This window comes from Sturnira hondurensis, unplaced genomic scaffold (assembly GCF_014824575.4).
Source record: "Sturnira hondurensis isolate 20B ecotype Veracruz unplaced genomic scaffold, ASM1482457v3 Scaffold0002840, whole genome shotgun sequence".
Classification (NCBI taxonomy): domain Eukaryota; kingdom Metazoa; phylum Chordata; class Mammalia; order Chiroptera; family Phyllostomidae; genus Sturnira; species Sturnira hondurensis.
Genome location: NW_028075471.1, coordinates 30,556,670 through 30,845,027, shown reverse-complemented (window position 1 = coordinate 30,845,027; position 288,358 = coordinate 30,556,670). Strand labels below are relative to the sequence as shown.

At 45.5% G+C, this 288,358-nt stretch overlaps 4 protein-coding genes and 1 non-coding gene across 9 annotated transcripts; 3 read left to right on the top strand and 2 right to left on the bottom strand.

Annotated features, from left to right (window-relative positions):
- The first annotated feature begins 71,393 nt into the window (after window positions 1-71,393).
- On the top strand, window positions 71,394-148,798 carry WIPF3 (WAS/WASL interacting protein family member 3). Of its 2 annotated transcripts, none has more exons than XM_037041223.1 (9): window positions 71,394-71,941; window positions 95,457-95,606; window positions 124,608-124,740; window positions 126,785-126,916; window positions 131,835-132,587; window positions 138,056-138,205; window positions 139,209-139,310; window positions 144,272-144,348; window positions 144,436-146,570. In XM_037041223.1, exons 2-9 carry the CDS (start codon window positions 95,514-95,516, stop codon window positions 144,544-144,546), a joined length of 1,551 nt encoding a protein of 516 aa, XP_036897118.1. In that variant the 5' UTR covers window positions 71,394-71,941; window positions 95,457-95,513; the 3' UTR covers window positions 144,547-146,570. The 2 variants fall into 2 exon arrangements, with proteins under 2 accessions (XP_036897118.1, XP_036897119.1); XM_037041224.1 differs by lacking the exon at window positions 144,436-146,570 and adding an exon at window positions 146,580-148,798 and having other exon boundaries at window positions 71,400-71,941.
- Window positions 146,951-205,219, bottom strand: SCRN1 (secernin 1). 3 transcript variants are annotated; one of them, XM_037041227.1, is made up of 9 exons: window positions 204,548-204,877; window positions 182,753-182,912; window positions 172,637-172,818; window positions 167,214-167,416; window positions 164,370-164,564; window positions 161,968-162,133; window positions 155,896-156,076; window positions 153,451-153,610; window positions 146,951-147,040 (listed from the first exon to the last, which is right to left on the bottom strand). In XM_037041227.1, exons 2-8 carry the CDS (start codon window positions 182,909-182,911, stop codon window positions 153,452-153,454), a joined length of 1,245 nt encoding a protein of 414 aa, XP_036897122.1. In that variant the 5' UTR covers window position 182,912; window positions 204,548-204,877; the 3' UTR covers window positions 146,951-147,040; window position 153,451. The 3 variants fall into 3 exon arrangements, with proteins under 3 accessions (XP_036897122.1, XP_036897121.1, XP_036897120.1); XM_037041226.1 differs by lacking the exons at window positions 146,951-147,040; window positions 204,548-204,877 and adding an exon at window positions 205,113-205,219 and having other exon boundaries at window positions 149,781-153,610; XM_037041225.1 differs by lacking the exon at window positions 146,951-147,040 and having other exon boundaries at window positions 149,781-153,610; window positions 204,548-204,868.
- LOC118983728 (U6 spliceosomal RNA) lies at window positions 195,848-195,950 on the top strand. The gene has a single exon (XR_005065784.1). It is a non-coding gene; the product is annotated as a U6 spliceosomal RNA (small nuclear RNA).
- Window positions 205,220-211,433: 6,214 nt separating the features above from the next.
- Window positions 211,434-224,667, bottom strand: FKBP14 (FKBP prolyl isomerase 14). 2 transcript variants are annotated; one of them, XM_037041222.1, is made up of 7 exons: window positions 224,432-224,667; window positions 223,716-223,786; window positions 223,483-223,557; window positions 222,689-222,909; window positions 220,082-220,233; window positions 216,926-217,053; window positions 211,434-213,783 (listed from the first exon to the last, which is right to left on the bottom strand). In XM_037041222.1, exons 4-7 carry the CDS (start codon window positions 222,883-222,885, stop codon window positions 213,625-213,627), a joined length of 636 nt encoding a protein of 211 aa, XP_036897117.1. In that variant the 5' UTR covers window positions 222,886-222,909; window positions 223,483-223,557; window positions 223,716-223,786; window positions 224,432-224,667; the 3' UTR covers window positions 211,434-213,624. The 2 variants fall into 2 exon arrangements, with proteins under 2 accessions (XP_036897117.1, XP_036897116.1); XM_037041221.1 differs by lacking the exon at window positions 223,716-223,786 and having other exon boundaries at window positions 224,640-224,658.
- A 69-nt stretch (window positions 224,668-224,736) lies between these two features.
- PLEKHA8 (pleckstrin homology domain containing A8) lies at window positions 224,737-270,542 on the top strand. Its single transcript, XM_037041220.1, has 14 exons — window positions 224,737-225,181; window positions 238,344-238,460; window positions 239,455-239,610; window positions 241,068-241,192; window positions 243,176-243,334; window positions 244,346-244,386; window positions 245,802-245,959; window positions 247,768-247,924; window positions 248,318-248,403; window positions 252,057-252,115; window positions 252,519-252,649; window positions 253,665-253,735; window positions 259,987-260,048; window positions 265,312-270,542. Exons 1-14 carry the CDS (start codon window positions 225,142-225,144, stop codon window positions 265,507-265,509), a joined length of 1,560 nt encoding a protein of 519 aa, XP_036897115.1. The 5' UTR covers window positions 224,737-225,141; the 3' UTR covers window positions 265,510-270,542.
- Window positions 270,543-288,358: the final 17,816 nt, after the last annotated feature.

Sequence of the window (288,358 nt, the reverse complement as noted above, 5' to 3'; positions counted from 1 at the left end):
AGATAGAGAGCTCAAAAAAGACCCCTTCTTACCTCCAACCCTCTAGACCTTATAGGAAAGAGCACAGCTGTGACCCACTGACTGGTAGAGAATTTGCTGGAAATTCACCTACTAGAACTGGAAACCGTGTGCCACCAAGCACTGAAACACTAGTCACTAAACTCTTGGTGATTCATGGATAAAAGTATAAGAAATATCACTGTGTTTCTACAGGATTGGGGGCAGTCGATGTTTCTGCCCGCTGGGCTACGTGAGTTTCAAGAGGGCGACTGCTCGAGCGTACCCAGCAGCCGCGAGTCCAGGAACAGACGGAACTGCCCCGAAGGCGAAGGGACTGAGTCAGGACAGACTGGCTGGCCTGACTGGAAGCTCAGGTTCTAAACTCACTTTTCTAAGCAGTAGTTGTGTGGTCTCAGGAAAATGACTCATCTGCTCTGGACTTCTATTTTCTCATGTGTAAAATGAGAAGATCCAACGTTCCAAATGAACAAATTGCATCATAGCAAAGTCTGTGTGGGAGAAGCAGGGTCTGCCTACCTTAACGTTCAAAAATAGGCTGTTTCTCCAACACGCGTGACAAACTCCAGAGTAGGATGGCGATCAGCACGGTACCCCTCACCACTGACACGGTGTTTTCCTGACCTGTGATCACAGCCCCCAATATCAGCATCTCTAGCTAACTTGAAATTCTCTCCTTCGGTTACAGCACCAGTAGGGATATACCTCCTACTCTTCCTTTAGGCTTTAACTGGGTTAACATCAGTTGCTCCAGTAAGACTCCCAAGAGAGAGTTAGGTGCCCCTTGTGTGTGTGTATGCCGTGTAGTGTACCACGCAGGCTTCTGCCACAGCCTGCCCCACACACAACATCTCCACCACTGGGCGACACACTCTTCAAGGGGAGGGATCCTGATGCCCTGGCACTCATCAAATACACACGGGTCTACTGAGGTCTAAGTCAATGTCTTCCCGAAGTGGAGTAGTTCAGTACTTAAGACAGTGGGCTGTGAAGCCAAATGGGTTAGATTTAAGTCTTGGCTTTTTCATTTACTATCTGTGAGCCTATGTTGAGTTATATAGCCTAGCTGTTCTTTAATTTATTTATTTGTTTCTTTTTTTGTTTTGTTTGTGAGAATTTTTGGTCTGTTTTTATTTTTTCCCCAGGTTTATAGACATATAATTGACATATAACTTCATATTAGTTTAAGGTGACAACATAATGATTTGATATATGCTTATATTGCAAAATAATTACCACAGTAAGTTTAGTTCATGTCCAGCACCTCACATTCACTGTGTATAATGTGCACTTTTCTTGCCCAAATTGTTGAGGGAAAAATAAGGTTGTGCATTATGCAAGGGTAGTACCTGAAATACCTTGTACCTGTTCTCGTGTTTTGTAATTATTTGTTACAAAAATTTATTGTACCATTATATTTTCAAAAACAAATGCTAAAATTCCTTTATAACACAAAAAACAAATACATATATAAATAATAAATCTAAATACTTATTTATGTATCTAATATAAATAGTTTAAATCCAATTATTTATTGGATTAAAAAAATGACAAATTTTTTGCCTGAAATTTTGGGCTAAAAATGTGGGTCTGCATTATACATGGCAAAATAGAATAGTTAGAAATATTTTTTTCTTATGATGAGAACTTTTAAGATTTACTCTCAGCTTTTGGTCAAGATGGTGACACAGACACACTTAGCTCACCTCTTCGCGCAACCACATCAAACTACAACTAAACTATAGAACAACCATCACTCAGGAATATCAGAAATCAAGTTGAATGGAAGTCTGACAATTTTGGAGTTGAGGAAAGCACATCCATTCAGACTGATTGAAGGGGTGTGGACAAGGAACGGGCTGGTCCCCCACCCACATGAATAAAAATTCAGGAGGGGTATCTTGGGAGCAGGGAGTCCCAGACTGACACCAGGCTCCCCAGCCCAGAGTTCCAGTGGCAGGAAGATAAGTCCTCGCAACAGCTGGCTGTGAAAACCATCGGGAACTGAGTTGGTGGAGGAGGCTGCCAGAGCCCTAAGCAATTCCTTCTGGGGAACCCTCACATGGACTCACCTACTCACACTTGCTCCCTCTGAGCTCCAGCACTGGGGTGGCAGCTTGAAGGGCACCAGTGGTATACAGAGCGAGACTGAAGTGTCTGGCATCGGGGCAAGCAAAGGTCACTGTCCCTTTGCTGAGCCCTCCCCAATAGAGCCGATAGGCTGGTGCCATATCTGAGACTCCATCAGCTTAGCTAACACTGTGTGACCCACCTTGGAGATATACAGAGGCTTTGCCCCACCCAAATTATGGGCCCACCCAAGTTGCTTCTCCATAAGAATGGCTGGTCTTGGCTCCTAAATCCTATCAAACAAGCAACAGCTGGCTTCAGTGAGCCCTAGCAGCAGCCAAATTAGAGTCACGTGGGAATCTCCAAGCCTAGTACAAGTGGCAGCCTTCTCAGATTGCTTTGCAGCTCAGGCAGGGTGCCCTGAGCAAAACACAGATGGGGGCTGACCTTGACCTGCACCATCAGGGAAACCCCAGGGCCAACCCACCCAGTGGACAGCTACAGACTACGTCAGAGCACCACCACCCTGTACCTATACAGCTGGATCCTCCACGGGGGGCAGAGGATAGTGGTCAGTGGTCACAGCCAGTCATTGCATTTGACCAGCCTAGGTAAATCTCTCCCATTGATCTGCCAACAGCAACCAAGGCTCAACTACAAGAGGAGGGTGTACTCAGCCCACACAAAGGGTGCACCTCGAGTACCCAGCTTGGGTGATAGGGGAGGCCATGCCACTGGACCCCACAGGACACCTAATACATGAGAGCACACTGCCAACACAGAGTCAAAGCAGCTCTACCTAACACATAGACACAAACAAAGGGAGGCTGCCAAAAAGAGGAGACAAAGAAACATGGCCCAAATGAAAGAACAGATCTAAACTCCAGAAAATGAGCTAAATGAAATGGAGATAAGCAATCTATCAGATGCAGAATTCAAAACACTATTTATAAGGATGCTCAAGGAACTTACTGAGGACCTCAGCAGCATAAAAGAGACCTAGTCAGAAACAAAGTGCTAATTGAAATAAAAAACAGTTTACAGGGAAACAATGATAGAATGCATGAAGCCAAGAATCGTCAAATCAATAAATGAAACATAAGGAAGCAAAAACCAATCATGCAGAAAAACAAGAAAAAAGAATTTAAAAAAAGAGGATACTGTAATCGGTTTCTGGGACAACTTTAAGAGGTCCAACTTTCAAATAGGCAATACAGGATTGTTACCTATAGTTGCCATGCTGTAAATTACATCCCCTGGACTTATTTAAACTTATAACTGGAAGTTTGTATTTCTTGACTCTCTCATCTTCTCTAACCCCCACCCTCCCAACCCCCACCAATTACCCTACCCCTGCCTCTGGCAACCTCCAATCTGTTCTGTTTCTTTGAGGTTTTTCTTTATTTCACATAAAAGTGAGATAATACATAATTCATCTTCCTTTGACATTTCACTATGTTTTAACTTCTTCATTTAAAAAAATAATTGCGTCAGGCTGGTGTAGCTCAGTGGATTGAGCACAGGCCTGCAAAGCAGAGGATCTCGGTTCGATTCCCAGTCAGGGCACATGCCTGGGTTGCAGGGGAGTTCCCAGCAGGGGCCAGTTCCCAGCAGGAGATGCATGAGAAGCAACCATACATTGATATTTTCCTCCCTTTCTCCTTCTCTTCCCTTCTAAAGATAAATAAATAAAATCTTTAAAAAATAATAATTGCATCCACATTCATTGGTTTCTTATGAAGTTTGTATGGCAAATATACATAACTGACCTTCATATATGGTAAGTCCTTAACAAATATTAGCCATTGTTATTATCAGGCCAACTCACTCTGACAGCTGATCATAATCTGAGTGATTGTCTTCATCATTGTTTTCAGGTTAGAAGGAGATGAGTCATAGATATAATGCACCTGTTTATCTAAAAGGAAAATTTGTTCTCAGTACTCAACTACCATCTTCTTGTAATCTTCAAAGTTATAATTTTCTTTTTGCTAATTTTTTTCCTTTTTGTGTTACTAATACAAATTCCTCACCAATTCTTTGAAGAACACTAAATAAATGTTCTCATTACCTCACTGTCTAGAGAAGGCACTTCTGATCTAGTAACTTGTTTATGTACATATTTTATGTGTGAGTTTGTACATGTGTTTTATGTTTTTTTTAAGATTTTGTTTATTTATCTTTAGAGGAGAAGGGAAGGGGAGAGGGAGAGAAATACCAATGTATGGTTGTCTCTCATGTGTCCCCCACTGGGAACTGGCCTGCAACCTAGGCATGTGCCCTGACTGGGAATCGAACCACGATCCTTTGGTTCCCAGGCCCTCACTCAATCCACTGAGCTGCACCAGCCAGGCCTGTACGTGTGTTCTAAAACCATAGGATAAAGCTTTATTTTTATTTTTTTCCATTTGCACCCACTTACCATCACTGATCCCCATTCTCAGATGAGAATGACTGGGTGAAGGATGGTGGGAAGAAGGAGTTAGCATCGGCCTGAAATTACTGAGGTATGGTGGTCACTTTGTCCCTTTTGAGACCAAACCCTAAGAAGCCTTTCTGATACACTTAACCCTGTTGACAGGTCTCCCTACCTGTCAATTTCTCCTCAGCAGCTGTGACTCAACCTGCTCCTAGCATTTTCCCCTCCTCTCTCACTTCCGTGTTCCCAACTGCTCATGCCTGCTCCTCCTTCTTTCTCACTCACTCCCACACTTCATCAAAATAATCAGTCTGTTCTGTACTTTAAATACTGCTTTTCAAATCTGTTCACCGTCTTCCACCTCCCCTGCCACAAACAGAATCCAAGCCACCGATATCTCTCGCCTGGTCCCACCCTGCTCACAGGTCATCTCTGTATCCACTCCTGACCCCACCGCAGTCTGTTTCCAAGCCCAACACTGAACTGAACCTTTAAAAAGTTAGATCTCACCCTGACAAGTGTGGCTCAGTGGGTTAGGCTTAAAGATCATGAGGTCAACTCATGTCAGGGCACAGGCCTGGGCTGTGGGCCTGGTCCCCCAGTGAGGGGCTTGAGAAAGGTAGCTGATTGGTTTTCTCTCCCTCTCTTTCTCCCTCCCTTCTCCTCTCTCTAAGAATAAATTTTTTAAAAATCTTTTTAAAAAAAAGTTAGATCTCAAAACTTTTTAAAATGGAAAGCTGAGCCAAGCATTTCCTCCCTCTGTTCTGTACGTTCCAATGAAACAGTAGCCTCAATGTAAAATCAGAGACCATCAAATGTCCCTTAAGGGCCCAGCCAAGCACCACCTGTGCTCGTTCCCCCAGCTGCCTCTCCCTGCCACCCACCGTCCTTCCCACCAAAGCATGCTGTTTCAGGTCACTGAGCACCATTCTCTCTTCTACCTCCACGTCTTGCAACATGTCCTCCCCACCTGGAAACCCTTCGGGGGACCAGAGTTTCCAAGGCTGAGAACAGGATGAACCTCTCTGGATATGCCCTCTGGGGATGTCCAGTGCCTTTGAGGACACACCTGCTTGAGCAACTGTGGGGACGGGACTATGTGGACTTACCTTCTGTCCCTGGCTGTTTTCCTTGTGAGTAAGTGGAGGTGACCATAGCATCTCAGGGTGTTCTTCTGTGAACTAAGTGCAGATAAAAGCATAATTCTTAGAAATAAACTGCATAGCCCGGAGGAAGCCCTCACTAAGAACAGCTGTTCTTACTGAGAGTGGGCTGAGCTTGGCTGGAAGGAATAAACTTTGTGGTTTTCCGTACAAACTAAGTGCAAGCTCCAGGGAAAGCTCAAGAAATCTGCATCTGAGAAAACTGTGGTTTTGTCCTTGTTTCAAAAACTCAAGGACAGGTGGACATGGGGAAGGGTCTAGGAGATGGAGGAAAAGAGAGAACCGCAGGTCCAAGCCCTGAGATGACGAAGGAGAACAGGATTCTGTGCCATCACCTTTACGTTCAAGGACATTCCCAGAAGCTCATCATCTAGTGTTGCAAGGACCTCCAAGGCAGAGGTGAATTGGGAAGTGAAGAGGCAGTTAGCTTGGTGGGGAAATACAGTGTAAAGTTCAGGGATACCTAGGCATGGCTTAGGGTATCTATGGTAACGCCACTTGGTCAACAATAAAAGTTCTAAAACCCTGCAAATGGCCATTCTTCCTGCCTTTCTGATTTCAGAGTCTGGTGAAAGACAAGGAAACACCTTCATCCCCATAAGCCCATGTCTTTCTCAAGCTGTCCACTGCTGTAGTAATGCAGGTGGGGACTCTGCACAGGACACCTTTGGCAGGAGTAACGATGGTGGGGATTTAAGGCTCCGGTACCTCACTGACAATGCCCTGCAGTGTTTCTGTGCCTCTGACATTGGTGGACCACCCTTGCCGGAAGTCTGACTTCATCTGAGTTTACAGAAGGGTGTGTTTTGGATAAAGGAAGCTGCTCATATCTCCACACTTGGACGTAGTATTCTAAGTTTCTTTAACATTGAGGCCAACTCAGGAATTAGATGGGGAGATTGAACAGGGGGCACATAGGCAACCACAGAGCAGAAGGTGTAGCCAGATGAGGGTCCCAACAGGCATAAGGGTTCTGAGAGGAAGTGTCCCAACTTTCCCCTGGGTGGTTGTAGTGAGAACACAAGGACTATGGCCATTCCTGATCCAGCCAGAGCCAAGACTAAAGGCATGAGGATGACTCAGTGGGAAAGAGGCAGTTCTTTCCAGTCTAACGAGGCTCAGAGCTTTTCAGGAATGAAGGGCAGAATACTCACTGCACCCTTTAATTGTGAGGACAACCACAATTAAATAAGGCAACCAATGATCTCAGTTGCATTGTTTTTGCAGTGTTTTAATTCGTGTGCTCTATAACTTAACATAGTCTACACTACACATAGTGGTGTAAACACCAACTATGTATTGAATAGTTGTTGAGTGTATGAGCCTTGGGACAATACAGGAAGAAGGCACAGATGCTTTTAGTCCTTTATACTGTTTATAATTTTAAGCCCTGGGCGTGTGCTTCAATATGCTCCTTAGCGACGAACCTCAAAAGGCGATGCTACATCCTTTGAAGGAAATGCTGAAGGCTGTCGTAAAAACCAAGGTCAGGGAGTGAGCAGAGAAACCCTCACAGGAAAGGAAGATGATCGCTATTTGAAAAGAATGGTGGACACGGGCCTTGAAGGGGCACTTGAGTGATAGGACCCCCATGTGAACTTTGCCAGTACCAACCTCTCTGTCTTTGTTAACAGTCGCATTCTTCAGGCTCTTATTGCACAGTTTTTGGTTTGTGTCCGATACTTTTCTCTTTAAGACAATGCTATATAGAATAATTTGAATGTTATATAGAGCATTTTACACCTGTGTGAGTTGTTTTTTCTGTGTGTTAAATACAATCCTAGAATTAGGCATGCTGGATCAACAAATGTGTATCTCACAACTTTCTGATAGACAAATTTTGTAGATATTGGCAAATGGCCACTCTAAGGGCTGTACCAATTTATGCTTCACCAGCAATGTGTGAACGTGGCTGTTTTACTGTGTTGTGCACCTGAAACTAATATAATATTGTATGTCGACTATAATTTTAAAAATACACATTTTATTAAGTGACTGTTTCTCCATAGCTTCACCAGTCAAACTTTGGGACTCTTGCTATGTGATAGGTTACAAGTGGCATATATTCAAAGTAGTTTTAGTTTGCATTTCTCTTATTATGAGTAAGCTTGAGCTTCTTTTGAAACACTTCATTTCCATATCTTTAATCTAAACTCTCTGTTCATATCCTGTGTCCATTTTTCTATGATTTGTTTAATTGTTCTTTAATCATGACACATGTGCTAGTCTTGTTTCTCTAATTAAATTGCTTTTAACTACATTTGACATGATATTATTGAGCAATTGTATTTTTTAAATGTATTTTATTGATCATGCTACTACAGCCATCCCACTTTCTCCCTTTATTCCCCTCTGCCCTGCTCCCCTCCTCCCACCTGCAGTCCCTGCCCCCCTTAGTTCATGTCCATGGGTCATACATATAAGTTCTTTGGCTTCCACATTTCCTGTACTATTCTTAACCTCCCTCTATTTATTTTGTACCTACCATTTATGTTTCTTATTCCCTGTGCCTTTCCCTCCATTCTCTCCCCTTCACATCCCTGCTAATAACCCTCCATGTGATCTCCATTTCTATGGTTCTGCTCCTGATCTAGCTGTCTGCTTAGTTTGCTTTTGTTTTAGGTGTGGTTGTCAATAACTGTGAGTTTGCTGTCCTTTCACCTTTCATATTTTTTTTTATCTTCTTCTTCTTAGATAAGTCCCTTTAACATTTCATATAATAAAGGCTTGGTCATGATGAGCTCCTTGAACTTGACCTTATCTGGGAAACACTTTATCTGCCCTTCCATTCTAAATGAAAGCTTTGCTGGATAGAGCAATCTTGGATGTAGGTCTTTGGATTTCATGACTGGGAATACTTCTTTCCAGCCCCTTCTTGCCTGCAAGGTTTCTTTTGAGAAATCTGATAGTCTAATGGGAACTCCTTTATAGGTAACTGTCTCCTTTTCTCTCGCTGCTTTTAAGATTCTCTTCTTATCTTCAAACTTAGGAAATGTATTAATGGCACAACTCCTTAAGTAATTATGATGTGCCTTGGTGTGTGCTTCCTTGGGTCCAACTTCTTTGGGACCCTCTGAGCTTCCTGGACTTCCTGGAAGTCTATTTTCTTTGCCAGATTGGGGAAGTTCTTCATTTTTTTTCAAATATATTTTCAATGTCTTACTCTTCCTCTTCTCTTTCTGGCACCCCTGTGATTTGGATATTGGAACATTTAAAGTTGCCCAAGAGATTCCTAAGTCTCTCCTCATCTTTTTGAATCATTTCTTCATTCTGTTATGGTTGAGTGTTTCTTTCTTCCTTCTGGTCCAACCTGTTGATTTGAGTCCTGGTTTCCTTCCCTTCACTGTTGGTTCCCTGTGCATTTTCCTTTATTTCACTTTTCATAGCCTTCACTTTTTCCTCTATTTTGCAATCATACTCAACCAATTCTATGAGCATCCTGATTACCAGTGTTTTGAACTCTGCATCTGATAGGTTGGCTATCTCTTCATTGCCTAGTTGTATTTTTTCTGGAGCTTTGATCTATTTTTTCATTTGGGCCATTTTTTGTCTCTGGAAGCCTGTTACATAGTAAGGGGTGGAGCCTTAGGTATTAGCCAGGGCGGGGCCACCCACGTCTCTACGTTGTGGCACTGAATGTGGGGGAGGGTCTGAGAGGGAACAGTGACGCCTGTTCAGCTCTCTTAGGGCTTTCAGTCACCTCCCTCACTTCCCACAAGCAAAGGTCCTTCTGGTGCTGATTCCCCAGGTAGGTGGTTTTGTGTATGTTCTAGAACCCCGTGGGTATCTCCAGCCAACTCTCCTGTGAGGCTGGGAGTTTCTCCCACCACCTCAACCCCCACAGGTTTTTTCAGTCAGAGGTCTTGGGGCTTTTTTCCCCACATTGGCACCCTGGGTTGTGCAGTCTGTCTGGCTCCCTAGTTGTTCCCCCCAGTTTATCCGCTCGTGCATGTGGGACTGCCCACTCCATTAGCTGCTGCCTCACCAATACATCCTCTCTGCCCGGTTGCCAGCCCCCGCCCCTCCCACTGGTCTGAATGAATGTTTCTTCCTTAATTCCTTGGTTGAGAACTTCCATACAGTTCGATTTCCTGGCAGTTTTGGTTGTTTTCTGTTTTTAAATTTGTTGTTGTCCTTCTTTTGGTTGTGTGAGGAGGCACAGTGCACCTCCCTCTTGGCCGGAAGTAGGGCTATCGTATTTTTTAACATACTTGTGTTACATTGGTTTGTTTATTTTTAGGATTTATTGTGAATCTCCAAAGAGACCATTTCTTAATAACACACCCCATGGAATGCATTTGCTTCTTGTTCTATTCTAGTGTGAGGCTAGTCATAATTCACCAACAGTAACTAGTTGGCTTACTGAATGAGTGAGAACAGAACTAGATATTATCTGGAAGTTGTGATCTTACCTGCCATGGGTTGAACTTTGGCCTACCAAAAGATTGTCCTAACGCTCAGAATTTATTGACCCTATTTGGAAAAGGGATCTTTGCAGATTCATACGTTAAGGATCTTAAGGTGAGGTCCTGCTGGATGACCCAGGTGGGCCCTATAACCAATAGAGTCCTCGTAAGAGGCACACAAAGGAGAGACACGCAGCAAAGAAGAGAGAGCCGAGTGGAGAGGGAGGCAGAGCTGGAGTTAGGCAGCCACCACCCAAGGACACCCGGAGCCAGCTGCAGCTGGGAGAGGCAAGGGGGGATCCTCTCCTATGGCCTCCAGGGGACGTGCAGACCTGCCGACAACTCACGTTCAGACTTTAGGCCTCCAGAACTGTGTCAGAATAAATCTGTGTAGTTTCACGTCACCATATTTATGGTAATTTGTTGTGGCAGCCATGAGACATGAATGGTCCTTCGCTCCTTTGGCCTTCTGTCTGCCACATTCAGTAAAGAACTGTTATTTGCCCGAGGGAGGATTAGAGGAGGGAAGGAATGAAGGAGCTCCAGGAGCAGAGGAAAGGAGGGAAAGTACAGGGTTGGGGCTGCTGAGGTGGAGACTGAGAGTGAGGGGGGAGAAGGAAGAAAGAAAAAATACGAAACCAAAGAAGAGGAAAATGAGGTAAGGGTGGGAGGGCATCTGCTCAGACATTTGGCCTTTTCCTTCATCCTCATCTTTCTCCACACAGTGTCCCTGCCTCCTCCCCGCAGTCTCTCCCAGCTCCTTCAGGCATTCTGCCACACCAAGCAGTTTTGGGGTCTCGTCCCACGTTTCTGGTTTCCAGTTTGCAGGCACAAGTGACAGGATTCGTAGCCCGAGCAGAGGCATGTGCTCACCCAGAAGGCTCCCCCTCTACTACCCATCAGTCACCCCAAAGAGACACCCGGGATCCTGACCATCCAGCAGTCAGAGTGCCCTGGGCCCAGGCAGGGCACTCCAAACCCCCAGTGTCTCAAGCACCCACTTGGAATGCTTCTGCGGTCACATCAGCCCACTTTATTTGCCTCCCACAAGACAAGGGAATGAAACAAAGGAAGCAACCCAGAGCGGCCAAGTGTGCCCTCTGAAAAAATTCCAAAGGAGGGAAGAAGGTTGTGACTACTTTGCTGTTTATCTCAGCTGGTTTCGCTGAAGGGCTCTAGGCACCTCTGTGCTGCCTCTAGAGGTTGCCGGCAGTAGTGTCCCCCTAAAGGACCTCATTGTTCACAAATTCCCCACCCATTTTTTGAAAGTTTCTGTTGTTCATTGCTAGTAACTAGAAATGTGACTTTTTAAAAATATCGACCTTTTGGAGTAACTGAATATTAGACCCACCACTCTTCACTAACCCCACAGGAAAGTAGCATTTTCATCTTGTCTAGGTTTCTTTGTGATTACCATGAGAAATCGTCTTTTCCATTCTTCTATATGGTAACTGGAAGGGGCAGTCTCTGTTCTCCTTTATTTTTAACAACTTTCCTTTTGAAATCTGGTTAAAAATGGCAGATTAACAATTTTACCTCCTATCTCTTCCAAAGCCCTACTAGCAGGACTGTAAGGCAGTGTAAGAGGGAATAAATCCATACTAGTAGGGCAGGAAATGCGTGTTTGCCCATCAGAAATCGTCACAGACTTCTGAGAGACCAAAAGACAGTAAGGTTGTATTCGTGAATAATGGCAGCAAAGCAAATGTAAGTGCTCTCTCAGAATTCATGCTCTCAGGGTTTCTCTTCCCTGTAATATCATCAGGAGATGCTCTCGAATCAGACATTATACACAGAGGAAATAAATTAATTTCCTTATTTCCTTAAACCAGGTGGATCTGGGATTTTTCTTACTGTAGCCAAAAAAGCCATACTAACTGATACACTGTCTGAGGACTCCTGCACCATTTTTTTTCTTCTGCTTGAAATGCTCTTTCTCTAATCTTGGCATAGCTGGTTCTTGCTTGCCTTTCAGATCTCAGCTTAAATATCACCCTTCATTGACTGTTTAATCTGAAATAGCCATTGTCCTTATCATCCTGCACTAGCGCTTTGATTAGCACTTATCCCCACGTCTGATATTTTTGTTTAGTTTAATGCCTGCCCCTCCCCACTGACATGTACACGTGGTAAGCACAGGGCTTTGTCATGCTCACTGCTGTATCCCAAGTGTCTAGTGTTTGATCTGGCCCATAGTAAGTACCCAGTAAATATGTGATGAATGAAAGAAGATGTAGCAAGAAAACAAGCAAAACCACTCCTCTCTGGAATAGTTTAAAGAAGTTGATTTGTAAGGACAGAATTTTAAAATATCTTAGCGTCCATAGAAGCATTTGAGATCATGTGGTCTACGGGTTGTCAACCTTTATTTCTCTGAAGGATATAGCTCCAGTCCAGGCTGTGAGTCTCAACTGGGGGGGTCGCACCCCCTCACAGGGGGAACTCTCAGAATGGGAGAGGGTTGGAAAAAAGCCTAGCTAAGAGTTCATGGTTTGGGAAACTCTTCCAGGTGATAAGCCTTTTCTAAGGACACATGTTCATTCTCTCCTTTTCCTAACCTCTTCCCACACCCTCTCCCAAAGTTCCTTTGTGAAATACCCCCTGCACCTCCTCCTGTGTTTTGGAGACTGTGATCCTGAAATATTAATGATGTGTCCTGTGTCAAGCGGTGAGTGTCACAGCTGAGTTAGAAACAGCATCACTGCCCTATGGGATCGAATAAGAAACATTGAGAGCACATGGACTCTCAGCCTCCGTGTCTCTGGAGAAGAGCTGGCACAAAGGTTGGAGGAGTGGAGTGTAGTGGTGAAGGGCAGGGAGCCAGACTATCTTGGCCTCAAATCCTGCTTTGGGACCTTAGGCAAGTAATTAGCCTCCTTAAATTTCATTTCTTCATAGGCAAATTCTGGATTTACTTGACTATCCGTAGCCCCCTACAACTCAGCTCATCACAACTAAATGTTACTTTTCCTCACTCCAAAACCAGCTCCTAATTTTATTAAATGGTCCCAATTTTATTAAATGCCAACCTCTCTCCCAGAAACCTAAGACACACACTTAACAATACCTTTCTCCCTTGACTCCCACATTGGAGGTGAACTAATCTACATTCCAAATGTCTCTTGAATCAAATCACATTTTATTCATTCCCTTGCCATGGCCTTACCGTCAGGCTAGCATCTCTCTCTCTCTCTTTTTTTTTTTTTTGAAATAACTATAAGTTTACTAACTTGCTTTGTGTTCCAATGGTCTTGCCTATCCCCATCATTTATCTCCCCAGCAGTGGTGGGATCTTCCTGATACACATATCTGATCAGGACGTACCAGCAACCCTCTCTGCTCCCAGGTTTCCGCTCCTCCATGTGGCTTTTATGAGCAGCCCAATCTTTCCTCCTCACCCTGTGTTTCTTTACATCCACCTGTCCCCTCTGCTCCTGCCATACTGAAGACTTTTCAGTCCCTTAATTGAGCTATTTTTTCATGCTCATTCTTCTTTGGGAAATACTCTTGGCCTTCTTTTTGTGGACAATTCATCATTTTGATATCTGTTTTAGTATCAGTTCATTCAGGGAGTCTTGTGTGACACACACACCTTCTCCTTATACCTCAATAATATCTGGGCTGGACCTCTCCCCGTACATGCTTCTCGACCACCTGTATTTGTCCCATCACAGGGCTGAGTTGTTGGTCTGTCTACACCTTGTCACTCACTAACCCTAACCTCTGCAAGGTCAGGGACTGTCCTTTATATGTTTACTATTGCATTTCAGGTGCTGAGCATGTGTGAGGCACATAATGGCTGTTTAACAAATGTTAGCGATTGTTATTGTGATTGTCATTATTGTTATTATTATCATCATCAAATCAACTCATGGCTCACTTAAGATGCTAAGCATAATATCTGGGAGATAGTAATACATAGTAGTTTTCAATATTTAATATTCTTCTCTATTTTCTTCATCAAAATGTAATATTTCTGAACACAGATATAATAGAACTCAAAGCAAAACACAATTACGTTTCTTTGGCCTTATGATAAGATAACAAGTAATAAAGATATAAACTACTTCACATCCACATGTAGACATGGACGTGCTAATGATGTTTTCTCCCCCAAGTCAGGGATGTGCTTGCGGAGAAGCAGAGACATGACTGGCGGTTCTCTGTTGACTCAGTATAGTAAAGGTCAAAGATTGCTTTATGTATTTAAAAAATTCTTTCTGTCAACAAATCATTTAAACAACAACCACACCTTAATTATCTCAAAAGCAGATACATTCTTAGTTGATGAACAGCTTCCAATAGGCATCCTTATCTTTCTTAATATGTTTCCTTTGAACACGGTATTGAATGGCAAAGGTCTTAACTATAGTGTAAGAATGTGTTCCCTCTTCTATAACGTTGAGAGAGGCAGTTAATTATGATTGAGTGTTAAGATAACAAATAATCACATGAAGGGTTTAGATTTGAAATATTGACTGTCTGGAACAGAAAAAAAATCAGCTAAATTGGTTAGCAAAATCTTATTTTCTTTAGACTAATTCTAGAAATATACTGAATACAAATACTTGTTATGTGGGAATAAAAACTTGAAAGAACTGGTAATTTCCCTTCTGTTCAAATAGATTCTAGGAGGAATTGTAGGTTTGGGGTTCACAGTGAATGGCACAGTAGTATCTTTTCCTAATTAGCCAAATTAAATAATAAAATACATCATGAAAGCACTATTTCTATAAAAACTATTCAGTTTATTTTACGGAAAAAATGACATACACTGAATATTAAGAAAACTTTTGTTTTTTATGAATTCAATTCTGCGAAGTAAGGTTACGTGGATACACGGTCCTGTTCTCCCATGTTTGGCATTCTAAGTAAATGAAATCTTAGTTTCTGCCTGTCAAGACTCCCAGGAAACATTATTTATCTAAGTCTTATATTTGTAGGTATATCCCAGTGCAATAAACTGTAAATTAACAAAAGTTCGAATGTACAAATAGGTGACTTAGGGGCAGAAGTTATTTTTATTACCAAAATACTCTATAAAACCATTTGCTAAAAATATTCTTTTTCTTTTTTTTAATACATTTATTGATTAGGCCATTACAGTTCTCCCATTTCCCCCCTTCATTCCCCTCCACCCTGAACACCCCTCCCCCACCATCCCCCCTCTTTAGTTTATGTATATGTCACAAGATCTTTAGATTCTATATTCCTCATACTATTCTTGTCCTCCCCCTGTCTATTTTCTCCCCCACCATCTATGCTACTTATTCTCTGTACCTTCTCCCCACCTCTCCTCCTCCAATTCCCCTGTTGCTAACCCTCCGCGTGCTCTCCATTTCTATGGTTCCACTCCTGATCTAGCTGTCCACTTAGTTTGCTTTTGTTTTAGGTGTGGTTGTTAATAACTGTGAGTTTGCTGCCCTTTCACTGTTCATATTTTTTATCTTTTTTTAGATAAGTCCCTTGAACATTTCATATAATAAGGGCTTGGTGATGATGAACTCCTTGAATTTGACCTCATCTGAGAAGCACTTTATCTGCCCTTCCATTCTAAATGAAAGCTATGCTGGATAGAGCAATTTTGGATGTAGGTCTTTGGATTTCGGGACTTGGAATACTTCTTTCCAGCCCCTTCTTGCCTGTAAAGTCTCTTTTGAGAAATCAGCTGACAGTCTGGTGGGCACTCCTTTGTAGGTGACTGTCCCCTTATCTCTTGCTGCTTCTAGAATTTTCTCCTTCATTTTTAATCTTGGCTAATGTAATTATGATGTGCCTTGGTGTGTTCCTTCTTGGGTCTAGCTTCTTTAGGACTCTCTGAGCTTCCTGGATTTCCTGGAAGTCTATTTCCTTTGCCAGACTGGGGAAGTTCTCCTTTATTATTTGTTCAAATAAGTTTTCCATCTGTTGCTCTTCCTCTTCTTCTTCTGGTACGCCTATAATTCAAATGTTGAAATGTTTAAAGATGTCCTGGAGGTTCCTAAGCCTCTCCTCATTTTTTTGAATTTTTGTTTCCTCATTCTTTTCTGTTAGGTCATTTTTTTCTTCTTTCTGGTCCACTCCCTTGATTTGAGTCCCAGTTTCCTTTCTGTCACTATTGGTTTCCTGTGCATTTCCCTTCATTTCACTTAGTTTAGCCTTCATTTTTTCATCTAATTTGTAACCAAAACCAAACTGCAACCAGTTCTGTGAGCATCCTGATCACCATTCTTTTGAACTGTGCATCTGATAGGTTAGCTATCTCTTGGTTGCTTAAAAGTATTGGCTCTGGGGTATTAATTTGTTCTTCCATTTGAGCCATAATTTTTTTGGTCTTGTCACACCTGTTATGTATGAGGGGCAGAGCCTTAGGGGTTCACCAGGGTTGAATGGTGCTGGGTTGTGACGCTGTATGTGGGGGCGGGGTTAGAGAGGGGCAGTGGCATTTGTTCTTCTCTCTCTCAGATTTCAGTCCCCTCTGCTGCTTCCCGCAAGCAAATTGGGCCCCTCTGGTGCTGGTTCCCGGGTGTTTGGGCCTGTGCACCCTCCAGGACCCTATGGGTCTCTCCAACAAACTCTCCGTGAGCCTGGGAGCCTCTCCTGGTACCTCGACCCCAAAAGTTTTTCCAATCAGCGCTTTTAGGCTTTAACTCCCATTGCTGGGGCCTGCAGTCTGCCACACTGCTCACTCCTTTGCCCGGTTTATCTGAGTGTGAATGCGTGACCTCGGTCAGCCAGCTGCCTTGCTCCCTCACTGGGTCCACCTGTTGCTACCCTGCACCTGGGATCTGCCAACCGCTGCCTGTGCACCTGGGTCAGTTTAGCCACTTTTTCCTACGCAACCCAGCTCTGCCAGACACCAAGTCCACCCTGTTTACCAGTCTGGCAGAACGGTTCGTTGCTGTCGGACTTCTGTACAGTTCAGTTTTTTGTGTTTTAGTTGCATTTTTGTTATTAAAACTTTGTTGTCTTTAAATTTGGTTGTGCGAGGAACACACAGTGTTTCCATCTATGCCTCCATCTTGGCCAGAAGTGCAAAAATATTCTTGAATTCAGAGCTACCTTAGTGTTTGTAAGTGAAGAAAAGATGAAAGAGAAAAGTTCCCAAAATGAGAAAAAGGAGGACACAAAAATTGAAGATAAATTTATAAGTAAGCAAAAATGATTGACTGTAGAAATGGTAAGTTGCAATGGAATATTTCATGGCTGTAAACAAGAAGGAACTCTTACCTTTAGCAACAGCACTGATGGACCTGGAGAGTGTTATGCTAAGTGAAATAAGCCAGTTGAGAAAAAGACATACCATATGATCTTGCTTATATGTGGAATCTAATGAACAAAATAAACTGATGAACAAAATAGGACCAGAGGCATGGATACAAGAAACAGGCTGACAGATCTCAGAGGGGAGTGGAGTAGGGGATTGGAAAAGACCAAAGAATATATGTGGATATATCTAAAGAACACATATGAATACATGCAGAGCCCCTGAACACAGACAACAAAGTGGTGAAGGGGGGGGTGGTTAAAGTCAGGGTGGGCAGAGCAGCGGCTGGGCAGGAGGGTCAAAGTGGAAGAAAATGGGGGTCATCTGTAATAGTGTCAGCAATTTAAAAAATTAAAGTAAAAAATTAAAAAAGAAATGGTAAGCTAAAGAAAAATCTGATTAGCTTTGCCAAACATTGACTCATACAGGAAATAGTATAAACCCTAATAAAAGAAAACATACAATTTTCTGCATCGCAGATGACATGTTTAAAAGATTCTACCCCTCAAAAAAAATAACAAAACATTTTAGTCAGGATAAAACATAAACAGATGTAAACAGATGACATTAACGAAATTGGTTCTTAGAAATGTCACAATGTTAATTAAGCTAATAGTTTGCTTCTACCCTGTTTATTAGGGGTATTAAGAGGCTTATGCAAATAACAAAAACAATAAAATAAACATTTACCCACCAGAGCAAAATAAATCACAGCCATGTGGTAGGTTACTTATCAAACATGTTCTCATTTTATTTTATAATCGAATATTGAAAGAAAAAGGAAAGCTACAACCCCCTGGCTGTGGGGAGCAGGGGGGTGCTGCTCCAGGGATGGGCCAGGAGTGGGGAGGAGGGGCAGCAGGTCGTATGGTCCCTGCCATACAGTAACTAAACATAGGGTGTTATTCTCTAGAATAACTAAAATATATGATGACCATTAACATTTCTGTCATTTAAAATGTTGAGCACATTTCTAGAGAATAAAATTTGATAAGATATCAAATTATTAACTTCCTTTGAGCACCGAGTTTTTATCAAACTTTGGGCAGCTGTGTATCTGGTTTAGCTAAAGGCTGGGGACTGCAGCTTCTTTTCTACGTGCCTGCAACATAATAGAGGCTCAATAATGGTCATCAGATGCATGAAATGACAAATAAACACCTGTCATCTCCGAAGGTTGGAGGAAAACCAACGTACAGGGGTGTGCAAAAGTGGGTTTACACTTGTTTGTAATCAATAATACAAAAATTAATAAATACATAATAATACAAGAATAAACTCTATTTTTTGTGTTCACAACCGTAAACCTACTTTGCCCAGCCCTGTATTCTTTAGCTAGCACAGACTGCAAAGGATCTGATAGGATGTGTTATATTCTCGTGTATTTTGGGGGGTCTAAAATAGAAATCTTTCTCATTTCAAGATGATCTGAAAAACCTCAAGATTATCTTGAGTATTCCAGCTGAAGCATAGAGCTTAGGAATTTTTTACCTAAAAGCGACTCTAAAGAATATTTATCCAATTTCAACCTTTGCAAATAAGGAAATTGGGGCCTGGTGGTGATCGGTGACACAGGCAATTAACATTATCTATGGAAATAATACCCCAGTTCCCATCTTAGGGCTTTTCCCACCAAACAGGCTGCTTTTGATCATTTTATTATGGAAATTACCAAGTAAGAAATGACAACTTTGTCTTATATGTTTTCATCATTTTTAGCTGATTTCTTTCTCAAATTTAAGATGTGCTGAAATACGTAGGATCTAGTCAAATGTGGAGAGTAGGGAGAGGCTGGGAAGCCCCAGAAGCTGACTGTTGCGGCTAGAGGTCAGTGAGGCTGCCAACCATCTTGCTCCATCTCATATGGTAGCGGGGAGGAGGAGTGGGGCTGCGGGAACTGGGTTTGGTTTCCACCGAAGGGGGTGTCCGTGTTTGGCAGATCTAACTCAGTTGGGGTTGGTATTAGCTAGGTGGACATGGCAAAGACATTTGAACAGAATATTATGTCCAGAAGCCCATTTATCAACTAGATAAGGAATTCTCAGACAGGTTGCTGGAGTAAAAATGTTGCTTGGAATGTAGTCATTCCAAGTAACTGTGTTTTGCAATTACCTTCACATACTGTTGCAGCCACACACACAGCCGCTCTTTCAAGTACTGGCGAAGCAGCGTGATCATGCTGGTGCGACTAAGTTACGGCTGGTCAAAAAATATTGCCAGTGGGATAAAAGATCAGTTATAGAACCTCTAAGCCCTCATTTAGAAAAATGTACTTTATAGAATGGTAAGTTTTCTCCAAGTATCATTTCTCACTGAATAATATAGAATTAAGTTTTCAGTAGCTCAATGAATTAGAATGAGACACTACCCAAATACACACACATATTATATATACCTATATACCATACATATAAACATACAGATGATTCCTGTTATTCACAGGCGGTATGTTCTAGAAGTCACCACAAACACGGACTTAGCAAATACTGAACCAGGGCTCCTAGGGAAAACACAGAGTTAGGTTCCCGTATGCCTCTTGCCACCACACTTCTGTGAACCGATCAACGCACAACTCTGTCTTATGTGTATTTCTGTTTAAGGAAACCTTTTAAACACATACTGTGGCTTCATTAACACTGACCCCCCTGGCTGTCAGCACCGACACTCGTGCCTGAAGGAGTTTCTCTGACACACGCATTTTTCTTTGTAGGATACGTCACGGCCTTCTTGTGCTCGGGAACACTGACAGCCATTCAGGCACCTGGGGTCCATTTTAAATAGCAAAGTCACCAACGAAAGCACAAAAATGGGAGCAGTGAGGCACTAAATAGACCACAGAGAGGACACATGTTTACAATAGAAAAGCTGAAACAAGAAGGCCATGTCACTGTGTTGGAACACAGCTGGGACAGTGCGTGTCGGGTGACTCGGATTTCCCACTGCTCTGTGCCTGTCCGTGAGCGACCACCAGAGTGCCGTGAGTGTGGATGTGAGGGTACACATGGATTTTTAACACAACTCACTGTGTGGGTTCCGTGAAGACTGAGGGTCAACTGAACACACATACTCTTTACATACATGTGTGCATATGGACATCTAGGTGACCTACTAAGATTGGGCCAGTGTCACTGGCCTTTTGATGATCTGCAGCCACAGTGTCATTTCTAAAATTTAATAAGAGCATGTTATTCCTATGTAGCAGGTTGAATATTTGGGTACCCCCACACTTGGGGGTATTTTCTGGTGTATTAGACAGCTATACAGTTTGTATTCTTATTACTTCTGCAGGGTCTTAGAACTACACTTTTTCTGAGCCTTTCAAAAACTCCCCCACCCTTGCTTCAAATGAGAAAATGCTAAGGTTTCTGTATCTGAACCTTGGACACCTTCCCTGCCTTTCTGAAGGTGGGAGGAGAGTGAGTGTACAGCTTGGTGTGGTCAGCAAGGACCTGGGTGTGCACTGTTGCTTGTTGGGAGTCCATGTAAATAGGGAGGAGTGTACAGGCTGTAGATCTGTTTATTACCTGGCTGTATTTATTTCCTGTGTTACCTTCATCTGCCAAATGAGAAAAACAACGTTCTTGTCACAGTGGTGTTGTGAGAAGCAGAAATGCTGTATGTTAACTACTGTGCATCTTGTTCTCATTGTCATTGGTAGGAGCCATAATAATCATGCTCGTACCAAACATGGACAATATAGCACACTCAGCCCCAAAGGGATGCAACAGCAATTTAGCAAAGTGAACATCTCCCCCAGTCACACTACCTTTGGGTGTCTTGGTTTGGAAGTGCAGCATGTCTGTCATGAGTCCTTGTGTCACCTTGTCCTGCGAAGCTTGAGCCTATGGCAGGACCACTCTCTCCAACACTCTGGGTGCCAGTGACCATGCCAGTCACTCTGGGCCCTCAAAGACATCAACTATCCCAAAAGTATTAACTGTCATCTCACCCTCTGCAGGGCTCTGGGGTCCAGGTAAATGACTCCACAAATGAGAGGTCATCTTAGGTCAAAGCTGAGGCCAAGGCATGCTCAATGCTCTTGAGACTTCTTCTAGGCCCCTTGCCTCTGTCCTTCACTTTTCACTGTACCTGCTGCAGCCCAATCACCACCCCCCAGCTAGTGATTGTCATCTGCTATTGCTAAAGCATCAAGAATAGAACATTCTGAGGCTGAGAAGTTAGAATAGGAAAAGATGGTCACCTGAAAAAAATTGCAGAAATCAGAACAGAAATATACATAATAGACATGTTAGTATATATTGCATATCTAATACATGTATAATGTATAAAGATCTATGCATTTGGTATAAGTATCAAAAACTAAAAGGCGAGTAAAATGACTCAAAGTCACATTTTCCTACTCAAAAATGAGAGAGATCCACAAAATTCCCCAGCAGCCTTGCACAGTAAGGAGTTTCCTATCACGGGAGGTGATCAGGAAAGACCAGGTGACGGCTTGTCAGGCCTGCAGCAGTGAGTGCTGGCTCATGGCCTCCTTGAATAGGTCACCAGTCATGGAGCACCTGTGGGGTGGCAGTCACTATGGAAGATTGGGACCTTGGCTTTTGTAGAGCTGATTGTCTAGGGCAGCAATTTTCAACTGTGCCACGCCAGACACACGGACATGCTGCAAGAAATTTTAAAACATACCATACCTGACTAGTCAGGGCCACTGACCTCTTTTTCCTTAGATTGTCAAGTAAAAAAATGACAATAGCCAACACAACAATAGCCATCTGGTGTAAATGAATCAAAATTATACCTATTTTTTGGTCAGATTGGCAAAAAATAATCTTTTTTTGATGTACCCCACAATGGTAGTGATTAATTACCATAATGTATGCCAAGGGGAAAAAGGTTGAAAATCACTGCTCTAGAGTCATCACTTAGATGACATTTTTCAGGAGACCTCTGGTATCTTCCAATTACATTCAGGAATTCTGGAATTCTCTATCTCGATATTCAGGGCTAACATTTAGCAGGTATCTCCAGTAAGACCCTACTGGCTCTTAAAATAGTGAAAAAATTATGTATTATACACACTTTTAATATCTGTTTTAGTTTTACTTACCATAAAACCAATGTTTCTATCATTAAATATCCTTTGAAATATAATTTGTAATGATTACATAATAGTTTATTATTTGAAATTTGTTAAACAACTTAGTTATTTCCAAGTTCTCAGTGTCATAAAGACACTTCACAGAAAAGTGAACAAATGACATGAACCAGGATCTCATAGAATTTGAAGTGCAAACGTCCTTCAAACATAAAAGGATATTTAAATTTATGAATATTAAAGAACTACAAGTTAAGCAATAACAATAAAATGTTCACCTATAATTAAAAAGCATTCAAAACACTAAAAAATGCCTCATGTTGGTGAGGATAAAGAAATAAACATTTTCAAAAACTGGATAGAAGTGTAAATTTTTTTTAATCTTTTTTTTTTAAGATTTTATTTTTTTTAAACGTTTTTTTTTTTAAAGATTTTATTTATTTATTTTTAGAGGGGAAGGGAAGGAGAGAGGGAGAGAAACATCAATGTACGGTTGCCTCCCATTCGTCCCTTGATGGGAACTGGCCTGCAACCCAGGCATGTGCCCTGACTGGGAATCGAACCGCGATACTCTGGTTCGCAGGCCCGCACTCAATCCACTGAGCTACACCAGCCAGGGCCTTTAAAGATTTTATTTACTTAGCTTCAGAGGAGAAGGAAAGGAGAGAGGGAGAGAAATATCAATGTATGGTTGCCTCTCATGCATTCTCCGCTGGGGACTGGCCTGCAACCCAGGCATGTGCCCTGACCAGGAATCGAACTGCGATCCAGTGGTTCGCAGGCCCGCGCTCAATCCACTGAGCTATACCAGCCAGGGCAGAAGTGTAAATTATTATAGCATCTTCTAAGGGCTTTATGGCAATTGCAGTATTGTTTGTAATATTGAAAATTGAAACAACCCAGATGACCATTAATAGATTAGGTAGACAAATTATAGTAAATGAATATAAAGGAATATTATGGAGTCTTTAGAAAGTATTAAATAAATTATATATATGAGGTCTGCCCGAAAGAAGTCCAGCCTTTGTTAGTATAATGAGAATGCTTTGTGTGACATCAATGTAACCTAGCAGCCGAGGAGTGTGGACTGGAATGAGCATGCGTGAACAATGATGACTTCACTGCACTAGTCAGTGGGGGTGGTAGATGCCATTGAGTGAGCATGTGTTCTGTGTGGTGGTCACATTCAAAATGACTAAGCAAGTAGAGCAACAAATCTGCAACAGATGTGGGGTTGAACAAGAGCATTTCCTCCAAGGAAACTACTAGCATGATTCAGAAAGCCACAGCTATGGGCAACTGGTGACTGGCAGCTTCATCAACACGTCTCATGCAGTTTTTGGTGAAACATCAAGTCACCCAGGTGACTCAGCCCCCCCCCCCTACAGCCCAGATTTGGTGCCCTGTGACATCTGGCTTTTCCCAAACTAAACTCATCTTTGAAAGGGAAGAGATTTCATACCATTAATGAGAGTCAGAAAAATACAACAGGTCAGCTGGTCGTGATTGAGAGAACTATGTAAGGTGCCAAGGTGCCTACTTTGAAGGGGACTGAGGTGTCACTGTCCTCTGTACAACGTTTCTTGTATCTTGTATCTGCTTCAACAAATATCTCTATTTTTCATATTACATGGCTGGATAGCTTCTGGACAGACCTCATATGCTGCATGGACAGCTGTCCAGAATATACTTACGTATGATAAAGTTAAAAATTAAAGGGATAATAAAAAATACTTTGCACTCTATGCACCTACCCTTGTTAGTGCAGGGGCCAGGTTAGTACCCAGGAAGTAGAAGCTCTCACTGAGTCAGCTGATTCAGGGCATTTCAGCCCTGCCCTTAGGGAGCTGCATTTCTTATATTCAACACTGATAATCGGTCTTCCCTGCTCCTTAAATTCCTTGAAATCGTTACATGATTCTAGCTAGAGTTCATTAACTGTCGGTCCTTTCTTCCAGGTTAAAGTAGTACTTGTGATGGTCTTCACGACGTCAGAGAGGTTCCAGAATCACTAATTGCCTATTAAGCTTTATCCCCCATTCTTCTGACTCTTTATTAAAGTACCTTGAAAGTTCATGGCACTTGCATTTTAACATGTAGCCCGATTCTCCTCTTTTGTTTCTTTGGGCCAGGTGCAGAAACATTAAACACCTGCAAGTGTATAAGCTTTTACTGTAAGTATTAAGCACCTTTACTAGTCAATAGTAGGTTAAACTTGTTTCCAGAATTCCAAATACATAACAGGAAGAGAAGTCACAGAAGTGTAAATAACTGTGCAATTGTGATAGACCCCTGGGGCTCTCGTTGGCTAAGAGCATGGAACACAAACACTCACTGGCTAAAAATGTATAATGAAATCTGCTCTACTGGCTTTCTGGGCTCAGAGTACAGAGAGAATATATAGCTGTATACTGTAATGGGTTAATGTACATTTTTGGATAATATTTAAGGGACAAATAGTGCTATTTCAAATCATCATCATTAGGGTAGATTAAATGAGCTATGTTTCTATAATCCCATTTTTGTAAAAAGAAAAAAGTATTGTGTTTGTAACAATATTCATATGTAAAAAAACTATTTGGAGAAAATTGCACAGATTGATTACCAATACTTATGTCTGGACTATAGGAATATGAGGCACTTGTTACGTTATATGTCAATGTGCTATTTGAATGTTTTATAGTGAGTGTGATTACTTTTGAAAGCATAACGAAGTAACAGTTTTTTTTTTAATTTCAGTAAGCAGTTTGCTATAAAACTTTGTCCTTATTTCTGATTATTTCCTCATGAGAACCTCCTAAGAGCACAATCTTGTGACCACACGAACGCACTCTTGTTAGGCTCCTGAAACCAATCCCCTCACTAGTTTACTGAGTGATGCCATTTGTTAGGACATTGGCCATTTTTCACTTCTATAGGCAGTTATTCATTCATTCATTTATCCATGCATCCAACAAACACTGGTCAATGATTTCTACATGCCTGTGCCTGCTATTCTGCCTAGAGCTAAGTTCACCTCAATAAGCAACGCAGGCTTGGCCTCTACCACCTTAGGTTGTATAGATGTCTAACAGTTATGTTTTTCCACCAAACAGTTTCATGGCGACGCCTGGGTGTTGTTCTACAATTCCACTCAATTAAATTCTGACATTTTTCCCTCTGGAAGTGGCATCAGATTCTACAAGTTAAGGGCTGAGTCTTTGAAGACGCCCCTTCCCCTTCAGAGGCGATCGCAAACCCAGATTATGACCTGTGCCCCTGGCCTACAGGCAAGAGCTGCCAACGACTACTTCACTGGGTTCCATTAATTTGCCAGAGTGGCTCATAGGACTCAGAAAACCAATTCCCTCACCAGTTTATTGGTTTATTATAAAGGGTGTAACTCAGGAACGGCCAGACAGAAAAGATGCACAGGGAAAGGTATGGGGCGAGGGCCCAGAGGCTTCGTGCTCTTTCTGGACATACTCCTCTCCCTGAATCTCCACCTGCTCACCAACCCAGAAGCTCTTCAAACCCCATCCCGCTGGGATTCTACGAAGGCTTTACTACATAAGTGTGACTGACTCATTGGCCATTGGTAATTGAGTTACTCTCCAGCCCCTCTCTTTCCCTTGAAGACTGCAGCAGGGGTAGGAATGGAGACTGATTCCAACACTGTGATCACGTGGTTGGTTCCCCTGGCAACAAGCCCTAATCCTTAGGCTATCCGACAGCTTTCCAAAATCATCTGACATGACAAAGGACACTTATTACTCTCCTCTCCTAAGAAATCCCAAGGGGTTTAGGAGCTCTGTGCCAGGAACCAGGACGAAGACCAAATATGTAGTTCTTATTATAACTTAGAATATCACAGGGCTTAATCAAATAGACACGCGACACAAAAAGTTGTGATAAAGGTGTGAAGGGAAGTAAAACGTGGTATGAGAGTCCATTGGTGGAGGAGAATGAGTCTCTTTCCAAAAAACTTCAGCTGATTAGATAAAACCCACCCACATTATGGAGGGCAATCTACTTCATTCATAGTCTACTGATCTAAATGTCAATCCCATCCCCCTCCCCCCAAAAAACCCTTCAGAAAACATCTGTGAAGTTTGATGAAATACCTGCATACCATGGCCTAGCTGTTATCATACCATGATAGCACATAAACTTAGTCATCCAAGTTTTTATAATTCAAAATACTCTTGCCATTATGGATTTGGGTTCCTTTTCAAAATAAACCCTTTTTACCTACATATGTGGAGAATTGGTCACATCAGAAGTTTGCTTTTCAATTATGTTGAATTATTATTTCTATTCTCGTCGATCTTTCGTTCTCACGTAGAAACACTAATAACTCCTGGATTCGATTTCTTCACACTAACCTTCATATTTTTTATCTCTACCTTGGACTTTCATATCATTCTTCCTTTTTCTCTTCATTCCTAGAGGGCATCTGAAGCTGGTTCTTTTCATTACTGGTTTGATTTGTCCCTCTTTTCAATTGGGCTCACTGCTGCCTTAAAGAGAATTTTAATTCTTTAAAATTTGTTTAAATGTAATTCTTTCTTATCCTAACCAATTGCGCCTTTTACCTGCTCAATGCCTATCATTGTCTTCTCATCTGGGGTCACTCACTGGCAGGCCAAAATGTCTAGACCTCTTTCAAAAAGACCCTGTCAATGGTTTTCTAGAAATTTCTCCTGTTTCTTTTCCTGTATTATTTTCAAAGCTGATCCAATTTAAAGATGCATCAGAAACTTGCCCTCTTTTCTTGTGCAGCAACACATTTTCATAGGCCTCATTGTTCATCCTCATTTACCTTTGAACTATGGGGAGATCTACACAGGTCAAGTCCTGACCAGTGGCTACATGCTTGCTGCTGTCATAGCTTCTGCCTAGTTTCTCGCACCTTGTATGCATTTTGCCGTGCGTGGCTCTGCAGGATCTCTGGCTACCTCCTTGCTTCTGTCCTGACTCTTGCTGTTCATCTCAGAAAGCAATTGCTGTGCAATGGAGAGACGGTGGCCCAAGTTTATTGTTGGGGAAGACTGATTTTCGGAGCTGGAGGACAAAGACCAGGGACCTGACTTGAAGTCATTTCCTGCTTCATTTTTGGCGGGCTGGCTTGCTGTTCCAGAGAGCATAGCTCCAAGGGCCTCTTGCAGTTAGTGTACACTTTGGCCATTTGGGGAATACCGAGACTAGCATGCCTAGTTTGGGGCTGTTTTCTCAGTTGCTATGGGTAATGGAACAAGATTGCATCAGGAACTTCCAGGTATCTCAAGCCACTGAGTCTTTTCCTTTGTTCTGAAAGACGGTTATCTGCTGTCCTCATATCTGTCCTGGATGCCTCCAGCAATGTGAAAGAGCACCTTGGAATTTATGGGTTTTGCAATCACAGATCAAATATTGGCAGTTTCAGCTCTTCTTCAATTATCCCCATCATAAGGAACACAGAGAAGGCTGTCACTTTCCTGGGGCACAGATTTGTCAGCTGCCCCCGGCTGGGGTGGGCCAGTGAGGGACCTGACTGCTGAGCAAACTGGCCGATTGTCCAGCACTCACATACCCGGGGCACTTTGTGTCTGCTACTGGCTAGTGCGCAGCCTGTAGCAGAAATGCTTTTTTGCCACAGAAATGCTTTTTTAAATCATATTTCTTACCAGGAAACTGCCAGTAAGTGAGAGAGTATAACTGTAGATCGTTGAAATGGACTGTGATACAAAGTATTCCAGGAGAATATGTGAAGGAAACGTGCATGAGAAAACCCAGAGCCTGCGTCCCCATCTTCGGGCAGGGAAGCCAATGGGAGGCCCAGATCAACACCAAGGGTCCGCTGGCCTGCGGCTGCAGAGGTCAGTTAAGTTCTTGATTAGGTACTTCAAGGGGCGGTGGTGAGAGCCGGAAAGATTTAGATCCAGTTCCATGACTGAGGAGCTAAGCCTGCAGGAAAGAAGCCTGTGAAATTAGTAGTCATCAGCACTTCCTCTCACAGAGACCACTTATTGAGCCTTCGCTAAGGGCCAGCTATGTGCTAAGCACATTATACACATGTTTTAACCCTCAAAATCAACCCATCAAGTTTGTATTATTATCTCCTGTGAAACATTTTTCTTTTTTAAGGATCAAGTAAGTTAAGTGTCTTTGCGAGGTCACTCAGCCTGCAAGGAGCCAAGTGGGGATTGAAGCAGTTCTAACCATGGTGCCTCTGGCCTTTGGCTGGTGCACAAACAAGGCTCCTTAAACTACACTTCGGTTTACTTATGGGAAGAATCTGTAACAGGGGCTTCAACTTCTCTCTAGGTCCAATGAGAGGTGAATCAAGTGCAGTGCTTCTTGAAAATCGTTTGTCCTGCAAGGCTGCTTGGCAACAAACGGAACTAAGGAGGCAGCCAAGGACCAGAGTTAGCGGGACTCCGACAGTGCCCTTGGGTCCGACAGGACTCAGAGGGACATCCTTCCCTTCACTTCTCCCTTAGAGAGTTGCACCCAACTGTTGGCTCTCAGACAGATGTGTAGAATTATCAAGCTGGGAGCACATTTGCAGGGCCTCAGAGCCATTTCATTTTATGGGTGAGAAAACTGAGGGACAGAACTATACAGGGGCCTATACGAGGCCATCAATGCTTGGTACAAGAGCTAAGACTAGAATTGCAGTCTGTTGCCAGGGCTTCTCTCAGGATAATGGGCTAACAGTTAGGAAAAGCAAGCTTTTGTTTTGGTCTACCTTTGACGTTTTCATAAAATCTGCATGTCCCATTAACAACTAATTGCTTAATTTCTCTTTGTCTCCGTGAGCAAGATTCTACCGGAACTACTTTCTGATCACACAGAAAGTCACCATAAAGTGACATAAGTTGAGTGCACTCTTGAAAATGAGGTGTGTGTCGAAGAAAAATAAATTTCTGCCAAAGCTCTGAAAAGGAGCACACGCCTATAGCACACAGGGTGAGTCAGAGAGCGCAGGAGAGAGCAGAAATGGAGAGCTGATAAACACCAAGGAAGCCAAACCAAGCGAACACCCGGAGTCTCCATTCTTCCTTGCTCAGGGACAAAGGCCAGGAGGCACCTGGTGCCTCGAGGCTGCATTTCATCCTCTGCAAGGAAGAGGTCAGGCACGGAAGAGCAAAGCTCCCAGTGCTGAGAATGCGGCGCCCCCACCACCCCCGCCGCCCCCTGCTTGGCCCTGCTGGTTTGGGGGGGAGGATGTCTGCTCTGTCATGTTCCTGACATCTGGTCGTCACATCACCACTGCAGGCAGGAATTCCTCAGATTATTGCTGACTTGTTGGGTCAAGCCACGTGATCAGTATCTCTCTGTATCTCCCAGGACAAAGGCCGTGCTCTTTAGCCAGGCCCCTGTCCAACTGGCTGACCTCCAGTTTTCCTCTCCACGAGTCCTCATCCTGTCACCTGCTCTTCTGTGTGCCCCAGATACGCATTGTGCCTTCCTACCTTTACTCTTGCTACCTGAAATTCTCATTGTTTCCTCTCCCTCTTCCCCACATTATCTGTCCTTCCCAAGCCTTCAGACCCTCCATGAAGGGTCTGAACATCCTTGCACCCCTAGTTAGTGACTTCTGGGGTTTCCACTGCCGACAGAGATGATAACACACATTGAGGGCACCCAGGCCGGCGCTGTGCCCAGTGCTTCCCCCCAGATTATCTCATTCGCTGATGCGCCAGTCCCCTGTGGTACACATCAGTGTCTTGGCAAGTGACTCCAACTCCAGCTGGATTAAGACATGAAAGAGTTATTGTCTCACTTCAATGAAAAGTCCAGACAAAGATATGGCTTCAGTGACGTCACCAAGAGCCAGTCTTTTTTTGAGTCTTGGCCCAGCTTCTACAGAGTGGCTCCTTTCTGAGGCTCAGACTGGGGATGTGGGGCTGCAGGTTCTCAACCCTCAACACCCCTAGTCCAACAGAAGGCAGCCGGGGTCTTTCCCAGAATTCCCAGTGAGGCCTCATGCTGTCTCCTGTCAAGAATAGGGGATTTGGCCATCTCTGAATTGACTGTTGGGACCAGGGGGATGAGACTTGTGATTGGCTTTACCCAGTTTCCCGTGTCCTGCCCTTGCCCCATCCCAGCACATGGGCCAAAGCTAGGGAAGAAATAGCTTGTAAAAGGAAACAAGAGTTACTGGAAACCAAAAACCACACATGTAGGGGCCATGAAACATTTCGAGACTGGAAGAATTTCTGCATGCTGAAACTAAGTTGCATCCCACTTGTCTAGACAGCATGGGGACTAAATTCACTAGTAAGTTTGAATGGCAATAACCATTTAGACGTCGGCCACCAGCAGGTATTTTCTGGAGTTTTCTTTAGCCAGACCAGAAGATGAAAAATGTGAACTCTGTTTCCAAGTCAACTCACAAAACACTGTTTGAAATTTGCTGAAATAAGATTAATTTTGCTGTTGGAACGAGTGAAAATATGGACTTAAAATGTGCTTCAGAGAACTATTCAACTAGTAACCCAAGTAGGTTTTCTTTATAGTTCCAGTCCACTCAGGCGAGGTGGTATCTGAGTACCTGCTGAATGAGTTAGCCTATCATGGTTATAAAGCACATTTGTATGCCTTGGGCTTTGCTGCCACAGCTAGTCCTGTTTTCCGTGTACTTGAGAAGCAAGGTGACATCAGGAAGGACTCTAAGGGTCAACTGGGAGACCTTCTTGCTCAAGCATGCCCTCCCACCAACATCCCAGCAGGTAATCATTTAACCTGGGCCTCACTCATCCTGGTGACAGGCAGCTCCCTGTCTGGAAGAATTAAAAACTCGCCATGCGGCATGCATAGCTTCTCCCTCGGAATTATCAGAGTGGTGAACAACAACGGTGGCCACCTCCCCTCAAACCCCAGACCTTCCTGTAACCCTGAACCATGTTCTCACTTATCTCGCCCTGCGGCTCAGGGAGGAGAAGCTATCTCGGACAGTACAAAGGGAGCTGGGTGCAGCGCCGGACTTTGCCCAGGCTCGGTGTATCTCCGGGATTTATCTGTAGACTGGACAGTCAGGTATAACCACCTGATCTGGGGACACAGACCTCAAAGCCTCTTGGTTTACCAAGGAAAGGAGGCATCTCTTTTGTGATACAAAAAGAAATGTGCTCTCCCTGCTTTTAGTCAGATATTCACTTAATTCCCCACTTCGTTTCCAGTCTTTCCTGCTGTCTTCCACCCACTACTTTCTCTGTCTCAGCTACCTTTCCATTTTGCTTTTCTTTCCTTCTCCTTGTCTCTCTCTGTCCTTCTTACTGCCCTTCTCTTTCCACGGACTAGAATCCACACCACTCATCCAGCAGGTTGAGGTAGAGGGTGTGCCTCCCTAGTAAAGGAATGTCAGATGTCAGTCCAAACAATTTATTCTCAATAGCTGGACTTAAACTGGGAGGAGCTAGATCCACAGATTAGATCACCAACATTCGGTAAACACGGAAGGGATGAGATGGTAGTGAATTCCTGGATGCTTTCAGATGGTAGAAGAAGGATACTCCAAATTAGTGCCATCTAGTGGTCTGGTGGAGTAAGGTCTTCCTGCAGATGCCTTCCAGTGTCAAGGGCAAAAGGGAAGGGAAAGTCAAAGTATTGCTCACTCACTGTGCAGCAGGCTTTGTGCTGAGTGAGACACTATTTGTCCTCATCTTTAATCCTCATAACAACCTTGTATTGTAGGTGTTACAGCCTCTCTGAGAGAGGCACCAGCAGGTTAAGTGCCCTGTGAGGCTGGGGCCCTAACCCTCACCTGTCTGATGCCAAAACCAATACCCTGTCCATATGCAGCTATAAAGCTGCATAATTCGGCTTGTAGAATTTGGACACCAGAATTCTGTAAGGGTAATATTGACTTTTTATGATTTGGAGTAGATATTTTAGTTTAGTTATACATATAACTCCCAAGTTATAAATATAAATATAAATATAAATATATATATATATTTGACTTTAGATCTTTAGATTGGGTAGATCTTTTGTTTAGAAAAGAAAGATTTGATAAATTTAAAATTGAACAGTAGTAAACATTTAAGATACATGGCTTTCTGTTTCTATAGTTGAAACCCATGGAATTTGTAAGGCCACTTGGGTCTATAATGAAGACTATACCTCCCCTCATTCTTTGGTTTTCAAGTGGGAAGAGTGTTAACATCTCAGGTCCCATAATTGGGACCTTTATCATCAACAATGAAGAGAACTGAAGAGAATACACTGTCTCCACTACTGTGGGGTTTTGTGTGGTTTTTTTTGAGACTATTATGTTCAATTAAATGTCAAAATTTCCTGCAAAATAATGAGCCAAAGGAGGAGATAATGGTTGGTTGTTTCTGATGAAATCTCATTGCAATTTATTCCATTGAAACTGCATAAGTTTTTCATGTAAATCCATAGAAACTAGACACCACTTCAGAAGACCTCTGGGTTTATCAAGGAAAGGAGGCATCTATTTTGGCTTGTGCGGCTGGAGTCCAAGGTCACAGCCATCACTGAACCACATGTGAGATTCCCTGCTCCAGGGGACAGGCCTGAGTGTGAGAAGTTGAGAAGGGGCACTGTGCACTTTCCACCGGCCATCAGGGTCTCTCCCAGGCCTTCAACCTGGGGGCCTGTCTGTCTATGACTGCACAGAGGAGCCACCTAGTGAGTGATGCCTGCTGCCCGGCCCTGGGAGGTGGCAGGCATGGTCCTCTCTCCCACACAGCACCCAGCACTATAGCAAGCCCTGCTCGACCCCTTGGTGCATCTTTATGGCTGATGTCCCCTCTCCCACTAGGATGGGCAGGGAGGCCTTCCTCCGTGGGCTTTTGTCGGAAGAGCAGAGCACGGGGGCAGCCCTGTGGCTTTATTTGGAAAGTTGCTTCACTGTTAGTCCTGTGAAATGATTCGTGCAGATGAACTGCTTTGGGGCTTTCAGTTTCCTGGGAGTAATAAGAAAAGTCCTGGAGAGGACTTTTGGCATGTAATGAAATGGGGGTTACTGAGTAACTCTCTGTTCCTATATCCCTTTGAAATTCAGTGCAATGTAGCAGTGGTCCTGGGATGCCTCACGTCATATTATCTGTGATATGTGAAAGGAAGCTCTCCCATTTCTCATTAGAGCATCAGAGAGGGAGAGAGAGAGAATCCAGTGTTAATAATCCACTGATACATGATGTCAAAAAAAAAAAGACCCTGCAGGAATAAGCATAAAGAAAATATCCCAAACCTCCTCCCACCCTCTAGGCAGAGACCACTGAGAGTTTCCATTGAGGGTTCACTGAGACCGGTGCGTCTCTCTGAACAGCTGGGGCATCAGCTGGTGAGGAAACCTGTGGGCAACTCTTGGGAAAATCCTCCACTGTAGAAGAGGCAGCGAAAGAGAGAGGGAAGGGGAAGATCCGAGAGAGGTGGGAGACACAGGGAACAGAAGGGGAAAAGTGGGAAAGGGGCAGAGTGGGAGAGGAAGGGGAGAGAAAGAAGAGAGAAAAAGAAAGACATAAAAGAGGAAGTAAATGAGGAGAGAAGGAGGGAGGTTGTTAAGAAGACAAGGGAGAAAGGAGAGAAGCAAAAGCTCAGGGCGTCCATCTGCCCAGGCCCAGTGAGGAAGAGCCAGTCTCCCCAGCAGCCCTGTCGGCAGCACCCCCGGCAGAGCCCAGCGCCCTACTTGCATAGTAATGAAGTCTCCGTGGTTGGGAGTCTCTGTGCAGACTGGGCTGGTCTCTGGTTTCACGGCCTGGCTGGCCAAGCCTGGCCACTGGGGGCTGCCTGGAGCAAGCATGTCACCTGGCACCTGCTGTGGTGACCTTCCCTTATTCTGTCTGAGTGCTGATACGCCCCCCAGGGCTGCTGGATGGATGGTCCGTGGGAAGGCAGTGAGAAACCCCCCCAGATAGGGACTTGGGTTTCCAGCTAAACTGTTAGTGTCGTGAGAACCTTGGTGGAAGTGTCGGGTGTCCAGCCCCGGGGAGGACAGTGAAGAGGGGAGACACAATGCGAAGCTGGCAGAATAAAACCTTCTGTGCTTTGCTGTCTCTGTTTCCTTCTGACCAATAAGAGCTCCTTTCCCCTTTCATCTGCTTTGGCCAAATTGGGGACAGATGCTGCTGTGTGGTGGTTCTCAGGACACCGAGACTCTTCTCTTCTTGTCTTTCTTTTCATGCCTCATCCCCACCAATCTGCAAGAAAGGTTGGCTCCAGCCTTTTAAATGTTTTTGAAAACCTGGAGTTGACTATGAATCAGAGAACACAAAAGACATGAAAAGCGAGAGAGATTAAATAGAAGCAGAGGTTTTTTGTTTTGGGGGTTTTTTTTGAGGGCAGAAGACACAGTTTATTTACATTTCAGGTATCAGCTAGCAGCACAGAAAATAAAGCGAGAAGAGAGAAGGCAAATTTTCCTCCCCGCCCCTCTATGTTTTCCTTGCACGCTTAATCCCAAGCAACTACCCAACCAGAATCCTAGCATTTATTTCTAAGCTGGAAGAGACCTCAGAGATCATCTCTTTGCACATTTCATTTTCAGGATATAAAAAATGAGGCCAGTGAATTAAATTCTTTCCCAGGCTGGGCAGCCTCGTCACGGGGCCTGCCACTCAGAGGTACAGTCCTGGAGTTGCCCGGAGCCAGCCAGCTGAATGGGTCGGCGTGGCCACGACAATGGGGGTGAATCCCTTCAGAGACCCCTTTCTGCCTTTTGATACAGACAAAAGGAAGAAGGGAGTGGCTAGGCCCATCTGCTGTGGGCTTTTATATTTCCCTGTAGAACAGCATGGGAATCTGCCCGCAGGGTTTTAGTTGAACCGTGTTGGTTTACCCACATGGTATGGCCTGGTGCTAGTGAAGGTACGAGGAGAAAAGGGGAGCCCCCCCCCCCCCGTGATTTGTAAACGCCTCTGTGGGAAAGTAGGCTCTGGCACCAGTTCCTCCACCAGCTCTGCTCTTGGAGAAGCTGCCTAACATTTCTGGCCTCAGTTTCCTCATCGTAAAGCAAGGCCATTGGAATTCCTATGGGGGGTGGTACCTCCTTAAAGTGGCATTAACCCAGGATGCGGTATTACACCTGTCACATAAACACTACACACTTAGTCTTGGTGCTGTCACTTTTATCCGTGTCGTAAGGCCCGTTTCTATTTCCTGTGATCAAGTCATGCTTGATGAATGAAGGAATGAGTGAATTTTAACATTCCTAAGGCCAAGTCATTCCCAGCTGCATGTTACTGTTTGCTTTTAGTGACCATGAATATGACTACTATTCTGCTTTTAGTGTTTTCTCACAGGAAAATTTGGCCTAGGACAGAAATCCTTATAAAATGGGAAGAGGGTAGAGATCAATTCAGCCTGCACCAGCTCCTGTGTCACTGGGAGTAAAAATGACAATGACATGCAAGGTCCCACAGGATCTTCAATGCCCCCGCTATCACCTACCACTCTCCCCCTTCACTCTCTCTATTGAAGTCACTCTGACTCCTTGGGGACATCAAGCAAGTTCCCACCACAGGGCCTTTGCACTGGCTGCTCCCTCTGCCAGGAATTCTATTTCCCCCTTTGCTCTTCTCCCTCACCTTCAGACGTCACCATCTCAGTCATGCCCCCCAGGCACATCGGGTTGAAATGATTTCACCTTATTCCTGCCCTCCAAACTTCATTTTCCCCTGCAAATCTCACCTCTCACTGATATCCTATTTATTTCCCTCATTCATGGTGTTGTTGGCTGTGTGTCTGACCCACCCTCACCTCTCTCGAGGTTGGAGAGTTTGTCCATTTTGTCACTGCCCTGTCCTGAGCACCCAGACCCATGCTGAGCAGACAGGAAGCACTCGATACGTATTTGTGCAATTCCTGAATCTTTGTCCTTGTGCGTTCCAGTCCTTAGCCCATCAGGTTGCTAAATAAATAAATAAATAAATCCCATTTATTAAGCATGTCTTAGGGGCTAGTTCTAAGTACTTTGCGTAGGTTTATTCATGCTTTAAGACCTGTGAATTCAGAGCCCTGTGAATTAAGGTTTATTATTTCCCTCTCCTTGCCTGGGTCCTCTGAATGCCAGCAGGCCCTAGGGGACTGCAGTCTCTGAGGTCCTTCTCTTCCACAACTAGACCCCCCCCCAAGGGACCCCATCTAGTCTGTGGCCTCAAATGTCTTCTGCACTTTATTAAACAGCTGTCTCCCTTCCCAGACCTCCCCCGTAAACTCCAGGCTCCTTTATTCTAACTGCCAACTCAATCCTTCTTTTGGGATGTGGAGTAAGGATCTCAGACTCGTATCTAAATGTGAACACTTGGGCTGTACCTCCCACTATAGATTCTTCTCCCTCTCTGAAAATGACAATTCCAGTCCTTTGGCTTTGGGGGCCAAAATATGGCAGTCATCCTTAACACCTCTCTTTCCTCAGAAGTACATCTAGGGTTGTCCAATTGAGCAAATAAAAATTACAGGGTGCCCAGTTAAATTTGACTTTCAGACAAACAATGCATAGTGTTTTAGCATAAGTACATCCCAAGCAATACTTATCTTTACATTAAAACATCATCTCCTAGTGATCCGAAATTCAAATTTAATTGGGCATCATGTTTTATCTGATATCCAACCAGAAGGTTCTTCATATCTTCAAACTAGAACCCAGAACCACCCACTTTTCCTCGCTGCTGCCTCTGCCACCTCAGTCTGGCCCAGGATTTTTGTAACAGCCTCCTAACCAGTCCCTCTGCTGGCCCGCCTTTGCCCGCTGCACCCATCTCCCACAGCAACTGGAGTGATCCTTTTAAAAGGAAAGTCAACGCATGTCACTCATCTGCTCAAACCCACCAGTGGCCTCCCACCTGGCCAAGTTAAAGTTCAAAGTCCTTCCACAGCTAAATACCCACCATGCTCTCCCCACCTCTCTTCCTCCCCGATCTCATCTCTCATCTCTCCGGCTCACGCCGCTGCAGCTCCACAGGCCTCCTTAGCATCTCTGTGAAACAACCCCCCCAGCTCAGAGCCTTCGCAGCAACTCCACTGTTCTCTCTGCCTGAATCCCTTGCCCTAGACTTCTCTGTGATTTTTCACTCAACTCGAGTCTCTGCTCCCCAAGCACTCTCTTCAAAATAACACTCTCCCAGACATTCTCTTCCTTTTTATTTTATTTTTTAATATTTATTTTTAGCATATATCACCCCAGTTTATGAGTATCTTTGTTTTCTATCCCAGAATATAACTGTTGTAAAAGGGATTTTGTCTCTTTTATTTACTGTTGAACCCCTGTGTTGAATGAGTACTGGCACGTAGGAGGTGCTCAATGAACAGCTGTTGAGTGAACGAACCCTCCTTTACAGTGGGGAAACTGAGGCAAGGGGCTGCTAATTATCTTACCCAAAGTCAAAAAATGCTCTAACTCTCTCCCCTCATCAGAGCATTTTCAGTGCAAGGTTGTGTTTGTTCTTCTCAGACACTCCCTGAGTTAGGAATGGACAGTCTTTAACCCCATGTAATAGGTGAGGAAATGGAATTTTACCATCATGATCATCGTCCTCGAAGTAACCCCGGGCTGTCCCACAGGTCTAAATCCCATTTATGGATTCTTTTCACTTTCTTCAATCTCCAAACATGTTTTTAGTCTTGTATTTTTTATTACATTTTCAAACCACACATCCTTCACATGTCAAAGATGAAGATTGTGGGCCTCACAAATTTGTGCCACCAGGTGAGCCAGCATCACGCACATCCTTTGTATCTCAGGTAACTTGAAATCCCTTCTTCCCATCCTGAGATTCCTCAGGTCTCAGGCAGTGAGCTCCCTGGTGACGCTGGCATCTGTCCAGGGAAAGAAAAACTGCTCTCAGAACTGACATTCTAGGATTCTTTCTCAGTGAGTAAATTCATGATCTATTTGCTTTTCCTTATTCATTCTGTCAAACATTTATTGCATCTACCAAGTAGGGTGAGCAGCCCTCAGTTCACCCAGGCCTGAGGGACTTCCCAGGACAGACTTCCAGTGCTAAAACCCAAAAGAGTTTTGGGCAAACCAGGATGAGTTGGTCATCCTAATAAAATGGGGAGTTTGTTTGTTTGTGTTTTAATACTACTGTGATAGGCTAATAACAACTCTCCAAAGATGTCCACATCCTAAACCCCCAAACCCATGAATGTGTTACCTTATATGGCAAAAGGGACATTAAAGAAGTCGCTACATTTAAGGATCAGGAGAGAGGGAAATTACCCTTATCCTGGATCATCCAGGTGGACCCAGCATGGTCACAGAGGTTCTTGTAAGTGGGAAGGGTCAAAATCAGAGGGAACGAGGTGACAACACGGCAGAGAGATGGAAGACAATGTGATCACTGGACCAGAGTGATGGGTTTGGAAGGTGGAGGAAGGGGCCACAAGCCAAGGAGCCCGGGTCACCTCTAGAAGCTGAAGAAGGCAAGGAAACAGATTCTCCTCTGACCCCGCAGGAGGAACAGCCCCTCCAACACCTTCATTTTTAGATTGCTGATCTCCAGAATTACAGGGTAATAAATTCATGATGGTTTAATCCACTAAGCTTGTGGTAACTTGTTCTGGAAGCAATAGGAGACCAACAGAGCTGGTTACCCCATTAACAGGGCAAACACTGGGCTGAAAGGTCGGGCTGTAAGGATGACTCAAACGTAGTCATTGGCCTGAGGGAACCCTGGGGCCTCGTGGGGACGGTGGACTTAAACTGTAAGTGCCTCACATTGTGGGTGTTGTAAACGCCCGTATATTTGTTTAGGTCTCGGCAGACACTGAGGGGTGGTCCATCTTATCTCAGTGCGGGGTCGAATGAAGCTTATAAATTTACATGTTTTTAGGTTTATCTACTATAGGAATGTATAGCTTCATACTTCTCTAGGCTTGTCTCTTTGAGACCTTTAATTTAAAAGAAGCATGTGAAAACCTAAAACTGTCAATCTTCAAGAAGAAAACATAGGAGAAATTATTGATTTTGGATCACACGAAGATTAATTCAATACAATGAAAAGAATAAATTGAAAAATAATAAATCAAACTTTATCAGAATTAAAACCTCCTATTCCTGAAAAGGCAATGTTCAGAAGATGAAAGAGAAGTCACAAATTGAAAGAAAATATTTTCCAAACACAACTGATAAATGATTTGCATCTATAATACATGAATAATGTTCCTCACTCAATATAGGCAAAAAAACAAACCTTCTTTAGAAGTGCAAAAGATTCGAACAGACATGTCACCCCAAAACTTTCTAAACTGGGAATGGACCAGTGGCTGTCTGGGGCTGGAGAGGAGGGACCGGTTAAGGAAGGACATGAGGAAGCATTTGAAAGCGATGCGAGCGTTGTAGACCTTGATTGTGGCGATGGGTTTACAACGACATGTATTTGTCAGGTTACTCATAGAACTGTACTGTAAACCGGGTGAATTTTATGGTATGTAAATCAGACCACCAGAAGCCTGACCTTGAAGCATGAGGCAGTTGAGAGATGGGAAGAAGCTATGGTTAAAAAGTTGTATTTTGAAACATTTGCTCCTTTCTTGCTCCAAAGGTGGTGTCTTGCCCTGAAGAGGCCTAAAGACACTGGTCTGTTTGCTCACTGTGTGGTAGGACATGGGTGTGGTCAGGGCTACATTTTCACTTAGGCGTGCCCTTCCTCTATTAAAGAAATGTTAAGAATTATATTTATGGCCATGTTGATATAACCTTTTTCTTTGAAATTTCAAGTCTTTTTGCGGGCCCCTAGAAGTGTCATGAGCCCCAGGCCCTGGGTCGGATGGAAAAGTCAGCCCTGGGTGTAACCCAGGTCTGCATGCTGGAAAGGAAACTGCAGGCTAATCACTTCCTACAGGGGAATGGCCCCAAGTAGAAATTGGGCTCTCAGTTCCCAGGGCTCTCATTGATTTGCCAAAAGTTGCAAACAGGCTAGTTAACCTCTTAGGGTCTCAGTTCCCTCAGTGTGTGAAAAAGGAATAAAAGATACAGCACTGACTCATGAAAATAGTTATATAAGTTTATATGACTTTATGAGAAGGTGTGCCCATGTACACGCCCAGAGTACTCTGTGGAAGGATATTCATAATGGATGTAACTTTTTTTTCATCTCTGAGAGATGGTGCTTTAATTCATTTTACATTTTTCTTTGGGCTATCTGTGTGGCTTTTGTTCTTTATTTTAATTCTACATTTTATTTTTATTTTTTTGTTGTTGTAAATATTTTTTATAATATATTTTATTGATTATGTCATTACAGTTGTCCCATTCCCCTCCTTCATTCCCCTGCACCCTGCACAGCCCCTCCCATCCACATTCCTCCCATTAGTTCATGTTCATGTGTCATAAGTTCTTTAGCTTCTACATTTCCCACACTACTCTTGCCCTCCCCCCGCCATCTATGCTACTTATTCTCTGTACCTTCTCCCCACCTCTCCTCCTCCCACTCCCGTATTGCTAACCCTCCTTGTGATCTCCATTTCTGTGGCTCTACTCCTGTTCTAGCTGTCTGCTTACTTTGCTTTTGTTTTAGGTGTGGTCATTAATAACCATGACTTTGCTGTCCTTTCACCATTCATATTTTTATCTTTTTATAGATAAGTCCCTTTAACATTTCATATAATAAGGGCTTGGTCATAATGAACTCCTTGAACTTGACCTTATCTGGGAAGCACTTTATCTGCCCTTTCATTTTAAATGAAAGCTTTGCTGGATAGAGCAATCTTGGATGTAGGTTAACGATGACAGTCTGATGGGAACTCCTTTGTAGGTGACTGTCCCCTTATCTCTTGCTGCTTCTAGAATTCTCTCCTTCATTTTAATCTTGGCTAATGTAATTATGATGTGCCTTGGTGTGTTCCTTCTTGGGCCCACCTTCTTTAGGACTCTCTGAGCTTCCTGGATTTCCTGGAAGTCTATTTCCTTTGTCAGACTGGGGAAGTTCTCCTTTATTATTTGTTTGAATAAGTTTTCCACCTGTTGCTCTTCCTCTTCCCCTTCTGGTACCCCTATAATTTGGATGTTGGAATGTTTAAAGATGTCCTCGAGGTTCCTAGGCCTCTCCTCACTTTTTTTGAACTCTTGTTTCTTCATACTTTTCTGTTTGGTTGTTTCTTTCTTCCTTCTGGTCCACTCCCTTGATCTGAGTCCCAGTTTCCTTTCCGTCATTATTGGTTTCCCGTGCATTTCCCTTCATTTCACTTAGTTTAGCCTTCATTTTTTCATCTAATTTGTAACCAAAACCAAACTGCAACCAGTTCTGTGAGCATCCTGATCAACAGTCTTTTGAATTGTGCATCTGATAGGTTAGCTATCTCTTGGTTGCTTAAAAGTATTGGCTCTGGGGCATTAATTTGTTCTTCCATTTGAGCCATAATTTTTTGGTCTTGTCACGCCTGTTATGTATGAGGGGCAGAGCCTTAGGGGTTCACCAGGGTTGAATGGTGCTGGGTTGTGATGCTGTATGTGGGGGCGGGGTCAGAGAGGGAACAATGGTGCTTACTGCACTGGTATTTCAGTCCCTTCCACGGCTTCCCATCAGCAAATTAGGCCCTTCTGGTGCAGGTTCCCGGGTGGGTGGGCTTGTGTACGTTCTAGGGCCCTGTGAGTCTCTCCAACAAACTCTCCTGTGAGGCTGGGAGTCTCCCCCTGTGCCTCAACCCCCACACAAGTGTTTTCAATCAGTGCTTTTAGGCTTTATTTCCCGTCGCTGGGGCCCTTGGTTGTGTGGTCTGCCTCGCTGCCCTTTTTGGCCTAGTTTATCTGCACACAAATGTGTGACCACAGTCAGCCAGCAGCCTTGTGCGCCTCACTGGGTCTACACGTTTCCTCCCCTCACCCGGGGTCTGCCAGCCACCACTTTTTCCTGCCATGACCCCTCTCCACCAGCTGCTGACTCCACCCCTCTTATCGATCTGGATAAACGCTTGTCAGACTTTCATACAATTCAATTTTCTGTCTGTTCTGGTTGTGTTTTTGTTTTGAAATCTTTGTTGTCCTTAATTTTGGTCGTGTGAGGAGGCACAGTATTTCCACCTACGCCTCCATCTTGGCTGGAAATCCTACATTTTATTTTTATTATCAGAAAAATAAATCATGCTCATATTCAAATACAGTATCCACACCTCACAAAGCTTATTATATCCTGAATATTTCTCATGTTCCTAATTATAATTTCAAATGACTGTTAACTGTTTTGAAAATTAAATTAAAATAGATAAATTAAAATAATATGTCTATGGCTGCAGTATAGTTTATATAAGATTTTTCTAGTATCAAGAATTAAGATCATTTCAAACTTTTGATAAATTAATAAACAATATCCTAATGTATAAGTCTTTGCATGTCCAACTAGTTCATTAGGATATAAAGAAAAATTTACTGAAGTAAGGTAAAATTTGACCAAATTGCTCTATCCAATGATTGAACAGGGTCTTTATCAAGTTATATTTGTGCATATCTTTAAAAAAATTCTTTGCTATTTGAAAATTAGAAAGAAATAATCTTATTTTCATTTAGATTTGTTTAGTCCCTACAGACCTGTCCACTTACCAATTAGTGGACATTTTAATATACTATTTACTACTTTCTAAAAATATTAAATTTATGAATTGTGTTTTCATGTTCTTTGTTAATTTTAATTGAATATAGGGGAGACCTTGTTAACTTATGTAAAATCTTTCTATAATAAGGCCACTACTATATCAATTTTGTAAATGTTCATCTAATTTTATATTTTTATTTTGTTTGTCATGGTTGTAAAATACATATATAGAAGTAATATGTGTTTTGTATGATCAAATCCATTACAAATTTTTTGTGATCTTTTTCCCTTAGTTTTTATACCTGAAATGTCTTTTCCCACTCCAAACTCAGTTACTTCTCTTTGTTTTATAGCTTAATCATTAACACCTTATTTTTTAGTTCATCTAGAGTTTGTTGCAATATAAGATGCATAATATAAAAGGAAGACCTAAATTATTTTTTTCCCAAATGGTTAACCAACAACTGAGATACTAAATTATGAGGTCTACTAAAATCTGCTAATTGTTGGACCAGTTCTTTCCTCCAGAATAAAGCCATGTGTAGTTCACAGCTTGCTAGAAGCAGTGCCCCTAGCCTCACCTGGTTTGGAGCCTGCATTACTCTCCTGCTCTCGGCGGCAGTGATCCACTGACCCAGCCTGCCCACCTCCAAGTACACTGCATTTCTTTGCACTGCAGCCCTTAACAAGAAGCAGAGAGAAAGGTGTTGGTTCAGGTGAAATGACCGTGACTGCCACATAGAGTTGTCCCTGTGAGATAGAGTAGAGACCAACAGTCGCTCATCTGTGAAGTCCCCACATCTCTGGAGCCTTGAAATTTGTGGAAACTTCATGCACCATTTCAGAAAGTCTTCACAGGGGGAGGGCGTGATAAGTCAGCTTTCTCGCCATCCGTCAGGCTTCTTTGGACCCAGAAGTCTATTAGCTATTCTCATACTGAAATTATTGATTTTGTTTGAGTCAGCCCTTTAGAGAGAACTTCATACCTGCTGACCCACTTATCCTGTAATAAATGTATAACGTATATAAAATAGGTAAGGTGTCTGACAGTGATTTGCTTCATGAGTCATAAGCTTGGGTCGTTTTTTAACCTGGCATTTCTGATTGAAAGATAAGTACATTTTAATCTTTGCGGCATTGTAACCTAAGGCTGATTATAGCAAAGGGACAAAAGGAAGACTTCCCATATTGAAATAATATGCTTTATTTCCCATAACCCTCTCTTACCCTTCAAAAGCCTCTTCACCATAAACTTTTCCCAAACCTTATCTCTCGTGAAAAAAATTAGTGCTGCTGTAATGCAGGTCTAATTCTTCACGTGGCTTCACTAACTGTATTCCCTTCCAGAACATTTTGCCAACAATAACCCATTAGCAGCAGCCACAGCGCTGTCTCAGCAGGGTCCCCTGTACAATATGGCTATTTTTATTTTGAGAATAGAGCAATCTCTGCTTCGTGGATTAATCTTTTCATCGAATTTCTTCTGCATTGTTTGGCAAAATAACTCCACTCAGCTCTAACCCACCCTCTGTTAGTAATTAGGGATACACATGTGTTAATGAACTTCTGAGTATTCTACACTAATTCGCTCTTCAATCACAAATAAGCACCTGAATCAGCCTGCCCTTGGGGCTGTGGGATCCGGATTTAAAACGACACATGTAGCTGTGACACTAGCTTCACTTGACAATTCAATGAGTGACTCAGAGTCACCTTCTAAAGGGGCAGAAAATAAAACAGCTAACAGGCTCTCCTGACGGGTCAGATCAATGATGTGCTTCCTTCTCCCTGACACTAAATGGCAGGAAATACATGGGGAACTTACCTGGCTTAGAAAAGTTGCTTCAGCAACTCCCTCCGACAGTGTGTCTTATCCTCCAGGGCTCTTACTAATTCGATTTTTTAAAATCAAACTTTCAATTTGATTTCTTTTCTCTACTCCAGCTCCAAGTTTGTCTCTGTGACTCCATCCACTCCCATGTAGCACGTGGATCACGGCCCCTGTTGCCAAGTCTGGCCGGCCGTCCACCCATCCCGTCTGGCTCATCTAAACTCAACGCAAGCCGTGCTGAAGAGGCCGGAAATGCTGCTAATGGATATGCTTTCAAAGCCATGCAGCGTGTTAGAGTGAGACGAGAATTCGCTTTTTAAATGTTCTTGTATTTATTTTAAAAATAGATGTTATGTTTATTTTCCATTCCTAAGGGAGAAAATGCAAAGTGTTTCTCCAGCAAAAGGCAAACCGCAGTGTTGGTGTCAAGAGTGAGGCTGTAGAACTAGACTCAGGCAAATTTCATTTCCTTGATCCAGGGAGGGATTTTGCATTAGGCCCTGTTGTTCTGGTTGGCGATTCAGAAATGCTTGGTTGATTTTCAGGTTACATTTGGAATCATGGACATAGTCCTGAGAAAGGCTTGGAGTAGCCCTGCTCAAAGCATGGCCCCCACACTGGGGCTGCCCCCGAAGAGGTAAGTGCAGAAACCGAGACAATCCTCACCGTCATTGAGGACGCGAAGCTCTCATAAACTGCTGGGAGGAATGCACGGCGGTGTGGCCACTGCGGAAAACAGCACGGCAGCTTCTTAGAAAGTTAAGAAACATTGTACGCTTACCCCACAACCCAGCTATCCTTCACAGAGGTAGTTACTCAAGATAAATAACACATATGTCCCCGCGAAGCCTGGTGTGTAGCAGCATTATTTATAATAGCCCGAAACTGGAACCAAGCCAAATTTCTATCTGCCAGTAAGTGGATAAACAAATCATGGTCTAGCCACGTGATGGAATATCATACAGCAGGGAGAGAGAAGTGAAATAATATATATAATGACATGGATAAACATCGACAGTATTATTTTAGGTGAAGGTCAAACACAAAAGACTACAGACTGCGTGACTCCATCTCTGTGAAATTCCACTAAAGGTACAACTAGAGTGACAGAAAGCAGGTTAGTGGGTGGCTGGGGCTGGGGCTCGGGTGGAGGGAATCGTTAAAAAGGGGCAAGAGGGAACTTACAGGAGGCTGAGGCTGCTGAATCTAACTGTGGTGGAAGTTAAATAGCTATATGCAATCACCAAAATTTATTGAACACACGGTTAAAGTGAATGAATGTTATTGTATATACATTATACCTCAATAAAATGGAAGGAAGGAAGGGAGGGAGGGAGGAGGTGGAGAGGGAGAAGAGCCAAGAATAGGAAATCTTTATTTTGAAAGTAAATGAAATAGTTTGAAGGAAGAAATAAAATTTCAGTAGCTCCCCAATGCCCCAAAAGGGAAATTCTGAGCCACAACCAATAAGCCTGAAGTGGAAGTATGTTTATTTTATGTTAATCACAGTGAACATTTTAGGAGTCCTTTGTAACTTGGGCACAGAGGGACAGAATAACACCCATATGTCAGTCTTGCTACATCATGTCGGCCGCAGAGCCAGGGAGCATCTTTAGACCCAGGCTGTACCCGGATCTTTGCAGAGATGTGCTACCTACACCTGCAGATCGAGCCCTCAGAGCGCAGTCCACGTCTCCAAAAACAAAACGTCATTCTTGCTACAACATTTACTTTGTGTTTCTCTTTTTGCCAGCACCTCAGAGAACAGCATCAACAGCTTAATGTTCACATCCATGAATCAAGGCTGTTTCCATAGCAACATGTCTAATTCTCTGAAACTGCACTTTTATGTCAATTTACTATTAATGGAAGATGAAACAAAAGAAAGCAAACAGAGCAGAAAAACCTTAGTACCTGAGACTGACAAACAAAGCAGGGAAGGAGGGAAGTAAATGTGACATCTGCAAGGCTCTTAATACTTAGGGAGCTGTGTGCATTAACCACTCAGCAGTCAACCGTTTTGTGCTTAGGTTCATAGAGTGATTTCCTAGGACCTTAGAGTCTCTGAGCTAAAATAGCCTTTAAAAGTTATCTGGAACCTTTCATTTTCAAGTCCAGGAAACTGGTCTCAGAAGAGGGAAGGAATTGAATGGAAATCATTTGGCTGCTAAGGGGCGGAGCCAAGACCAAGGGATACACGATCGAAGCCTGCAGCTCTCTTTATGCCCAACCTGCTGTCTCTCACCTGCTGGCTCCAGCAGCTGAGACTGCGCTGAATACTTTCTCTGAGGAATCCATCGTAATGAATACCGAGAGTTCCACTACCGGGTCTACAACAATGAAACAAGACCATTGCCTATCACTGAGAAGTCAAATCAGATGCCAGGTAGCAGAGTTAAAACTCAGCTGCCCCAGTCAAGATTCAATTGCAGGAACCCCAGACTGCCCCAGGATTTTATGCAGAAAGGGATCTCATATACAGAATGAGATGTATAGGAAATTGGTGGGAGGACTGGAGGCCTGGGCTACGGACTAGGTCTCCAAGAACGATGCTCAGACCATGGCAGAACCAGCCACTAGAGAAGCCTTCACATCTGTCCCACCCAGAAAGGTAGAGAGAGAACCAGGAGGCTGTCCCTGGAACCACTGAGTATAAGAAAATGAAATTCTGCCCACAATGGTGTTCTAAGAAGAAAGTTTAACAGGAAGGAAGGAGAGGAGGGAGAAGGGAGGGAGGGAGGAAGAGAGGAAGGGAGGAAGAAAGCCAGTGTAGATAAGATTCCAGACTGAGTAGCTGGTACCCAGAAGCCACCGCCACTCCCATCATCCACACGTCAGGAGATTGGACACTGAACCACTCCGGGTGGAAGGAAACACTGCATTCCAAAAGCATTTGCAACATCAGAAGCAGCCCCAAAGCAACAGGAAGATGCCTCCACCACATTACCGCCTTCCAATTTCCAATGAAAACATCTCATTGGCGGGACTGGTTTTGCACCCAGAAACTTACCTGTAAGAAAGTATGTAAATTTAGTTTGTTTTAAAATCTGTCCAATTTCCATTGTACTGGAAGGTACATTAAAATGAGGACAAAATGAATGCTAAGTATCAGTTGACTGTATTCGGGTGAAGAAATCCACTAATCCAGTTGAATGATGGATGTTAGCATGAATCCATAACAACTGAAACACTGCATTGAGAAGTAGAAAACTACTTACCTGGCGACAGTGGGGTAAACGAGCACCCCAAAACGTTGCCTGTGGGAGTGAGTGGGAAGTGCAGCAGCCACATTCAGGAGCATTAACGTCAGAGAGAATCGATTAAACGTTTTAAATCACACAGCCACGATGCAACCGCTCCACCGAGCTTTTTCTAACCCAGAGGAACGAGTGCACCTGTGCACAGGAGAGAAACGCCACCTATAAATTCCTCACTCAAAGGTAACCACAGTTAACATTCGGTACGTTTATCTCCAGATAACTTCTATGTTTTTTAAAAACTAGTTTGTTAGGAATGCAATGCCTTCCCTTGATTTGTAACCTTCCTCTCTCTGGCCTGGTCATAACCTTCTACTATCATCAGGTTTTCATCTATTAATATTTTGTCCTCCACTCTAAAAATTTCTATAACATCTTCTAGTTATTTTATTATACATTATAACCATTACTTATTCTAAGAGCTATGAGCTATAATTCTCACAAAAACGTGATGAAGTGAGTTCTTTAATTGTTCCCATTTTACAGATGATAAAGAAACTAGGGCTTAGGGAAGAGACTTTCCTCAGAGACATGGTGACGCCCAATCCCTCTTTTTGGCTAGGAGGCTGGGATGAAGCTGGCCCAGGGAGTGTCTCCTCCCTGAAGATGCCAATATTCAAAAATCAAGAAATCCCTACGAATTCTGAGTGGAACGGTGAGCCCAAAGTGTAAATCAGAGAAGGCTGAGAGCTCAGAAGCCACAAAACAGAGCCAGGAACCGGCAAACTGTGGAGATGGGAGCAGGTGTGACTGCTAACACCTGGAGCAATGAGGCCCCTCATGTCTATGTTAGTTTGCTCAGATGGGGAGCCGGCAGTCAGGATCTGGGACCAATCCGTTCCAATGTACAGCTTAGTCAAGCAAAGGCGCTCTTTATTTTCTCAGGTCATTGCTGCCATGGAATTGTTACAGCCCACTAATTGGTCTGCCCTCTCCAGCCCTCTCCTTGCTACTCTCCCCAGAAATGGCCCGCAGGGCTGGTTGTCAATGTTAGTGCGTTTCCCTTTCCTGGGTGTTCTCGAATAAGCAAAGCCATTTCCTCCTGGCCACTACAATGAGCTACTCCCGATGGGGTAATCATGACCTCTGACCTGTGGATTTGGGCATCTAGAGAGTGATTACTTTATTTAGTTAAGAGTTTTAAAGAAATCCCCCTAACTGCATACTGCACCATTATCCTATGTCTCTGCTTCTTCTCAGTTATATTTGCCTTACAGTTACCACTGAAAGAATAAAATCAAACTCATGGATTTCTACCAAACAGAAAAAAACCCAAGAGGATACTGAAGAGGGTAAGGTGCTACTCATTTAAATATGTTTTTTGTTGTTGTTATAGACAGCAATGTGATAGCCTAAGAAGAGCCTTTTAACATGTTTCTCGGTATTGCCAGACAGAAAATCTGTTTTGTACAGGTGGCAGCAGAGGGCGCTCTTCTTACAGGTTAGTTTCTATCAGAACTGGAAGGAAACCGATTGTTAAAATGCCTTTGTCATGAACTAGGAGGGGGGAAATGCTGCTGGGAGGGAGGTGCAGGGTGGAAGGGAATAAAGGGGGGGAAATGAAACCACTGTGATAGCATAACCAATAAAGTACACTTAAAAATGCCTCTGTGCATGTTAACAAGTTTATAACAAGAATATATATATATTCAAGAGGAGCCATATATATATGTGTATATATAATATTCATTTATATAGTGATATAGAAATAAATATATTTATATATTTAAAATATAAATAAATGAATATATTTGGATAATTTGTATTTACAGTATAGATGTATATATAAATAACTTAAATATATGTATATATATTATATATATATTTAGAAGAAGACATGAATTTTTAACATATGCACATGTATAAAAGCAACAGACACCAACTCAGGCTATGTATATATAGTATATAGTATATAGTATATAGTATACAGTATACAGTATACAGTATATAGTATATATACACATATATATTATTTGATGGGAAGCCCAGGTCGAGAACCACTCTCCTTGGAGACATTCTCAATGGATATTGTTAAACTTTAAAAAGGAATCCCTAAGACTTTCATGTCAGAAATCCATTTGGAATAGTGTCTGCTCCTCCCTCTCCAAGGAACAAACTGTGTAGGTGAGGATGCCTCCTGGAGGGTTCCAGAATCTTCTGTGACTGGTCTGTGATGCACACATTATAGGACTGGTTCACTTTAGTGCAGAAGTAAATGCTCCCCTCAGGCCTTGAGGGAAAACTCTCCCTAGGCGCCTACCCTGCACTTGCTCAAACCTGAGAGCAAGCACCTCCTTGAAGTTGTGCCCAGTGCAGTGTGAGACTCTTCCCTACATAGACAGCACGGCTTAAAGTGTCAAGAGAAACACCACTTGTCATCTCTTCTCTTGAATAGATTTTTTCTAGTCTCCCCTTTCATCTATCAGAGTAGACATTGGAAGATCCAAGGTTAGCACAGGTGTCTCAGTCCCCACCTCCTGACTCTCTTGCAGCTATTAAAACTGAAAGTGGCAGGTTTCCAGGACTGGAAAATGCTCCCAGTTCAGATGTGGCTTCAGCACTAGCTTACTGGTCTACTTCCCTCCTTTTTATTTTTGCTTCTGGAGATTTCCCTAATTTTGCCTACTTGTTCATTTTCAATTATGTATTTTATCCAGAACTTCTAGGTGTTCTGTGAAGAAAAGGGTTTTTTTTAGGATGTCTGGTCTAGGATGTTATTGCAAAACAGAGTCCCAGACTGCATTCTCTGGCTCGCCCTTGGAGATTCACACTGCATATCCAACAGCACATTCTGAGGCCCTAAAACAATTAAAGCACTGCAGCCTTGTGTAAATCAGTGTTCCTTGACTTGTTTTTTCTTTGACCCTGAAACCCTTTGTTCAAATAACACCGATCCTTCAGAGCTAGTGATTCCTGGAACGCTCTGTAGGAAACAGTGGGCTGGCGATTTGAACAGTGATAGTAGTGAGAGCGCCTGCTCGGAGACAGAAGCCCTTCTCGACAAGCTTGGGGAACGGCCAAGGATAACCTTGCAAACTAATTGTCTTCACATTCCTGAGGCGTTCGGGGGAGTTTGTGTTTGGTGCTACATGAAATCCAAAAACACTGTGTACTTTCGCTCCTGTCTTGGCCCGCAAACAGAGCCAACGCTATCTCTCCTGGGACAGGAAGGAAGGGAAGTATTTTTCGTTCTAGCCCTTGTTTTCATGCCCCAAAGTTCCCATGGTGTTATTCTGGGTATTGACACTTTCGAAACCCAGTGTCACGCAGTGAATTTGGTGGAACAGTTGTGTAAAATCTGTTCTACGATTTCGGAGGAAGGGAACTCATTCTATTTATTTTTAGNTCCTCTCCTCTCCTCAACTTCTGGTCATTCAGTGTCCGCTACAGTCTCTGGAGTCCTGCTTTCTTATATGCTGAGTCCCAGTTTAGCATCTGCTGTGTTCTTCCGCAGATCAGCCAGGTCCTTCTCCGGCGCGTGGAGAGAAGCGAAATCCTTTGTCCTACTCCGCCGCCATCTTCTCAACAGGTCTCTATTTATTTTTAGAACACAAAATGTCTCCTTTTCTGACATCTCAGGAATAAGTAACATTGAAACAGAACTTCACATAAAGCAACTCCTGGATGAGGGACAAAAGTTAAGCTAGTTCCCCAAGAGGAGAAAAAAGTTTAAACGAGCTGCTTAACCAGACCCCAATTCTACACGATGTTCAGCCGAGTCCCAGTGAATTAAATGAACATGTCACACAATTCTTTCATGCTGCAGCGTGGGTAGTCCATGTACTTCAGGGACAAGATTTGTCTAAACTATGAAGTTGCATAATTAGGAAAATCAATTCTGTGAATATGTGCAGGAACTCAGATAGCAAGGCATTGTCATGGAAAATGTGATAATGCAATGTTAAAATCAAATTTATGTGGGAAACAAATAGGAAAAAGATTTCTTTAGGGAATATTTGTATTGTTTGGCTGGTTACAGTAAAAATGTAGCGGAAAACCAGGGTTAGAAATTGAATCTCTTCCAGCCCTAAGGTCTTCCTTTCCATTTTCTTCACTGCTGTTATAACGACAGATTCACTGAAGAGGCTACCGAAACAAATGTTCCAGTGCAAAGAATGGCTGTCTGATGGGCCCTATTGCCCTAGGGTTACTGAAAGATGCTGTTACGATAGACTCGAGAGGAAAGCCTGGATGAAATGATGAAAACTGTGTCCTTGTCCTTCCCAAAGAATTCCTGACATTGGTCCCAGAAGCTGAGGATGTCACTGCCGTCATTGAGGCTTGGGGCCTTGCAAAGGATCATATGTAACTCTCAGGAAACAGGCAGTATTGGGTCCAAAGAAAAGGCAGAGATGATCCTGTCCACCTCACAGAGAAAGAGAAACCAGACCTGTGGTCACACAGAGCCAAGCTGAATCAACTTGGTGTTGACATTGTCTGCCCAGGAGACAGGAGCTGGTTGTGTGAGGTCAAGGTGAGCAGTTGTACCGTGGTTAGATGGCGCCTCCTCCTGTATCAATGTCTGAGTTAGTATAACATCAATACAATCCTCTGTGTCCAGTTTGAGTTAGAGATGACACAGAGACAGATTCATACAATAAACCATTGGCCGAGACACCCACAAAAAGCTGCCCTCCATTCCTCGCCCATATCTGGAATGAGACGGAAGAAAAGCAATCCACCCTCTGGTCTCACCATCTTCCTGCATCAGACAGGTACCTCTGCTCTGAGTTGAACCAGACCATCTGGGCTTTGTCCTCGGCAAACGCTCCAGGGAGACAGGGAGGTGCCCTCCTGCTCCCAGGCTGCCTTCACAGATCTAGAAAGGAGAGGGGGCCTGCTACACAGCCAGTACGTCATGGTCACGGCTACGTCACTGAGGAGGAACGTGGTGGGACAGCACAAGGAACTCCGCACAAAAATGTGCCAAGCTGCCTGCGTTGTGGAGGTCACCTTGAGATGTTACAATGTCTCAGGGGCAGAAAGCATCCGAATGTACACCCATGAAGCTGGTTCCAAACCAGACAGCCCCAAATGAAAAGACAGGACGATGCATTTGAAAGATAAGTGGAAATATGAAGAAGAATTGCAAAACACACACTGTCAGAGAATAAAAATTCAGACAAGAGGCCACAAAGATTCGGACAATCACCAGAAAAACTCTCACCAAGAACGGAGAAAAAACTGAGGCTCTCTTCCCAAATTTCAGGAAAACGACGAGAGAGAAGATGATAGAGAAGGCAAAGATGCCACACAACTACAAGGGTTTCAAAACATGAAACCGTGAGCAGAGGTGATATACGAAACCAGGACCTAAATAAAAGGACCCAGCTTGGAGACGACAGAGATGAGCACAGTCGATGTGCAGAGAACAACGCCCGCCCCTGCCCCTCCCTCACCCTGCGCTCTGGCCATACTGTCCCACTCTCCGGACACTCCCTGCCTGCTCACGCCTCGGCACACAGTTTCTGGTGAGTTCCCCTCCAACGTCTAGCCTTTGCGTGGCTATTTCTTCTTTGTAGGAGATTTCTGGAACCTATCAGTCTGGTGAGATGCCGCCCCATGTCATTCTCTAGGACCCTATCTTTCTTTCTTTTTCAGAGAATTTTTGAGGTTATTTGAGCCAAACTGACAACAATTGCTGGGAAACAAAATCCCAGATTTTACAGATTGTGAAAATGCTCCGGAGAAGGGTGGGCTTGCAGCTTATTTTATACATTAGAATCATAGGAGAAGATGTAAGGGGGTTACATGACATCCATTGGTGTTAGATTAAGGGGGAGGCAGAAAGCAAAGTGGGGGCGACCTCTGGGATTGGATAAAAAGTAAAACAAAGAGACACACACTTCCCTTACATTGGTGGGCATGGGGTAGTTAACAGTTAACATTCACAGCACAGAGATGGTGCACAGGAGACAAAACAACAGTGAGGGGTCTGTGGTCTCGTGTTCTGGCAGGAGATTGCGCCTTGAGCCGTCTGGAGAAGAGGATTACTGACAGGTATGTTATCTTAGAGGCAAAAAGACAGTAGACAGGCTCGCTTCTGGTGACGGTGAACCTTTGCCAAGGAAGCAGCAGGCCTAGGACGTGACTACCTGCCACGTCACACTTTTAGTTAGGAACTGTTACATTCAGACCATCCTACGTGGTTACTTTAGGTCTCTGAGTTTGTAAGGCCACCGTGCAGGCCTCCCCTGAGCTCATCAGGGTTAGTCTGTGGCTGCTTTTTTTTAAGACCCTATCTTTCTATCATAACATTTCTTGCATCCTCCCATCTTAGTTCACGTCCGTGTTTTTTTATTACTGGCCTATCTCCCACCAGAACGTAAGTGCTAGGAAGTCCCAAGGCCTAGCTGAGTTCTCTCATATGCTGACCTCTACAAATATTTTGAGTGAAGGAATGAGTAAATAGATGTCCAACCATTCATCAGAGATACCTCTCCAATACGCTTTTTAGAAAAAGTCACTTGAAGACACACTTTAGCCCAACCAGCAAGAATGAAAATCGTGTAGTTCAGAGGGAAGACCTCCCCTTACTCATTCCGTACCCTAGCTGCAGGAATCTGGTTGAGTCGTGTATTTCCAAATGGATCCTGCGGTTTTGGATGAGAGCTTGACCTTGTGTTGCTCCCGTTAACTGGCCACCTTGCTCCTCTCTTCTGTTCCTGCTGCAGTGTTTCCTGGGCCGTCACCTCCACCCAGCGAATCAGACGGAACCTCCTGACCTGTCGGGTGAGTATCTGAAACAGTCGCTGCTGTCGTTCCTCCAGGACTTGCTAACAATGACTATGCTTTCACTCAAGTGGGACACATACTTAACAAACAGTCTTTTTTCCCCTTTATAGAAGCAGAATTGCATAGAAGAACAGAATGGACACTTCTATGGCTCAGCAATCTACATAATGATATTTTGGGTCTTTAAACTCACGTCAAATGATTCTGAGGAGTCTTTCAAATAGCAGAAGTCTAATAAACTACCCAGGGGGAAATATCATCTGTCACCAGCTCGCTCTTCATAGCTTCAGGATCTGCTGATGCTCCTGGATTAACGGGACTTTAAAGCACCTAAAACAAGACCTTGGCAATATGCTCTTGAGCGTGTAAACATATATAAAAAAGAACTTGAAGAAATATCTTAGTATCTATAGTGAGTATTGCTATAAATTGGGAATCTAGGAAATCTGAAGTTTTTCTACCTTTTAGTATTTTTCAATGAGAATATTTTGTGACCATTAAAAGTGAATGCATTTTTACAAAAATTAGAACAATGTACATATCCATCATCCTGAGTGATAAAGAAATGTATAGGCCCTGGCTGGCGTAGCTCAGTGGATTGAGTGCAGGCCTGCAAACCAAAGGATCGCAGTTCGATTCCCAGTCAGGGCACATGCCTGGGTTGCAGGCCAGTTCCCAGCAGGGGCGCATGAGAGGCAACCATACATTGAGGCTTCTCTCCCTCTCTTATTCCCTTTCCCTCTAAAGATAAATAAATAAAATCTTAAAAAAAAAAGAAATGTAGGCCCTGGCTGGTGTAGCTCAGTGGATTGAGCGCAGGACTGCGAACCAGAGGATCGCAGTTCAATTCCCAGTCAGGGCATATGTCTGGGTTGCAGGCCAGCTCCCAGCAGGGGCCAGTTCCCAGCAGGGGCCAGTTCCCAGTGGGGCATGCATGAGAGGCAACCATACATTGGTGTTTCTCTCCCTCTCTCCTTCCCCTCTAAAGATAAATAAGTAAATAAATAAAATATTTAAAAAAATAAACAGTGTTTAAAAAAAAAAGAAATGTATAAAGAGGAAATGGCAGGAAGAAAGAACCAGAATTGAACAGTTCATGTATGATTTCCTTTCTGCTTTCTGGCTTTTTATGTCTTCCAAATTTCCTATATTAGCAGACAATATACTAATTTTTTATGTAAACACATCACTTGGTTTTCTTAAATAAAATGTAAATACTTAACACAGGGGAGTTAATGTAAAAAAGAGACTCCATTGGTAATCACGACCAACCACTGCGGGGGGGGGGAGGGAGGGTCCACAGTGGACCCTGTGTTAGGAATGGTCTCATGGGGGAGAGAATTTTTGCCGGGCTTTGTGTTGGGCAGGTGTCACTGGGCAAAGAGGAAGGGGGAGGGTCCTTCATGCCAGGACAGTGGCCTGCTCACAGAGTGGAGATGGAACAATCTTGCTGGAACAGAGAGCTCATACAGGGCAGTGGGGGGTGACGAAGATGCGCTCTACTCAACTGGGGAGGGCCATGGGCGTCCACTGAAATACCTCAGGGTTTTTCTGCAGGCAAAACATCTACACCATAAATGGCCAAAGCAGCCCGGGAAGTGATTTACAATTACACTCAGGTAGTTGCTCCCACCAACTCCTGGTTCAGTTTCCAAGTCAACAAGACTTTCACGGGTGCCATCCCATCCCCCTTGTGACCTATATTCAACCTCCAGTCAGTCGCCTTCTCTTTAATGTTATTCTCCTCCACCCAAAGTTCTTGATTTCCTGTATTCACGCAGCTCCCCCCGTCCCACCTCCCACACCAAATTCCCTAATGTTCAAAACCTACCCACGTCCTTCCTCCCATGCACCCCCGTCCAAGCACATGCTCTGCCCTTGATGTCATAGGTGGCAGATAGAAGGTTATTCAGTGACAGTTATTCACAATACTGCAGAAATTACTTAATTTTAACATTTACTTTTCAGGCGTATTCACATCTTAAAAGAGGTGCTAACCATTGTACTTAGAACAACGGAAGGAGGGAGGTAACTAGTTCGAGTTACCTGCCTCATCCTCAAACTAACAAAGCCACCCATTTTATTTCCCAGAGCCAGCAGCTTTGGAAAAATTGTCAATCCTTTAATGTCCTTGTAAATTCAAGAGTTGCCAGCTGTAGGAAGCAGTACCTCAGTGAACCTCTGATGCCAGGGGGCACTGGTCATAACAATTATGATAATCTCTTCTAATTATGCAGCTGATCGAGGCAGATGTGTGGGGGTTTGACAAAGAAACGCCTACAGTCTAGGGGGCCAGACAGCGCCAAGGCTTCGCCTGACCTCTGGAACGGGGTCGTGTACTTTCCATCCCACAGCCCACCTGTTCAGGGAACTCTCAACCTGACCCCGTGCCCACGACCAGGAATCGGGAGGAAGCAGGGGAGCTATGCACAGCACAGCACTCCTTGAGCTGCAGGGGATGGGGTGGGGAGGTGATCTGTGGAACAGATGCCAGGGCTGGTTGTTATTAGTGCCCTCGGTAAACAGGAGAGCTGCTTGCACCGGGAGGAAAGCAGCTGTTTCGGAACCCAGGCAGGTTCCCAAGACGACAGCCTCTGCTCCCCTCCCAGCTTGATCGGACTCCTCCTGAAACCTGGAAACTGCTTCCCCTGCTTCTAGTTTCTTCACCCGCAGTGTCCTCGCTGCCACTGGGGATGTAACGACAGCAATAATAACATAGTTACAACCACAACCACAACCACTCCTGTAACTAACCACCCAGGAAGAGTTCTAAGTCTTCACGTACATAAAACTCAGTTTTCCTTACAACCTCTGTGTCACAGACGCCGATGCTGAAGCCCAAAGAGTTTAAGTCATCATCCAAGGCCACCCAGCCTTAAGTGTTCACTTGTCAGCGGAACCTCCCCAGTCACTTTGGTTTCTTGCTTCTTCTAGGAATGGCTGGAAAGGACATTCTGTGCCCGGAGTCTGGCACTAACCCCCACAAACAGCCCCTCTGCCACCTGCCTGAGTACCCCCTAGGTCAGTGCTTCCCAGTGAATCACCCAGGGGATCTTGTTAACAGGAAGACTCTGATCCTCTAGGTCTGGTGTGGGGCCTGAGACTCTGCATTTTTACCAGGCTCCCAGGTACTGCCGGTGCTGCCAGGCTATGGCCGAACTTTGAGGAACAGGCTCCTCCCAGCACCTGACTCGGCAGAGCAGCCACCAGCCCCGTTTCCCTCTCTGCTGGCGGTGCACACGTAGGGGGCAGCCTCCGGGACAGGGCCCCTCCTGGATCCACTGGATACACCTGTGGAAATCCTTTTGTCTGCAGAAAGTCTGCAACCCCAGTTGCTGCCTCCTGCCTTCTCCTTCTGCTGCTTAATCCTGGTTCCCGCCGGCCTCCTTCCCTCCTTCACCCCCACTTCCCTTCCCCTTCCCATTTCTCCGATTTCTGACCAGTAACAGCTTCAGCTGAGGATACTTCCCTACAGTGCTTCCTGCTGGCTTTTTCACTAAGCAAATGCAGCACATGTTTCCTGCTACCCAGAGAGCCTGTAACTATAATAATCATATCTACACAGAGTTCCCAACCAGTCTGTAGGCTGCTCTCCACTGTGGGCTGTGTGTACAACACAAATAGGAGAAACATGTGGGAAGAGAATGAGGAAACAGCTGAAAAGAACTCTCTGTGCTTCATATTTCATTTACAAGGGTCCTTGATTATTCTTTGATTATTACAAACATTATTCTCCTTCCCTGTAATCACAAGAGAAAAGAAAGCATATTGCTGAAGTTGAGGGGTGTCAACGGAGCGCTAAGGAGCCTCGTGGGGTTCACAAAGAAGAGGGCTGCCACGTTCATAAACCTTGAGGCGCTGGGCGCTGCTCCAAACGCCCCCACTGCCTGCGGCTGGGCTGCCCACATTAATGGCCCCCAAGGCCACCTCTCAGGGGTTCCTCCCGCGTCACCATGCACCACTGTGACTCTGAAACTTTTTGATTTTATGTGACCTTTTGAGCATAGGAATCTGATGAAAGGGAGGGCCTCTGAGTGCATAATCATACAAGCAAACACCATTTTCTTAAAATGTCAGGGGTTCAGGGCCTTCTCAAGGCACAGAAAGGGGACCCTAGATTGAAAACTACCCATTTGTTGTGGACTGCATGTTTGTGCCCCGCCCCCTGCCCTGAAGCTCATATGCTGAAGCCATTACCCCAATGTGGTAGTATTCAGAGTTGGAGATTTTGGGAGGTAATGGAGTTTAGAGAGGTCATGGGGTTGAGTTCCTAGGATAGGATTGATGTCCTGGTAAGGGGAGGAAGCGCCCAGAGCTCTCTCTCTTTGGCCCTGTACAGACTCAGTGAAAAGTCAGCTATCTGCACCCCAGAAGAAGGTCCTCCCCAGAGCCCAGCCCTGATGGCTCCCTGACCCTGGGACTTCCAGCCTCCAGACTGGGAGAAATGTAGGGTTCCATAAGCCCCCAGTCTACGGTATTCTGTTATACAGCCTGAGCTAAGACACTGCCTAAGGGAAACATATTAGCGCTCAAGAAAGTGTCTGGAAATGCGAGGTAGAATTAGTGTAACAAACATTCGCTGTGGAGTTAGAAGGCCTGGATTCCCAGGCCGGCTCCACCACTTCTAGGACTGTGAATTGGGCACCTTACTTAACCTCCCTGAAGTAACAATGCTTACCTGGTGGGCTTGCAGCCAGGATTAAATGACCACGAGCACATGTAGGTATCTTCCAGGAAGCAAAGTAGAATACAGCAGGGACTTCGAAAAGGGATGACTATCTCTCAGAGTGAGATCTATGTGTTTGGGACCACATGAGAGAAGCCGTTCCCTTGCCTGTTCCCCAAACTGCTGGCCCGTTGACAAGGGGAGCCATCTGCCTCCCTGGACAGGGCCTGGGTGGGGCGCAGCAACGCAGCCCCCCTTCCACGACACCCCAGGAAAATGCTCTGGTGGTCAGACCGCCCTCTGGAGCTTCAAGAAGCTGAAGGAGCCCAGCCAGCCCAAGAGGTTGGCTTACAAGCACTATTTGAAATCTTTGTGAAAATGCAACCTAAGGACAACCGTATTGCTATATTGAAGGGTTTTTTAAATACTTCAGATTGGAAGGTCAAAGCTTCAAAGAGCTTAATTGCTGGCTGTTTCCACTCCCCTCTGCTTCTGGCAGTCTGTGAACATGCTCTGACCTCAGAGTGTGGGTGGAAATGCAGGAAGGACGCATTAGTGTGAGCTTTGAAACTTGCCCACAGTGCTTCTGAAACCCTGCCAGGATGAGATAAATAGCACATACCTTCCCTTCGAATCGCAGCTTCAAAATGATGCTGTAAGTTTTTGAATTAAATAACTTCGGAATGTCTTAAATCATTTGACAGGTAGTCTTAGAAAGAAAGGTTGTGTCAATTAAATAAGAAAAAAATGTACTTGAGGTGACTCATAGACTTAAATAGGAAAGCAAAACCAATCAAGCTTCTAGAAGAAAATAGAGACTGTTTCATGACCTTGAGATAAGCAAAGGTTTCTTAAACAGAACGTACAGAAAACTAATTATAAAAGAAAAATATTGATAAAGGACATTTCTCTTAACATTAGGAACTTTCTGTCTATCAAAAGATACCATTAAGAGTTAAAAGGCAAACAATGAAATAGGAGAAGATATTTGCAATATGTGTGTCTAAGAATTCCTATGGTGATAAAATATTCCTAAAAACTAAGATTTAAAAAAAATTGAAATTTTAAGTGGTCAAAAACCTTGATCAGGCACTTCATAAAGGAAGATACCCAAGTGGGCAATGTGTACATAAAAGGTGTTCATCATTATCAGTACCAGAGAAGTGGAAGTACAAAATCACAGCAATAAACTATATCCCTCACCCACTAGAGTGGCTTAAATAAAAGACCGGCAGTACCAAGTGCTGGAGAGGACGTGGAGCAACAGGAAAGCCCTCTCCTGGTAGGAATGTAAATTGGTTCAGACTTCTTCATGGGTGACCCCTATGAAGAGGAGAGTGCTGAGACAGAAGAAGACACCTAGAGGTAGGGCTAAAAATTAAATGAACTATGGTTGGGGTGGTGAATATCAAATCTCTTACCCGGGAGCCCATTGGAGGCTGCCCTTAGTGGGAACCCAGCTGATCTTTACGCAGTTCTCTCCTGGTCATGATTCTTCCTTTCTTGCCACTGGGTTTAGATCTCCAGATCTGGCACCACTGACCTGGCTCCAGCATCACCAACACCACCCCTGGGTCCTACAATGTGCGCTTACTTCAGGGAGGCAAACAGAAATAGACGTGGAATTAACAGATTTACTGCTTATTGTACAAAACACAAGCCTAAGCAGCCCTTCCTCATGAGGATATGGTTTTACTTGCCAAAAGATACTCACACTTACACACACTGAAATGTAGTCTTTTACTGCAATTACTCTGTATGTAGCATGAATGCTTGTGATTCTCATGTTATTTAGTGAATTATTCCTGATCCTTCTCCCCGCCCCTTCCTTGGCTACTCTGTTGTGTTCCTGGTGCCTGATTACTCCGCCCCCACCCGCAACCCAGCCCTCCTGCTGTGACCTTTCTGTCTAACAATGATCTCAGTTCCATGAATTCCTCGTTCAGACGGTGGCATCACTTGCCAAGAACAATTCGGGATCTTGGATCAGAGCCTCCCATCACAGCCTGTGAAAATGTTCTCTGCTTGGAGTCAGAGATAGTTTTGGAGATTCAACAGTTATATCCGGGCTAATCTCAATTTTCTTTAGATGCAGTGTGTAGTGCAGTGAAATTCATGTGGGTTATTTTACCAGGTGGAGCCTAATATTTGCTTCCGTGTGTTGAATTCAAGTGGTCGGAGGAAGGATAGATTTGCATGCAAGACTATCACTAGGAAATTCATACTTGAGGCACTCAGGAATTTTTTTTCTGATTATAAACTGCTGATCGATAGTTGGAAGCTGCAGTACAAAGTGGAAGTATCTCTTGTTTTGTTCTAATCAGGACTATATGGATGAGTTATCCCCTTGTGGGGCCTCGTCAACTGATCAGCAGCCATGAGAACAGGCAAGGGAAAGGCCTCTCTCACGTGGATCCAAACGCATTAAATAAATCTCTCCCATTCCGAGTAAGAATCGACCCTTTTAGAAGTCCCTGCTGCATCCTAAGCCACAGTGGTACATTCCTCTAATACTTATTGCAATTCCTGGAAAGTACCTATAACCGCTTTATCTCACTTCTTGCCTTCTCAGCTCTCACTGCCCACTCCCAGCGCCCCACTGCTTCCCTGTTGCCGACACTGATTTCGCTCATGGGGATGTTCAGCAGTGGATCGCACCCAGTCTCATCCCCCTGGCCTGTGATTGGTCTAGAGACAGCCATGTGACCCAGTTCATCCAATGAGATGTAAGCAGGTATCTGCTAGGTGGAGCTTCTGGAAAAGCGGCTGCTTTCCCTATGAAAAGGAACCGGTCTGCTTGTCCCGGCCCTTCGCCTTTTGGCCTCTACTTTCCTCTTTCCTGCTTCTTCCTGCCTGGAACACAAATGCGCTACTACGAATGCGGTAGCATTTGGAACCAGCCAGGAGAAATGCAGAGACATCAGCCTTGAATTAACGTCAGCTAAATGCCCACCTCCCACTTCTTATGTGGGAAAAATCAACCTCCGCCAGGTTGAGCCCCTCCGGGTGGTCTTCTGTGCTCGCAGCCAAGGGCACTGCAGACAGACACCCTCCTTTATCGTGGTGAGGCATTAGTGCGGACTGAGCAGCCTCTGTACACCGGGGACTGGGCTGTTTAGATGTGTTGGCTCGTTAGCTCCTCAGGTAACCCTAATGAAGTCGCTCTTCGCCTGTGTGTCTGTAGACCAGGGCCCCGAGTTCAAAGAGATTGAGGGCCAGGCAGACCCAGGAGGACCCCGGGCCCGTGTGACTCCAGTGGGCGAGCCCTGGTCACCCCACCGCCTTGGCTGCCTGCAGTTGGGTGAAGCAGATGGAAATTTGCCCTGTTTCAGTTACAATATAAGCTTTTAGGTAGTTTGAAGTAAGGACATTTGGTTGGTTGGTTGTGTTTGTTTGTTTGTTTGTTTGTTTCTTTTTAATTCTCTTAAATCAGTGTTCTACAAAGTGCTGGTCTGGAAAAGTTTTGCTATTCTACCACTCTTTTGATTTATTTGTTCAAAAGTTGGGTAGACGAATGTATGCCGACACAAGTGGGCAGAGCCACAGACATTCCACCCCAGGGCAAACGATGGAATTGTCACAAATAGGTATTATTCTCGTCATCAACACAGAAATCCAGGTAAGGAACAGACTTTCGAAAGGTCTCGCGGTGCTGGGGCGTGAACACAGGGCTCTCGATTTCCAGGCCCAGGTTCCTTCCCCGGAGCTCGCCCATTCCCCGGAGCTCGCCCAGCGAGAGGGGCCTGGGGCAGAGCTTCCAAAACCCTTTCGCAAGCTGTTGTGCCAATTCAGGGGAGCGGGGCCTGCTTTGTAGGGTGAGGCTCCCCTAGGCCAAGCCACTCAGCTTCTCTGGGGTTTATTTCCTGGGCAATCCCAGTCCCCTCTTAAGGGGAAAGAAAAGGGACTTTTCATGGACTAATGATATTTTCACCTTCTGTCTAAGTTTATTAAATCTGAAAACCTCTCAATTTTAGTGCAACAATTGGTTTTTCCCCACCTCCCCTCTCAGGGCTTTTTAAACATTACTTGATCATACAGAAAATGTTCTCAAAGGCACTGATGAGAAGGGAGAGAGAGAGCTCTTCCATTTCTGGCCTGGAGAAAGAGAGTGGCCAACCAGAGTACATTAAGGCACCTACCTTTGCTTATTTAACCTTAATGATTTCTCTAAAAAGCTCCAAGAAACAGGTGTGGTGGAAAATCGAGAATTCCGTCATTACTCAAACTGAAAATGAACCATGATTCCATCTTCTGAGGGCAGCCAAGCAGTGATATTAGCAAAATAAAGATGGATGTCAGAGCAGGGTGTCTGGGCTGAGGTTCCCTGAGGAAACAGGACAGCAGGACACCCAGGAAGAAAGAGAGAGGTCAGAGTCTTCATCTTCTTGCATCTTCACGCAGAATGGTGCGAGCAAGTTCTCGCCATCCTTCCTGCCCCCAAGGGGACCACCAGGACATACCTTAAGCTCAGACAGCACAAGCAAGGGTCCAATGTGAGGTATGAAAGACATCAAATTGGCCAGTGCTTAAAACCCAGACTCTAAGGAACATTTTCTTTTTCAAATCCATGTGGAGACAACCCAGACTTTCACCCTCAGCCTCTGCCTTTCTCTGTTTTACTCCCAGATCATTTCAAAGGGAAAAAAAATCTGGCTCCTCCGGTGGAATGCAATGAGCAGAGAGGACTTCTGGACTAATTGATTTCAACTTTCTCAAGCAGCTAAGCTCGTATGTTTTTGAATCATTATTTGCAAATCCACACCTCCCCTCAACAACCATAAATGTGTTATTAATATGAAGCCTGGAAGCTTCCATCTTAATTACCAAGTATAATAAATGAGAAAGGATCCCACCAAGGCCCGTCCTGATAAGATTTCGGATTACTGGTCATAAAGAGAAGATTTAAGGTAAGCTCATAAACAAAAGATCAGGGCTAAGACTAGCAATAGACTTGGCAATGGCGCCATTGGGGGCTGGAAAACAGTGGATCGGCACCATCAAAATGTCAAGGGATGTCGTTTTCATCATCAAGTTCTATGCCTAGAAAAACTAACACACACGTGTGTGAAGTCTCAACTACTGAAGAATGTGCTAGGGAAGAAGACAAGAAAGAAGAGAATGTGGATTCCAGGAAACAGGATCCAGCAAGGCAGGAAGAACATGGAAACTTCCAGGATGGCAGCTGCGTAGGGGGCCGGAGGAGCAACCAGGCCAGTTTGGACTAGGAGCATGGAATGGACAGATTATCTCAAGTTTGTACCCAGAAACTACAAGGAGTGCAAGAAAACTTAGCAATAGATAAAAGAACACTAAACAAATATCAAAACAAGGCAATTACAAAAGCTGAGTCCTTATCTACCGTGGTAGAAGTTAGATGAATGTCTGAAACAGATTAACTGAACAATAGCACTTATACATATTGTTGAAAATATGGGCACAGATTAAAAAAAACTAAGAGCTGAGAGTTAACTGCTTCTGCAGAAGAAAGTGGAAGTTGGAGTAGAGAGATGCTATTTTTCACATAAGCCTTTTAGCACTATTTTAAACTTATGAACATTATCACTTGGGTTAAAAAGTGAGTTTTTAAAATACAAAACCAAATAACCATGTTTTTGTCCCTTGACTATATTATCCAAACTACTTTGGGGTCCTTCACTGAAATTATTGAGGAACGGAATAAACTAATAGATTAATCAGGATTCATTTTCTCTTTGTTAGGGATTCAACACTTCTATCAGCGGATCCTTTAGATGCTGGGAATTAAAGGTTCTGTGTTCAAAGTGTCTATCCCATTCTCAGCACCTGAGACGAATGCCATTTCATCTCAGCCAGGTCAAGAGCACACACACACAGCCTTGCTGTCCATGTTTCACTGATTTGATTTGAAGGCTTTAGAACAAAAGGCCCACTGGAATGCTTTATAAGTATTAGATTGTTCCATTCCTGGGTCCTTAAGAACCCAGTTCCGCTGCTAATGGGGGAAAAGGGCCAAAATGCATTGAGATAAATTGTGGAGGGAAAGAATCTGTCAAACTGCATCAGGGAAGAAGACAGATAACAGATCATCTCTCCAAAGAGAAGCACATTTGAAAACTCACTGTGCAAGTTTGTTACTGAGAAATCCAGCTACTCAAAGCATTTTCCCGGCTGATGAGGACAGAAGAGTGTGTAGGCACAGTGTTACCCCACATGTGCCAAAGTGCCCACACGTGCCCTCTCTTCTTTCTCTCTCTGCAAGAGGAGTTGGTAGCAGAACCCCAGGAAGCTGTTCCCCCTTGTAGATAACAACTAGAAGACAGGTGTATGACAGAGGTGAGCACAATCAGAGCCATTTCAAGCCTTTCTCCTTGATTCCACTCACTAAGTTGGCCGTGACCTCAAGCAGAAGACACTGCCGGGGGGTCTGATTCTGCAATAACTGGGCTCTATGCCTTTCCTCTCTTTGATTTGGCTCCTGGCAAAATGGCTTTTTATTTTACAGATGCAGACTTTTCATCTATTAGAGGCTGCTCACCCTCGCTCTCACCCCAAATAAACACTGGATTTTTAAACCCAGTTGCTTTCAAGAATGACGTCACTTGCAGGTTGAACTGGAATTGGGGAGTGAATTGCAGCAAAGCTTCAGACACCCGGGTTCCTCCGTTCCCAACTTCGGACTACGGACATGGAATTTTGCTTATGATATAATGTTAAGTGAAAAAAGCAGAGTGCGTGGATACATATATAATATATACAATGGGAGTGCATGTGTTTCAGAGAAATACATCAAAATATTATCTGTGCTTATCAGTCTTATAGAATATATATATGCGCTATTTGCAAACTTCCCTCTTTGTAATTTTGTGTTTCCCAAATTCTTTTGATGAGGAGGCAAGAACATATACCACTTTATCATTAAAAACAAAATAAGAGGAACCTTGAATAAAACTTTTTCTACTCTTTCAAGTGCAAGAAGGTGCATCACCTGCCTGCCACTTGTGGCCTTCCTTCGCCCACACCTGGAAGATCCTACTGAGTCTCCATCTCGGAGACAGCAGAGGGTAGTGGCTCTGAGCGCAGGCCAGAGGGTCGGCCTTGGTGTGACTGTCAATGCCTGGAGATACACTGAGAGTTACACCCTGAAGTTCCCATGTACTTTCTCTGGGCTGGATCACATGGCCTTTGGTATCCTAATCTGGCTTCCCAGCTGCGGTTTCACTGTTCAGCAAACTTTTCCAGCCTCGTTCCTTCCCCGTCTTCACTGCATGCCTCCTGGCTAGTTGCTTGAGGAGCCTAGAAGGAGAACTACTGTACGCTGATTAAGATGCACTTTGATTTATGATCATTCCTTCTCAAGTGGTTACAGGATGCAGCCTTTCAGTGTGACTAAGCCATAGAGCACCCATAGGCAATGTCCTGAGACAAACAGGCAGGTCTTTTTTCTGACAGGACACGATGTCTTCCTTCAGCCTTATGTTGTCTCTGATCAAGAAATATCAGCATCGGGAAACAATTAGAACTATTGCACCCGTCTCCTTGAATACAGGGAAACAAAGGTGGTGGCTGTAAGAAGAGAAAGACTCCGCTTTCCCTATTTGAGAATTGAGTAACCAAGGCCTGGCTGTACCAGCTGGTTGGCTGGCCACTCAGGCAGTGGAGCTGTCACTCTCCTTTGGTGCCATTAAGTGGCAATTTAACACCATGTCACATACCACCCCTTGTTATCGTTGTAATGTGTCCACCTCCAGGACTCCTCGAGAATGGTCAGTTCTTCGTTACCCTTGCCAACCAGGTGTCTCTGCTCAGGCATTGCGAATACAGCCAGCCCACATTGGCAGAAATGTTTGAAGTCTATCTATTTAACCTTGAACTACTTTTCTGTTTTCACATTTGAAATGTGTGTGGCTGTTTGTTCAGAAGTTTGCATCCCTTCAAATAAGAGAACAAAGCTACAAAGTTGCAATCTGACTCAGGAATTGCTCAGAAACTGTCTTTCTTATTCTATCACTGTTCCAAACTGCTCCATGATTTCAAGTTTAGCCAAAGTCCTTTCTCACCCAGAGAAAAAGAAAGCCTCCACTTCCCTCGCCTCATCACCTCCAAGCAGAAGTTTTCCTGGGGAGATGAGTAAGAGAAGGCTAAAGATTTTTTTGTTAATTAATCAATCAATCAAACACTTATTGAATGCTAATTACTGCATGATACCTACTGGGATAGGTGCTGGTAGTACTAGGACAATGACACCATTTCTACCCTTGAGGACCCAGCGGTCCCTTTTATCTAAGGGGGATACTTTCCAAGACCCCTGTGGATGCTGAAACTGCAGATGGAACCACACACTATATATACTGTTTTTCCTTTACGTACATACATCCTTAAGATAAAGTTTAATTTTTAAGTTAGACACAGTGAGAGATTAACCATAACTAAATAAAATAGAACAATTCTTAACAACATGCTGTAATAAGAGTCACGTAAATGTGGCCTCTTTCTCAAAATATCTTCCTGTACTGTCCTCCCCCTCCTGTGAGGACCTGAAGTGTCCCAACGCCTGTGTGATGAGATGAAGGCACGTACTGAGAACGGGCTGCAATAGGAAACTTACAGATTTTCCATTTCATATTTTTGGGCTGTGGTTGACCACTGGTAACTGAAACCGCAGAAAGCCAAATGATGGGTAAGGTGGGGGGACGGCGCTGCGGTATCGGGGAACGACCCCATAGCTGTGACAGTGCAAGGGGAGGGAGAGGGTGTCAAATATCCCGAAGAGGGCCCTGGGCTCCTGGGGGCTCCTGCTTTCCGAGCCGAAAGCAGCCCCAGAGGAAGCGAGCACTGGTCTTGAAGGAGGAAGAGGAGTTCTCCAGGTAACTGGGAGCAGTGGTATTCTAGGACAAGGGGATGGCTTGGGGTTCCTAGTCCTTTGGGATGGCTGGAGAGGAAGGTGAGGCATGGACCATGATGTGGGGGGCAGATCTTGGAGGGCTTTATAGGCGTCCTGAGTCAGTGAGGTTCTGTCTTGAGATCAAACGGGACCGGCTGAAGGATTGTAAGCAGGCGAGTTAGATGATTAAATTTTCACTTTTGGAAGACCGCTGCGGATGCAGAGTAGAGAACAGCTGGGAGGAGTGGGTAGAACCCTGGAGCCAGACACACCAGTTTGGAGATGATGGCAGTGGACCAGGCCTGAACTAAAGCAGCAACAGGGAACAACCAGGCGAAGAAGGCATCTGGGAGGCAGAATGCCTAGGGCTTCGGAGTGGACCAGATGTCGGTGGTGGAGGTCAAGGAAAAGGTTAGCATGACCCAGGTTTTTGGCTTGAGAGAACCCATGACTGTCAGTACCACTAACAGAAAGAAGTAATCCAGAAGAAAGATAAATTCCATTTTTAAAGGCTTGCAGTGTGGCATGATGGCTCTTCCTGAGGTGGAAGCTGCCCCAGCCACAACTAAGCTGAGGCAGTCGTGCGTCATCCAGCCAGTTGTGCCTTCAGCCACGGTGCTCAGCCCCAGGCGCTGTGCTGGGCGTGAGAGGAGAGCCGAGGGCACAGTCCCACTCCCTGCCTCCTTACCAGCCTTGAGACGGCGCAAGCTCGAGAGCTTCTGAGCTTCCATTTTGTCATCTCAGATATGGGGACCAAACCCTAGGTTATGAGGACAATCATTATGACAACAATGGAGAAAGCCCTTGGTAAACCGTCATCACTATAGTGATCATGGAAAATAGTCATTTCAACAAAGAAGCTGAAAGCAATTCGCCTTGTGGCTAATGGATATCGGTTACCACAGACACACAAAAAAGCCAGGTGGAAAATAACTAACCTTAGAAATGTGACAGACCTGGACAGAAACGAGGCGGGGACTTGGGACGTCTAGCACCCTCTTCTTCCTGCACCACCGTGCAGAAGGAGTGACCCTTTTGTGGATGAAGGGAAATACTCTGAAATAGCACAAGGAAGTTTGCAAAGTTGAGAACAGATATCTGTAACATTTCTCACTTTAAATAATAATTTTCCTTCGGTTGGTGTTTCCAGTAAGTGTAGCTTAACTTAAAATGGTAAAGTTTCCTAAATCTCTATGGCCCTTATCGGTAAAACTAAGTGCTTTCAATTTTGTGATTTTCATAGAATTCACCTCTTGGAATTCTACAATGACTCTGAGGCATAGCAGAAATTACTGCACCTGTTTTGTAAATAAAAGAAGTAAGGTTTTGCCCTGGCTGGTATGGCTCAGTGGTCTGAGTGCTGGCCTGCGAACCAAAAGGTCACCAGTTCAATTCCTAGTCAGGGCAACAGGCCTGGATTGCAGCCAGGTCGCCATTTGGGGGTGAGTGAGAAGCAACCTATCAATGTATCTCGTATACATAGATGTTTCTCTCCCTTGCTTCTCCTCTCTCTAAAAATAAATAAATAAAATCTTTTAAAAGAAGCATTCAGGTTTTAAGGGCCTAACAAGCTACTGAAATAGTAAACATCACACAGCTAGCTAGCAACAGCTCGAATCCACATCGTTTTGTTCTATTTTATGTTATGTGCTTAGAAGGATCAGAGGCTTTGACACTTTGTGAACTATCATTCAGCAAACCCCTTGTCGGTGTCTCACAGAGCAGGTCTAGGGAGGTATTTTGGAGAATTCCTCACTCCATTTCCAACTCCAGGGTCCCCAGAAACAAGACACCGATGGCAGAGTGACTTCATGGCAGTAGGAAACCCTGGGCACCCAGAGCTTCCAGCCCCGATGTTCCCACTTTCCCCACTCATCATTTCCCAAGCCTTTCCAACCCGTAGCATGGGGTTTTTTTTTTTCACAAATCATTTGCTTTGTCCCTTAAGATCACAGCCTTTCCATTCAACCAGCTCCTCCTTGGGCCACTCAGCAGAAGACCTGATGGGAAAGGAACTCTGTGGGCTCATGGAAAGGCCTCCTATAATTCCTCTTTTCATCCTTTTTGTATCAGAATGCTAATGGTTCCATGTTTGATAACGAGCATTAGGGATCCAGAGAAGGAGAGTGTCTGTGACTGTTTGTGGTAGCGGGGGGAGGGGGGGCATGCAGATTGTTTGTTTTTTAAATAGTGATCGCCTGTGCAAAATGATGGATGAATTTCAGGTTGGGCACCGTGTTTTAGATTTCTGTGGTTGTACAGGAAGAAAGGCAGGAGGGGCAAAGAAGAGACCGGTGGGAGGCCTGCACCTCATTGGTTTCCACCTGCTCCGCATATACCCTTCTTCACCTAAATCAAACAGAAACCCATGTTCTCGACAACACAGGAGTGGAAGACATCAGGAGTTCATTATCATTGCTATAAATACAAGGCTACACATTGTCAGGCTATAAACATGAGTAGTTAAGGAAACAGCTAAGGGCCGCTTGGGGAACACACTTTGAGGGCAGCTGCTACAGAACCTGAACCTGGAGACAGGTTGAAACCCTTGTGTAAGTTAAGATATTCCCCGCTCGCACCAGTGGCTCCCTCACCTGTGTCCCCAGGTGCTTCGCACAAGCCTCCACTCCAGCCCAGGCACTGCCTCTCCCACCCCTCACGCACTAAGGGCCCTGAAGAGTCCCTGGCTCGGTAGTACCAGCCGCTCAAACTTTGCGGGGCTGAGTGAACCCTCCACGAAAATCCTCCCGGCTCCTCCTCCGCTGCCAGGAGAGCACAGGACAGGGGAGAAAGCGAATCCTCGCCAAACCATCCCTGCGCCTAGAGGAACACATCCAGCCTGAGACCCAGACTTCCTGCATCCTCCAAGGGGCCTGAACACGAGGTGTGACCGGGATTTTCTGGCCACACCAAGGACTTCGGGCTGCTCAGACTTGTTTCAGTTTTCACGCGCAGTCAGTCTGCTTCCTCCCCCCTCGGGCCACGCCTGGAACAGCCCACCTCCCCAAGGCTACTCCTCCAATCGGGCAATTCACGCTCATCTTTCAGATCCCTCAGACGTCGGCCCCTCCAGCAGCCTTCCCCGACCCCCGCCGAGTCTGGATCCGGAGCCCCCTCTGTGACTGCCCTCCCTGGGTTCTGAGTTGGAGTTGCCCTTGAGTCGGTTTCCTTTTCTAGACCGTGAACTCTGCCGGGGCGAGAGGCGATCTTGTCCTCTCTTCAGTCCCCACCTCTAACGGCACCGCCTGGAGCACAGGAAGGGCTCCCGATACTTGGGAATAAATTGAAGGAGTGGAGTGTCCCCGGAGTGGGGTGCTGGCCGTGTGTATCCCGCACCGCAGCCCCTCCTAGGCCTCAGTGTCTCCGCAGCTCAGACCAGGGACCCCCCGGCCGAGGCGCGCCTGTGGCTGGGACCCGCCTCCTTGATCCCGAGCGACCCCGCCCGCCCGCCGCGCGTCGCTGGCAGGAGCTCGCGGGCGGCGGCTCCTGGGCGGGAGCCCGCGGAGCAGGTGGGGGCGACAGCCCCGCCTCCGCGTCCCGGCAGCACCAGAGCTGGCGGCCAGGGAACGAGCGGGGCGCACCGAGCACAGCGGGGAGCGCAGCCGGAGCGCAGCGCGGCCGCAGCAGCGTCGCCGGGAGCGCGGGCGCTGCGGGACGGAGCCCGGAGCCGGAGCCTGCAGGCGGCAGCGGCGGGGACGTCGGCCGCAGCTCGAGTTCCGTCCGGGCCCAGGCTCGGCCAGCGGCAGGTAGCGGCTCTGCGCGCGTGTCCGGTCGGTGACTGAGGGTTGGGGGAAGGGCTATCGCGGCGGCTGCTCGGCCGGTCCCGGGGCGGAGTGACCCTCGGCGGGGACAGGGATGCCCCGCGAGTGCCCGCGTCCCGTGGGCCTTCCCCCGGGGCCGTCGAAGAGGTGCCGCGCTGCACCGTCTCCCCGCCGCGCTCTACCTCGCGGGCCGGGCCGTGACGGGATCGCGGAAGGAAGCGGTCAGCGCGGGGTTGTCGGGTGACTTCCCCTGACCCGACTGTCCAGTGAGAGGCCCCTAGCGCCAAGGCCGCCCGGCCTGACCCTTTCCCAAGCCCTCCCTTCCCCCTGTCATCCCCAGAACAAAAGGCCCCCTCTCTCTGAGGCGGGGGCTGTCTGGGGCGGAGTAAAGAACTAGGAAATCGCAGAGCTGGAGGTGGCTTTGGGGGCACAGAAACAGCCCCCCGTGTGGAACAGTCTGGAGATGGAAAGTGACTTGCCCAAGGTCACACAGCTCGCGGTGACCAGGCTGGGGCCGGGGCGCAGGTCTCAGGACTGCCCTCCCAGGGCTCCAGAAATTTAGATGTGGCCAGGAATGGGCGGTAAGGTCCTTTGGAGGAGTCCGGAAGAGGTGGCGGAGACCCTCCTCTCTCCCACCCCCTCAGTGCACCCCGCAGGTGGCAGGGCAGCGGGGTTGGGGGAGAGGGCACTGCGGGTCTCGGTGCGCCGTGCGTGTGGGGAGCCCGGCCCGGCCCCCGTGGGCGGGCTGGCACGGCTCGCAGGAACACTGCCTTCTGAACGTGGTGAGCCAGCCTCGTGGAGGTGCCGGTGGAGGGAGCGGGGGCGACTCGGGACCGAGTGTGCTGCTCCCTGGAGAGAAGTTCTGCCGGACGGGGGAGTGCTGCCCCCACTCCCATCCCCACCGGCCTCGCCCTCCCTGCCACCCGGGGTGTTCTGTGACGGGGCTGCGTTTGGAAGGAAAGTTACTCCGCAGCGGGAAGTTGGGCTGTCACTTCGCGTATCTGAACCTCGGGTCTTGTCTGCAAAACGAGGGCCTTGTTCGACAGGACCTGCGTGATTTAGAACATTCGGGCCCTTCTCCCTTCCAGAATCTTCCCTCTCTTCAGAGGAAGGATTGGAAGTACATTCCTTGTGGTCAGTAATAACAGTTATCACTGGGACTCCAACCTCCCCTGAATACTTTTTCTTCAGCTTTAGACAAAGCTAATTATGGTGATGGATGTTAGAAGGAGGGGTGCCTTCGGGCCTGGTAGTGACCTTGACAGGGCACCAGGTGGGGGGAGGCTCCAGGGGTGCTGGGGAAACTCCCCACCTCCACCTAAGTAGTGGTCACACAAGTGTCCACGTGCCAACATTTATGAAGTTATTCCCCAGGAATGAGTGCACATGGTTTAGGTAAGTCTTCCCTCACCAAGAGAGTGAATAAAAATTGAAGGCCGGAGTCTACTCTCTGTGGCAGCCCCCAGATAGTACAGCTTTCCAGCCAATGCCTTTTAGAGACACATTTAAAAGCCGCAGAAACCAAACCGGGAAAAATGAAAAGGACAAGGGAGCAAAAGAACTTTGGGGAATTACAGGAAATAGAGTAGATGCTGCAGGGTGTGGGAGGAGGGTGGGGGGTGGCTTGACCGAATGCCTTAGCATGCATCCCCTCATACAATACAACACAACTGTGGCCATGCCTTTTTGCAGCTGAGAAAACAAAAGGTCACGGGGTTACATGCCTTGCTCAGAGGAGGAAGAGTTCAGAACCTGGGGGTGCACAGACCTCAAATCCTACATAGGCGACTGACTATAAACAGGCTGTTTGAGCCGAGGGAGTCAGGGCAGAGCCCTCCTGAGGCAGAGACCTGAAGGCTGGCTCCCTGCCACGCCCCCTTTGTGTTCCTTTCCAGGAGTCTCTTGTTTGCATATAATTGTCAGTGTGCTGCGGTGTCACGCAGCCTGGAGTCAGCCAGCAGCAGAAGGGATGGAGGCAGCGTGTGTCTAAGAACATACAGTTTTAGGAACGGGAGGAAGCCAGCTGGTCCAGCCTGGCAACGCTCTTTTTAGGGGATTTATCGTTCCGAAAGCGTATAGCACAGGTTGTGATTTTACAGTCACTTAAGCACACACGGAGAATAAATAAAGTAGCTTAAGAAAGGTCTGAGAAACCAAGATGTGATTAACTCTAGAAGAGAACATGTAGCATTTTCACCAGGAACAGTCAACTTCCCTACATTCTAGGATTTGTAACTATAAGTTCATTAATGCTTAAGTTAAAAAAAAAACCTACAAAAGTAACTTGGCAAACATTGTTATAAATACCCCTGAAATTTGGTGCAGAAGTATTTAGAACTTTAGGGCACAGTAATGTAATACCCAGAGGGAAATCTTGGGAGATAGGTCCTCACGTGTGGTCTTCTAGCGGTTTCCTACTTCTGCCCACAATTCAGAGTGTAGAGAAGTAGGATCGTTGATTTTACCAGCCAGTTTCTGACTGCAGAGTTGAATGTTTGTCTTACTCTTGGGGTGATCACGGTTTGGGTTGGAGAATCGGGATGAGGTGGGGAAGTTGCCGAGGTCTGAGTGCCGAGGTCTGAAGGCACTCAGCTGAGTGCCGTCACGCCTGAAGATGCATCATCACCAAGTTATCCCTGGTAGAGTCTTGCCTTGTCCCCATGGTGTTCCTGCCATCTGGCTGCTGGAGTATTTAGAAAAGAGCTGTAATGTTTGACTGACTGCAGAGAGCACGGCAAAACAAACTTGGAGAGGGAACTCTGCAGTGTGAGCTGGGGCTGATGAGGCAATGATTAATTCCTTTTTGTTCAGTGCAAAACCAAAGAGGCATAGGGTTCCCAGCTGTCGCAGAGCAGGCATAACACGTATGTTTTCTCTGCGGCTCCAGCCAGTAACACACCTGAAACTCCCCCTTTGCAATAGACCTGTTCCTTAGACCTGTTCAAGTGGGAACCTGACCCGTTCCGTTATGCAGCCGGGCGACCGTGCCGTGTGCTGCAGCAGTGGCGTGCCAAAGGGGCACAGTGAAGCGGAGCGAGTGTGGCCCAAGAGCCCGGCGAGCCTCCTGGGGGCCAGGCACTGCGGAGGATGATTTTCAAGTGTATCTCGAAGGAATATTCATCCTGTGTGGGCGATGTATTCCCGCAAGACACTGATTCTGAGAGAGTGCCATGGAGAAATGAGTGCCAGGCTGCCAGGGACTGACTGTAAGTCAGCTCCTGGAAGGAGGCAGGAAGAGGCGGGAGCCAGCCTCTGTCCTTAAGTTTCTGGAACCACGTGTGTGTCAGAACAAAGCGCCCGGCCGCCCTGCACTCAGCTAAAGGCTCACAGGTACTGAGCACTTAGAGTGCTGGTCTAGGCTACGAGCTTTATAATCTGTGTAAAATCACTGAAACAGCCTCATCAGGGAGTTGATTCTTCTTATTCACATTATCAGCTAGGACACAGAGGCCAAGAGCTAATGTGCTCTAAGAATGATCATGTCACATCCTGCTCTGGTCTGCCAGCAGCCCACTCTGAATCCCAAGGTGCCCCTTCACCTTTCTGACTCGCCCTTATTGTACCCGAGCTCCTGGGGGGCAGGGACTGGGTCCACTTCACCTCTGTTCCTAGCACCTGGGCCATGCCTGGCCATAATAGGCCCTGAGTGCAAGGGTGAGTGAGTGAATGAATATTTTTATGATTCAAGATCAAAAGCCAATTATTTCCGGATTACCTGTCCTTTGGATTTTTACTGCCTCGTTCTGTCTATTGATATGGATTCTCTGGCATCACTGTGCGGACAAAGTGTATAATCGATACCTCCTTTAAAGATGGGAAATGCTAAGCTCAGGCCTCTACTTCTTTTAGAAATGAAATATTTATTGTTTCTTCTTTTGTATGACTTATGTAATTCAGACTGCCTGGGTTTGAATCTTGCTTCTATCACTTCTTGTGTGGTTTTGGGCACATTCCCTAACTTCCCTGAGACTCATCTTTCTCATCTGTGAAATGGGCACCATCACAATGGTACTTATCTCCTATCAGGGCAAATAAGATAGGTTCAGTACTAAGAACGACAGTGCCTCGTTCATAGCAAAGTTCAACAAACTAGGGATTACTTATTATCATGATTATCTGATGCTTTAAAAAATTAGTTGCCTCAAGTGTTCCCTGTTTCATAAAGCATTTGAGGAGCTTACAAATATAGGTAGTAAGAAACACAAAATTCTTAGGTAATGAAACTGGTGCCAAGAGGACACACAGACTAGAAAACGAGATCAAACCAGAGCTGTTCTGGAGAACAAGAATACGTGTTAAGGCACAGGTGTTCTCCAGAGATGCATTTCCTAGCAGGTCTAACATAGTTTCTGGAGATGCGAGTAGAAATCTGTCAGCTTCCCAGTAGCCAAAACAAAGAGGAAAACACAAACAGTTGTTACTCAATCCACAGTGACCACGAGATAAAAACAGATCAGTTACCCAGGTTTTCCTGGTCCCGAAAACTGGGATAATTTTCTCCTGATGGGTCTTCAAAGCAGTCACTGTCGCCATAGATCTGAGTCTCCAGCCTGGTCCCTGCCCTGAGGACAATGGAAACTTTGTGGATGAAGGCACACAGCGAAGTGTTCGCTATAATGTTACTGACTGTAGTTCCAGAGACCCAATCCCAGAGGCCAGCCGGGACTGCAGTCAAAGCTCTTCTGTGAGGGGCCAGAAATCTGTGGTGCAAGGACGTGCTACTTCCTGTTTTATTATACACCCAAGAGAGTATTATACACCCAAGTATTTATTATACACCCAAGAAAGATTCTTTTTCCAAAGGTTATCATTCTTGTGAGAATCAGGTGAACAATTCCCTTTTAAGAACATTTGTTCTGGCTGAAGCCATTGAAATGAGCCAGATGGGTTCACCCGATGCAGACGAAATCTGAAGGGTGTCATCATGCACACACACTCATTAGTAGACATGTGTGTGCTGGTGAATTTTCTTATTATTGGTGGTCCCATCAGCTCCCTTTAGCTGCAGTTTTATCACACTGTTTGGAAAAATAAAACCTCGGTGCTCTCCAGTATCTCTTAAGCCCCTTATTGCTTCCGGTGTGTCTTGGCAGTAAGAATAAATAATATTTTATTTTAAACTACTTTTAGTAACCAAAATAATGATCTTTTGAGATATATATATATATATATATATGCACTAAAAATTTGGATATGTTGTGCATATACGTGTAAGACTTTCATCAGGATTCCAGCAGCCAAAACAAAGCAACGTACCCGTCAGAATCTGGCTCAAACAGTTACATGTTTCGCCGTGTTGTAGAACTGGACTCCCAGGAAAAGTGGTCCAGGGCCAGTACAGGAGGTCAAATGACGCTCTCAGGGCATCAGCCTGTTTTCACCACCTTGGCCTGTAGGGCCTCATCCTGAATCTGGTTGCCTTGTGGCCACAAAATGGCCACTGCATCTCCGGGCTTACCTCTGTAGTACGGGCAAAAGAAAAGGAAAGTGTAAAAGCCAAAGACTGAGGACCCTTCTGCTGGAGGGTATTGCTGCTTTATTTAGCAAGTGATGCTCTCCTTGGGGACTTCCGCCTCATCTCATTGGCCAGGATGGTGTAATGGGTTACTCTAAATGTGTAACAGTCTGAGAAACCAAATATTTTTAGCTGAGCAAATTGCAACTGCCACCCCTCCCCCGAATTAGGGCTTCTGCTCTGAGAAAGAAGAGGGAACCCTGGTTGAGTAGGCGACCCGCAGTATCAGCCACCTGACTGACTTCCATCATTAGCCGTCCAGGTACCTGACTTTATTAGACAATACAGAAGGTGACGCAGTACCTTAAAGTGCTATAATTTCCCAGTTCTCTGTACAGTTAGCATTAGAAAATGGAACACACCCGGCTGCCTATGTTAAGATTCCTACATTGCTATCACCAGCCCTGCTTTTCTGAATTTCAGATCTAAATTTCCATTTGCCCAAAGCACCTTGTGTGCTTCAGATTAGACTCACTTTTCCCTGCCTGTTCACCCCCACACTTTCTCCTGTCTTCTTTGTTTAACACCAGATTGTCTTGGCAAGGAGCCTTGGGGTTACCCCAGCCACTTCCTCCCCACTTATCCCAGACATCCAAAACAACACCCCCCTTGGCCCTGTCTCACTGCCTGTCCTAACTCAAATAGATGCCCATCCTCCATCACGTGGATTGGCCCACTTATAGGCTGCTGCTTCTTCCCGTAACTCATTCTCCACACAGGATGCCCACAGTGCTGTCTTTAAAACAAGAATGCCTACTGTCATTCCCTTCTTTAAAAGCCTACAAACTAAGGCTCGAACTCCTTGACAACCTGGCTCTGTGGGCACATGCTCCTTGTCACCAGTTGCCACACATAGACAGGCGGCACAGCTTTGCTCTGCCCTCTCCCCCACCCCCTTCAACCAGGGGAGGCCTGGCTCAGAGCTCTCCTTGCTTTTCACTTGTCCGTAACCCAGGGAAGCAATTAAGTACATATTTATGCACGTTTCCAAAGCATTTTATACTTCTATTGGTATTTTTGTCCTGGATGCTGTTTTGCCTGATGTTAATCATGCTGCACCAGATTTTAAAAAAAAATAAAGTAACAGCCTTCTGAGATTAATGCACATACCCTGAACATCACTCTTTGGAAGCATCCCATTCAGTGGTTTTTAAAATCTTCAGAGTCACACAACCATGCCAACCTCTAATCCCAGAATAGTTTCCTCACCGCCCCCCGAAAAAATCCGTTAGCAGTCACTTCCCATCCTTCCCCCAAACCCTCAGCCCTGACAACCACTAATCTGCTTTGTATTTCTATGGATTTACCTATTCTGGACATTTTGTGTAAAAGGAATCATGCAACATGTGGCCTTTTGTGATCGGCTTCTTTCACTTAGCATGACGGTTTTGGAGTTTATCCGTGTTGTAGTACATATCAGCACCTGCAGTGCTGTATGTATCAGCGCTTCCTTCATTTTGCTGCTGAAAAATGTTCCATATGACGGCCATACTGCAGTTTGTAGATTCGCTCCTACACTGAAGGGCATTTGGTTGGTTTCTAGATTTGGACCCTTAGCAACAACACTACCATAAACACTCACGTGTGAGTTTTTGTGTGGGCATTCGTTTTCATTTCTTGGAGTGGAATTGTTGGGCCTGATGATAACTGTTTAACATCTCGAGGAACTTCTGATCTTCCCAACGGGGCTGCCCCATCGGCATTCCACCCTCGGTGTACGAGGGGAGGGTCTACACCAGGTTTGCTCGTCTATCCTGGGTATGGTTTTCAGTCTTTTCCTTTCAGAGTTTTAAAAGTCCTTTTAGCATGTCTGTCACGAAGAAGACAGAGCTGATTTTTTAGAGCAGTTTGCATATTTCTGTCTTTTAGTAAGGGAATTTAATAATATGTTTACAGTTATTGTGACTGACATGTCAGAACTTACTTTTGTCCTTTTATATACTGTATGCTTCATTGTTACCTTTTTCTTTTTCCCTCTTTGCCTTTTCCTAGAAAAGTGCCTGGCACATAGTAACTTTCTATGAGTAAGACTATGGACTACCATTTGCAGATAGTAGCCATGTGTCTATAGGTTGATTTACTCATCAAATATATGTATATTGATCGCCGCGATTCCTATGTACGGTTTTGCTGTGTGACTAGCAGAGTGTTTAACACAGAGAAGAAGTTCAGCAGATATTCGCTCACTGACTATGCACAGTGCGCTGCATTTATCAGAGGTTGGGTGGAGCGGTGAACAGTGCCCGGAGGTTTGGGGTCAGTTCACTGAGTCTGGGTATGGTCCTATGATGTCCCAACTCTTGACCTTGGGCAGATTACTATATATCTTTGAGCCTTTGTTTCTTCATGTGTGAAATGGGGTAATAACATCTGTCACGTAGAGTCATTTCAGGGGATGAAAAATAATTATGGAAACAACAAACAAGGTTCCCAGCACAGGTGATTCCCTTCGTGCATTTGGATTATCAATGTGTTGGTGAACTGTTCGCCAAAGCCCCTGCCAGTCGCGTATACCAGTGTTAAAACATCAGTTGTGTTTACCCAGGGAATAAACTTACAGTAGAAAGTGGCATTGGCCCCTTTGCTATGTGTCTGACATAAATTATTGCTGCCCTAATAGAGCAGGGGATGTGTTTTCCTCATATGCTAGAACCAAGCAAAAGGACTAAAGGTATGCTTTGTACTGCCTTTTAACGACAGAAATAGATTTTAAATCTGTAGCATTGCTTAAAGCCATTGGTTTTTCTAACACCCTTTTAAATAAAACATTTTTCTTCAGTTGTGCTGCTCTCCAGCCAATACCACAGCTTCAGAAATAGGTAATCTAACTGCCCCCAAACAAGACAAGCAGGTGAACGTTTTTCCCGAATTAAAAATGAATTCTTCCCCATTTTAACAGCTTTTGCAGGACTCTTTTTTTTCCTTCACCCAAATGTGTATTGCCTAAGGTTTTTTGGGGGGGGGGGTTTTGCCTAAGCTTTTAGAAATTCACCTGCAGACTGACAGGGATCAGTGACAGCTGGAACCAGCTCACAGATGACTCATGCCTCATGGACAGTACTGCACTAAAACTGTCCCTCGCTGCATGCTAACAACCACGGGTTAGGAGAGCATCAAACTTCGGAGTTGCAGGTTGGTGTGAAGAGAGGGCTTTTATTCTGCCCTTGGCTGTTTTCCGAGCACCTGGGTCAGCCGCCTCGGACACTCATGGGTGGCTGTGAGGGTGATGGCCAGCTGTTTTGGAAGTTCGTGTGCAGGGCCAGCCCAAGGAGGCCCAGGGTCAGCCCTCAGCACTGATCCTTATGGACTCAGCCGCTGATCACTGGACAAATGCTCAAGACGAAGTTATGTTTTTCTTTATTCATTTGTATTTACTTTTTAGATGTGGAGAGGTCTCATAGTTCATACCATACAACATATTTTTAAAAACATTGCTTCACAATAGTCCCAAGAAGGCAGCCCAGAACTTTTACTTTTTAAATTAGTCTTTCGGACAGGTAACCATGCAGGCATACTTCAAACGCATAAAAAGGATCTGCCAGTCTTTCTCATACCCCAGTCTCAGGCCCTCTTTTTATCCATTCTTCCAGAGATGTTTCAAACAGATATACACACAAGCATGCACGTGTATATGTATCTTATATATGTATCTTACAGGTGTGCTTCTAGGCTCACACACATGACATAAGTAACGGCATACTCATTCAATATGTACATCTCTGCTGCCGGCTTTTTTTCACTTGACCTGACCTGGAGACCCCTCCACAGTGGCACGTGTAGGACGCCCATGTTCTTTCCAACAGCCACCTGCTGTGCCATGAAAAGGTGTGAACTGTAATTTAATGACCGGTTCCCAGCCAATGGCTATACAGGTTATATCCAGCCTTTGGCTATTAAAAAGAATGCGGCAATACACATTATTTCTCACCATTGTATCAGTGAGATAAGTTCCTAGAAGTAAAAGGTATATTTTTAATTTTTGATACACATTTGCTCATTGCCTTTTACACAAAAGAATATTGAGTTATATTTCTGCCAACAGCTAGGAGGGTCTGGTTCTCTGTGCTCTCTCCACCACACCTTCATCGAATCTCGATCTTGGCCGGTCTAAGTGAGAACGGGTGTCCCAGCGTGGTTCTGACTCGCGTTGTCTCGTTCCGAATGTGGCTGAAATGCCACTCATGCCGTCTCCTCGGTGAACTGTCGGCCCCTTGTTCGTTCTTCTGCTGTGTGACCGATCATTATTATGACTTTGTGGGAAGACCTTCCTTAAACAAGAAGTGAAGGGAAAGGGCCATTTTGCTGTAATTTTTATTGTGCTGTAATTTTCCTCCACGTTTGGGATAGAACTTCCTTTGTCAATGTCATTTTCCTCCAATTTGCGGTATGGCTTTTGGCTTTGTTTATTGTGGTTTTATGTCCGTGTGTATGTGCTTATTTTTGTAGAAACCTTTTTCTTTATAGCTTTTAGAAAGACTTTTCTGACTTTGACAACTAAAAAGAATTCTCCTATATTTTGTTCTAGTATGATTGTAATGACCTTTCTTAAAAAATTATAATTTTCATCCCTTTGGAATATATTTTAGTGTAAGACATGAGATCCCTACCTGGTTTTCTAACTTTTTCCCCAGATTGCTACCCAATTCTCTCAATAACTTTAATTAATAGCTTATCTTTTTCTCACTTATATGCAGTATCTTTCTTTTTATCGTAGCCAGATTTTCCAAAAATTAGGTCAATTTCTAAACTCTTTGTTCCATTCACCTCACTACTTCTCCATTTAATAGTACCAATTTTTTAAAATAAATGTGGCTTTATGATTTATTTAATATCCAGTGATTTTAGGTTTCCATGTGAACTGTGGTATTGTCTGGTTCTTTTAAAAAAAAGTTATTTTCATTGTGATCACATTAAATTTATAAATATAAAGAACATGAATATTTGTATGATATTTAGTTTTCCTAACTAAGAATAAAGTATAGTTTTCAATGTCTTCCCTGAATCTCAGTAATGTTTTAAAGTTTTTTCATGTCAGTCTTTTCACAATTTGTTAAATTTATGCTTAGGTAGGTTTTTAACAAGTTGCTATGGCAAATATAATTGGCACTTTATTATATTTTCTAACAGTAATTGTTTATACGAAGGAGTACTTCTGAATTTTGTCTATTGGATTTGAGGAGCCACCTTTTCAAATTCTCTCATTGTTTGTTTGTTTTTTTAATATTTATTTATTTATCTTTAGAGGGGAAGGGAAGGAGAGAGGAAGAGAAACATCAATGTATGGTTGCTTCTCGTGCATCCCTTGCTGGGAAATGGCCCCTGCCGGGAACTGGCCTGCAACCCAGGCGTGTGCCCTGACTGGGAATCGAACCGCGGTCGTCTGGTTCGCAGCAAATTCTCTCATTGTTTGAAATAACTTTTCTGTTGATTCTCTCAGAATCATGGGCATTGCCACATCATCTTGGGAAAAAAATGATCATTGAATCTTCTTTCCAAGTATTACATATTTTATTTCTTACTCCTACCTAATTAAAATGACTGCCACCTTTAGGATACTGATAAACAGTAGTGGTAATGGGGACATCTTTGTCTTGTACCTGATTTTCATTGGAGTTCATTCTTTCCTCATTTACCATGATGTATTTTGAGTTATAAATGTAACAGGAGAGGATCTTATGTTTTTTTTTCTTTTGTGCGTGTAATATGGTGAATTCAATCAGTACATTTTCTAGCACAGAAACAGCCTTGCATTTCATTGCTTCTTGGATGATATGCATTATTTTTCATGGGTTGCTGAATTCTGTTTACTTACACTAACTGTTTTTTCCCTCCAAATTCATAAATGAGATTGGTCAGTAGTGTGGTTTGTTCTGTTTTTCTCAAGCTTGGGTCTGACTGCTACACGGTACCTAACGGCTCCTTGGAGGATGGGCAGATTCAGCCTGGGACCTGTCTGGGCTTCATGCTTCTTAGGGGTTTGTCTCTGGCAACTTCACTTTTTCTTCTGCTTAGATTTCTCCATGTCTTAGCTGGTTTAATAATTCACATCTTCCTAGAAGGTTATCCATTTTGATCCAGGATTTCCAATTTCTTTGTCAAGATTTAAGCGAAATTTTTTTTCATGTCTTCCATTGCTATCATTTATTTTCCCCTTCTCATGCCTTATTTTGCCTATTTGTGCTTTCTCTTTTCTCTCGTCCTCATTTTTGATTAGGTTAGAGGATTACTTAGATTTTTTTCTGTTTTTTAAAGAATAAGTTTTGGGGGGGAAAAGAATAAGTTTTTGGATTTATTAGATTTATTGGCAGTGAAACGGCACCAGACTGTTACAGGCAACTGGACCTCAACCTTGGCACTTGAGTTCTGGCTGGGAATGAATTCAGAGCCAACACTCAAACCCTATAAGAAAGTTTACTTGAAAAGTCAAAAAGGTAGAAGTGAGCCGTAGAAGAAATGGGCTCAGGAAACAACTTACAGAGGAAATAAAAAACTAAAAGACCCCTTGGAATTTAGGAGAAAGAGAAAGGCAAGGAAAGTGTGGCTGGGTGAAGGCAGTGGGGAGGGGCACTGCTGTGCGCCCTAGAGAGAGCCACATTGGGTCCTTTGTCTTGAAGGCTTTTATCTGCTCCCCAGAGGGTTTCAGGGGAGATGCCAGTGAACAATCCCAGTGGAGAGTTCATCAATGTTCCAGATGTGTTCTTTCAGGGCTTTGGTCTCCACTGATTGGTTGGCACCAGGGCAGGGGGTCATCCGTCAGTGCAGCTGGTCCTGATGTTGGCCATGACGTCTCTTGTCTGGTTTTGCTGCCTTTCGGGGCCTGGAGCTGCAATACAACTGAGGCCTGGATGTATTTGATGCAGGTCAGAACCTCATTGTCCTGGGGGCTCAATGCTTACGGGTTATGCTGTGGCCTCCTTGTTCATTCCCTGTCTAAGGAGGCCTAACCTGCACGATTAGCGAAACGCCAGGGGAGAAAAGGTCATGAATCATGTGACCATCGATGTGAAAGGTCGGGAGTCTAAACTGCATGACCAGTGATATGCTAGGGAAGGGAAGGGCATCCTGGGGGCGAGGCCCTTGTCTTCCCAGTTTTGTACATTGTGAGGTACCTGGGGACTCTGCCCTGGCGGCCGCCCGTCCCTGGCCCCACGTCCTTGCTCTGCTGCTGTCCTGTCTGACCACAGTTTCATCAATGATCTTTTTTCTAATTCCCAACTACCCATTTACTTGATCATGAAATGCCAATTCCTTTCTTCTGCTTCTTTAGTTTAATGATATCATTTTCTACTGCTTGAGAGCTTCGAATTTCTTGTTTTAGAAACATAATTTCATAGAGCTATGACTTTGCTCTGAATCACACTTTAGCTGTTTCCATAAGTTCTGGTTTGTGATGTTTTCATTATCTTTATTTTCTAGGTATTCTTTAGTTCAGGTATTTATATCCTCTTTGTTCAGGGTTACAGAAATCTAGTTTTTATCCCAAAATGAATTCACATTTCTGAGTTTCCCTTTCCTTATTATCTTGAAGTGGTTTCCAAAATAGGGAGAACAGAGATATTGTCACCCCACCATCTGCAAAGCAGAAGTCCTTGGACTCACCTTTCCTCTGAAATGTGTTTTCTGATTTAAAAGACTAAAAAGACCCCTCTCTACTGCCCTTTAAGACGTGTTTCCTTTTTCATTTCCAAGAAGCCACCGTATCTTTAAGAAAATTGCATTGGAAAGAACTTAGCTTTTTGGATAGAATCATATTTTTTTTTTCATTTCTTTAATCCTTATCTCAAAGCTGTCTGCTTTTAGTCCCATGTTCATGCAAATTGAGAAAGAAGGAGAAGCCTGTACCCCTTTTTGTAAATGGAGAAGTAGATGGGCATTAAAGTGAGAATTGGAGACCAGTTCCCCCAACTGGCCAAGTACAAGCGTCCCTCTTTGATTCCGTCATTTCTAGCAGGGGAAGCTTTCCCAGTGAGCACTGTACACTTTGAGACCCCCAACCTCCAGAGTCTGTTCCCACACTAATAACGAGGTCTGCTGTTGGAAGGGAATTTCTCCTGCACTTCCCTTCCCTTCTTATTTTAGCTTGTAATATTTTTCTTTAATAATCATTAAGATGATTTCCTCTGCAAATTCACCCAGAACTTACCTCATGTTCTGCTGCTGAGGTGGGTCTCCATCTTTTGCTTGAGTGGTTGGCCTGACGATCCCTAATGTACAGGCGCCGGCAGAAGTGAGGCCTGCTTGAGTGCGGTTGGTAGGATAAGGGAATGTCTCACATGAGATGGGAAGCAATTTGAATATTTCACCTACTAGGTCACACAGTACGCTTGGCTGTGATATTGGTATGTCATAGAATTACATGCTTATGATTTGTAATAAAAATGGGGCACTGTTTATGCCGGACCCTGCATATGTTTTCTCTTTATTCCCATAGCACTACCAAGGCAATGGTGTTTAGCATTACCTTTGACCTTGGCTATACCAAGATACCTAAGACATAGTCTCTACCTTTGAATCATTCAGTAGGCTGTGGTTGAGTGACGGGAGACACACAGGCACGTGAACAGAAAATTGCCGGTGTGCCGAGTGCCCTAATAAAATTGTGAGCAAAGTACTACGGCATTAGGTGTCTGTGCCAAGAGAGGAGGAGCTCCGTGCAGAGAAGCTGGTGCCTGCGTGTGTCGTAGAGGACCAGAAGGAGTTTTCCACGTGGAGAGGACATCACATGCAGCCTGAATGGCATGGACAAAGACTTGGAGCCATTAAGGAAAAGTATGTAAGGAAATGTGATAGGTGTGGTGTGTGCAAAGGATAGGACACGTCAGGCGGAATGGAGGATAAGATTAGAACTTGACTCTCTACAGAGCCTTGAAAGGAGTAGATGTTACATTGGGGAGCGATGCCCTGTCGTCTGAGAGGTGAGACCTCTTGCCAGTTGACCAGATGTGGCTGCCAGTGAATTGCACTGGCTGTCATAGGAAGGAATCTGCCTGGTGGCAGAGATGAGGGTGGCTCCTTGCAGCAGGTTATTCTGACAGAGTAGGCAGTTAGATGTGAGCAGAGTAGGAATGATAAGCCAGGTACAGAAGGTCACCAGGGAGGAAAGCTGAGGGTACCTAGCAATGGGCAAAACTGAAAACACAAGACTTTGCCCCCCAGGGTGACCTTTCCTTTCCTCGCATATCACAGGTCATGGGGCTTACACCCCCTGACCTTTCATATCACTAGTCATGTGGTTCAGAGCCCCCCCCCCCCCCCCGCCGCACTGACCTTCCCTCCCCTGGCATGCCGCTAGTCATGTGGCAGACCCCCTCAGCAGAGGAGCAGGGGCTGGAGAACAGCCTCATGTCACTCCCTGGCATAACCACTCCCTTAAGCCCCAAACCCCCAAGACAAAGAGGTTCTGAACCACGTCAAACAATCTTAGGAACAAAGCCTCGGGTCTGCTGACCACGATCAGAGTTGGGGTCAAACCAGAGATGACATCTGGGCCTCAGTTGTGTTTCAGTGCCAGGCCCAGAACCTTCCCTTGCCTTTCTTCCTCCTAAGTGCCAAAGGCCCCCCTCCTTTTTTTTTTGTGCCTCTGTAACTTGTTTCCTGAGCCCATACAGCCCAGCTGGCTCACCTTTTCTCCCTCCATGACTTTCTAGATAAATGTTCTCTTATCATTGGAGTTCCATGGCTCTGAATTTTTTCTTTGCCAAACTCAAGCACCGAGGTTGCTGAACCGAGGTCTGGTAACATCCTGGTGCTGTTTCACCACTAACAGTGTGAGGTTCTAGCAGAACCTCACCCTTCTGTGAGGGACAGAAGGTGCCAGAATCTGCTTGGTCCTTGTCTGGCCCAAGCTATAGATGTAGGAATAAGGTGAAAATACGGAAACCCACATGAAGTCTCAGAAATGCGGGCTTATCTTATAGACTTGTACCCTCTGCCACCTCTGGTCGGTCCATTTTTTTCTCAGTGATGCTCAGAACAGCATTTCTATTCCTATTCAGGAATAGTTGCCATCCTAAATGAAAAGGCACCGCCTTAGCTTTAGAGAGTAAAACAGCCCTTCCCATAAAATCTAACATCATAAAATAGGGAGATGGTACTTTATTTTGTAAAATGACTCATTTTTATCACATTGATTGTGAGTTATTGTTGAATAATAAACTTCTTTTGTATATGCAAAGCATACCTTGACTTTCTAAAATTAGAGATGCCATTTTTCAGAAGCATAGCTGTTATGTAAAATGAAGCTTACTTATAAATGTGTGATTAATATCATGTATTTTTAATAAGCCTAGTTCTTATTTTAGCGAATTCAAAGGCAGCAAAAAAAGTTAAAAGACAGGAAATCAATATTTTTTCCTTTCACCCTTGGGATCCACACACAAAATTTTCATGGCGTTTAGCTGTAATATAAATACCTGAGTTGATGATAAATACTACCAATATCTCCCATTTTCCCTTCACCAAAGACCATGCAGATATTATAATGAATTCAATGAATAATCTGAGAACAGATCTGTGTTTCAGTAAGAATCTCATTTGGAAAAGCAATTTATGAGTTCATTGTAGGTGTGACTTACTAGGTTTCACACCAGATTGTGGTTCAAGTGTGTCTTCGTTTCAGAACTCACACAGACAATGCCGGAGGCATTTCAGGAGCTGATTAACTTTAATATCTGGGTAGAGCTGAGCTGACTCAGCTTCAGCAGCCACTGGTGGGGCTGGCGTTTCTCAGTTCTCAGAAATCCTTCATGTCACCCACATGAGAGGCGAATGGGCATTCAGGTCGGTTTCTCTTTCACTTTCGTGTGGCAGTTCCAATTCTAAGTACCGATGCCAATTTCATGACCGGTCTGCCAAAATTGATGAGTCCACAGAAACAACCTGTTTGGCAAAGAACGTCACTTACAACTGACTGTATGTGGCAGAGTTTCATCATAGGGTAGAAACAGGTCTTTTCAAACTTGTTTCAAACCACCTCCTAGAATAGGTCTTTTCAAACTTTAGGGGGCAAAAAATCACTTGTTGATAAGATACTCCTCATGATTCTGTTTCATGGGATATTTGGGGAACCCTGAGGACATGGCAAATGTGGTCACGTTCTTAGCATCTGATGGCAGTGGGTACATCATGGTGGGGTGCAGGGGGCGCCTCAGTGGAAGTCCTTGGAAGTCTTTTCACAGAACTGCCTCATGAACCCCGGACTCTGCTCACTCCCCACCATGCTGCCCCGCCTTCTGCTGACAGGGCTCAGCGTTCCCAGACTGCATAGGGGTGGCCATGCATGGCTCAGGCATGATGAATATGAAAGTCAGGGGTGCTTGTGACTTTAATAAATTCCAAATCCTCTTCCCTAAAAAAAAAAAAGAGAGAGAGAGAGAGATTCTGATTCAGGTGCAGGGTGGAGACGTGGCCTTTCTTACATGCTTCCTCATTCGAGAGCTACTCAAAGCCAGCCATCACACCAGCAGTGTTGGCCTCACTTGGACACTCCTTAGGAATGCAGAATCTCAGGCCCCACCCCAGACCAAGGGAATCAGAACCTACATTTTGAATGCCAGCTCCTCCATTGGTCCACTGGCTAGCTTTGGGCAACTTTCTGAACCTCTCCGAACCCCCCAGTTTCCTCATCTCAAAAATGGAGATAATAATAGTATCTGTCTAGTTGGAGTGTTGGAGGCTGAAATGGGTTATGAAAAGTTCCGACAGCAGGGCATGACACATACACACGAAGGGCTGTGTCTGGGCTGACTTATTTTACAAACAGCAATGATTTTTTATCCTGTGCTTCGCATTTCCCCTGCCCTGTCCCTTGCTTTTCTGCGAACGTGCCCCCACCACCTTAAAAGGCTAAATATTTTCAGGACTTTATACCATTGAGGACAGTGAGCTTAGCAACTTCCCCGTAGCCTGTAAAGGAAGGCCTTAACCAGGAGAGGTGGGCCTGGGGCGGGTGATCTCATATGACAGGCAGGAAGTCCCAGGAGAGGGCTGGGTCCAGAAGATTCCCATCTGCTCCTGCTCCGGAAATGAAGAGGAAGTGACCATTCCTCAATCATTTTCATCATCACCTGTAGAGAAGGATTTTTAAAAATTCTTTATTATTCTACTTCCAGCTCTGGCACCTCTGCCACATGCTTTTTGAGAACTTTTTTGTTTGTGCCTTCTATGCTCCAGGGCATGTGGGTTGACTTCCTGGCCGCAGGGTCCTTTGATCAATAAGTGATGCAGGTGTGGGTGACAGGACCCCGCTGAGACCTCAAAGTGAGAGATGGGCCACCTCCCGGGGAGCCTGCACCTCGAATAGCCCAGAGGGAAGAAATCTCTGCTCTTTTTCCCTGATTTCAGAGCCAAAGAAACAAGAGACTCAATGGGACAGTGTAAACACATGGAAAGTTATGAGCGCGTGGAGAACCTTCTTTTCAGGTTCCTATTGAAATGTATTTTTAGAACCAGCAAAAGATGCCTTTGCCCAATAGTGGCAGTAATCCTTTTTGCTTATATTTTTTAAATAGGCACATTTTCTGCTTGTGAACAGCTATAACCTGACAAACTACTCTTGTGGGGGGCAGGTATGAGAAGAACAACTAGTATGTAAAATTGCTTACTCTGAGTTATTTCTCTCTGCAGTAACTCCCAAAGCCCAGTAGCTGGATATACCTGTGTAACTTTTTATATTAACAAACTAGGCAAGCCCAGTCCACATCTGTCACTGATTGGGCATAGACAAAGCGATAAGGTGGGGAAGGAAGCGGAGCCGAGGGGAGGAGGGAGAGTCCATCACCTACCCCGAGAAGCCATGAGCTCCCCTCTCCCTCCCCCCTCCCCCACCAGCTCCTGGTAAAGAACTTGCTTCTTTCTCTGGTAAAGAACCCAGTCTCTGGGTTCTGTGTGACCTGCAGACATGTTCAGTTGGTCCACTGTCTTTTTTTTTTTTAGTTTATTTTCCATTTTATTTTGTATTGGTTTCAAGTATACAGCTTAGTGGTTAGACAGTCATATACTTTACATAGTGTTCCCCTTGACATTGCCAGCATCCAGCTGGTACCATACTGGTTGTTTTTTCTTCAGAATGCTTTTGAATTAGGCACCCACCTTTCCCAACTGGACTCCACATGAAATTTCACATGAAAATCTGTGGATCTGGGGTCTTTGGGGGGAAATGAGACAATCTGGCGAGTCCTGGGCTCACATTCCCTCTGGTTTTCAGTCTCAGCCAGAGCTGTGGGAAAGCCTCCTGTCACTATCCCCTGTCACCTCCGAGTCCATGGTTCCAAGTCACCTCCCCACTTGCAAAGGATGCTGGGAAAAGGAGATCCTGGTTTCTGGGTGGAGGAGGCAGGACTAGTGAGAAGTTCTTTAGGCCCAGGAAAAGTGTGCAGAAGATGCTGGGCAGCGTCAGCAAGATGTCCACACCTACCCAGGGAAGGGGACACTTGCAGAGGAGTTCTGTGTCACTGAAGCCCCTGGGTGCTTCCAGCCACATCCCCTCACTCCGGTATACACAATGCAGCAGGCCTTGTCCCACGGCTTCGTCTCTGCGGACATGCCGCTGCTTCCAGCCTGCTGGGGCCACCGTCTTACCTGCTGGGGAATGCAACAGCTTCTACCAAACACCTCCTTGTTGTTCCTCACCGCCTGGTGTCCGAGTGTATGCCAGCGTTCCCAAGCACTTACCTTACCCCACCTTGTATCAGAGGTATTGGTGGGCCTAGAGGTGGTGGTAGGGGGTGGCGATAAGTACAACTTCTCAACTAAGTGTCTGCTGCATGTCAGGACCTGATTTCCCTTCTCCATAGATGCTCTTGGTATTAAACCTGATAACAAGCTAAGCATTAAACATTGTAGCTGTTTTGCAAATAAAGAAAGTAAGACCCAATGAGGTTAAGTGCCTTGACCAAGGCCACGTAGCTGGGAAAAAGCAGAGGCAGAAGGAGAACCCAGGTCTGTCTGACACCGTTCCCTGTTTCTGGGATCTCACATAGAAGCTGTATTAATTCTGTTCCCTTTGCTACCTCTAACGGTGCAAGAATATCTAACCTGCATCTCCACGCTGATCTTCAGAATTATTTCATGCATTAGGAGACAATATGAAAGCCTTTGAGAGTGGCTTTTTTGTCCTTTTTTTTTCATATATTACAGAGCAAAATAACATTTTTCCATGTATCAGGAGAGCACAAAGCATCAGAGAGCTCCTGGGTACAGCCTGTGACTTCCTGGAGCTCTGCATTCTACTTAACTGTCAGATTTTAACAAATTCTTCTCTCAGCAATTGCTTAATTGTTATCCTTGTCAGGAAGAACCCTTCACAGATATCAAGTATGGCATATGAAAATATCCTTTAATCTTAGAGTTTGAAAAAGTCATTCCTGTGATTTCAGCAAGACAGAAGCCCAGTGGTACCTAATCGTGCTCAGGTTTCTGAGGATAAACTAGGCGGGGAGCAGGGATGCTAACGAAGCACAGGGGGAGCAAGTGGCAGAATTGTTCTTGTCCAGATGAGGTCCCTTCCACTGGAGGGTCCCAGAAATGTCTTTAAATCTTTGCAAAATTGAAGCAGGGGGTCAGTAAAACAAAGAGATGAGGTTTGGGATCAGAAAGGCCAGGGCTGGCAGTCTTCACGAAATTTCGTAGAATCTGCACAACCTCTGTGAGCAGAAGTTGGAGATCTGACACAGGTCAGTGTCTGCCGTGGAGCCGTCGACAGGGTTAACTGAAACTGTGGATTGTAAGCACCTGACACGGTGCCTAGCACATGGAGTGTTTCAAAAATTACAGTCAGTCCTCCTCATTCACAGACTCCACGGTTCCCTAGTCACCCACTCGCTGAGCTGTACTTGTAACCCCAAAGTCACTACTCAAGGGCACTTTTGTGGCCATTCAAAGACATGTACAAAATGAGGAGAAACTTGGGTGGCCCAGCACAGACATTCCCTGCTGAGGTCCCACAAAGTGACACTCTACCTCCTTGTTTCGGCTCCCAGGCTGTCTGTACCCTAGTGCCCTTTACTCCTTTGGTTTTAGCGCCATGCTTTTCAACACGTTGTGCTTATTGTTGGTGATTGTGCTGTCTCCAAGTGTCGCATTCAAGTTCGGGCTGGTGTTCTTGAGCTCAAGAAGTCTGTGATGTGCCTGATGGAGAAGATGTGCATAATTAGATAAGTCCCATTCCATCTCAAGGTATAGTACTGTTGGTGTGAGTTCAATGTTAATGTACCAACAATATATATGAATAAGGTCTTTAAGCAAAAACAGGTAAAACAAGAGTATATATTCATGGGGTGACAACAATCTCATCACTACATGTTCATGGGAACCTAACGCTGTATGTCTCCTAGGAGCAATGGTTCAGGGTCTCCTAACTCAGTGTTCATGACCACGTTATAAAACATAGCTACCTCAAGTGATGACATTGGCTGTATTCTCTTTAGTTCGTGCGTCAGGTAGGTTAAAAGGGCGTGGCTATAACAAATTAACTCCAAACTGTTTGTGGCTTAACACAGTAGAACTTTACTTTTTAAAGTCTAGTCAGATGTTTGGAAGATGGCCTTAAAAAAGTGAGTCAGGAGCCCAGACTCTGACATCCTCTGGCTCTGCCCACTCCTAGGAGCTTTGTGCCCAGCCAGTGGTTGGAGGAAGAGACAGAAGCCTGTCGTGGGTAGGTCTATATGGGCCAGACTACAAGTGGAACACATTGCTTTTGTCTTCTTTCCACTGGCCAGAGCTCAGTCACATGACCCCAACTAACTGCAAAGGAGGCTGGGGAATATTACCTCACTGTATGCTGAGGGGTTATGTGAATACCCCTGCCACAGTTCTCTATAAGTTTACTTCCTATGGTCATGTTTTAAAATCCTCACTCAAGGATGTGTTTATTAATTTTAGATAGAGAGGAAGGCTAAGAGAGAAAAACATCCATTGATTGCCGCCCATATGTGCCCCGACTGGGGCTCGAACCCACAACATAGGCATTTGTCCTGACCAAGGATTGAACCCTCGACCTTTTGGTGTACAGGACGGTGCTCCAAACAACTGAGCCACCCAACCAGGACTCTATGATCATTTTTCCTTTGATAAGTAGTGAAACCCTTAAGTAAGAAACATTGAAGTTTTTCAAGCTACTCTTTTAATCCAGTCCATCCCCAAGGAAAGTAAGTCTGCCTGCTCTCATCTGTCCTGGATAAAAGATGAAATCCTCATGTAAGGAGACCTCCATACATATTTTCTCTCATTCTATTAATACTTCAGCCAACCCTTTAATCCTTACTATAAATTGTTGACTGTAATTATTTTTGCTACTGAATTAAGGATCAACCAGCACCTGCTATGAAATAAAGTATTAAAATATAATTAATGTATTGTTTATATTTGTTTCAACTAAATTGTGGGCTCTCCTCCAACTTGCTTGAGCCCTCTGCCAATAAGACACCAGCCTTGTCTGACCTACGTTACGGAGTGCATTGGACTGTGTAGTGGAGCATCACTGATGTGACCGGGAAGGGGCATCTGTGGTACTGCCTTCCGCACCTCTGCCCAAACGCACTGTGGTTTCACTCTGTGGGCTCTCATGAGCATTGTTATTTCCTCAGTCTTGCTGTTCTTGTTTTACTGTCAGAAGGAGGAGCAATGATACAGTAATTATGAGGTTTTGGTAATTTTTGAGGGTTACTTTCTAAGAAAATTATGGTCTCTTACAATGATCGGCTCATTACCTCTATGGGAGTCCTGTGAAAGCTATCAAGGACTCTTTCCACCAAAAGGTGAACTTATACATCTATTTTATGCCATTTAAAATTTTTGTACAATTGTAGGAGATTCTTAACCCTGCTGAAAACAAGGAAGTACTGACCCTAGATGACTGCTGTGGAAATTAATGAAATTAGCCTGTCTCATAGCGGCCAACGAGAGCTAGCATGCATTAAATAAGCCAAACAGTAGACTCCATTTGGAATAAAGTACCACGTTACATAATTGCTTTTTGCCTCTAGGAGATGTAAATATTAACATGGAATAATATAAATGCTAGAGGATTTTAAAGTTGAAGAGGCAGGCACAGGCCTCGTTCTGACCTAACAGTCACTATCGAGACGGCAGAAACACAGATTCACTGCTGCCTAAGTCTGACGTCTGTTTCTGTTCCTACCTAGACTGTGTTTTCAGATTCTCATATGGTTTTCCTCCTTCTTGTAAACTGTGGGGTTTGCCTCCAGTGTGGGTTTTAAGCCTTTGCAGTGTGCCTTGGTATGGATTCTAAGGCACACATGCACACCCAGACACATGCACACATACACACCACGCAGACACATGCCACATTTACTTGGAACTCAGGTGTCCTACAATACCAACTGTTCGAAACAGAACTTTCTGTGCAGAATGATGCCCAGCAGTGAACCAGATAGGAAGCCTTTGCAGAGAAGTGTCACGCCCCCACCTTGATGATTGTGTCAGGACCATAGAGAGACAGCAAGAAAATAAGAGCTGAAGGTACGAAGCGGGAAGATGACCAATGACCTTTGTCAGCCTTGCTTGCTCAGGACTGGCATCGCAAGCAACGTGGAGTCTGTGACACACGGAGAAGGTTCACTTCCATTTGCTCTGGTTAGGAAAAGCAGAGTATGCACCGAATAGGTTTTAAATTGCATCAGAAATGATAAAACAAAAAATTTAATGCTGAGGAGGTAGAAATCAGTTATTTGGAAAAATCACAGAGTGAGGTGTGGCTATTTATATATCCTCTTAGTTTTGATACATAAACAGATGCATTTTATCAGTTTCATCACCCAATTCTCACCAGACTCCGGTTGCTCTTTCCGTCTCCAGCACTTGGCACCCTGTCTGCCTCACAGTGGACACTCAGTATTCATTCAATGAAGGAAGGAAGGAAGGAAGGAACAAATGAATGAAACTTTAATATCCATATGTCTGCGTGACATGTGTTACCTGTGTGTGAACAAAAGATCCACATTTAAAGCCATCTCTTCTCCTTTTCAGAGCCAACACCATTCTCTGGGGACCACTCACAAGCAAGAGACACCAACACAGTGACACATGCCGGTGCCACCGCCGCCACCACCTCCTCCTCTGCCTCCACCTCCTCCACCTCTGGGGGCTCCTCCCCCTCCCCCACCATCAGCACCCCCGGTAAGGCCTGTTTTCCTGTCTCCTTTACCGTCCAGCAGGAGCTACTCTGAATACACTTGAGCAGGAGGTTTTAAATGTTCCGAAGCAGCCACCACCTCGCTCCCCTATGGCTGGCGGCATCTCAGGCTGTTGGCTGCAGCAGCCCCAGGGTCTGGTTCCGAGAGAGGCCGGCCAGTTATCTCTCTCCCTCCTCCTCAGTGGCGTCCCCCACCCTCAACCTCAGTGTCGTCTGTCTACAGAAGGCTACATAATTCCTCTTCTAATTGCTGCTGCTCGAGACAGACTTCCCGAGTCTCCCTAATCAACACTTCCATCTCCCTGGGAACCTCGGGGGGGGAGGCCGAGCCGAAGTGCACAGCCAATGAGGCGTGCTGCAAAGTCAAGTTCCAATGTGTAATTGGATGGTGATAACGATAGCTTGGGCTTTGGTTGCCCAGTGCTGGGCCCCAGTCAGAGAAGTGTCATACGAGACGCCACAATGAAATAGAAATCTCTAAATGAAATGTCTCTATCTATAGCAGATTGAATTCAGTCCATTTCAGTTCGTGTTGCCGGATACCCTCGGATTAATGGTTGGGTTTGTGCTTAGAAGGAGAGGCAGAGAGAGGGTGGCTGTTTGCTTTCCGAACAGGAATTCTCAACCTGGGCCCCTGCTGATGTGGGGGGCCAGGTCATTTTTGTTGTGTGAGGCTATTCTGAGCATTGCAGGATGTTTTGAGTCAGACAGAGAGGTCTCCTGTTTTCAGTGGAAGATGAAAGATTTGGCTGTCACGGCGATATGCACGCAGAGGCAGGGCTGGTAGGGATGAGAGGAGCCAAGTCAGCCGAGCCCGGGAATGGAGCCTCACCTGCCTTCCTCCCCCACTGTGCACACCTCTCCTCAGGTGTGCGGGTGACATGACCCCTGGGAGGACCGGTTATGGAGGGAGGGCCTGAGGCCCCGGCACACGGCCGTGGGCCATGGTGATAGTGCATGTATTTGTGGGCTGTCACCCCTGTGATGTCACCTTTGCATGCACCGAGACGTGAAACTTACAGTCCCTTCAACACCACAATACACCCATACACTTAGCCAGAATAAGTAAACTGATCAAAACCTGTATTATTGGGGATTTGAAGAAGTAAGCCCTTTTTTAAAACATTGCTGGCGACACCCAAATACCTGGGACTCGGTGCTGAATGAGTCTTTCTGGAGTGTTCTCTGGCAGAAAACAATGGACCTGAGCATATCATACTTTCCCCCCTGGTAATCCAGTCATTTTAATTTTGAAACCGACTTAATAATTAACTCTAAAGGAACCAAAAAGAATTTTTCCAAGGATGTGCACAGCAGTGCCATTTACTGTATTTTGCCCGGTATAATGCGCACTTTATTGCCCAATTTTTTGAGGTAAAAATAAGGATGCACATGATGCATGGGCATAATGGTTGCACACCAAGGCTGTAATAATAGGTGGGATAATCCTTTGAATAATGTGCACAAAAAACGTGGGTGTACATTATACGGGGAACACTTTATATCCAGCAAAATACAGCATTCTGGTGAAAAAAATTAGATCTTAAGTGGTTTATGAGCACTAAATTACATGTGTTATGTCATGTTGTTAATTAAAAAATGCATTATGCCATAGTGGTAATTAAAAATTACATTTGTAATTGCGCTGATTATGAAGAATAGACACGGAATGATGGATTTAAAACACAGTGAAATTGGCTATATAATAATATAATAAACAGAAAAAGAATTTTTAGTTTTGATAAAATTTTTTGTTTCATTAGGGATTTTTTTGAAAGATGCTTAAATAAATATAAATAATTCTATATTTGTTTATTTTTTGCATTCCCTCCCCATTCCTTTTTTAAAAATATTTTATTCATTTATTTTTTAGAGAGAGGGGAAGGGATGGAGAAAGAGTAGGAGAGAAACATCAATGTGTGGTTGCCTCCCATGTGTCCCCCTACTGGGACCTGGCCTGCAACCCAGACATGTGCCCTGACTGGGAACCAAACCAGTGACCCTTTGCTTCACAGGCCCATGCTCAATCCACTGAGCTACACCAGCCAGGGCCTTTTTTTTTTTTTTCGCCATCTTTCTCATGGAGGAGCAGATCAATTTAGGATAAAAATAGCCATGTACCCCTGGCTGGTGTAGCTCAGTGGATTGAACGTGGGCCTGTGAACCAAAGGGTCACTGGTTCGGTTCCCAGTCAGGGCACATATCTGGGTTGCAGGCCAGTTCCCAGCAGGGGATGCTTGAGAGGCAACCATACATTGATATTTCTCTCCCTCTCTTTTTCCCTTCCCCTCTAAAGATAAATAAATAAAATCTTTAAAAAAATAGCCATGCAAATTTTAATACTTAAAAAAATATCTTTTTCTACAACCTTGGAAAAATATTTACAGTGCATATTTAAGGCAACGAATTAGCATCCTTACTGCATGAAGCACTCTTACAGATCAATAGGGAAAGGATGAATGGAAAATGAGGCACAGGGTGTGAAGGGGTGGAAGAGATACAAATGTCTCAACCTCACCACCATTGAATAAACGTGAGTTCAAATAATGAGAAATCATTTTCATCTATTAGTTCGGTGACAGTACTTTTTAAATGTTGGCTGGAGTATTAGGAACCAAGCGCCCTTAATGGGAGCAAAAATTGGTCTAATTCCCTAAAACAAAATTTGTTAACACAGATCAAATCCCTTTAAAAATTGGGTATGCTCTATGACCCAGTTTCACTTAAGTAATTTTTCTTAAGTAACTAACTAAAAATGTATGTAAATAGTTAGCCATAAGATATTAATAAGAACATTACTTTGTAATAGCAAACAAAAAAAGAAAGAGTAGGAAATCTAAATTTTTAATACCGGGCAATTCAATAAATAAATAATTATGTAATCCACAAATGGTATACTAGGCAAACATTAAAAATCATATCAAAATCATTTTGTAACTTCCAGTATAATGATTGCCTCAAGCAAGGGTCATCTATAAAAGCTAGAACCACTTAGTGAAAAGTTTTAGGGGAATGGTATGTTCACAGAATTCCAGGTGTTACCCACAATTACTTCTAATTACAAAGCGAAAATATTGCTTTAAGGTGGATCAAGCTGCCCTTGTCCATGTGGCTCTGTTGGCTGGAGTGTCATCCTGTGAACCGAAAGGTTATGGGTTCGATTCCCGGTGAGGGCACGTGCCTAGGTTGCGGGTCCAGTTCCTACTTGGGGTGTGTTTGGGAGGCCATGTTTCTCTCTTACATTGATGTCTCTTTCTCTCTCTCCCTCCATCTCTCTCTAAAAGCAAAGAAAAAAGGTCCTTGGGTGAGAAATAATAATAATAATGTGGATCAAATCTATCTCTAAGAGAAGGACCTTATATCATAAGCCTTTTGCTGGGAGGCAACAAATAATAGCTAGCATCACCCTGTAGTAATCTTCCCCAAATGAATGTACTCATATGCAAGCAATTGGACATGTCCCGAACGTGGGACCTTCTTCGTCTGAGATCGGCAAACTAGGATGGAGCCCGTAGTCCAGTTTCTATGCAGCCTGCAGACTAACAATGGTTTTTACATTGTCAAGTGGTTGAAAAAAAACAAAAGAAAAGTAATGCTTCATGACATATGAATATTATATGAAATTCAAATTTCAGTTCATAAATAAAGTTTTATTGGACTTCAGCCATGCTCATTCATTTACATATTATCTGTGGCTAATTTTATGGTAATGACAGAACACCAATTAAATACCTTATTATCCCTCCCAAATTCTATTTTTGCTACTAGTCGACCTGCATTTTTAAAATTATACTTTGGTGGTAGTAGTAGTATATTTTGAATGTTATCAATACAACTTTTATGAAAATTTGGGGTTTTGGTGTTATTTTATAGTACTTACATAAAATCCATGATTTTTCCTCTTGGCCCACAATGCCTAAAATATTTGGCTCTTTCCAGAAAAAGTTTGCCAGCACCTGTCCCACGAGACAGCAGGCTTAATTCAGCCTTCCTTCGGTCACCAGCTGCCAGTGATCTTGCTTTAGATCATGTCACTCCCCTGCCTCACTTTTCAAGGACTTCCCACTCCCCTCTTAGCCGCAGCCCACTCTGTCTGCCCGATGTGGCCCCTGCCTACCTCTCAGACCTCGCACTGGGCCACTCTCCTCATGTCTTCCACTTTGAGGCTAATTTAGTGTAACTGTTCTCTCTGTCTGGACACTCTTCCTGCTCAGCCCAGTTTAGACGACACCACTTCCTTGGAGCGTCACTTCCCCACCCCCCGCAGTGGAGCTTATAACATACATTTAAACCCCCTTCATAGCTCTTATCAGTTTTTAATTTTGCTTTTATTTAACTAGGGCCCATATTTTATGGTTTGTGGTCTTTTCTGGCCATAGTGCTGGGCTCACAGCAAACACTCCCCTCATTGAATGAATGAATGAATGAATGAGTAGATGCATGCATGCATGGATGAATAGCTATGTAAATAGGGCTCAGAAGTAGAGTTAAACCTCTTCATAACCAGTATTCAGGACTTTAAACATAGATGCTCATGGCCAGCAGGGCAGATTTTATGTAATCTTTGCAAAGACAGGGCATTTTGTATATGTCTGATCAGGCTTCGCCTTAGCTCTGGAAGATCTGGGGCTTAGACCAGGGCTAAGTGTTCTTCTCCTCCTACCTCTTACTCTCCCCTGCCTGCGCCTCCCACCCCAGTCTCCTTCTCTTCTCTTCTCTAAAGAACATCTTTTCTTTTTCCAAGAACGTGGGAGTCAACGAGAAGCGAGGCCAGGGCAGCCTGCTGATTTCTGCAGCAGGCTTAAAGCCAGGCAGTCCTCCCCAACTCGTTTCACTATTATTCTGGCCCCCTCGTGCCCCTGTCTTCTGAGCTCTACTCTGTTTCTCAAGCATTTGAAATCGATAGCAATACAAAAGTTGCCTGCATGGTGCATTGGCCCGCTTATAATTAAATTATTACTGTCACTTTGGTTACAAGATGTAACTCTCTTAAAAACCTAAAAAAGAATACAGTGGGCATGATTTTTGAAATGCAGCAGAATTTCACTGAACTTTTGTTTTAAAATCTGCTTTGACCTCTCGGTCGTGTCCAAGAGGAGAGAATAAGCTGACAGCCTGTGATTTCTTTTCTCGTCACTGTCACATGACACTGTCTACACCAGAGGAAAGAAATATGTGTGCCCTTGACCAGCTGACAAGTCCTTTGCAGTGAGGTTGCCGAGGCCAAGCCTTACAGCAGGGGTGTGGCCACCGCATGAATTTCTTTGAAAAGTAGATTCCTAAGGTTTTGCAGCGTTATTTTTTAATGTTGCTGTTCCAGCTCAAACCTCCTAAGGAGGGAACCATTCTTTCTTTTAAAACAGAAGGGAAACTGGCTTGATAACCATTTATTCACCATGAAAGGCAACACTTCCAAGTAAGAAGACACTGTGCTCGCCATATATTTATTTCTGCCTGCCTCTTACAGGGCGTCAAGGTTAAAAATGCTTAAGGAAAATTATAATGAAGAGCGTATTGTGACCCCTGGCTGTTCGGTTCCCTCCTTACTGTTTGCCAGAGCCTCTGCATTCAGGCAGCTCCGTGAGATAATGTTTCTCCTTGCAGTCTAAGGATTGCATGACTGACGGTGAGGAGGACTTTCCGACGTGTCAGGAAATATCAGCGGTGGCTTAAACTGGAAGGTCCCCCACTGTCTCCAGGAGGTGGGAGCTCGCGTGTCATGCAACTACATGTCACTCTGTGAAAGACACCATGTAAAATGGAGTGGTATCTGAAATCCCATGAGAGCCTTTTCCAGTGTTTTGCGTTTGCTGGGGTTTCGAAAAGAGAGAAGGGGAGTGAAGGGGTGCTAGGTGGAAGGGAGCTTAGTAGAATTGCATAGTACCCTACACTCTGGAGAAGGTAATTTGCATGTTTACTGGTACATTGGGAATAATGAGAGGCTTAAAAATCTTAAATACTGACATTCGTTTAGATTCTCCCAACACTGGGGCTTTGATTAGCATCACTAATAAGGGATTGGGGGCATTTACCCAGGGTAGACAGTGGCCAGTGGGACAAGAAGGCTTTTGCATTAGGCCAAGCCATTAGGGTATAGTATTACATTTGTTCTCTGCCTGACATTTGCAAAACTACACCTTTGTCTTCAAGTCCATTTAAAAACTTAATTCTCCCTCTCTCGTTTGCTGGGCTTGCACCTGCAAACAGTCACTCTGCTTCAGTGAAGAACCAGAGAGAGGTGTGGCAGGACCTGCCACTCACGCTTCCAAAGAGCCATTCAGGGCAGTATTTAAATGTGTTTCTTTTTTCACATCTGTGAGGTGGGAGGGGCCGCAGGAACAAAGAGGAAAAGGCTCGTGGTGGTGTGCTGGCGGCACATTGTGCACCCATCATGCCCAGGACTTGGCAAGAAAAGCCTGCCAGCTCTTGATAAAGAAAGGCCTTTATCAAATTTCATAGGAGCCCAGGAACATGAGCCACTCTCGCTCAGCGTCTGAGCCGGGGATGTGGCAGGAAGGTGCTGGGCGGTAGGAGGCCAAGGGACGATGCCTGAAGACCTCGGTGGGCTCGAGCTACGAGCACCAACCCACGCTTTCATTCACACAACCCTGCTGGCTCTCCAGTGTGACCGAGGATTGCTAGCAAGCTGCGCGTGCTGGTTCCCCTACCCCAGGGCGGGTGTCTTCATGTAGACACTGTCATCCTCTGGAGGGCCACCTTTTGGAGCTGGGACCTTTGGGGCCATGTACTCCTTCCCCCAAACTTCTCTTCCATTCTTGCCTCACAAGGGAAAGTGCATTCAGCCCAGACCCTGGATAAAGCTGTAAGCAAAGGGGGGAGGGACGCTGGGACCCTGGAAACGTGAACACATCTTGGCAGTGGGGACTTGACAGACAGTAAAAGCCACGTGTCCCAGACTGTTTAATAAAAGACAGGTAATGTGACATGAAAAACAAGCAGGCTACGAGTAAGAAGAGTGGTCCCAGCGAGGGAGGACGAAACGGTACTGTATGTGCCCGCCTGCTGGTGCTCTCCGGTAAAGGCCGAAGGCAACGGAACACCGCTAACATCCACTGGTTGCTTATCTACCGGCCGGAGGATGGGTAGTTTCTGTTTTCTTTTTTTTTTATATGATTCTCTGTCCTCTCAAATATCTACACAGAGCATTTACCACTTTTATCCTTAGAGGAAAGGGTTTTCAAAATGAAAAAGGAATGGGGGCTTACTGACTGGCTGAGTTGGATCGTTTGATAACATGCAATTATAGGCACCCGCCAAATGGCTATTACACACTGCCACTGTGCGAAACACAAGATGCGGATTATCTTGATTCCTCTTTAAAACAATGCCTTGATGCTGGCAGAAATAGGGCCACCTTACAGATGAGGGAACCGAGGCACAGAGAGGTTACTAAGGTGCCCAGTGTCACACAGCTGGAAGTGGGGGGCGCTGGAACCCTCCCTGGGCTCCATGAGAGCATCACTGTTCTATGCACTACTGCTTCCAATTGCATGTACAGGCGGAATAAAAGGCACCGATGCCTCTAGCATCGGACGCTCATGCAGTGCTTACGTTCGCTTTGCATTGTTCTAAGTGCTTAGCACGTAAATGAATTAATCCTCACAGTTACCCTTAGAAGCTGAAACTGTGATTCTCTTTTGGTGGATGAGTTGAGGCACAGGGTACAAAGTACTCACCCTTGACCCCACAGCTGGACTCTGGCAGAGCCATGGTTTGGATGCTCCCAGAATGGCACCAGAGCCCCTGTTATGATCCACGAAACCCCACTGTCCTTTCTCATAGACCTCGTCCCCACCCCTTGAACCTCTAAGCCAGAAGTCGATCGTTTCCCCTCCCACACCCAGGTTTCTTCCTGTATCTCCAGGGCCCCTTGCTAACATTGTTCATTTCTTTTTTTTTCCTTTAAGGTTCTATCATTTTCCCCCACTTGCCTGCTGGGGTTTTTTTTTCCCCTTCCTTTGAAATAGGTTTTATTTCCTCCTCTTTAATAGAAAAAAAGACATTTTGCAAGTTGGCCTCTGAATAAAACTGGTGGTTTAACATCACAGAGTCAGCATCAAAGCAGCAGATAACAATGCCGAGGAAGTCAGGGTCCTTTGGTCTCTAGTTTACAGCTGGGCTGTTGATGGGCTTGGAAGAAGTGGGATCTGGGCTGCTAGCAACACTAGGGTGCAGTGGGGGCAGTAAATGCCTCTGAGCTCAGGAACTGCAGGTGACTGCATCTTTAACCTTGACCCAGCCATCAGGCAAATTCACTGAGCTTTTGCTGCACAGAATTAGCCCGTCTGGTCTTGGCCTCTGATGAGGTGAGAACCTGAATCCAGTGACCACAGGATTAGTCATTGATCACTGCTCGGTCATGGAAATGCTGAGAATGCAGTTGGTTGTCCCCAGACCAGACCTTTTTTAAAAAATAACTTTTTAAAAAGATTTTATTTATTTATCTTAGAGGAGAAGGGAAGGAGAGAGAGAGAAATATCAATGTATGGTTGCCTCTCATGCGTCCCCTGCTGGGAACCGGAAACTGGCCTGCAACCCAGGCTTGTGCCCTGACTGCGAACCGCGGTCGTGTGGTTCGCAGGCCCGCGCTCAATCCACTGAGCTACACCAGCCAGGACCCCAGACCAGACTTTTGTACTTTGTGTTGCTTCATCACTACAGATTTCTCACATGTGGAACCCTTGATGTCTCATCTTTCAGGAGCCCTCCTGTCCTCCAAATGAATTACCCTGAGCTTGCTTCTTGGAGCCTCAGGTGCTGACTGTGCCTCAGTGCTTTGAGATCTCCCCTGAANAAAAATAACTTTTTAAAAAAGATTTTATTTACCTTAGAGGAGAAGGGAAGGAGAGAGAGAGAAATATCAATGTATGGTTGCCTCTCATGCGTCCCCTGCTGGGAACCGGGAACTGGCCTGCAACCCAGGCATGTGCCCTGACTGCGAACCGCGGTCGTGTGGTTCACAGGCCCGCGCTCAATCCACTGAGCTACACCAGCCAGGACCCCAGACCAGACTTTTGTACTTTGTGTTGCTTCATCACTACAGATTTCTCACATGTGGAACCCTTGATGTCTCATCTTTCAGGAGCCCTCCTGTCCTCCAAATGAATTACCCTGAGCTTGCTTCTTGGAGCCTCAGGTGCTGACTGTGCCTCAGTGCTTTGAGATCTCCCCTGAACAGATGGGTGGAGGGATGAGAGGAATGTAGGGCCAACTAGCAGTTCGTGAATGACGCTAGGTGGGGCATCTGTGCCCAGGCCCGCACGGGGTGCAAGATGCGCACTCGTTTCCTAGCTCTACTTCCCGCACTGATAAGTTTGGCGAAGATATTATAATTCACAAGGAAAACCCTCTGTGAGCTAACCAGCCACAACACCCCATCTGCCACCTGCCCAAAAGCTAGAACACATTCTACCCTGGGTCCTGTCAGAACACCACCAACACATTCAAGTGTCAGTAAGAAGATTTTACAAACCAAATGCAGTTCTATCTGAAGGAACAAATTTAGGGATAGCAAAAGTTAACACCCAGGTGTCATTTTAAAAGCCATAAAATGCCCTTTTGGCACAACTCTGCCCATGCCAATATGCAGTCATTGTTTTCAAAGAGAATAGAGCTTGTACCTTGGCTTTACATAATTTAAAAATCAGGAAAGCAACACGGTACACCCATTCTGTATGGGTGGTAACCCATTTCCATTTTCATGAGGTCTGTTCGCCCTCGAGGAGTTGGAAGGTGATTTCAAGCTGGTGAGAGCAGGATCCCACCCACGCAGCTCCCACCTCGTTTAAAACATGAAGGTGTGAAGGTGAGATTGTGCCCCACCGCACGCGTTCGGTGCCCACTGTGCCCCACTGGGTTTCAGCGGGGATCGCGGATGATGCGCGTGGTATGTTCAAAGCAAAAACGCGTGGGCGTTCCAGTCCTGCAGATTAGAAGCTGCACCCCTGCTGTGCCGTGGGATGTCGAGCTAATGACTTAGTCCCCGCGAGCCTCGGTTCCCTCATCTGTGAATGGGAATAGTAATCGCCACCTCCTAGCACACCCTGCTCTGGGAATGGAAGCTCCATGAAGGCAGGGATTTTTGTCGGTTTTGCTCCCGGTGCATCCTCTGCACCGAGCAGTACCTGGCATGTTCTAGACATTCTGCGAAAATGTGCTGAATGCACAAATCGCAGGGTTGTTGTGAGGGCCTAATGGTAACCAAAGCAGCTGTGTTTACCCAAGGCCACCTTAGTCAGTGGTTGCCCCTGTTACTTCAGGGACCAGGAACCAGCTGGGCAAGTAATCAGATCTAGGACTGGTAGACTGAGGGCACAGGCCCCCGTGGTCAGTGCAGGCTGGGAAGTCACCCAACAGAAGTCGAAGTCAAGGTAAGGAGGCTGATTTATTAAAAGTTAGGCCAGTCATTGGAAAATAGTCCAAAAACAGGTGGGCAGAGGTGACCACTGTAGGTTTTCAGCATTCCAGTCCCCTCTGCCAGGACCTGCCACTGGAACGGGACTCTGAGGAGCTGGACAGCTCTCTCCTCTGCCGTGCCTCGTACCGAGTTCAGTGGCCTGAGTCCACGGGGCGGTGGGAGGTACCGGGAATCAGCCACAGATTGGAGCGATGAGCCCTCAGCTGAGAGTTGGAGGTGGTGAGGGAGGGCAACATGCTGATTTTTTGGGACCCATCCAGTGAAAATGGCAGCCTGGCGCAAATACCTTCAACATTAGAGGGGGCTCTGCTGCCTCAGCTGCCCTTGGAGTTGTCATTTCACAAGCAGCTTCGGCAGCCGCAGACCCGGAGGCTGCCAAGGGGATGGCCAGGTGTCTCTGGAAGATTTATCAGTGATGCTCATGCAAGAATTCTAGATCTCCTGGCCTTGAGCCCCTGTGTGAGCAAAGGCAAATGTCCTGTGGGCCTGGCTCCATCTTTCTCTGCCTGGCTCTGCTGACTGGGAGCATTCATGCACTGAGGGGGGATTGGTTGACTTAAAAAATTATAGTCAATTCTATTTAATGGTACTGTTGTTACATTTTAAAGAGCTTTTTTCTTGGATGCCATCCAGTGGCAGATACCCGTTCTTCATAATCAGAGAAACGCTGGTCGGGGTGCAGAGCGAACAGGACCGGCTGTGAGCCGATCGTTGGTTGAGCTGGAGGGTGGCACGTAGGTGCTCACTGTACACGCAACTTCCGGGTGTGTTAATTTTCCATCACAAAAAATGCCATGGACATCAACAGCCTCGAAATATGCAGAAGAGAGGCAACTTGGCAGAACCAAGGAGAGAGTTATATAGCATGGTGTCTCTAATTCAGATGGATGTTTGAGACTCAGATAAAAGCTTTTAATCTTTAAAAATAAGACCCAGGTAGGGACAAAACATCTGCTTGAGAAGCTCTGTCTGGCCTCCTTCCCCCAGTAATCTGGCTCCTACCTTTCCTAGAGACTAATGGTCAAATTTCCAGTGTGACCCCCCTACAGAGGAGGTGTCATCGGTAACTACTGAGTTGATTTATGGAATGTTTGGGTTTTTTCTCCTAAGACTGAGACGTGATGCAAGTGACTTTGGCAGGGGATGTCAAAGAAGCGGTGAGACAGCCACCACACTGTCCCATGCTACCTCATTTCTAAGTCAACCTCAAGGCCTAGTGTGAACAGCAGGTAACAAACAGCAGCTTATGAAACTGTTGCATTTACTGTTCTGGTCCTGGTACAAGGGCATCTCGCCCTGTCTGGTGTTTGCCCCTCAGAAAAAGCACCAAGGACACTTGTGGGAATTATTAAGGCAAAGCTTTCCCAGCCAGCAACTCTCCTCAGTCCCAAGGTCACCCAGATACGGAGGAATGTTCACCTTCACCATTCCTCCTCCCTGACCAAATGCCTCTGGCGGTTGTTTGCTGAAGGGTCACCAGAGGGAGGGGATGGGAAAGGAACATTAAAAACAGCTCTGAGGCAAACCCTCGGGTGTGGAGATAGCTTGGAAAGTGTGTGACAGCTTAAAAAAATAATAAAATTAAAACCTTGTGGGTTCATAAGCAGGTGAACAGCGATTTCTAAGAGGTCAGACCACAGGCCCTCAAGGGCGTTTTATAACCTCACAGCTGTGACATAAAGGCTTCTGCCCTTTCGGCATTATGGGCAGTCACATTTTCTGAAACTATTACTGGTTTGACTGGGAGGGGGAAAAGGGCCACCACACCAGGGGTCAGATCTATGACAGGACACAGTGCAGCCGCCCCTCGGGGTTTGGCACCCAGGGCAGAATGGCCCAGCAGGGCCCGTTTCTTAGGCTCAAGGGCCCCTGGTGCAAAGACAACAGAGGGCTGGTAAAGGAGCTACTTTTGTGCCATGAATTCACAACTGTTGCTACAAAATATCCACCCAAGTGCATTGTTATATGCAACAGAAGAGGCTTTCTTTTAAAGAAGAAGAAGGAGGAGGAAGAAGAGGAAGAGAAGCAGAAGAGGGAGGAGGAGGAGGAGCCAGTTGCTCAGGGAGACTCCCCAGAAACGTGGCATGTCGTTTCTCACATCTTCCCAAGCATTTGGACCCTCCCGGAGGAGCGTCCCACCCTTCCTTCCCCTGGAGAATCACTGCAGAAAGCTGGGGGTAGGTGAGGAACGTGGAGGCTCGCCAGCAATAGCAATGGGGAGTCCAGCAGGCAGAGAGCACTGCGCCCACTGGGCACACACGCACCGCTGCCTGGGGCGGGGCTCACCTGGGCTGGGAAGGGATGGCTGCAGCCTCCCGCGTCAGATGGGCCTGGCTCAGTGGAAATCACAATACACGATGGAGTGGTGAAGACGTGACTTAAAATGATACTTTGACAACACACAGGCAGTGCCGTTAGTGGCAGCCCTGCCCACTCCCCTGCATCCTGGGTTCCTGGGGCTTGTTGTCAGGGTCACTCACCTTTGTGGGGCCTGATCAAGGCTGCCCACAGGAGGACGAGACGGTGGGTGGTGGGGAGACAGGGATCCCTAATGTCCCTCTTCCCTGGGCCTCTCCAGAGCCAGATGTCAGAGTCATCCTGAGAGTGTCTCCTTGGCACACCAGTTTCCCCACTTTCGCTTCAAGTAGCCTCCAGTAAGTTCTCAGCAGCATGTACGCGCACACATCCGCTCCTCTTTCTCTTCTTGGCACCATCACCTTAACCCAGCTTCACCTTCCTTTTTTTGACCAAATATGTCATTGGATCGTCCACTCCCGACCCTCACCTGGGAAAAGCCATGGCTTTTTCTCCTCCTGAGGGCCAATCAAGGCCACTGATGCATGTGAACATGAATAATGTAGTTCTGTGTTCAAGGGACATAAATTTTCCATTAGTAGCAAGGCCAGACCTGGCCTGTTTGGCTTGGATAAGAGCAGCAGTTGAGTGAGTGGCCCGGAAGGCTCAGTGCCCTTCGTGAAGTCCAATGGCATTCCTTCCTGCTGCACTTTGGCACATGGAGGTGAAGTCTGTGGAGGTGACCAGCCACACCCCGGGCAGGTTGGCCTGCCTCCAAGCAAGCGCCTGGGAGCTGAGCTTGCTTATCTGCCTCACCAGCGCCCTCTGTGTGACCTTGGACTTGTCTGCCCTTCACCTTTCAGACTGCACAGTGGGGGCAGTCCTACAGGGAGAGAGGTGGTGTCGATGGTTTTCTTTGGTTTTGTTTTCCCTTTATTTTATTTCGTTGCTAGATAACGACTAAAGAGAAGATATTCTAAAACTTTAAACATGTTCTTCAAGGGCCGCATTCTCGAGTGTGAAACGAGGGGAGGCCGGGTAGGAGGAGGAAAGGGGACACAACATAGAACACCAGCCTTCTTGGGTGCATATGAGGAACCAGTGGGGCTCCATGTGGCAACTCGAAACTCACAGAAGCACAGACACTCTTGGCTTAGGTGTTAAAGGAACAGACACATGGCAGCTATACAAGGACACATTTTTCTGGAACATGTTACTTTAAGGCCCAGATTCCAGGAGAACCAGAACCAGCTGAGAATCACCCAAGCACTCAGATCCCTAAATTCTCTGCTCGATGCCCAGAGCACTAACCCTCAGGGCCCCCGATACACTATAACTTATATATGTTGTCCCTTCCTGGTGATGGGTCCCTTTCCCTCTTTATTAGAAGAATCCATGCATTTCACCAAACCTCCGATTCTCTTTGCTGCTGAATAATAGTTGCCCCCGACACCCTGAATTCAGGTATCCTGATGGCTGAGTTTCAGGCTGGGCAGACAAGTGTAGGAAAAAGAAGGGGTGCATCCAGAGTCACTCGTTGGCATGGAAACTCTTGCTTGGCAGTTACCCTAGTGCCTTTGTATTATTCCTCCAAACAGTGATCCTCTCGCACATCACCGTAAACAGCTTGACGATTTAACAGACACCTTCCCATCAGGTTTCATTCGACAGTGCCTCACCCTCTGTGAGCTAGATGGGATTGCTGTCTTCATCTGGGGTTCCCCTAAAAGTGTTCTGAGACAGGGTTTGCATGCCAGTAGTTTATCTGGATTGTGATCTCGGAAACCCCGGGAAGGGAGTTGGGAAGTGAGAGAGAGGAAGGGGAGAAAGCAAGGGAAACTGGGGCTCCATCCTACAGGGGACCCTTAGAGACCGTGGGGACACGGGGGGCTGTGGATCTTAGCCACCAGCTCCAGCCACCCTCCGGTCTCGCTGTAGTCCTACTGAGGAGTCGTTCCCACCCAGGGCATTCCCTCTGGCGGAGACCAGTAAGCAGTTGGCCCACATGGGAATGGACGGAAGTCAGCCCCTGGGATTGGCGTGCAGCTCCTGCCATGGTCATGGTCCACTCTCAGGGTGAAACACTGAGGCCCAGAGGGGCTGAGTACTTGCTCTGAGTCACTCAGCAGGAAGGGTCTTTGGAGTCTTTGGCCTGCGTTCTGCCCCTTGCACCATGTCACCTCCAGGGCTGTGGTTATGTCAGGGGTGGCTGGGATACCCCTAGGTCCCCAGGGAAGCCAGGCCCAGGAGGCCTGAGAACAGGACTGGCAGAATGGCCCTCTCAGGCGGTGCTTCTCAGGTTTTGATTTCAGGTGGTGCTTCCCCGCGTTTTGCGTGACAGCTATGGCCCTTCATGTAGAGCCAACGCAGCACCTGAGCCACACTTCCTGCGTGCCTGTCCTGGAAGTCTGTGTCCTTGGGCAAATTGCTTGACCTTCCTGTGCCTTAGTTTCATTCCCCATTAAACTAGCCCCTGCTTCATTATGTTGATGTGAAGACAAAGTAAGTGAATACACGTGAAGTGCCTAGCGGGCTCTAGAACCATACAAGTGGGCGTCGGTGGTGCTTTTGTGCACACGCTGCCCTTTTTCCTTTTAAGAACAGGTCACCGGCTTTCGATCTCATGTGGACTCACTGTAAAGCCAAAGCTGGTGTTTCATGGCTGCGCTCATGGCTGGGGAGCATCTTACCAAGTTTAAACCCTTTGCAGTTTGGATGATTTGTTTCTTGCCTGTCCTCACTGCACAGTGAAGATGAAGTCCCTAAGGAGGAAGACCAGCCAGTCTGGCCCCCCATGGGACAGCCTGGGGAGCTGCTCAAGAAATTTGCATTTAGCAAGTGAGAGAACATCCTCCCCGGGCTTCACCGGTGGCACCGAGGCAGCTCCTGTTCCACAGTGAAGCCACCTGCCCTTGGTGACATCCGCATAAAAGGAATGTGAGAGGTGGCCCGAGGGACCACTCCTCCCTCATTTTCTCTGTATTTATAGAACACTGTTCTGAGGCCCTGGTGAGAATTGTCTGCTGGGGCTCAGTTCTTCCATCCTCAGTGAGACGAAATTGGAAACTAAAACGTGGAGTGCGACATTCAGGATTAGCGTCTACCAGTGATTATTGCTGTTGACACCATGGGGCAACAGGTGGACTCATGTTAACGTGTTTGACCTTGACAAGCTGTTAAAAGGGGTCAGGGTCACATGGGCTGTCCTGGTTTATACATGAGGGACTCAGAGGCGCTGACATGTGCAGAGGACCCAGGGGCAGCACGGACCTGAGCCAGGTCACTTGTTCGCAGCTACCAAGTTCCTTTAGGTACATGTTAGAGGTGCCCAGTCCTGGGAGGTGGGTTATGGCTCCACAGCCTTGACCCCAAGTCACAGACCCAACTTGTTACACGGGCTGAATTGTGCCCCGCTCTTCAATTCATACGCTGAAGTCCTAATCCCCAGGACCCCAGAATGTGACCGATAGGGTCTTTAAAGAGGGAAGTAAGGTTACATGAGGTCTCAGGGTGGGGCTAATCCAATAGGACTGGTGTCCGTATAAGAAGAGGAGCTCAGGACACAGACACACACAGAGGGATGACCATGTGGTGGCAGGGAGAAGGCGGGCAGCCACCTGCAAACCAGGGAGGGAGGCCTCAGGAGAAACCGACCATGTCAACACCTTGATCTTGAGCTTCTAGCTTCTAGGACTTTAGGAAAATAAACTTCTCTTGTTCAGCCCACTCAGGCTGTGGTACTTGAACAAACACAAAGTGTCTTTATTAGTAGGCCAGTGCAGAAGCCACTCACCAGCTTCCCCAGAGCAGTGATGCCCCACCTCCAGGAGGGGACTTGGGACCAATCGAGTGCCAGAGTCAACCATCCCCAGACAGGATCCGCATCTTGGATCTTCACTCCCCTGCTGTGTAGGCACCTCCTCCGTTCCCCCAAGTTTCTGTGCTTTTTTAAAATTGTTTTATTCTTACCTATTCTGTTTTGTCTCATCTTGTCTACTGTTTAGAAAAATGGATTTGCTGATTGGAAGGGGCCTCCTGCCTCTGAGACCTGGTTTACAGGCCTCTGAGGCCTTTGGGTCCAACAACACAAAGTGCTGAGTGTGCTTCAGAGATAATGCATTTTGGGATCAATGGACATAGAACTTCTATTTCTAGACCCTTCTATAGAGAGCTGCGTCTACTCCTTGCAACTCGAGATCATTTTAGCATCTATTATGGGATGGTCTTTCAGCCGCCACAGAGCAAGTTGCTCTGCTCACATACCACACAGCAGCTGCTGACCTCCTTCTAGGGAACTCATTGGAACGGATTCTGGCTGGGACGATGGCACTCAGTTGTGGCCGAGCAGGTGGGTGAACTCAGGGCGAGCTCCGGAGGACCTGTGCAGGCCTGCATTTCCCACGTACACAGTAGTTCAAAGTCTTTCATGGAACCACAGAAACCACAAGAAGTGAAAGTTCATTTTTTTCCAAATCATCTTACTCCTTCTCTTTTTCTCATCTCCTCTACATTTTCTCATTCGGTCTTCCCTTTATTACTTTATCACTGTTGCCAGAGTTGGCAAATGAAACTGTGACACCCTGTTAAACCTGGATTTTAGTTAAACAACCCAACAGCTAAATTACTTAACAATGAAACCAAGGCATTGTTTGAGTATAAGTAGGGTAGAAATATATCATAATTACACTAAAAATGTTTGTTATTTATCTAAAATTCAAATGTAACTGGTCATCCTGTATTTTATCTGGCAACCTGCTTACATCCCAATACATCTTCTGTGCGCTTCTCCTGCATGTTCGTGTGCGTGTAGATGTCAATTTAGAAATGGGTACAGCTGCCTCTCTCACAGCCTGTGCTTCTCTGTCTCTTCCCTGTAAACCCACCGCACACACCCCTGCATCCGTATGGACAGGGCGATTACACGCGCTTTGGCTTGCCCTCCGCTCATCCTTCCTCATCCCTGCCGCAATTATGGATCCTCCTTATCTCTCTTGGAAAGTATAGCTTCTCCCTCCCTAAATATTGGTCGTACTTAAAATGACTTTGTTTCCTTCTTATTTTTAAAATCTTGAGAAGTAAAACACTTGATCATTAGTCTTCTCTTTAGAAATCAGTAAAAGGAGGTCGTCGTTGGCCTAGATGTATTTGTTATTTTTATTTACATTTCTCTTGCCCTGTGGGTCACTGGCTCTTGCTATAAAATGGGCCGATACCCTTGGACAGAAGGTGGATGGCGTGGGACACACGTGTCATGCAAGAACCTCGTGGGCACCATAAGAAACTTGAGGGAAAAACGTTTGTTTTGTTTTGTTTTTTTTTACTTTCATCCCGTTTCATTAGCACATCTTTAAAAGCTACCTGTCAATAGGCATAAATTTTTCTAATGTCTGTCTGTCTGTCTGTCTGCAAATCATTAGGCTAGGCTGTAAGAGTCCCAAGTCAGTGAAGCCCATTGGCCGCCGCTCTCAGATTAGACACAGGGAAGGGCAGAGTACAAAGTAATAGGTATTCGCTGCAGCCAAGAATAGCGTGTGGTTTGTTGAGCCGGAGCTGAACAATAGCAGACCTTAGTCTATGAGGACCGGGTGGAAACGCCTGCCTTCCTACAGGAGACGTAGCCCAAGCCCCCCACCCCCGGGCTCTCATCCAGGCACGGACATTCCTCCTCGTTTTATGCCTGAGACGCCCCCTCACCTGCCCCTGTCCCGGCTCTGCAACCCAGTGCAATTAAACTTTGTTCCCTCATAAGCCAGCATTTCAGAAGCTAAACCAAGTCGTTTTTCTTTTAAAAACAACCATGGCACCATTTCCCCCAATTATTTGAGGGAAAAATACAAATAAATTTATTTACTTATTTTCATGTCACTGTGCTCCACCTCATTCCCCAAAATGCTGTCCCAGCCACTGTGTAGAATGCCTGTTCCACACACTCGGCCACAGGACTTTGCTTCTGCAGCTTGGCTGGTCGTGTATCTAGTGTGTGTCCCATTCATTCATTAACAAAACAATCTAAGAGCTCTGCACGGGCAACCACTAATTCAATGATACGACACACTTTCCAGACCGAGTTCCGGGGACCAGCCATCGGCCTCTGGTGCTATCCGGGCCTTCCCCAGTCCTCGACCCCACCCTGTGACTTCCGGGACCAGAATGCTTTAATGTGATGAACTCTTTAACAGGTTTCCATGTAAACACTAGAATGCATCTCCGTGTATGTAGGTGATTTGGCTTTTTTAAAGTAGACTTTATTTTTTTAAAGCAGTTCTAGGTTCCCACCAAAATTAAACAAAAAGTACAGTTTCCTTATACATCCTGCCTCCACACCCACACAGGTCCCCCACTATCAACTTCCATTTTCTCATGAAGCCTTAAATTCCCTATTTTGTTAAAGATTTGCCATCTCATAAAACCATGCCTTCGGGGGCATTGTTACTTAGAATGAACAGAACAAGTACCAAAGATTAGTGGCACTTTTAAAATGTGATTTTAAAGACATGTTTATGTATTAACTTTTTTAGAGTGTCTTACATTTACTATATAATGTAGTCACAGTTGCTGCCAGTTCACATGCTGCCGGTTCCTAAAATGGAATTAAGTGAAACTAGAGATCAGAGCGGTAGCTGGCATGTCAAAGGCGGTTGATGTGCTTTCGACTCTACTCATGTTCTTACTCCTTAAAGAGTCTTGTGACTTCCAGCAGCTCCATCATCGGAAGAGGCTTCAGCCTGGAAGGGGCACGTCTCTCACCACTGTGGCTGGCAGCCTGGTGGTCTTCCAATGGCCTTCCCCCAAGCAGGGCTGTAGCCTCTCCCTGCAAAGGGTGGACTTCCCTGAGATGCCCAGAAGGCTGAGACCCGTCGGTGCCAAGGAGGGACAAGAAGTGGGGTTGGATCTCCATTTGCAGAGACAGTGCTCGCGAGAGGTTGCATCAGCCTCCACCCCGTTGCTCACAGGCAGCCTCGAGCAGCGGGCCTAATTTTAGGTGTAAGACAAAAATACAGTTGAGAGAAATCACCTAAAAATAGCCCCCCTTTATTCTGTTACAGTCCACTTCCTCAGATGATAGGCCTGTTCCATTTAAGCGCAATTCTTCCCCTGTCATAACTGTCACAGAGCCATGTTGATGGTTATTAAGAACGAGGCAAGCCCACGTGTCACTTTGATTCATTGCAGCTGTCATGACCTTCCGTTTATTTCTGCTCTCCTCTAGACTTGCTGGCGTTCAGTTAAACAGATGCTACTGTATTTTTAAAGGAAGCTTTGAGGCGGCCCCATTTTATTAAAAATATACAGGCATGTCGTCAATAAGCGTCTGTTGTGTGAGTCACACTTCAAGTGCTCCCGCCGGCCCCTTCTGTGAGTGTCATGACAAAAATACTTGTTTTTATTTTTAATTCACACTGCCTTTCCACATTAAAAAGCAAGTTATATTTTCACGAACTTTTTGGAGTGCTTGTTCTATGCAAGATAAGACAGTGTTTATTATATATGAGTGGTGCGTGAACACAAAAAGTGGTGGAGGAACTAGAAAGGACGGGAGGAATCAGGGATACGTTTTGGAAGTAAAGCTGATAGTAGGTAGGTTTGAGAAACTATAGGATGCCGAGGGTGTGATCTAAACCGGTCTTGATTTTGAGCCTGGTTGACTAGAAGGATCTTGCTGAGATCCATGTCACAAGAGCAGTAACAAGTGTGTCTTTCTGTCTGTCTGTCTGTCATTGGCGGGTGATGTGGGGGAAATAATGAGTTTGTTTTGGTGGTGTTGAGTTTACCAGCAGGACACCTACATGGAGATGCTCAGCAGCCAGTGGGAAGCACAGCCTGGGGCTGCAGACTCTGCTCGTGCTGCAGTGGCCTCTCTGTGTTGCCTGCGTGCCAGCAAGGTCCAAAGATAGACTGAGCAGATTCCAGATCTTTCTGTTCTGCTGGCACATTCCTGAGTCTTACCCAGCAAGTAGTATGTGAAAGTGCCTGGCGTGCCCCTGCTCTGTCCCTGGGAATAGGAGATGCACGACACATATTTGCTGTGGAATGATGAGAGCAAGAGGCTCAGTTTGGCAGTGGTAGAAGAACTAGAAGAGCGTATACTTGTCCTGAAAATGATGGCATGGAAACAGTTTTCTGTATTGATTTATATCTGACCTAGGTGCAAGAGTAGTTGCAGAGTTAGCACATGTGCTGAGCAGCCCGAGCCTGGTGACCTGGGGACCCACCCCAGAGGGGCTTGGAAGCAGGTTCTGGAATGGGTGGGGATATGATCAGATTCAGCAGCGAGACCCTTTCAATGCTGCCCTTGGGCTAAGCTGTGGGTCATAGTTTCTGTGGATCCAACACAGTCTGGACCCAGAGGGTTCTATTGGGTTCTGCATACAAAGGACCCACAGAAGGGCTGTGAGGGAAGAAAGTCTATCTCCACTTGCATTGTTGTCTATGATCGGTACCATCTTCTGGAAGTATCTTGAACTCCCCAGAAATTTGGGGGTTTCTCCCCTCGGTTATTGCCTTGGTCTCCTTTCATCCCAGGGGGCAGTCTTCCTAGTCCTTACCTGTTTCAGAGTCTGCCAAGGGAGGCCCCGTGCTGGGAGCCCTGCATTCCACCCTGCAGCCCGCAGAGGGGGGTGAAAGGAGATAGGGGGCTGACACCTGGAAGGAAAGAGGTGGACCAGCCGGCTTGGCCCACGGAGGCTCTGTGTTACCTGATGACAGAGGTTCAGGTACAGGCTATTTACAGTTGGGGGTATCAGCCTCGCAGCGTAGGGTTACTCTGTGCAGTTTCCATTTTAAGTGCTCCCAGCCCTCCCCTTGCCAGGACGGCTGCCGGCTCACGTTTAACGCGCTCCTCAGGCTGTCTCAAAGTCTGTCACTCAGCCTTGGCCCTCCTTTCTGGCCCTGGCAAAGGCCTAGCACTTAGCTCCCTGAGCCCCAGTCTTGTTAGAAGCAACACACACACACACACACACACATACACACACTCTCTCTCTCTCTCTCTCTCTCTCTCTACCTTTCTCTTTTTCTCTCTTCTTTCTTTCTTTCTTTCTCTTTTTCTCTCTTCTTTCTTTCTTTCTTTCTTTCTTTCTTTCTTTCTTTCTTTCTTTCTTTCTTTCTTTCTTTCTTTCTTTCTTTCTTTCTTTCTTTCTTTCTTTCTTTCTTTCTTTCTTTCTTTCTTTTCTTTCGATACCCTTCTCTGCCTCCTCCTTCCATCTCTGGCTATTACACTCTGTGAGGCAATACCTACCATGGTCCCATGCCAGGGAGCAACTGGATCATCTCCTTCCTCCAGCTGCAGGCTTGCCGTGCATTTCCTGGGTGTTTCACCTTCACACTTTTCTTGGGTGGTGTTATTACTAAAAGGCTCTACAGCACGGTGGTTAAGAGATGCCTGGCTCGCTTCTCAGCTCTCCGTGTCCTCGTGGTAGATAGATAGTAAACTGGATGCAACACTCATAACTATTACCTACATCAAGGGGTTGTTCAAGTGCCCTTTAAATGAGTTAATGCATGTAAAATACTTGGAATGGTGCCTGGCATACTCAAAGGTCTTCTTGTTTCTTTTCATTATTGCCATTGTTGTCACTGTCACCCTTTGCAGCCTGCAGCCTCCTCACCCAGACTCCAAATCACCCGTGTGTGTGTGGTAAAGAGCAGGAACCAGGTCTCAGCATAACTCAGCGTAAGTTATTTCAAAAGGAACAGGGGGAGGAGTCATAGGGTTCAAGCCTGGAAGGAAAAGGAGGAAGTCTTTAACAGAAACAATCATGCTGAAGTCGAGCTGAACTGGATATAGTTTGCGAATTAATCTGCTGGGAGGGTTGGGACCAGGCAGGTTTATTTCTCTTCAGTAGTACTTTTTGTCCAAAAGAAATAGAAGGTGCGAAACCCCAAGCAGATTTGAGACACTGTTTAAACTATAGATTACTTATTAGCCATTCCTGGCCTGCTGCCAGGCCTGGACTCCCAGTAATCCACCATGTAGGTTTCAAAATCAGGTTTTCTCATGATTTCATTTTCATCTTCAAAGCCTAGGAATATTGACATCACCAGAAAAGAGAGAGTGGCACCAGACTGAACTCTCACTTCTAGGGACAGCGTGACCAAAGGTAAAGAGTGAGGGCGGCGAAGGGTCCAGGCGGCAGCAAACCAGGAGCGGCAGCTTCTCCTCCTGCACCTGCGTTTTCGTCTGAGCCCACCCATGTCAGAGACCCAGGGGCTCAGGTGCACATGCAGTTAATGTCCACAAAACACGGGTGGATGGCTCACACAGCTTCTAAAACATGAGATATGCTGATACTAAAAGGGGAATGGCTTTCAGTACCACTTATACATTGGAAACACCAGTATATATATATATATATATATATATATATATATATATATTCAGCAAGATCTGAGTAGTGCAGTAGTGAATTACAGGCACTTCGCAGCTGTGTGTGGATCAGACAAGGAAAAGATTGTTGAAGAAGTTAAACAGACAAAAAGACTTTATAAAGTAAACTCTTTGATGTAAAGCTTAAAAAAAAGTAAATGCCTTAGCAGGAACAGCATTGGGGGCGGGAAAGGCATTTCTAGAAGAGGCAGAAGCAGGAGCACAGGCTTGCGAGTAGAAGAGAAGCAGGCGAGAAGTCCACAGTAGCTCCAACTCCTCAAGAAACATAAAATACGGTGGACAGTTCCTCGGGGGACTGCCAGCATCCTGTTCTTAGGGTGTGGAAGTATGTGGGTGGGACTTTCGCATGACAACATATGAAGGCAGCACGGCTACATTCCTTGACTTGGTGGAGAGTGGGGAGTCACCCAAGTGTTTTGAGAAGGAGAGTCAAACAGTGGGTGTTTTCAATACGACCCTGGGGGTGGCCTCGAAGATACGGTAGGGTCCTGGTTGTGGAGACCAGCCAGGGGTGCAGGTCCAGAAAATAAATAATGAGGAATGTGTGTGTTTATACCTGTATGCATGCAATACACATATGCACACAAATATAGATATATGTATTCTATACATGGACATAACATGTGTTGTCATGCGAAAGTCCCACCCACGTACTTCCACTCCCTGAGAACAGGATGCTGGTAGTTCCCTGCCTTCCAACCCAATACCCGGCACAGAGTCAGCGCTCATATCTGAAATATTATCGGGTTACATTAGTAACAGAGGAGTTCGCTCTGGTGATGTCTGCCACCTTTTCAGCTCCTTCTCTCTGCACTGTCCGTGAACTACTTACAGACTCATTTTGCTCAGTAGCAGATTGAACAAGCACCCTGTGCACTTAAAGGCGTGTTTTTGTCCAGTGTCCAGTCTGCCACCCGTATACTGACCTCCTTTTCCATGAACAGCTCTGGAACAGCAGAATCCCCAGTCCCGGCCTCTGAAACCCACCCATGGGCTCTGCTCAAACACAACTCAGATCCCTCTTTCACGTTGGAATTGGAACTGCTGTTGTTGCTAGAAATGAGCACCAGCAGTACTGCTCACCACACGGTGGAACTGCTTTGACACGGGTGGGTGGAAAAATGCGGGCATTTATGGATGAACTCCAGTAGCGTGAGGAAATGCAGTCCACCCAGCAGATCGGTGAGGACTTTGAATGTTTTTTACCCCAAGTAAGATGGAAGACCACACTGCGGGTTCTGAGCTGAGCCCCATGACCTGGGCAGGGAGCGATGCTCTGCTAAGGGTGAGCATGCTGCTCTAGGAACAAGACAGGGCTCCTCAGCTGGCCTTCCAGGATCAGGAAGCTCCCTGGAAAGCAGCCAAGAGACCAGTGTACCGAGAGCAAACAGATGAGCCCAGGCTGAAGGTCTGGGGTGAGCTCCAGCATTGAACACGGCTGGAGCGGAAGTCTGGGCTGGTCCCTAAGGGCCTTGCTCAACACAAAGGGATCTGAACACAGTTCTGAGGGCAGTGGGGAGCCAGCTGAGTTTTATGGCGGGAATGGACATGTCTGGCAGCTGTGTGGAAAAAGGAAGCTCGGGTGCTGGGTAGCCTGTAGTCCCGACCAAAGACCCTGATTCTGCTTTACCTCCTGATAAGAGAGGTGGCAGTGGATGAGGCAGCTCTCTCCTCTAGAAAACAAGTCTGTTGCCCAATAAACCAGGCTCTCTAAGGTTAGAGGGTCCATTCTTTTTGCCCATGGATTGAAATGGCACATTTGCATTTCCAAAAATGAGACGTAGAACTACTAGGTTGCAAGATGCCTCATTCTGGAGCAACTTGACTTCTGTACATTTGCAGCACAGGGAACATGGTGACTAGATTTTTGTTAGTGTTTTGCATGGAAACCAGTATCGATCGGGCTGGTGCCATCATGGCCTCTGGTAGCAGCGCAGCGGATAAAAGAAAGGCTGTGCGTTTCAAGGTTTTGATCCAGGCTGAACTGACATCCTTCTTCCCAACCTGACCAAGTCACTTGTTGGGGCAACACATGGATATGCAAGAACGTGTATAATTTATCAGAAAAAAAGGGCAAACAGCTCACCGCCCTTGGCTCTGTTAGCAATGCCATTCATTGTTCGTGTTCTTCATTCATTGGTTCGCTTCCCTTCTTCAGCCCATGCAACCCCAGCAATGAGCTGATTTGCATTCCTCTCCTGCTGCTTCTCGTTTTTCGAGGACCAGGGCTCTTCCGTTTGGAGCTGACTCTAGTGAACTGAGGCAGCAAAAGCCTTGTGCGGGACCCAACAAATTGTCACACTCTAACAATGCTAACAACCAAGAACCTCAGGAGACTTTGAGGTGGTGTTTTAGTTTATTATTTGGCAGGAGGGGTAAGGGATAAGGGGGAAGAGGGGGGCTTGGTGGATATATTTGCCACCGGAAAAGTGTCTGGGAGTGGCTTTCTCTCCCTTCATTATGTTTTTAGTGAAGTGGCCAATAGTCGGGATTTGCATAGAATAAAAACCAGTGAATATTTGGAGATCTCCTCTTCCCTGTTTCTGTATGCCATAACCACAGTAACAAGACTTCTTAGGGTTGTAGGTTCTTAAGTAAATTTTCATTTAACTGTTACTAGATACTGCAGATGACAGGAACGAATGTCACTGCGTACTAGAGTTTTCGACATGCAAATGATGCGTCCTGAGATGCCTTTTTGTGTAACACCGGTTAAGCCTGCACCTGCATGATCACCTTAGCCATGAAGTTACTCTTTCTTTCTACCTCCCCCTGAGAGGACTGGAGGATACCTATTAATACCAGGAGAGGGGCGCCCTCTAGTGGAAAACTGTCAGGGTCCATCATGAACTGTCAGGGAAGAGCCAGAAAGTCACAGAAGGCTTGATAAATTTAGTCCGCAAGTTGAGCTGTGTCATGTAAACATGACACGCTTCGCCATGTCCTCCTGCTGATCTGGAAGGCGTCTATCAACAAATCTGTCGTGTGGAGTCATTGAGAACATACTGCCATGACCTGTGTGGCTCAGTTGGTTGGGCGTCGTCCCACAAAGCGAAAGCTTGCCAGTTCGATTCCCAGTCAGGGCACACACCTGCATTGTGGGTTTGGTCCCCAACTGGGTTGTGTACAAGAGACAACCAATTGGTGTCTCTCTCTCACACCATTGTTTCTCTCCCTCTCTTTCTCCTTCCCTTCCCCTCTCTCTCATAATAAATAAGTCTTTTTAAAAAAACCTATTGAGACCTGTGCTAAGTAGAGAATCCATTTAAAATCACTGTCCCAAAGACGTACAACTTCCTTCACAGCCCTCCCCTGAAAACTGGGATGAGCAAGGTCAGGGGGTCAGGGGATGAATTTTGATAAGAAATAAAAGGTCAAGTGTAAATCAGTTGAAATGACTCCCCCCACCAGCCCCCACCATGTCACGAGGGCAAGGTCTGCTCATCTTGTTACTTCTTTAATCAGAAGAACACCCCTTCTAGCCCAGCCTCCTCAAGGCCACCACCCTAGTTGGGTCACGACCGACCTTGTGACTGAGGGTTGTTTGCCTTGTAACGAGGAAGACAGGAACAAAGCTCGCTCTCCCCGGTGCCCGACCCCGACCCATGTCTGAGATTACCACGCCAGATCCTTAGAAAAATTATCCTGCCCTCTTGGCCTCGTGATATTTCTGTTGACCCTTTATTCCTGTCACTAAGTGTTCATAAATAAGATTTTTAAATATACTTCAGAAATCTCAAAGCTTCGTGGTTTCACTTACTGATGTTAATGTTCTATACGTAGGATTTTCTAAGCATGCCTTGCGGGGACCCCCCGCTGTGCGTGTGCCTTCGCAGACCCATTCCTAAAAAAGACACAGCCCTGGGGCCGGGGGCCCTTGCCCAGGGCTCTGGTGGTGACCATCATTCATGAGCCCCTCTCTTAAGAACCCCGCTTTGAAGCTTGTGCCCTTCAAAGATCCGTCATCCTGAAGAGTCAGCCGGGGAAATGCAGGCTCAGCGCGTTTTCACTAAGACCACAGCTGTCTTCATGTCTAGCCTGTGACATGACAGAGTCTCTGATGGTCTACTCAGCAAGCCTGGCGTGTCCTTTTCTGAACAATGACAACAAAAATGGCCTCAGTGAGGATTCGTAAATCCTGTCTGTATTTCAAGGACCTTCGAAGGTCCCCTAGCTCCCTTGCAGCTGGCTCAGTTGGACACATGCGGCTGTTTCTGAGTTCTCCAGGGTCTCCCTCACGGGGGGACTCACTTGGTCACATGCTGCATGACATCGTGGCTTTATTCCATGCGTGTCTGTCCATTCTCCCCATACAGGCACTTGCCCTTGAGGACAAGGCTGATGTGTTATATATATCCTGGGTCTAGTTCATTCATTCACCTGGTGAACAGTTTCTGAGACCATGTGGGGCCAGTCCCTGTTCTGCTCTCTGGGGACATATTGGTGAACAAAATGAACAGGGTCTATTTCCTGAGAGAGGGAAATGTGGGAGAGAAAACCTTAAACTCATAGGCACAAGTGGAAAATGCCCACCGTGAAAACAGAAATAAAACATATCCCCTGTGATAAGAGTTACCAAGGAAAAAGAATAGGGTATCCTGAGAGAGAACACTGGGTGGTCTTATTTAGGCTGGGGGTCAGAAAAGACCTCTGAGGCGGTGCTGTTTGTGGGGAAAGCTGAAGGCACATGGTATTTCATGCTTTGAGAAATGGTTGACCAGCTCTCAGGTCCTGTGATATAAACCTTCTAACCTTGGTGGGTCCTCCTGACTGTCTTCCAAGGCAGCCCACCCCTCCCCTTATTTGCCACCAACCTGCACGTGTTGTTTGGTGCCCCCTGGATCTGATAGTCTATGGAGACCCCTGCCATGTCAGCTCAAGCCACGGTGGAAGTGACAGCTGCACCTCAGGGCTCTTACAGAGTTAAATGAAGGTTATTCTCACAAATGTATTTATGATGCATTTTAGCAGTCCATAGGACACTTAGCCTAACCATGGCATATGACCTTGATTGCAAAGGACAAAGTATGTGGCCTTTAGAATCAAGCAGATCTGCGCTTGAACTCTGTGACCTTGAACAGACAATTTCATAGTCTCAGTTTTCTTGTCTGTACAATGAGGGCAAGCTCACCAGACACTCACAAGGTTCAGTGAGGGTCCGAGTAACAGGCTTGGGCCCAGAGAGTGGGCAGGCACTCACCCTTCCCTGTAATCCCCCCCAACCCCTGTCTCCTTACCTTTATGACCCCGCTGGGCCCCTGTTCCCCGCTGTGCTCCACGGTCACATGAAGACTAACGTCCCTCCCTCAAAACCTGCTCTTCGGGCCTGAATCTGCTTCAGTCAGGAGACATGATGGGCCACGCAGCAGCAGGGAGGATGGGGACCAGGTGACTGAGTGCAACTTCGTGCCACTCAGAGTGGCCCAGGGCAAGGCAGGACAGCAGGACCAACTCCTGTGTCAAGCTGAAGCCAGCAAAGGATTTGCTCCAGGAGTGGACACCAGGCAGGGTGGTCACTCCAAACCTGGGAGCGGGTCCAGAACACCCTGCCTGAAGCCCAGGCCTGCAGGTGGGGCTTAGCTAGGAGGAGGAAGAGAGTCAGTGATTTAGGCTTCCTAAGGGAAGCCCAAAGAGTCCATTCTAGGTCCCTAGGGAGAGAGGTATGCACAGGGCAGGAGGTAAGTCTCCACAGAGACTTGAAGGTAACTGCCCAGAGGTCAAGGCAAGATGGGCCTTAAGAATGGTGCAGGGCAGGATAAGCAGGTACAGTAAAGAAGTACAGGAGGTAGACCCTACAGTGGACAGGATGTTGGGCTAATCTGCAGATGTTATAGTGATTATAATCAGATCCCTCCCACTCCCTTACAGGTAAGTACAGATGCTTCCAGCTTGCGGAAAGCAGATCCCAAAGGTCGGAGTGCACTGTTGGCCGATATCCAGCAAGGAACTCGCCTACGGAAAGTCACACAGATCAATGACCGCAGTGCCCCGCAGATTGAGAGTAAGTGAACGTGTGGGCCAGGACTGTCTGAGCCATGGGAGGCCACAGGGGGCTCAGGCATGCACCCTGGCTTGCTCAGGGCGGGGACCACGCCTGTTACCCAGGACAGAAGTCGCACTATCTCAGACCTGCTCGGTGTATGGGCCACATGGGTGGAGACTCAAAGCTTCCCTTCCAGATTGCAGACAGCACATAGGGTTCTTGTATCCTCACTCTTCAAGTGCTAAAAAAAAAAATCTCATGGTGAGATGACTTTTTAAATTGTGATCAAATTCACCATTTTAACCATTGAAAGTGTTCAATTCATGTTCACAGTGTGGTGCAGCCATCACCTCCATCTCATTCCAAAATATTCCAGCACCCCAAAAGGACAGCCCAGACCCACTGGCAGTCACTCACCATTCCTCCCTCCACCCAGCCTCTGGCAACCATTAAATCTGCTTGCCGTGTCTGCAGATTTGCCTATTTGGGGCTAGTTCATATCAATGGAATCATTCAATATGTGGCCTTTGGAGCTGGCTCCTTTCACTGAGCCTCATGTTTGCAGGGTTCACGCACATGGCAGGAGCCAGCACCTCTCTCCTCTGCACTGCCGAATAACACCTCATCCTGGGGCTGTACTGCTTTGTGCTTTTCCATTGTGAGCTGACACTTAAATGTCACCATGTCAACAGAGCCCTCAAACTCAGAGAGAGAACACATAAAGCCTCAACATTAAACAATGCAAACTTTTTGTTTTTCCACAAGGAAAGAGAGTTATTTGGAATTCCCTCACAGGATCAAATGACTGCAGCTTTCTGTCTTCTAGAAGATGACAGGGTAAATGGAGAGTGTGCTTGGGTCAGATGATGTCTCATGCTGCTACCAGGCAAACCACAGCACCCCCAAGAGACTCAGTTTGCTCACCTGCAAAATGGGAGAGATAATAATACCTGCTCTTTCTTGTATGTGTCAAGATACATACAACCTTGTGGAAGATTGAAATAACATGTGCAGAACTATTTATTGTAAGGTATTATTATGTCTTCAGATATTTTTAATGGTGAGCATGATGTTAATTCTCAAAGATAGTCCTAAAAATATAAGAATCTAGTATCTGTAATTGCTATGTTAATATGCAAGGATAGACAAATTATTTTAAGAAATATTTCCCACAACCAAATTAGAAATTTGTGTCTCGTGAGACCCACTATCTAACTGATGAAGCCCAATGAACAGATAAGTCCATTTTATTTACTCTCTCACTAATCATTCCTATAAGTTGGTAATGGATAATGTCAATGTTTAGAATAATCTGGCCATATTCATCCACCAGTGGCCACTGTGCCTTTATTTCTCTGTGCTCATTAGCTTCAGGTTGTGAAGATTTTTTTGCCAGGAACTCTTGAATGTCTTCTCCTGTTGTGTAGTTGGTAAGCACACATGTCTGGAAGGCTGGAATTGGGGATCCCTCTCCTCTGGGACTCACAGGCTTTCTCCTCTGTAGACAAAAAGGTACAGGGAAGCGTGTGGGGCTCCTGGAGTGAGTGCTCAGGAAAGGAAATGCTGAAGCACCAATCACTGCAGACCTTCCCTCCCTGCTGACCATTCTGGGCTGGGCTCTGCAGACAAGAGGTTAACATTACTGTTTGCATTAATCTGCGGTCTCCTCTGGCTAGTCCGCCCAGTGGAAACGGGACCAGCTCCACACCTGCCATGTCTGGGTTTTCTCCTTTGAAAGGTGCTGCCAGTTCCTCCACTGACATCTACTAAATGGCAGTGTCTGGGTCCCTCGATTTAGGTCACTTTTCAGAGCAGTCAGCCACTGATGGTTGGTTGTTTGGGAGGCCCAGAGAGGGCAGCAGACCGGCCCAGGCATGAGTCTTCAGAGGGTCTGGGTGGAGGGTGTTTGGGAAAGAGGCCATCTGGAAGGGTAACATCACAGGTCCTGCAGGTTGGAGGACTGGCAGGCTGCCATAGGCATTATCAGACCACGGCCCAGGGTGAGAATGGGCTGCTCATCTCTACCCACAAATCTTCATCCACTCACCTCTTCTCTCTAAAGGTTCTAAAAGCACCAACAAAGAAGGAGGAGGTCCTGCAAACTCTCAAGGAGGGAGCACGCCCCCAGCCCTGGGAGGTCTTTTCGCTGGTGGCTTTCCTGTGTTGCGACCAGCAGGCCAGAGGGATGCAGCAGGTAAGGAGGAATCCAGATCCAGCTAGATTTACTTGTTTTTAGACAGAGGGGAAGGGAGAAAGGAAGGGAGAGAAACATCAATGTGTGTTTACCTCTCGCACGCCCCCTATGGGGGACCTAGCTTACAACTCAGGCATGTGCCCTGACTGGGAATCGAATTGGCAACCTTTTGGTTTGCAGGCCTGTGCTCAATCCACTGAGCCACACCAGCCAGGGAGCTGTCTTGTGATCCTTATCCCATTCACTTGAAGACCCAACTGGGCAATCCTTCACAGGCCAGTGGGCAGCATGTTTTCAGTGAACAGCTGTGTGGTAGGAGATCATGCATTTGGGAACCTGAGCACCAGAAGTTTCCAAAGCCCAGGACTGTGCTCAAGGGATCTTTTAAATCATCCTTCTGTTTACATCCTCCCATTGTAATAAATGAAGACTGACTTGCCACAGTGCCTAGTGTTTAGTGATGGTGTGATTGTGGCCCAGACTGCAGAGTGCAGACAGATGCTCGTGACATCACTGTGGCCTCCCTGGTGGTGAGTGAGTCAGAAGGATTCTTAGTCACTGTGTCCCTCTGTCCGTTAGGTATTGCTGAGTCACGCATACCCCAACACTCATCTATTCAGTTTATAATTCATGGGTTAGCAGTGTAGGGTGGTCTCAGCTGGGCACCCTCTAGTAGCTACAGGTTGGTCGAGGGCTTTGCAGATTCTATATTTCTTGTATCTTTGGTGCCTCATCTGGGGTGACTAGCCTGAGCCGTTTGGTCATTTGATTCGCGTAGCAGACTGTTCAGAGTTTGTTTTTATAGTGGTGGCAAGATTCCAACAGAGAGGCTAGAAGCATATAAAGACTCTTGAGGCTTAGATTTGGAATTGCCACAGTATTACTTCCTATTGCATCCTCTTTCCCAAAGCGAGTCACAAGGCCAGTCAGAGCCAAAGGTGGGGAAACAGACTTCATCTCTCCATGAGAGGAGCTGCAGGATCACATTTCAGAGGGTATAGAATCAGCAATGAGTGGATAATCAAGGCCATTATTGCAACCAGTCCACCACAGCCAGATGTTTGGAAAACGTTGCATTAAAGTTAGAAAAATGTATCTTTATTATGTGTTTTTCTTTTCTTTCTCTCTTTCTTTTCCTTTTTTTTTTCTTTTTTTGGGGGAGTGGAATAAACTAAAAAAATTTCATTAATCCAAGGAATATCAAGCCCCAAACATTCCTGGTATAGAATATCTTCTACCATGTGACTCTGCTACATTTTTTGCCGGGGCTGTTTGACGTTAAGGGATGCATTTGCCACCATCACCTACTGATAAAGTTCAGCAAAGACAAGGGCTCTGGGATGCCTTGAGATCCCACCAGAACCTCCTCAGAGGTCATTTCCTGTCCTTGTTTTTGCTGAGGGTTCGTCAGATGAGAAAGTGCCAGGGTTGTCTCGAGAGCTGGCATTCTTCTGAGCCTGCTTCTTTCTCAAACTTCCTGCCTAGGACCAAAGAAGCACTTGTGGGGATATAAACACCCCACTGGCTTCTCTTCACAGAAATAACAGAGATGGGACAAAGGAAGCCAGCAGTATTCCTGCTTGTCTCCAGCAGGACGCAGGTGTCAGAGGTCGAGGCCACTATGTGCCATCAGCGGTGATTGCTGTAGAGGAGGTCGGAATGGACAGTGAAGTGACCAATGATGCCTGTCCAGGAGGGAAGCCAAGGACAGAACAATAATAGATGGACGGCCTTGGTGCCATGTTGGAGTGAGACAGCCAAGGCTCCCTCCTCGTTCACAGAAAAGGACTTTGCCCTTTGCTGACTCTCCCATCTTCTTACCTACCGCTCTTGCTGCCTCGAGCCCTGCACTCCAGCCACACATTGCCCTCCTTGCTGTTCTTACACGAACCAGCGTATTGCTGCCACAGGGCCCTTGCACAAACTGCTCCCAAGGCCCGAAACACATTTTCTCAGGTGTCCGCCTGGTTCACTATCTCCCTTCCTTCAAGTCTCTGCTCAAGTGCCATCTGACCAACTAGTGAGGCTTTACTCACCATCCATATAGAATGAGTCACCCTCTCATTCCATATCCCTTCTATCTGAATTTTTTTTTATTTCTACCCACCCCATGGGGCATATTATATATTTACTCATGTATTTTCTGTCTTCCCCACTAAACGTATGCTCCATGAAGGCAGGAACTATGTTTTGATTGCTGCCTTAAAAATGCCTGGCACATAGTAGGTGCTCAGTAAATATTCATATACAGTGACATGCGTGAGTGAGTAGTACAGCTGTTTAGAGCCATGAAGCCCAGAGAGCAGAGTCTAGTGATCACAGTGCCTTTAGGAGCCCATGAAAACATTCAAATTAATGTTAAAATTGGGAAGGGGAACATGAAATTTTGGGGTCAAATATTATATTTGTCTTTATACCAGTGCCTTCACAAAATGTAGCTCTAAATATTTTTTAAGGAGGAAGAGGGTCTCCAAAAGTCATAATGTGGCCCTGACGTAGCACTCACAGCGAGTGATCATTGAAATAAGATACAATGAGTAAATGTCACCAGGTTGAATGGAGTGTGTAATGAGACTCCCATGCAACCCAAGGGCCTCTGGAAACATAAGCACATGGAAAGGGGAAGACGGACTTCATCTTTTGACAACCCCCAGTCTCTACAAACTGACTCCTTTCCTGTTAGCAAGACCTCCTGGGTGCACGCCAGCTGGCCTCTCCCCACTGACCCTCGTCCCCTTTTGCGTTTCTGGTCGGGTCTCCAGGGCTAGCGCCTGTGCTCCGCTGGACGGCCTCCTGCCTTCCCTGCCGTGGCACGCACTGTCGGCGCTCTCTGCTGGCCCGTGCCTGCCTGCTCGCCTCACCTGCCCTCACGCATCACCTGCTCTCTCTCTCCAGTTGGTCCCACCTTAAATGTGTGCTGCCAGCTCTCTGCGCCACCCCAGAGAGGGCCTGAACATAAGCCGAAGGAGGATCTGTGCCACCCTTGGTTCTCTGGTCACGTGATGATAAAAATGCATGTGTTGGCCCCTTTCTCGTTTGGTTGGCTGCTTAGTGAGCAGAGGCTCCTGTCCTATGAACTGACTCACTTTATGGGTTTTGAATGTTGGAGACATGGGTGTCTTCAGTCACTTAAACAGTTTGGGTCAGTTATTCAGAGCCTGAGTCTGACCTTCAAATCTGTCATCCTGTTCAAGTCCATCCAGCAAGTGGGCCCTGGTTTAGAGAGCAGCCTGGGCTCTGCACCTTCATCTCTGTGGGCCACAGAAACAGGTTTGAGAACTTGGAGGCAGGATTCCCTGAGCCTGGCCCCTGCCCTTGACCTCATGTAGAATGTTGGACTTGTGGTGGTAGAAGGCCAAGTTGGGGTTTCCCTCCTAGGCGTGGTCAGTCAAGCCGCTCTGGCAGTGCCCCCCCAGGGCGGCCGAGTCAACCAGGGTGGGTACATCCATGCAAAGGCGTCTCTTCCAGAACCACCGCAAAGAAAGTCGTCAACAGAGGAGTGAAAAGTCACTGCCCTGCCTCCAGAACAGACATTCCATAGCTGAGCCTGTAATGAGTGGTGTTGTCCAGGTGACTGTCACGTCATAGCCAGAGGAGGGTCTTCTGTTTGGAAAGTCAGACCCCATCCACTCAGTCCCGCCCACTCAGCTTCACCCGAGTCATCTGGCTTTGACTGGCCTGGCTTTTGGCATCCAGTCCTTTGGGGTAGGATTTAGCACCGGTTGGGAAAACACACAGGAGACTCGTCGACCGAAAAGCTCAGGCCGCCAGCAGAGGTCGGGGTAGTAACCTGGTGTGAAGGCTGTGGGTCCTGGTCTGCAGTACCCAGGGAGTTGGAGGGATGGGAAGCAAGCATGCTTTCAAGGGGTTTCCACGTGTTTTCTTGGGGATTATAGAATGGAAAGGGGTGGAGACAGGGGAAAACATAGTCCCCAGAATTCCCCTTTGAGACAGCACTGTGCCTGTTGGGAAGAAATATTTTTAATGCGTCCTAAATGGAGGCTTACATATGCATAGATCACAGAACTTCTGTACAGGACACGGGGAGAGGGGCCTTTTTCTCGTTAGGCAGGGACAAAAGGGAAAACCCTAATGGTGTGTCAAAAGGGTGTGCAGTGCGACTGGGCCACTCCCAGGGAGCACCCTCTTCACCAGTCTTCCATGAAGGCCACCAAACATGAGTGCTTTCTGGAGGCAATTTGTCATCGTTGAATTCACGAGCTGCTGGATTTCAAACTGGGGTCAATATGGTGGAGAATCTACAGGGTGAGGAAGCCAGGAGACCAGGAGACAGCGACCACCTTAGAGACAGGAACACATCTTTGGGAAAGGGAGCTGGGAACTTCCAGAGGCCAAAGGAGTGGGAGGTTCAAGGTCATTGGAACTGGATCCCCAAGGCAGGGTCTTCCCACTGGCTTCAGAGCATGAAGCTTCTGCTCTTGATGCAGAAACAAAGTCCTTGTTCACAAATGCTGGGAGTGAGGAACACCTCCCTACCAGGAGACTGTGGTTGGCACCTGAGGACCCAGACTAAGACATAAGGGCTGATGGACCTAGTGGGTAAGAGTGATGAGTGTGAGGTGACCTTGAGATGAGGAAGGGCAGGGGAGGTGGGAAGAGTCCGTTGCCCTGGTCTGGGAGCCTGGGAGACCTTGGCAGATGAGAGCCACGGTGGGATGCAGCAGGAAGGCTGGTGGCCTGACAGCACCATGATGCTGGCAAGGAGCTTGGGGCTGGTCCAGCCAGCCCTCTAGTGTGGCAGCTGTTGCACTTGAGGCCTCTCAGGGGATGTGCAGGGGAAAGCATCACCTGCAGTTCCACGACATCACACTTGAGAGCCTTGGTCATTACTGCCCACACACTTGGGATTTCTTTTTCCTCTGTTGCTACTCTAACTCAGAACGTATCTCATTTCCAGGTGGCAAGACAGGGCAGGCCCCTGGCTCCCGAGCACCTTCTCCTCGGCTTCCCACCAAAACTATCAGTGGACCGTTTAACCTCCCAGCATCTCCCAGGCTAGGCAATGCCTCTGAGGCGCATGGAGCTGCCAGAACCATCCCTCCTCGCCCCAGCGTGCCTGCCCCACCTCCTCCCACCCCACCCCCACCTCCCCCACCCTTACCCCCACCCCTGCCCTCTTCCTCTGCCATCAAAGCTCCCCTAATGTCCCCACCTGGCTCACAGACCAAAGGTAATATGGGAGTGACCCCCCCTCCACCCTCCACACCTCCCCCTCCGCCACCTCCCCCAACCCCACCCCCTCTTCCCCAGAATTCCATTCTCAGTGACAAGACAGTGAAGCCTCAGCTAGCCCCCTTGCATTTGCCACCCATCCCACCCCCGCTCCCTCTCCTCCCACCTTGCGGATACCCCGGACTCAATGCGGATGCTGCCAGCCCTACTCAAGATGCTCTGGAGCCTTCTGCCCCACCTCCCCCACCACCCCCACCCCCACTTCCCTTTTATGCCTCATGCACCCCGAGGTCCTTGGTGCCTGTGCCCCCTATGCCAGGCCCTAACAACAGCAGTGAAGCCCCACCCCCACTGCCCCCCAAGTCCCCCAGCTTCCAGGCTCAGCCACTGAAGCCCAGCACACAAGCCTTGCCCACTCCGCCCGCGCCTCCTGGATCGCAGCCGTTCCTGCAGAAGAAGAGGCCCGGCCGAGGCCCAGGTGAGCACAGCTGCTCTGGTCTGGGGTGGTTCCATCAGAGGACCACTTGCCATGGCCAGATGTTGAGGAGGTACTAGGGCCACAGCCAGAGGCCTGCTCCTGTGAGCCACTGGGGAATACCTTGCGAGGTCTTGACGCAGGATTTGGGGTTAGAGCAGACCTAGCTATTCATTGGCCCTGTGGAGGGCAATAAGGATTCGCTGTGGGACTTTACATTGGGAGTATTCATGTTAGAGACAGGAAACCGAGAGTAGGGGAGGCTGGAAGGCCTGTCCTAGGGCATGCAGACCACAGGTCAGGGGTTCTGGCCTAGATCGCCTTGCTAGTACTCACTGTGTGACCCTGGACACTCACCTAGCCTCTCTGTGCTTCTTTCTCCCCCTCTGTGAAATGGGAATGGCAGTAGTCCCCCCCTCCCCCCCCGCCGCCCCGGGCGGTTGTTGGAGCAAGGCCTGACAGCCTGGAAATCTTGAGGAAGGTCATCCTCATCCTTGCCCTGGGGCTGAAGGGGACAGTGGGTGCACTTGTTCCAGAACCAGCCCTCCTGCTTAATTTCCCTGCGTTATTCCAGGCCGGCTTCCAGCCAGAATGGTCACAGGCCCTCCGTAGATTGGATTAGCATTCTGGGCGACCCCCTTGTGGGGGAGGCAGATTCTCCTGCTGACACCAGAAAACTGAGGGTCAGTATTTTCAGCCCTGTGTTAAGAGTAAGCCCTCACCCCTGCAGCAGTGGGGTGCACATGCCCAGGACGGGTGTCTGCACAGTGGAGCGGCCTCACTCACTTTTGGGGGCCTCCTGAACGGGAACCCCCACATGTCCACACACACTCATCCATGCACGCAAACACACTAAAAAACACCATAAATGCCCAATTTATTTTTTAAAAATACACCCACACCCCTACACACCCATCTACACTTATGCACATATTCTTTGGTCTTTCAGAAAATCCTCTGATGCATAAAGTTTCTTTCTTTTTTTTAATATATTTTATTGATTATACCATTACAGTTGTTCTATTCCCCCCACTTCATTCCCCTCTACCCTGCACACCCCCCACCATTCTCCCCCACTTTAGTTTATGACCATGTGTCTTAAGTTCTTTAGATTCTATATTTCCCCTACTATTCTTGCCCTCCCCCTATCTATTTTCTACCTACTGTCTATGCTATTTATTTCCTGTACCTTCTCCCCCCTTCTCCTCCTCCCACTCCCCTGCTTCTAACCCTCCATGTGTTCTTCATTTCTATGGTTCTGCTCCTGATCTAGCTGTCCTCTTGGTTTGCTTTTGTTTTAGGTGTGGTTGTTAATAACTGAGTTTGCTGTCCTTTCACTGTTCATATTTTTTATCTTCTTTTTCTTAGATAAGTCCCTTTAACATTTCATATAATAAGGGCTTGGTGATGATGAACTCCTTGAATTTGACCTTATCTGACCTTTATCTGTCCTTCCATTCTAAATGAAAGCTTTGCTGGATAGAGCAATCTTGGATGTAAGTCTTTGGATTCCATGACTTGGAATACTTCTTTCCAGCCCCTTCTTGCCTGTAAGGTCTCTTGAGAAATCCACTGACAGACTGAAGGGAACTCCTTTGTAGGTGACTATCCCCTTATCTCTTGCTGCTTCTAGGATTCTCTCCTTCATTTTAATCTTGGCTAATGTAATTATGATGTGCCTTGGTGTGTTCCTTCTTGGGTCCAACTTCTTTGGGACTCTCTGAGCTTCCTGGATTTCCTGGAAGTCTATTTCCTTTGCCAGACTGGGGAAGTTCTCCTTTATTATTTGTTCAAATAAGTTTTCCACTCGTGGCTGTTTCTTTCCCCCTTCTGGTACCCCTATAATCCGGATGTTGGAATGTTTAAAGATGTCCTGGAGGTTCCTAAGCCTCTCCTCATTTTTTTGAATTCTCATTTCTTCATTCCTTTCTGGTGGGATGTTTTGTTCTTCCTTCTGGTCCATTCCATTGATTTGAGTCCCAGTTTCCTTTCCATCACTATTGGTTTCCTGTGCATCTCCCTTCATTTCAATTAGTTTAGCCTTCATATGTTCCTCTAATTTGTGACTAAAATCAACCAGTTCTGTGAGCATTCTGATCACCAGTGTTTTGAATTGTGCATCTGAGAGGTTCGCTATTTCCTGGTCACTTAGCGTTACCGGCTCTGGGGCTTTGAGTTCTTCTTGAGCCATCTTTTGGACTGTTCGTGCCTGTTACGTATGAGGAGCAGAGCCCTAGGTGTTCACCAGGGCGGGGCAACTCAGTCATTGGGTTGTGACGCAGTATGTGGGGGCGGGGTCCAAGAGTGGCAATGGCAGTCCCCTCTGCCGTTTCCTGCTGCTGGGGCCTGCGCGGTCCGTCTCACTGCTCACTCCTCTGCTGGTTCATCTGCACGCGAATGTGTGACCACAGTCAGCCTGCCGCCTTGCGCCCTCACTGGGTCCACCCGATGCAACCCTGGCTGCTTGGGCTCCTGGAGTTGGGGGATCCTTCCTGCCTGACCCTGCTCTGCTGCTGGCTCTGCCCCCCTTTACCAGTCCCTGTTGAACGGTTCATTGGTTGTCGGACTTCCGTATAGTTTGGTTTTCTGTCCTTTGGCTGTGTCTTTTTTCTCCAAACCTTTGTTATATTCAAACTTGGTTGTGAGAGAAGGCACAGTGTTTCCACCTACGCCTGCATCTTGGTGGAAGTCCCATAAAGTTTCTTAAATGTATTGCCTTGTGTTAAAAATAACACAAGCTCATTGAAAAGCAATAAAAAGACCTTTAAATTGCCCACAGTAATATCACAGACAAATAACTGTCATTTTTGGATGGTTTTTTTCTTTTTTTGTATTTATTGTTTTTAATGTTAAATAAAACCAGAATAGACAGTAGTATATACAAAATAGTATTAATTATGTAAATATATAGAGGCATTCTATATCTATATGTTTACTATAATTATATAATGTATCTATATACATTCTATATCTATATATTTACATAATTAATACTATTTTGTATACACTACTGTCTATTCTGGTTTTATTTAATGTTAAAAACAATGTCAAATCGTAAAAGTGTCTAAGTATATTAATATGATAATCAGTATATACCATATTTCTAATGTTAGATATTGAAGTTGATTCCATTTTTCCTTATCATGAGTAACACATGAGTTGCTGCAGGAGATACTTTCACAGCAATTACAGTCTCTGTTTCAGAGATTTTTAAGATAGGTTTCTGAGAGGCAATCCGTGGTACAAAGAGCAAGGATGTTTTTAAGGCTCTGAGTCACAAGAGATAAGGTTTTAATCATTCTCCTCTCAACCTACTGTTTACATGGGGCCAGCATTAGAGCCAGCAAGCCCCTTCTGACCGTGTCCTTCTTAAATGTTCCCTGTGTGGGGACATTAAAGACCCAGTGCTCTCCATTCAGAGACCTCCGAGTCCGAAGCCTGGTTCCTCCTCCGGTGTAACTCATGCCAGGTTTCCCAACCCTTCTTGCCCTTCGCCCTCTTTTTGTCTGACAAATGGAAATAATAATAGCACACCTCCCGTCGGATTGTTATGTGCATTAAATGAGGAAATGTGCCTGTAGCTGGGGCTCGGGTTATTTCCCTTCCGTCTCTCTTACCACGCGGAAGGCAGCTCTCCACCCAGAAGGGAGCCGGCAGCGGCTCGGCCCCTTTAGTCTGCTTGTGGGAGCTAGTAAATCCGAATGGATCCTGGTACAGGGAAGGGCAGACCAGCAAGGGTAGGAAGGATAAGGGTTTTTTTTTTTTTTAAGCTTGAAGGAAGCAGAGTGTGGGACACTGCCCACCCACAGGCATGGGCCCACATGCACATGTGTCCCGTGTCCTCCTGTGACCCCGCAGTCCCAGGCTTGCGCAGGTTCCAGCTGTGGCTCCATCATGAAATGCAAGGCCCATGCCCAGATCTGGGGAGGGAAGCTGGCAGCGTGAATCTGGGCACAGAGCCAGGTGCCAGGTGGCTCTACTTGTATCAGAAGGTGGGACCATCACAGTGCCTCTTTGGGCTGGACTCCAGGACTCTCTCCATGGTTCTAACCCTGGGAGAAAGCTTCCAGTTCTTGGGAGCAGCCCCAGCCCCTTGAACTCTGGGCTGGGTATCTGGGTCCTGGTCTCGTGGTCCCAGTGTGGGTTGGAGATGTGACCAAGAGGTGACAGACTGGGGGCACAGCTCAGAAGTGGGGGGTAAGGGGGCAGGGTACCAGGGGCTCAGCAGATGGTAGGAACTGGTAGGAACTGGGAACTGCCTTCTGCACTGGGTCTCCAGCTGCAGCTGGTCTGGGTGGGGCCTGTAGGGGGAGGAGCCCTGATGGTGGCAGGTGAGAGAGCACAGCTGCGCCAGCTGGCACCGTGGCCTGCTCCACAGCAGGAAACTCAAAGCCAAGAACAGATGCTTGTCCGGCCCCTTTCACTGTATCTTTGGACGTGAACCCTAGTTTTCCATGAACAGCATGAGGGTAATTTTTTCTCAGCCAGGGGTAGGAGAGAAAGAGGCTGTAATTATGAACATCCTGGCACAATAATAGCGGAGCAGTCACATTATTTCGTGAAGTGGAGTGAGCAGAACCCCTGCCTGTACCAACAGGCAGGACAGTGGCTATTGGCTGCCAGTGAGTCAGACAGAGTTCTGGCAAAGGAGTGCACACCACCCACAGTGGTCATCGGGGACGGTTCATTGAGGCCAGTAGGATTGGAGTGGGGCCCCGGGGGGCAGGTGGCTTCAGATGGGAGAGAGCAATGAGGGTCTGCGATGCAGGGGAGAGGGTGTGAGCAGAAACAGGGGCTGGAGCAAGCCCCCCAACAGCTTTTCCTCTAGCCTCCCCCGAGCCTCACCTACAGACGGCTCAGGCACCAGTGGGAGCAAGCTAAATCCACTGCCAGCACCCCGTGCAAGATCACCTCCTTCTGAGCTGCGCCCCCAGTCTGTCACCTCTTGGTCACGTGTCCAACCCACACTGGGACCACGAGACCAGGACCCAGATACCCAGCCCAGAGTTCAAGGGGCTGGGGCTGCTCCCAAGAACTGGAAGCTTTCTCCCAGGGTTAGAACCATGGAGAGAGTCCTGGAGTCCTTTCCTTTCTCTTCCCTTTCTGGGGACTCTGCAGTGGTTCCCGTGTTGGGGGCTGTGCCATCTGATGCTGAGGATTGTCATTGTTATTGAGGTTATCACCGCAGCTAACATTTATTGAGCCCTCACTACCTGCGACTTGACTCAAATTACCTCATTTAAGCCTCTCAACAACGCTGGGACGCGTGTGCCCTATTCTCATTCCCACTTGACAGAGGAGAAAACTGAGGCACAGAGAGGGTGTGTTGTTATCCCAGCAGGAGAACTGGATTCGGTCCCAAGCGGGTTGTCTCCGGAGGCTGCCCTTCTGCTCACCCCTCCCAGAAGGTTATAGCATCCACTGTCCCCATTCACTCCTGTATCTGAATGATCTGCCATCTTCTCTGTCAGGCACCAGTGGGGCAAAGCTAAATCCACCACCGGCTCCTCCTGCGAGATCACCCACCACGGAGCTTTCAAGCAGGAGCCAGCAGATCCCAGGCTGGACCCAGACACAGCAGCCCGGGGGCCAGCTGCGGAACGGGAACCTGCACATCATCGGTGAGTGGGGCCACCAGCTGCCATGCTGGCTGCCAGTGGGGAGGTGGCTCCCACCGCCCAGCAGGAGCACGCCAGCCCTGGGCACATGCTTTGCCAGAACAGGGGACTCATGGTAGCATAGAATAGACCGCAGCTCGTGTTAAATAAAGGGTTTCTCTGGAGGCTTTCTGCAGGGCTCCAGAACCTACTCCTAACCTTCTGACTGAGTTTAGAGTGGGAAGAAAACCAACATTTTAACGGTGTGTCTGTCTCCATGGAGAAATCCATGCCTAAGGCTGAACGAATAGTGTGATTTAGACACAGTGAACGGATGGACAGGAGGTCTGGCCGGCAGGGGGCCAGTTAGAGCAAAAATATGAAGATAGGGCAGAAATTGACATGGGGTCAGGTGTGACCAGAAATCTTTGCATCCCTTTGTGGGTTGAGCTACTGTCGGTCAGAAATCCTAGACTGCAAGGCAGGGATGCGATCCATGAAAGGGCCACACACCCCCTTCTCTTCCATCAAGAGCTCAGGACAGAACCTGTTTGCTCTGGGGGCCCAGGCCTGCAACTGGACACAGGCCATGCTCCATGTCAGCAGTCAGGCCCAGGACCCCTGTTCTGCCCACTCAGGCAGAACCCTCCCAACCCAGGCCCATCCTCCCAACCCAGGCCCGTCCTCCCAACCCAGGCCCTCCCAGGAGCTCAGGGAGGCTTCAGGCTGTGGGGCTTTGCTGTCCCTGGAGCCACCATGTTCTCCACCTCCGACTCTGGGCCCTGCATCGCCCTGTGGCTCTTTAGAAGCTTCCTGAAGATATTAGTGGATATAAGGTGGGTGGGTGATGGGGAGAGTGTATTAATTTCACTATTTCCCAAGTCCCCTTGTCCCAGCTAAAGAGTAAAAATTGAGAAGTGGAAGGCGGCCTTGGGGGACTAACCCTGCCATGGACACCCTGGCACCAGGCAGGCGAACCTCGGATCATCACAGTAACCAGAGCAACTTTGCCGTTTTCTGTGTGCAGATGACTTTGAGTCTAAATTCACGTTCCATTCCGTGGAAGATTTCCCTCCTCCGGATGAGTACAAACCAAGCCAGAAGGTTTACCCCAGCAAGATCCCCAGAAGTGAGTACCGCCTGGCGAGGACCCCTGCACTTCCCTGACCCTCCGAAAGCTGTGCCTGGTGTGCATCAGTCGGCCGCAGGCCGTCTGTCATCTCATGTCCTGAACAGCAGTGCCATTCATACTCCTGGAAGCGTTGGGACATTCATGTGCCCCAGGCCCCAAGGGTTCATTTAGAGGCTGTTACAGAATACCAGCCTTCAGTGTTTAGCATCAGATTTGGGGGAATATACCACTTACCACTCCCCTGTCTGGGATTTTGGACTAGGGATCTGAATGCCCCAAGGAAAATGGGGTCAGGAACTTTGCATTAGTAGCCCGGGAAGAACCCGAAAGCCCCAATGTGGAACTCTGGCAGACCGTGAAATGGAGAGTGTGCTCAAGCCAACAGTTCTCAGCCTCAGTACACATCCGAATGACCTAGAGAACCTAAAAACCCAAAAGGCCAGGCTGCATCTGGACCAACTAAATTAGAACACCGGGGTAGGACCAGGGCGTCAGACATTGTGAAAGCTGCCGGGTGACGCCAGTGTCCAGCCAAGGCTAAAAGTCTCAGCCCAGTGAGCACTGCTTCCCTCTGGTTTCATTGTGTGGCCAGGCTGCCACTCAGCCCAGGAGTAGCAGAGGGAGAGGCTGGCCGGCCTGCCCCTCAGGCCCAGAGGCCAGCGAGGCAAGTACTTCAGAAACACAGGCAGCAGAGAAAAGCAAGGCGGGGTGTGGATGGCACAGTGATGCTGTCTGTTAGTTAAAATGCGAACCAGTTCTCAGGTGCTGAGAACAACCAGGTGCTGAGCCAGTCTGACTGGGTAGCAGCTGGTGAGATGGGACAGAGTCAACAGCATGCAGTGAGGGCTGGATGTGTTCCTGCCCACAAGCTGAGTGAGGCCCCCATTTCGGACTTCAGCGGGCCAGCATGGAAAATTGCACAATCGCTGGTGTCTGGGATTAGCCCCAGACCAGAAACTCCATGAGTCTCTTTCACGGGGACCAGGGGGAGGTCCCTTCTCTGGGGTTCGGTTTCCTGCTGGTTTGCACCTGTCCACCTTCATGCCACAAACCCGCCTGCCCTCTGATGCACCCAGACCGCACCAAGTGAATGCTGTGACCTCCTGGCTCCTGGAGGCTTTTTGCTTGCTGACCCCTACATTAAACCAAAGGCCAGCAAACATTTTCTCTAAAAAGACAGTGACGGCACATGTGAGGCTCTGCAGGCCACATGGTCTCTGCCACTACTACCTGGTTCTGCTGTTTCCACATGGGAGCGGCCATGGACAGTAAGTGGATGAATGAGCATGGCCATCTTCCCGTAACTCTTGATTTATAAACATAGGTGCTGGCTGGATTTGGTCTGCTGGCCATACTTTGATGACCTCTGCCGTAAACCAACCCAGAAGAGGAGATTCTTAAAAATCTCTCTTTGTGGCAGCCTTTCCTAATAATGAGCCGCGGAGTCCTTCAACGTTCAGACTCAGGCAATTTTAATGGGAAGTATCTGTGTTTGAGCCCATGGTGCCCAGTCCTATCCCTGAAAATACAAAAAAAAAACAAAAAAAAAAAGCTGTGCCCCCCCACAGCTCGCCAGGAGGGCATGGCTGGCAGGCCATGCTGTGTTCCTCTCATCCTGAAGAAATGTTCAAATCAGTGCCCAGGCCGAAATACAACCTCCTGATGCTTAAGTAGGTGCAGTAGAAAAAGAAGAGGGAGGAGGAGGCGGAGGAGAGAAAACCTACCGAGTGAACTGACATCCTGCAGAGCAGAAATGGCATTGGTGACTGGCAGATGAGGAATACCTCCACAGCCCACTGGCACAATTGCGTCAGCTCGTCCCCGCCGTCCCGGGGAGCCATAGGGTATAGAGCCTTGTTCATTATATTAGTGCGAGTCTGCTTTGGGTCGTGCCTGCCCAACTGCGTTTCTCCTCGCAGTGTTCCTCCTGCTAGGCAGTAGCCTGGTTCCCCCAGATGGGAGTTCTCCGTGGTTTGGGAGACGATGCTGTTCTCCCGCATGAGTGTGTTTGCACGCTCTCGTGGGGCAGTTCTGCCTGCCCCCCGCCTGCTGCCTGCTTCTCTCTCCTTCTGACAAACACACACCACACAGATACCCTAAAGCCTCCTTCCGTTTTTTAACTAAAAATACCNGGCAGATGAGGAATACCTCCACAACCCACTGGCACAATTGCGTCAGCTCGTCCCCGCCGTCCCGGGGAGCCATAGGGTATAGAGCCTTGTTCATTATATTAGTGCGAGTCTGCTTTGGGTCATGCCTGCCCAACTGCGTTTCTCCTCGCAGTGTTCCTCCTGCTAGGCAGTAGTCTGGTTCCCCCAGATGGGAGTTCTCCGTGGTTTGGGAGACGATGCTGTTCTCCCGCATGAGTGTGTTTGCACGCTCTCGTGGGGCAGTTCTGCCTGCCCCCCCGCCTGCCGCCTGCTTCTCTCTCCTTCTGACAAACACACACCACACAGATACCCTAAAGCCTCCTTCCGTTTTTTAACTAAAAATACCTAACATGAAATTTGCCATCCAAACCTTTTTCAGTGTACACACAGTTCAGCAGTGTTAGGTACACTCACATCGTCGTGCAAACACTCTCCAAAGCCCCTTTCCTTGTGCAGAACTAAAACTCTCCATCCCTCCATGACTCTCCATCGCCCCTCGCCCAGCCCCTGGCAATCCCCCTTCTGTTTTCCGACTCTATGGGTCTTACTACTCTTGGTGCCTCATGGAAGTGGAATCTGTTAGAGGCTGGCTTTTTGAGACTGGTTTATGTCACTTAGCGTCGTGCCCTCAAGGGCCACCTGTATTCTAGCACGTGCCAGAGTTGTCTTCCCTTTTTAGGCTCCGTAATGTCCCACTGTATGGGCATGCCATGTTCGGTCGATCCACGCTTCCCTCAGGGGACGCCTGGAGGGCCTCTGCCTTTTGGCTCTTGTGAAAATGCTGCCATGAACATGGGCGTAGTTGTCTCTTTGAGACCCAGCTTTTAATTCTCTCGTGTGCACACCCAGAAGTAGAATTGCTGGGTCCCAGGGAACGCCTGCTTTCGATTTTTTGAGGAACCACTGTAGCGTTTTCCATTTTCCATTCCCATCAATGCTGCGTGAGGAGAGATGCAGAGTTTCTCCTTGTTTTATGGAGAGAGTGGTTCTCCTTTAGCTCTGCTATTGTTTCCAGGAGGGTTTTGTGAAAACAGGGCCCACTGCCGACCTACAGGGAAGCCTGCTGTATTGCCCAGTGATTCTCCAGTGGGGGTGCTCCTCCCCCAGGGGACGTTGGGCGCTGTCTGGAGACAGTTCTTCCAGGCCGTCTGGGGCACAGAGAATGGAGTACCGGCATCCCGTGGGTGGAGACCCAGGATGCTGTTGAACAGCCCACAGCACACAGGCCCGATCAGCCAGCCCCAAAGGAGCCAGGAGGGAGCCCTGCCTATAGTAGCCTGGAGGTTTTTAGACCTCACAATGGTCACTTCAAGGTCATACTGCCACCCGCAATTAGGTCAGGGCTTGTATGAGTGTCTTTTGACTTTGTAATTAGTTAATAAACTGGCTGAAAATCTAGCACTCCCTCTGTCATTTACTTGGGTACATCTTTATCCCACAACAAACGCACTCCTCGATTTAAAAAGCATTTTAATAAAAGTGCCGATGCCTGCCGGATCCATGGTTTCTAAGCTGTAGAGGCCCTTCTGTGGGGCAGTTCCTCTTAAAAACCGTGTCTTACCTGAACAGCTGCCTCGGATGCCTTCCAAGCTCACTGCAGACAACTTGAAAAGTGTGTTTATAGAGATTAAAGACAACCCATTAATCCAGGAGGAATCCATTCGGGATATTACGTATATGTTTGAGCATTTTAAAATAGTTGAGGTCATTCTATTTATATGATTTCTGGCCTGCTTTTCTCTCCTGCCTTTCAATGTCACCCCCAGTTATTTGTGTCTTTCTCAACGTTCACACAGCTCCTCACGACTCCATCACCTGACAACAAGCCTTGCATGTCCTACATGCTTTCACCAAACACAGGCGGTTACCAGGTTTTTGCTAGGAAAGCCCACCCGTGCTGACTGTTCCTGCGTTTCACGGCTCTTTCTAAGGAGCGCAACAGCCCAAGCCATTTGGAGGGCTCGGGGACACGGGTATTTAATTCCTAGTCCATGGCCCAAGCAGGACAGAAAAGTCTCCCACCGAAAGCAGCAGAGAAAGCAACACCCAGGCCACCTTTCGGAACACCTGACGCACAGGACAAGGTCTTGCAGGACCTTGGATTTAAGATATAGGGATTTGGATTTCAGACTTGGCTAGCCCAACCACACCGTACACCTGCACACACGCACACACATGCACAGTGGCTGCCCAAGGGGAAACATGTCCGGAGGAATAAACAGCACACCTGGAGCCGCGGGGCCTCTGGGGTAGAGAATCGGGAGGGGGAGGGAGGGCAGAGCCACTTCCGGTTGGTTTTCTTTTTCCTGTTATGTTGTCCTGCGTTCTTGGAATTCTCATTTATGAGAATGCATTTATATACAACTTGTATAATGTGTAGCATGTCACGTGTTTAAGAATGAGTTGGGCCCCAGGGGAACAGAGCCTCATTCTGCCAGGGCGCACTTATCTGTCGCTCTCTGCTTAAGAGTCTAGCTCAGGGCGCGGCTCATCTCCGGGGCTGGAGACGGTGGTTTGCTCCGAGCTAGGATGCTTTCACATGCATGGAGATGTCAGGTCTTAGTGCCTTGTTCCCCCGCCCACCGCATATAGAACATGACGCCTCTGTCGTCATGGCCTGGCCCAGAGAAGCCGCAGTGGAAACACGCAGCCGGGGCCAGCAGCCTGGAGGTTTCGGGTTGACCGGCTCAGGTTGCTGCGGTCCCGGTGCTGCCTCCGCAGCCAGTGCCGGGCCAGCCCGCTGTCGCTGAGACGTGCGCAGCCGCTCCCTGGGCCAGCAGATGGTAAGAGCGTCCCTGTGCCTTTCAGGCCGGACACCTGGTCCGTGGCTCCACGCCGAGGCCGCTGGGCAGAGCTCCGATGACATCAAAAGCAGAAACGCTCAGGTAACGCGGCCCTCCTGTCTCTCAGAGGTGTCAAGGGTGCGCTTTCCCCTAACAGCCTCACGGTTTCCCCAGACTCTATCTCCCCAGGGAAAGCCGCTTGTGGGTACTGTATTCCCTACTGGATGGCACTCAGGATGTCAACATCTAAAGAGTGAGAGGGGTTCCCTGGAACGACCACCACCTACAGAAGCAAGTTAGAGCCCCGTGGACTCTGGGACATTCACCCTGTTCCCCGCCCCCCACCACTCCTTCTTTCCTCATTATATTGGCTTGAGAAGCCTGAGAAGCTGGGTCATGCTTACCAAACAGATTCAGGGTTGGCACTCATCTCTAGAAGACAAGGTTTCATAACCTTGGGAGCTTATGCCCCGCCACCAATATTATAATTTTTGTTTACTTTTTTATAGAGCATTTTTATTTGAAGTTTCTGGCGAACACAAGAATGTGTGAAACATAAAAAGAGCTGACAAAATATTGGAAAAATTCAATTTGTCATGTCTTGAGAATGGTACAAAGTAGTTATATTAGGCATGGTGATAGGACCAGAAGAATCCGTGAGAACAAATGTAATATATTTTTAGAGAAGTTTTCTTTTAACTAAAGGGAAGGGATTCTGTTACTATGGTTTGGTATCATTTGATGTTCTAAATTTGGAAATCTGAAGTTTAATACTATCTAGACATCAGTGTTATCATTTATTTTGGCACGGTTTGGCACAGTTCAAGTTCTGGTGGCCAGAGGAAAGTGGGAGGAGGGCCAGGTGCCTATGTGATAAGACAAGAAAGGCCCTCACTCTCACGTGGGGCAACTTGGATGGAGCATCTCCTAACCTGGGCAGAGATCACGACTCTCCCCACACGTGGTCACGTCTCATATTTACAGACCCTTTGTTTCTTTGAAAACACCCAATAGATCCTCCCCTGTTAGGCGTTCTGTGTGACAGATGGTGACCTGCTGTGAAATTGGGCCCTTCTGCAGCTGTGTGGAACCTTGAGGAGAGTCATGTGAGAAGGGAGGGACGCGGTTCCTGGGATGGGCTCCTTGAAGGTGGACAGCACAGCCCCCTTTCCTGGCACAGCTACCCCAGGAGTTGCAGTGACCATCCTCAGAGGGCCATAGGCTCCAAACTGGGCATGTGGTTGCACTGAGAAGGAGCTCTGTATGAGTAGGGCAGAAGACGACAAACCGTGCACAGGCGTTTGCTCTGGGAGGTTAGCACTGAGTTTTATTTTCTTCCTAGTTCATTTCTGTAATTCCTGAGTTTTCCACCATGAACACCTTACTCCTGTGGTCAGAGACATGTAGTCATCATCCAAATAATAGTCCCTGCATTGCATAACTCTCTATATATTTTTCAGATAACTTGTGTATCTTATCACATTTCACCCTTTCATTTATCCTGTGATAGAAGCTGGAGGGATGCCTTTAGTGCTATGTGTTTGTTTGTTTGTTTTTTCAAATAAGAAAACAGAGCTCCAAGGGGTTAAGGAACTTGCTAAAGTCACGTGCCCAGACCTCTGAGTCCTCGTCCAGTGCTCCTCCCCCTGTAGGTCACTGCTTCTCCTGGCGTGTTAAAGTTGCCCGGACAGGAGTCACCCTCCCCTTCAAATGTGCAGGTGTGATCGGACACTGCGCAAAGTCTGGTCCCTGGCCTTGTGGCAGGCCGGCACCCAGATCACTGAGCCCATAGATATCTAGTTGAGGATGGATCGGGAAGTCTGCCTTGGTCATTCCAGAGCCAAGACCTTCTTCATGTCCCACTGAACATCATCTTGACTCATTCTCACTTCAGTGAGACACAAAGCGATTGCCCAGCAAAACCACTGGGTTCCACATGGAGCAAACCGTGCCCCAGGGGGCGTTCTTTTATGGATACAGGGCCCCAGGGGTGTGCACACAGGCAGGGGCCCTGGGCTGGAAACTGGAAGGCCTGGGCACTGGGTCTATTTCCCATCGCCTTGTCTTAGGGTCTCCAGCAAGTTCTTTGCTTTTCCTGAGCTCCCTGTCCAGTGAATCTGCTGGTGCTTGATCCTGTCAATGTTTATAAGATGGCATTGGGTCCCCATGTGCCATGAACTCATGTCTCATTTCATCCCTTTCCCACCTGTGACCCCCCTGGGTGAAATCAGCTCCTTGCAAATGATGGGAGAGCCTCAGTGCCCAGCTCCGGGGTGGGCCATCTGCGTGTGATGAGTCTTCTCACTCCAGCTGGTCATGTCGTGTTTCCACAGCTGTCTCTGAAGGCACTCCGGTGAGAAAACCGAGGAAGCCAGCGGCCTAGGGGCACCTGGGACTCCCCATCACGGGACAGGCCTTCCGGGAGAGCGTGTGTGACCTCACCACACTCGAGTTGTATTCAGTTAACATACAGGCTCCGAATGGAGCAGTTATTTATTGTAAATACGTGGATTGCACAGGCTTTAAGTCAGTATCGTAGTCAACTTTTATTTTTTAAAAAAATACACTCACTGTTTCTCCCTTTTTAAAAACCCATCTTGGCATCCGTCTGTCAGTGCAGACAGAGCCCTGTCCCCACCCCACAGTGTCCATCCCGTGACTGTATGTGCTCGCAGGCTGGCCCTTCCTGGACTCAGAACCGTTTTCAGGAGACTCCTTGGTTTGCAAGTAGCCCAAAGTCACAATAGCCCCTGCAGCTTCTCATTGGCATGATTTTATATTCTCAGCGCACAAACTGCAGAATCAAACCAAATAATGCCTTATAAATGACACAGCTCAGAGAGATTAGTGTGTCCCCACACCCAGACAATGCCACACAGCCTCCAGTGAGCGAGATGCAGCATCTTGTTCTTGTTTTGCAATACAGGGATTTTTTTTTTTTTTTTTTTTTTGCTGCCTAATGTAAATATAATGGAAAGTCAAGGCAGGAGCGGGCCTGGCCCTTTTGTAACTGAATGATCCTACAAGTAGCCAATGCTCTGTTTACAGTGGCCTTCATGCCCAAGTCCCCGAGACTTTTCCTCCTGTCCCTTCCAAGTTCCCAGCCCCATCCTGGCAGCCAGGGTGAGGGGCAGGGGGTGAGCTTTATGAGATTTTGGTATTTTCCCTGCAAGTGAGGAACCTACATAACTTATTATTAGAGTAAATTACTAATTCTATATCAGAGGTCTCTTTTTTCTTCCCCCCTGAGTGCAGAATTTCTATGGCAAGATAAAGTATAGACCAAAACATTATGAAATATCTGCCTCAAATAGCTGGTGCCCCACCCCCAGCCCCGGGAACCCTGGAACCATCCACCAGGCAAAACCCAGCTCCCTTCCGAGCTGAACAATGTAACTGGTCTGAGAGCCCCTGGTCCCTGAGATGGGCACCTCTGGAGGGGGTGGGGGGAGAGAGTGGTGTCCAAGTTCAGCCAGCCCTGAACACAGAGCCAGCCGGTCAGGACGGGCCCCGAATGCAGCTCACAGCCTGAGTCTGGGGCTGGTGGGGGGAAAGAAGGCATGTGTTCACTTGCCGCCGGACCCCACATGCTCTGCGTCCTGGGAGAGGAGGGCTGTGACAGCGGAAGGACAGAAAATAGAAGGAAACAGACTGCTCCCTGGTCTGTTATCCAAAAAGCTGCAGATGAAAGACAACCAGGGAGGGAGAGGCTGGAAGAGCAGTGCGGATGTTTCCTTTGGAGCCAGCCTCTCCTGCGCTCCCAGCTCAAGGTCATCACACCCAGCAGAAGCCGTCCAACAAAGGCGGACAGGTGGGAGGGCTCTGGCAAATGCTTGACCGTGACCGCGCACACCTGCCTGTGCTCTGCTGTGAAGAGTGAGAGGCCACCCAGCATTATTGTCATGCTTCGTCCTTGCAGAGAACAGCGCGTGAGCAAGGTCAAGTTCTCTCTGGGGACTAAATCAAGCCAACCTGTAACAGCTAAATCAGTGGAAAAGAAGTTTCTCCGGGGCACCAGCTCTGGGCATAGCCAATTTGTTTCATAGGTTCTGGAAGGTTTCCAAAAGGTCAGAATGTCTTTATTATGATGGCATCCACTCCGCTGCCTTCTCTGTTGGACAAAATAATTACCAAGGACTTAATGACCAGGGGTAAGAAGGCCCTAGACGGAGGCAGTTCCTGCGTAAGAGTGCTCTGCCTGCCCCAGGGAGGTGTTTGCACATCCGTGCTGTGCAACGCCGGGGTAGAAATTAAAACTAAAACGACTCAAGGACAGAGAGAAGGAAGGAGCAGAAACCACACATCGCAATTAGGGAGGAATCTCGGGAATCTGGTATCGCGTCGCTCCTGTCCCTGAGTTCAGGCCCTTTGAACTCTCAGGGCGAAGGGTGAGCCCTTGACCGTCACCTCACACAGAGACGTCCGAGTCCCAGGGCCCCATCACCGACAGGACGCGGTCTCGGCCCCTGGGGTTTCACAGGTGTTTTATATTTATTGACGTTCCCTCTGCAGATTCATTTCTCTGTACCTAATAAACTGTCATAAGTGGAAATGCCTCCGGTCGTTTCCTTGTTGAAACCTACCCGTGGTGACCAGTGCTGAGGTCAGGGTTCTCAGGGCTGGTTTCCTTACCTGTAACATGGAGCTATAACTGCGTACCTGAGCACACAGTGGTGAAGATTCAGTGACGTAACACCCAAGCAAGCCCTTACCCCTTGGGTCCCGGAAGTCCCAAGAATGGTCCCACCCCACACTCCATGGGACAAGCAGTTTGCCAATTCCTCCCCCCACCCCACCCCGGCAACCGCCATTCTGCTTTCTGTCTCTGTGAATTTGACTCCCCTTGGCACCTCGTATACGTGGAATAATACAATATTCGCTTACTTGAGACTCACTGATTTCACCTAGCACTGTGTCCTCAGGGTCCATCCATGTCATAGCAGGTGTCAGAATTTCCTTCCTCTTGAAGGCTGAATAATGTTCCACTTTATGCACACACCCCACTCTGTATATTCATTCATCCATCGGCGCATACGCTCTTTAATGACCTTAGGGGTGCTTCCACCTTTCGGCTTTCTTGAATAACACTGCTCTGAACATGGGTGTGCACACATCTCTGAGAACGTGCTCTGAATTCTTTGGGGTATGCACTTGGAAGTGGGGTTACTGGATTATAGGCTAATTCTATTTGTAACTTTCTTAAAGAACCTCCATACTGTTTCCCATCCCAGCTCCATTTGACATTCCCACCAGTAACATACAAGGGTTCCAATTTCTCCACATCCTCACCAACACTTAACATTCTTTGTTATTTGATAGTAGCATCCCGATAGATGGGATCTCATTGTGGTTTTGCATTTACTTGTAGAGTGAATTTATCCTCAGAATGGTACAAAAATAGAGGAAACTGCTGAACTGATTGGGTTTTCTGAAGATTCAAGTCAGAAAAATATATCCCCTTTCACACATTTTCTGCCCCGTGAATGATACTCACATTTACTCGTGAGACATAGGACAGAAGAGGCCAGCAGACGTTCATTTCAGTATTTTTTTTATTGTAAGCGTGATGTGTTTAGAGACAATTCCAAGGGCAAGCACTGGATGGGGAGGTTATCTGGTTTTAGATGCTTGTACAAAAGGCTGTGAAGTCTACATGGTCAGTTCCCACGGAAGGAAACAGACTTTCCTTTGTTACCCCTGCCAATTGCATTTCCCGGCTCCCAGGTCTGACTTTTCACAATATAATCACAGACATGTGCATACTCACCCCCGCGAGAAATCTGCATGGGGCATTTGGGGATGTTCGAAGTCAATCAGATGAAAGCACATTTGCCACAAACACAGCAGGGGAGCTGGGACTCAGGGCCCAAGGGAATGAAATGCCACAGCTACAGGGAAGCACGAGGGCGTTCTGGGACAGCGTGTGCCAGTGACCTGCCACTCCTCCCGTCCTACAAGAAGGGCCAGCTGGCAGGCTCCCCTCCCCCTTCCTCCATGTGCGGCCTTCTGAAAGCTGAGAGCTCAGCTGAAGACCTTCCCCATCAATGACTGCAGGCGGTGGCTTCAGGACAAGCACACCTGTCCTACCTGGCGTCCCTGCTGGGCCAGACACAGCTGTGTCACACCTGTGCCACTGTGGGATGACATCAGTTAGGGAGTAAAGAAGTTTGCCTGGTGGACAATTATTTTTTTACACCTAATAATTCACCCAACAGTGAAGGAACCTCACTGCTAATATCTAGTAGGCAGCTGAGCATGATAGAAAGACTTTCTAATAATAACACTGTGTCTTATGTTATTGGACACTAAAGAATCATAATTGCAAGTACATCCTTACTCAACCTACAGTTCCAAACCATCTCCAAGTGTGAAAGCACTACTTCTGCTTTGTTAATGTACTTTCCTGGAGCCTTTGCCTCCCCCTTGCCTTGAGAGTCTGAGGGCCATCCTTCTACTAGACGAGACTAACTAGCTTAGGCTGGGTTATGGGGTGTGGGAGTTGGGGAGACGGTCTACCCTTGACGGCCATGCCTTCTTTCTGCACAAAGCACGCATGGCACAACCACCTCCCCACAGGTCTTCATGGACACACAAATGATATTCTAGGAAACTATTTACACACTGACCTTTAAACGTTATTTTCATAGTTCATCTTGAATATTCATTTTCTCCTTATTGCCTTTAGAAAGCAATCCCTGGTCAAGAAATTGTCCACAGCATGATAAGCATTTTTCAGAAGCAGAGTCTGTCCAGAGCATCTATATACAAATGTTCCCCTGACAACAGCCTGCTCAAATCCAACAACATACTTCAAGCTGTTGGTATAAGTCGATAAAAGTCATTAGGAGTGAGCATGGCTGCATCAGCAGATTCTTTGCTCTCTTCTTGTCCTTTCCAACATACAAAGAATCTGTCCACTGCTATTCCTTGGTTTGCCTGTACATGTAGACTGTCTTTGTGCGGGATGGAAGCATCCCAGCCTTGTTTAACTTCGGCCAGGCTGCTGTGCCCTCTAGTGGTAACCCGGGGGCATCACAATTGTGATGTAAAGCTTTAGCCCAGACAACTCAGTTAGCCTTGGCCTTCCTGTGAAGTGCGGGGCTAAGGTCAATGCCCCCTCACAGAAGCAGCCATTGTGTTTCCCACTGCACAATAAGGTTGGTTCGGTTCCCTATGACCTTTGGCTCGTAATAATAAGAGCAGGCCTCTGTGTAATTTATTCTCACTAGATTCCTTCTGGTCAAACCTCTGATCACCTTGGGTATCACAGACATGTCAGGCCCGATAAAATGTTTCCATAACAGGGGGAGGTAATAGCTCATTGTGACATTTAGAGTAGCTTTCTGCATCATCTTGTTTTAGACAGCCACTCTGGAGGTGGGCTGAGGAGGGGATGAGGTGCCTACGACATGAGGTGCCCCGCCCTTCCCCTGGTAGACACTCAGAATGCCAGTTCCACACAGGAGGAGACCCTCAATTAATCTACAGCGAAAGCCCAAACTGGGATGAGAGTCTCAGCGACTACAGGCCCCCACGAGTGGCTGCTGTGACCCTCACCACTGGCAGTCAGTCATTTTCCAAACAGAACTGGCAGAACTGCCGGGCAGCAAGCTCCTGGTGCACGCACACCTACACTCTTAAAGGGGAGTTGGCAGGAAAAAAAGGCTTGTTCTGGTACAACCTGTGACCCTCAGCGTCCATATCTGCGTGAGGGACCCACATCCCTTCTAGGTCCCATGGGCTCTGATACAGTGCTTCTGAGTAGCAGTCACTGGGAGAAATTAAGCTGCTGCCTCTCACTAGCTGGTATGTTAACACGCCTCTCCCTTCATTGTCTCTGCCCCTTTAAATTCCAAGAGTGGCTGAGAGTCTCAGTAGCTGGAGGCTAAGCCCACCCCTCACCACCTGCCCAATTTAGCCACCCTCTGAGGGCAGCCACTGAAGCCGGAGGTGTTGGGGGATAAAGGGAAGGACCAGGGAAAGCCAGTTGTTTCCTACCCAGATTTCTGAGACGTAACAGGCTGGACGGGGAGGGCGGGGCCTGGACTGTTACCCTGGAGCGAAATGCTTCTCCATCCATCTGTCGCCTTTGTGCCCTCTGTGTGCCCAGCACCGAGCCCATCTGGCCTTCCTCACACGCTTCTCCATGCTCCGGTGGTGAGTCAAATTCCTCATGCAAACACAACATGGGACCCCAGTCGGTTTAATTAAAGTCTCTGCTGAGATAATGCTGTGGCTGCAAAGATTCCAGCTACTTTCACTAGACCCGAAACACTCCGAAGTTTCTCCTTTCCTTTTCCTCATTAAGTGACAGCTCCAAAGCTTTGGGAGGTGGAACTATGCCACGGGGCCATTTAATTAACCCTAAACTAGATGGCAGTAACAGGCCCGGAATCATTTCTACAGGAGGCCTCGCCCACGTGGCGGGCGTGCTCACAGCAGGGCGAGCCTCGCGCCTTTGGGTGACCCACTCAGGGCGGTCACAGGCATGGCTGCCCCTGACTGTCTACAGTGGGCCGGTTCCAGCTGGCCCGGAGGACCGGCTCTCCTGCACTGGGAAGCAGTCTGAGTGTCCACGACACACACAAGACCTGTTCTGGAGCTGGGATGGAGATGGGATGGACAGGACCCCTGGCCCCCACTGGCCCTGCCCCTCAGAAGACACATCTGGAGACGCCCTGCACTAGAGACCTGCACTCCAGGGGAGGGAGGGCAGGAAACTGTTCCCTCAAGTGCACACACAAGACCCGGGGCCAGACAAAGAAACGTCTCTTGTTAACATGAAAGAAATTGTTACTGAGAGAAAGAGTAAGACTTCAAAAGAGTTTGCTTTCCCACACACCCAGCTCCATGGGGCAGGCCTTTCAAGGCCTGATGAACTCTCATCCTCTCCCTCCTCTCCTGAGAAGCCTAATGGGTCCATTGTCATTGAAATACAATGATAGCAGCTTAAAACCCACGATTAGTCCTACAGTCGAACAGCAGGTGTGCGAGGTGCAGATCACACCTCAGAGGAAGGGGACCATGGGGCAGAGGGGACGTCATGAGATTCCAGGCAGCACACAAGTTCACAGTTGGATCTGGCTTCGGAAAAGGCAACCGCAGCAGAACTTTCTCATTTTACTCAGACAGGAGAGCGGCTTGTTTTGCTGGTAATTTAGTAAGGTGGGAAACTTTAAATAGGAAGGGGGAGGGAGCGCTTACTTCACTTAAAGAACTTGATCTCCGTGTCCACACAGTCATAGAAAAGGTCCCCCACCTCGGCTGGGTCCGGGGGCTCCGAGCCGGCCAGGATCTCTTCCATCGCCTCCAGGCCTTGCTTCTCCAGGTCCAGCATGGTTTTCCTCAGCTTGCGACCTTGCTCCTGAGGAGGGACAACAACAGCGGGGGCAGGGGAGTCATTGCAATGACATGGAAAGCCTCCTGGGGGGACACCCAACCCCATCCATGTTTCCATGTGACGGCCACAGGGGTCCTTCCAGAAGGCCATCGTGGTTATGGGACCACTCTGTGTGGCACACTTACAAACCTTCGGGATACAAACCTGAGTGACAGCCCAAGAAAGCCCGTTGTGACATACAAGGCTCTCACTTGGCCTCCTCTTGCCACACCCCTACTCTTCAGCCAGACCGAACTGACTGCATTCCTCCAACCCATAATACTCTTCCCCACCACTGTGCAGGCCAGCATGCTGGCCCCCAGAGCCTGCCAACCTGCTCCCAGCTTCGAGCCTTTTTGAGAGCCTTTTTTCTGGGCTCCCCGCAGGCTGGGGTCTCCTCATTTGCCACGGTGGCTCTCCTGTCTTGTGAAGCTTTGTCTACTTGGCTGTGTCCCCATTCGACCCTGAGCTCCGGGGGACTGAGAACCAGGCTCAGCTCTATCCTCTGATGCCTTGGACTTCGTAGGCACTCCCAGCACATGTATGTTGAATGAATAAATGAACAGATCAATGAAAGAATGATTCACAGTCACACCTCAGTACTTATGGGCTTCAAAACTCATCAAACCCTGTCATGTTTTGCTGAGAAAAAAAATGCGTCATCATGTGTCACTTGCTCGGTCCTCGTCAGTTTCAGCACTTGTCATGAGTTCCAGAACAGAGGAACTACAAGGACCGAGGTACCAGTGTACTTTAGTTCTAAGGCAAGGCGATCTCTTCTTCTGAGTGGGGTGACCGTGGAAAACTGTCATTTGCCCAATGAGTCCCAGGAGGGAGGTGTTGTCACCACCTACCCTTGACTCAAACCAAGTCATTTCTGAATTTCAAAACCCATCTGATCTCTCAGCAGTCTCGTCTCTTTGAAATTTTGCACAGACAGAATAGCTCAGCACACACAGCCTGTCCTGCCTCTCCTGAGATCCACAAACCCCTGCACCGGAAAGCGACATTTTCCCTCGGGGCTCACTGTCCCCTGCTTGGAAATGTGCACTGGTGGGATCCCACCTGCAGAGCCCCCGACTGAACTCAGCGGAGAGCAGCCGAGTACCCACGGCTCCAGGGGAGGGTCGGCGGGAGGCCAGAGATAAAACACCGGTGCGACTTTGAACCCACTGGGGTTGACATCGGTGCTGCCCCTCTTTTGCACAGCGCCCTGTGCTCGCAGCTGCACACGGGCGGGCACCAGTTTGCCTAAAAGCTTCAGGGGAAGCGGGACCTCGTCCAGGCTGTTGAGCAAATGCCTGGGGAGCAGATGAGCATCAAACAACCACAGCCCTTCCTCCTCCCTTTCCCACAGTGGAGGCTGGGCTCCTGTGAACGTCCGTCTCTGAGGGCTGCTGTGCGGCTGTCGTGTTTGAACTGATGTCTTGTGACTTCGTGGACCAAAGCTTCAGCCAGAGCAGAAGATGTGCCTTTTGCAGAATAACTTCTTTTTAACCAGAGACTTGAGAATCTTTCTTTTATTGTCATAAGATAGATCTACCATAAAATCCACAATGTGAACCATTTTTAATGTCCTATGTCCTGGCATTAAGTATATTAACATTGGCATTGGCATTAAGTATATTAAGAATATTAAGTACATTCACATTGTTACGCGGCCTTAACTGTTTCCAGAACTGTTTGGAAGAATCAGTTCTTTGTTTTTTGGATTTTTTTAATCCTCACCCAAGGACATTTTTTTTCATTGCTTTTAGAGAGAGGAAGGGAAGAGAGAAACATTAATTGGTTGCCTTCCATACATACCAGGCCCAGGGATCATATGCTCCTGGACCAGGGATCGAACCCCAACCTTTCAGTTATGGGACAATGCTCCAACCAACCAACTGAGCCACACAGGCCAGGGTTGAAGAATTCAGTTTTTTAAGACAACATCTTTAAAGTGTTGTCATTGTGTACAATTTTTGCACCCCCAAAGTATACAAAGAACTGCAAAAAGCAGAGAAGCAGTCGTCCCAACTAGAAGGGAGTATTTCAGTAAGTCCTGGGTAAGCAGAAATGAAAGAGGACTGTTCCTAGCCCACTGGGCTCTAGAACAACATCAAAAGTACAGGCTTTGTTTCATTCCATTTCTTTCAAGAGACTGGGCAGGAAAACTAACACCCACATTCTGGGAAGGGCCTGGGGGCCTGGACTTGGGGAGGAGATGTGCCAGAGAGGAGGGAATGGGTGAGCTCGGTCACCCTCCACGGGCCTGTCCCCAGACTCACCTGGTCACTCTCGATGACAGCACGTGCCCACTCGTGGGCCTTGTACAGTTCATGCCGACGGTCTGGTTTCTCCTGGAACCGAGGCTCCTTTTTGGCAGGGTCATCGTCCCCAAAGCAGGGAGACTGTACTTTGGGGACAAGTTTTACATCATCAACAAAGATGAAAGGCTTGAATATGGACCTGGAGAGAAAGGAGAGGTGCTTCAGCCAGACGGGGGATTGAGGACACCCGGAGGCTGTCCTTTCACTCCGCAGACGTGTCCTGAGCCGCCTCCCCACAGGCGGGTGGGTGGAGGGTGGTGGCGAGCGGTGAGAGGTGGACGGGTGCGTGCAAAAAGAGACACAACTGCATAGTTCGGTAAACATTTTAGTGAATCTAAGTGCCCCTTACAAGCTGCAATTTCTCCTGTCTACAGTGAGGAGACATCTGAACAGACCTGCTCTGTTCTGGGAAGACCAGTCACCAGGCTCCTTCAGTTAAAGGGTGCACTGGGTCCTGTGTTTATGCTGGGAGAAGGGTGCCCCTCTCTACCAGGGTTTGCTGGGCAGTGGCCTGCTGGAAAGGAACGCTCTGAGACCCCACCTTGCTCTCTACTTTTTTTTTAGATTCTACCTTATTTGAAAAATTTTGAAATATCTCTGACACACTTAGGGAGGGAACAGATTAACGGAGATGAGATGAAAGGTCCCCAGAGGCCCTGGCCTGGGGAGGTGGGCTCAGTTGGTTGAGTGTCGTCCTATACATCGAGAGGCTGCGGGTTCAATGGCCAGTGTGCGTCTGGGAGGTGGCCAGTTGATGTTTTCCTCTCTCTCTCCCTCTCTCCCTCCCTCTCCACACCCCCCACCCAAGACAGGAGCAGCACACAAAGCGCCCCCTGGGACTAATACTAAAAACTTGGAGCCGATCGAGAAAGAATCTAGAATAACCAGGTTCTCTCAACCATAGGTGTCCCTCCGGTTCATCTGTCGGTCATTCCAGCTTCACTGTGAGTCACTCCCATCATTCAGACAAACTCACATCTGAATGCAGAGCCACGGGTAAAGGACACTCCCACTTAGAAGCGGTGCTTCTGGAGCACTGGACAACCTTAGCGCTGGTTCCAGATGCTTGGGGAGGTTTTGAAAAGTCAAAAATGTAGGATAGGAGAGAGGAGAAAGATGGTGCTGGAGTAATTTGGATTGAATTGGAGGGGGGTGCTATTTGCATCCAGCGTATTCATGCAGGCTCTGCGTGCACAGCCATGGTGTCTGAAGCCCATAATATCATCTCCAATAACAAAAAGCTGCCACTTGTTCCTAACATCTGAATCAAACCCACGAGACAGTGTTAGCTGATCCAGTGTAGCCTCTCCAGCTTCGTGCACTGATGGGAGAGAACTACCCCCCCCACACACACACACACACCTGGCATCCCCCCAGCTCCTATGTCAAACGCCCTATTTTCCTAGGACTTTTCTCCTATTTTCTATTTCTTTTTTAATATGTTTTATTTTTATGCTATTATAGTTGTCCCATTTCCTCCTTTACTCCCCTCCACCCACCCCCCCACCTGCTTCCCCCGCCCTTTAGTTCATGCCCATGGGTCATACATAGTAGGACATAGTTTGGCTTCTACATTTCCTATACTATTTGCAACCTCCCCGTCTATTTTCTACCTACCATTTGCTACTTTTTCTCTGTACCCTTTCCTCTTCTCTCCTCCTCCCACTCCCCAACTGATAACCCTCCATGTGATCTCCATTTCTGTGNGAAAGATGGTGCTGGAGTAATTCGGATTGAATTGGAGGGGGGTGCTATTTGCATCTGGCGTATTCATGCAGGCTCTGTGTGCTCAGCCGTGGTGTCTGAAGCCCATAATATAATCTCCAATAACAAAAAGCTGCCACTTGTTCCTAACATCTGAATCAAACCCACGAGACAGTGTCAGCTGATCCAGTGTAGCCTCTCCAGCTTCGTGCACTGATGGGAGAGAACTACCCCCACACACACACACACACACCTGGCATCCCCCCAGCTCCTATGTCAAACGCCCTATTTTCCTAGGACTTTTCTCCTATTTTCTATTTCTTTTTTAATATGTTTTATTATTATGCTATTACAGTTGTCCCATTTCCTCTTTTACTCCCCTCCACCCCCCTCCCACCTGCTTCCCCCGCCCTTTAGTTCATGCCCATGGGTCGTACATAGTAGGACATAGTTTGGCTTCTACATTTCCTATACTATTTGGAACCTCCCAGTCTATTTTCTACCTACCATTTGCTACTTTTTCTCTGTACCCTTTCCTCTTCTCTCCTCCTCCCACTCCCCAACTGATAACCCTCCATGTGATCTCCATTTCTGTGATTCTGTTCTAGTTGTTTGCTTAGTTTGTTTTTTATTTTTTAGGTTCAGTTGATAGTTGTTTGTTGTCATTTTACCTTCTTTTTCTTAGATAAGTCCCTTTAACATTTCACATAATAAGGGCTCGGTGATGATGAACTCCTTGAATTTGACCTTATCTGAGAAGCACTTTATCTGCCCTTCCATTCTAAATGAAAACTTTGCTGGATAGAGCAATCTTGGATGTAGGTCTTTGGATTTCATGACTTGGAATACTTCTTTCCAGCCCCTTCTTGCCTGCAAGGTCTCTTTTGACAAATCAGCTGACAGTCTGATGGGAACTCCTTTGTAGGTGACTGTCCCCTTATCTCTTGCTGCTTCTAGGATTCTCTCCTTCATTTTAATCTTGGCTAATGTAATTACGATGTGCCTTGGTGTGTTCCTTTTTGGGTCCAACTTCTTTGGCACTCTGAGTTTCCTGGACTTCCTGGAAGTCTATTTCTTTTGTCAGATTGCGGAAGTTCTCCTTCGTTATATTTTTAACTAAGTTTTCCATTTCTTGCTCTTCCTTTTCTCCTCCTGGCACCCCTATGATTCAGGTGTTGGAATGTTTAAAGTTTTCCCAAAGATTCCTAAGCCTCTCTTCATATTTTTAAATTCTTGTTTCTTCATTCTGTTTTGGTTGAATGTTTCTTTCTTCCTTCTGCTCCAAACCATTGATTTTAGTCCCAGTTTCCTTACTGTTCTGTTGGTTCCCTGTACATTTTCCTTTATTTCATCTTTTATAGCCTTAGGGTTTTTAAAAATATTTTAAGACCACACTCAACCATTTCTGTGAGCATTCTGATTACCAGTGTCTTGAACTGTGCATCTGATAGATTGGCTACCTCATAGTTGCTTAGTTGTATTTTTTCTGAAGCTTTGATCCAGAACATCTGTTCTTTCATTTGGGCCATTTTTTTTTCTTGGCCCACCTGTTACGTATAAGGGGTGGAGGCTTAGGTGTTCACCAGGGTAGGGCAACCCAGTCACTGGGTTGTGATGCTGAATGTGGGGAAGGAGTCCAAGAGGAAACAATGGCACTCACTCTGCTCTCTGCCCGTTTTCAGTCACCTCCTCCACTTCCCACAATCAAATTGGACCCTTCTGGTGCTGATTCTGGGTAGGTGGGTTTGTTATGTTCTATGACCTTGTGGGTCTTTCCAATGAACTCCCCTTTGAGGCTGGGAGTTTCTCCTGCCTCTGCCTCAACCCCCACAGGTGTTTTTAGTCAGAGGTTTGAGGCTTTATTTCCCTGCCCTGGAACCCTGGGTTGCGCGGTCTGCCTCGCTCCCCGGTTGTTGCTCCTGATTTATCTGCACACGAAAGTGGGACCACCCAGTCCTCCAGCCACCGCCCTGCTGCAAGTTCTCTCAGCCCGGCTGCCCAGCTGCGCCCATCCTACAGGTCTGGATGAATGTTTCTTCTTTAATTCCTGGGTTGTTGGACTTCCATACAGTTTGATTTTTCTGTCAGTTCTGTTGTTTTTTGTTTTCAAATTTGTTGTCCTTTTCCGTTGTGCGAGTAGGCACAGTGTGTCTACCTATGCCTCCATCTTGGCTGGAAGTCTATTTTCTATTTCATAGGTTGATGTACATGGCCTAATGCTATTAGGGAAATGGGTTGGTAAATAATCTTTTAATATTTAAAACAGAAAATGTTTAAATTCTCTCCCCCTCTTGCATTCTATCCTGCATGTTAAGTATTTGTGTGTTTTCCCAGAGCCCTGGTTCATGGTGTCTGCCAATTTCTGTGATGTAAATACACCCCCTGGGGCCCATTCCAAGCTACCAATGGGACCTCACTGAGCACTAAGTCGGGAAGGATGTCCATAATCAGCTCTCACTGGCTGTAGTGCACTGTGGGACTCTGGATTTTACAGTCTCCAAATGCAAAGGGGCCTCCATTCCCTACTCTCTCTGACTCTTCACATCAGTGAAGCTCAAACAAGTACTGGCTTCTAACTGGGAAGTGGCCTCCAAAGGTCAGACCAGTGCACAAAGGCCAATCAGAGTCATAGAGGTGATGGAGACACCAGCGGACTCAACAAAGTATTGATAAGATGGGATTTGCTTTTTTGATAAACTAATTATAGGTCTTCTGCATCTCCCTCTAGCTCTTGAACCTCAACGTTTGCACCTCCTTCCAACTCTCAAACTTACCTAGTACCTGGTACTTGCTAGGAGGCAGGGGTGGGTGGAAATAAGAGAGGGAAGAAGAGAAAAAAGAATGTGAGAACAAGTTGTTTCAAGAGAAGGGTCTATAATTAATACCACGAGCAAAGGGTGGAGAAGTGCTGGGGCAGAGCGAGCAGCGGTCAGATCGCACCCTCTGGGCCCTAACGTGACTGGGAGGGGTGACCCAGGCAGTCTCTCTGTGAGATCACAATCCTTTGCAAGTGCCCTGCTCTGACACCGCTTCCTTAACACGCCTCTCTCATGTTTTCAGCATGAACAGAAGCTAATAAACTGTCCCTGATTTTACTACAGAAAGCCCCAAGAATAGGGAGTGATGCTTCCCACTGACAAAAGACAAGATGTGGAACATGTCCAGTGACGAAGAAACACTGAAATGTTGAAACAAACAAACACACAAAACCCTGTGACAGTTCCGCAGTCCCAGCAAGAAAGACAGCTCGTTTAACCCAGAAGGTAGAAAGGAATGCCTTCTGGAAAGGTCCCAATCTTCTTTAAGGCCTTCCTGGTTAGCTTGACCCATGGATAATCTTTTAAAGTTACTTGAAATCTTAGATTTTAAATACCCAAAGGCTATGTCCCAGCCCATTAGGCCATGCACTTCAGCCCAGGAAGCAGCGTTCCTTTATCTCAGGGTCCCGGCGTCACAAAGGCCTGCCTTCTGAGCACTGGGAGAGCAGGCATCTGACACCGGGAAAAGGGGGGCTGGTACATCCACTCTTCAGTTCAACCCACTTCTTCAAAGGCTCCTGCTCCCTAAAGAACAGGCCCCGAACCTTGGCAGAGCATTCCATATACCTCCAAGGCCCACATGTACCCCCACGCACCAGCAGCGAGTGCTCACCAAGAGGCCATTGAGACACCAGCATTGGGAGATGAGCTTTCATGCATTTGTATACGCTGTTCTCTCTACTCACAATGTCTTTCCTGCTTTTTGTCCCTAACAAACTCCTACTCTTCTGACAATGCCCCATGCTCAAGAGTTCCTTCTTCTGCCAAGTGTTCCTCTTGGTCATCTCCTTTGTGCCACCTCGTTCCTTGTACACATTTGGACTCCAGTACCCAAAAAGCACTACCTCTCTGCTGAAGTTCATGGGAAGGAAGCAACCCCTTAAAATATGTCTAAAAGCACTGACCAGTGCACTTGAACTTGCTCCCATGTGCTTTGTCCTCTAACTCAGAGGTAGTGGTTGTTTTGATAAACCTTGGGCATTCCTGTAATTGCTCTGCCTCGCATCCACTTTGGCTTTGCATCCCCCAAGCACATCACAATGCCTGGCCCATAAAAGATATTTGCTGAATTTAAAACCACTGGATTCCATGATTGTGATGAATGCTGTGTGACTAAAGCCAAGAACACCCCTTAATCCGAGCTCTCTGTGCCATGCTGGCCACATTGAGGCCGACTACTGTGACTTGGCTGTACAAAAGGCAGTGCGGGGACCTAGTGTGCGCTTGCTGGACGAGCCTTCAGGGGTAGCTCGTTCTTTCTGCTTACATGACTGTGTCTCAGACGAACCTGGAAGGGTCTGGGGTCCCAGTGAAATAGTGGATACACGGTGAGCTTCTGCTCTGGGACAGGACAGACACTGCGCTGGCCGTGGTGAGGAAAGACTCGGAGTCTACGCAGACGCCACTGGCTTTGTCCCGTAAGACGTCAATCATAGTCTGCGCAGTGATGCTTTCTATAAAGAGAGAAAGGTCACAGGAGATATAACTGTGGCAGGCTGCAAACCAAAATCCATTTGGTCCTTTACCTTTGTTTGTAATAGAACTCCTGAAATTATATCTGGGAACACAACTGCCTAACTACAGACTATATTTCCAAGTTTTCTTGGTGGCTAGGTATGGCCATGGCACAAATCCTGACCAATGGGAGGTAAGCGGAAATGATGCATATAACTTCCTTGTCACATCCATAAAGAGGGATGTTTGACCTTCACTCTCCTTTGCTCCCTTCCTTGCTGGCTGGCAGATGCCAGCAAGTGGATCCCAAATGGAAGCCGTGTATTAAGCAGGGTAACCTACCAGCCCCGGCCTATCCAAGTACATCTGGACTATACCATGGGAGAGAAATATACTTCCATTTTCTTTAAGCCACAGTATCCCAGGGTCTCTTTGATCCAGCACTTAGCAATACCTCAGCCAGCACAGTAACACAAGAGAAGGACACCCACGAGAAGGTACATGCAATCCATGCACAGCCCACCAAGTTCAAGTGTGCTCACAGGCCCTTTCTGATTAGAACCACTACTACATTTGGAAATGATCTCTCTGCAGAGGAAAACATGCACGGAGAGGTATTTAGAATAGTCAGAGTCCTTACAACTCTCAGCTCTGACTGTAGATAAATAAACAAATCCTTGACCCCAGTTCTACTTTTTCTCCCTCTGGTTCTAATTCATTAAAACACGATTCTCTCAGTCTGTGTTCTCAGAGGGAATCGACGCATCTCTCAGGGAGAAGGTAGCTTAACATTCACTAGCACAACTCACATCCTCTTTGTAAGTCTCTACTGACAACTCTAATGTCACTCCTAAAAACCATTCACAGTGAGTCCTTGATTTCTTCAACCACCCAGTGTTCAAATTTCATCATTGTGTCATTCGTCAGTTATTGATTTGAATCAGGATCCAACAAGTTGACAATGTCTCTTAAACCTCTATTAGACTCTGCCCGTCAGACTCCCACTGACATTTTACTTGTTGGACCACTCCTCCTGCACAGTGTCCCTCCTGCACAGTGTCCCTCCTGCACAGTGTCCCTCCTGCACAGTGTCCCTCCTGCACAGTGTCCCTCCTGCACAGTGTCCCTCCTGCACAGTGCCTTGGTCTGAACTTGGCAGCTGGCATCCCCATGGACCCATTCACTATGTTTACCCACTCCGTGTATTTACTGTAAACTAGGAGCTAGATGTGCAGGCGTCATCAGATTTAGGGTTGATGTTTCGGCAGGACAACTTCCTACTTGGTATTACATCCTTTCATCAAGCAACTTTTTTAGATTAAAACTTGGAGAGGATTTTTTGAGTTCCCATTTAAATTATCTATAAATACTTTTGACCTTCTTGCCCAGAATATACTCATTAAGTTCTACAGCAAAAGTCTCAACATGTTCTTCTAGATTAAGACCCAGCAAACTCTTTCTTAAAGAACCAGATAAATATTTGGGGCTCATAGGCTATACAGTTTCTGTTGTGACTCACCTGCTGCAACTGCTCACCTCTGCCCCTGTGGCACAGAAGCAGCCATAAAATCAACCGATGTGGCTGTGTCCCAGTAAAAATTTTAGTGACAAAACAGGTGGCTGATGGCAGATCATAGTTTGCCGACCCCTATTCTAGATGATCAAAGGCTTGACTTAACAAGACACATGTCTCACTAGCAAATATAAAAGATAGCCATTGAGGTTTATTTGGAAAGGATTCCACTCTGACACAAAAGTAACAAGCTATCCAATCACTATGTTTACCAACATAATTGGGTGGGAGACAGAGGGCTCATGAAGAAAATTCAATTCAACAGTTCACTTAATAAATGTTCATAGAACAAAGGGCTACAACAAGCAGCACAAGGAGACCCTAAGAGGAGTAAAAGACAACACCCCTTCCCTCAAGGCCCAGCAAGCCAACGGGAGGAGAAAATCAAAGAGAAAATCAAATATACAAATGCTGAGGTATAAGATTGGTTGCAACAAGTATCACAATGGCAGCAGAAGCCTCCATGGATGAGAAAGCACCATGTACGAATAAATGCAAGTTGTCATCTGGCCTGAACATCAAGGACGTTAGTACCAGTTGGTCTCTAGACATGAGGTCTATCCTCTCCTCCTCCTCTTCGCTCAGCCTGAGTTCAGACAATTTCTCTAAAATCACTGAGAGATAAAAGGTATGAGAGGGAGAATCATGAGGGATGAACTCACCTTCTTGCTTCTCCAAGCTGTCTTTGCCTGCGCAGCAGTGCGGATGGTCATCGGCTGGAGAAAAAACTTCGGAAAAATTGAACTCGTCCTCTCCCGTCCACCAGCCTTGACTCTGAGCATAACTCCTGAGCTCAGGATGCTCTGCGTCAATCTTCGTGGTGAGTGACAGCTGATTGCAGATGCACTTGACTCCCTCTGCAGAGAGTGCACAGCCCAGTCATCTGGAAACACACTTCTAGAGACTGCCCCGAGAAATGGCAATGTACAGGGACCCTCTCCCCTGCAACCTGACTTTAACTGCAGAGATGCAACAAGCTCTGTTTTTGAATACGGAAACAGATGATCCTTGTTCCTCTTCTGAGAAGCTCTCCCAGAAGGTTTGACCCATCCTGTCCGGCATTATCACTTTGTAAATGAGCGGTGCTCACTTGCTCTTTAATTCATAGTCAAAAGGAAACTTCTGCTTCTGGCTACGTAAACCCCAAGCATTTACCACTTATAAGAAAAGTGGAAGGTCCTTTGAAAGAGGCATTGAGCTACTAACAAGACTCGTGAATGTGGCTACCGTAGAGAATCTTCCTCCCCAATTTAGTCTTGCTCTACCCAAAGAACGCCATACAGCACCACCCTCTGCATATAAATACAAATATGATACTCCTTCATTCAACTACTTTTTCAGGTCCCAACATTTAGACAAACATAGTGACACTGATCATGAATAGTTTTTTGTTGTTGTTTTTTTTAATCTTTAGAGGGAAAGGGAAGGAGGGAGGGAGAGAAACATCAATGTACGGTTGCCTCTCGTGAGTCCCCTGCTGGGACCTGGCCTGCAACCCAGGCATGTTCCCTCACTGGGAATCGAACCGCTATCCTTTGGTTCGCAGGCCCGCACTCGATCCACTGAGCTACACCAGCCAGGACTTCATGAATAGTTTTAAAATAACAGAATTCACCTAGGAATAGATAGACGTGTGTCACATGTGCATGGGAGAAAACTCCATGGAAAATTTGTTCTCATAAAAATATAGTTAGTGCAGCTAAGTCTGGAATCAGACATGCCTGCTTTCCGAATACACTCCACCTTGAAGAGCGAGTGTTAAGGGACCGACCCCACTGTGTGCTGGAAGCCTTGCCGTGGCTGCTCCTAAGCCTGAGGGAGGACACCCTGACCCTCGCACTTCAAGACGACGTCCAGATCACTACAAAGTCATCACTTGTAGCTCAGAATACTTATTCACAGTTGCTGCTGCTTCCAGGGAGCAGGCTGATCTTCTAAATTCTTGGAGAATGAAGCAGGAAGGGAGAGAGAGAGAAGGAGGGGGACAGAGAGAGAGAGAGCGTGTCCAAACTTCAAGCTGCAATAAGGCCCTTGCTGCCTGAACCCGGCTCCTGAGCAGGGCAGGGCGGGACTGCGTTCTTGGAGCCTCTTCGCTTTGCTGGTGCGCTCTTCTGTAGTAAGATTTCCTGGCCAATGTCCTTTGCCATTTACCTTTTCAGAGGACACCATAAGTGTAAAACTATTTTTTAATGAAAATAAAAAATATCTTTGGCCTAAATACATGATTTTTAAATTTTTTAAAAATATTTTATCTGTTTATTTTTAGAGAGAGGAAAAAGGATGGGGAGAAAGAGGGAGGGAATCATCGATGCATGGATTGGTTGCTTCTCACGTGCCCCCCACTGGGGACCTGGCCCGCAACCCACGTACATGCCATGACTGGGAATCAAACCAGTGACATTCTGGTTTGCAGGCCAAAGCTCAATCCACTGAATGACACCAGCCAGGGTAATAAGTGATTTTGACATTATCCACACTAAGATATTTTTTAAGTCTTATAAATAACTCCGCAAACATTATTTTCCTAGAGGACTGACTTATAATAGACATTTGCTTCCAAGAATGATAGCGTTTGCGGGCCAGAGTTCATTAAACTCTACTGCAGTCACACTAGTGGTGAGATGAGAGGACCTGAAATCAGTGAATCCAGGAATGGCGGGGGGGGTTTCTCTACAGAGTTTATTCATTTCTTTTTAGAGGGAGGAAGAGGGAAGAAAAAAGACAGGGAGAGAAACATTGATTGTTTGCCTTTCACACACGCCCCCGAAAAAGGACCAAACCCACAACCCAGGCACGTGCCCTGACCGAGATTCAAACTGATGACCTCTTGGTTTGCGGAATGACACCCAACCAACTGAGCCACACCGGTCAGAGTTGTTGGGTTTTTTTTTTCATTATTTAGTGAAAGACAACATTCATTTTGATGAGGTAGGTTTTTAAGCTATATTTAGAAATGAGAATAAGCTTTTGAAGTACAGTTATAGATCAAAAAGTTTTACATTCTACTTAAAAGCAATACAGTTGTTTTTCAGCACAGACCAAAAGGCTTCTCCATGGAACCATCTGACAGAAAGACTTCATCTTGGGAGAGGTTCCCTTAGGGGAGGGTTTAAGTTTTTGCACCACAGGAGGCTTGGAGACCTGGCAGGCCACACCAGCTACTCCAGCCCTGTAGCTTCTGTGGAAGTAGGCAGGCAGACACGCCTGGCACCCATATGCAGGGCACCCGTGGGTGGACATGCTCTGAGACGGCTTCAAGATGCCACTCTGCACCCGTGCGAGAAGGAGAAGAAAGCGCCCCTCCTCCAGGGAGACACAGCCGTGCGCAGCTTAGTCAGGAAACCACAGCTAGATCTCACTGCCTCCGTGGGGCAGCCTTTTCCAGGGCACCACATGCCGTTGTCCACAGCAACCCTGACCACTGACTGATGTGGGCCAGAGAGAATACGGGCTTGATTCCTGACTATTGCAGCAGACCTCCTGCTTCGCCCTCTCCACCCACTCACCTGTGATTTTCTCAGCAGCCCAGTACTTCCCCACAGTCTCGAGCACCCAGGCCTCCTCTGGGTCCACAATCAGATAAGCACTCTGGAAGCTGTGGCAGGAGGCTGGGTCTTCATAATAATTCCCACCTTGTCCCTGCTCTTCCAACAAGGCGACGATGACATCGAGGGCTTCCTTAGCTGTTGACCCTCTTTCCAAACCAAGCCTGAAGGAAAGCAGAGATACACCTCAATCATTTCCTACCATGTGATTGTTACCATAGCAACAGAAGACTAGGATGAGGCTGAGTTATGAAGTGTGCCGACACATGTACATATGTTAACTACGCAGGCCAATATGCAAACAATGCATGTGGGCAGCACCCACGCCCATTCGGTTCACAGTCCTGGGAGCGTTCTCTGTCTTTGGGCAGCCCCCACCCACAGGAACAGAAGAGGCAGGACCCCAGTGGCTCAGCCACCTCCCTTCCTCTTTCCCAGCTCTGTCTCCCACACACCTGCAGAGCCGCCAACTCAGCCCTGGTGCTTAGCAAGACCCTTTTGTTGGCTCATTCTCCCTCCTGCCTCTGGGCAAAAGGAACTCTCTGCCCAGTGCAGCCATGTTCGCTCTTATTCTACACCAGGTGTTTTAGTTAGTAATGAAGGTGTTCCATAGCCAGCCATTGTCTCCAGTGTATATAACTGGCTCAGAGATCTCAGTAGGAATGGGCTGCTGGTTAGGACAAGGTCAGTACCAACCCCTTTTCACCTCTCCTGCTGCCTATCAGCCTACCATCTGCTGGGGTAGCTCCCAGCTTCGGTTACCAAAAAGTGCATATTTCTTCTGAAGTGAAACCAGTCTCCCCCCAAGCCCTTCAATGATCAGACCCCTTAAAGAGGGCATAGCTCTTGCCCTCTGTGCCACCTTGGGCAAGTTACAAAAGGCATTTGAACTTCACGTTCATGTCACCTATGAAATAAGTGCCCATATCATTGGGTTGCTAGGAGGGTGGGTTTTGTGAGATAATGAACATGAAACTATGTAGCACAAGCCCCCAGGACCTCCTAAGGGATCAGTAAGTTTTCAGAGGCAGCATATCATGGCAGAAAAACAAAAAACAGAAATAAAGGAGCCCGGCTTCCGGCTGTGATTCTGCTACCCACGGGCGGTACGACCTTCAGTAACGCAACCTTTCCAAACCTTGGTCTTCTCATCTGTTCAGTGGAAACAATAGGACTTCCCTCTCTGGCTGATTTGGAAGAGGACGGCACGTGCTGAGTACTCAGGAAATGTCCATTTATTCATTTCTCCATTCAAATCAAATTCTGGTTGCAGGAACAGGGTCTTAGAACAAGGGGATGGACCGGCTGGCTACAGGTGGCACTGGCCAGTGCTTGGGAAACATCACAACTGGAGGAGCAATCACTACTAACGCTCACCCAGCCCGATTCTTCCTGACGGGACATTTATTTCACTGTGCTGCCAGGGAGAAGAAAAGGTTACAGCCTACGGATTTATTCTCGTAATAGGCTTCCCTTCATAGTCAGATAACTGCTATACATCAATTGGCTTGGCATGTCTCACTTTAAGCTTATTTAGGAAGACTTGGTGCCAAGGCAATGATTTGCAAAGCTGCACACTAAGGCCTACAGAGAGCGATAAAAGAATAAAGCCGTTAGAAGAAGAAAGTAAGTCGGCTCTCTGGTGGTCGGCGCCAGCAAAAAGCAGCCAGAGAAGTAAATGCGCATCTTATCCTGAGAATCCAGAGAAGACAAATGCACTATGAGCACCACTCCCAACCTGGAGGTGTGCACCCAGAAGGGCCCCTTCCTCCTCCCCACAGGTCCCTGCCTCACACACGCGCTCCAGGCACAGCCCTGTCCCCAGGCTCCCCGTTGCCCATGCAAAAGTGCCAGGAGCCTGTAGATGCCTGGCCAGGGCAACCCCCATTTCAGGGGCTGTGACTTCTCTTTTGCAGTTTCTAACTCAACTCTCCTGCTATTCTGCCTGTTCCCATTCTGCAATGAGACCCCTAGTACTTGCACTCACCCTCCCACAGGGAGGATTCAGTTTCGTGCCTCGTGCCAAGAAGAAAAAAAGAGAGATAGTCCTTGGTCCCACCCGACCTTTCCCACCTGGTCTCTCTGCCATGGGACGGGGACAGGACAACCTCTCCTCAGTCCCAGGGCCATGAGTGACAGCGAGGTTTCCCATTCCACCTGAGACTGAGAGGTGCACGTGCACCAGGGCCACAGCAACCTGGGGCCACAGGTCACACGGCATCCAGAGGCCTGTTCTAGAGCTCTCACAGTGACACTCCCTGGGTGGGGCAGGTTCACAAGATTCAAAAGGAAAACGGCCCCTTTCTGGCCCCCACACCTAATTCACGTTGGCTGCTGACCTCACGGTAGGTGTGACTGGGCCGGGAAAGGGGTGAGAAACTAACTGGGCCAAGGTTAGTCTCGCTCTGACATCAGCCTCCAGTGTGATTCTAGGCCTTTCAAAGTGGGCAGCTGGTCCAGGCTGTTCTAGGTCTCAGAATTGGTTCTCCATTCCATTTTTTTAAAGATTGTATTTATTTACCTTTAGAGAGGAAAGAAAGGAGAGAAGGAGAGAAACATCTATGTATGATTCCTTGCTGGGAACTGGCCCGCAACCCAGGCATGTGCCCTGACTGGGAATCGAACCGCGATCGTGTGGTTCGCAGGCCCGTGCTCAATCCACTGAGCTACACCAGCCAGGGCCCATTCTTTTTTTAAATCCTTGGGCAAACCCCTCTTCAGGACCCTGACTTCCTTACAGGTATGTCAAGTTCATGGTGCCCATTCCTGAAATGTTAGCACATCTCACTAAAGAAGATGCGTCACATCTGCACATGTCCTGCTTGAAGCTCCGTGTCGAGGATCTCTCCGATAGCCATGCCCCTGTAGAGCAGGGAGACCCCTGTCCCTTTGCGTCCCAATTAAGGTAAACTAAGTCATAACTAAAGTTACCATGGATATACAATCACTCATGAAAATGGTCCCTAACCCTTCCCTCATGGGGGTGTGTTCTTAGGGGGATGCAGATGCAAATACACTGGACACTTGAGCAGCCTGGGGACTAGGGGCACTGACGGCTGCACAGTCAAAACTCCACACACAACCTGGGGCTCCCCCCAAAACTTAACAGCTCATAGCCAGCTGCTGACCATGATAACATACACACAAAGTTGACTACCACACTCTTTGTATATTATACTTTTATATGCTGTATTCTTATGATAAAGTAAGCTGGAGACAGTTATTAAGAAGATTATGAGGGAAATACATTTATAGTACTGATTTAAAAAAAGAATCCACCCATAAGTGGACCCATACAAAGTTCAAACTCATGTTGAGGGCCAACTGTAACCTTCCATTTTCCCCACAATCAAGGAGTGTGCAAGCCCTCTCTTGGGTTCGTGACTTTTGGGGCATTGAAAGATTACCAGCCTTTAGCCAGAGAGCTGAAAGCTGAAAGGCAGTAAGTGGAGTTTAAGGGCTGCACTGACTTGGGGCGGGGGGCGGCAGGGGGCGGGTGGTGAAACCTTTTGTCTGGTCTCTGTCTACATCCCTCAGCCTTCTCGAAGCATTCCCACACACACGCAGCCCGTGACAGTCTGTGGGCAGCCCGCAGGGCTTGCTGAGGGCCGTTCCCTAGGATTCCGTGCCATGCGTGTGGCTACAGACCTCAAAGCCTTGAGGCACGGCTCTCCCACTGTTATCTTAAATTGGTCTGAAAACCATGCCTTGCTCAATTTTCTTGTCTTCTTCCTGCCACCAGACTAAAAATCTCTTTGAAGCTTTTGGGTTTCTCCATGTGGCAGCGAAGTCTAGCAGCTATCCAGTAGTACAGATTGATCGTCTTTAAAAGGAACATCAGAGGCTTCGAGAAAAAAAAACAAGTTCTCTTCCATCATCCCAGAGAAATCAACCATTAAAATGGTCATCTTTCGTCAGTGCTATGAATCCCATAGCACGAATATAATGGCAACTCAAAAGGCAAGGTTACGCATGAAGCCTAAAGGGGGAATACTTTTCATTGTTAACTCTTCATTTGCAGGATTTCTGGAAAGGATGGCAGTAAAAATACTGGGACAGCTGTCAAAACAGAAGCTCAAAGCTTGTTGTTATCCTGTAGGCTTCATTCTGTTAATCAAGATAAAACTGATTATAAAGATGAGGCTTTTTCCTCTTCTCCAGCTCAGGGGTCCTGCTCCCCGAAGTCTGGAAGAACCAGGAAAAGTAAAGACGGTGAGGAAGACATAACAAAGACAACGCGATACCAAAAGGGCGACTCACAGACCTACCACCGCTCGGCAGGAGCCATGGGACACAGGTCTCCGCATCAACGTGCAACTCCTCCCTACACCGCCTACAAAACGGGAACCGCGCTGTTCCTTCTTACAGAATGTTAGCTTCGGGAGGTCCGTTAGGTGGCATCCAATCTAAGGACTCACACTGGACAAGTGAGGAAACCGGGGCCTAGAGAGGTGACATGACTTGGTGAATCTGCACCAAACACCAAGGGCCCCAGTTCCCTCCCTGCCCAGTCTCCTCTCCACGTTGTCCATGACTCTACTGCGTTCCACTATCTCAGGAAAAAAGAAAGCCATTTCAGAATGTCATTCCATCCCAGCCCACCCTCTACTTTAGCCATTCATTCCAAACTCAGTCGCTGATTACCCATTATGTGCCAGGCACGCGGTTCCTGGCGCAGTGACACGGTCGTGAATAAGCAGACAAAGACCCCTGTCCTGCCGACCCCTTCTGCTACACGGAGGCTGGAAGAGCAAGGAGAGGAAGAAAGCCGGACTGAGAGGGAGAGGAGAAAGGGGGAAACTGGTCTCTGGTCTTCTGTCCTTTGTATTTTATGGATTTTATATGTCCTTTTTCTCTTACAGATTTTAAATGTTTCAAATATCATAAACTGCACCCATTTAAAATACACAGTGTACTAGTTTCTAGCATATTCACCATGTTGTGCAACCAACGCCACAGCCCAAGTTTCGAACGCATCCCACACCTCAGAAAGAAGCGCGGATCACTCGGGATCACTCCCGTTCTCCAGGCACCAGCCGGTCTCCTTTCCGTCCCCAGGAGTCTGCCTATTCTGGGTACGCTATAGAAATGGAACCACACAATATGCGACCTTTCATGTCTGGCTGCTCTCAGCATAATTTTCTGAGATTCATCATGTTGCAGCATGTATCAGTACTTGATTTTGGGGGGGGGTGGAATAATATTCCTCTGTAATCTATTCTCTCTCTCTCTTTTTTTTGCAGCACCTCAAAGTTTATATCAAATGGCACACACTTTCTTTAGGAGGACTGTATTACACAACATGAGGTTTGGAGAAGGATGAATGCTGCCCCCCACCCCCAACCCGTCCTGGGCAGTGGTTTCAGAGAGTCACCGCACAGTACCTGACCAGATCCATCCCCAGCAAGGCTTCCGTCTCGGCGGCTGGCTCTCTGGCATGGATGGCTTCGTTGGCTATGCACACTCCATGTTCGTTGGCTCCCATTTCTGCTCCCCAAAGCCAGGCGGGTCTGCTTATCACAATGGCATGGGTCTTGGGAACTTGGTCGACTGAAATGTAAGTACACTAAAAAATGAAGACAGGAAAGAAAGAGCCAATACCTGTCAGGTACCACTTATTTTTCACCTTGGTACTTATACTGAACCACCACATCAGTTAGAGCCCAGCAAATAAAATTAATATAAAATAAAATGCCTTGAGACACCCCAAGACTCAGTGCAGCTCCAAGGTCTCCACAGTGACCTTCAGCCTTGCCAGTTGCCAGTTTCTAGACTTGTCAGTTCAAACCAATCGGTCCCCAAGGCTTACATCAGTGGCGGTCTTCCTGAGCCAGGCATCCAGCCAATCTGAATATTTTGTGGCTAGTCATTTCAGTAGACACAGATGAGCACCAGCAGTTCTAACAAACTGAGCTATTGATTCTCATTTGCAAAAATCCTTCTCTATCAGTGGCTTTCAAACATTGTTGATACTATAGAGCCTATTTCTCACCTAACTACAAAAGAAATTTGATCTAGAAGCCTGACATAGAAGACAGATAAAAGGGAAGACACTTTGTCTGGAGATGTGCAGTCCCTAAGCCTCCTAGGATGATCCCTAGAACTCCTTGGAACCCAGTTGGACAACCTACATAATCGCTCCAGCGGTAGAAGAGAATAAGATAATACCCTCCATGTAGCTAATGCATTACACGCACACTCTCCTATACATTGTGCTCCCCTTTCTGTCCCAGTTGATCCCCCCACTGAGCCCAGGAGGTGGACACATGAGGAAACACCCACAAGAGGCAAATTTCTAGCTACTTGGAACTCAAGGGCACGCCACATAGGCCTGTGTGTCTTGCCTTCTTCAAGGGGCTGTGTCTGTACCTGGAAAAAGTAAATGAGCTCATCTAGATCAAACTATTTCTTTCAAAGTCTCTTTAGCCCCAGAACTCTCAATTCCTACAAAATCTTTCATGGAACAATGAAGACAATAAAACTGGTCAAGGTGTGTTGAGAGGCGAATGGAAGAACAGGCGTGGGACTGGGGGTGGGCATCTCAGAGCCTTCCCTGAAGGTTCTTCCTTTTCCCTTCCCACCTGGGGAAAACTCCGCTGGATAACTGACCCAGGTTATCCAAAAGGGGCCCCTCGACACTGACACTCTATCAGCCTACAACATACTCTTGGGTGGATGCAGTAGGAAACTCAGGGCTGTACCTTACGCACAGCGCTGCAGCTCTCAGGGGAGGGCTTTATCAACTACCGCAGCCATTTACATCATAAATTAGGAAGCTGAAAGCATTGGATCGACTGCAGCCTTAGATCTGTTTTTGACTCAAGACCCAATTATAGCGGCTGAGTGCAGCCCAGGAAGCTCCTCTGCATTGATTTTCCATAATCTCAGACCGCAGGTAAGAGCTGAAATGCACACTCCTTGGTCACGTGACACCTGTATCTTTGCAAGCCACGGCAGATGTTGTGGTGCCCTGGGATGATGCTATTTCACTCAACAAATATTTGTCAACTGAAAGCCTATTAAATCCGGAGGTTGTCAAGACAACCTGGAGTTTATCGTGGCAAAATGATACTAAAATATGCTCTGGAAATGTTTGCCTCTATTCAGTTGGCAAAAGTCATTTACTTTTAAAATGATTTAGAGCAAAACCTGGTGAAAGCAGTAAACAAGCTTGGGTCCTCTGTGCTCATCTACATGTAATTGAAGTTTATATCTTGAAATCGCCCTCTTTTATGTGAAAGCTGTCCAGGCATTGGCCAACACTCTCCCAAGCCCCTGTGCACACTGAACTCCAGTGACCGAGTCTGTCTTGAAAGGAATGAGTAAGTAGGGGAGGAATGTCAGATTCTTAAGCACAGATTTATCACAATTTTTTTCCTTTTTTTAATATTTTATTTATTTATCTTTAGAGGGGAAGGAGAGGGAGAGAAACATCAATGTATGGTTGCCTTTCGTGTGTCCCCTGCTGGGAGTTGGCCTGCAGGGAACCCACCTACAACCCAGGCATGTGCCCTGACTGGGAATCGAACTGTGATCCTCTGGTTCACAGGCCCGAGCTCCACAATTTTCTTAACTGCCGGAAAAAAGTAAAAATAGAAAATGGGTTTACTACTTTGCCCTCAAATACACTGCTGAATTTCACCAGTTATTACACCCGGCACTGTGTGCCGAGTGCTGCTGCAGGGAGTGATCTGTCCACTCCCTGCCCTCACGGTTGGGAAAGAAGGAGAAGGCACAAGTGCAAATTACTGTGACCACCAGGCCAGCTTCCGCAAGTGTCACCGAGGCCTGTCTACTTACTGTGCACTGCATCTTGCCCCTTCCTCCCCCAGGATTGGATCAACCCAATCCTGCTCTGCTTGTTCTTTTTCACAGTCCATCCCATCCTGCCCCTCCCAAACACTGTCTAACTGAGTGATGTACTGCATGGGCTGTGTATGTATATTCTCTCCATGAGGGCAGGGAGATCAAGTTCATGGACATATCCCAATCCTGGCACATACGAGCCATTGATGCAGTATTTTTGAATAGATGAATAAATGAGTGAATGAATGAATGAGTAAGTAGCAAAGAGTAGAGAGAACATGAGAGAGATTCAAAAGAAAAAGGAAACACATCCAAGTGGTCAGAGGCTTTACCAAGTAGGTGACATTTCAGTTGATCTCAAAAAATGGGCCAGACATCAAGGTAAAGTGATTCCGGACAGAAGTAAAGAGCCTGAGAAGAGACAGATTGGGGAGGAGGCGGGGATGTCAAAGGTGTGTTCATGGTGCAGGGACATCCCCCATTGTACCACTTAGGGGATCTGTTCTGATGTCAATGGGTCCCAGGACTGCAAGAGCTCAGTAAGTAGTGACTGAGGAAAACATTGAACATTGAATCAGAAAGAACATACGGTCTTTGTGGGAGTTCACAATACATGCGGCCAGCTTGACGCTCTCCAGGCCAAAGTCAGAATGAGGAGGACGGAAGGAGATCCCGGAGCAGCCAGATGGACCAAACCAGTCCCTCCTAAGCACCGGGCTGAAAGCCATGGCCCAGATCCCCTCACCAGATACAGAGCAGGGGGCAGGGAGATGGGGGATGTGTGCCCCCAAACCTGAGGGGGCCTGCAACACCTGCCCCTCGGGCAGCTTTGTCGTGAACTAACTACAGAGGCTGGGGCCCAAATGGGCCTTCTGTGGCTGCAATTCCCAAACTCTCTGCTGCGTTTGAAATCTGACTAATCCCACCCAGGTCTGGGACGGAATGGGGAGAAGGGCCACGAGTGTCTCATATACATGGGTTATTTAAAATCCCACTTTGGGAGCAAACCTCAAAAACGAGGAACGTTTACACACGACGTAATTATCTAAACTTTGCAAAGTCAGCCACCTGGGACACAAACACCACAGGCGACCATTTTTCAAATGGCCTTCACATTGATCACATTATTAAAGAGGCAGGGAGTAAGTAGGATTTGAGATAGCGGAAGTCCCACCTGGAAAAAAAATCCAAAAAAGCAAATATGACAAAAATATTTCAGCTTCCCCCAGTCAAAATTCCTAGCCAAATTTCTATTAGAAAAGAAAAGAAAAAAGACAACATTCACCACTTAAAAGACCAATCTTTGCAGGGAGAGTTCTGGCATCCGCTCTGGGTATTAAGCTGTGGAAGAGACAAGCAAATTGTCTTACTGCCCCATGTCCGCTCCTCACCAGCCTTTAGTAAAACAAATCTGTCAGCGAGTGTGACTTCTGGGAGCCAAAGCCGCATAGCAGTGGGAGAGAGCCCAGAGCACGAAGTGTGGGTAGGCATGCTTCTGGACGTCGGGACTGCCTAATCACGGAGGTTTCACTTAGACGTGTTGCCTGAATCGAGCTTGCCACACTCTCTGGTGACTCCTGGGGACACATGCCAGGTTGGAGGATGAAAAGAGGGACCTCGACAGGGCGCTGGGGACAAAGACAAAAGACGATTCTTCTGCAGAGCAAGTCCTCTATTATTTCGCGTGACTGTCTCAGAAGGGAAAAAGCAAAATCAGCTTCACGCTGTCTCCTACCCTCTGCACATTCCAACACACACTCTTTCGGGACATCGCCCAGGGAAAGGAGGGGTAGAGGCCCTCACACAATGGACGTTTCAGTCCATGAAGCGCAGCCATTGTGCCTCCCCTACTGTACGCAGGTGGGGGCCCCACCCTGGCACCACCAGTAAAAAAACGCTGGGAAGCCAGCTGATGAGTCAGACGGGCTTCTCAGGGCAGGAGAGGAAAAGGCAAGCATTAGAGAAATACTTCTAGTTCTAGAAACATTTGCAACTCCATAGCAGCATTGCTAATTATCACTGAGAGTTTTTATTTGGTTCGTTGGGTTTTTTTCCTCATGTTTTTATCCCAGTGTCTTGCCTACTACTTGACTGGTTTTGAAAATGTGCCCTTAAGATTCAAATGAGTCTTAATAAAGACAAAAGATGTCAACCATGTTTTAAAAGAACGAATTTTATTTCCCTAAAGCCTGCTCCTGGGAAGGAAGAGAAGGAAACAAAACAAACAAACAAAAACAGATAAAAATGGAAACAATGAAAGCTTGAAATGGGGGAAGTAATGGAGATGAGATTTATTATATAATAAAAGACACTTTCAAAACACCATAGTGTGTCAAACCTGACTTGGTTATCAAGAATTCTGTCTTTGTCTCTAACAGAATGGTGGTTACAGAGGGGAAGGGGGTCAGGGAGGACAAAGAGGGTAAAAGGCGTCACATATATATTGATGGACGGAGACTTGACTTTGAGCGGGGAGTGCAAATGCAATATGCCGGTGAAGTACTATAAACTTGAACACCTCAAACTTATATAACGTTATTAACCAATGTCACCATAATTATTTAACTTTCTCCACAAATTGTGGTATAATTGTTTTCTTGGGCACCAACATAAATAATGTATGCTTTAATTAAAATCCACTGTTTTTTTGGAACAGCATTCTAGTGGGATGCATATTTTTCCTAAATAGAAGGTTCGACGACATAAGAATGCAGCCATGCCCAGCCATGGACACACACACACACACACAATGCAGGAAATCACTCCTCTGCTTCCTCACACCTGCCAGGAGGGAGGGGCAGGGCTTGAGGCGCACTTGGGATGAGTCCCGTGATGCATAGGAGCACAGCCTCCTCAGGACCGAGGGGCTCTCACAACCCACCCTACTCTACAATCCAAAGAGACATTGTTAAAAGCCCAGAATCCACAGGACAAAGACTAAAGAACATAAAGTGCTCCCATCTGCCAACTGAGCAGCTGAACAGAAACGTGCCACGTGATTTCAGAAATTGAGGAACTCTGGGCTGGAGGACCCAATCTCTTGTTCCTTCAGTCTCAAGCAAAGTGAACTTGGCATAGAGTAGATGATGGATGGATGGGCAGATAGCTGGCCAGACTGAGGGGAGGCTGAAGGGTGGTGAGGTGGACAAATTGGAGGGGAAGACCACCTGGGGCCAGCTGGGAGGGTGGGTGGGTGAGTGGATGAGTAATCAGGATGACTTTCTGCACATGGTTATTCTCAGAAGACAGTTTTCTGGGATCTCACCACTCAAGTGTGACATTTCTAGGAAAACTGCAGAATATGCAATGTTTAAATGGGTTTTTGTGGGAAGTTCTCACTTTTCATCGTTAAAAAATAATTTCTATATGCTGATGAGGGCTGTTATGAAAGTCTCATGATAGCTCTTGGGGCTCACAGGCCCAAATATGGGGAAGAACCCATCGTTCTGCACTGGGAACAAGTGACAGGTGCGACTGCAAGGGAATGAAAGGCGTGCAGTTAAGTTTGCAGAGCAGACTCAGAAACACATGCTAAAGAGGGGAGGAACAGAGACTGGGATCACAGGGTCCTTCAACATTAGGTAGTTCTTGAAAAAAGAAACACTCTCTGCACAATGTTCTCCTTAGAGCTTACGTCATCTTTCATGTCAGTTCATGGATGCTTCACAGAAATCCCTGTCCTGGTGGGGTTATGATCTCCACCTGGAAAATGGGGAAACTGAGTCTCAAGGACCCAAGATGCAGTAAGCAGGGAAGGCAACACAGGAGCCTGTCCTTGGGCCAGAGTGCATCCCTCCAGGTTCAGGTTTTTGTAAATTGCACTGTATTTATACTGGCACAAAGTGCTGCGTGCTCATAGAAGGTTGGCAGGCGACAGAAAGGGAGGGAAGGATATTAGTGCTGGGGCTTCAGAGGATGCATAGGAGTCTACCAAAGAGATGACCAGAGGGGAAAGGAGGACATTCTTGGGGAAGGATGGAAAAAGCAACAACATAGAGAAATACAAGTGCGCTGTTCGTTCTAGAAATGGCGGAGCCGCTCAGCATAGCTGGGGCCAACAGTGTAAGCTATGAGAGGAAAACTAAGAATGACAATAGAAGTAGAAATTGTTTATGGAGGTCAAGTACAAAAACTTGACCCTATGGCCCAGTGATTCTGTACAGAAGTGTATCCATGGCTATATCCGCACATGCACAGAATGACCTGTGTGCAAAGTTCTTTGCAGCGATACTTGCTAGACAAGCCAAGGGTCCAAGTGTCTACCAGTAAAGGACTGATTGAATAAATTGTGGATTATCTCCACAATGGACTACTGTCAGCTGTAAAGGCATACATAACCTTTATGCACAGCTATTAAAAATCTCTTCAGAATGTTATTAAACATTCTGAACATTGCTTGAAAAAAAAGCAAATTGTAGCTCTTTTCTATAAGTTTAAAACTACATAGTTAAACAATCAAGTTTCAGAATAGTGTATATAATGTGCTACTTTCATAAAAGAAGTCAAGGTTAAGTGTTCACATTTATGCCATTTGCATAAACACCAGAAGGGGATGCAAGAAATTGACAGAAAGGTTGACATAACATGGGAATCCGAGTAGATTGCAAGAAGGGGGAGTAAGACTTCTCACTGTAAACTTTTTTTGTATCACTTAATCAGTTAATTTGAATAGGTAATCAATGAATTACCTATTCAAATGTAAAATTAGCCCTGGCTGGTGTTGGCTCAGTGAATTGAGTGAAAGCCTGTGAACCAAAGGGTTGCTGGTTCAACTCCTGGTCAGAACACATGCCTGGCTGTGGGCCGGGTCCCTAGTTGGGGGTGTGCAAGAGGCAGCCAGCTGATGTTTCTCTCTTATATCGATGTTTTTCTCCTTCCTTCTTCCTCCCTTTCCCTCTCTTTGAAAGTAAATAAATAAAATCTTTAAAAAATATCCAATTACATTAAATGGTATCTTTACCCAAATGAATTAAAAATTTATGTCCATAAAAAAAAACCCTACACACAAATGCCCATAGCAACTTATTCATTGCTGGCAAACTGTGGATACAACGAAGAGGCCCTTCAACAGATGAAAAAAAAATAAACTGCAGGACACCCGGGCATGGACTATTATTCAGCACTGGAAAGAAATGCATTACCAAGATGTGTGAAAGAAGACAATCTGAAAAGACTATATACTGTATGTTTCCAGCTACTGGGCATTCTAGGAAGGGCAAAACGATGGAGACAGCCAGGGGCTGGGAGGGGAGGGATGAACAGTGGGACAGGGAGGATTCTCAGGGCAGTGAAACTACTCTGGAGGACACTGTAAGGGCGGCTCCGTGTCATCATACAACCATCCAAACCCTTAGGAGGCACAGCACCAGGGTGGACCTTAAAGTAAACTGGGGCCGGTGTCAATGCTGGCTCAGCTGTGGCAAAACGTGTTCCACACCAAGACATGATGTTCGTAATCAGGGAAACCGGGAGGTGGGGGTGGGGGTGGTGAGGGGTTATATATAGGAACGTGCTGTACTTTCTGCTCATTTTTCTGTAAACCTAAAACTGCTTTTAAAAAAATAAGTCTCTGAATTTGAAAGAGAGAAAAGAAAGGAAAAGTGAGCGGGGTGCCGGTTGGGTGGCGTCTCAGATGGATACAAAGCAGCCTGGGCTCTCACCCTGTAAACACAGCCCAGCAGTTTTAAATAAGGCAGTGATAGAGCTGTGCTCCAGGGAAAAAACCTGGTGACCCCAAAAGGGATGAGTCTCCAGGACAAAGAGGCTGGGGCACCCATAAGCAGATTGTAGAAGGGCGAGGGGGTGTGTCTGAACGAGATGGGGGTGGTGGGGGAGATGGGGACCCAGGAGAGGAAGCAGCAGGACTCAGTGACAGCTGTCCCTGTGCACACAGGGACGAGTGGAAATGTTTCCCTCCTATTTCCAAATTAAACTGTGTGGCAAGCAATGGAACTGTCAGAGGAAACAGAGCAAATGGGAAAATGAACTTGATTTCGGACAGGTGAGGTTGTTTCAGCCGCAGAATTTGGATGTGCAAAGGTGCAAAGGCAGCTCAAGACACAGGCTTGCAACTCACAAAGAGGGCAGGGCTGCCCAGGACACTAATTCTGGGGTGTATCAGACCACACCTATTTATGCAAGAGACACAACTTAACCTACGGTGTATTTGAGTAATAATACACGACAGACTAACTAGTGCAAAGAATCTATTTGCAGTAGGCACAAAGGGGCAGGCACAAAGGCAGAGAAGCCCACTATCTCCACCACTATTAACACTGAACCCAAGCCCTGGCCAATCAGACAAGAAAATAATGGGAGAGTCAACAAAGAGCAATGGAACTATCTTCACTTGCAGGTGTTATAGCAATATACCTGGAAAACCCAAAAGAACTGATAACAAGAGCTGACATAATCTATGAAAGAATTTTAGTAAAAGAGCAAAATGTAAAATTAACAAAGTAATCACCGTAGAAGTTTGACAACATACTCTGGGAATACGGAGAAGCGAGGGATATCATACATTGCTGGTGGGAATGCGAAACGGTAGAGCACCTCCGGGAGGAGGTTTAATAATACCTAACAAAAGCACACACGTATTTACCCTGAGACCAGCAGTCTCACTTCTAGGCACCGATCCCGAAGAAATACTGACAAAAACTGTTTTATTTAAGCACTCAAAATAGAAATTGATGGATAATTTTTAAACATAATAAAAATATGTAAACCAAGGCCAGATGCCATGACAGATAAAGTTTCAGCACTGTTCATAACACTGGAAAACAACCCGCATTTCTGGCAACATGGGATGGATTAAACAATGCACAACCACAGAATGGAACACTGTGCAGCTCTCAGTGAGGAATGAAAACATCTCTGTGTGCCACATAAAGTGATTGCCAAGATCTGGTTTTAGTTGAAGAAAGTGAAGCAAAGAGAAGTGTATGCACAGGACAGGCTACCATTCATCCGAGAAAGAAGGAGAGGGCCTGGGTGGATACCCACAGTGTGTGTGTGTGTACTTCATTCCCTACACAGGTCACTTTTTAATGAAAGAATCAGCCAGAAAACTTTCCAAGCATGCTTACCAATGGGAGAAAAAGGAAATGGAGCAAAGGAGAAAAACAGAAACTAGACTTCTAGGAACATACAGGCATCCCTCAGTCTATTGTGCTGTGCTTCGCTGCACTTCACACCTGTTGCTGTTTTTTGTTTTTGTTCTCAGTGGCAGTTGACACACAATAGTATTTAGTTTCAGGTGTACAACACAGTGATTACACATTTATATAACTTCCAAAGAGATGACCCCAAATCAACTTAGTACTCAACAGATGTTACATTTTTACAAAATGAAGGCCATATACTCTACCAGCAAAAGACGTTGGCTTGATTGCACTGGTCTGGAACTAAACCTACAACATCTCCAAAGTGTGCCCGTACCTTGTTTTGTAGACTTGACTTCGGAACCATGTAAATATTTTACTTAATTACAAAATAAGGGCCATAGCAGCAAACACAGACTTCCCCATATGACCCTGTTTTGAAGGCTATAAACTAACCTAATGGTAACAGGAATCAACAGAGCCCGTGTCACAGCTCGGACCAGTGAGCAACTTCCAGGAAAAAAGTGAAGGCATGTGGCGCCAGGCAAGAGGAAGAGAATGCGGGTCACCGAGAGACTGCAATGCGTCACTTACCTCCACCTTGCTCCCGGGTTCATGATCAGCAGCCGGGAAATACACAACCTCTTGCACTTCATCCCTGGGCCGAGCTGAATTTTTCCCAAATACCACCAGACCATCCTTGGCACGCGGTGGGAAGGCCACCAAACAGCAGCTTGGAGGGGCTACAGCCATGCTGAAAGGAGAGCAGACGTCAGCGACAGCGCGGACGCGGGTCTAACGTGGGACACGCCCACAGTGAGTTCCTCAAGCGTATTTCGTCAGGTGACATGGTCTCCGTACTGAACTGGGTGCAGGTAGCTCATTAGGAGATCCCAGCTGGCAGTTGAAGGTGGGGCGCCTGGAGTAGAATTACCAAGCCACAGAGACCAGATAATGCTTAGTACTCCGTGGGACTGAACGAGCTCCACTGGCAACACGCGGCAGTGCCGGCCAACAGTGCAGTGACGTCACAGAGGGGAAAGTAGGTTATTGTTCCGGGCGGAAAGCACAGGCTCGCTGCAGCCGTCACAGCAACACAGAAATGAGCCCTTATACCCTGTGACAGTGCCCCACTGAGGCGCCTCAGATCTACGTGCATGGCTGCTACGTAATAGGTTTTGCATGGTGAAAATGGGTCTAATCTTAGGTTGAAAGAGACTCCCCTTTTTGTATATTTTTACTCCATCTCAATGGCACAACACTCAAGCACGTCCTGGTTTCCCTCCCAGCTCTCCAGCTGGCCGGTTCTCCTCTACCTGCTCGGTTCTCCTCTACCTGCTCGTTGAGCATCCTCCCTGCTCGATCCTTCTTTCCTCCTTTAATGCTCTCTTCTCCCTGGGGAAACTTCTCCGCGCTCGGAGCTACCCTTGTCACTTACATGCCAGTGGCCCACACCTTTAATCACAACTCAGTTATCTCCTTGCTCTCCCAAGCCAACTGCCTACAGGATACCCAGCACAGATTTCGTCATTTCCCCAAGCTGGTCCCACTTCCAAAGTTCCCACTGCACCACCAGCTCCATATCCAGCCCACAAGAACATCGAGGACTCAGGAACCATCTTACCATCTGCTTCTCTATTGGCTAACACGCCACCAAGTAGGTTCCATCTCCTAAGTCTCCATGGAAACTGTCCACTTCTCTCCACCTCCACAACCCACCCCCTGTACTGCGCACCCTGCACCCTCACCTCGAGCCAAGATCACTGCTGTAGCTTCCCATGGGTGGCTTCATAACAGCTATTATTGCCCCTCCAGAACATCCTCCACACTGTAGCCAAAGTGATCTTTTTAACAGGAAGAATTTTTTTCATGTCATTTCTGCTTAAAACTTTTTACAGGTTTCCCAAAGGTCTTTAAAGAAAGACCAACATCTGATCAAGCTCAGGCCCCCTCCCCAGCCTCATTTCCAGCCGCACGCCCCTCCATTCTCCCATCTCTGGCACACAGGCCTTTCCCCTGTTCCTCCAGCATGCCCAGGGCCTTTGCACAGGCTGCACCCTCTTTCTTGAACTCTTCTGTCCCTGCTCCCTGCACCAAAACCATCTGCCTGATTAACTACTGTTCCTTCACATACCAGCTCAAATACCGTGCTAATTTATGACACCAGATGATACAAACAATCAAATCTGAAACATTGAGTAACTATTTCATTACCAACAATCAATAGTTAGCCTCCCCCCATCCCGGCCCACCCCCAAGTCTAAGCAGTATGAAGGCAAGGACCATGTCTCCTTCACACACACCACTGTCAACCCAGCTCTACGCAATGTCTTCTGCAGGTAGACTTTCAATGAATAACGAGCAAGTGTTCAGTTCTCCTTTGTTAATAGTCTGACGAACCACAGCTAACTCTACAACTCTTTCTTCTCACCACCACGCCTCTGCACCTGCCAAAAGGAAGGCCCTTCTCTTAGTTTTTGTGAATATCTGGAAAAAAATTCTGATTCAAAATCCCTTTCTTTCAAAAGACCATCTATAAAAAAACTTGGTCATTTCTCAGCATCCATAAGCACTACGGTATCCAGTTCCTTCCAGGATAACGCGCATTTGTTGCTCGTAAGTATACTGCTTCCTCTCCACATAAAGCTCCCTAAGGGGAGGAGCCAAGCCACCCAACTACAGTTGCTCTTTCCCCTACCCCTGTGTCATAGGCACTCAACAAACATTCTTGATTGAGCCAACGATAATATTTGTGTCATCAGTCACCCAACTTAAATGTATTTTATCTTACAAATCCAAACTATAAGTGAGAAGTAAAGCAATGTTCTAAGAAACGCAACTGGGATTCGAAACTCAGCTCCACTACCTAAATACAACTGTGTGACCCTGAGCAAATCGCTTTACCTCTCTGAGCCTAGGTTTTCTCTTCTGCATAAGTTTTGCCCCAGCCCACAGGTTTATCATGAGTATAGAAAGACATGATGCTGGAGAATATATTTAGCAAACTGTCAAGGCTACAGGACTGTAAGATGCTTTATTTGGGTTTTGATTGCTCAAACAGAGCAGCATCTCAACATTTCCATTCTGCAAGCCAATCAAAACCAACTCTCCTCACTCATAACCGGAGCTTACCAAATTGCAGAGTCAGCAACGTTCTGTGTTTAGAAACACCTTTGTGAGGGACCACCTTGGTCTGCCTGCATCCAGGTTACTTCAAGCTACCTGCACTTGCACACCCAGGGCTGTGAGAGTTCCTCCCTGCGTCACTCAGGGTAACTCTGCACACAATTCCCTCCGGGCTCAGAGAAATGGGCCCTCTCCCCTTTGTGAGAAAGAAAAGGCAGGAAGATAAAGAGACTCCAGTTCTTTCTCCCCTTAACACCTCCCATTTTCACAAAAACTGCATCATCTTCAGACTGCAGGGGTAGAGAGAAAGAAACAAAGACCCTGTAGGAGTAAGGAAGACCCAGGGTGATGATGAGATAAAATGCCCTGGCAGAGGGTTCCTAGAACCCGGGGGTAGGAGACATGACTGGCTGAGCCAGATGAAGTGAAATGGACCAGGAAGAAGATTCGATGGAGAAAGCACACATTCAGCAGGGCCTGTATACCCCTCATATGTAATATCGCTTCCCTTCCTCCCCTGTTGTTGGACCATTTCAAAAGTACCGCTCATCCATGCCTCAAAAGCAGGCTGCATCTGTGAGCAAACCTTACTTTATTTAATCCTCAAAAATAGAAGGAATCTACTGGTCTTGGAGTTATGAGATGTATCTATAGGAAATCAATAAAACCACAGGGATTTCAACAAGCACCCCCTCTTCAGCCAGGACATCTGCGTGGTCATCTTGACCAAGTCACCTGGATCACATTACCACGGCGAGGATATAGGCAACAGAAGCCCAGGAGTATACGGCTCAGGGAGGCCAATTTTCCACGGAGTTTTGTGTCATTGGGAATGCCAGAAGGGAGCTGAAGTTTAATGTTGTTGTTGTTTTAATGGGAAATGAACCAGCAAGCTGTGGGTCAGAACCGGCAGCCAACTAGCCAAAGCTAACCGTCCACTTATTTTTCCTGGATCACCGTTCCACACTGAAGCTGCAGTGATGGCTTCGCCAGGTCCTTTCCTACTCTCTCGACCAGGGCTGGGCAGAACAACTCCCTGCAATGATAGGGACGTTCCACCTCTACCATCCAATACGGTGCCCACTAGACTCATGCGGCTATCGAAGTGCAGTTAGTGTGATTAGGAAAACGAACTTTTAATTTTATCACAAACTTTAATTAGTTTAAATTTAAATAGTCATATGTGGGCAGTAGGAAGTCTCCACATTACAACTTCCCAATAAACTGAGAAATGAAGATTTTCATACTGAGGCTTCTCATGGTCCCATGAGCACTTATTTGTGAAATCGCCCACTTAGTCTAATGACAAAATGTGCTGTCATCCAAATAACATGAACTAACGAAGAGGAAGCAGGACACGTTCAGAAGAGACTGAAGAAAAGAGATATTGGGAAGCAGCTATGGAACTCACCAGGCAGACAGAGTTTTAGCAAGCTCCTTTCTCCAGAAACTAAGGTGATCAGAGCCCTGGAGGCCAAGTCCATTTCCTTTGATGCAAAGGAAATACTCCTTTATATCATACTCCAAACTCCAAGTACACAGGGAAAGTGGTCCTCATCCCTCCCCAGAAAACCTCTGGGCACTTTCTAGGTCAATTCTTCCCTTCATCTCTGCCCTAAATGAACTTTTGATCCCTTCACTTCTCTTCAAAGCTCCGACCACTTCCTCTAAGCTGGTATCTCACCACCTATTCCACCCAGGACAGAGGCCTGGGGAGGAAGACTGTTTCAGAGAGATAATATGCAGGTTTGAAGGCCCTGTGGCTGGGGAAATGAGGAGGAGTCAATAAGTTAAGAAAAAACAAACAAACTGTGAAGCTGAGGCTGGAGAGAATGAGGGAAGAGGCTGGAGAGGCAGACAGGCTGGTCCATGTTGGATGAAGGTCACGGCAAGGATTTAGTGTCTGTCCCATAATAAACACTAAAGTTGCTGAAGGCCTTTTGGCCAGGTTTTAGGTCAGAAGTGGAGCCATTGCTATAAACAACTTTTCAAAGAAGTTGGCTGCGATAGGGAGGAGAAAGTTCCTTGGATGGGGATAAAAAAAAAATTGATAAGAAATTCCATTTCTGTTTCTACCCTAAGGAAATGGTCAGGAATATGGCCAAGATTTGTACATAAAACTATTTGTGCATAAGCTATTACAGAGGTAGTAATACAGATAAAAACTGACTAAAAGTTACTTGCTCAGCAACAGAGAAATTTATGCTATTTTACATTACATGGTGAATTACTATGAAACCATTTAAAAATATGTTTGTGAAGAGGTTTTAATTGCACAGCAAAAATGGTTTTGAAAGAAGGCCCAAAATAAATTATTTCACTTTGGAAAAATATGCAAGGAAATAGACTAGAAGGAAATGTGCCCCAAATACTAACAGTGGTACTCTGACCACTGACTTCTACGAGTCGTCATGTTTTTCTTTAGTTTCCAATCTTCCTACAGGTATTTGTACCTATATGATCACAAAAAACATTTCAAAAAAATAAACCCAGGGGACATTCCAATTTTGGAATTTTATTTTTAAAGAAAAGATTGGCTCTACTTCTTTGTCCTAACACATCTCAAATTTCAAAAGTGGCAAATTTTGCCCTGGCTGGTGTAGCTCAGTGGATTGAGCGCAGGCCTGCAAACCAAACAACCACCGTTCAATTCCCAGCCAGGGCGCATGCCTGGGCTGCAGGCCAGTTCCCGGCAGGGGATGCACGAGAGGCAACCATGCATTGATGTTTCTCTCCCTCTCTCCTTCCCTTCCCCTCTAAAGATAAATAAATAAAATTTTTTAAAAGGTGGCAAATTATTACATGAGTTATATTTAAGATGAAACTTTTTTATTCATCATTACTACAGTTATTCTCAGATGCTTTCTTTTCCTATTTTTTTTTATATGGTGTGCCCAATTCAGAGAGTCACTGAAGGAGGAAGCGGATTTTCAGTACTATTATCCCCCAAATGGTGGGCAGAACTCACAGATTGGCTCCTTAACAGGAAGAGAAAAACGAGGCCAGCAGGCAGCCAAGTCCCTGCTGAGCCTCAGGTGAAATCCTTCTGAAAGTGATTCGAGGAAACTCAATTTTGTTCCCATTACTTATCAAAATAGTAATTAACATACCAGGTACTGTAAAAATATATATGACAAGATAACTCATCTACATACTGTGTAAACCATGCATTTTTAAATTTTATTTACAGAATTTTTTTACTCTGTTAAGTTATGCAGGCCTGACCCAAGAAGCACATGAAGATTTTTCTCCTTTCCCCTTTAGAACCGACTACAGCATTATGAGGTGCATATTTTCCTCCACACAGAAAAATAAACTAAAACTCAGTTAACTCCCAATCACATATGCTAATGTAACAGGGTGTAAGCAGGGGGCCCCCCAAAGAGGAATATTTAATGGGGTCCGGAACTCAGGGTGTCCAGGAAACACTAAAAACATGGATGTCCTCACCCCCACAACTCTGAACCGGGGAATGGGGCACATGGGGCAGGGCCATTGAGAGTTGTTCTGCATAGCCAGTTTTGCAAATAACCTCAGGCATGGTCATTTAACATATCTATAACTTTTAATGGATTTCATGGGCATGTCAAGTAGCTGTGGCCATACTTGGAGCCAAGGGGATTCGAGTGACTTCAATCCAAGATGTAATTAATTGGGAGGCATCTCCTCCTGGTTACAGCACCTGCTTAAGAGCTTACAGATGATTGGCTCCATGCCAAGGGCCACGCCTACCTGGACTTACTATGGCAGCCCAGAAAAGCTGGGGAAATACAGGAATGCTGGCAGGTATAGCCAGTTGTGGGAGGAGTCGGAAATGGGGCTGTGCTGGGATTTAAACCCAGGCACAGCAGCCACGCAAAGGAGAACTACGCAGCTTCTGGGGCTCCCTTTGCCACACAGTTTAGGAAGCCAGAGAGTAAGATGTAGCAGCAAGGCAGAGCCCTCTCCTAGCAGTTCGGAAGAATGCCGGAGAGACGCTGTGGGAAGGAAAGGGGTGAAAGGAATCTTGCTGGTGGGCCATGAGGAGGTCCCACATGGTTTTGGATTAAGAACTGGAGATCACTGCGGCAACACAGCTGATGCTGCTGAGAACCGCGGGAGGCCTACCAGTCGAGCATGGATTACTGGAAAGAACCGGGGCTACCTGAGTCATGAAGTATTATTTCTTTTCCTGAGATATGGTACCCTAGACTGGGCAAAGGGGGGAAGGAAGGACTGTGTGTGTTTGTGGGTGTTTTAAGGAACTTTGGGACTTTAATGAAAACATTAAGTCATTACTCTTAAATCTGCATAACTCGAATTAATAATTCCTTTCCTGGCCCTGGCTGGTGTAGCTCAGTGGATTGAGCACAGGCCTGCGAACCAGAGGATCGCAGTTTGATTCCCAGTCAGGGCACATTCCTGGGTTGCAGGCCAGTTCCCTGCAGGCCAACTCCCAGCAGGGGATGTGCGAAAGGCAACCATACATTGATGTCTCTCTCCCTCTCTCCTTCCCCTCTAAAGATAAATAAATAAATATTTTTAAAAAATAAAATAATAATTCCTTTCCTTTTCACCAATCTCTGACATTGAGAGCTATAATTTCCTGGTGACAGGCAATGTGAACCTAGTACAGGGGGTCCCCAGGAGAAGGGCGGGGTCCATTCAGTAATAGTATATCATTCCCCTCCCCTAAACACAGAGGTCTGTTCAGTAGCAGTCTGGGGCAACTCTGGTGGGACTGAAAATCGCCCCCAGCAGACCAACCCCCTCAGGTATGGGAGAGTGAGACCTCGGGATTTTCCCAGTCTCGGAGAATTTCTCCTCCTGACGGCATCAGCCTCCTAATCATGCCCGGGAAGGTGAAAAGGAAACGGAGTGGGCAAGGGAGCAGAGAAGTGAATGGTTTGGTTGAAAACTTGTTTCCGAACACTGTTTTGGAATAATGGAGTTGTGGGTGGTGGTTTGGTTAGCACGCTGCCCCCAGGTTGCACTTACAATTGTGGTGAGCCCAGGTGGCACTAAGGGAACCTGTACTCAGGCTTGGGGAGGAAGAGAACCCAGCTCACTTCAAAAACAGGCTAGTAGAAGCCTTCCAAAAATACACAAATTCGGATCCATCATCCCTAGAAGGTCAAATCTGGATAGGGCAGCATTTTATAAGTCAATCTGCCCCTGATATTCACAGGAAGCTTCAGAAATTACTAATGGGCCTACAGAGCCCTGCAGACTAGCTCATGGCTGCAGGACAGAGACCCTATAGTAGGACTCGTGTTCCTTGCTTCCTGAAAAAGGCCTGCATCATGGTGACCCATGAATGCACCTGTGCAGAAGATGCTATATGACCCCTGCTTCATTACAATGGCATTATAATAAATTAACATTGCGCAACCCCCTTCGCCAATCAAGGAAAATCATGGGAGACCACATGCGCAGTAGCTTTAAAATAACACAACTACTTGTACATGCACAGTAAAAGCCTGCCAAAACTAGCCAGGAAATATCCACCCTTTAAAAATAGAATCCCTCCAGCCCATGAGGTCAATCTCTGCTCAGAATTGCTCCTTAGAACAAACAATTTTTATTAAAAAAAGCCATCAGTCATGGCTTTATTTCTGAGTCATCTCTGTCCCCTGATTTTAATGCCGGATCAGTCGAGTCGGTTATCATTGAAAATTCATTCTCAGTGGCTATGCTCTGTCTTGAAGCCAAATATAAATGAAAAAAACTGGATACAATTTTTTTCTGCACTGGTGTCACAGGTGAGCACAGGTGACCAGGTTGGCATGCTCCCATATTCTGTGGAGTGTACTACCGGTTAATAAATCTGCTCTCTATTTCTGCTATGAACTCTGTGTGTTCAGTTCAATTCTTTGTCCCAATCACCAAGAACCTGGTCACCTGTGCTCACCTGTGACACTAGTGCAGAAAAAAATTGTATCCAGTTTTTTTCATTTATATTTGGCTTCAAGACAGAGCATAGCCACTGAGAATGAATTTTCAATGATAACCGACTCGACTGATCTGGCATTAAAATCAGGGGACAGAGATGACTCAGAAATAAAGCCATGACTGATGGCTTTTTTTAAAAAAAATTGTTTGTTCTAAGGAGCAATTCTGAAGCCATTAGCTGGGCCCAGGGACTCTAGGCCTGAAACTGGCCCAGGTGTGTCGAAAGTGGTGCTCTCCACACTGTGTGTTGTGTCCTTTTCCTAGGTTATAAAATCAATTCAGTGGATAAGGTTTCCATTTAGCGGATAAGATCAGCACTTTTTTTTTAAGGGAAACACTTTTTAGAAAACAAATACATGCATTTCACATAGTGAGCATAAGTGTTAGTCCAAGAAACTTTAAGCTCAGGTATACACATAACTGTGTGTATGTGCCCTTTGAAATACAACATTTCTCTGTCACTGTGGGTTTCAAGCAAAATTCTTTAAAAGCAACAGGCTTATTCTACCGAATAAGGCTTCTTTGTGCTAAATACCCATTAGGATTCTTGCCAGGTTAGCAATAAACTAGCAGTTCCAATTAATGAAACACTCTGATTTAACTCCCCCGGATGGTTAAACTGACAGCCATTTCCTATTAAGTATTTGTTAAGAATATTTTAAAGTACATTTATCTCTACTTCACGCTAAATGGAATAACCCAGTCACAAAAGATACAAACACTGTATAATTCCACTTACATGAGGTTCCAAAAATAGATTCATAGAGACAAGAAAGTAGAATGACAGTTACCAGGGGCTGGGGGAGGGGACATGGGGGAGGGGAGATGTTGAATGGAAATAGAATGTCAGTGCCATCAGCCACAGTAAAGTGCCCTCAAGCTCAACGTCTAACCATCCTTGTCTTCCTCATCAAACCCCTTGCAGGGTTCAGGACTTGCTCTTGGGAACAAGACATGAGAACACCAGATTCCCTGGAGTTCACAGCACAGGAGCTGCATCTGCCAACATCCATTCCCTGACCAGGGACAGGGGGCTGGGTGCAGGCTTGGGGGCTGGACCACTGCCCCCCTGTAACTAGGAGACTGCTCACAGAATGTCTGGACAGGGAGGGCGGAAGCTGCCTGGGAGAAAAGGCCTTTGTCTCCAAGTTCAGTGAGCAGTCATTGAGGGGTGTGAATGCTCTGAGCCAGTACGGGCTTTCTTTGCCTGCAGCCCACACTGCCCTCCCTGCCTTTTATCTCCCCAAAGCTACAGAGTCCCTCATCAGTCACCTTATCCCGTTAAAAGAAAGCCTTAAGTTTCCTGAGAGGGAGAAATGACTATCTTTATCGGCTTTAGGCTTATGAACTGTCTGGCAAAAAAACTGTGACAAAGTGCCTTTTACTGGCACAAGGTAATGAAACTCAAGTATCCGAGTAGGCTTCCTTACTCCAAGCTCCCAGCTTTACTGAGCAGACTGCCTAAGTTTAAATCCAATGTCTGGGAGTTACCAGCCTCCAGACAAAGCAAAGAAGAAATTGTGTTTTTTTATTTTGTTTATTCTTTTAAAAAGATTTTATTTATTTATTTATCTTTAGAGGGGAAGGAGAGAGGGATAGAAACATCAATGTATGGTTGCCTTTTGTGCGTCCCCTGCTGGGAGTTGGCCTGCAGGGAACTGGACTACAACCCAGGCATGTGCCCTGACTGGGACTTGAACCGAGATCCTCTGGTTCGCAGGCCTGTGCTCAATCCACTGAGCTACACCAGCCAGGGCTATTTTGTTTATTGATAAATTCATTTTTTAAAGTATTGATATTTCTGCTGCTGAACTGCAAACAGGACAAATGATAGTCATTTATAAATTGGTTTTTCTCTCATATACCTGCTATTGGGATAGTAAGGAATAAATAAGGCACGTGGGGAGGGAGTAATCAAACTAAAAATTGGGTTGCAAACACCAGCTGATGGTGTAAAGGCACATAAAATAGCTTGGACTCATCAACCTCTGCCTGAAGATTCTACTAAGTATTGCCATGGAAGGCTCAAGAGAGCAGAGTACAAAGCTTTAGGAGGCTGTTAGAAGGTGTCAGAAGCCAGCAAACTCCAGCTTCTAACAGCCAAGGCCTAGAGTTAGGAACTATCTAAGGAAGGAAAGGATGCATTAAGCAAGTAAGCAGGCTTTGGAGTCAGCCTGGATTTGAACCTCAGCCCCATGTCACCTTTCTATGACAGGATGACAGGGTTGTGGTGGGGTTTCAAGGAGAGGAAACTTGCAAATGCTTACCAAGTGCTCAGAATGCCACCCGAGACCCAGTGAGAGCTCAGGGCGCACAAGGTCAAGGGAAGGTACGTGACGAAGGCTGTTTCTCTGTCAAGGTCCGATCTGCTCTGACTTCAGATATTTGGCTTTTCCTGGCAGTGTCCAAATGTTCTTTATTTCATCTTTTGAAGGTTTTCTTCATTGTCACTTGATATCTTTTAAGAGCTATGAAACGTTCCCTTTCTCCAATACCCAGCACACCTGCGGGCCTCAGTGCCAAGCAGCCACAGGCACTGTTCCGAGCAGCCGGGGATGACACCGGCGTGGCAGGCTGCACCTTTGTTTGCTATGGCCCAGAGTGTTGGCATAGACGGTGTTTATTTTTAATCGGAATATAGCGGCTAACATTTTAAAATCTAGAGAGCGGCCACAGGAATTCTGGCTCCTCTTGAAAACTCAGAAGGTGTGGCAATGCCGCCTCCATGTTTCCGCAGGACAGTGAGACCCAGAGCAGGGCGGAGGCTCCTCCCACATTCTCCTCCACCACGGGGCAGTGGCCAGTGACAGTGCACCCTCTCATGGCCCTTGAGCTATTGCCTTTCTTTTCCCCCCTTTTCAATATCAGGTCAGTTGCACTCATGTCCAATGCCTATTTGGTCCCATGTGCACAGAAACAAGAGAATGACACACTTTAGAAACAAACAGACCTTTGTTTATATCCTGACTCCACCCGTCAACTGTGAGAAACAGACAGGTTGTGAACTGTCTGTGCGCCAGTTGCGGCATATGAAAATGGGACCAATCCCCATTCACAATGTAGCACTCATGTTTATCACATGAAAAGCACCTAGTCATAGGGCTGTAGACAGTAGGCACTCAATAAGTGCTCACTTTCCTCCCTCCTACCACTCACTGGTGATGGGTTTGCCGGTTTCCCACCAGTCCCTACTGTGCTCCTAGGCCTTCTCACCAATGGTCGGCACCCAGCACACGACTCACGTTCCAAAGGGAAACTGAAATGTGCTTCAAGAATCAAACCGGCATGAGGAGGCCCCTAGATCCAGCCATCAGTTTCCAGAGAATACAAATGATACCACGGGGGTGCAAACAGCCAAGCCCAGACTATCAGAAACTCTCCAGGACAAACCTGATTCTTCAACAACAACATCAAAATCTGCAAAGAAAAAAGGTTAAGAGACAAAGGCACCTAACAGATACATCAGCCAATTGCAATCAATGGAACTTTGGATGCTGATTTTTAAAAAACTGCACAAAAACTTTATAAGATAATTTGGGAAATGTGAACACTAGTTGGCCATTTGATGATAGTACGGAATTATTGTTAATTGCTGAGCTATAATGATGCTGTGGTTATGTTAGAATAAAAAGCCCATATTTTTTTAGAGGTACTAAAATATTTCCATGGGAAATGATAAAATGAAAGTAATCCAGGGTAAGGAGGAAGGGTGGGAGCTCAGATGAGAAAAAAACGTGTAATAACAGCTGGAGCCAGTGACAAGTATGTAGTGGTTTTTACTGTACTTTTCTCTCTGTTTTGGGGCATGGTTGAAGTATTCTGTAATCAATAACTTTTTTTAAATATTTCTTTTTAGAGAGAGGACAAAGGAGGGAGAAAGACAGGGAGAGAAACATCAGTGTGTGGTCGCCTCTTGCATGCCCCCAACTGGGGGCCTGGCCCACAACCCAGGCATGTGCCCTGACTGGGAATCAAACCTATGACCTTTTTGTTCGCAGGCCAGGCTCAGTCCACTGAGCCACACCAGTCAAGGCTATAATCAATAATTTTTAAAAAGTAAAGCCCATGATAAGCTGTTCAAAAATCTTTTAATGTTAGAAATAGCACTGGATTTATCTAATACAGCACATGTTTTCTTGTAGTTACTACTTTTGAGTACCTTATTTGGGTCTTAGGTACCCCTCCAAAGAAGGATTACCGGGGCAGGAGGAACTTCACTTTCACTTGTAACATTAGTGGCCTGGGGGAAGAGGTGAGTTCTTGGCCCAATAAACCCCATATAGCATTCACTAGCCTCAAAGGGCATTGACATTCTGCCATCTTGCCTCTCAATTTTATTTTCAGGAAAACAATTTCCTTTTGCAATACTCTGCCATCACAGTGAAGGTGGATGAGCCCCATCTCTGGTGAACTTGAGAGAACAGGGTTTCCTCGTCCCTAGTGGGACAGACAGGGGGGGTTGGAGGCTGTGTGCTTCTCTGTCTCCAGCTTTAAAACTGGAAAATCAGACAACAGGATAATCAGGAAGGTTAGGATTGTTAGTTGTGATTTAAATGCTTTGCTTTTTTCACTACTTTAAAGATATAATGTCTTATTCAACTTTTTAAAAATACCTTTTAGAAACAAAAAAATGTGCTCACTTCAGCAGTGCATTTACTAAAATTGGAACTATACAGAAATTAGCATGGCCCTGCATAAGGATGACATGCAAATTCATGAAGCGTTCTATAGTTTTACAAAGGACTGTAAGAAATTACTGTGAACAACCATATGCCAATTGGACAACCTCAGCGAAATGGGTAAATTCCTAGAAACATACAATCTTCCAAAACTGAATCAGGAAGAAGCAGAAAACCTGAATAGACTGACAACAACTAGCAAAACTGAAGGAGTAATCAAAAAACTACTGACACACAAAAGCCCCCGGATCAGATGGCTTCACAGGCAAATTTTACCAAGCATCCAAAGAATAACTAACATCTACCCTTCTCAAACTATTCCAAAAAATTCAAGAAGAGGAAAGACTCTCAAACCCTTTTTTACAAGATCAGTATTATCTTAATCCCAAAACCAGGCCAAGGCACACAAAGAAAGGAAATTACAGGCCGATATCTCTGATGAACGTAGATGCCAAAGTCCTCAACAAAATACTAGCAACTGGGTCCAACAATACATTAAAAAGATTATACACCATGATCAAGTAGGATTTATTCCAAGGATGCAAGGATGGTATAGTATTTGCAAATCAGTAAATGTGATGTATCACATAAGCAAAATAAAAGACAAACACATGATCGTATCAATAGATGCAGAAAGAGCATTTGATAAAGTCTAGCACCCATTTATGATGAACACGCAGCAAAGTAGGAGTAGAGAGAGCATACCTTGAGATAATAAATGCCATATATGAAAAACCTACTGCCAACATCATACTCAATGAGCACAAACTACAAGCATTTCCCTTAAGATCAGGAACAAGGCAGGGATGTCTACTTTCACCTTTCTTGCAAGGACTTGAATAGACACTTCTCCAAGGAGGACATACAGATGGCCCATAGACATATGAAAAGATGTTCAATGTCACTATCCATCAGAGATGCAAAATAAAACCACAATGAGATATCACCTCATACCTGTCAGAATGGCCATCATTAATAAATCAAACAAGTCCTGCCAAGGATGTAGAGAATAGGGAACCCTAGTGCACCGTTGGTGGGAATGCAGACTGGTGCAGCCACTGTGGAAAACAGTGAAAAATTTCCTCAAAAAATTAAAAATGGAACTGCTTTATGACCAAGCCATTCCACTGCTGAGAATATACCCTAAGAATCCTGAAATACCAATACAAAAGAACTTATGCATCCCTACCTGTGTTCATAGTAGCACTATTAACAATAGACAAGTGTTGGAAACAACCCAAGTGCCCATCAGTAGATGAATAGATTAAAAAATTAGTACCGTTGCACAACAGAATACTATGCACCAAAAAGAAAGAAGAAGGAATTCCTACCCTTTGCGACAGCATGGATGGAACTGGAGAGTATTATGCTAAGTGGAATAGCCAGGCGGTGAAAGACAAAAGTCATATGATCTCACCTATAACAGGAATCTAATAAACAAAATAAACTAAGGAGCAAAACAGAACCAGAGACATGGAAACAGGGAACAGATTGCCAGCTGCCAGAGGAAAGGGGGGAACAGGGGAATGATGGAAAGAAGGGGAAGGGATTAGTCAAAGAACATGTATGAGTGACCCATGGACAACGGTGTGGGGATGGCCTGTGGGAGTGGAGGGACCTCGACAGAGGAGGGCAGAGGAAAAAATTGGGACAACTGTAATAGAATAAATAAGAATAAGTAAATAAACAAACTGTCCTTCATTTAACACAGATGCAAGGAAAATCTTTTGTCTCCCTTAACTAGAAAGTAAGAATTGGAACCAGGAAAAAAGGAAAGTTTAAACATCACTTCAAGTAGCCCAATATTTCTAAATCAGTAGGACTGCTCAGAAATATCCTTTGGATCCTGATTGAAATGATCACAAACTGATTCGTTGTTTTGTTCCCAAATTACTGCAATCTCAGTGATTAGCAACAGGAAATGAAAAGAATGTCTATTTAAAAATTGCAAAACCAAAATGGCAGCTAATTAACCTTATGCAACTGTATCATAATAAACCACTGCTGGTACATTTCCCTCCCCCCAAAGTATCATAAAAGTCAAAAAATAAAATAAATTTATGACATGTAATTGGCTATTTGTACATATTGTGGAGAGTTGAGATATATAGACACATGGGAATAAGCTGGGGATATGAAGAGGTCACACAAATGATACATGCTATCATTTAAGCCCTGGCTGGTGTAGCTCAGTGGATTGAGCTCAGGCCTGCGAACCACACGATTGCGGTTCTATTCCCAGTCCAGGCACATGCCTGGGTTGCAGGCCAGTTCCCAGCAGGGGACTCACAAGAGGCAACCATACATTGATATTTCTCTCCTTCTCTCCTTCCCTTCCCCTCTAAAGATAAATAAATTAAAAATCTTTTAAAAATATTTTATTTATTTATTTTTTAGAGAAGGGGGAAGGGAAGCAGAAGGAGAGGGAGAGAAACATTGGTGGGTGAGAGAATCACTGGTGGGTTACTTTTTGTACACATCCCAACTGGAGATCACCTGCAAACCTGGCATGTGCCACAACCTTGAATTGAACCAGTGACTTTTCAGTATGTAGCCGAGGCTGATGTGCTTTCTTTTCTTTTTAAATTATGAATTTCCCAAACATAAAAAATATAAAGAATAACAGAAATCATGTACTCACTATATATGTGTAACATTTAGCCAGTTGATTCAGATTTTTAAAATATGTCAGATACCATAAAAACCCCACCCCCTAACTTTTCACTCAAACACTATCTTTGCACAATACCTTGAGATACATATGGAAGAATCTATTTTTAAAAATCAGTGCCTATTACTTCATTATATGATCCCCTCATGATCTGACCGGTACCTTATAAATAAAAAGTTTTGCTTGTTTCTAGCTTTTTCCAAAAAAAAAAAACAAAAAACAAATGATACATGCTATCATTCAAATTATGTATATTATCTGGACTGAGCATGCAAAAAAATCTTCATGAAATGGAAAAAAATTTTAAGAGTAACAGTCTCTCTGGGTTATAAAATCACAATGCCTTGACCTCTATAGATCTTGGCATTTTCAAATTTCCCACACAAAAATATAGAATTTGTAATATTTTTTAAAAAGGAAGAGTTACAACCACAATAATCCATTATCCCAAATTATGGCTAATAAATACGGCCTTGTGCTGAGGCAGAGACTCGGGGGCTGGGGGAGCCTCAAAGCTCAGCCATGGCGACAGGAACTCGTTTTACCTCTTGGACACGTGATTCTGCCTCATTGTAAGAGATGGTCACAATAAGAAACATGAATAAAGTGAGGTCTAATTTAATGACTCACATGACAGACTAGTAACTAAGGAAACGGAGTTTTCTATGCTCCAATGGAAGGTTATGTTCCACAATCTACACTTACTCATAGGATAAATTAGGGAATAACTGATTACATTATAAATATGTTCTTCAAATCACTATACTTATACACGTATAATGCATCTACAATGCAAAATATTCTAATATGAGGTTCCCAACTCTTCAACATCAACAAACTTTCATGGACCCTCCTACATAACAGTCATTGCAGTTGGTTGGAAAACATGTAATGGGTACATGCTATGAATTTAGTAACACTTTCACTGAATGTGCATGTACTAAGTAGCAATTTGAAAAATGGCTGACTGTTCAGTCTGTGTGCGTTCAACGCTGGGGCGCAAGTGGATTCAAACAGCAGTTGCACGATCACCACCATACCCAGTGCTCTGCCCATCACTCTGGTGCATTTAACACATTACACCATTTAAAACAAGATTCAGGCTGCATGTCTATCTCTTTTGCAAGAACTCTTCTATGGATTTGCAAATGAGGGAAACTATTCAACTATATAACTAGCTATATACAACTGTGCAACTACATACATAGCTATGTACAACTATTTAACTATATATAAAGCTGCAAACAGCTATTCAATGATAAACACAGCTTTAAAAGCTATTCAAATACATATACAACTACATACAATTCAACTATATATATTTATATACAACTATTCACCTATATATACAACTATTCAAATATATATATATATACATATATATATATATATATATATATATGCACAAGTATTTAAAAATAAAGTGAGGGAAAGAGAGAGATGAGCCGATTGGCCATTTCTTGTGGTTACAACAATTTTCTTTAATGCAGGAAAGAGTAGACAAACAGCATAAACAGGATTCCTTTTTTACTCAAGCTAGCCAAATTAGAAAAATATAGTTGGATCAAGTTCATTGTAAGAAAGCTGTTTTCCAGCACATGGCAGATTGGAAGACAGTTTTTCATCCTTCGTAGCAATATAAAGAGAGAAAATGATTTTCATCTCATTAATGAAATACGAATTTCAGGTGCAGTTCCCATGCTTACTAAGTTCTGCATCTGTAAAATATGGCCACGCTGTTCCCCATGTACTGTCATGGGGATTAAATGAGATAATAGTGCAAAGTATCAAATAGGGAAACATTCTAAAAAGGTTTATTCCCTTAACTTGCTCTTAAAGATCAGATTCCGGGCATATCATGAAAACGGAGATACAACAAGAAGACTGCGTGGAACAGCAGGTGTGTGGTTAGCTGCCCAGCGCAGCCTCTGTGGGGAAGGTCGGAGGCCACCTAGCAAGCCGCATCCAGGGTCCTTCTGTCCTCGTTTTCTGCATTGCTGCCATTGCGCCCACTCATTTGGCAGGGTTGCTTTGAATCATGGCCTTCCTCTTCCCACCATCTGTTTTCCCTCCCATCTAAAGAAGGCACGGTCTATTCTCAGCTTTTCTCATTAATGCGATGTGATACGTACCTATTAACTCTGTAAACTGGAATTCTGAAATATCTTCCCATTCTTAAAATGGTGTCATACACTCTGTTCCTTTTCAAAAAAATTAGCTAAACGTTCATTTCCTACAGAAGAAGTAGCAATATGATCTTGCTGGTACCAGAGGGTTACTTTATATCCAGCAAAATGGACTTAAAAACTACTTTATAAATCCCCATTTTATGCCTCAGCCATTTGTTGTGTGTTACCATTAGGAAACATATCACATTTTATTTTCTAAAGAAGCATGTATACATATATATGACTATATCATCAGTATGTATATACATATATGTGTACACATACATTTTAAATCTCTTTCTAGCAAGCTCACATTGTTGGACTTTTATTTTTATTTATTTTTTTAATCCTTACCCAAGGATATGTTTATTGATCTTAGAGATAGAGGAAGGGGGTGAGAGAGAAACATCAATCAGTTGCCTCCCGTATGCACCCAGACCAGGGATTGAACCTACAACCTAGGTATGTGCCCTGACTGGGGATCAAACCCGCGAAACTTTCATACAAGGGACAATGCTCCAACCAACTAAGCACCCAGCCTGAGCTGGGCTTTTCATTATTTTTTAAAATCTGATGACTTTAGCACTTAGGAAGGACATTTTAACACATCTCATTTAATTCTTTCAGGTCACCGGGGCACTGCTAAGTACAATTTTAAAATACACTAAGATTTTACTTTGAGAGAAGCAAACAATACTCAGAAGAGCACATCATTTTAGAAACGGAGCTAAAAACATGTGTCAAGGTCTTTATCATCTAGATTCTAATGGCTGAGGTTGTTCTTAGGGCATAATGACTGATTATTGCTGGACAAAGGGATCACGGGTGATTCTTAAAAATTAACTTTGGTGTATCTATATTTTTTACTATCCTACAACAAACACAAATAACATGTTTATGCATTTTAAAAACTTGTGATTTTAAATACCTTTGGCATATCAGGGGAATTTAAATGAATGAATCTTCACACTCATGCTCTAATGCAGTTATTTTTTTTAATGGTACATGTGGTACCAGCCTCTGTCCTCATTTCCCCATATCCAGCCAGACCTGGCTTCTAGCTGCTTCACCATCGCCAATTATTCTCCCTGCTGTCTGCAACCAGCTCACCGGTCCTTCTGCAGATGGCTGGCTGCGTTGGAGCTACATGATACCCAGAAGAAATACTTCCCACATCCTCCCCGCCTCTGCACAAATACCAACCCATGCACAATTTCAGGTTCTGCTTTAGTAGATCTGGGGTCACCAGTATGAGTCGGACAATTCAAATTCCAATGATAGAAAAGGCCTGTCTTCAGAGCTGCTTCAAAGTATTTTAAATTAGGCTTGTTACTCCCTTGTACTTAAAATTAGATACTACATCCAAAAAGTATTAAATGTCACATTTTGCTTTCTTTCTTTCTTTTTTAAATGGCCTATTGGTTCTCCGCAAGCATCAGCAACTCATTTTTAATCAGAGAATGCACTTCTCGCCTCAAAGATTAAGACTGAAATAACGTTTTTGAAGTTTAAATATAGAAGCAGTTTAGTCACTGCAAAATGTGAAGAGGCACACGCAGCTTAAGAAGCTAAATTGCCTGAATTAGGAAACCTATAGCTTAAGAAGCTAAATTGCCTGAATTAGGAAACCTATAGACTTTTAAAATTCATGGTACAGTTTGTTTTCGGGTTGCTCTGCTTGCCACCCTCGTAATGACAGGTTTGCCATTCTCCCCCAGGCTTTCAAAGGTGGCATGTGGACCCCTGAACTGGGGGAGCCACAAGACCTGGCTTTCAGTCCTCACTGCCAGTTACCAATCAACTGTATGACCTTGGGCTCTGTCCATGCCCCCTGTCGGTTTGGGCCTCCCAGGCTGTAAAAGCAGGTTGACAACACAGGGTTCTCAGGCTGCTTCCAGCGTCACCATTCCTGATCTTTGTGCTAATCTTCCTCTGTTCTCTTATCCCCCAAACAAATGCCTCCCCATGCATCTCCCCTGCCTAAGTGAGAAGATGGGTGGCCGGACAGCAGCGAGGTGGGAAAGAAAGGCTATTTAAGAAAAGAGAGACATCCTCACATGAGTACCTTCCAAGAGTATGAGTGCCTTCCAAGGCACCCATCCCCTGGTGCCTTGGTGCTTGGTCACGGTGGTCGAGCAGCTCCTGCCACAAAACCCGCCCTAAGAACCTGGTATTTGTCAGGTGTGATGTTGACATTAGAAACCCATCTCTCTTAAGAGCCAGTGGTTTTGTGAGTACAAAACAACACTGAAGTTATGCATCAAACAGACATCAGCAGTCACAGAAATCCACTTCAGAGCTGGAGAAAATCAGATCAGAATCACGGAGAGTTTGTAATTAGGTCTTTGCACCAGCTTTTGATTAAGTTAGAGAAAATAAATGACAGTCCCCAAACTTCCCACTTAACCCTTCCTGAACCCTACAGTACCCTAAAATCTAGCCTGCTACAAAAATAACTCGCTACCCGCCCCAGGTGCTGGATGCAGCGACACCCAGGAAAGCCTTGCTTCCCGCCCCCTCCCCCAGTTCCCTCGCCCAGGCCTGAGTCAGGGGCAGCTCCCGTTAGCCGTGGGCCGTGCAGCTTCCGGCCAGCCTGCTTTTTCCTGCTGCCATATTGAATGGACACAGGTTTTCTCGGCGATTGATGCATCAGCGCTTCAGGTTTGGAACGTAGTAGACACACACCCTACAGGGAAGCTTGCCACCACCTAATGCAAGACACTTGCAGGACAGAGTTAAACCGCAGATCCAGAAAGCGCATATTATTTAACGGAACCCCGACTCGGTTTTGAGTCGCAGCAAACGACAGCTTCCTTAGATGCACTCAGGTTTAGTGGACATTTTTCACCTTTATCGTCAATTTTCTAAAGTTCAAGCGTTCCTCCTGCTTTGCAGACGACACTCATCTCAGTACGGTGACCAGATAATCGGCCCCTTGACAGACAGGGAAGCGAGGATGCAAAAGCAAACAGAAGTGGATCAACGTCCAGAAATGCCTCAGTGCCTGCTACCAATAAGTGGCCCCCGGCGCCATCGCGTTAATCCGCCCGGACATCCCTTCCTCCCAAGAATCGCTCCGGGCGTGGCTTGAGGAACAAGTTGTGGCAAGTGCTGGCCAGGGTGGAGGAGAGCAACAGCCTGCGCGTTTGCCCCGAAGGGGAGGGAGTCCCCGGTACCCGATTCAGGATCGCGCACTGGGTGGACTTGGGGACAGAGACGGACCACCTGCGGCGGCCCCGCCAAGCAGCCACGTTCGCGGGCGCCCCTCCGCGCGGCAGGTGCGTTACCTCCGGGGAAGGTGCCAGGCCCGCTCCTGCGCCCCGGTGATCCCCGAACCCCGGGAGTGATCCAAGGGGTGGCGAGGGTGGGGGGCGCACAGGCACACATCCCACCGGGGCAGCAACTTCGATATCAAGAATAGGAAACACAGGGAAAGCAGCCTGGGGAGCTTGATGAGAGTTAAAGGGAGCTGGGGACAAGGACGGGGTTGGGGTGTGGACCATTGAGGACGGGTTCCGACCTGGTGGCCGTCCTCGCGCCCAGGGTGGGGCGTCCCTCTTTTGCGCCCCCACAGCCCATAAACCCCAGTCACCCCCAACCCCAGTCCGAGGCCACCAATCCCCTATTCCCCGCGAGACCCTAGCCCGTCCCAGCCAGCACCGGCCAGGAGTGGGCCCCGGGAGTGCTACCCGCGGGTTCGGAGAGACAGCAGGTGACGAGGCGCAGAAGACGGCGATGGCGGATGAGAGTGGAATCTGCGGGGAGAAGCGGCTGCCGACGCCGTGCGCTCTAGATCAGGCCTGCAGAGGCTCACCTGCCGGGCCGCGGGCTCAGGGAGCGGCTCTGCGGTGCTGATGCTGCAGCCGCCGAGGGTGCGGGTGCCGCCGAGGACGCGACTACTGCAGCGACATCCGGGGCTGCAGCTGCAGGGGCGGAGGCGGCGGTCGGGCTCTTCCCCCTCCTCAGACTCCCGGCGCTCGGGCCCGCTGCCCCCGCTCACAGTTGGCCCAGCTCACGTGACCGCGGGGTCCACCCCGCCTCCCCTCACCCGGGACGGGGTCCGCGCAGCACCAGCCTCCTCTGGGCCACCCGGGCTGCAGCGCCGCACTCGGCTTGGTAGGGCAGAGCGCCTGGCGGCCGGAGGAGTGGCCGACAGGGCGGATCTCGCGGCAAAAGTGGCTCTTGGCTCGATTTTTATTTCTTGGTCACCGCCGGGGTGGCAGCTGTCACTAAAGATAAAACCGGGGCTTTAAGAAAGCCAGGGTCCGCTTCCTCGGGCGCCTCTCCAGGATTCCGCCGTTTGGTTGCTACCTGCGGGCCTTGGTGCCTAAGAGAGATTTCCCCCGCGGAGGAACGTGTCCTGAACTCTGTTGACTCACATGTCCGAGCCAATGCCCTGGTTTTTACGGTGCCATCCTGTGGATATGCCAGACCCTATGCCCGGTACTTGGGCAATGGGCCCCAAAGAGGTTAAGCAACTCACCCAAGGTCACATAAAAAGTGGCAATGCCCGGATTCCCTCCTTGGGTTAATAACACAGGTGACAAAGGTGTGTGTGTGTGTTTGTACCGGTGCACACTGGCACCAAGGTCATTGGTCTGGACATGCCCATCCATCTGTTAACAAAACACAAACTCTACCTTTTATGAATTAATAAAAAAGACTATCCTGTAAAGACAAAGTTCACAGGAAAACAAATACAGTACCACTCAGGCACATGAAAAGTTGTTCATGCTCACTTACCTTCAAATACAAGGTAGCATTTTCCACCTGTCAGATTAGCCAAAATCAAAAAGTCGTATAACCTCCATGGAGGGCAATTTGACAACGTCTCCCCAAATAACAAATACATATACGAATCTTTGGAGGATTCCACTTCTGGAACTCACCCTACAGATGCGACACAGCTGTGAAATGATATGAGTACAAGGTTACCCATTGCTGTACCATTTGTGCTGGCAAAGATTGGAAGTGAATATCCTTCAGGCAGGGACTATTCAAATACATACAATGGAATGCTGTCCAGCTCTTTAAAAAATGGGGGAGCTCTCAATGAACTGATAGGAGAGATTTCTGGCCTATACTAAGCAGGGGAGGGAAGCCACGTGTAAAACATTGTGTGTGTTATCATTTGTGGGAAGAGAAAAAACACACGTCTGTACTCGTCTTTGCAAATGCATACAATATCTTGGGAGGGATATATTAGAAACTGTAATAGTAGGTGCCACCAGGGACAGCTGAGTGGATGGAGGGAAGAATAGGAGACTTTTTTTCCTGTCTTTTGAATGTTATGCTAATGATTGTGGTTTGCCGTGTGAGTGAATGGATAGTAGGAGAGGGCTGAGGGAATTGGGGCAGATAATACTATAGAACAGAGCCCTGGTACGCATACTCTTGGAGCACAAAGGGACCTTATTGTGCATTTAATCCAACCAAGGGAACTATAGCCCAGTGCATTTAAGTGGTATTAAATATTCCTACATGACTTGTTCTAGGATCTACTGAATTCAGAGTCACTGAGGCTGGGGCCAGGAAACCTGCATTTTGTCACGCTATTAGTTGATTCTTTTTAATATATATTTTATTGAGTATGCTATTACAGTTGTCCCCTTTCCCCCGCTTTGTTCCCCTCTGCCCTACACACTGCCTCCCCCCTGCATTCCTCTCCCTTCAGTCCATGTCCATGGGTCATATATACAAGTTCTTTGGCTTCTCCATTTCCTATACTATTCATAACCTCCCCCTGACTGTGTTCTACCTATCTTTTATGCTACTTATTCCCTGTACCTTTTTCCCATTCTCTCCCCCTCCCTGCTGATAACCCTCCAGGTGATCTCCATTTCTGTTCCTGTTCTAATTATTCCCTTAATTTGTTTTTGGTTTTGTGTTTTTTTAGATTCTGTTGTTAACAGTTACGAGTTTGTTATTATTTTACTGTTTATATTTTTTATCTTCTTTTTTTTAGGTAAGTCCCTTTAACATTCCATATAATAAGGGCTTGGTGATGATGAACTTGGTCTGGGAAGCACTTTATCTGCCCTTCCATTCTAAATGATAGCTTTGCTAGATAGAGTAATCTTGGATGGAGGTCCTTGCCTTCATGACTGTAAATACTTCTTTCCAGTCCCTTCTAACCTGCAAGGTTCCATTTGAGAAATCAGCTGATAGTCTAATGCGTACTCCTTTGTAGGGAACTGTCTCCTGTTCTCTTGCTGCTTTTAAGATTCTCTCCTTATCTCTCTCCTTATCTCTCCTTATCTCTTCTAATCTTGGCTAATGTAATTATAATGTGCCTTGGGTGTTCCTCCTTGGGTCCAACTTCTTTGGGACTATCTGAGCTTCCTGGACTTCCTGAAAGTCTATTTCCTTTGCTAGATTGCGGAAGTTTTCCTTCATTATGTGTTCAAATAAGTTTTCAATTTCTTGCTCTTCCTCTTCTCCTCCTGGCACCCCTATGATTCAGATAGTGGAATGTTTAAAGATGTCCTGGAGGTTCCTAAGCCTCTCCTTATTTTTTTGAATTCTTGTTTCTTCATTCTGTTCTGGTTGACTGTTTCTTTCTTCCTTCTGCTCCAAACCATTGATTTGAGTCCTGGTTTCCTTCTGTCACTGTTGGTTCCCTGTATATTTTCCTTTATTTCACTTTTCATCACCTTTATTTTTTCCTCTGTTTTAAGACCACACTCAACCAATTCTGTGAGCATCCTGATTACCAGGGTTTTGAACTGTGCATCTGATAGGTTGGCTATCTCTTTGTCTCTTAGTTGTATTTTTTCTGGAGCTTTGATCTGTTCTTTCATTTGGGCCAATTTCTTTTCTCAGCGCACCAGTTATGTAGTAAGGGGAGGAGCCTTAGGTGTTCACCAGGGAGGAGCAACACGTCACTGTGTTGTGATGCTATATGTGGAGAGGGGTCAGGAGGGAACAGTGCCACCCGCTCAGATCTCCGCCAGTTTTCAGTCACTTCCCCTGCTTCCCACAAGCAAACCAGGCCCTTCTGGTGCTGGTTCCTGGGTGGGTGGGTTTGTTATGTTCTAAGACCCTGTGGGTCTCTCCGATGAACTCCCTTGTGAGGCTGGGAGTTTTCTCCTGCTGGCGTGTCAGCCCCCACAAGTGTTTTCAATCAGAGGTTTGAGGTTTTATTTCCCTCAGCTGGGGCCCTGGGTTGTGTGGTCTGTCTTGCTCCTGGTTGTTCCTCCTGGTTTATCTGCACAGGAATGTGGGACCGCCTGCTCTGCTAGCTGTCCCCTTGCCCACCTGGTCTTCTGGTTGCCCCCTTGCCGCCAGTCCTCTCTGCCCAGCTGCCTGTCTGCACCCCTCCTACAGGTCTGGATGAGTGTTTTTTTTTTAACTCCTTGGTCATCAGACTTCCATACAGTTCGATGTTCTGTCAGTTTTCATTGTTTTTTGTTTTGAAATGTGTTGTCCTTCTTTTGGTTGTGCAAGGAGGCACAGTGTGTCTGCCTACATCTCCATCTTGGCCGGAAGCCCCTAGTTGATTCTGTTGCACATTGAAGTCTGAGAGCCACACCTAGTTTAAGGGCACTCAGTGAGTCACTGCTAGAAAACAAGTCCAGTGCTAGGCCTTCCTATGGCCATGATGTGTCGCCTTTCCTGTGGATGATGATACCTGCACAACACGCCCCTCCACAGGTGGCAGCAGGGAGCACTAGTCTGGGAGCCTGCCAGGCTGCCTGCTTGGCCGGAAACCTTTGAAGCCTAGTGATGTGTCTCTACGCAACCTCAGGGCTTCAGGGCCGGCAGCCAGGACCACGGGAAAATCAAGAGCCATCTGCTTTCCCCAAGGTCAGCATGAAGAAGCTGGTTATATTATTATTAACATGTATTAAGCAGCAGCAATACACTTTGCTTTGTGTACAGGAGACAAACTGCACTTCCATTGAAGCATCACAAATAGAGATAAGGGAAAGGACAGCCAAACAAATATGGAGAACATCAAGAAACAACAATAAGGGTTTTAATCATTGGTCTCTGTCAATCACGTGAGGTATAGGTGTGAGTAAACTACAAGGTTTCTGTGAGCTACTTTGCAAGAGGGAAAAAATCACCTAAAATAGCCTGCAATTATTATAGTCACTTATACTCTATCTGGCCATGTTCAGAGATTTAAGAGCTCATAAATAAAAGTCCACCAGGCTTTCTGTTTTTTTCCACAGGAGACAAAGATTTCTCTTTTTCCAGAAAAAAAGGGGGTGGAGAATAGGGTGTGGTAATTCCAGCTTTTATGCATTGTCATGCAGAGATACTTGCAAAAACTCCCTCTAGTCACCTGTCTCAGGGGAAAAGCCCTGTGGAAACATTTCTGGGCTTATTTACAAGCACTAATATGAAGATAAACTTAACGAGGAAACCATGAAGTTTTAGGTCCTGACCTCTGAAAAATGTCAAAACTATGTTTCTTCATACAGGATCACATTAAATACTTTCATTAATTTCTAGTTAATTCTTTTTTTATTTTAATTGAGGTATAATTAACATATTAGCTTCAGGTAGACAACATGGTGATTTGATGTTCATATATATTAACAAATGATAGCGCAGTAAGAGTAATTAAACATCCATTACCTTATTTTGTTTTTTGCCCACCCCCACCTCCCACCCTTGATCCTACCCCCCTTTGGCTTTGTCCATGAATCCTTATACATGTTCCTTGATGCTTCCCCCCTTTCCCCCTTTATCCCCTCCTACCTCCCCTCTGGTTACTGTCAGTTTGTTCTTTATTTAAATGTTTCTGGTTATGTTTCCCTTGCTCGTTTGTTCTGTGCATTAGGTTCCACTTATAGGTGGGCATATATGGTATTTGTCTTTCACCACCTGGCTTATTTCACTTGGCATAATGCTCTCCAGTTCCATCCGTGCTATCACAAAGGATGGAGCTCCTTCTTTCTTTCTTCTGTGTAACATTCCATTGTGTAAATGTACCAGTTTTTTGATCCACTCATTTACTGATGGGCAATTAGGTCGCTTTCAACATTTGGTTATTGTAAATTGTGCTGCTATGAACATTGGGGTGCATATGTTCTTTTAAATTGGTGTTTCACAATTCTTAAGGTATAATCCCAGCAGTGGAATTGTCAAGTCAAAAGGCAGTTCCATTTTGTTTTCTGAGGAAATTCCATACTGTTTTCCACAGTGGCTACACCTGTCTGCATCCCCAACTGGGCACTAGGGTTCCCTTTTCTTCACAACTTTGCCAGCATTTGTTTGTTGATTTATTTATAATGACCTTTCTGACCTGTGTGAAGTGCTATCTCATTGTGATTTTAATTTGTATTTCTCTGATAGCTAGCTATGCTGAGCATCCTTTCGTATGTCTATGGGTCATCTGTATGGCCTCCTTGGAGAAGTGTCTGTTCAGGTCCTTTGTCCATTTTTAATTGGGTTGTTTGTCTTCCTGGAGTGGAGTCATATGAGTTCTTTATATATTTTGGAGATTGAACCCTTGTCTGAGTTACCATTTGCAAATATATTTTCCTATATGGTTGGTTCGATTTTCATTTTGCTGATGTTTTCTTTAGCCATGCAGAAGCTTTTTATTTTGTTGATGTCCCATTTGTTTATTCTTTTCTTTATGTCCCTTGCTCTAGGGGACATATCAGTGATCAGTGAAAATATTGCTACGTGGAGTATCTGAGATTTTCCTATGTTCTCCTCTAGGACTTACAAGTGAAACAGCGTCACACTATCATTAACTACAAGTTTTCAGAGGGGAAATCATGTACTAGAGAGAGCATTTCAACAACTATCTTTAGTAGAAAACTTTATATACACACAATATATAGTTCATACGCAGTATATAGTAAAGTACATATGTATATACACACAAATGCATGTACACACACACACACATAATCTTTGGAAAAAAGAAAACTATTATTTTTTCCAAAATCTCTTGACTGTATATTCTAAAGGAGTGGGCTCTAAGTAATTCTGAAAAAAATAACATAGAAGAATAATTCGGGAAAGCCCGAGGATCCTTTTTCTCTTCTAGTAGAGTTATTAATACAATGATACTTTTTAACGAAAAGGTGAGAATGTATTTTTCCCATAACATTGCACCAGGTTCCTTTTTCTCCTCTTGCGATTTCCAGACACTGAGAAGTCACCCACACACTCAGATCAGTGAGGCGGGATAGCTGGTATCTAAACAGCCTTATGGAGGTAAGCAATACCCTGTACCATAAATAAGAGGAGGAATAAAACTTCATTTCCACAAGGAAAGTTTTAAATAGCTAATAGCCCACCTCAAAAAGAAACCATTTTCTTGTTATTTTTATAGCACCCCAGCATTTTATTTAATTACATAAGGTATTTTATAGGACTAATTTACTCAGTAGGCATTAATCATTGTAATACCCACTCATGACACAGGATAAAATCCCAAGGCACAAGCGTGAAGAAACAAACAAAAAGCCCACAAACACTTTCTCCAGTACCCAAAATTCACTATTAACTGTTGCCCTCGATGCTGAAGGTTTAATGCTTATTTATTTCAAAACACTTTAAACCAAATCACACCTTTCTTTACAAATATATCTGAACAGAGTAGATAATCAGGCATGTTCAAAATGTCATTCTATCCCTCCCCAAACTACCCATCCACCTTCCCCACTTGGTTTTGATATAAAACCTAAAAAACCAGTTAAGAAAATCAATAAAGGGCAGAAGAAATTGGTGAAGAATTTTTCGCAAAACGAATTATTTCCCAAATAAGCTTTATTTTGAAAACAATACCATAACATAGCACTATAAATTTAGATGACACACCTAGCAGTATTAATGAGTCCAGGTATGTACAAGTGGAGTCTCAGCTTGTGCCTGATTATTCCCACAAATGAAAAGGTGCAAAGAGACCACCACACCACAAAGACAGTGAACTTCAAGGCAACCATCACCACTTACATGTTTCCATTTCACACACGTGTCTAAAGGTTTTTGTGGGAATTGACAGTCACTGGAAATAAGGAAATGTGCTGCCTGAATGACCAAAATTCTTTTGCTTTTCCTTGCTCTGCCGTAGAACATCCTCGGTAACGTTTCTACAAAGTAGCACCACGTGACAAGCTACTTCCTTCCTTCTGTAATGTGACTTCCAACTCCTCCAGGTTCAAGGAAATGGCCATGATTTTAAGAGTTTTCTAGCTATAGCTGATATAATCAGAGAAAGGTGTTATCGAGGAGAACAATATATAATCACTGAAGGTCTCTCGATGATGGAAGAGATGTTCATTATTCTTTAAAGAAAAAAACAAAAAAATCTAAAGCTAAACAGAAATGAAAAGACTAAGATACACACCGGGAACTTCATACCACACCAGGGCTTTAATAAGGCGGTTCATTGCCGACCCCAAGATTATTCAACACCACCAGAGCCAGGTCTGGTTCAAGGGGAGCATTCTAAGGCACTAGAAGTAGCCAGTAGAGCACCTTCAAAGGATAGGGACCCAAAGACAAAAAACAGGAAAGCAAACTGAAAAGAAAATCAGAGCCAGTGAATGAATGCAAGTTTTACTTTTCAATCCTAGAAGGTAGCAGAGTGATAACGAACTTGGAGACTGAAATATGGTTTGTCAAGTTAGTTGTTGACCTAAGTCACAACAGTTGATCTCTTTGAATGACAATTTCCTCATCTACAAAATAGGTACATGAAGATCCGTCAGCTTTTTTGCATGGGCTTCGGGTCAATGAGAATTAAAGTCAATGATATATTTGTGATCGTTTTGTAAAGGATAAAAGACTGTTCTTAGTAAACGGGGATTTGGGCACTTTTTAAAAGTTATTAAGGATAAAAGCCAATTGAAGAAGACATAATAAAATCATCAGATTTTTCACCCAGGATAGACCTTATTCAATAGCAGCTGCTGTGGGTCTGCCTTTTTTCTGATACAGCAGTAATAGGAAAACTTTGACCGCCTAATCGTGACACAGTGTTGTTACAGGATAATATGCAAGTTACAGACTATTAGTTAAAAACCAGGAAGGGTGATCTGTTAGCCTTAAAAAGTAAGCACTGATTAAATGCAACTTTCTACCTCGACTACAATATTTTGACACATTTTATTAAGAAACAAACATAAATAATTTGTTCTATGTACCATAAAAAGTCAGTAGCAATCAGGAACCAAGCGTCCTACAGGGTGGGGGCAAAAGTGGGTTTACAGTTGTAAGTATGCAAAACACAGAGATTATTCTTGTATTATTATGTATTAATTATTGTATTATTTCCTCTATGAATGACTGTAAACCTGCTTCTGCCGCACCCTGTATAGCTTAAGTCCTAGGCGGAACGTTCAATGTATGCACAGTTGTAAGCTGTTAACTTTGTTCATCACTTTAGTACATCTCCTCAGTAAAGCAGCTAACAAGTAGAGTTCAACAACCATTTTCCTGTTTGTTCAAGCAGAAACTCGAAGGCAGGTACAGACACACTGTTTCATTATGACATGGAAGCAACAAGCTTTGGGCGACTACAACAGGCTTTGCAAATGTCAGTATCTAACCTAGAGGAAACGAGGAAAGCAGAAACCATGGGTGCTGATTTACGCTGCACTTGCACTTAACATTGGGCAGGGTCCCAGTTGTAATAGTTCAAAACTACAAGTAGGCCATAAGACGTCACATGTGGAAGTAGAAAATGGTCCAGAATTCGTCTTAGTCAAAGACAAGTACATTTTTCCTTCCCCATAACTTACCAGAAAGAAATGGGTACTTAGAAATCCAAGGGGTTCTTTAAATAACATTCAGAAAAATACATAAAAAAAAAAAAAAAAAACAAAGAACAAAACAATGGTAAAAAAATGAGACTTTCTTTAAAGACGGCCGGCCTCTCTTTAATGGCGGATGCTATATATAAAGTAAGCAGACATATCTCTATAACTCATCATGTTTATATGTGAATTCTCTGGCAGATATAAATCCATCTTTGTCTTCGTCTTCTTTATCAAAAATATCCTCAACCAAAACATCATGATGACTGTCGTTCACCACCGCACCGTGCTTCTCAAACTCCTTCTTTAAATACACTTTAACCTACAAAATAACAGGTCCGGTTAATAATTCTAGTTCATTAGATACCCATGTTGAGCCAATCAGTATCACAGACTGGACTGGTGGCTTATTTCATGATACATAACAACTATTGAGCAACGACCCTGCGGTACATTTCTAATGATAGTAAAAGGATTGCAAAGACTTTTTCCCCTTAAAAACAGTTGCTATATTGCTACAGTAGAGACACAGGACATCGCTCAGTGGCAACAATCAGCTTTCCATCACCTGAAAAACAACTAGTTCAAGCACAGTACCTGTTCTCAACCTGCGTTTAAACAAAGCCAAGCATTTGAAAGGTGGCATCTTTCATGCATTCAATTATCCGCATTGCATTTCCTAACAAGGGTCAGAATTCCAGACATTTGTCCTAAAATCTGATTACATGATGGCATTTTTAATTTAAATAAGTGTCTGGGAATAGTACATGCTGGGGACCTGGCTATGACCAAGTCCCATGACCTTCCGATCTCAGAAATTCCAGCAAAACCCAGCCCAATGAGAGGTGCGTAGACTAAAGTTTCCACTTCCATTCAGGTATTTAAAGTGAGAACAAAATATTGTTCCCAGTTAAATACCAGGTTCACTATAATGGAAAACAACCTGCATTTTAATTTTTAATCATATTCCTATCATTCCTTTTGTTAGATCAGCAATTTTAAATCCTCTTGCCTCCTCTTACTACCAACAGGCAAAAATACAGTATATATTTGTTTTTAAGATCAAGGTGATTTAATGCAGTTGTAAAAGGAAAACTGGTGAAGGTCGGCCCTGGCCAGGTTACCCAGTTGGTTGGTTCCAGTGTCGTTTCCATCCACCACAGTGGTGGGTTCAATGCCCCACTGAGGGCACGTATAGGAAAAAACAAATGAATGCATAAACAAGTGGAACAACAAACGGATGTGTCTTTCTTTCTATCCCCCTTCCTCTCTCTCTGAAAAAAAAAATAGTAACTCAAAATTTAAATGGAAAAAAAAAAGATGATGAAATTCTATAAATTAATGTAGAATATATCTCCAGGGTGTATTGTGTGAATAAAGCAAGATGCTGAGTATTATCACTTTTTCTGTAGGAAAGGCGAAAATCAAGTATGTATTCATGTCTGGTAAAATTTGCATAAAGAAATACTAGTAGAAAGCATTATAAACTAACACAACTGGATCCCCAAAGGGGTGGGTCACACAATAGACGATGTGGATGGGAGAAAGCCTTCTTGATAAACATGTTTTTAATTGGATTGATCTTTTGAACCATGTGAATAGGTTATATATTCAATATTTTTTAATAATTATATATATTTTTATTATTTTTAATTGTTTACTTGTCTTTTTAAATTTTTTTTTAGATTTTATTTATCTTTTTTTTTTTAAACATTTTATTTATTTATCTTTAGAGGGGAAGGGAAGGAGAGAGGGAGAGAAACATCAATGTATGGTTGCTTCTCATGCATCCCCTGCTGGGAACTGGCCCCTGCTGGGAACTGGCCTGCAACCCAGGCATGTGCCCTGACTGGGAATCGAACCGCGATCGTGTGGTTCGCAGGCCTGAGCTCAATCCACTGAGCTACACCAGCCAGGGCTTTATTTATTTATCTTTAGAGGGGAAGGGAAGGAGAGAGGGAGAGAAATATCAATGTATGGTTGCTTCTCGTGAGTCCCCTGCTGGGAATTGGCCTGCAACCCGGGCATGTGCCCTGGCTGGGAATTGAGCCGGGATCATCTGGTTCACAGGCCTGCACTCAATCCACTGAGCTACACCAGCCAGGGCTACAATATTTTTTAATTAAAGGAAATTAAAAATTTATCTTGGGTCAAAAAATATCCTATGACTGGTAACAGTATAAGGTGTTATAAATTTAGTAGCTGTGGCTCATGCCCCAGTGGTTCACAGTAATGTAGCCTATTTAAGACTTAATCATTGGCTGGCCATTAAAATCAAATTGATCGAAGCATAAAAATGGACTTTATTTCTGACCACCCAAGCTATAAAGGAAAGCATAGGTAGATTTTTTTTAAAAGGCAGTGGGGATAAATATCTGCCTTCACTTCTTTCCCCATAGCAGCGAGACTAAGACCATGTGTAGCTATGGCTGGGAAAGCCTAAATAAGTGATAGGAAGAAGACTTCTTCCTTTTCCTTACTCAAACACCAGAACTCTGAGGGGGTGGGAAAGGTCTCTCGCCATGGAAACCCTCGGGTGCCAGTCTGAACAAAATAGAGCTCATGAGTTGCTTGCTGCTAATTGTTAGGAAATCACTACAAAATGCATTTAACAGCCAGTCTACAGGTTTAAACGAAAACTGTCCACAGGAGATATTTCTTAAGACATCTTATGTTTTTAATCCAGTAACTCCAAAATGGGAATGCTTTCAAAAATTCAGCGCAGTCCTGACCAGTGTGGCTCAGTTGTTTGACATCATCTTACGGAGCAAAGGTCGCTGGTTCAATTCCTGGTCAGGGCACATGCCTGGATTTCCGGTTTGTTCCTCAGAAGGGGTGCAAAGGAGAGGCAACTAATCAGTGTTTCTCTCTCACATCAGTGTTTCTCTCCCTCTTTCTCCCTCCCTTCCTCTCTCTCTAAAAATAAATAAATAAAATCTTAAAAAAAAAAACCTCGGGGCAAAGGCAGGATACAGTCATCCTTAAACATTAGGGAGAGAAAAAAAAGCAAAAGAATAAATGGCGTGTTTTTAAGTCTCAATACAGTTCTCTCCAAAACAATGATTTCCTATGAAAAAGTCCATTTTCATACCACAGGCATTTTAAGAAGATTTAGAAATAACATTTTACTCAAGTTAAAAATAAATTTCCTGCCCTGGCTGGTGTAGCTCAGTGGATTGAGCGCGGGCCTGCGACTCTGACGATCGCGGTTCGATTCTCAGCCAGGGTACATGCCTGGGTTGCAGGCCAGTTCCCTGCAGGCCAATTCCCAGCAGGGGACGCGCGAAAGGCAACCGTACATTGATGTTTCTCTCCCTCTCTCCTTCCCTTCCCCTCTAAAGATAAATAAATAAAATCTTTAAAAATAATAATAATAAATAAATAAATTTCCTTTAAAAACATATTTCTTGAAAAGTGAGCCGAAAGAAGGGAAGAGAGAAAGAGTAGGAGGAAGGCGCCGTCACCTCCTCTTTGGAGAGTTTCCAGTCGTCATTAAGGTCCATTTCTTGGAACGATTCATGGGATCTTGGTCCATTTCGAATTTCCAGGAGATCGATGTTAAATATGAGTGTGCTCTCTGGGGGTATTTTACCTAACATGAGGAGAGAGGGGTGCAGTTTTATCAAAAAGATCCCAAAGTTTTAATGATAGAAAACTCACGGTACTGGACAAATTATTCTTTTAAATGAATTAAATGAAGAGCCCTCCTAAGATTACCACATGTAATGGAAATTACTTACAATCATATTTTACTCAAAAAAAAAATAGAATAAAGAAGGAATAATCCAAACCAATAGATCAAAACAGTCTGTTTTTATCTTTACAATTAGAAAATTGTTTTACACACAAATACACCTGCCTAATGGCCTGGGTATAAAATTTCAAATATACTTAAGTCAAGAATGACTCAAAGTGCTTTAGCTGTTTCAGAGTTACTAACAGTGGTTTACTAACTTGGGTCAGAAAGTCTTGACCTGGACATATATGTAAAACACTGCCATTTCCACCACTGGAGGCGGCTGGCAGTGGAGCGAGCTCCGGCATCACTTCTAGGACCGCAGCTCACTTCTGCCCGTCTCTAGGCCTCAGTTCCCCAATCTGCAAAATACTAATGGCAGCCACGCCCACCTCCAGAGTCTGTTGGGAAGATGAAGGAAGGTAAGTCCATGCAAAGCACTTAGCATGATGCTTGATAGATAGTAAGCTCTCAATATATGTTACTAAGATAGAATTCTCTTGAAGGCTTTAAAAACAATTCAGAAAGGATTAACAATTCCAGAAAGATGGAAAGCACCCCTGCTGATATAGGACATTATACATATATGAAAGAAATTTCAGGAAAGGGGAGAAATTAAAACATATTCCTAAGAAGGGAGATACAAATTTTTAAAGTGATAAGAGCATTTTTTAAAGTCCCAGAGACCTTAAAAAAATTTTTTTCTGGCAAATATAGACATTTTTTTACCTATCTCCTTATAACTATATTTAACGGACAGCTCTAGGTAAACATTACAAGCATTTCTCAGTCTCCCCACCCCACACAGTTCCAGGAAAGGGCACCTGTAAGTGCTGAAGAGAGCAGAACTTACGCTGTGTGCTGCGGCGCTGCCATTCCACACCTAGACAGAGGGGGCATTGCACGAGGTCGGCGAGAAAACTGGTACCTTTCCAAAGGTGGCATGCAAACGAGGTACTACAGGACTACAAAACTGTGTTAAATGTTAGCAGAGTTAGTTTCATGATGTGCAGTTTGAAGGAAATGACTCAGGTTTAGACCCCTACTGGTTACAAAGTAAAATGCAGTTCCATGCAGTGCGGAGACATACTTTATGGGCTAATGGACTAATACTACATGTTTGAACATTAAAGGTGAGACATAAAGACACAGGAAGGTGAAAGAATACACTTGAGCATCAGAGAACATTTTCTACATATTTGATTCTCTTAAGAGAGTCATCATGAAAAGAAGGAATGAGTTTGGTTAGTAAATCCCAGTCTATGCATAAGATTTATATAGTAAGTTCAAGATCCATTTTAGAACACACAATACTTCATGTATGAGACCTATTATTTTCTTCCTAGGAAACTGGGAGTAGGGCTCCCACTTTTAAATGGTTTAGACCTGGGGAGGCTGTGAAGTTCATCTTCCTATTACATCGGACTGCTCCTTCGTCTGATTCTCAGGACTACTTAAAACTTTTTTCTCTTCATCATGTAGCTAATATGTGCCCATTGCAGAAAGTTTGGAAGCGATAGAACCAGAAATAAAAATAACTCCCAGTCCCATTGTTAATGTTCTTATTTATTTCTTTGTGATTCACTTTGTATGTGTATCACTTTTTCCTAATACTTAATATCATAATATATACTGTACCTTTACTTTCTAATTTTATATGTAATATAGCATACATATTTTGGATATAATTATTTAAATCTTTGAAATGCCATTTTTAAGTAACTGGGCCATATTTTATCTTGCTAAATAAACCCTTCTCAATATACACTTAAGTTAGTTCCAATTTTTATTCTTTTGCCACTAGAAACAACACAGTAATGGACATCGCTATTCACAAAACTTTCTTCCGATACTTGGTTATTCCTTTAGGTTAGATTAGGACAAGGCATCATGGGATACAGGCACACCCTACGCTTCTGGTCTCTGGGATATAGCCCTTCAGGAAGCAGAATGGAGTCCCACCCAGACATGTGCCTGCCCCGGAGCAAACAGCACCAGGGCTGGTTCAGGGCTCCCTGGACCAGCTCCCCTGCCTGCTTCTGTTCTCCTAAACCAGGGGTGTCAAGCCCATTCTCACCAGGGGACACATCAGCCTTGCCAATGTAAGGGCCGCATGTAATCGCAACTCCTTAAAGTTAGGGAGTAGTTCCATTTATACAGTCCCAAACTTACTTCCACCCTTTGAAGGCAACCACGAGGCTGATGTGGCCCCTGGTGAACATGAGTTTGACACCCCTGTCCTAAACTCACTTCAAGTCACTCCATTATTATTTTATGTTAAATTACCCGAAACTGTATAAGCTTTGTTGTGGAAACTTCAGTTGAGTGTCACACACAGCTCACACCCAAAACTGCAGGTAATGCCTTAATCATCTATATTTCAAAACTGCAACTCATCAAAATACTTATGCTGAGTAATGTCTCTTTGCATTGTGAAAATAAATTGGAGAGTTTCAGTTAGGGAGGACGAGAAAGTTCTAGAGATGGAGAGCAGTGATGTTCACACAACAGTGTGAATGGACTTAATACCACTGAACAGCACACTTAAAGTTGCTTAAATGGTAAATATTATGTTATGCATACTGTATCTCTCCTACACAGACATACACACACACAAAGAAAAGAAGCCATCATATTGGTGAAAAGTGTCAATAACTGAGTTGAAGTTTCCAGGACCTTTTTCATTGTTAGCTCTGGACAACATTTAGATAGCATGACTTTAATTGGCCATTTCGAATGACAATCAAGACATAATTATATTCTCCAAAGAAATACAAGTCCTGAATTTACTTCTGGGGGGAAAATACACAATAGTTACACTGACTGCTGCTCCTCATTTAGAAAAGAAAGCGAGTGCTATAGAAAACTGTAGAAGTGTCATTACCTTTCCCTTCTTTTCCGTAGCCCAGGGCCGGAGGGACGATGAGCTTCCTCTTCTCTCCCACACACATTCCCTTCAGGCCCTGGTCCCAACCTTTGAGAGCCTCCAGGATGCCCAGGGTAAACCAAATGGGCTGACCATTGTTATGTTTGTGACTAGGGTAGAAAGAAAACACATTAGAATGTTTTAGTAACTTTTTTATTTCTGTGGTGCATTTTTTCCACTTACAGTGGTGAAATTTGGAAATTAACAAAAACAGCTACACACACACACACAAAACCAAATGAACTTTATAGTGTGATTCAATTCACTGTCCGTATTTCTTCATGCAAATTTCACACTGTTGACTCACCTAGAGAAGTGCAAGGGGCATAATAACAAAAACAATAAACAGTTATTTGAGCATGTACCATATACCAGGCATTACCCCAAATGTTTTGCCTTTTAACTCTAACCATGATATGAGGTAAGTGCCATTATCCCTTATTGTACAGAAGAGGAAACTGAGGTTAAGCGTGCTAGTGTCTGACCTAACTACAAAGTTCAAGGTCTTAACCCTAAAGCGATGCTGTCGCAGCAAGGCTACTGGGTGCAGAAGAGGGAGAAAACCAGTTACAAGTGGGTGAGTTCAGAAGGAGGATGAGAGACTAAAAAGAATTTATGACCCACACACGTGTCCATACCCACATGGATGCCGTGAGAGTCAGGAACAGAGTGTCTTCTGGCTTATCTACAAACTTCCTTATCTACAGCCTGCTGATGGCTTTGGTGGCTGGGAAAGTCTGCTCTTCTGCCCTTTATCCCCACTCAGACCCTGGCCCCATTCTCTCTGCAGGGGTCTACTGTGGGGTTATGCGGGAAAGCCTGGAGGGGTGGCTCCTCAAGGGCTCAAGAAGAAGAGAAATGGTCAGGATACCCTGGCTCAAGAGTTGAGGCGAGACCAGCCCAAGAACACCCACCTGTGGAGCTGCTGGAGGCCTGGAGGGCCAGGGCATGTCTGAGCCTCAGTTAGCTCCCTTTGGGTGCAACACAGCAAGTGCTCTGTATGAGAGTGTCTTGTAGGTGAGAAAGGGAAGCCAGTCTACTAGGCTTTATGGGGGCCATGGTCACTAAGTCTAGCTAAAGGCCATTACTTCCTTTTCTCCTTCATTTCTCCCCATGATCAAAGTCATACAATGCCACCTGTAGAAAATATGGGAAGGATAGAAAAAATAAAAAGGGAAGAAACAATCTACCACCCAGCACTGACTATAGTTTTGGCACATTTCTTGTCACGGCTAAAGGATTTAAACCTTTACTTATTTACCTCGTAGGTTATGGGTCTAGAAATGGCAAACATTCTTTATAAAATGACCGCTTTATGGTACTTCTTCATCATTCTCCGGGTAGGCGGTTCCTGACCATTTACATGGAGGCTGCTGACAGCAGTACCCTCATCAATTACTAGACTTTAGTAGCAAACTGCTAGATAATGTCCCATGGCCAATATCACAGTCCACGTGGGGTTTCGGTTCTGAGTCCTGAAAGAAATCAGTCTGGATTTAAAACAGATCAGACTGAAAATAGAAATATAGTTGGAAATTTAAGATGAAAATCATGATTACTCTCCCACTGTGGCAATGGCCTTGACAATAAGACAGGGTTGCTGAGAATTCTGTGGCAAGACGTCATTTTGGAACCTTTTGCAAGGGCTAACAGAGCTCAGAAAAGAGAGCCAATCACTTCTCCGAAACCTCGCAACAGGCCAGATCTGAATGCCCAGGTTTGATAGATGGATAGATAAATGAATGATCCGTGATGCCGAGAAGCCAAGGTTTCTGAATCACCCCAGTGTCAAGCACAGGGCCTAACATAAAGGAAATGTTCAAAACAATACTTTTGGAATGCAATAAGTAGAATCAGTGGCTGATTGGAAATCATTACACTTGTAAAACTTTTGTATGTTACAATTTGTTTATACAACAGAAATAATGATAGTGTGACCACCTGAAAATCCTTCACTGTAGGTAAAGAATCAATCAACCACACCCTACACATCAATTAAGTCTTTGAATTTCTAAAAAGAGACAAATAATGAAATAAATCATGGTCCTGTGCCATGGTGTGTGTCAGAACAAAAGTTAAAAAGGTCAAGGAATTAGCATTAACATATCCTACAACAGGCAAATCAATGATTGTGTATCCTGCTCAGGAAGTTGCTCTGAAAAGTCTTAAGTCAATTTCACTGACACCAAATTAAAAATGGAACTGAGTCATTTCCCCTCAGGAATGGAGTTTGAGAATGAGAATTCCTTTAAACTTTTTAAAATTTACCGTTCTAGTATACCCCAAAATATTCTGCACTATTTCAAAGATTCTAGGTCTAACTTTTACAATAAAACGTGAACAGCTTTATCTTGACTACATGTTTCCAATAAGACCTTCAAGAGTCTCCTTATATAAGATGGGTTTCAAACAATTTCCTTTCCCCAAAGAAGAAAACAAGATATTTCAATTATTTTGTTTTGTTTTTAAGAGTGGTAAAACTTGGTATACGCTGCCTTTCCTGTCGTTAAGCTGGCGTGGATGGGTGGGTTCTTCACTGTTTTACCTGAGGGGTAAATTACTTACGTGGAGTGAAATAACGAGCCATCCTTTTCTAAGTAGCCTTCATAGTGGACCAACATCAAATCCCCCCCTTTGGTCTTGCGATGGCAGATGAACGGCTTCTGGAGCACTTCAATCTTCACTTCTGGTTCAGGGATCAGAGCCCCACTCAAAGAAGTGACTAACAGCGTCAGGACAGAGTTCCACAGGAAAAGCCTCATGTTGCTGGAGCAGGAAAGCAGTTCCTACAAAAACAGAGAAAGGACCCCGGACCTCGAAGAGTTAAGAATGTACGTAGTTGATGACTTAAGGACAACGGCCTCTAGCAAGTTCATGACTCCCGTCCTAGCAGACGTGGCAGGTTTACTATCTGCAACTTTCCCACGCACTTCGAACTCACCTCTAAAGAGTTAAACCCAAATCCCAGGCAGGGGTAGGGCTACGCCGTGTACAGACTCCCATTGGCTTCCACTGCTGTCCCTCAGGCGCCTCTCAAGCCAATGATACAACCCGCCCGACCAGGAGTCGGCCAGAGGCGAACTACCAGGAGTGGCTTTAGAGTCAGTAGATTAAAGAATTCCACAACTTGGAATTTTGGGAGGGGTGCGGCAAGGAGCAAACCGGAAACTCCCCAGGCAGATTTACGTGTAAAGACAGGAGCTGAGCGTGATGAGAGGAGTCCTGGGGCCTTGTGAAATGGTAGAGATTTCCTGAAGTATTTCTTCTCGCCATAGGGGAGAAGCCCCAGGATTCCAAAGTCTAACACCCCTGCTATTGTTTATTATTTAACTTAAACGGTATAAACAATAAAGACATACAGTGCTGTCAGGTTCACAAAGCGCGTTCCCGTGAGTGACCCTTACTCCACTGCCAATAGGGCAGGTTCTTGTATCCTATATGAAAAAAAAAAGTATATTTAAACTAGGAGAGATTAAGTGTCCTGCCTAAGGTTATTAGCCCCAAAGTAGTTGAGCTCCGCCTTCAAATCAGGTCTTCTGATGCATTATACGACACCGCATAAAGTTATGGCTACTAATAATTTATCACTTAGGGCTCAGTTGTTCTTACTCCAGAATGTCTACTGTAACTTCCATTAAGGATAAGCACGTGCACACCTCCGCTTTAAAGAAGAAAGCAATCACAATTACCAGTTACACAGGCTCATCTTAGTTTTACATTTGTTCTGCCTAATTTCAAAAGCAATATACATGTTCACTGTAGTCGACTCGGAAGAAACTGGAAAACACTAAAGGAGGATTTCCAGTTAGAATACAGGAGCTGAATTAAATTTAAATTTCACATAAACAACGGATTGCTCTGGGTTCTTATTTGCTAAATAGGGCACTAAAGGGAAAAAAACTGCCTCTAACGCCTCAAATAATCTTAACATTTTGGTGTATGCTTCTGTGACATATGCCTAAAATAATTTAGAACACATTGTACACTCTGTTCCGTGACTTCCTCTTTCTACTCAATTTATAGTTATTTTCCCTGCTCACTTAGCCTTAGGACAGAACTTTCTCAGACTTTCATGTGTATAGGAATCCCCTGGGGACCTTGTTAAAATGCAGATTTCGATTCCAGAGATTTGGGCTAGAGGCGAGATTTTGCAATTCTGACAGACACGCTCCTAAGTGATGCTAGGGCTGTTGTCCCCGGACCACATTTCCAGTAGCCAGGCCTTATAATTTCTACAACATTCATTTACACACGGGCCACACAGCATTCTGTCGTGAAATTCCCATCATCTCCCTGAGCCCCATTGATGGGGTGTGTGGAATCAATTGGGCAGCCCTGAAATCTCCTGGGCACTAGAAACCAGGGGCCACCCTAAGGGGCCATATTGACCCCCGAACAGAGGGACGTGGGACCCGACCCATCTACGGCACCATTAACAGTCAGGAGCAAGTCCCATACTTGTCCACCGGCTTCCCTCCTCCATTTTCACCCAAAGCTTTCGTGCAAGCCATCCTACCAGGACTCGATTTCCCTGCGGGCTTCGTGGCTCCTTCAGCCCCGCCCCCATTGTAGCAGCCAAACGCTGGAGTGGATTTTAGGAACGGACACGCGAACGGTGCACTGGGCATGCGCGAGTGGGCTGTGGGCCCGGCTGGTCGAGGACTCAGGTGGCGCGTGGTGGCGCCGCCAGCGACCCGCTGCCGGTCTTGCAGCACTTTGAAGGCTTCAGTCTCCCCTCCGGCCCGCCTAGCATCTTAATCTACTGGCGGAGGCACGCCAGGCCCTGTTGGGTGCTAACCTGCAGAGGCTGCCGCAGTGACCCCGCCCCCGGGCTGACAATGTGAGACTGGCCGGGCGTCCCCGCACCAGACCCGGCGCCGGGAGTGGGCGGCTCGGCAGCCCCGGGAGATGGCCCTGCTGCCGGTGTTTGTCGCCTCCTGGGGTGTGGAGCAGTGAGGGGGCTGGCGATCGAGGGACAGTGGCCCCAGCGCGGCAGAGGCGGAGGGGCCGCAGGCGCCATGGAGGGGGTGCTGTACAAGTGGACTAACTATCTGAGCGGTGAGTGGGGGGTGCGCCAGGGGCTCGGTCCTTTGTCTGAGCAGCTGGAGGGCGACGTCGGGAAGCGCCTCTTGGGGGTAGGGTCACGATCCCTCCTGGGACCTCGTAGAGACCATAGAGACCTGTGTGGACTGAGAATATTTCTTCAAAGCACTTCACTCACAGGACAGTGTCCCCCGTGCAGTACGGATACATTCCTCTGTTGGGACTGGGTGAGGGCAATAGTTACCCTTTCACTTCAAGGAAACCTACGAAATCCTGAGATCTGTGGTGACTGGAAAAGCGCGATACCCTCGGTGTCATGGGGAGGGAGGCACTGATCTCTCCTGGCCATGCCCACAGTAACCTGGAATTCCAGAGGGGAAAGGACCCTTTTCAAAGTCCCCAGTGCAAATGCTTTCCCTTGACACCTTCAGACCTAGTTGTCACAGTTCCATCTCAACAGTTTCAGAGCTCCAAGCTTTGCACAAGGTTTTTCATTTTATCGCTAAGCATTTCTTTTTGTTTTTACAGACTCAGAAAGTACCATAAAATGAATGCAAATACTATCAGCTGTTTTCTTGCCCTGCAGAACAGAATGGCTTAAAAATAGTAGCCCAGTCCTTTCCAATTTGTGGAAGTACTTCCGTCATATCTTGAAGTCAGGACTATTCTTTAGCTGTGAAAATGATTCAGAACTAGCTTTTTAAAAAATTATTTGTGCAAGCAGAATTTAATTAAAAGCCTCTATAAGCTGAAAACTATGTTAGGCACTTTTTTGGAATTAAACTTTTTATTATGGGAAATGAGTTAGGCATTTTAGTTCTAATAGCAATGTCTGTGAAACCAGAAATATTCCCAGTATACCTTAGAATCAGGGAGGTATATTTTCCCATCCTTTCTGATAGGACAGTTTTTCAGGGTCGTGTCGTGGCAATGCTGTGGGGTGTTTTAGGGAAGGATGTGTCCGGGAGGGATAGTAGGCATAGTAGGCATAGTGAATTGGATGAGGTTACACAGCACAGCGAGTACACCTGTTGGGTCTACCCAGACTCTCTTTCCTGTGCGTAGTGTGGTTAGAAGCAAGCTCTGTTTATTTTTCCTGTAATCATTAGTCGAGACTGAGTGAGGAGCGGTGTTACAGAAGACCAGGCCTTTTCTTCAGGGACCTCCACTGATGTCAAGCCATTGCATTAGATATAGGTGGCGGGGCTTCAGTGAATGCCGGAGCCTGGCGCTCTCCTAACCTAGAGGGAGGGTGCTTGATCAGGTGATTTTCCTTTTGACGTATCTTTAAACTCCAAGATGTATGGATATTATACCTCTGAGTACAATTTAGTAGCTGTTCTGTCGCCCCTTTCCATCATATGTGCTTTGTAACTTTTTCCTTTCATCCTCAACAGTCATTCCTTTTTCTCCATCTCCCCATCCCTCCTTTCTTTGTTTTTGTCTCTCTTTTCTAACTCTTCTCTCCATGTAGAAAGTTTAGTCTCTTGGTGTAGTACCTACCTTCTGAGATGGAAAGCCCCTTATTTTTTTGCCCGACTGCTTTTGTGTTATCCTTTAATAGAGCACAATTTCTCTAGAAGGATCTTTTGGAATCTTTCTCATGTGATGCCTGTGCCATCTGTTCTGCGTCTACTTTTTTTCTTCTCCAAGTAAGAGAAGTTCATTCTGTGAGTAATGCCAGGGCAGAAGCCCAAAGGAAGGGGTCATTGTCCTCACACCATGCGGCTTGTTCCTTTGGCCCCCCGAGGCTGCCTCATAGTGGGCACACTGCTTATAGACACCACTTTTCCTGCATGGTGTAGATACTTAGAATTGTGGTTCAACACATTCGACTACATTAGGAGATGCATTCCCTTTGGGAAGGAACAGTGATAGCCCAGGGAGAATGAATGCATTCTTGTTTCTTCCACCCTCCTATGTGACTTAGTCTCCCCAAAAGAAAGCCTGTTTAGAAAAGTAACCTTTTTTTTCCTTATGGTTTTGCACACAGTAACTTTAAAATGCATGTAATCCCAAATCCAAGTTTTTGTTCTTTCTGAGTTTTTCTCCAAAGGGGGAACATAACGCTCCATGAGGTTTGTGTATTCCTGTCATGACCCCAGCTTGCTAGGGAACACCATGTCAAATTCCAGCAGAAAAGTTAGGAAGTCCATTTAGCAGCTAATCCTTTGAACCCTTGGAGAGCCTTGTTCACTTCCTTCACCACCCACTCTGAGCTGGGCACAGGGTAAGTGACATTGGAGGAGACAGACACAGCCCCTGCTTTCCTTGAGCTTCCAGTCAAGGGACTGGAGGAGAAAGACATTCATTGGCTAAGTGGTCAGATGCATGTTCCAAGTGTGTGTGACTGGGGGAGAGAAGAAAAGGAGAGGCTAGTCCAGATCATTGGGGAAAGCTTTTTTGAAGAAAAGATTTAAGAGATCCTGAATGATAAATTGAAATTAGGTGGCGAGGCCAAGGCAGAGGTGCAGGTGGAGGCTGTAAGGAAGAGCTTTCTCGGTACTGGAATATCCGTATGCAGGCCTTACAGCAAGATAGAGACCGGTGAGTTTGGGGAAATGAAAGAAGACCAGACCCACATGGCTGGAGAGCTGAGAAGAGTGAGCCTCTAACAAGCCAGGGGCAGGGCTGGGGGAAGCCTGATGTTTTAGGGCTTCATAGGCTGGTCTAGACTCTGTGTAGTGATTGTGTGGGGGGTGGAGGGGAAGATAAGATTATTTAGAAGCTTAAAGCTTACCTTGGCTGCATTTTTTGGTATTTTGTCAAATAATATAGTTGTTTTTGTGAACTTCTTTTGCCTCTTAAATTAAACTAATAGCTCTCCATTATTAAAAGTTGACAACATCAAGCCTCAAGAATAACATCTATATTTCTTGCATGAAACTACCACTAAAATGCAAAAGAGAAAGGAAGAAAAGTCTCTTTGCTCTAATGCACTGCACATGCTCAGTACCCTGTGCTCCTTCAGAGCAGAATGGCAGGGAAACCTGCGGACGTGCATTTTCTTCAACAGTCCGAGCCACCCGGCCTTTTGAGCAGCTGAACATTGGACATTCTGGGGCTTAGTGTCAAATCCTCTCTTCAGATATTAGAAGATTAAACCTTCAGTGGAAAGGGAATGGATTAGGTGTTTTACAAACACTCATGTCATGTCAGACATGAGGCTAGGCACCTTGTGAGTGTAATTTGTATCTTTCAAGCCCTAAAACTTAGTCAAGGGCTATTACATGTGCCTAGTTTGCACGAATGCGCCGTTGTAGAAAGGACACTAGGTGAGGACACTAAAGTCTGTGCCCGCTGTGTCACTGCCCACAGCGGTCACTTTACCACTGCCTGGCTGAGTGTCTTTCCTCCATAAAAAGATGAGATTTACCTGTCAATATGTATAACGATAGCAAAAAAACTTAACACAATATTTTGTGCACTATTCTAAAAGTTTTACATGGGTCAATTCATTTCATCGTCACTGCAGTTTTAGGAAGCAATTGCCTTTACTGTTCCCATTTTCTGGATGAAGACACTGAGGCACAGAAAGGTAGAGGAGCTGGTCCAAGGTCACATGGTTAGAAAGCGGCGCCAGAGTCAATGCTCCCTTACACAATACTTTGAAAGGTCCTTCCTCTGGATCATTATGTAATTCTAGCTGATTCATAATGCACCTTCATTTAAAGTATGTTGACCTAGAATAGCAGACTTTACTTGGGGGCGGGAGGCAGGGAGGAGTTCAGGAGTGAGGAAGACTTCGCCCAGTGTCGTGCATATGATTTGTCACAAGGAAGATCTCTGAGCCAGCTGTGAGTGTTCTACTGTGCGGTTTTAGGTCCCTTTCCCGCCCACCTAGCAGATGCAAGAGCTGCTGCCAGAAGCTCCAGGCAGCAGCCGGTTTCTTGGGCCCTTCCAGCAGGTTAGGACATACACCCATTGCAGCGCTGCATTCCAAAAATAGCAGTCGCTTGCATCATGCGGACCAGATGGCTGTCGGAAGACGTGCTGTAATTTTGCTCGCCCCCCAGCCCCCCACCAGGTGTGCATGTTTGTGCTGCAAGCAGTGCCACGAGGCTACCTGGAATGTGAGTCATGCAGAGCCAGCATCGCATGGTGTCACAACCACTGGTCAACCTTTTCCGTTTGTTGTTTTTTTAATATCTGTATTGAGATCATGATTCACCTATCCTACATTGCACCCATTTAAATTGTGCTAGTTAGTATGACTTTTAGTGGGTTTAAAGAGTGAAGCCATTGCCATAATCCATGTCAAAACACTTGCTTTATCCCAAAAAGCACTCAGTACCCATTAGCAATCACTGCCATCCACCCCCTCTCACCCTTGGCAACCACTAATCTGTCTGTGTAAATTTGCTTATTCTAGATATTTTGAATAAATGGAATCATACGTTACCTAGTCTTTCGTGACTGGATTCTTTTACCTGGTCTGTTGCTTGGGTCCATCCCTGTTGTAACCTGTATCAGTACTTCACTCCTTTTTATTAATAAACAATGTTCTATTGTATGGAGATAAGGTTTTGTTTATCCATTCACCCACTGGTGGATGTTTGAGTTGCTCCATTTTTTTGGAGAACTTACAAGCTGTTTTCCGAACTGGCTGCACTATTGACATTTTTATCAGTAATGAAGAAGATCCCCGTTTCTCCACGTTCTCACCAACAGTTGTTATTGTCTGTCTTTTATTTTATCCATCCTAGTGAGTCAAAGTGGTTTTGATTTATATTTCCCTAATGACTAATGGACATTGATCATCTTTTCATGTGCTTATTAGCCATGTGTATATCTTCTTTGGAGAAATGTCTGATTATATCCTTTACCCATTTGTGAACTGAGTTTATTTTTCCATTGTGGAATTGTAAGAGATCTTTATTTTGGATAGGAGTTCCTTACCAAACATGATCTGCATGTATCTTTTTCTTATTCTATAGATTGTCTTTCACTTGTAGCACAAATGCTTTGTTTTGTTTTCAGTCCTCACCCAAGGACTTGCCTATTGGCCTTAGAGAGAGAGAAGCGAGGGAGAGAGAGGGGGAGGGAAGCATCAATGTGAGAGAGGAACATCGATCAGCTGCCCCCACTAAGGACCAAACCTGCAGCCTAGCCACACGCCCTGCTGAAGAATCGAGCCCGGGACCTTTTGTGTTTGTGAGACGACACTCCAACCGACGGCCACACTGGCCAGGGCTGCAGCACAGATGTTTTGAATTTCGATGTCCAGTTTATCATTTTTCTTTTATTTCTTGTGTAAACTTTTAATGGGAGATCTTAAGAAACCATTGCCTAACCCAAGGTCATGAGGATTTACTCCTACGCTTTTTCCCAAAACTTTTCATGGTTTTTTCTCTCTTATATTTATCTCAGATCCGTTTTGAATTAACTTTAGTGCATGATATAAGGGTACATTCTTTGTACACACATATCCAGTGGTAAACACTGTTATTCATGGTTTCAGGGACAGGGCCGTGGCCCAGTATATTTGAGTGCCTAAGTGCGAAGGGTTGGAGTCAGAAATCCAGAAAACCTCTGCTCTGCTACTTGCTAGTGCTGATACCTTGAGCAAGTACTTAATCACCCTGAGCCTCTGTTTTAAGATGACAGCAAGAATAATAGCCATACTAGTTTTGTTATTGATCTGGAATGGAAAACCATATATGAACCTGCTTGGCACAGAGTTCACTTAAGGGTAGATTAACAATCATACCAGAAAAATTCAGTGCATATGTATTGTCTGCCTGCAGATTGTGGCTCCTGGTGACTTTGGAGAGCAAATGTACTTTGAATTCCTTAAATCCTCCTTTTGGAAGTTGGATAGATATAAATTCTAAAGGAAAAGGTGCACATAAACCATCCGAATTTTGTAATCGACTCTGTTGTCCTCTGACAGTCCTCTTTTTGGGTGAATGATGAGAACAGATCATGTAATTCTATGTAGCACTGGTCTGTACTTTTGTCTCCAGCAAAAACTAATGAATATTTGTTAAGGAGCATGAGAGATGTCAGACTATAGTGCCATCAGCGCCCCATCCAAAGCAGTGCCACTGATTTGGATGTGCGCTGTGGACAGAGGTGTGAGGGACCATCCACGGAGTCTCCTGTCATTGGAGTCGGTCTGTGGACGAAAGAAGCCTGAGACCCATTGTTCGTAAACTGTGTTTAATCTTTGCCACTTCCTGTTACCATTACTTTCGTCTTGTTTAGAATTGAGCCAAAGCCAGTTACACTCCATTAGGAATAGATGTGAGACTGGCAGACAGGCAGAAGAACCAACAGGCAGTGGGGCTGTTGCTGTGCAGAAGACAGGTAAGGGAGACAGCAGGGAGGGTTGGCCAAAAATAGGCCGTGACGCTTGGGCATTTCTCTCTCTGGGTCCATTTCAGGTTGATTCTGGAGGATGTGAAAGTACCAGGAGAGGTAGAGAAACGGTTAACGGTTAATATCTGTAGAGTTCGCCAGAGAGAGGCCTGACCTTTCCCAGTATTTCTGTCGCATCAAAGGGAGCAAAATATCATTTGCTTGGCAATCTACTTCATGTCCTTCAGACAGAATTGTTCCTGTGTATCCAAAACAGGGATGGCTCTGCCTTGATTTTTAACTACCAGAGGAATGGTTTTAACAATCTACTTTTTAACACCATCTAACAGTCCCCAGTCTGCCAATCATTCATTCATTCATTCATTCATTCATGTAACCTGAGCATCAGCGCTCACCAGACCCTCTGTGTGTTTGTGAGGGTCAGGTAGAGGGTATTGAGGGTACTGCTTTGAGTCAGGCATGATCCTTGCTCTCTTGGGAGGTCCTAATCTAGTGGAAATCCTACTCAACTGCAATAATGCTCTTCCAGCTAAATTCATGATTTTGACCTTTAAGCTTTTATGTGGTCGTTCCAAGGCTGTGGCTGGACAAAGCTGAGAGGGACCACATTGCATATAACTGGTGTCAAGGTGCGGGTAGGTGTGGCCTATCACTGTCTGGTGTCATTCCTAGAATTTAAGAGGCAAATTTGGGGTACCCCTCACAGGCTGGATGTTAAAGAAAGGCTTTGGTCACCAGGTTGGCATCACCAATATCCCGTTGTTTTTCTGCCTCTGTTGGCCAACAGGCACCGCGTGGGTGGATATAATCATTATACATTTATCTAAACCCATAGAACAGTGATTTTCAACCCATGTGCTGTGGTACACTCATATGCCAGACGAATTTTTAAATCATGGAACCCCTGACTATTTAGTCAGGAACACTGACCTTTTTTGCCTTAGATCGTCAAATTGAAAAATGACAACAGCCAATACAACAATAGCTGTCTCATGTAAATGAATCAAAATTATACCTATTTTTGTCAGATCTGGAAAAAATTACATAGGATGTGTACTGCAGAATTTTAATAATTAGTTTATGTGTGCCATGACATGAACAAGGTTGAAAATGGCTGCATTAGAATGTACAACACCAAGAGTGAACTTTGAACTATGAACTTTGGGTGATTATGATGTGTCAATGTAAATGATAAAAAAAATACCACTCTGGTAAGTGATGTTGATAATGAGGAAGGCTACTCAAGTGTGGCGGCAGGGGCCTGTGGGCAATCTCTGTACTCCCCTCTCCATTCTGTTTTAAACCTGGCACTGCTCTTAAAAGTTAAGGTATTTTTCAAAGTTTTTTTTTTTTAAATAAGAGGATAAGAAAAAATGTACCATGAAAATGCTACTCAAAATAAAACTGGAGCGTCTCTATTACTATTAGACAAGGTAGACTTCAGCACAAGGGAAGAGTGATAAAGAAGGCATTGCATAATTCTGGAAGGGTCAATTCATCCGAAAGACAGGGACCCTCAATGTGTGTACATCTAAAAACGGCATCGAAATATATGAAGGGAAATCTGACAGAGCTGGAAGGAGGAATAGACCTACATTTATACATGCAAACTTCAACCTTCTCTCAGAAATGGGTAGGGCAGGCAGACAGGGAATCATCCAATGACAGAGAAAATCTGAACACTGTCAACAAACTTGACCTCACTGACATTTATAGATGAATCCCCCAAATAGCAGCGGAATACTGCATTGTGTTCCAAAGGCACATTAAACAGTCACTAAGATCGTCCATATTGTGAGCCCTAGTAGAAACTCTGCCAAATGTAGAAGAATATTCTGTCTTTAATAAAAGTAAATTACAAGTCAGTGACAGAAAGATGTGGGAAATAGTCAAATAGTAAGGAATTAAATGGCACACTTCTAAGTAACCCAAAGAGGAAGTTTCCGAGGAAGTTGCAAGGAAGTTAGAAAATATTTTCCACTTAAAAAGAAAATAGAACAGCCATTGGTTTGGGGTGAAGTGCGGGGCGAGGGCCTGACTACACAGAATAGCACATGAGAATTTTAAGGGAAAGATGATGGAATTTTTCTCTCTTGATGATTATGGTGGTTGTTAGATAACTGTATTTATCAAAACCCAGAATTGTTAACCAAAGAAAAAATTTACTGTGTGTAAAAATATATACTTAAAAAATTTAAGTGTCTTTAAATGGAATACAGTTTTTTCTTGGAAATGATGTGTTTGGATGAGCTACTTGTCATAAGGCTAGTGAGTAATAAAAGAAGGAAGTATCAGTATTTTTCAGTCAGATGTTGGTATGATTCACGAGTAATCACTCACCTGGTTGGGATCTTCAAAGGAATAATAATATCTCTTTATAGAAGTTTTGATTTAAAAATCAGGGCTGATGTGGAAGAAATAGAATGCAAAATTAACATGATCCATTTTATATTCAAATGTAAGTGCACTTTTTGAACAAAATTATGCTCATTGAAAAATATCTATTGTTTAACATTAATTGAGCTGAAAAAAGTGAATTTTGCAAACCATAGCTGTCAACTAACGAAAGAAGGACATTTGCACCACAGGAGAAAAGAATAAGGTGGTATCAGTTTTGGAATAAAGTCTTCAGATATTTAATTTCTTTGAATAATGTTTGTAGTTTTCAGACTATAAATTTAATACTTCTTTTAAGTTTACTTATAGTATTTTAATTTTTGGTGTTATTGTAAATGTAATTTTTGCTTAATTTCATTTTTCCATTTTTCATCACCCCTGTATAGAAATGCAGTTGACATTTGTGTAAGGGTCTTATATCTTGCAATGGTCTTACTAGCTCATTAATTTTAATAATTTTTTAGTGGATTACTTAGGCTTAAATTTTTTTTAATATATAAGAGCATGTTGGCAAATAGAAATAGATTTACTTCTTGCTTTCTGATCTGGAGACCTCTTCTTTCATTTTGTACCCTAATTGTCCTGGCCAGAACCTCAGTACCATATTGAACGAAGTGGGGAGAGCAAGCATCCTTGCCTTGTTCCTGATACTGGGGTCAGAGCACCCAGCCTTTCTTTTTAAATATATTTTATTGATTATGCTATTACAGTTGTCCCATCCCCCACTTTATTCCCCCCAACCCTGCACACCCCCTCCCACCCGTATCCCACACTCCCCACCTTAGTTCATGTCCATGGTCGTCCATATAAGTTCTTTTGCTTCTCCACTTCCTATACTATTCTTAACCTCCCCCTGTCTGTTTTGTACCCAGTCTTTTCTCATTAATTACAATTTAGCTGTGGAGTTTTTGTAGATGTGCTTATCAGGTTGAAGTTCCCTCTGTTCCAAGCAGCGAGGAAGTTTGGCCTTACTCTGCCTTTTATTCTGCTCAGGCCCATGTGGACTGGATGGTGCCCACCTGCATGGGAGGGGCCATCCTCTTCACTCAGCGCACTGGTTCACACGCTGGTCTCTCCCGGAGACACCCTCACAGACACACCTAGAAATGATGTTTTGCCAGCTCTAAGGTCATCAGCTAGCACCGTCCGTTGGGTACGTAAAAGGAACCATCATATACCAACCAAGGCAACTGCAGCTTAAAGCAAGGCGAGGATTAGTGGTCTCTTCATCACCCATGCCTCTTTTCCCCTACAATTCGTCCTTCCTGAGCTGTAGCTGAGCTCAGGACTGGACATCATGAAAGAGCAGTGTGTCCCAATACCGCAGGGGACTCTCCGTTGCTCTGCTTTAAATGACACGTGTATGTAATGAGAATGAGACTTCTCTGATCTCCTCATGTGCCTGCTGAAATTCCAGGGACTTTATGCTCTAAAGAACAGTGTTTCTTGGTCATAGGTTTTGTAGTTACAATCCGCAGAAAACGATAATTGAACTTCCCCTAGCATAACTCCAACTTCTAGACAAATACCGAACCTGTTACAGGGAAGTTTTGGTTTCAGTCACTGTAATTGTTTACCAGCTACTTACAGAACTTGCTGCAGCTGGACTTTGTCTGTGTGGGGGGTGTGTGTGTGGGTGTGTGTGGGTGTGTGTGTGTGTCTGTGTGGGTGTGGGGGGGTGTGGGTATGGGGGAGGCGTTTTTCAGATTGCCGTAAAATAAACCTAGTTTAGTATTTTTAAAAACTTTTTAGACTTTTTTTCATATTTTAATAACTCTGAAATTGTAGGAGACCAATTTGTCTTGACCTGGCGCTCCCCTCTTGAGAGAGTGGCCAAGGCAGCAGACTCTGCTGGACAGAGTCTGCAACATGAAATCAGGAAGCATCTTAGCATCAATGCTATATCATGTCTTAATAAGCAGGGGCTTTTTCTTTCCTGTGACACATAAAATAATAATATATCTTAAAATTGATGGTGTGTGGTGGTTAAGTCTATATGTCAACCCGCCCGGGCCAGGGGTGCCCAGATCCTTGGCCAGACCTGGTTCTGGGTGTTGTCTGTGAGGGTAACATTCGAATCGGTAGAGCCAGTGAAGTAGGTGGCTTTCCCTGACGTGAGAGGCTGTCATTCCAAGACAGAACAGAAAGGCTAAGAGCGAAAGCTTGATCTGAGGCGTTAGTCTTTTCCGGCTTTCTGACTCGGACTGAAACGTTGGCTCTTCCTGGATCTCAAGCCTGCGAGCTGGCTTTTGGACTGGAATTACAGGTGGACTCTCCTGAGCCCCCAGCTTGCTGACTGCAGATCTTGGATTTGTCTCCACCATTACATAAGTGTGTATATATGAAGAGACAGAGAGAGATACGTATACATACCATTGGTTCTGTTCCTCTGGAGAACCCTAATACTGATGGGGTTCTAAATCCGATAAGATGTTGTAATTGTGGGTATCCTCGGTCCTTTCTGCTCAGAAGTCATGGTGGCTCTGGGGAGTGTTCACACCAGATAGAGTCGCGGGAGTTGATCTTTAAGTGAGAAGGTGCTGCTCTTGTATACCAGGGTAGCACTCTAAAATATTGCCAATAAAGTCTGATTCCAGGAGTGCTGATTCTCTGCTCAACAAGACGTAGGCTGATGATCAGTGTGGTTTCCTGGGTTATAATATTTGAGCAAAGAGCAGCGGCCTTCAAGTTCTAGTTTCCATAGAATTTGGGGCTAAGGTCAGGAAGCATCACATTCTGAAATAGAAATTAATGGCTTGATCTCAAGAGGTTTGCCAGCCAATAATTGACGTGTGTTGAGATAAGGCCCCGGGGCTCCTTACATTCAGTAAAGGGTCTCAGTGCCTCCCTGGGAAGGAAGTCCTCAGTAGAAAAAGATAACAAGACCAGCATAAGCTTAGTGTAGGGAAGATTACTTATCTCCCAGAAGAAAGGCTCGTGTGGCAGACTATTTCAGTGACTGCTATGAATTACTAGACGGTAAATGTTGAGAATTGGTACTTATCCTGTTCTGTTTATGGAAGCGAGAGACATGGTAACCTGGCAGGCCTGAGTATTCTCGTTCCTAGAAAAGCAGACGGAAGGAGATTTGACATTGGGGGGTGAACACACAATATAATGTACAGATGAAGTACTGAAGAATTGTGCACTTGAAACCTGTGTGATTTTATTAACCAATGTCACCCCAATAAATTTAATTTAAAAAAGAAAAGCAGACCCTGATGAAGTAAATGAGTGCCACATCACGCCTGTCACCCACCCTCCGTGTTGCGTTTAGATTCAGTGCTGACCAGTTAGCCTCCTGATTGTGTGTGCCCTTTACTGTGATCTGAGGCTGGGGGGCTTCAGGAGGTGCACCAATCTGGTATCACACAATAGACTGACACCAGGGGCATCTCAGCCACCTGGTCTGTGTGACTCAGTCCCCAAGGGCCCATCATCACATGCCTGTACCTGAGCATCCCCCGGGGCTCTGCTCAAATCGCCTGCCACCTTCTCTGTGCTGCCCCTGCCACAGAGCAGTCCCTTGAGAGACACGTGTCCCTCAAGGGCAGTGGCATTCCAGAGAACAAAAATAATGAACCTGACTGAGGAGACTGACAAAGCTGACTCAGGGATGGGCAGGGATGGACATTTAGGACAGAGAAGATCAGCCGGAGCAGAAGCCCAGAAGCAGGAATACAGCGAGTGTGAGTTTGGTTTGACGGGAACACAGTTGTGTGAGAGGACTCAGTAAGGTGTGCGTTGTGACCGGGCACGGTTCGTACTCAGAAATTCTCCATTGTAAAAGCAGCTGAGCCCTTGAATGTTTTAAAGTCACTCCATTTCAGTGGATCAGTACCAGACAGTGAGCCAAAGTTATCTTCCTGGTGGTCATACGGCCTAGGCAGGCTTTGGTAGCAGTCTGTGACGTTGAAAGGTCCATATAGTCTTTTGCCTCATTTCTAAGTCTGGGATAGTTTTCTTAACCAGAGGGGAAGAGAGCATGTGTGTGATAACAATAATGTTCAGGAAATACTTGAAGACCACAGATTACTGAGCTATATTTTAGGAGGGGAGGGAATCAAGACCATCAGAACAAAAAGACTTAAGAACAAAAAGGCTAAGAGGGATAGCTTGATCTGAGGTATTCATTAGTCTTTTCCGGCTTTTCCCATTTAATGGGATCAGTAATCCCGTCACCTGGAGAATCATCACAATATTTGCTGCTGACCTTTCCAAGACTTTTCCTGTACATCACATGACCAAAAAATATATGCCTCTGTGGTGTTTTTCATTTTGCAATAATGGGACCAGGCATCCAGGTCTTTCCTAACCTGCTTCTTTCCCTTAGTTTCCCCTGGAAGGTGTGTTCCTTGGTGCTGGGCCCCAGCGTCCTTCGTTAGGTCCTGGTCCTGTGTCCTGGGAGGCACCCCGAGCACCGGCGGTCATTGAGACCATGCTCTTCGTCTGTTTGCAGGCTGGCAGCCTCGATGGTTCCTCCTGTGCGGGGGGATATTATCCTATTACGATTCTCCCGAGGACGCCTGGAAAGGCTGCAAGGGGAGCATCCAAATGGCGGTGTGCGAAATTCAAGGTGAGAAGCCAAGAGAGCTGCGGGTTTTACCTTTCCTCTGTCCTCACCAAAATAAAAAAAGCTTTGGTCTCTGCATGCCTTTCACATGTAGTACATGCCTCTTCCATAGTACAGAAAAAAATGTGTAGCATTATGTCCCAAAAGAAAACTCTGCAATAAGGCCTAGAATTGCAGCCAGTTTGTACCAGGCAGTTGGTTAAGAGGGAGTCAAATGAGAGCAATGGGCCTCACCGCACCTTAGTGCTCGTTCCCGAGCCTCCTGCCCACCTGGGGCCAGTGGCCGTTGGCAAAGCTTGTTTAGATCTGTTTACTGCAGCATCGGACACTTCCGTGTTTAATTCAAGACACACACACTCCTCACCACCACCACACACTCAAAACAAAACAAGCAAAGCCCTAGCAGACCTGCAAATAGCTTGACTTCTTGGTTTTGGGAATCGTGAGACACACTGAGATGTGGTTCAGAAGCAGATTAGAAGGGAATTTGAGGGTTGGAGGCTAGTGGGCGGTGGGTAAAGGGGGGTGCAGTTTGCTCGTTTCTTCTTCTGAGGGCTCCGAGGGAATTCTCACACTTTCGCTCTGACTTGTGAAGGGAAGTAGAGAAGGAAAAACTTCATGTTCTTGATTGCTTTCCAGTAAACCCAAGGAGATAAAGAGCGCCCTCCTACTGGTTGGCACACAGGCCGTTTTCGACCTCAGAGCAGCTGACTTGACACACACAAGCTGAAGGAGTGACTCCTTCCCTATTCTGATAAAAGACCCAAAAGAGAATTGGATGATTTTTTTTTAGGCCCAAGTCTGGGTGTGACACCTGGGAGCCAGGGGCAGGTTTTCCCTCACCCTCGGCGGAGGGATCTGGGATGAGGCGAATAAGCTGGGGCGGGTAGTAAGGCTTCAGTGCCTGGCACCAGTTGAGCTCAGGAATCTGGGCGGGGGTGGGGCTACCCAGGGCGGGCTCCTCCAGGTCTCTGACCTAGCTCTGCCCTGCTCCCAGTTCATTCTGTAGACAACACACGCGTGGACCTGGTCATCCCCGGCGAGCAGTGTTTCTACCTGAAAGCCAGAAGTGTGGCAGAGAGACAGCGGTGGCTGGTAGCCCTGGGGTCCGCCAAGGCTTGCCTGACAGACAGTAGGACCCAGAAGGAAAAAGGCAAGTAGCAGTTGACCTCTGGTCTGAGGACCTTGGGAATCACCCACTGTCATCTCTGGGTCCCGAATTTACTATCTGGCTTCTGACCAGCTAGCCAGCTTCTGGTATCATGCAGGTGATGCAAAATACAGTGGAATTTAAACTGTGGTTTTTATCTCAGTCTTAGCACATCAGAATAGAGCTAGATTCAAGTCAAGGTTCCTGGCCTTCTGACCTCAGCACAGGTCACTTAATCTTTCTGATCCTCATTTCCGTAATATTTTAAAAAGAGGCAGTGACCTACATTAGGAGGATTACGACACGCATTAGTGATCACAGGAGGCCCTGTAGTACCCAGCCTGGCAGAGCTCACCTTTGATGAAGAGCAGCTGAGCCAGCAAAGCCTGGGATCAGGGAGCTTTCTGCAGTAACCCCCGCTTTTCCTCCCTTTCCCTGGGGCCTGATGGGAGCTTAATTGTCAGGTTGCTGCTGCTTACTGCTCATGACCTCGACACCCGTAGGTGTGAGAAGCATGGCACAGCCTTCTGTCTGGACCCAAGTGCAGGTGCCACGGCTTACTGCCTGAGCCCTGGTCGCCACCTTGCCAGCCAACTAGCTCTGTGTATACATACACCTGAAGATATCAGGGAGCGAGGAGGGCCTCTGGGAAAAAGTGTTTCAGGACACCTTTCTCATGACAGGTGTGGCAGATGTGCCTACCTCTTCAGGTATGGGCAGTAAAGTGGCCCCTTCGTTGGTGGTTTTGAATGCTACATTGAGACTAAACTCTAGACACTGTCAGCTTTGATTTGGATGTGGTGGTAACGTGCAGCATTTTTATGGAGAAGGAAACAGAGGCGGTAACGATGGTCACTGAGCCCTCAGCGCCAAGGTGGCTGGAGTGCCGAGCCAATAAGGGAGCAGCAGGTGCTCAGAGAGTGCTCTCAGTCCTGACAGGCGACGTGCTGGCCCGGTCCTCGGAGTTAATGAGCCACCTCATGAGTGGTAGTTGCACGCTGCAGAACACTGTTTCCTGGTTTCGAGCACTGTGCTGGCAGGGGAATAGCCGTGACCCCATGTCACACTTGGAGATAACTGGGGTGAAACTGAGACTAAAGCTCCGAACCCTGGACTCTGCTCCCGGTTGTAAAAGGTGGAACATTTATGTCATTTGAAGGGAAACCAGAATGTCTGCACCCAGCCGTGACACATGGATCAGAAGTACACTGTCTCCTCCTCCCTGTCCTGCTCATCAGGCCATTGTTGGCTCAAGAACTAACGTGGATGACTCAGACAGACTGGAGGCCCCCCTTTCTGTTTCTCTTGCTCCGTATCTTCACTGACACCTGTCTGTACCCACACTATACGCATCCAACTCAGGCGTAGGCTACATGCCCTACTCTCTGCATGGGGCACTAACGAGTAAATTATTTATTCATCTCAGTAATGACATACATCATCATCATGTTGTTCTTTAGAGTTTGCTGAAAACACTGAAAACTTGAAAACCAAAATGTCGGAACTAAGACTCTACTGTGACCTCCTTGTGCAGCAAGTGGAGAAAACAAAAGAAGTGACCACAGTGGGCGTGTCCAATTCCGAGGTAAAATATTGTTTCTCTCACCCATGTGGGAAGTGGTGCCGGATGTTGAGTACGGGTGATGCTTACTGTCACGTGATCCCTGACTATCTTGGATTTTACTTAAATGTGTGCACTTCAGCCTATGGAAACATGTAAGTTTCTAGAATGAATCCAGGACCGATTAATTGCCGACGTTTGGGACCTTTACACTCAGCACTGAGGTCCTCAAATACATCACTCCCAGCCCACACTGCTCTGTAAACAGCACCTCCTGGCACCTGCCTGGCAGAGCCCCTGCCGTAGGTGTGGCCACTCACGTGTCCCCCTCGTGTCTGTCAGTGCAGATCCGTCACCTTCAATGACACTGGTGACTGTTGTGCTTTAAGATAGACTAGTGCTTCCAAAGACGGAGACTAGCTTTTGTTTGCTCTTCAGCAGCAACGGTTGCCACTTTTCACATGTATGAATAAAATGGCCATTCACCCACCTAAGGTATATGTAAAAAGGTCTCTCTGGCGTTAAGTTCTGGACCAAATGGCTTACACTCACCAGAGCAGGTCTCTGCCTCTCTGCTCTCGGGGAGGTTAGAACCCAAACCAAGGCCCACAAAATGAAGGCTTTGCCAGTTGTAGCTGGTGGTTTTGTTACTTAGTTCTCTGACAGTGTGCTGCTAGTAGTGTGTGTGCTGGTAGTTTTTCCAATAAGGGTGATCGGACTCACTTTCATTCACTTCTTTCCGGGCTCTTATTCATCCAGCAATTGCCAATCATGTACAAGATACTCTGTTGGGATAAGGAAGGGGAGGGGCACCAAAAAAATTTCAGTCCTGTCCTTGGGGCGTTTATAGTCTGAAACAGTGATTTTCAACCTTTTTCATCTCATGGTGCACATAAATTAATTACTAAAATTCCTCAGCACACACAAAAATATATATTTTGCCGATCTGACCAAAAAAAGGTATAATTTTGATTCATTCACGCTGGATGACTATTACTGTGTTAGCTGTTGTCATTTTTTTTTAAATTTGACAGTCTAAGGCAAAAGAGGTCTGTGCCCCTGACTAAATAGTCAGATGTTTCATGTTTTAAAAATTCATGCAGCACACTGGTTGAAAATCACTGGTCTAGAGCAATTAATCATTAGCAATTAATTAATCCTGGATTCAGTTAGAGAGTCATATGCTTCCGTAGGCTGAAATACACACATTTATTCTCTGTCGAAGCAGTTTTGCCCCTCAGGAGATATATGGCAATGTCTGGAGATGTTGTTCTGGGAGAGTCCAGCATAGAGACTTAGTTAAGTTTCTGGTGACCTGAGGGGTAGCATGAGCAACTCCATCTTGGGCCCAGTCTGGTGGCTTTAACACTGCTAGGGTGTGGCCACTCCACTAGTCGGGTGTGACCTCAGTTTTCTGAGCAACACATTCATATCAATATCCAGAAGAAAAGCACACTGAACAAGTAAAATAACTTAGAAAAAAACCTGGTAAGATAGTCAAAACAATTCCAGTTGCTGAAACCTCTGAGACTCATCTGAACAGGAAGCCAGAAAGCCCATTCTGAAAGCAAACGTTGCATGATTCCTGGTTTCTAATGCTTCTGTTTTAGAACCTCATTTTCACTCGGGCAGTGGGAGACGTTTGTCCATGGATCCCACTGGTCTTCAGTCTCTGATTCCCTCTCTCATGTCTGCCACCTCTGTAGACTGGAAATTCGTGAGGGCCCCGTGCCCAGCACCTGTGTGGGCATGTAGTATTGTCATTTTTGGCCGGTGTGCTGGGTGAATGTGAAGGGTGGGACTGAGGGCAAGGCTTGTGTGTGGTTCATAGATAAAGTGGACTCACCCAGGCCCTTCCTTTTATAACTGATGCACATATTTGTCCTGCAAAATAGGTGGGAACATTATTATTATGATGCTGTGGATAAAAACCTCTAAGGACATTCCACCACTGGGCTTTTTCTTTTTTGGCAAGGTAAAGGAGTCTTCCATCTGGTTGTTTCTTAGGAGGGAATTGATGTGGGAACGCTGCTGAAATCAACGTGCAACACTTTTCTGAAGACCTTGGAAGAATGCATGCAGATTGCGAACGCAGCCTTCACCTCCGAGCTGCTCTATCGGACTCCGCCAGGGTCCCCGCAGCTGGCCATGCTCAAGTCCAGCAAGGTGAGAGCCCTGCACACCTAGCCCACAGTGGGGTGAATGAAAAGTGGAAATACTGAGAAGCGACATACTGAGCTGTGTTCCCTTTGGTGACTGATGAAGTCTTTTTTTAGTAGACTTTTTATACTCACTTTTATCTCCGCCCTCAGTCCCCCTATCCAGTCAGTTCCTTTCAGCAGTTTTACCTCCTAAATCTGTCCCTGTACCTAGCCTCTTCTCTCCAGCCCCCTGACCAATGAGTCTCTTTGAGAGTTGTGGTAGCCTTCTAACCAGTCACCTTCAGCCTGACCCTCGCAGGCAGCTGGACAGTATTCCCACTCACGCAGTGTACACTGGAGCCCTCTACTAGACCTTTCCGGGGCTCCCTCGTTGCCCCTCCCATATCCCCAGCTGTCTCTTTTGTTCTCAGTATCTGGCTTCAAAGTGTTAACTGATCATATCTGGGTGGTATGATCACATCTGGGTGCCATTTCCCAGGGCCAAGAATGCCCTCTGCCCTCTCTTCCCCTGGTTAGCACTTATTCATCCCTCATTATTTGATCTCTTCTTCCCCGAATCCCTAAATTGGGCTGAGGATTCCTCTTCTCTGCATACCTTTATTTCAGTCTTACTCTACAGTGAAATTACCTGAAGGGCAGGAACCCCATACTGTTTACTTTAAACTTCCAGTGTTTAATACGGGGCTGCATCATACTATGGTATTTATTGATGTTTAATGAGCATAACTGAAATTATAAGGGAGTGAAGCACTGAGGGTTTGGCTCTGATAATTAGGTCCTTCAAAGACCATCTTCTTTTTTGCTTAGAAATTTTGACACCCTCACTTGAATAAATATGAAGGGCTGGTTGGGAAGAATGACTGACTCCCTTCCTTTGGGAGGACCTAAAGTTGTTCCAAAACTGGAGCAGCGTGTGTTATGGTCATATTTATTTATCAGTTTCATGTGTGGTTGAATTAAATGTGCACTGTTGGAAGTATAGCATGTAAATTTCACTTCTGTGCTTTTTTTAAAGGTGAAGCATCCTATCGTACCGATTCATAATTCACTAGAAAGGTACAGTAGTATCTTTGGTTTTTCTTCCTTCTAAAAATAAAAGATAAAATAAGAGTATTTTGATTGTTTGATGGCTTTTCTCATGATTTAAGATGATACCAGAGGGAAACGGCACGCAGTTTTCCTCTTTTGGGGGAGCCCAGAGCAGCTGCAGACCTTCCTCCCACTCAGCAGCGACTGGCAGGGAGAGCGTTTGCATTTTTGGCCGTGGCCAAGGCTCTGACCCGTCACTGTAGTGACTTTTCGTCTCTCTGGTGAACTGAGGATTGGAGCTGCTTCTCTTGTGGAGGGACTGGGCTATGATCTAAGTGTGCTTTTATCCAGAAAGGCAGTGGTTTGGTTTTTTTTTTTATAAACAAAGTCTTAGGTAGCTTTACAGGTTGAGAAAAGAACGTACTATCAAAATCGAAACTATTTCTCCCTCAAAATATTCCTTTGATTTTAAAAAGGACACATTTACATAGTTATGTTCCTATTATTTGGGGTCCTTGTTCAGTTACTATTGGATATAAGCATTCCCATGTTTTGACTGAGTTGATATATTTGTCTTTTAAAGTTGTTGTGTAATATTTCATCTCTTTATGTACTATAGTTTGCTTCTTTAGTACAGGATTGTTCCCAACCTGGTTATTAAAATTTTTATTCCTGTCCTAAATATTTTTACTAAGAATTTTATACATTTTTTCCTTTTGAGATATTTCCTTAATATATGTTTTTATTGCTAAGTTGAAATATGATATTTCTTTAGAAAATAAATGTCTTTCTTGGTGTCATTATGTAGCTTGGACCCTTCCCCTTTATTTTTATTAGCAGAAAATTTTCATTCCGCTTTAGCTGGTCCTAAGCACTCATTTGCCCCTTTTAGAGACTTGGTCGGTTGCCCCACTTGTACCGTACATTGCCTTTTCCGTCACCCTGGAGAGCAACAGGTCCTCAGGATGTCATCTCTCCTCCCAGGTTTTATCTGTCACACATACTTAGCAGGAAAACTCTGCTCTGGTCACAGCATGTGGCTTCCGGACAGTTAGCTGCTGGGTAAACATGCAGAGGTGCCAGTGATTTTGAGGGCTGAGGAGAGAAAAAAGCTTGCAGGCAGAGGCAGAAGAGAATGAGAAAAGTGTTAAATGTGGTACCTGCACAAAGCTGACTGAAAAGGAAGGACAGGCAATGGCTACTTCCTGTTGCTGATGGGGAGTGGGGGTTTGAGCCCTAGGAGGGTACACGAAGAGCCTTGAGTGGCTCTTTGATTTCTCAGCTTCTGCCTGGAGACAGGAGGCAGAGACCAGGCTTGATTGAACAGCCCTGTTTAATCCATGTAAACCCTTCCCCCTCCCTCAGAATAAGATCTACCTGAACAATCTGTTTATGACCAAATAATTGGACCTTCTGACCTTTTCTTTTTAAAAAATTTCCAGGCAAATGGAGTTCAACAATTGTGAGAATGGATCTTTAAACATGGAAATAAATGATGATGAAGAAATCCTAATGAGAAACAAGAGTTCCTTTTATTTGAAATCTGCAGAGATCGATGGCAGCATATCAAGTGAGGAGAATACAGATGATAATGTAACAGGTAAAAACAAAGTTAAAGTCTGGAGCAAACCTCTGAACAACCTTAGGAGTTTGGGGGGTTGGTTCATTGTCCTTCATGGGACACGTGGTAGGAATTGAACTCAAGGCCACATACTAGGTAGCTCCTGGGGCAGATGTGTTAGCTGGGTGACAGGTCACTTGTCAGTCACCGTCTGACCAGGTGCTGGAGAGCAGGAGGAAGAGCTCCTGACTCTCCTCTCACTGGTCTTGGCCGAGACGTCCGTGGGCGGCAGTGCGCATTGCAGTCTGCGCCAACTTTTCAGAGAGCATGCCTGTTTATGTCACTGGCCAACTCTGAACCTCCAAGTCCTTTGAACTTGGACCATGGTATTGGACTGAAGAGTGTGTCAGGGGATGGCAGGTCAGGTTCCATCCTCCCGGCCTCTGCTGAGGCCTGACCCCGTCAGCATTCACTGGCCACCACCAGGCCTTCACCCGGCCTTCTCTGTGTTCATCAGGCCACAGTCTCTTTCAGACTTGCTAATTCCATTGGCTCCAACCACTGAAAACCACAACTGTAGCAGAGCTTTTAATTGTGTTATCAGTTTTTAATAACTATTTTGAAAATAAAGTGAAAAAAATTTTCCTCCTCATTTTCCTTGAAGAAAGAGACACCATTTTTCCCACCAAGTTGGGGAGAAAGAAGGTGTATTTTCATAACTTAATAGAAGGCATGTGATCCACCCATCACTGAAGTCTTGTCCCTTGGGTAAATAATAAAGATGGACAATTTCTCCCGAAATAGTATTATTGTTTGACCCATAATTGTACTTCTAAGAATTTGTCTGTAGGGAATAGTCAGATTTAAGGATAAATCTCTGGACAGGGATGTTCTTTATGACATGACCGTCGGTTCTCCTTATTCCTGGTATTTCTGTCCCACGATCATTGCAGACACTGAATTAGCAGATGCTGAACCATCGCTCCAAGAGGAAATCCAGGTTAGGTTCCTGCAAAGCCTCTGCCGACTGCTTTTGTCAATTGATCAATATACAGCCTTGTCATAGGTGTTTCTACTCAAAGACACCTTGTGTAAAATGTATCATTGATTCGGTGACATTGAGCACATGGCCAGTAGCTCTACAACTCCTGCGTGAACGAAGCTTATCTCACACACATACTTTCTCCATAAAGCACATCACAGCCTTCTTGTGCTTAGGAACACCAGACAGCACGGCACTCAGGGGCCCTTTCAAGCAGTGAAGTCAGCGACAAAACGCGCAAAACGTGGCACTAAAAAAACCCTTGTGTGCCACGTGGGAGCTGAAATGAGAAGGCAGAGGGTCACCTTGTTCAGCCTTAGATGGGAACATATATGTCAGGTGACTCATTTTTTCACCACTCTGCACATGTCCACAAATAACCGCAAAAGTGCTGAAAGCATTGGTTTTCAAATGACAGATAAACTTTAGCAAGTAGGCCAACTCACAAAGCCAGAATACATTGATGATGAGGATTCGCTGTTTCTAAAAGAGCAATACTAGAAACCACATAAATGCCCTCCACAAGAACAGGATGCAGTTTTGCATGACCATGGGAGTCATGGTTTGCAGAGCATTTAATAATAATGAAAATATTTTTGGTACATTGGTGAAAATACGCAAGACACAAATCTTCATATATCTAAACCCAGTTTGTTTGTGTGCATATGTATATATGTGTGTGTGTACAGTATTTCATTGATTTTTATTTCTGTGTACTTCTCTGCATTTTAGAAATGTTCAACAATGAATACATATGTATATTTTTGTAATAAGTAATGGGTTAGTAAGTAGCTTTGCTTTGCAGCCCAAGGTGAAGTAATGAAGGGAGAGCGAGAGGAAGACTTGGGAAATCACCACAACTCAGCACAGCGAGGGTCAAGCCCCTCGGGGAGCTCCCCAGAGTCCCACCAGGAAGAAGGCCAAGAAGTCATCCCAACTTTCTTCAGTACCATGAACACCAGGTACACTGTGCTCTCTGACACCCCGAACTTGGAGACCTTCCAGAAGATCCACCCTGAGGCTCCTTTCAGGGACAGTGTGTTCTGGCGGGATAGGGACGATGATGGGCCCAAGTTCCTGCTTTACTGCCTACCTTGTCTGACGCAGCGGGTGAGAAGGCATTAGACTGTGAGAGTGTATTCCGTGAACGCATTTTAGCTTGTTCTGAAGGATGATCTTTGGAAAATGATGTTCTCGTGAGACTGTATTATAATAGCAAAACAGTTGCTGGGGCTTAAGTGTGCCACATAGTCTGCCCTGTACAGGGGCAGCTGTTTTCATGACTGCCTCTGAATTGCACAGGGTGCTAATGTTGTGTTTGCTTTTTTTCTCCTTTTTATTACCACATTGCTTAGCTTTAGCGACATTGAACTTGTGGAAGACAGTGGCATTCCCACAGAAGCATTCTTGGCATCGTGCTATGCTGTGGTTCCAGTGCTGGGTAAGATTGCTGCACGGCCTTAAATTCATCAGCCTCCAGAACCTGTCTCACTGTGGCTGGTTCACATAGAGAGCCCAAACCATGTGAGCAGCGAGGCGGCCCTTCCCAGCTGCCTCTTCATATCACCAGCCCCATGCAGTGATAGTGTGTGGCCTGGAGCATTATTGCATATTCTCATTTCATAATTAAATATTGACCTTCAAGTAGTCTAACAAAAAAGAGGGAATTCCGTTTTCTAGAAGTCATAATTTAAAATGAAAGTGAAAGTCGTTGAGGAATAGACCTTCAAACCCATTGTACTATGTGAGAAATTTCACCAGCTAAAACTTTTTTTCAAAGGTCAAAAAATATAGAGGTATAACTTTATTTCAGTTCAAACCACATTTACTGTTATAGAGTCAGGAGTACTGGAATTGCTAACATGTTGAAATTTGCTACATGACCCATTTAACTCTGCATCTTTTTTTTTTAATCGTGGTATAACTTGCATAACTGAAGTGTTATGATTTAGTGAGTCTTGACAAATGCACCTGCTTATGTAACCCACGTCTCTGACAAGACTGAGAATGTTTTCATCACCCCAGCATGTTCCCTCTGCCACTCAGTCCCCAGCCTGTCACCCAGCCTGAGGCAACCGTTTTGCTGCTTTCTGTCACCATGGATTAGTTTTACCTGTTCTGAAATTTCATATGTATAAAACCATATAATGCACCCTTTTGCAGCTAGCTTTTGCTCTCACTATAATGTTTTTGTCCTTGTTTCATATATCAGCAGATCATTTCTTTTCAATGCCTTGTAGTCTATTAAATGATATAAGAATTTGCTTTTTCATTCTTCTGTTGATAGACATTCAAGTAGTTTTTTGTTTGGGGCTGTTATAAATGGAATTGCTCTGAACATTTTTGTGTCTGTGGGTGTACGTTTTCCTTTCTCTTGAGCCAGTACCAGGGCGTGGACTCAATGACTCCTAGGGTTCGTACGTTTAGCTTTATAAAGACTGGTTGCACAATTGTGTGCTTCTGGCAGTACGTGTGTGTTGTGGTTGCTTCACATTCTCCACCAACAGTTGGTGGTGTCAGTATTTTTGGTTTTGGCCATTCCCATGAGTGTTTAGTGGTATCTTATGGCTTAAATTTGCTTTTCTCTGACAACTAATGATGTTAAGCACTTTTTCCTATAATTACATGAAAATCTTTCATCCATTTTTAAAATTCAGTTTGTTTTCTTTCTATTATTGACTTCTAAGAGTTCTTTCTACACTCTGAGTGACACTCCAGTGTGGACACGCGCATTGTGGATGTCTCCCCAGACTGGGATGGCTCGTCTCTCAAGCCTGTCTCTTGAAGAGCACGGTTTTTAATTTTCGTGGAATCCAGTTGGTCCGTTTTCTTTCTTTTCTGTTGGTACTTTCAGTGTCCTAGACAGCTCTGCTCACCCCACGCTGTGACGATCCTCTCTCCCGTGCTGTCTTCCGCACTCTTGCGTTTCGTTTCCGTCTGTCAGTCACCTTGGAATTAGTTTTTGTACACAGTGTGAAATAAGTGTGGAGATTCTTTTTTAAAATTTTCTTCTTATGTGCGGTTGCTCGAGAACCAGTTGTTGAAACACATTTTTTCCCTTTTACACTACGTTGGCAGCTTCACTGAAAGTCAGCTGACCTGAGCATGGGTGTGTTTTGGACTCTCTCTCCCATCTCAGTGACCTGTTAGTTTTTCCTAAGCTGACACTCTGGGTCCTAATTACTGTGCATTTACAGGAAGGCTTGAAGTCAGGTGACGAAAGTCTTCCAGTTTTGTTCTTCTTTTCCGAGGTTGCTTTGCCGGTTCTAGGTCCTCTGCATGTCTAAATAAACGTTAGCTTTGCAGTTTCTATTAAAAAGCCTATTGGTATTTTCAGATTGCTCTCAATCTGTAAGCCAAGGAGGAGGGAACTGACTCCTTAAACACCGAGTCTTCTAATCCCAGAGCGTGCTCTGTTACCCGGTACGCCCCCGTATTTGTCATTTTCACACCAATGTTTGTAGCGTGTTTAAGTGTAGAAGCCTTACACATATCTCATTAGGAATAAATTTTGGAATTATATGGTTGTTGATGCTTCGTAAAAACTATTTTATATTTCAGTTGTTCACTGATAGCCTATAGATACCATGGACTTTTGTATATTGAGTTTTGATGATCATGACTGAGTTATTTTAAAATATATTTCATGCGTTTATTGAAATAATCATGGTTTTTCCCCTGTACTTTGTGTGAATGCAGTGAATTATATAGTTTGGGTGAATATAAGTCTACTATCTTATTATTTATTTTCTATTGAGTTGGCTAGAAATTCTGCTTCGTTTTTTCCATAAGATAAAAGACACGTTTTTCATTTTTACCAATAACTTCATTGATTTGGATATGTTGAGTCTGTCGGTGATCTCCTGCTATTGGCTTCTAGTGGGTAGAGGCCAGAGAAGCTGCTAAACATCTTCCAATGCATTCAACGGCCCCACGGCAAAGAATTACTTGGCTAAACATCAATAGTACCAAGAAACTTCACAAACCACTTTTGGTATGTTCAGGCAGTCACAGCACCTTCTCCGTACACTGCACAAATCTTTTTTTGTATTTCAGTTGTATTTTTACCTCTCTTAAAATAATGAAGGTAATGTAACATGCTGTAATAATGTAACATGCTGTAAATGTTTCATATCTTCTTCCATCTTCAATATCAAAATGGCTGCCCCAAGATTCACTAATTTTGATTTTTTTAAATGCACACTGATATGACGGCTGTCACAATATAATCTAACAGAATTGTTTCAAATGAAGTTAAAGACAGCTAAGCACTACTGGAGCCATCCTATTGAAAAAACTAAGCGAACTTTTTGGCCAAGCCAATATTTGTCCTATCTGGGTTTTTTTTCCTTTTTTACTCTTTTCTTGACTTCTAGCCAATTAATGTTATTTTATAGTATTTCAGTTTCATTTCCTCTTTGGCTTTTTAACTACCTATCTTTGTTCCTGCCTTCCTTTTGGATCTCTCAAGTATTTTTTAGAATTCTGTTACATTTTCTTTTGGCTTTCTAGCTACACCCACTTATGTTATGTGCTTCGTTGTTCTTGTCCACCCGAAATATTCAAACCATGTGTATAATTTTTAATTTTCTAGCAGGCACATAAAAGAGTAAAACAAAACATAAAACTATTTTTATAATTTAGTTTATCTAACCCAGAATATTCAAAATACTATCTCAAGATGTAATCAGTACAAAAGAATCATTAATGAGGTATTCGGCATTAAATCTTCGACCTCTGGTGTCTAGCTGTCCTACACTCACAGCCCATCTGAGTTTGGACAAGCTCACTGCAGGCGCTGAGTGGCCACAAATGTAACAGTTCTCACGTTGGATGGAACAGCCCTAAGGGGTACACTGTGTATTCCGAGTGTGTGAGATTATCCTCACCTGCCACTTAGGGCCTTGGTATAGCTACTCACCTCAGGGTCGTATCCTAGAAGCTTTTGAAGCTTATGTTTAGAAAATGATTTAAAAATAAAATATAAAAGGGTTTTTTTGGTGGGGGGGCTGCTAAATTTACTGATACTATAAAAATATTTTCCACTTGAAAAAAAGTGCTTTTTCAAAGCTGTTTTTTAATTTTTTCTTTTAGATAAACTTGGCCCTACAGTGTTTGCCCCTGTTAAAATGGATCTCGTTGGAAATATTAAGGTGAATATACTACCTGGTCTCTGGGGAGAGTGTGGACTTGGAGGAAAGAGTTGCATGAAATCTCCTTCAGAAACGAATGACTGTGGAGTTTGGTCTCAGAGTAGGAAGTACAGACACCTGGTACAGGACAGTTGTGTGAAGGGTCCTGGGGCAGGAAAAACACTCTAAAGAGACTATTTTAAAACCCTGAGAACTAACCATTTAATTCTAGCTTAAGGCTCATAAGAATTCTCAAACAAAAATAACATTAGCCAGCAAACACAGGGAAGAAAGTCACACGGGCCACATTTATTTTGATTTCTTAGAGGCCCGTTGGACGGACGTAAAAGTCTCAGTTGCTATAGTGATGTGCTTGGTCGCTTTAGCATTTTGAGCTTAGACTGCCCACCTGCTCTGCCCGCAGAAAGTGAATCAGAAGTACATCACCAACAAGGAGAAGTTTGCCACCCTCCAGAAGATCGTGCTGCACGAGGTGGAGGCCGACGTGGCCCAGGTCAGGAACTCGGCGACCGAAGCCCTCTTGTGGCTGAAGAGGTGAGGCTGCTGCAGAGGGAGGGGCCACCGTTAAAATTCTGCAAAACCCTTGTCATGGGAAGGGAAACACTTCTGAGTGAAGGGCCTGGCCTCACCGCACAGCCTTTTCTAGAGGTTCTAACGAAAAGAAGACCACCTTTTTGGGGTGGTATTTTGGTTTTTTGTTTGTTTTGGTTTTTTGCTTGGTTTTTTGTTTGTTTTTTTGCCTTTCTCTTAATGGTGATAAACATTGTCCACACACAGTGTGCATAAGATTAAAACATAAAGAAGTTCACTGGTTTTTTTTTTTAAAGCTACTTGAATCTAGGTGAAAAGTGTGTGTTCGTGTGTTCATTATACTATTACAGCTTTTCTTTTTTTTTTTAAATGTAAGCTAATTTTTTTTTAGATTATTTATTTATTTATTTACCTTTAGAGGGGAAGGAGAGAGGGAGAGAAACATCAATGTATGGTTGCCTTTTTGTGCGTCCCCTGCTGGGAGTTGGCCTTCAGGGAACTGGCCTGCAACCCAGGCATGTGCCCTGACTGGGAATCGAACTGTGATCCTCTGGTTCGCAGGCCTATGCTCAATCCACTGAACTATGCCAGCCAGGGCAGAAGTTGACCGATTTTGGTTTAAGCCAGTGGATCACAAACCTCAGGGACATCAGAGTCACCCGGAGGGCTTGTTAAAAACATGGTGGCTCCAGCCCAAACCCAGAGTTTCAGAGTCAGCACGTCTGCAGCGGGCTCAGAATCTTCCGCTTTAGCAAATTCCCAGGTGATGCTGAAGCTGTGGTCCCCGGGGACCACATTTGGGAGACCACTGTGAGCTCTATCAGAGGAGAAGGGCCAGAGCAAGGTCCAAGGGCAAGGACAGGACAAAACTCAGAAAGCACAGCCAGTGGCTTAGCCTGGCCCCTGCCGTGCCCGAGGTATTGCAGGAGAAGCAACTGCAGCCTGCCTTTTCTTTCTGCCCACTGAACATAAGTGAATTTTGAAACTAACATTTCTTCCTCTCTTTTTTTGTTTTTAGAGGCCTTAAATTTTTGAAAGGATTTTTAACAGAAGTGAAAAATGGAGAAAAGGACATCCAGACAGCCCTGAGTAAGTGTTTCATACATTTTGACTGATAGATTGAACAGGATGTGGAGTGGAGACCCCTGGAGCGAGATATAGGGTGTAGGGGAAATTCCTGCTTTTCAGGATTTGATTTTGTTTCCTTTTTGTTCATCATTACTAATTGTTTCTTTCTTACATGCTTTGTTCAAAAAGAACCCATGAGGTAGTCACCTGGTAACCTAGAACTAACTTAGAAAAATCAGTGTATCTTAGAGAAGAGCAAAATTAATGGAAAGCCAGCTCTTAATAGGGGAACCTAGTATTTCCAAGAAGCCTGTTCTTCCTGAATGAACCTTCAGATACAGTACAGGCCTGTAAAATGCCAAAGGGAGGCGAGTGTTGGGGGGTGGGGAGCCCTGGGAGCTTGCTCTGGGGTGAGGTGGATCTGGTGGCCCTCTGGGGCCCACATGCCCCGTTATTGTAGTGGGAGCTGGGCCTGGGGTCAGGGCCTTGGTCAAGGGCTAGAACAGGTGCTTAATCCATGTATCTATCAGGTCAGTTTTGATGACATTTAAGAGTTGGAAGCATCCTCATAGTGCTCCTAACAGAGTGGCTGAGCTCTCACGTTTGACCTGTGGGAAACTCTTCCAGCATGGGCCCTGAGGCCTGGGGCTGGGGGCGGGGGCGCGTAGGGGAGTGCACATGTTGCTTCGAAGTCCCGTATGGTTATGGTGTAGAGAAGCAGCCCAGGGTCAAGCTCTAAGTAACCACGATGATACATAGTGAAATGGATGCACTGGACACTTCTCTTGGGCAGCGGGGACCAGTGTCCCTGCAGCGTTCTGTCAGTCTTGGGGATCTTACCTCCTTCTGCCAGTCCTCCCCCTGGGCCAGGAGGCCTGAGGGATTCTGCCCCCACACGATTGCCCATGATTTTTCTGTCTAGAAACCTGCCAATGTGCCACGGAACAGTGAAAACTGATGTTTCTGGAACACTTTATGAAGAATTTAGACAGCTTAACCCTCAGATCAGTCCACTTGTACAGGTTAGGCAACCAGAATTCGGAAAGATTAACTCATGTGCCAGGACCACAGAGAGTTTGAAGCAGGGTCACTTTGGGGCTCCTGCCTCCAGAGTCCTCATTTCCCCAACGAAAAGTCTCCACCATCCTGGGGCTGCCTATGTATTGGGGTTTCTCACATGTCCCTGAATTTCCAGGACAGTCTCAGTTGCGTTCCCCGCTGCGTGTCCTGATTTCAGCACTGAAATTACATTCACGCAACTGCTCACACCCCTGACCAGTGTGGTGGAGCTCTGAGGGTTGTGGAGCAGTTCGGACCACGGCTCTCTGGATTCCACCACTGATTCCATAGCATTGTACCCTTGGTTTACTTAACCTTTCTGTTTCTCCGTTTCCTCACCTGAGGAATGATGATACCATTTTCCTAACAAAGTTGCTGTAAAGATTAAATAGGTTCATGCATGTGAAACGATCAGAAAAATGGTACCTAACAAGCACTTAATAGCTTCTATTGCCATTCATGTTCTTATCATAATGACATGTGAAGTTGATGACCAGCCTGCCCGGAAATGGGGTTTCTTGGTCTCAGACCAGAAATGGAAAGGTTATAAAGCTCAGGTACCACACCACAAATTCCTCTTCAGAGTGTGGCTGTTTCAGGCTTGGAGAAAGACTCCTCCACCTGCAGGAAATGCAGGCTGTGTTCGATTCTGCAGGGGGCCTGTCACGTGATGCAGATGCTTTGAGTGGCTGTCCGTGAGGAGGGCAATGCTGATCTCCTTCCCCCTCTGCTGGAGCAGGGGAGGGGGTGGGGTTGGGGGAGATAGAGAACCCAGCTGCCTGCGGAACACTAGCACGTGCAAAGAAAAGCTTTGCACCCAGAGGCGGGGAGAGAGTGAAGGCTACACCCTTTCTGTCCTGCATTCACCCCTATGTTGGCCCCCTACTCTCCCCTACTTTTGACAAAAGTAGACCAGGAAATGTTGACTCTGTGAAGAGAGAAGACTTTGAAAAGCAAATGCCGCTTCAGAACTGAAATAGTTCACAGCCAGTCTCAGCTTTTCCTACCCCCTTTTCCCCTTCAGCGCTGTCTTCAGTGGGAAGGAAAGGGGGCTGTCAGTTTGAGATGTGCATCTGATATGCGGAATTATTTCAGAGGTTTTCATGACTTAAATAACGTTATAACTTCCTTATGGGGCTCTCTCGTTTCCTGCTGCTGGTTAATGTGGAGAGAGGTTTCCCCAACCAACCCACCCTCCCCTCCAAGCGCAGACAGGAGCAGCTCTGTGCACACACATACAGTTTTGTTGGAAATGTTTCCACATTGACTGTTTACAGCCCATAGGCTCATTTCTTCTTTGTTCACAGCTTCTCCTTTCTCATTTCAAAATCATAGCCTTTATAAATGGTACTGATATCTTACCTGAAATGAGGGAGTTTGGGTATATGAGTAAAAGAAAGTGTATGTCAGTTTATATGCCATATATAGGTGAATCAAATTGTATGTTTTCAAATTCTAAAATTAGATTTGAGTTACTGTAATAACAGCTACCACTTAGAGGGCATGCGTTGCAGGTGAGACAGCAGGTTCCTGATAAACACTTCGTTTACTCTTCCCAGTGGAAGGAGGTTGCCTTCCCTCAGCAAGGAAACTGAGGTACAGGGAGGGCACATGGTGCCCCTAGGGTCTCAGATCTAGATCGGTGGTTCTCAAAGTGGTCCAAAGACAGCAGCATCTTTATCACCTGGGAACTTCCCAGAAATGCAGACTTCCCAGCCCCAGTCGGTGCCCGCCCACGCGGAGAGTCCAGCAGAGCCCAGCCATCTCTGTGTTAACGGCTCGTGGAGGCGCCCCTACTCCCACTGCAGTGTGAGACCCACTCGTGCAGGGCCAGGGCGTGGAAACCCCCGAGTTCCCCTTAGCATCGGTCGGTTGTGCCTTCCTTTCATGGTGATGAGCTGGTTCTCCAGTGACTGAAACATTTTCCCAACCTAGAACAGCAAGGCTGGAATAAATTAAAGATAAGCCTTTAGTTAGTGAATGGCACTACCAAATTTGAAAGGTTTTGAGGTAAATGTTCCTGAAACATATAATCTTCGTGGCCTTGAAACTGGGAGATGATGTATAAAAGCCCTGAGTGATGTAACAGAAGCCTTGGCACCTGTTCACTCCCCAGAAAGCACATGGACAGTCACTGTTCTGCAGCTCCATGACCTAGAACGAGTCCCCAGTGTCGCTGGGGAAGCCTTGGGCTTTATACTGGGGCCCTTCATACTTGAGCCATCACGTGGCTTCCCCATAATGATAATTAGAGGGGGGGTTGGGGGTGGCCTTATGCCAAGAGCTGCTGTGAACTTCCAGTGTCCTGTGACATTCTCTAGAGGTCGTTCTCAGAAAGAGTCGGCTCCATGAGGGGGATATGCTTAACGGTCCAGCCTGTAGCTGAGCCCCTCTGTCCGCAGATGCCGTATCAAAGAGCATCCTTGTAAGAGGAAGGAAGGCAAGTTGCTCTGGCATTTCATGCTCCATTGTACTAAATGTTACGTGCTCTGCACTGTGCCCCCAGCCCGGGATAGCATATTGGCACGCCCCTCCCCTCAGAATGGTCCCATAAATGTCAGGTAAATATTAACCCCACCAAGAGCTCCAGTGTGCTCCGTTATGTGTTTGATACGAAAGGCTTTCACGGACTAGGAGAGCTACATGACAAAGCTCGAACTCGTACTCGGAGATGCTTAGTGTCAAATTATAATGAGACTAATTATTCTGAAAACACTGTGGAGCGTGAACCAAGCTGTACTCACCAGTTCCGTCCTGATGGTGCCTGAAGTCACGGAAGGCAGCTCGGGCACGTGTCTCACCTCTGCCCCCTGCTGACCAAATCGACTTTTCTCCGGACAATTCATTCTGCCTGAAGCTTGGTCACTATAAACAATTCAGAGGGGATTTTCCTAGCAGCTTGGTACTTTATAAGTCTTTCAGACATTTAACAAATATCTACCACTTTATCAAATATGTAAAATAGTTCAGCACAGGGCCCGTGTGCCACCCTTTTGGCCCCATGGCTCCTCTCCTTTGCCAGAGAAGATTTTCATCCAGAATTTGCTGTTTGTCATTATATAATGCACATTTTCACATTTTTACTCTATGTTTCTGTGTCCATAAACAGTATCTAGTATTTTGGTGTATATTTTAAACTCATATGCATGGTGTCACATTATACACAATAATATACAATCGTATTATTCTTCCTTTCTCACTCTGTATGATGTTTCATTGTTTATTTACTTTCAACCCTTCCCCAGCTCCTGACTCCTCCTTACAGACCACCTAGCCAGGGTCGCCCTGTACAGCCTGGGCGATTACTGCTGTTCCCTGAGCTTGCGAAGGGTCAAGTCTGCCTTTCCTGGCTTTGGCGTCCGCCTCCTCAGCTCTCTCTTCAGCCTCAGACTTGCATTCCTTCTTTGTCTTCACTGCAACCCAAAGTAAATTTGTAAAGTTACCGATTATGGATTTATAATGGAGAAACACTGTCTCATATATTCAGTTTCTGGACACAATGTTGTCCACCCACAGTAATGGGAAGGTGGTTCTCATGATCTCTGAAAACCTCACAGCGAGTTTTCGAGTTGCTTGTAAAGAAGTCACATTCATATTGTTTCCATACACAGAATAAAGTCCCAGTTCTTTTAGGAAGTGGCTGGAAAGGGCACGTTGTTCATTTTCATTAGTTTGTTTTGTAATGTAAGGGATAAACATTAGGTTTTGGCAGAATGGTTCAATGTAACGAGAATGGCCCAAGTTCTCATTACTCTCAGCTCTGTGACCTTGGGCAAGTCACTGTCTCTCTGGGCTTTCTGTCTCATCATTTGTAAAGGAAGAGAATTGGGCAGAGGGACTGATTCTCAAGGCTTCCTGCTCAGGAATTTTGACTCAATCTCTGAGGAAGTGACACATCTCAAAGAACTGGAGAAGTTCATCGTTTCTGTCTCTCTGACGCCAAAAATACTTGCAGATTATAGGACACGTGTGATGACAATGAATGGGTGTTACCATGCAGATTAATGTATTTCGTTATGTAATCTCTGGGTAGCCAAAATAGGGCAGGCTTAGACCTCATTTTAATGCAGCCTCCTGTGGCAGGGGCATTTGCAGCCCTAGAAGTTGGCTAAGGACTTTGGACAAGTTTTTTTTGATGACTTTAATTTCATTTGTTGGTGTTAAATTGTAGCAGAGGTATTGCTGGGCCTGAATCAGATCCCAGCCAGAATTGTCTGTCACTGTCTTCTCCCGTTAGGCTCCCCGGCCCATGTTTTTGCCCTTGGGACTCTTCTCTGGCAGGGTGCAGACACGATAAGGAATAGCTGCGACCCAGGAGGGCCAGGACCGTGTGCCCCGCAGACACTCCCTCTGCCATAGACCAGGCTCCCCGCCCACATTGTTGAGACTCCCGGCTCCCTTGCTTTCTGGCTGCCCTATTGGAGGATGTGGAGAAAGATTTCTGGGCTTTCTTGAATGGTTGACTTACATGACAAAGTGTAGGAAAGGTATGAAGTCTCAGAGGTTGGCACAGCACTGGATCCAGAGCCCTTGTAAACAGGCAGTTTGTCCAGCCAGGGGGCTGGGTGCTGAAGGCTCAGGGACTGGGGGGCAGGGGGGGTGCCTACATTTTTGGTGCACTGTAAAGACTGGGAGTGTCACCTTCTGACTTCTGCACCATGACCCCAAATGAGACTGGTCATGACTGTTAGAGAAAGTAAACTCTCTATGTAGGCAAAAGACTAGGAGAGTCCACCCCAGAATGCCCACGGCAGTTACCTCCGAGAGGCATGGCTATGTAGGTTTCTTTCGTTTCCCTCTTTTTGTGTTTTCCATATTTTTAACAATGTGCATGCATTACTTGTGAAATCAGAAAAAAGCAGGAAGGGATATTTTTATAAAACTGCCACCATGCCTTAGGGGACAAAGGTTCAGCATCCTTCATGTGGTAGCAAAGGTCCTCAAAATCTGGCCATGCCTCGGAACCACCCCCCACCTGTGTTATAATTTAAAGTATCCTTATATTTTGTGATGGATCTAAGCATTCATTAAATGGGGCTGCGGCTGGTACTACCCAAGATTTTTGGTGCACGTGATCTCATACGTAGACGTCTTTCATCAGCTCCTAGCACCAGCAGGACCGAGCTCCTGCATACGTTAGAAAGGATGCAATACAACCAGCGTGTCAAATTCTGATGAACTTGTCCCTCACGGGGCTTTTCTTCTTTTTCAAGATAACGCCTATGGAAAGACCTTACGGCAGCACCACGGCTGGGTCGTCCGAGGGGTTTTTGCAGTAAGTAACCCTTCGGCCTCCTGATATCCTGAGGGTCACAGCAGAGCTGGCTCTGTTTGTTTTGTGTGCGTGGTGTCTCTGTACTTTGTTTCCGAGAAAAAGAAAAACGCGTTGCTTATTTAAGTCCATTGGTCTCTGTTGCGTGGAAATGTTGGCGATAAAAAGTGTCTAGAGCAGAAAAGACTGTCACAGAGTCTGCCTTGCCCCATCCAGTTCCAGCAGCCTGCAGAGATTTGCCTCCAAAGTGGTTGCCTTTCAAGCTATAAAGTAGTGCAGAGTGTCGGCACACAGGCAGTGTGAGAGAACCACTGGGTTCTGTTGCCCACCGCGGAAAAGATCTGTGCTTGTCAGGGTTTGGTAAAAAGGAAAGGAATTACTTATTTGAAAGTTTTACAGGTTCAGAATAATAACAGAATTTCACCGTTAAATCCCACTCTCTTTTAAACACCCATGCACACGCACACACAGTCCTGCCTCCCTTTTGCTAAATCAAGCTGGTTTCAGAATATGCCAACCAGACACCGTCTCTTAGGGGAAGAAGAAGTCTGCAGCTTAACACTGCTGATCGTAGCTCAGCACCGGAGGCACCCCCGTTAACCCAGGCTTGGCTGGGCCCCACAGTCTCCAGCTCCACCAGCTGTGCAGCCCTGTTCTCCAGCTCTTAATCCAAAACCACATGGCACCTTCTCGTGGCAGGAGGCAGGGGTTCTACACCCTTTCATCCCACGTGGCCAAGGAGCCACTGGCACTGCCTTTAGTTTAAATATTTACTCTGAGCTCCCGTTTCCCATGGGGCTTTCTGCTTCTTGGGAGGCGTGATAAGCTTCCCCAGTGCCCTCTCGGGGTTAATCAGAGGGGTTTCCTATATTCCCGGGGACTGGGAGTTCTTAGCCTATACCCCATTCTGCACCCTGTTCCACACCTGTTATAGGAGGCAGGAGCCGCCCAGTGCTCACCACTGAGGGGAAGAAGCTGGTGATGCCCGCAGGCTCACAGCCCCCTGCTGCCCGTTGTGTTCAGTTTTGTCCATTCTCAAATTTTGATTTTTTTTCTTAGTTGAATTTCATTGAGTACTAACTGAATCAGGCATGTCAGCAGCTAGGACCAGAATTCTCTTCTTACCCAATTATTTTCATCGTGAAGGTGTTTGTACTCATGTGTTCCACTCCTGTGTGCACCACTCCTTCCTTCCCAGCACGTAGGCCTAAAATGGACACACACCTGGGGGGCAGAGCCCTTAGCTTGTTGTGGGGAGCAGGCAGCCCTGCCTGTCAGCAGGAGCCTGCATGCTGTGGCTCCCCAACCCGGGAGAGGTGGGTCACTGTCTGAAGCAGCCAGGAAGAGGCTCAGGTGGGGGGGATGCTGGGAAACCTCATAGAGCAGGAGTGTCCTTTGGAAAATGGGGGGATAAAAATAGCCTTGCAGGTGGTGCTTTTTACTGATTAAAAGGATAGGAGACATCATTTGCCCACTTTAGGAACTGTTAGATTATGATTTACTGGGAGGCAAATAAAGAAAATGGGAAGAATTTACTAAAGTGGAAGAAACCAAACTTCAATGAAAATGAAGTTCTTTTTGAAAGCACGCCTATTCATCTCCTATTTATTTGGAGATAAATAGGAGCCAGACCAGTGGAGCTACAAACTGCTCCCGCTTACCTCCGTGCATGTTCAGTGGTCATAGCAATAGCCACCGTGAGCTCTCAGACACCTGTGATGTGCTGGGCGTTGTGCCAGGTGCTTCATGGTTATTGTTTCTGGTAACCCTCAGGATTACCTCCCACTGTTTCATAAATTCAGAACTGCTAATCCTGGTCCCAAAGCCCCACAGTGCGGCTATGGCAGAGCCCAGGTCCAAACCCAGGTGTGGTCTGCACACGCCCGTGCCCATTCCCGGCGTCACAGCCTCCGCAGTGGAGACAGAATGATGGAGACGGCTGGTGCATAACTAGAGAGCGGGCGCCGCTGCTGCTCCGCCTCCCTGAGTGAACGCGGCGATGGCTTGCCGGTGTCTGACAGCCACGCCGCTTGCTGAGATGACAAAGCGTAAGAATATCGAGTTGCCCCATGTGCAAGAAACATAGTGTGTTATTTTTCAGTGTGAAGGTAAAGTTACATCCTGAAATATTAATGATCAAAGAGATATTGTCAACATGAATGCAGCTATAGCAGAAAGTTTATCGTAAGCATGAGTCTTTAGGGCATTTTCCTCCATGTGGAGGAATTTAGACACATCATAGCACCTTGTAGAAATTATAGAAGAATAGAAAGGGGAAAAAATTAAAATTGTTCATATTCTCTTCACTCCATATTAATCATTATTAACATTTTTGCGTTTTACCTTCTTCGCTTTTTATGTATTTTACATATTTAAATGTTCCATTTAATTTTGTGTTATCTAAATATATATCTACTTACAAGTATTTATTTTATATCTACATATTTATATTATATATATAATTATCTTCACTTTGTATACTTTGCACATACATGTAATTTTTTTTGATGTGTAGCTTGTAATATAATTTTGTATTCTTCTTCCCCCACACTTAATAGATTCTGTTGTGACCTTTTTTAAATGCCATGAGTCCATTGGAGTAATTGAAAACCATTACTTTTAGTGATTGCACCATATTCCCCTACTGTAGCGATACCATAATTTATTTGCTCGGCCCTCTGTGTTGGAAATTTAAGCTGTTTCTAAGTTTGTCATTACAGATAAAACAGCACATGTCCATATGCATTTTTGACTTAAAAAACCTCTTGTTTGGTCATAGGTTCCTAGAAATAGAATTCCTATGTCTAATGCTAACAATTACAACCAGAACTTAAAATTTGAGCATTTACTATGCACCGGACATTGTTTTAAGATCTTTATGTATGTAAAGTTATTAATTCAACCCTGAGGCAGGCTCTCTTATTTTCCCTACTTGTAGAGGAAACAACTACAAGAGAGCCAAAGAGGTGAGGTAATGCATCCAAAGTTGCAGAGCAAGAACATTTTGAAGGCCCTCAATATTACTGCCGATCATTTGTTTTAAGTTGCTGGTTTTTAAGATTCTTTTCCTTCCTTCTTCCCGGACTCACCCCAAACCGTCTGCCACTTTCAAGCACAGGCCCTTTCTTCTAAAACCTCCGCAACCCCAGCAGTTTGTTGTTTGTTATTCATTGTGGCTTTATCACTCAGAGTTATTAAAGATCAACTTCCTGCTAGAGATTAGGATTCAGCTCTCCGAGAGCTCACTGTTTCACCTCCCCTGCCTCCACCATCCCGGTACTGTGAGTCACAAGTTCACAGGGAGCCCAAATTCCACGGGGCTCTCTCCTGTTGTTCTTTCTTGCACGGTTTGTGTTTTCCCCTGCACCATCAGATCTCTCAAATCACCATCACTCTGAACTCACAAGTATAGAATTACGTTTTTTTTCTTGGAGACTTCCGTTTCAGAACTTCCTAAACTCATATTCCAACGTGAGTTAGTTACTCAGGCGTGTTGTGCTGCTGTGTCCCAGGATTTTCCTCACAGGTTTCTCTACATTGAACCGCCACCCCCCCACCCCCCCCACCCCCACCCCCGCCTAATTCCATCCCCAGGTCCTGTGCCTTCGTCCCATCCATCCATTCTCCAGCAGCTCCCTAAGGGAAGACACAGGGCGCTAAAGTTTTGAGCACCTGCGTACCCAAACATGTCTTCATTCTGCCCTTTTTTTCCCCTAGACCGAGGTTTTGGTTGGTATAGAATTGTAGGTTAATAATAATTTTTTCTTGGAATTTTGAAGGCACATGTCTTCCACTCTATTATAAACTTTAATGTCATTCTAATTCCTATCCCATTTTTTATAAACTGTTCCTCATCCTCTTCTGGATGCTTTTAGGATCATTTCTTCATCCTCACATTCTGAAATTTTATGGCCCTCCCCTTTTTGGTCTTTGGCATTCATTACACTGAGCATTGGGATGGGTCTTTAAATCTGGACTCTCATATCCTTCAGTTCTGGGAGATTTTCTCACATCCTACCTTTGGATAATGGCCTTTTCTTCATTCTCTGTTCTGTCCCTTGTACTCCGGCCATGATTTGAGTATTGACTACACGACTGGCAGAGGGTTAAGTACGTCACATGAGCATATATCCCATTAGCCCTTCGAATAAGGGAAGTGGTATCTGTTCTCTGCCACCGATGAGGAAACCGAGGCTCTAGGAGGTTAAGCATGTTGCTTAAATTCCTCAAGCAAACATGGGAAGGATTAGAGAGTGGAGCCCAGGTCTTCCTGACCCGCCCTGTGCTGGGACAGGTGCAGGATAACTGCCAGCCCCTCTCCAGTTGCAAAAAGAATCGGGGTGGCAGGGGGAGGGGCGGTTGATTATCAAAGGCTTTCAAATTCAAAGTATAAGGGTGCTCAGAAAGAAACTGTAGAATGGTAATTCAAAATTCTAAAAGTCTCCCTAGATCTCAGCAGAGCTGACCCAGTGGACACCGGGAGGCCAGTTTAAGTGAGCTTAGGGAGCAGGTGGTCTGAAATAAAGGGAGTTCTAAAAGGCCCCGGAAAGCTCCTGTCAGGGCAGCGATGTGGTGCAAGGGTGCGGTTGACAAAGCACAGAGGCAGTCCCCCCGCTCAGGTCCCGGCCTGGTCCCTCCTTAGTGATATGACCTTCATCTGTAGAACAGGGACAGAAACTCTGCAGGGTTCCTGCAGATATGCGTTAAAGCACAGCGCACAAGCAGACAACAAGCGTGAAAGCCTGAGTGCCCTTCCTTTTTAGAAAACAGTCAATCAAGAGTGCAGAGGACACAGTATCCTCGGTGTGGGGACTAGGAGACACGCGAAGAAACGCAGGTGTGGAGATGAGGCCCCAGTGGGAGAGAGGTGCTCTGGAATGCTGGCCAGGTGACGAGGTGGGGACGAGGACTGTGGCAGCAGCGTGCACACAGGTGGATTCTGACAGTTCAAGGGCAATACTCCGGATCACACTGTGAGTGAGGGAGCTTTCCTTACACTTGTTCTCTCCGTGTTCCCTGACTTAAAGGCGTCATTCATTCTCAAGGTGACCTAAGCACATACGTGCTTCTTTGAGCCTTAAAATTATTTGATTTGGTGCTTCAAAAAAAATTTTAGAGTTCATGAATTCGAAGGGTATATTTCTATTTTTTTCTTTTGCTCTGCTCAGCCGTGTGTGTGTGTTCGTGTTCACACATGTATTCACACGTAAGAGGAAAGCACACACGAGAGGCGTGCTGCACACTCTCACCGGCTGTTCTTTTGCAGCTGGCCTTGAGGGCAGCGCCATCCTACGAAGATTTTGTGGCCGCATTAAGCATCAAGGAGGGCGACCACCAGAAAGCAGCCTTCAGTGCCGGGATGCAGAGGGACCTCAGCCTCTACCTCCCTGCCATGGAGAAGCAGCTGGCCCTCCTGGACACTTTGTACGAGGTGCACGGACTGGAGAGTGACGAGGTGGTGTGACGTCCGCGGGGCTGGCGCCGCCCGCCTTCAGGGAACCACGCTGGCTGCCGCGAGTTGTGGCCCCACTTCTTCTCTGGCAGCAGCTTCGGCCGTCTCCTCCCTTACCTGGGGGCATGGCGGGGAGGAGGCAAATCCTAGTGCTTTTATGTATAATTTCTGAAATGCTTATATGTGTTTTGTGTGTTTAAAAATCAAGGTGCTATATATTTGAGTTCAAAGGGCCTCCTGGAAACCAAATCATAGTTGTTGTATCGACTTGCACAGCAAGTTGTAAGAGCGGATTTGACAAATGAATTTGTTGCTACTGTTTTCTTTTGTTTTTGACTTTGAGTTTTTTAACAGGCCACCCAAACCCAAGCTGCAAGTGAGCAAATTCTATACCAAGGACGACAACTCATAGCCAGTGTTTCCTTCGTCTCAGAATTAGACTAAAGATCTGGAGGGACTGGAGCCCCTCTGTGGAAGCTGTTGAAGTGTCGAGTTTGCCGGCCCTAGATCTTCTTCGGAGAACCTCCTCCTCCGGGGCTCCGTGGGCGACGTGAGCCTGCGGGTCCAGGTGTGCTCCGGCGCCCACTCTTGTTCCCGTGCTTTCCCATGCATGGCGCAAGGGGGCTGCACAGCAAAGCCGTGACATTCAGGGATTGTTACCTGATTTCAAAAGTGAAGGATTTATGTGCTCACCGTGACACAGCCTCCAAATAGGGGAACAAACAGGTGGGATCCAGACCACCTGCATCAAAGCCCATGGAGTGCTTGTTCAGAAAGCAGATTCCCAGGCCTCGCCGTGACCTGCAGAAGCAGATCACGTGGGTGGGACTCAGGACTCTGCGTTTGAATACCTGTCTAGTGATTCTTGTGCACCGAGACTTGAAGAACCACGAGATTAAATTCTAGTTTACAGAATACCCAGTCTTCTGCATGAACTCGATGATGTGTCCTTTTTTTTCAAAGAGGAAGAGGCGGTTGTGGGTGCAAACCAGTTGAAGGGAGAAGGGGAAGGACCAGGTTGACTTTGGCAGCCTTCCTCCTCGAGCCGGCACAGTGCCCAGCCAGGCTGCAGGCAGGCACCGTGGTTCCGTGTGTGCTCTCGGAGCAGCGTGGTTTTGTCACCAGCTGCACACAGCAAGCTCGGTGCCGCTGCTGGTCAGTCTCACGAGCTTGGGGACTGGGCCACGGTTGACTGCTGGGATGTCTGCCTGTCTAAAACCACCTTGTGTAGGCGTTTGCCTGGAGAGAATGACACAGGGACTATGGCCCTGGTCTCAGGAGGCCACATCACCAAGAAGGCATGGGAGAGGGGCCACAGGCCTTCCCCGTGAGAGGCCACTTCCTCCAAGTGGCCGGAAGGGCGTTTCCACCATGAGGGGTTCCCCAGGGTGGAAGGTGAGCTCCTTTGCTGAGCACAGGTGAGTGCTGCCTGAGCAGCCCCAGAGGATGCTGGTCTGAGGGCAGAGGGAGCCCCTCCTTAGAGGCTAATGTCGGAAGCAGTGTTGGTTTTGCCTTCCATCTGTCTTTAGACAAAGGGGCACTCATTTAGCTCAAATTCATGGAGCAGCTACTCGGCTCACATAGGGACTTTTGGAAAAGGCTGAACTTAGAAAAGCAACATTAAATGTTTTAAGGCTGGGGAGAAAAACAATGCTAACATGACACCGATTACTTTGTGTTTTAGCACTTCTGTTAGCATCTCCAAAGGGGTGTGTGTGTGCTCGTTCCCTTCCCATGAGTAATCGGTGCGGCTCTCCCTCTCTGGCTGGTGTGCAAATGAGGGCAGCCCAAGGGGCTCCTGCCCTTGACGGTAGCTTGAAAAAACAGCCCACCTTTGCCTGTGCCTTGAGTGAAGATGCACCAGACATCCTGCCATTGGGAGGGGGTGCTACCAGGGAACTGTGAGTGTTGTGAAGCAGAACCCTCTCATCACCTGCTGGTGCACCCTGTTACCTGAGGCGAACTCGTATGGGGAGGGAGTGGGCCCCCAGAATATACCTCGTTTGCCCTTGAAGCTGTGAACACACACGAAGAAAGCTGCTCAGCATGGCCATTTCACATTTCTATAGGTGTGGCTGGTGTAGCCAACCCAGTTTTCTGGGAAGAAGGGTTTGATATTGCCTGGGATCACTGGGAACCCACATTAGGATAATCTGAATAAGTTCCATTTTCTCCTCACCCTTTTTCCGACACTACATAAAGGGGCAATATGTTTTGATAGGTGTTTTCCTCCCTGGAGTGTATTAAATTTGCCTCAGATGTGTACAGCCCTGAGAGCCCTTCAATAAAGAGAACTAGAAATTGAACCTCGTACTTGGTGGTAAGGTCAGCCTGACCTGGAGCTGGGCACAGGCAGAGCCTCCTCCTGGATCTACAATGTTTGCTTCTCCGTTTTAGTCCATGTCCTAATTCGTGCTAAATTGCAGTCAGTGTCTCAGAAGGGGACAGAGAGAAAAGATAGTAGGGCTTTCTCTCCATAACCCGCCAAGGTGTCCAGACGCCTGGGCTCCTGCCGGCCCAGACAGCGAGCACAGAGGAGGCAGGTGTCTTGCTGTCGTTGCTCAAACGTCTCAGGGTCCCTTTTCAGGGACAGCCTTTAGGGAGGTCCCAAGGGAAAAGGTAATGTGACTTCCAGGTATCAGGAGAGGCGATCAGCAGGTTTGGCTCACCCCTTCCAGGGTGCTTCCTGCACACAGTGGCCTCGTGTTCGCACCCCTCCCCAAGGAGGAGCCAGGCGTGGTGCTGGGGGGAGGGTAGGGGCTGTGTGTCAGTCTGTCTGACAGAATGCAGTCCTGTCAGTGGCGACGGCAACTGTTTTGTCCTTTGAAAGCAAGCTCGACTGCTTATCGCTAATCCTGCTGAAAAATGTCATGTTGGAGGGATGCCCTTTTGCTGGGCGTGGAGATTGATATTCAGCTCTGCAGGGAGTTCTGGACATGGGGCTCAGAACGGCAAGCAGATCATGTCAGGGGCTGGCTTGGAAAGGCTGTGTTCATCAGACTGTGAAAGTTTGCAGTCTTCTTTCTTAATTATTCGTTGTGTTTACATGTATGTCCAGAAACTTAGTGCTCTCACTTTTATATTTTTGGAAAAGTTTTTTTTTTATTTAAAAAAATGTGATGGGGACCAATAAATAAAGCACATTTTTCTTTATTCAATTTGAAGTAAGTAAGACCCCTTACTTCAGCTCTTCCAGGGGGATCTTATTAAGGAAATTTAATCTGATCATGGGGCTCATACATTCCAGGCAAGAGAGGGCGCCAGAGGGTCCAGAGCAGTTAAGATGTGAGACATTTTGGAAACTTTCTGAAGGAACATTGAGTGTGTTTTTTCTCCTAAACTATTATATCATGTCCTACAAGAAGTTGGTGTCACGATGGTGCATTTCAGAATCCCTGGCCAAAGTCTGTTGCTTCTGATTTTAGTCATAGGTTTTACAACTCTCCAGCTCCCCCACCCTCGGGGTTAATTTCCTTTTAAGGTAAATTGTCAACCTTTTTTATACTTTCAGATTTAGTGTTTATAAGCAAAGTACGTTTTAAGCCATGGTTCTGCGAGCTTATCTGACGTGTCTGATCAGAGAGCGCTGGCCTTTGGCCGCTCTGTGACCCGCACAGCCTGCCCGGGGACAGGGTGTGCAGTACACCTGTGCCCTAGGACGCGAATGTAGGGCTCATTATTGAGAGAGATGTCCTGCTTCCGGCCATCCGTTTGTAATCTGCAGTTGCTTACTCAGGGGTTTCACAGTAATGACAAAATACTCACTAGCTGTCTGATGGGATTTTAAGACTGCTTAGCTGGCACAAGGTCGTTAGGGGTCCTTCCAACAGCCGCATGCGCACACAGCTCGCCAGCCCGACTGTGAGCGTTCCGTGCGTCCTGCTGCAGTCCGTCCTTGCTCCTGTGTACAGTGGCCAACTGCATGGTGTCTCCGAGCACCGACGCAAGGGGGCCCTGGGGCACGGCTGTGCGGTTACCGACGGGACGGCTGTTGCACGCATTGGTCTCTGTGGTGCACTGTCTGTATACAGCCTTTCATGAAAAGGCAAACGCACACCACTGCTCGGTAATGCAAATGTCCCAAAATTCTCCGGCTACCCTTTGAGTCACTTCTCTTTCAGAGTGAACACCTGTTTTCAGCTAACTCTTATGAGAACACAAGAAAGAGATCCTGCTTGTTTTAAGCACATCCTCTCTGTCTGTTACCTGTATTTTAAGGTGTGGTTGGTATTTTCTCCCTGGGCTTTATGAACAGGTACCACCCTGGGATGGGGGTCTCCCTTGCAAAGCTGGTTTCATCCACACAGACCCCTGCCTGCCTGTCTCTTTATGGGTATATGTGAAGGTAGGGATGACAAGGAGGGTGAGCTAGAAGTAATTTCTGTTGCTTCCCAGAAGACTCATGAACCAGCCTCACAGAGTGTTTGATCTGTGAGTCCCCCGTGTTGTGACAACTTCACTAGAATGTCAGTAAACAGCCCAACTACCTCATGTGAAATTGGCTGTGGACAATCTGTGTCGGACGGGACATGTGTTCAGGCTGATTTGATCTGATTAAGAGATCAAACAAAATGATGTCTCTACACAGAAGAAACATGTTAGACCATATGCCAAAGGCTACAATGTGCATAGGTTTCCTAGGATTAATTTTTTAAATCAATGCTGAATCCCACCCCCAGTATTCTTATCTCCAATGTCGGTGGTCTCCAGATCCATGCACTTTCAATGTCTGTCGCAGGCCACCTTTGTTATCTGTGCTTGTCCCTCCGCATCACAATGACAGTAGAAAGCAAGTGTCAAGTGGTTCGTTGATTTCTTAATTCTAATGGACCTTTTCTTAGAACATAATGTGTTGGAGCCTTTTAGGACCAATCAGCGAATGAAGATGTCATGTTTAATGTTTCATGTAAAACTCTGTCCAAGTTCTCATTCTGTAACTGTGGGGAGAGGGAATGAGGGTGGGGTTTACTTTTTTTTGCAAAAATGTTTGAAGACATCTGTCAGATTTTATATTCATTAGCTATAATAAACTTATTTTTAAAGTATTTTATCAAGTGCTTCTCTCAAAGATTTCTGTGTAGTTTGTTAAGATAAATAAGTCCACATCACAGAATTTCCCTCCCCTAAAGCCTAAAAAATGAATTATCAAAATATGTTAAAACTTAAGTAGAAACCCCTTAAATTCACCAGCAGTGAAGCAAGGAAAGGAGCCTTTGTCACTGTGCTTTAAACTTCAAAGATGGTCACCAAAGAAAAAGACCATCTTCTCCAGCAAGAACGAAGGGAGCTCCTAATCCTGCCTCGCAGTGGGGGAATTTGCAAAATCCAGAATTCTTGTTAAAACCTCAGAGTTAGGCAGGATGAGTAGCCTCATCTCTTCCTTCCTCTGCAGGGGCTGGTGTGTGTGTTCGCAGGGGGCACGCCGGAGGAGGGAGTGTTGCTGGGGAGAGATGGGTGAAACAGGACAAGAAAAGCCTGCTCACCCCTGAGTTAAGAGACACGCCTAAATCCCAAGAATCTTCTCCCCATGATGCAGTAGATATGTCTCATCTCCATTTGGAATTCACTGTCCGGCAGGACTCCATGCAACTATTAGAAGACAGAGCAAAGTCCAGTCCCTGGAACAGAAGCCTCTGTACATGGCTCCTCCTCCCTCCCCACGCAGGGCTCGGGCCTGGCTGGTGTACACTGCTAAGGCTGCGCTTGCTATTAAAATAAATGGTCCGATCAGGGCCAATGGTCTTAAACATAAGCAAGTTCAAATAAAATGACCTGGCAGCTACATAAATATGCTACAGCCAGCAGAGGGAATGGGGTGATGAACAGATGAAACCACTGGGGAAGAAGAACTAATCTAAGAAGCAAAATTCCTAAGGTTGTATTGTGCTCTCAAAGAACTTTAAAAGAGCATGAATTCAGTAAAACGAGTGTCATAATATGAGCTGATAAAAAGGCAGTTAATGGAAACAACGTGATCTAAATAACCCTATTATAGAACAAATAAATGCATTAGCAATAGTGAGAAACACGGTCAAACGCAGAATTGATAACAAGAAAAGACTTGAGTGACTGCAGTGGGTAAAGAATTTTTTTAAGATTAAATGAATTCTTGAGAGGGTGGTTATAGGAAGACAAAGATATTCTAACGTACGTGTAATTGGTGACAAAGAAAGGAACTAAAGAAGTATTGAAAGATAAAATACAGAAAAGTTTCCTGAAATTAACCTTCAGATTGAAAAATTGCCCTGGGTTCTAGGAAATCTGACAGAAAGCACCTGAACCTATCCTGACAGCAAAACATATTCTGATAAATCGAATGGACTAAAAGAATGAAAAGAGAATTCTTCTCTGTTTGGGCAGGAAATGCAAGTCACCAAAGACTCTGAAACTTCCTTTCCACAAGATTTAATGACAGGAAACAATGGAGGAATGGATTTAACGTTCTGAGTAGGAAAAAAGTGACTTAAGTAGGTTATTGGCAGACAAGTTGTCAAATACAATGTCTGGTACACTTAAGCACCCATGAGCCCTTTTTAAGGGAACCATTTGATAGGAGAGATGACTCAACTCCTTAATGAAGAAGCCCATAGTAAAAGGACTGGTGGGAGCATTGAATTTACAAAGAACCAAGCCCGAACTGGGAATTAGAGTCATAGATGAATGTTGCAAGTAGTATAAACCTTACTAATGGGTGTAAATTGGAAGTCAGGAAGCGGGGGTTATAAGAGTGCCAATCTCATTTTTATAGCAGAGTTGATATTACTGAGAAAAGAAAAAGAAAAACATAGTAACTAACCATTTTTTGATAATTAAAAAAGACTTGAATGCATTTTTAAATAAATACCTGTTGGGATAAAGAAATATTTTAAGTTTACGTAATCATTTGAGTTTATTTTCTTATCTTAAATACAAGCAAAATAACATGATAAATAAAAATAAGTTATGTCTCTGGTTATAAAAAAAAAAACCCTCTACCCTTTTATCACCAAAGAAAAGAAATCAGGAATGTTGAAAAAAATCAGGAATGATATTCACCTAAAGTTAGTAATGGTTATTTTTAAGTGGGTATCGATTTTGTTTTGCTCTTCTCTTTGTACTTTACCATATTTCTTGACTTCTGTTTTATAACCATGCTATCTTTTTATTTTAAAACAGGGTAAGGCAGGGCGGGTATTCAAAACCCAAAGTTAAAAAGCATTGTATAGTGTTGTTGGTGGCTCGTCAGCATATGCTGCTACTTGTGATGACATTTGCTTTCTGTTAAATTTTTAACTTGAATCTCACCACACTTCCCTTTTCCCCCCACTGGTTACTTTTCACTCCTAAGCTTCTGTTCCTTTACCCACACAAAAATATTACTCAACCCATAGTATACACTTTGCAAGTGTTGCCCTCGTTTATGGCTAACACGAAAAACTGAACACCGGTGTGAGACCTAGTGACTTGCCCAGCATGTCTGAAACAAATGGAAAGGTGGAAAAAGAAGCTCTCAGCACTGGCTGGCTGACAGTCATCATAGCAGAGGAAGCCAGAAAGCCTCAGCAACAAGGGAATGTTGCACATGAATTGGCTGCGCTCCATCGTAGGAGCTGAAAGGGTCCTTTCTCTGCGCTTCTGTGAGTTTGGAAATGAGATGTCAGCCCCTTCTCTGCCCGAGTGAAGTTGCTGGGCAATAGAGCTGTAGTTCAGTGTGAGCTTACGCTGATCAAACCCAGCTGCAGCCACGGCAGATGAGGGGATGCGGCGCTCAATGCATTCAGGGAGGGCTTGTCGTAGGATATTCAGGGTCATGTTTGTGGAAGCCCAAGATTCTGCTGGGGCGTGTGTGGGAGCAACTCGCACCCTCTCCCCCTCTGTCACACAGAGAGTTCTGTGGAATCCCATATCCTTGACTTCATTAGTATAAAAAGAGAATCACTGGAGGGTGGAGCTGAGAAACTCCGTCTGCCGTAGAGGTCATAATAGCTATGGCCAAAACCTCAGATCAGGGACTGGGCCTCACGTGCCTGGCACAGTGTCGAGCAGAGGGCAAGAATTCCAGTGGCAGTGGCCATCATATTAATAGTTGTCACTGTTATAAAGGGAAGTATAGCTCTGTCATGCCTGGACTTTCCCTGCTGAGTATGCATTTTCTTTGGGCTGCTTGCCCCCAGCCTCACAGAGGATTCACTGTGAACCCTGGGACAGAGTCCCCCCTCTGCACAGAATGTCTTGCCACCTTCAAGGAGAAGACCTTCACTTAATCATGTTTCTGGTCGACAGAGACACTCCCTCTCCTTGCCTCAGCCCTAGGGTCAGCTGGGATACTTCACAGCTCTGTCTCCCAGCCAGAAGATTCCATGAGAATGGCTAACTGGGCATTAGGGTGGACCTGACACTTTCCAGAGGCGCCCTCCCACCCCACTTTAGAAAACTGCTAATATATATTTCTTCCCTAATCTCTTCTCCCCTTTTTCTGCACTTCATTTCTCAGAGTGACTGTCCCTTTGCCACTCTGAGTTCTGGTTGGGCTGCCGCTGACCGCAGCAGTGGGCGTGTGCCCTGGAACAGGTGCCCCCTGGGCCTTCCCTGGGACTGTGTGTTGGCACACTGGGAGAGAGTATCACTGTTGTGAACTGCATGTTTGTGGACACCCAAAGTGCATGTGTGGCAACTCCAACCCCCAGTGGAATATTAGTAGGGGGGGTCTTTTGAAGATAATTACGGATAGATTAGGCCGTGTCTGAGACAAGATAGAGAAGTCCTAAAATCTTTCTAAAAAATCCACTCTGTTCATGAATTAGCAGATCTGACAGTGACAGGATGTCTCCGACATGGGTTTTGTTGTTTTATGTTCACACCACCAGGCAATTCTCCAGTGCCAAATGGAGTCCTTAAGTCAGCTCAGTTAAATCCTGACACTGTTACCTAGAGAAAGTATCAGATCCCACAGGCTCAGGGCTCAATCCTACACAGACAGGATGGATGAAATCATCGGTCATGGCGATTGAACTCAATCACCAATTCACCTCCGTCCTGGGGGATTAGGGGTTGGGACTAAAATTCCCCCCCTCAAACACATGGCTGTGTCCCTAGCAACCAGCCACCATCCTTAGGTGCTTCTCCAAATCCACTTCATTAACAAGCTCAGGTGTGGTTGAAAGAGGTTCATATGAATATCAAGATGCCTTTATTGCTCTTTTAAGTTAGGACATTCCAAGGACTTTAGGGTCTCTGTGCCAGAAACGGAAGACCAAATAAATATTCATTATAAGTAATAATATTACAATGTCAGTTCTTCCAAATCTAGCCTAAAGATTCAGTGCAATACCATTAAAAATAACTAGCACATAGATATGACTCATAGGAATGAGTGACAAAAGAAAAAGTAGATAAATTAGACTTTGTCAATATTAAAAACTTTTGTGCATCAAAGACACTGTCCAAAAAGTGAATATATAAACTACAGCATGATAGAAAATATTTGCAAGCCATGTATCTAATAAGGGACTTGTATCCAGAATATACAAAGAACACTTACAACTCAACAACAAAAAGACAAACAACCCGATTTAAAAATGGGCAAAAGAAAAATAGACATTTTTCCAAAAAAAGTATATAAATGGCCAGCAAACACAAAAAGATAGCAAACATCATTAGTTCTTGGAGAAATGCAAATCAAAGCAACAACGAGATACCACTTCACACCAGGTAGGATGACTAAGGAAAAACACAAACAATAACTTCCGCCAAGATGGAGGCATAGGTGGAAACACTGTGCCTTCTCCCACAACCAAGTATGGATACAACAAAAGTTTTGGAGAACTAAGACACACCCAGAGACCAGAAAATGGAATTATACGGAAGTCCAACAGCTACAAACCGTTCAACGAGGACGGTAAGAGAGGTGGAGCCAGCAGTGGAGCTGGGTCAGGCAGGACAGACCTAGGAGCGCAGGCAGCCCAGAACTAGTCGGGGTGCGGGGCAGACTGACCAAGGTCGCACATTCGCGCGCAGTGAGACGGACCGCGCAGGCCCCAGGGGGCGAACCCAGTGGTGGAGGGCTGACAGCGGTGGCACACTCACGTGCCATGGAGCGAGGCGCGTGGGCCTGGTGACAGTGGTGGCTGCAGTGCTGGTGGGGGTCACGGCAGCAGGCGCCGGAGGGAAGCCATTGTCCCTCTTTGACCCCGCCCCCACATACAACGTCACAACCCAGCGACTTAGTTGCCCTGCTCTAGTGAACACTTAGGGCTCTGATCCTGCTATGTAACAGGCATGAACAGCCCAAAAGATGGCGCAAGAAGAACTCAAAGCCCCAGAGCCAGTAACTCTCAGCGACCGAGAAATTGCCAGCCTCTCAGAAGCACAATTCAGGACACTGTTTATCAGGATGCTCACAGAACTGGTTGATTATAGTCACAAATTAGAGGAACATATGAAGGCTAAACTAATTGAAATGAAGGGAAATGCAAAGGAAACCAATAGCGATGGAAAGGAAACTGGGACTCAAATCAATGGAATGGACCAGAAGGAAGAACAAAACATCCGACCAGAAAGGAATGAAGAAATGAGAATTCAAAAAAATGAGGAGAGGCTTAGGAACCTCCAGGACATCTTTAAATGTTCCAACATCCAGATTATAGGGGTACCAGAAGGGGGAAAGAAACAGCCACGAGTGGAAAACTTATTTGAACAAATAATAAAGGAGAACTTCCCCAGTCTGGCAAAGGAAATAGACTTCCAGGAAATCCAGGAAGCTCAGAGAGTCCCAAAGAAGTTGGACCCAAGAAGGAACACACCAAGGCACATCATAATTACATTAGCCAAGACTAAAATGAAGGAGAGAATCCTAGAAGCAGCAAGGGATAAGGGGACAGTCACCTACAAAGGAGTACCCATCAGACTGTCAGCGGATTTCTCAAAAGAGACCTTACAGGCAAGAAGGGGCTGGAAAGAAGTATTCCAAGTCATGAAATCCAAAGACCTACAGCCAAGATTGCTTTATCCAGCAAAACTTTCATTTAGAATGGAAGGACAGATAAAGTGCTACTCAGATAAGGTCAAGTTCAAGGAGTTCATCATCACCAAGCCCTTATTATATGAAATGCTAAAGGGACTTATATAAGAAAGAGATGATGAAAAATATTAACAGTGGAAGGACAGCAAACACACAGTTATTAACAACCACACCTAAAACAAAAGCAAACCAAGAGGACAACTAGATCAGGAGTGGAACCATAGAAATGAAGAACACATGGAGGGTTAGAAGCAGGGGGGTGGGAGGAGGAGAAGGGGGGAGAAGGCACAGAAAATAGCATAGATGGTAGGTAGAAAATAGATAGGGGGGAGGGCGAGAATAGTGGGGGAAATATAGAATCTAAAGAAATTGAGACACGTGGTTATAAACTAAGGGGGGAGAATAGTGGGGGAGGGAGTGTGCGGGTGGAGGGGAATGAAGGGGGGGACTAGAACAACTGTAATGGTATAATCAATAAAATATATTAAAAAAAGAAAAACACAAACAATAGCAAGGGTTGGTGAGAATGTGGACAAATCAGAACTCTTGTGCATTGCTGGCGGCGGGGGGATGTACAACGGAGCAGCTACGTGGAAACAGTTTGGCAGTTTCTTAAACAGAATTGCTGTATGTCCCAGAAGTTCCACTCCCAGGCACGGACCAGAGGAATCGAAAGTAGGGACTTGAACAGATACTCACATGCCAACATTCATTGCAGCGTAGTCCATAATAGCCAAGAGGTGGAAGCAACCCAAGTACCTATCAACAGATCAACTGATGAACAAACGTGGTTTCTACAAACCGCGGATTATTCAGGGATGAAAAAATGATGATGTTTTGATACATGCTAAACATGGATGAATCTTGAAAACATTATACTAAAGAAAACAAGCCAGACACAAAAGTCCAAATATTGTGTGGTTGCATTTGTAGGAAATATCCAGAATAAGCAAATCCATAGAGACAGGAAGTAGAGTAGAGATGACCGGAGGCTGTGAGGGGTGGGAATGGGGAGCTACCAACTAGCTACCCTAGTTGAAGACTTTCTGTTTGGGATGTTGAAAGGGCTGCAGAACTAGATATTGGTGCCGGCTGTGCTGCACTGTAAATGTACTTAACGCCACTGACCTGTTTCGTTAAAAATGATTGAAACGGCAAATTTTACATTACATGTATTTTACCACACTGTTTAAAAATTAATAAATATACCCCCAAATCACTGCCTGAATTAAACACTTTGAATTGTTTACTTGAATTTTATACTTTACTTGTATATTTATATGGGTAAATTGTATGATATATGAATTATATCTCAATCAAACTCTTTTATATTCTAGTAGGATTTTTGTAGAAACTGATGAACTAACTCTAAAATTTACATGGAAATGGAAAATACCTAAAACAACCAGAACAGTGTTGAAAGTTAACAAAGTTGGAGGTCTTAGCATTAGCTAATTACAGGGCTTCCCATGAAGCTGTAATAACCAAGAGGATAAAGATCCATGAACAAGACAGTTGAGAAATGAACTGACACTTGTATAGTCAATTAATTTCTGGTCAAAGTACCAAAGCAATTCAATGGTGAGAGGAAGTCAAAGTTTCTGGAACTACTGCCTACCTAAGTTGGAAAAAGATGAACCTCCTCCCATACCTCCCACCACACACAAAATGATTCGAAGTAGATCATGTAACTGAACATAAAAAGTGAAAAGTCTACAGTTTTGCAAGGAAACACAAGGCAATATCTTTGTGAATTTGGGGTAGACAGATTTCTTAAAACACCAAAAGCTTTCATTACAAATGTACGTAAGTCATATTTAATTTTAAAAGTTAAGTGAAAAAACGTTCTCAGGAACGAGGTGAAAAAACGGCAGGTGCCACGTTGTAAGGTCAGAATAGCCAGATCAAAAGAGCAAGTTCAGAATGTGAAGAACTCCCACACACTGGTTAGAAAATACACAGAAAACAGAAAAAAAAGTTACACAGGATGCGACTAGATAACTGGCAAAGGAGGAACAACAAATGGCTAAAAAAAGGGCGTGTTGATGAGTGTAGTTTCCTATGTTACTGGACATCGGGGTATAGTCAGGGTATTGCTTCTTCATATTTATCATTTTTCTCTTGGGTTGTTTATCTTTGAGTTATATTGCTTATATACATGGTAGATATTTTCTCTGAGATGGCAGCCTGTTTTTTCACTTTGTATTTCATGCATTTTGTTATAAAACAAGTTCTTAATTGTAACACAGTGAAATGTCCATTTTTCCTCTATGATTAGTGCTTACTGGGTTTGGTTTAGAAAATAATTGCATGTTCAAATATCACTAAAACATCATGGGGTATTTTTTCCAATAATGTAATAGGGTTTTTTTGCATTTAGGTCATTAAGTCATCTGGAAATTATTTGTGAATGGACTGTGGTTTGGACAGATTTCATCTTTTCTTTGGGGCTGGTCGCTTGGCTTTGCACTAATGACGCTGTCCTTTTCCTATCATGTAAGTACTGTGACTCTCAGACAGAATCGAGTTTGATTCTAGACTCTGTCCTACTCCGTTTGCCTAATTGCCACTCTCTGAGCCAATACCACGCTGTTTTGTTTTGTTTTGTTTTGTTTAAGAAAATGTTGGTATCTCTTGGAATCAGTTCCCTGCCCCCCCACCCCTGTGTTTCCTCTTTTAAAAAGAGTTGGCTGTTCTTCATGCTTTAATCTTCTGTATGAATTTAAAAATGATCTTGTCAGGCTTTGAAAAATATAATTTTGGAATTTTTACTATAATTATACTGAATTTATTAGACTGATTTTGGGGAAAACTGCTGTTGCTATAAAATTTCATCTTCCCTCCAATAAATATGGTTTATATGTCCATCTGCTTATGTATTCTACTATGTTCTTCAATAAAGTTTTATAATTTCATTGGTAAAAGTTTTATGCATCTTTGGTTATGTTTATTTCTGGGTACCTTATACTTTATTGTTACCATTGAAAAATATATTCTTTTTAAAAAAATTTTTTAAAAGGCCTTTAAAATTTTTTTAAAATTTATTTATCTTTAGAAGGGAAGGAGAGAGGGAGAGAAACACCAATGTATGGTTGCCTCTCATGCATGCCCCACTGGGAACTGGCCCCTGCTGGGAACTGGCCTGCAACCCAGACATATGCCCTGACTGGGAATTGAACTGTGATCCTCTGGTTCACAGGCTCGCGCTCAATCCACTGAGCTACACCAGCCAGGGCTTGAAAAAAAAATATATTTTTAAAAGTTTTATAATTTTGCTGGCGAATAGCAATGTTACTGGTTTTACATCTGTTTTGCATTTGACAACCTTGATAAACCTCTATTTCTTAGTAATTTATAGATTCTTTTGTATTTCTTATTTTTTCTTTTTAAATTGTTATGTTTTATTTCTTTTTCTTGTCTTATTGCACTAGTGGAAAGCTTCAGGATGGTGTTGAGTAGAAATGATGATGGAATGGATCGGTGTATTCCTGCTCTGAAAGGGAATGTTTTCATCGTTTTACAATTACATATAAGTTTTGCTATATAATTTTGAAAATTCCTATCATTTTGATTGCGGCCATTTACCAGGCTAGGGAAGTTGCTTTCTACTTCTACTTTGCTACTGGCATTAATTGGGAAACAATTCTGAGTAGTATCAGAAGTTCTTCTACCTTTATTGATATGGTCATAACAGTTTCCCCCTTTTACCAGTTAATATGGTAAATACCATTAGTTTATTTTCTAATTTTAACCATCTTTGCATCCCTAGGGTGAATCCAGCTGGGCAACGACATATTTTTAATAGGCATTTCTGGATTCAGTTGACTAACATTTAATTTAGGATTTTGGCAGCTATATTTAGAAATGAGATTAGCCTGTAATTATTACTTTCTTGTTCTGTCCTTATCTGATTTTGCCATCGGAATTATTTTACTGAATAGAATGAGGTGGGCAGTGTTCCTTCATTTCATATTCACTGGAACACATTGTTTAAGGTAACTTTTATCTGTTCTTTGAAGTTTGGGTCCGGCTGAAAAAATCTGGATTTAATGGGTTGTGTTATTTTATTTTTTATTTTTTTGATGGAGGAGGGTGGATTTTAAACCTTTTTTTTAAGATTTTAATTATTTATTTTTAGAGAGAGGGGGAGAGAGGGAGAAAGAGAGGGAGAGAAACATCAGTGTGTGGTTGCCTCTCATGTGGTCTTCACTGGGGACCTGGCCCGAAACCCAGGCATGTGCCCTGACCAGCAGCCCAACCGGCAACCCTTTCATTCGCAGCCCACGCTCAATCCACTGAGCCACATCAGCCAGGGCTAAACCTTCTGATTTAAGTAATAAGCATAACCAAAAGTTATATTTCTTCTTGAGTAGTTTCATGAAGTTACATTTTTCTAAGAAATTGTGCATTTGATGTGTTTTGCAATTTACTGGTTATGAGCATCAAGTAGAATTGTGCCCCTGTGACCACAAGAGCTTACTCTGGGAAGACTGGACAAGACCCCACCTTCTCCTAGAGGTAGGGCCCCCATTCAGACTCAGCTTCTCCTGGGACCAGTAGCTCCCCTCTGCTGCCAGGAGGGTCTTCATCTTCCCACAGCCTCCCTAGGTCTCCAGGTGCTGGGCAACTGGCTTTCTCAGCAACTGCTATACACACCAATCCCTGGAGTCCAGAGCTGCCCAGCAGCCTGCTTGCCCACACTGACCAGCTCCCCATCCAGCTGCTGACATGGCCCATTGTGCAGCCACCGAGGACAGTGAACCACAGACCGTGTCCCTTCTCGCGGACCCTCAGTTTGTAGGCTGCCCCTCCAAGAGCCTATTTCTGGTCTCAAACTGTGTCACACTGTGGAATTCATCCCGAGCTCAGAGACCTGCCAGATGGTGACAGTGCAGGAAACTGCCTTGCCCAGCACTGGCACATCACCATTCTTAGTGTTGTATCACCGTCATTTGCAGTTTGAATCTCTGTGTGTCATTCCTCATTACTTGTCTGTGCCTTCTCTCTTTCTGCATCTGTCTCTCTCTCTCTATCAAGTGCACTGAAGGTTTGTTGTGGCTGTTTTTTACTTTTACTTTGGAATAATTTCAAGTTTACAGCAAAGTCGCACAGGTGACACAGAATTCCTGTGTAACCCTGACCCATCTTTCGTAACGTTAACACCTCACGTAACCTTTGTTTAAAAATTAACATTAGTACAAATATCTTGGTACGAACACCATTGCTCCACTCCAGACATTATTCGGGTTTTGCCAGCCTTTTCACTAATGTCTTTTTTTCTGTCCCAGGATTCAATCAGGATACAATGCCGTATTTAATGTCATTGGATTTCATTTTTCAAAACTCAATTGTATTGAGTAACATTTATGTACTATAAAAAATTCACCCATTTAAACTGTATGATTCGATGGTTTTTATTATATTTTCAAAGTTGGGTAGTCTTCACCATAATCTAATTTTAGGATATTTTTATCACCCCAAAAAGAACCCTGAGACCATTAAACAGCCACTTCCTGTTCTCCCTCCTCCAGCCCCAGACAACTGCCAACCTGCCTTCTCTCTCTATGGCCTTCTGGTTCCAGACCTCTGCTGCGAGTGAAATCGGAGAATATGTGGTCATTGGCAATCTGCTAGCAATGAGTGAAGGTCCCAACTTTTTCACAGCCTCTCCAGTGCTTATCTGTTTTTTTAAATGTGAGAGCCATTGTAGTGGGTATGAAATGGTATGTCATGGTTTTGATTTGCATCTCCCTCATGACAAATGAGGTTGAGCATCTTTTCGAGTTCTGTTGGCCATTTGTATATCTTCACTAGCGAAATGTCTGTTCAAATCCTTTGCTCAATACTTAACTTAGTTATTTTCTCCCTATTGAGTCATAAAAGTTTTTTATATCTGAATATAAAATTTCAGGTAAATGACTTTCAAATATTTTATCTCAGTCTATGGATTGTCTTTTTGTATGGTATAATTTGAAACATAGAAGTCTCTGTTTTGATGATGTTAAGTATATAATATTTTTTACTTTATTGTTTGTGCATTTGGTATTGCATTTAAGAAGTCATTGACTAACCCAAGGTCATGAAGGTATGCTGCTGGGTTTTCTTCTAAAAGTTTCGTAGCTTTAGATCTACAATTCATTTCAAGTGAGTTTTTATAGATGTGTGGTAGGGTCCAATTTCATTCTTTTGTAGATCTTTTGCATGAGAATATCTAGTCTCCCAGGACCACTGGTTAAAACAAAACAAACAGCAACAACAAAAAAACTGCTCTTCCCCATTGAATTTTCTTGTCAAAAATTTGTCAAAAACTGATTGACCTTTAATGTTAACAATTAATTAATGCCACTGTATCTTTAGTTCCATAGCTTTGTAGTAAATCTGGAAATTGGCAAGTCTTAAATTCTCCAACTTTTTTTCCCCAAGATTGTTCTCATTATTCTGTGTCAGCATATTTTACCTTTTAAATTTTAACACCTTTTAGTTTTGTGATTTTTTTCTTTTTTCTTAGTTTTCTATTTCATTCATTTCTGGTTTTTACTATTTTCCTGCTCCTGCTTTCCTGGGCTTAGCATATTTATTTTATAACTGGAAAATGGATATTTCTCTTATTACTCTGAAGCCTTTCTTCTCTTCCGATGCCTGCAATTAAGGCCAAATAGGACTTGAGTTCTCCTTCAGCTGCACCCGTGTTATGCATGGTGTTGTCACTGTCTTTTATTTTTATTTATTTTTTTAAGATTTTTTATTTATTTATTTATTTATTTTTAGAGGGGAAGGAGAGAAACATCAATGTATGGTTGCCTTTTGTGCATCCCCTGCTGGTAGTTGGCCTGCAAGGAACCGGTTTGCAACCCAGGCATTTGCCCTGACTGGGAATCGAACCGCGATCATCTGGTTCACAGGCCCGTGCTCAATCCACTGAGCTACACCAGCCAGGGCTCACTGTCTTTTAGAGCTAAGTATGTAACCACTTCCCTTGTTTCTTTTTTGACACATAAACTGTTTAGAAGCATGTTTTTATGCTTTCTGAGGGGTTTTCTTTTTGCTTACTAATTTCCAATCAATGAACACTGCGGTCAGAAAACCTTGACTTTCAGTAAACGCTGAGTCAACACAAATTGCATTGTTACAAATCTCCCATAGGCTGTTTTTGTCTGCTACATTCTGAACTTGAATTTGTCTATTTTCCATCGCATTCGTTCAATTACACTGTGCTGCTTGGTGCATAGAACCTCAGAACTGTGGAATAGTTCTAGTGAATTCGCGTTTTCATGTTGCGGCGACCTTCATTATGCCTCCAAACTTTAAACACTTTAAAAGTCTTCTCTTGTTTGCTCTCTATATAATTACACTATCTTCTGGCCTCTAGTGTGGCTACTGAGTGATGTGCTATTAATTTTTAAAATCTGTATTGACTGGTATAACTCTGCCATTCCATTATTTTCGGTCTTTCTGAGACTTTAGATTTGAAGTGTATCTACTAAGAGGAACATATAGTCTGTTTTTTGTGTCTGATATCTGACAGTCTACCTTTAGTTCATGGATTTAGAACATATTTGATAGGCAGTTTTCTAAGCACTTTATATACATTAACACATTTAATCCTCACCATACACCATCAGTGTTGGTACGGTTAGTATTCCCACTTTACGGAGGAGCAACCTGAGGCATAGAAATACTGTGATTCATCCCAAATGACATAAGGATTGTGACAAGGCAGGATGAATATCCGAGAGGAGATAATCCCAGAAATTGTAAGAGGCAAGCAGAGGCGAAGGGTGGGAAGCATTCTTGGGAGACCAGAGTTGTCAGCTCACAGTAATTGGGAGATCAAGCTACTAGGTGTTCCATCCAGCAAATAGGGGACAGCGCTGGGGTTTGAACCTAGCAGTTTAGCTCCAGGTTCTGTGCTCACAATTGTCATGCAACAGTGCCTTTCACAGGTGTTGCAGCAAAGTGAAGAGCAGACCACATAGTCAGAATATAACTAGTTACTCAGAACACTCAGTGAAAATCAGGTCCACGGGGGGAGAGACGACATTGTCTTGCATTAAATGTAGGCATTTGTCAGTGGCACAAACTTAGTTGGGACTGCAGCGCTTTGAGAGCAGGGGTTCTCTTTTCTGCGTCTGGGCTGCAGCAGGGGGAGGGTGATTGTTAAGTCTGAGACGGTATCCGGAAACCGTGCATGGCCTTCTCAACTAGTCACGCATTGTCCGAAATTTGATAGCAAGAGTTTCTAGCCACAGGAGAGCCAGTCTTTTAAAAGACCATCCTGGGATTCCTTATGAAAACTTCCAGGCAGAAATTCAGTTTGTAATTGGTAAAGTTACTATATGGACCTAGGTTTTGCAAATTAAACTTAAGAATAATCCTTCTTTGAGATTATTATGATCACCAAAGGAGAGAGGAGAGTAGGGGAAAATTGCGAAAGACTTTGAAATAGACCGAAAGGTTACTCGGTGTCTTCAGTGGAAAGCCATGCACTGTTTGAGAACACACTGTTCGCAATTTTCTGACTCTATTGCTTGTGTCTTTCATTTTCTCTGAGCTGCTTTATAGAAAACTGATAGTAATGCAAATTATTCTTGTACAGAGAAATAAAAATTATATCCTAATATACCAAGAATATACTACCATCCCAATGAAGTGCGGTTGATAATCACCCTGTGGATATTAACCAATTTTACATCTATCCGTGCATTCATTCTGCATCAACTCTAAAACTATAATACTTTGAATTCTCCTTTATAGTATCTTAGCAGCTCCATCTTTAATAAAAGAGTTGAATCAAAATAAAGTGTTTAATGTTTCATTTTCTACTTATACAAGCATTATGACTTCACCTTTAAAAATTATTTAGCCTATTATTATATCTGCCTATTTCATATTTTTCCACTCCTTTGTTTTCACACTTTCTCTGATAAAATGCATATCTCTTATACACGGTGTACAGATGAGTTTGGTTTGATTTTTCCACAATCTATGCTCATTCTCATCAGTGGGTGAAGTCCATTCACATTGATCATGACTAAACTTCAGTTGGAATTACTTACTCTATCTTAGTTTATGTGCTTTCCTTATACTGATTTTTGTTGGCTTCTTTTTATTCCTTTCCTGAGATCTATCAGATTGATGGAGTTGTCTTTGTTCCCCATTTTCCTTCCCGCTTGATTGGATGTGCCTTGTTATTTCTCTAACATGCAGCTCTGCCCTACGGCAGAGCCTGCTAGAAGCCTCCATGGTGGCCATTCCCCTTTTTTTCCTCAGCAGTGAAACTCCAGGAAGCATACTTGCTGGAAAACAACCTTTCTGAGTTCCCCTCCCAGGAAGAAACAATAAAGGAAAGGAGAAGTTGTTGGTTGGGACTTCTGGGAGGGCTCATTAAAAGAGTACTAAAGACAGTAGTCCTGTGCTGTACTTTCCTCCATCCCTCTTTTGTCCTGCCTGGGATGTGGGCATGGCTGCTGGACCAGCAGCAGCCATCTTGGACCATGAGGCAACTTTGGTGATGGAGGCCACATTCCAGGGAGTGAGGGGCTGAGTCAGCCCTGTACTGCCCACCTCCAGATCTCACTCACGGGACACAGGTCATTTTAGTCAAGACTTTTTATTATTGGCTGGGTGAGATTTCTAACTGATACACTTAAACCTTTTAACATGCATACTCTATTAACAATAGCTAAGATTGATCAATATCTCTGTCCACATTCTAGGCCAAGGACCACTATTACAGGACTTTGAATACATACTCAAATTTCTCATATGTTTAAAAACTTCTTGTTGATTCTTGCACCGTCTCCTACTATGCATTTACAAGTTCCTATATACCTTCATTCCCATTGTTACAAATGAGGAAGTTTTAGGGTTCACAGGGGCTGGGCAATCTTCCCAAGATCATGTGATGTATAAGTAGCGAGGTCGTGATTTGAAGTCTTTCTAAAACCCAGTCCACTGTGTCACAAATCTTCACTTTCTATCAGCTTTCGAGCATGCTTTCCATCAGCTGCTTTCCCAGCGTGTGGCCAAGGATGTGCACGCTCTCCTGGAGGGGCACTGCTGGAACTCTGCGTGCGGGCTGTCGCCCAGATCTTCACACCTTATCAAACAGACGTGCCATAAGCGATCAGCCTGTTCACATTACGACAGCAGCTTCTGGTTCAGCAAATGACCTGCGTACACGCCTGTTCCCAGAGGAAAGCTGGGTCCTCCTTGGGCCCGTGCTCTTGGGACGGCTCTCCCGGGGATGAGCCAATATAACGGGGCCCCAAAGGGCCTCAGCAGAAAAGTAAAGGAGAGGCAGAACCATAAACATCATCACAAAGGGGGAAGAGAAAGATGTTCAAACACTTGTTTTGCCATCTTCGAGTCTGTGTTTCTCTCTCAGCACCAATGAGGTATTGCTGGAAAGGAAGTTTTGTGCGTTGTACCGAGGAAAGCAATGAAAATGTTAGAAACAGGGAATGTGATCAGAAACTATACTAGTGAACAGTAAGGGCAAGATGGGAAATGACTGCACAGCATAGAATATCGACGTGTTTGCATGAATAGAAAAGAAATTAAGCAAATCAAATTATTTGTTTCTTGGACATGTAGAAAAGGAAAGTGTTTACCAACTGAATGGTAGGTGGACGCGTTTTGACGGCAAATGTAGCCAAACTAAGCACTTCCTCAAGTTCTAGATTCAAGCCTTTGAGAGGGATAAGAAAAAAGAAATGATTCTGTTAAACTAAGATTGACAGATGCAGAAACAAAATTCATCACGAATTTTTCTGGCCAGGGGGCAGGAACGCTGAAGTAAATCCTCTTCCTAAACCTTACGGGGTACTTGGGTCACAAGGACTTAGGTATGTAGATTTTTAATTTTTGCTGGTCTTTCAGTCTAATTTTTTTTTTCAAACTCCAGTGGCAATAAAACAAACTTTGGCATAAGCTTAGCTCAGGTGCCTTACCTGCTGTTTATCCTCCCCTCCTCCAGGTGGCACCTTTCTTGAGTGTGCATGGAAGGGGAGAGGGAGAGTAGATGGCACTCATCCCTCCTAAGTTGCCCTCCTGAGTGTTGCTTCTCCAGATCCTAGGTTCCTATCACCTGGCCCATCACCTCCTTGACAAATCACACCCTTCTTTACTGCTCACCACCTCCTGGCCCTTGGGGTCTGCAGTCCCGCTTTAATACAAGGCAACTCACTTGGGCCAGCCACTGCACTTCCCTTCATGCCTAATTCCCCAAACCACAGAACCGCAAGGCTGTGAGGAGGGAGCAGGTTTACCGAGGGCAGGGCTAATTGAAAGGACTCAATGTGGCAGTAAATAAAAGGTAAAATCATATGTTAAAGTCACACTAGAATAAAAGCCACAGAGGACTTGGGAACGGGGTCGGTGGAAGAATCGACTTGAGCAGGTGATCCTAGGATGGGCTTTGCAGTTCCAGATTGGGCTCCGGAGACCTCGCAGCCTGCGTGGGGTTCCAGTAGTCCTTCTCTTCTCATAGACCCATGTCTCCCAAAGCCACACAGTGATTCGGAGAGAGCAAAGTCTAGATTCGTGGAAGAGAAACATTTCTCCAAATCCAGTGAAGACAGCAAAACTCTCTGCCCACCAGCAGGGATGTGTTTTAATTTCTTTTTACTCCCAAACAATGCCCCAAGGCAAACCCCCAACCCCCCAAAAAGGGAGGATTCAGGCAGCCCTGATGTTTCTTCACCCTCAAGCTACACAAAAGACCTGACTCAAGCTCTGGAACAAACCGTTCCTGGAGCCCGAATACATCCCTTTAGGAGGTGCCTCGCAGGACTCTGCCCGAGTGGGAGCGAGGCGGAGTGATTTATGGTCTTCCTGACTAAGCGACCAACCTTTCCCAGG

Coding starts and splice junctions, on each gene's coding strand:
- WIPF3 (XM_037041223.1), top strand. CDS start 95,514: ATGCCGGTGCCACCGCCGCCACCACCTCCTCCTCTGCCTCCACCTCCT. Junction 138,206..139,208: donor CGGGAACCTGCACATCATCG/GTGAGTGGGGCC, acceptor TTCTGTGTGCAG/ATGACTTTGAGTCTAAATTC. Junction 144,349..144,435: donor TCAAAAGCAGAAACGCTCAG/GTAACGCGGCCC, acceptor CTATCTCCCCAG/GGAAAGCCGCTTGTGGGTAC.
- SCRN1 (XM_037041226.1), bottom strand. CDS start 182,911: ATGGCTGTAGCCCCTCCAAGCTGCTGTTTGGTGGCCTTCCCACCGCGT. Junction 167,417..172,636: donor CTGGGGATGGATCTGGTCAG/GTACTGTGCGGT, acceptor GCTTTCCTTCAG/GCTTGGTTTGGAAAGAGGGT. Junction 162,134..164,369: donor CAGCTTGGAGAAGCAAGAAG/GTGAGTTCATCC, acceptor CTCTCTTTATAG/AAAGCATCACTGCGCAGACT.
- FKBP14 (XM_037041222.1), bottom strand. CDS start 222,885: ATGAGGCTTTTCCTGTGGAACTCTGTCCTGACGCTGTTAGTCACTTCT. Junction 220,234..222,688: donor GGCTCGTTATTTCACTCCAC/GTAAGTAATTTA, acceptor TTTCTACCCTAG/TCACAAACATAACAATGGTC. Junction 217,054..220,081: donor CTACGGAAAAGAAGGGAAAG/GTAATGACACTT, acceptor TCCTCATGTTAG/GTAAAATACCCCCAGAGAGC.
- PLEKHA8 (XM_037041220.1), top strand. CDS start 225,142: ATGGAGGGGGTGCTGTACAAGTGGACTAACTATCTGAGCG. Junction 245,960..247,767: donor TACAGATGATAATGTAACAG/GTAAAAACAAAG, acceptor TTTGCTTTGCAG/CCCAAGGTGAAGTAATGAAG. Junction 252,116..252,518: donor ATCTCGTTGGAAATATTAAG/GTGAATATACTA, acceptor CTCTGCCCGCAG/AAAGTGAATCAGAAGTACAT.